Raw genomic sequence first — 288358 nt, 5'->3', positions numbered from 1 at the left:
CACACTTGCTTCGTGTGTTCCCAGCTTCCTAACTTTGACAAGTGCTTCCTTTTTCTCTTTGACTAGGCACACAATATGTCTCGTTATCCAAGGTTCCCAAAACTTGCCATACTTATCCTTCATCCTTACAGGAATGTGCCGGTCCTGAATACCTATCAACATACACTTGAAAGCCTCCCACATGCCAGATATGGGTTTGCCCTCAAACATCTGCCCGCAATGGACATTCCTCAGTTCCTGTCTAATATTGTTGTAATTAGCCTTCCCCCAATTTAGCACCTTCACTTGAGGACTACACTTATCTTTATCCATCAGTACCTTAAAGCTTACTGAGTTGTGGTCACTGTTCCCGAACTGCTCCCCTACTGAAAAGTTGACCACCTGGCCGGGCTCATTCCCCACTACCAGGTCCAGTATGACCCCTTTCCCAAGTTGGACTATCTACATACTGCTTCAAGAAGCCCTCCTGGATGCTCCTTACAAACTCTGCCCCATCCACGCCCCTAGCACTAAGTGAGTCCCAGTCAATATAGGGGAAGTTAAAAACTCCCACCACAACAACCCTGTTACTTTTACACCTAGCCAAAATTTGCCTACATATCTGTTCCTCTATCTCCCACTGGCTGATGGGCAGCCTATAGTAAGCCCCCAACATTGTGACTACTCCCTTCCTTTTCCTGAGCTCGACCCATATTGCCTCGCTGTATGAGCCCGCCGAGGTGTTTTCCCCCAGTACAACTTCCACACTAAAATCCAGGGACCAAAATTGAGAGAGCAGTCCCTTACACTAGCCCAGAAACAGTCCGAATTAGTCATACTCACTTAATGGTGGCTAACAGACAATGTGCCAGACTCCTCCATCACTATCCCTGCATTCCGATCTCACCAGAGGTGACAGATGGCACTGTGGTATATAGTTGGGAGGGAGTTGCCCTGAGAATACTCAACAACTGATTGAGCAGGCTATGAGGTACTGAAGACTGGGACTACTGGATGCGAGAAACGAACATATTTGACTTTATCCTCACTGTCGCAGATGCATCTGTCCACCACAGTATTGGAAGGAGTGACCACTTGTGAAGACCAAGTCCCATCTTCAAATTGAGGATACCCGCAATTGTGTTGTGTGGCACTACCACTGTGCTAAATGGAATGGACTTTGAACAGATCTGGCAACTCAAAACTTGGCATCTATGAGGTGAAGTGCGCCATCAGTAGCAGCGCAACTGTACTCAACCATAATTTGTAACCTCATGCTCCAGCATATCCCCTACTCTGCCATTACCATCAAGCCAGGAGATTCATCCCAATGAAAAGTGCAAGGAAGCATGCCAGGAGCACCACCAGACATACCTAAAGGTTACGTCTCAACATCATGAAGCTACAACACAGGACATGCTAAACAGGGAAAGCAGGATGCTATAGACAGAGCTAAGTCATCCCAGCAACAAGTGATGAGATCTGAGCTCTGCAGTCCTGCCACATCCAGTTGTGAATGGTGGTGGACAATTAAACAATTCACTGGAGGAGGCTCTACAAATATCCCCATCCTCGATGGAGGAGCCCAGCACATCCAGAAGTGCCAAGTGGATGATCCATCTTGGCCTCCTCCAGTGGTCCCCAGCATCTCAGCTGCCAGTCTCCAACTAATTCGATTCATTCCACGTGATATCAAGAAACGATTCAAGGCACTAGATACTAAAAAGGCCCTGACAACATTCTGGCAATAGTACTTGTGCTCCAGAACTTGCCGCTCCCCTAGCCAAACTCTTCCAGTACAGATACAACACTGGCATCTATCCAGCAATGTGGAAAATTGCCCAGGTATGTCCTGTACACAAAAAGCAGGACAAATCCAACCAGGCCAATTTCCACACCCCCATCAGTCTACTCTCGATCATCAGTAAAGTGGTGAAAGGGGTCATCAACAGTGCTATCAAGCAGCATCTGCTCAGCAATAACCTGCTCAGTGACGCCCAGTTTGGGTTTCGCCAGGGTCACTCAGTTCCTGACCTCATTACAGCCTTGGTTCAAACATGGACAAAAGAGCTGAATTCCAGAGGTGAGGTGAGAATGATAACCCTTCACACCAAGGCCGCATTCGAATGAGTGTGGCATCAAGGAGCCCTAACAAAACTGGAATCAATGGGTATCAGGGGGCAAAATCTCCACTTGGTTGGAGTCATACCTGGTACATAGGAAGATGGTTGTGGTTATTGGAGGCCAATCATCTCGGCTCCAGGACAACTCTGCAGGAGTCCCTCAGGATAGTGTCCTAGGCCCAACCATCTTCAGCTGTTTCATCAATGACCTTCCCCCTATCATAAGGTCAGAAATGGGGATGTTCGCTAAGGTCCAGTACCATTCATTGCTCCTCAGATGTCGAAGCAGACCGTGTCCATATGCAGCAAGACCTGGACAATATCCGGGCTTGGGCTGGCAAGTGGCAAAATTACATTTGTGCCTCAAGTGCCAGGCAATAACCGTCTCCAACAAGAGAGGATCTAACCATCAGCTTGCAATTCAGTGGCATTACCATCACTGAATTCCTCCATTATCAAAATCCTGGGCGTTAGCAATGACCAGAAACTGAACTGGACCAGCCATATAAATACTGTGTCTACCAGAGCCAGTCAGAGAATCCTGCAGCAAGTAACTCACCTCCTGACTCCCCAAAGCCTGTCTCCCATCTACAAGGCACAAGTCAGGAGTGTGATGGAATACCCTTCAGTTGCCTGAATGAATGCACCTCCAACAACACTCGAAACTCTTCCTGCCAAAGCAGCTGCTTGATTGGCACCTCATTCTCCACCTTCAACATTCACTCCCTCTTCCATCGACGCACAGTGTGTGTCTACGACAAGATTCACTGCTGGAGCTCACCAAGGCTCCTTCCACAGCACCTTCCAAACCCACAACAGCTACCATCTAGAAGGACAAGAGCAGCAGATACATGGGAACACCACCACCTGCAAGTTCCCCTCCAAGTCACTCACATCCTGACTTGGAAATATATCGCCGTTCCTTCACTGTTGTTGGGTCAAAATCTTGGAATTCCCTCCCTTACAGCACTGTAGGTGTACCTACATCATATGGACTACAGTGCTTCAAGAGGCAGCTCACCACTGCCTTCTCATGGGCAATTAGGGATGGGCAATAAATGCTGGCCTGGCCAGAAATACCCACATCCTGCGAAAGAATAATAAATGTATTACCCCTTAGTTTGACATCATCAACACAATTTTGAGCTTGTACTTCTGGTTTGGAGTCCAGATCATTTAAGTAAATGGTGAAGAATGGTCCCAGCACTGCTCCCTGTGAAACTCCACTTCCCACCCGCTGCCAGTATGATTGGACGCTGCTCTGCACTTCTTCCAACCATGATGTGGAACTTTTTAATGTCCTCTTGAGGACAGATGGGACTTTGGTTTCAAGTCTCAGCCATTCTGACATTGCAGCTCTCCCTCGATGCTGCACTGGAGTATTCACTTAGATCTCTGGATGGTACAATTCACTGAGCCATGGCTGGCAGACTCAACACGGAGCAATCAGTGCAGAGCAGCAATCAGCAAAGACTCACCTGAAGAAGGGGCTTGCAGCTCCGAAAGCTTGTGTGGCTTTTGCTACCAAATAAACCTGTTGGACTTTAACCTGGTGTTATTAAACTTCTTACGGAAATACAGAGCCAGAGTATAGCGTGGAGTTTGCTGACCTCTGCCCAATACTCCTGCACCAGCTCTCCTCTCCTCTCCTAACGTGGCACTCGTTCCTGCCATGGCGTGGGAACAGATACCTCCTGCTCACACAGGAAAGCTCCCATTAATCCAAAAGCTAACTCTATTTGAGAGGAGGGGCAGGAGAGAGGACCTTAGAGAAAATGCTCTGAGGTTAATCCAGGCACCGCTGCAATTGCGATTTTTTTTTTCAAAATGATAATTTATTGATAAAATATCTGAAAGAACATTAGAAAACATTTCAAAATGGTAATCACAGAGAGAGCAATGATGCTGATGTTTTCTACACACACCATGTTACACTCTGAGGTGCTTCAATACCATAAAAGAAACAATACAGACATTTCAAAATGGTCATTACAGAAAGGACAATGTTATTTAAATCATCTACATAGATCATGTTGCACTCTGAGACGCTTCAATGCAATTGTGATCTATGTAATATTTACTGTATACATTCAATGTGAGTCATTCAGCCCGAGGGGTTCTGTATAATTCCCAGCCACGTTGAGAATGATGTCAGAAAAAGGTACGAATGTAATGTGTGTGTTTGTGTACCAGCTACGGTGGTGAATCTACCCTTGAACACCTCACTGTTACAGTGGAGAATCTCTATTGGTCTCTGATGTGAATGGGTTTTAAATGCAACACTGTCAACTTCTCCGTTTCAGTCTCCGGGCCACCTGGACGAAGCAGGAAGTGAAACTTCAACATTTGATAGTGCTTAAAATAGTCCTGAGCATGCAAATAACCAAACACACTCAATACTCACTCTCAACTTCTGCCTTTAACTCACATTATGCAGTTTGATCAAACTCTCCTTGTTTCACACGTCCACAATTAAAAGTCTAATGATGACCATGAAACCATTGTCGATTGTCGGAATAACCTATCTGGTTCACTAATATCCTTTTAGGGAAGGAAATCTGCCATCCTTACCTAGTCTGGCCTACATGTGACTCCAGACCCACAGCAATATGATTGACTAGCAAGCCACTCAGTTCAAGGGCAGTTAGGGATGAACAACAAATACTGGCCTAGCCAACGATGCCCAGATCTCATGAATTAATTGAAAAAACAGTTTCCCCAATTACATGCTGCAAAACCCTTCATACCTGGTTTTGTAACAAGCCTCATATCACCAACTACTATGGAAGCTGGTCTATTAAGGGCGGGATTTTCCACGCAACCCGTTGTATGGTTTGCGGCAGCAGCATTGGCCGACGGCGAGTCTTCTGGTCTCTGTTGCAATGGGGTTTCCTGTTGAATGCTCTCCTCACTGCTGGGAAACCCACGGCAGGGATGCACCATTGACAGGACTGGACAATCTTGGCAGTGTGAATGGCCAGAAAATTCCAGCCTAAATGTACCTTGGGCTGAGTCGTTGCACACGGTACAGACAGATTGTTATTGGGACAGAGCCACTGAGATTTTACTTATTTTACTTACGTTACTTATTTTTGTTCTATTTGTTTGACTGGACCACATGTTTCTTTCGTAGTCTTCTAAAAGGTGCATTTGCTGTGATGATTTCCATTTGGTAGCCCTGAGGCCCTGCACTGACATTTAATCCATCAATAGGTCAGCGTGTGTCTCTGAGACATGGGGCTCTATTTCTCTCTCAGACTGGGGCCTGCAGCTGGAGCCAAGTACTCACCATCTTGTGTTTCTCTCTCACAGTGACACTGGCACAACTCCACCTGAACGATGTGTTTTTGGGATCATGCTGAGTATTTCTGCCTTCTTGGGTAAGAACCGACTCTATTTACATTCTGGTTCCTTCTGTAAAATACTCTTGTCTAAAGAGCTGTCAGATTTTTTACCCTGTATAGTCTAATTGGAAAGTTTGATGATGGGAGAGGGCTGTGGAGAACATATTTAACCCTTTCTCCCTTATTAATAAAGATTGATTTTCCTGCTTCCTCTTTGTAATAAAGGGAGATTTCAGCGCTCACACTGGAGTTTTTTAGTTATTATTCTGTTTTAATGCTTCAGAATCATTAAATCAGCTTGGGGAGGACAGTGTGGGTGATCCTATTACAAGGCAATGAATTATGCTTGAAAATTTCAAGTCCAGTCACTATAGAGTAATGCGGGTAGCATTACTCCTTCATGGATAAGGTGTGAGGACCGTGTGTTTTGGGAAAAATGTATTTTTCTTTTTATGTGATGCTCCTTTGAATATATAGTGGGCTGGGGAGCATTCTAAAAGTGGGTGAGCTGGTTTGCTGGTTGTGACAGGATTCGGTTCCAGGAAATGCCCATATGACCTGGGGTTGAACAGCCAAGAAGCAAAGGGTGATGGAAAGCTAATGGCAGTGGGGTTGGCACAGCCAGTTTTTCTGTTTGGCTGCTGGAATACTGAGAATTCATGCAAATAGGGAAGGTTTCCTCGGACTGGAAGTTTTCTCAATGTTTCTGGAGCCCAGCAGACTGTGTAAAGGGGTTGGAGAAGGGAGTCTCTGGGATTCTGTGTCATCAGGCCTGTCATGATCCGAATGAGAGAGGGTTCATAGATGTACATCTTGTCAGAGTTGACCCTGTCTGGGTTCTTTAGATGGAATATGGTTGCTAGTGAATGCATTTCAAGGGCCAATATGATTGGATGGCAACTATAAACACATCTCCTGCAGTCAAGATTGTCAATAATTTGGCTGACTCTCCAATCCATTATCAAATGATTATCTGATTACGGGCAGCACAGTGGCACAGTGGTTAGCATTGCTGCCTCACAGCGCCAGGGACCTGGGTTCAATTCTGGCCTCGGGTCACTGTCTGTGGAGTTTGTCCGTTCCCCCTGTGTCTGCGTGGGTTTCCTCTGGGGTGCTTTGGTTTCCTCCCACAGTCCAAAGATGTGCAGGTTAGGTTGATTGGCCATGCTAAATTGCTCCTTAGTGTCAGGGGAACTAAATATGTGGGGTTACAGGGATAGGGTCTGGGTGAGATTGTGATCAGTGCAGACTCAATGGGCCAAATGATCTCCTTCTGCAATGTAGGGATTCTATGACCGGACAAGGCCATTAACTGTGCTACATTCAACTTTTTTTCCCATTTAACTTGAACTGCATTAAACTTCACAATTCCCAAACCCCACTTGGATATTGTTACATCTTGGAGCAATCTTGGAGCATCTTGACACAAAGATGAGTGGGAAAGCAAATTGCGTGGAGGGCACAGAGAGTCTGCAGAGAGATTTGGATAGGCTAAGTGAGTGGGCAAGGATCTGGCAGATGGAGTATAACGTTGGTAAGTGTGAGATTATCCACTTTGGAAGGAATAATAGTAAAATGGACTATTATTTAAACGGTGAAAAATTACAACATGCGACTGTGCAGAGTGACCTGGGGGTCCTTGTGCATGAATCACAAAAACTCAGTTTGCAGGTGCAGCAGGTGATCAAGAAGGCAAATGGAATGTTGGCCTTTATCACGAGGGGGATGGACTATAAAAGCAGGGAGATCATGCTGCAACTGTACAGGGTACTGGTGAGGCTGCACCTAGAGTACTGTGTACAATTTTGGTCCCCTTATTTAAAAAAGGATATATTAGCTTTGAAGGGGGTACAGAGAAGGTTCACCAGGTTGATTCCAGAGATGAGGGGGTTAGCTTATGAGGAGAGATTGAGTAGACTGGGCCTGTACTCATTGGAGTTTAGAAGGTTGAGGCGGAGATCTTATAGAGACATATAAGATAATGAAGGGGCTAGACAGGGTAGAGGCAGCGAGGTTATTTTCACTTACAATGGGAACAAGAACTAGGGGGCATAGCCTCAAAATACAGGGGAGTCAATTTAGAACAGAGTTGAGGAAGAACTTCTTCTCCCAGAGGGTAGTGAATTTTTGGAATTCTCTGCCCAATGAAGCAGTAGAGGCTACCTCGTTAAATGTGTTTAAGTCAAAGATAGATAGATTTTTAACCATTAAGGGAATTAATGGTTATGGGGAGCGGGCGGGTAAGTGGAACTGAACCCACTATCAGATCAGCCATGATCTTATTGAATGGCGGAGCAGGCTTGAGGGGCTAGATGGCCTACTCCTATTTCTTATGTTCTTATCAATCTTTCCCATACAGACAGTCACCCTTGATCCCTCTAAGTTCCAAACACATTCCTGTTATACCTGTAACACAAAGCAACATCACACAATACACGTTTTGTCTCTTCAACTCCCAGCCTCTCTCAGCCCTCTCTTCCCCAAACCTCCCCTTGATACTCAGCTGGAGAAGCTCCCCTCTGACTCCAGGTGCAGTTATCTTTAAGGGAGATGATGTTCAGGGGACCAGTAACTTTACTCAGGAATCAGAACCCACATCAACCATGTAGCAGTCCTCAATCATCCTGCTACCAACACACATCAACTTCATTTGCATATACTTGAATACATCATGCATTGTCTGTTTGTCCACTCCTGAATTTTCTGGAATCTGAGTTGTCTGATCCTCAATCCTATCTCAATGGCCCCCTCCGCCCTGCAATATTCCGAGATCCCTGCACCTCCTGACTAGCCGATTGCGCATCCCAAGTTTTCTTTGCTCCACCATTGTAGGCTGTGGTTTCAGTGACCAATTCTCTAAAATTCCTTTCCTAAACCTCTCAACCTTTCCACCTTTCTTTCCTTCATCAAGATGCTTCCTCAAATTTATCTCTTTGTCCAAGCTTTAGGTCACCTGTTCTTAATGTTACTTTCTGTGACTTGATGTCCAGTTTTGTTTGATAGAAACATAGAAAATAGATGCAGGAGTAGGCCATTCGCCCCTACGAGCCTGCACCACCATTCAGTGGCTGATATTCACTTTCAGTATCCCACTCCTGCTTTCTCTCCATACCCATTGATCCCTTTAGCCACAAGGGCCACGTCCAGCTCCCTCTTGAACATATCTAATGAACTGACCCCAACAGCTTTCTGTGGTAGAGAATTCCACAGGTTCACAACTCTCTGAATGAAGAAGTTCTTCCTCATCTCAGTCCTGAATGGCTTACCCCTTATTCTTGGAGTGTGACCGCTAGTTCTGGAAGCACTTTAGGCTGTTCTTACTAAGTTAAGGGTGCTATATGAAACAAGCTCTGATTGCTAAATCCCGCATATATGTTCCTGAATCCAATATATATCTCCTTGAATCCTTGAATTTTCTAATCCTGAATCACATTTGGATCTTGTTCAACTTCTTGCTGAATCCCAGTTGATGAAAGGTCATCAACCTGAAACATGAACTCTGTTTCTCTCTGCAGATGCTGCCTGACCTGCTGAGTATTTCTGGCAGTTCTTGTTTTTATTCCTAGCATCTGCAGTATTTTGCTTTTGTCCCAGTTGTCTAATCCTGAATCTCTCATCCCTCCGTTCAAATCAATCTCAAAACTTCAAAGGACTGAACTCGTGAGTTGTTCTCCCCATGTGATAGTGTATGATCAAAATGTTGTAATTCAAAGTTCACCAATCCTGGTCTTACAAGGACAACCCCGTTCTGTAAGTCTTTCTGTGAGCACTCGCCTTTATTTTGTACCTCCAAAATAGTTTTGTCATGAGCAAACCACAAGCTATGGTGGACTGTGAAAGAGTTCCCAGCAGTCTGCAGACTGCCACAGGCAGGGACTGAAGGAGCTCTATGATTTGCTCATGTTGCTTACAGCAGCTTAATCATCATCACAAGGTTTGGTTTGTGTCATGTGTTCACTGTGCCATTCACACCCGCAACTTACTCAGCACATTCCAATCAGCTTCACTGTAGTAATATGGGGAAATGCAACAGTCTGTGCACAGCTAGATCACACAAACAGTCATAATGGTTAAAGATAACCTCTTTTAGTTAGAACATAGAACATAGAACATAGAACATTACAGCGCAGAACAGGCCCTTCGGCCCACGATGTTGCACCGACCAGTTAAAAAAAAAAAAAACTGTGACCCTCCAACCTAAACCAATTTCTTTTCGTCCATGAACCTATCTACGGATCTCTTAAACGCCCCCAAACTAGGCGCATTTACTACTGATGCTGGCAGGGCATTCCAATCCCTCACCACCCTCTGGGTAAAGAACCTACCCCTGACATCGGTTCTATAACTACCCCCCCTCAATTTAAAGCCATGCCCCCTCGTGCTGGATTTCTCCATCAGAGGAAAAAGGCTATCACTATCCACCCTATCTAAACCTCTAATCATCTTATATGTTTCAATAAGATCCCCTCTTAGCCGCCGCCTTTCCAGCGAAAACAATCCCAAATCCCTCAGCCTCTCCTCATAGGATCTCCCCTCCATACCAGGCAACATCCTGGTAAACCTCCTCTGCACCCTCTCCAAAGCCTCCACATCCTTCCTGTAATGTGGGGACCAGAACTGCACACAGTACTCCAAGTGCGGCCGCACCAGAGTTGTGTACAGTTGCAACATAACGCTACGACTCCTAAATTCAATCCCCCTACCAATAAACGCCAAGACACCATATGCCTTCTTAACAACCTTATCTACTTGATTCCCAACTTTCAGGGATCTATGCACACATACACCTAGATCCCTCTGCTCCTCCACACTATTCAAAGTCCTCCCGTTAGCCCTATACTCAACACATCTGTTATTCCTACCAAAGTGAATTACCTCACACTTCTCCGCATTAAACTCCATCCGCCACCTCTCGGCCCAACTTTGCAACCTGTCTAAGTCTTCCTGCAAACTACGACACCCTTCCTCACTGTCTACCACACCACCGACTTTGGTGTCATCAGCAAATTTGCTAATCCACCCAACTATACCCTCATCCAGATCATTAATAAATATTACAAACAGCAGTGGCCCCAAAACAGATCCCTGAGGTACACCACTTGTAACCGCACTCCATGATGAATATTTACTATCAACCACCACCCTCTGTTTCCTATCCGCTAGCCAATTCCTGATCCAATTTCCTAGATCACCCCCAATCCCATACATCTGCATTTTCTGCAGAAGCCTACCATGGTGAACCTTATCAAACGCCTTACTAAAATCCATATATACCACGTCCACTGCCTTGCCCCCATCCACCTCCTTGGTCACTTTCTCAAAAAACTCAATAAGGTTAGTAAGGCACGACCTACCTGCCACAAAACCATGCTGACTATCACCTATCAATTCATTACTCTCCAAATAACTATAAATCCTATCCCTTATAATTTTTTCCAACATCTTGCCGACAACAGAAGTGAGACTCACCGGTCTATAATTCCCGGGGAAGTCTCTGTTCCCCTTCTTAAACAATGGGACAACATTCGCTAACCTCCAATCTTCTGGTACTATACCAGAGGCCAACGACGACCTGAAGATCAGAGCCAGAGGCTCTGCAATCACTTCTCTTGCCTCCCAGAGAATCCTTGGATAAATCCCATCCGGACCAGGGGATTTATCTATTTTCAGACCCTCCAGAATATCCTGCACATCCTCCTTATCAACTGTAATACTGTCTATTCTACTCCCTTGCAACCCAGTGTCCTCCTCAGCTATATTCATGTCCCCTTGCGTGAACACCGAAGAGAAATATTGGTTCAATGCTTCACCAATCTCCTCCGGTTCCACACATAACTTCCCTCTGCCATCTATAACTGGCCCTAAACTTGCCCTAACCAACCTTCTGTTCTTGACATACCTATAGAACGCCTTAGGATTCTCTTTAACCCTATCCGCCAAAGTCTTCTCATGTCCCCTTTTAGCCCTTCTAAGCTCGCTCTTCAACTCCCTCTTAGCCAATCTAAAGCTTTCTAGTGCACTACCCGAGTGCTCACGTCTCATCCGAACATAAGCCTCCTTTTTCTTTTTAACCAACAAAGAAACTTTTTTGGTGCACCACGGTTCCCTAGCCCTACCAATTCCTCCTTGCCTGACAGGGACATACCTATCACAGACTCGCAGTAGCTGCTCCTTGAAAAAACTCCACATGTCGGACGTTCCCAGTCCCTGTAATCTCCTAGTCCAACCTATGTTTCCTAATTCTCTCCTAATAGCCTCATAATTACCCTTCCCCCAGCTAAAACCATTGGCCCGAGGTTCATGCCTATCCCTTTCCATCACTAAGGTGAACGTAACCGAATTGTGGTCACTATCACCAAAATGCACACCAACTTCCAAGTCTAGCACCTGGTCTGGCTCATTTCCCAGCACCAGATCCAATATAGCCTCACCTCTAGTTGGCCTGTCTACATACTGAGTCAAAAAACCTTCCTGCACGCTTTGAACAAAAACTGACCCCTCTAACGAGCTAGAGCTATAACAATTCCAGTCAATATTAGTCAAGTTAAAATCCCCCATAACAATTGCCCTATTACTTTCACTCCTAAGCAGGATTGACTCCGCAATCCTTTCCTCAACCTCTCTAGAACTTTTAGGAGGTCTATAAAAGACTCCCAACAGGGTGACCTCTCCTCTCCTATTTCTAATCTCCGCCCATACTACCTCAACAGATAAGTCCTCATCAAACCTCCTCTCTGACACTGTGATACAATCTCTGACCAATAATGCTACCCCTCCCCCTCTTCTACCTCCTTCCCTACTTCGACTAAAACATTTGAACCCCGGGACCTGCAGCATCCATTCCTGCCCCTGCTCTATCCATGTCTCTGAAATAGCCACAACATCGAAGTCCCAGGTACTGATCCACGCTGCAAGTTCACCCACTTTATTGCGAATACTCCTGGCATTGAAGTATACACATTTCAAACCTTGCTCCACCCCACCTCTGCAATGCCGTGCATTGCAGTCCCCATCCATGCATCCCTCACTTTCAGCCCCACTACTCAGGATCCCTCCCCCCCCCCGAATCAGTTTAAACCTCCCTGCATGGCCTTAGCAAATTTACCCCCCAGGATATTGGTCCCCTTCTGATTAAGGTGTAGACCATCCTTCTCATAGAGGTCACACCTTCCCCAGTACGAGCCCCAATTGCTTAAGTACCTGAACCCCTCCCTCCTGCACCATCCCCTCAGCCATGAATTCAAACCTTCCCTCTCCCTATTCCTCTCTAAACTATCCCGTGGTACAGGCAAGAGTCCAGAGATAACCACTCTGTCAGTCTTGGCCTTTAGTTTCCACCCCAACTCCATAAATCCCTGCCTAATATCCCCTTCCCCTATCCTCCCTATGTCGTGTGTCCCCACATGTACAATAACTTGTGGTTTATCTCCCTCCCCCCTAAGAGTCCTGAATACCCTGTCAGACACATCCCGGACCCCAGCCCCTGGTAGGCAACACACCAACCCTGAGTCCCTACCTTTAGTTCCGACCCTCCTATCTGTCTCCTTAATTGTGGAGTCCCCAATCACAAGGCCCAGTCTTTTACAGCCCCTAACCACCTGAGCTTTCTCACTCGGCTCACCCCCCGAGATCTGCTCTCTATGCTCAGTTGATTCCTCCTCAACTGTAGCCTCCAGCACCGAAAACCTATTATGGAGGGGAACCGCCCCAGGGGATTGTCTTCCCGATTGCTTCTTACCCCTCCTCCTGGCATTGACCCAAGCCTCATTTCTAGGAGTTACTATTTCTCTATAACTCCTATCAACTTCCACCTCCGCCTCCCGAATTATGCGGAGTTCCTCTACCTCCCCCTCCAGCTCCTTTACACGCTCCTCCAGAAGCTGCAATCTAATGCACTTCTTACAACTAAAATCTCCTGAAACACTACTGGATTTCCTCACCACATACATCCCACAGGAGATGCAGCATACTGCCTGAACTGCCATCCCTGAAGCCATTACCAGCAAGAAAAAAAGAAAACAAAAAACTTCCCCACACTTCCCCAACTGTCACTCTCCACTGCAGCCCGAGCAACACTCCCTCACTGAGACACCAACTGTCACACTCTACAAGGGTAAGTATTGCCAGGAGTCAAATAGTGCCATCTGATCCTTTCTGTCCACCAAAGGGGTTTTGGGTGGCACAGTGCCTCACAGCGCCAGGGACCTGGGTTCAATTCCCGCCTTGGGTCACTGTCTGTGTGGAGTCTGCACGTTCTCCCTGTGTCTGCGTTGGTTTCTTCCGGGTGCTCCGGTTTCCTCCCACAGTTTGAAAGACGTGCTGGTTAGGAGCATTGGCCATGCTAAATCCTCCCTCCGTGTACCCGAACAGGCACCGGAGTGTGGTGACTAGGGGATTTTCACAGTAACTTCATTGCAGTGTTAATGTAAGCCTACTTGTGACACTAATAAATATACTTAAACTTAAGAATGGCTACTCCCATTATTGGTCCTTACGTTCCTTACAACCCAGAGCTTACCTTTTCCTGTATCCAGATACATGATAGTCAGAGTTAGGGAGTGGCCCTGCACCCTGTATGTGACTGATGGAATATATAATGTAGGATTCCACCCTCTCCAAAAGGGTAGACTAGAGACCCCTCCTTTGTGATGTGAGAGGTGGGCCTGCGTCTTCTGCTCCCCTGTTCATTGGGCAGGTTTGGTGACAGGAGTGGAAAATCTCATGAGATACCCAAATTGCATTTTGCATTGACATGAAAGTGTGATGTGCTTACTTCCCCCCCCCCCGCCCCGCCCCAACACCACCCTCACCAGTGACATAGTACACTGTTGGAACATAATTTCCATACATTAGCATCTCATTATCAGACCCCTATGCCTGAATCACACCCCTCCGCCCCTGCCCCAGCCCCACCATTGGAAAGTCCATACAAGATGGTGTGAGGACGGACTGGCATAAAATTCGACTGGTCTCCCAGGGCGTGCACCTGGTGAGCTGATCTGTCAGAGGAGCTCAGGTGAGTGCATTGCTCAGGGGGAGAAGGTCATGCCCAGGCAGTACGCTGGTAGATTCTGCCCATGGACTTTGAACCAGCAGAGCTTTTCTTATTTAAATTGGATATATAAATGTACTGAATATTTACTGATATTTACACAGTACAGATTGAAATAGAAGCTTCCTTATTGTCCTCAATATGTAAAAGTGAGACTCTGCGGCAGGATTTTCCGTGAAACCTGCCACGTCCTTCCTGGGAGGTAGCCCACCATTGGCCAGCGGCAGCATTTTCTGGTCCCGCCGTTGTCAGCGCGCCTTCCTGTTGAATGCACCGCTTGGCGCCGGGAAACTTGCAGTGGGGCTGTGTCACCAACGGGACTGGAAGATCCCACCAGCTTGAAGGGCTGGAAAGTTCCGACAATCTAGAACAAGCTATAGGTTGAGAGGTGGCATATTTAAAACTGAGATAAGGAGAAACTACTTCTCACAGAGGGAGGTGAATTTGTAGAACTCACTGCTCCATGGCACTGTGGAGTCTGAATCGTTGAATATTTTCAAGAAGGAGATAGACATATTTCTAATAAAAAGAAGGGATAAGAGGGTATGGGGGACAGGTGGGGAGGTGGATTTGAGACCAGGGAGAGATCAGCCATGATCTGATTGAATGGCGGAGCAGACTCGAAGGGCTGAATTTGCCTACTTCTGCTCCTAATTCCTAGCTTCCTAAGGATATCTCACTTTATTAAAGGGGATCAACTGATTCAAGTGTACCCTGAGCTTTCATATCTGAAATCTGGGTTTGAATCTGGAATGAATTTACACAAAAATATCTCCATTGGAACAAAATTAACAATCTTACCCAGAAAGGCCTCAGTATTTTACCATTGAAAAGAAAATCTTCTCCCCTCCTTTTCTGAAGTTGGCTCCTAGAGTTCCGTGGACACCCTCCCCCACTTGTCAAAATGACTTTTATTCGTGGGTGAACCATGACAATGGTGGCAATTCAACCACAGGAACAGCATCATCGTCATCACATAGGGGTCTGATAATGCTGTCTGTCCCTGACAACCATAACCTGTTAACTGCAAGTTCCATTTTGCATCATATAAAATATGTGTGTATATTTCATATACCTCTTGCTGCAAGACATTCGAAAATTGTGGTGAGCATTCAAAATCTGACCCTGTTTGATGTTAGTTTTTTTTGTCTATTTGATTGGGCTGAGCTTTAAGCAGAGTTCCTACCTGAATGGAGATGTTTCTTTTCTGGCGAAGCTCATTGTGAGCCAGCTAACCAAGGCTTCTTCACGAGCTATTTTATGTTGTGAAATTATAATTCGAGGCTTCAGACAATACAGGTGGTGTGACCAGGCTGATTCCCAGGCTCAAAGATAGAGGAAAGTCAGTATAGACTTGAGGTTTTTAGTCTGTAAATGAAGAGAATTGAGAGAGGAATATAATGTTATTTTAAATTAAACTGGGATGCTCAAACTGCCTGGTCTTTTCCATCAGTTTCCTGGTCCTTCCCTTTTCCAATGCACGCAGAGTCTCCCCTGATGTGGGCATCATTGTCAATGCCAGCATTTTATTTGCCATCTCTCATTGCCCTGTGAAACACTGGTGAGCCTAATCCTCCAAACAGTAGTTTTGATACAGCTGAGTTAACAGTGTTGTTGTGAATGTGATCAGATGTTGTCCAGGGGGTAAGGATGACAGATTTCCAGACAACAATGAACCAGTGGAGTTTTACAAAAATCAGACTCACTTTTAGTGAACAGCCTGTGTTTATGTAGTGCCTTTAAAGTCATGAATCATCTCAAGGCGATTCACAGGAGGGTTGTAAAGCAAGATTTAACTCTGAGCCACAAGGAGAATTTTGGACAGATGAAGGGGCAGATTATATTGGAGACCAATTTGCTGATGATACAAAGATAGGGAGGAAGGCAAGTTGTGAGGAGGATACAAAGAGTCCACAATGGAATTTAGATAGGTTCAGTTAGTGGTCAAAAATTGGCAGATGGAGAATAATGTAGGAAAATGTGATCTTGCAGGAAGAATGGGAAAGAGAATATTATTTAAAATAGATGCTGTTAGAATGGAGGACGAAAGGAGGACCCAGAGGCAGTCAGCAGCAACTAGAAGAGCTGGTGAAAGGAGAGCTCATAGCAGTAAAGTTTACGAGCAGCAGTAAAGGTTATTGGCAGTAACAGGCTTTATTAAATATAAATTAGTTAAAAATAAATTAATTATCACATAATAAAGATGGCAAGATAGATCTTGTGTAGTGACTGCAGAATATAGGGGTTCCTGGATGCTGGTGCAATCCAGGGCAGACACGTCTACAGTGGCTCGAGGAGCTCTGGCTCAGGGACATTCAGCTGGAGGCTGAGCTGCAGACACTGCGATACATCACAGAGCGGGAAAGTTACCTGGAAACGTTGTACCTGTCAGTGCACTCTTGGGGACCCGCCGCATCCTTCACTGTGGGATCGCAAAATCCCGGCCTTATTATTTTTCAATAGTACTGCTGATTTAGCATTTAACTGTATATAATTAAAGAAATGGATTATGCATAGACTGAAAAGGTACTCCATTCTCTTGTATCTGTCTTGTGGATAATTCTTATTAAGTATTATTTCTTCCTGGCCTTCATTTGTCCCAATCCAAAATACCTTTTAATTTTACTTTAATTTGACTTTATGTATGGACTATGTGTCAGTGCCTCGATTATTTGCAGCAAGTTTAGAGATGATGCCCAGACTCTGAAAGGTGAAGCTTTTTATTCTGTGCTTTAATTCTCAAAACTGCTGACATCACTCCGAATCATAAAATCCCTACAGAAGGAGGCCATTCAGCCCATCAAGCCTGCACCAACAACAATCCCACCCAGGCTCTATCCCTGTAACCCCACGTATTTACCCTGCTAGTCATTTACCATTGCAGGCAGTGCAATGTTTCTCCTGTGGGATGTTTGAGGTGAGGGACACCATTAGTGTCCCAGCTGAGTACACCTGTAGGAAGTGCACCCAATTCCAGCTCCTTGAAGACCGTGTTAGGGATCTGGAGCTGGAACTGGATGAACTCGGGAGGCAGAGACAGTTATAGATAAAAGCTACAGGGAGGTTCATACTCCTAGGAATGAGGATACTTGGGTGACTGTGAGAAGGGATAAGAAGCAGTCAGAGCAGCGATCCCCTGTGGCCGTTCCTCTGTATAACAAGTATACCGTTTTGGATACTGTTGGGGAGGATGACTTAACAGGGGTAAGCCATGGGGTACAGGTCTCTGGCACAGAGTCTGTCCCTGTTGCACAGAAGGGAAAGGGGGAGAGGAGTAGAACATTAGTTATTGGGGACTCCATAGTTAGGGGGACAGATAGGAGATTCTGTGGGAGCGAGAGGGACTCGCGGCTGGTGAGTTGCCTCCCAGGTGCCAGAGTCTGTGATGTCTCGGATCGTGTTTTTGAGATCCTTAAAGGGGAAGGGGACCAGCCCCAAGTTGTGGTCCACATAGGCACCAATGACATAGGTAGGAAAAGGGATGGGGATGTTAGGCAGAAATTCAGGGAGTTGGGGTGGAAGCTTAGAGCTCGAACAAATAGAGTTGTTATCTCTGGTTTGTTACCCGTGCCACGTGCTAGCGAGGAGAGGAATAGGGAGAGAGAACAGTTGAACACGTGGCTACAGGAATGGTGCAGGTGGGAAGGATTCAGATACCTGGACAATTGGGGCTCATTCTGGGTTAGGTGGGACCTCTACAAACGGGATGGTCTTCACCTGGACCAGAGGGGTACCAATATTCTGGGGGGGGAAATTTGCGAATGCTCTTCGGGAGGATTTAAACTAATTCAGTAGGGGAATGGGAACCTGAATTGTTGCTCCAGTGTACAGGAGGATGTGAGTGGTGAGGACATGAATAAGGTTTCAAGGTCACAGGAGTGTACCGGCAGGCAGGAAGGTTTTTTGAAGTGTGTCTACTTCAACGCCAGAAGCATCCGGAATAAGGTGGGTGAACTTGCAGCATGGGTTGGTACCTGGGACTTCGATGTTGTGGCCATTTCAGAGACATGGATAAAGCAGGGACAGGAATGGTTGTTGCAGGTTCCGGGGTTTAGATGTTTCAGTAAAATCAGGGAAGGTGGTAAAAGAGGGGGAGGTGTGGCATTGATAGTCAAGTAAGAAGTCTCACAACACCAGGTTAAAGTCCAACAGGTTTATTTGGTAGCAAATACCATAAGCTTTCGGAGCGCAGCTCCTTCGTCAGATGAGTGAAAATGTGCTCTCAAACAGTGCACAGAGACACAAAATCAAGTTACAGAGTACTGATTAGAATGCGAATCCCTAAAGCCAGCCAGGTCTTAAAGGTACAGACAATGTGGGTGGAGGGAGCATTAAACACAGGTTAAAGAGATGTGTATTGTCTCCAGACAGAACAGCTAGTGAGATTCTGCAAGCCCAGGGGGCAAGCTGTGGGGTTACTGATAATGTGACATAACTCCAACATCCCGGTTTAGGCCGTCCTCATGTGTGCGGAACTTGGCTATCAGTTTCTGCTCAGCGACTCTGCGCTGTCGTGTGTCGTGAAGGCCGCCTTGGAGAACGCTTACCTGAAGATCCAAGGCTGAATGCCCGTGACTGCTGAAGTGCTCCCCCACAGGAAGAGAACAGTCTTGCCTGGTGATTGTCGAGCGGTGTTCATTCATCCGTTGTCGTAGCGTCTGCATGGTTTCCCCAATGTACCATGCCTCGGGACATCCTTTCCTGCAGCGTATCCTACTCTTGCAACTCGGCCAACGTTGTCTACCTGATACGCTGCAAGAAAGGATGTCCCGAGGCATGGTACATTGGGGAAACCATGCAGACGCTACAACAACGGATGAATGAACACCGCTCGACAATCACCAAAGAACAAAGAACAAAACAGCACAGGAACAAGCCCTTCGGCCCTCCAAGCGCGTGCCGCTCCCTGGTCCAACTAGACCATTCTTTTGTATCCCTCCATTCCCACTCCGTTCATATGGCTGTCTAGATAAGTCTTAAACGTTCCCAGTGTGTCCGCCTCCACCACCTTGCCTGGCAGCGCATTCCAGGCCCCCACCACCCTCTGTGTAAAATATGTCCTTCTGATATCTGTGTTAAACCTCCCCCCCTTCACCTTGAACCTATGACCCCTCGTGAACGTCACCACCGACCTGGGGAAAAGCTTCCCACCGTTCACCCTATCTATGCCTTTCATAATTTTATACACCTCTATTAAGTCTCCCCTCATCCTCCATCTTTCCAGGGAGAACAACCCCAGTTTACCCAATCTCTCCTCATAACTAAGCCCCTTCATACCAGGCAACATCCTGGTAAACCTCCTCTGTACTCTCTCCAAAGCCTCCACGTCCTTCTGGTAGTGTGGCGACCAGAACTGGACGCAGTATTCCAAATGCGGCCGAACCAACGTTCTATACATCTGCAACATCAGACCCCAACTTTTATACTCTATGCCCCGTCCTATAGAGGCAAGCATGCCATATGCTTTCTTCACCACCTTCTCCACCTGTGACGTCACCTTCAAGGATCTGTGGACTTGCACACCCAGGTCCCTCTGCGTATCTACACCCTTTATGGTTCTGCCATTTATTGTATAGCTCCCCCCTACGTTAGTTCTACCAAAATGCATCACTTCGCATTTATCAGGATTGAACTCCATCTGCCATTTCTTTGCCCAAATTTCCAGCCTATCTATATCCTTCTGTAGCTTCTGACAATGCTCCTCAGTATCTGCAAGTCCTGCCAATTTTGTGTCGTCCGCAAACTTACTGATCACCCCAGTTACACCTTCTTCCAGATCGTTTACATAAATCACAAACAGCAGAGGTCCCAATACAGAGCCCTGCGGAACACCACTTGTCACAGGCCTCCAGCCGGAAAAAGACCCTTCCACTACCACCCTCTGTCTTCTGACCAAGCCAGTTCTCCACCCATCTAGCCACCTCCCTCTTTATCCCATGAGATCCAACCTTTTTCACCAGCCTACCATGAGGGACTTTGTCAAACGCTTTACTGAAGTCCATATAGACGACATCCACGGCCCTTCCATCGTCAACCATTCTGGTCACTTCTTCAAAAACTCCACCAAGCAAGACTGTTCTCTTCCTGTGGGGGAGCACTTCAGCAGTCACGGGCATTCAGCCTTGGATCTTCAGGTAAGCGTTCTCCAAGGCGGCCTTCACGACACACGACAGCGCAGAGTCGCTGAGCAGAAACTGATAGCCAAGTTCCGCACACATGAGGACGGCCTAAACCGGGATGTTGGATTTATGTCACATTATCAGTAACCCCCACAGCTTGCCTCCTGGGCTTGCAGAATCTCACTAGCTGTTCTGTCTGGAGACAATACACATCTCTTTAACCTGTGTTTAATGCTCCCTCCACCCACATTGTCTGTACCTTTAAGACCTGGCTCGCTTTAGGGATTCGCATTCTAATCAGTATCCTGTAACTTGATGTTGTGTCTCTGTGCACTGTTTGAGAGCACATTTCCACTCCATCTGATGAAGGAGCAGCGCTCCGAAAGCTTATGGTATTTGATATCAAATAAACCTGTTGGACTTTAACCTGGTGTTGTGAGACTTCTTACTGTGTTCACCCCAGTCCAACGCCGGCATCTCCACATCATTGTTAGTCAAGGACAGTGTTACGGTGGCAGAAAGGACGTTTGATGAGGACTCGTCTACTGAGGTAGTATGGGCTGAGGTTAGAAACAGGAAAGGAGAGGTCACCCTGTTGGGAGTTTTCTATAGTTCTCTGAAAAGTTCCAGAGATGTAGAGGAAAGGATTGCAAAGATGATTCCGGATAGGAGCGAAAGTAACAGGGTCGTTGTTATGGGGGACTTTAACTTTACAAATATTGGCTGGAAACGCTATAGTTCGAGTGCTTTAGAGGGGTCAGCTTTTGTCCAATGTGTGCAGGAGAGTTTCCTGACACAGTATGTAGATAGGCCAACAAGAGGCGAGGCCACGTTGGATTTGGTACTGGGTAATGAACCAGGCCAGGTGTTAGATTTGGAGGTAGGTGAGCACTTTGGTGATAGTGACCACAATTCGGTTACGTTTCCTTTAGCAATGGAAAGGGATAGGTATATACCGCAGGGCAAGAGTTATAGCTGGGGGAAAGGAAATTATGATGTGATTAGGTGAGATTTAGGATGCATAGGATGGGGAAGAAATCTGCAGGGGATGGGCACAATTGAAATGTGGAGCTTGTTCAAGGAACAGCTACTGCGTGTCCTTGATAAGTATGTACCTGTCAGGCAGGGAGGAAGTGGTCGAGCGAGGGAACCATGGTTTACTAAAGAAGTTGAATCTCTTGTGAAGAGGAAGGAGACTTTTGTAAAGATGAGACATGAAGGCTCAGTTAGGGCGCTTGAGAGTTACAAGTTAGCCAGGAAGGACCTGAAGAGAGAGCTAAGAAGAGCCAGGAGGGGACATGAGAAGTCTTTGGCAGGTAGGATCAAGGAAAACCCTAAAGCTTTCTATAGGTATGTCAGGAATAAAAGAATGACTAGGGTAAGATTAGGGCCAGTCAAGGACAGTAGTGGGAAGTTGTGCGTGGAGTCCGAAGAGAAAGGAGAGGCACTAAATGAATATTTTTCGTCAGTATTCACACAGAAAAAAGACAATGTTGTCGAAGAGAATACTGAGATACAGGCTATTAGACTAGACGGGATTGAGGTTCATAAGGAGGAGGTGTTAGCAATTCTGGAAAGTGTGAAAATAGATAAGTCCCTTTGGCCGGATGGGATTTATCCTAGGATTCTCTGGGAAGCTAGGGAGGAGATTGCAGAGCCTTTGGCTTTGATCTTTATGTCGTCATTGTCTGCAGGAATAGTGCAAGAAGACTGGAGGATAGCAAATGTTGTCCCCTTGTTCAAGAAGGGGAGTAGAGACAACCCTGGTAATTATAGACCAGTGAGCCTTACTTCTGTTGTGGGCAAAGTTTTGGAAAGGATTATAAGAGATAGGATTTATAATCATCTAGAAAGGAATAATTTGATTAGGGATAGTCAATACGGTTTTGTGAAAGGTAGGTCGTGCCTCACAAACCTTATTGAGTTCTTTGAGAAGGTGACCAAAGAGGTGGATGAGGGTAAAGCAGTTGATGTGGTGTATATGGATTTCAGTAAAGCGTTTGATAAGATTCCCCATGGTAGGCTATTGCAGAAAATACAGAGGCATGGGATTGAGGGTGATTTTGCGGTTTGGATCAGAAATTGGCTAGCTGTAAGAAGACAGAGGGTGGTAGTTGATGGGAAATGTTCATCCTGGAGTTCAGTTACTAGTGGTGTACCGCAAGGATCTGTTTTGGGGCCACTGCTGTTTGTCATTTTTATAAATGACCTGGATGAGGGCGTAGAAGGCTAGGTTAGTAAATTTGCGGATGACACTAAAGTCTGTGGAGTTGTGGACAGTGCGGAAGGATGTTGCAGGTTACAGAGGGACATAGATAAGCTGCAGAGCTGGGCTGAGAGGTGGCAAATGGAGTTTAATGCGGAAAAGTGTGAGGTGATTCACTTTGGAAGGAGTAACAAGAATACAGAGTACTGGGCTAATGGTAAGATACTTGGTAGTGTGGGTGAGCAGAGAGATCTCGGTGTCCATGTGCATTGACCCCTGAAAGTTGGCACCCAGGTTGATCGGGTTGTTAAGAAGGCGTACAGTGTGTTAGCTTTTATTGGTAGAGGGATTGAGTTTCGGAGCCATGATGTCATGGTGCAGCTGTACAAAACTCTGGTGCGGCCGCACTTGGAGTATTGCGTACAGTTCTGGTCACCGCATTATAGGAAGGATGTGGAAGCATTGGAAAGGGTGCAGAGGAGATTTACCAGGATGTTGCCTGGTATGGTGGGAAGGTCTTATGAGGAAAGGCTGAGTGACTTGAGGCTGTTTTCATTAGAGAGAAGAAGGTTAAGAGGTGACTTAATAGAGGCATACAAGATGATCAGAGGATTAGATAGGGTGGACAGTGAGAGCCTTTTTCCTCGGATGGTGATGGCTAGCACGAGGGGACATAGCTTTAAATTGAGGGATGATAGATATAGGACAGATGTTAGAGGTAGGTTCTTTACTCAGAGAGTAGTAAGGTCGTGGAATGCCCTGCCTGCAGCAGTAGTGGGCTCGTCAACATTAAGGGCATTTAAAGGGTCATTGGATAAACATATGGATGATATTGGAATAGTGTAGGTTAGATGGGCTTTAGATTGGTTTCACAGGTTGGCGCAACATTGAGGGCCGAAGGGGCTGTACTGCACTGTAACGTTCTATGTTCTAGTCCTCCTGACACTAAGGGGCAATTTAGCATGGCCAATCTACCTAACCTGAACATCTTTGGAGTGTGGGAGGAAACCGGAGCACCCAGAGGAAACCCACGCAGACACAGGTAGAATGTGCAAACCTCACACAGACAGTCAGTCAAGGCCGGAATCGAACCCGGGTCCCTGGCTTTGTGAGACAGCAGTGCTAACCACTGTGCCACCCGGAGCTGGAGACCATCATCACCTGTTTAAAAGAGAACATAAACAATCCGTTGTGGCTGTGGCCAGGAGCAGAAGAATTTAATCTGTCCAATCATATCTGTAAATGTGGAAAGCTCAAATCTAATGATGCTCAATATTAATTGACTAGCCGCAGAGCCCCTACATTGGAAAATCTCACGGCTCACTTCTGACTATCATGTATTGGATACTGATCCATTCAGAATGATCTCATTTATTCTGTTCATAACTGAATACAATACAGAACTATTACTCAATTATTTAATTCTTAAATAGCTCAGACCAACAGTTGGATTTTTTTATAGGAACATAGCAATCCAAAGATTGTGTGATTAACTTAAAAAAAAGAAACAGCAGAAAGAGTTAATTCCGTAGTTTGTTTCTGGGGAGTGTGGGGGGACGGGCGGGGGGTGCTGTTTTGGGATGGGGTGGGTGGAGAAAACTTGGCACACAATTGCATCATTGTACGTAATTTTTTAAAAAAGCTCCCCCAAGCACAAACTCTATTTTAAGCTGGCTCTCTTCATTTAGTTCTTCAACTTCCCCTAAATTGTACATTAAATTCCAATTATTTCGAAACCTTTTTGCCGTTTTGTAGGAGACAACAGCTTCTTAAAAAGCACACACTACAACTTACACACACTCCATCAAAGAAACTGAATCCTTCCCATCTCTTTTATTTATCCTTTTCCCCTTCAAACCAATTCTCAATTTTTGCTAAAAGTAAATTAGTGGATTCTGGAATATGAAACAAAGACAGAAAATGCTGGAAAATCTCAGCAGATCTGACAGCCTCTGTGGAGAGGGAACAGAGTCTGGATCACCCTTTGTCAGAGCTCTGATGTTTGCAAACAACACTCTGTTTAAACAATGACTTAACTTGAATGTACGGTCTGCACTCAGAAGAGGTGCTCCAAAGGGTCAGGGTACGGATTGTGAATGATGATGGGGCAGGAATCCAATCTCAGTGAGTACACTCGGGTTCTCAGTGGGGAAATGTTTGATGTTAGCTAGGACCTTGAGTGTCCCTCTCTTGATGTAACTCTGGGGAGCTTGAAGAATCTGTTTAAAATGATTGCTTCCTAACTCAGTTTTGGAACCTCCCCAGCACTTGTTTAATTTGGAAAAGAAAGATTCATATGACTCCTCTGGAGCGATTTCAAGCCTCGTGGGTTCCAGTGTTGGTCTAACATTATACCTCGTACACTGTACTCTGCTGTATGTTTCCTGTTTGCAGCAGAACTGATCAAACAGCACAATCCCTTTTGTAGGTTACGGACATGTTCTCCTAACCCCTAATACGTTTTATTCAGCCCTAGGCAAACACACGTGGCATTTTCTAAACAGCATTTGATCTCTCTCTGGAAAGAAGACTTCTAAACACTTTGACCTCTCTAAACCATGCTAGCTCAGGCTGTCATGTTGACATTCCTGAGCTGTTAGGATGACATCTGGTGCATTCTCTTATCTATGCAATTGTTTAGAAAAGACCAGAGTGTGATCCAGCAGACGAACCAGTGCCAAGATTGGGAGAGCTGTCTCACAGACTAACCAAGCAACAGCCTGACGTAGTCATTTCCACAGAATCATACCTTACAGATAACAGCCCAGACACCACCATTACCATCCTGGATGTGTCCTGTCCCACCGGCAGGACAGACCCAGCAGAGGTGGCACAGTGGTATGCAGTCGGGAGGGAGTTGTGTGGAGGACGGAGAAGATCTGCAGAGAGATTTGGACAGGCTGAGTGAGTGGACGAGGATCTGGCAGATGGAGTATAACGTTGACAAATGTGAGGTTATTCACTTTGGAGGAAATAATAGCAAATTGGATTATTATCTAAATGGAAAAAAATTACAACATGCTACTGTGCAAAGGGACCTGGGGGTCCTTGTGCATGAGACGCAAAAACCCAGTCTGCAGGTGCAACAGGTGATCAAGAAGGCAAATGGGATGTTGGCCTATATCGCAAGGGGGATAGAATATAAAAGATCACCAGTCTGCAGGTGCAACAGGTGATCAAGAAGGCAAATGGGATGTTGGCCTATATCGCAAGGGGGATAGAATATAAAAGAAGAGATGTCTTGCTGCATCTGTACAGGGCATTGGTGAGGCCGCAGCTGGAATACTGTGTGCAGTATTGGTCCCCTTATTTGCGGAAGGATATATTGGCCTTGGAGGGAGTGCAGAGAAGGTTCACCAGGTTGATACCAGAGATGAGGGGTGTTGATTATGAGGAGAGACTGAGCAGACTGGATTTGTACTCGTTGGAATTTAGAAGGGTGAGGGGGGATCTTATAGAGACCTATAAGATAATGAAGGGGCTGGATAGAGTAGAGGTGGAGAGATTCTTTCCACTTAGAAAGGAAGCTAGAACTAGAGGGCACAGCCTCAAAATAAAGGGGGGTCAGTTTAGGACAGAGTTGAGGAGGAACTTCTTCTCTCAGAGGGTGGGGAATCTCTGGAATTCTCTGCCCACTGAAGTGGTGGAGGCTACCTCATTGAATATGCTTAAATCACGGATAGATGGATTCCTGATCGGTAAGGGAATTAGGGGTTATAGGGATCAGGCAGGTAAGTGGAACTCATCCACTTCAGATCAGCTCAGGGAGACGAGAGATGAAATTGCTGGGCCTCTGACGGAAATCTTTGTCGCTTCTTTGGACACGGGTGAGGTCCCTGAGGATTGGAGGATAGCGAATGTGGTCCCGTTGTTTAAGAAGGGTAGCAGGGATAACCCAGGAAATTATAGGCCAGTGAGCTTGACGTCCGTGGTAGGGAAGTTGTTGGAGAGGATTCTTAGAGACAGGATGTATGTGCATTTAGAACGGAACAATCTCATTAGTGACAGACAGCATGGTTTTGTAAGATGGAGGTCGTGCCTTACAAATTTGGTGGAGTTTTTTGAGGAAGTGACAAAAACGGTTGATGAAGGAAGGGCCTTGGATGTCGTCTATATGGATTTCAGTAAGGCATTTGACAAAGTCCCACATGGCAGGTTGGTTAAGAAGGTTAAGGCTCATGGGATACAAGGAGAAGTGGCTAGATGGGTGGAGAACTGGCTTGGCCATAGGAGACAGAGAGTAGTGGTCGAAGGGTCTTTTTCCGGCTGGAGGTCTGTGACCAGTGGTGTTCCGCAGGGCTCTGTACTGGGACCTCTGCTATTTGTGATATATATATTGGGCGGCATGGTAGCACAGTGGTTAGCACTGCTGCTTCACAGCTCCAGGGTCCCGGGTTCGATTCCCGGCTCGGGTCACTGTCTGTGTGGAGTTTGCACATTCTCCTCGTGTCTGCGTGGGTTTCCTCCGGGTGCTCCGGTTTCCTCCCACAGTCCAAAGATGTGCGGGTTAGGTTGATTGGCCAGGTTAAAAATTGCCCCTTAGAGCCCTGGGATGCGTAGGTTAGAGGGATTAACGGGTAAATATGTGGGGGTAGGGCCTGGGTGGGATTGTGGTCGGTGCAGACCCGATGGGCTGAATGGCCTCCTTCTGCACTGTAGGGTTTCTATGATTTCTATGAGATAAATGATTTGGAAGACGGTGTAACTGGTGTAATCAGCAAGTTTGCGGATGACACGAAGATGGCTGGACTTGCGGATAGCGAAGAGCATTGTCGGGCAATACAGCAGGATATAGATAGGCTGGAAAACTGGGCGGAGAGGTGGCAGATGGAGTTTAATCCGGATAAATGCGAAGTGATGCATTTTGGAAGAAATAATGTAGGGAGGAGTTATACAATAAATGGCAGAGTCATCAGGAGTATAGAAACACAGGGACCTAGGTGTGCAAGTCCACAAATCCTTGAAGGTGGCAACACAGGTGGAGAAGGTGGTGAAGAAGGCATATGGTATGCTTGCCTTATAGGACGGGGTATAGAGTATAAATGCTGGAGTCTGATGATGCAGCTGTATAGAACGCTGGTTAGGCCACATTTGGAGTACTGCGTCCAGTTCTGGTCGCCGCACTACCAGAAGGACGTGGAGGCGTTAGAGAGAGTGCAGAGAAGGTTTACCAGGATGTTGCCTGGTATGGAGGGTCTTAGCTATGAGGAGAGATTGGGTAGACTGGGGTTGTTCTCCCTGGAAAGACGGAGAATGAGGGGAGATCTAATAGAGGTGTACAAGATTATGAAGGGGATAGATAGGGTGAACGGTGGGAAGCTTTTTCCCAGATCAGAAGTGACGTTCACGAGGGGTCACGGGCTCAAGGTGAGAGGGGCGAAGTATAACTCAGATATTAGAGGGATGTTTTTTACACAGAGGGTGGTGGGGGCCTGGAATGCGCTGCCAAGTAGGGTGGTGGAGGCAGGCATGCTGACATCGTTTAAGACTTACCTGGATAGTCACATGAGCAGCCTGGGAATGGAGGGATACAAACGATTGGTCTAGTTGGACCAAGGAGCGGCACAGGCTTGGAGGGCCGAAGGGCCTGTTTCCTGTGCTGTACTGTTCCTTGTTCTTTGTTCTTTGTTCAGCCATGATCTTATTGAATGGCGGGGCAGGCTCGAGGGGCTAGATGGCCTACTCCTGCTCCTATTTCTTATGTTCTTATATAACTACTAGACTGGGTCTGCAGCAGGTGGTGAGGGAACCAACAAGAAGAAAAAACATACTTGACCTCATCCTTACCAATCTGCCAGCTGCAGATACATCTGTCCATGACAGTATCGATAAGAGTGACCACCGCACGGTCCTTGTGGAGGCAAAGTCCCGCATTCACATTGAGAATAACCTCCATCGTGTTGTGTGGCACTATCACCGTGCTTAATGGTTCAGACTTCGAATTGCTCTGGCAACTCAAGACTGGACATCCACGAGGCACTGTGGGCCATCAACAGCAGCAGAATTGAACTCCAGCACAATCTGCAACCTCATGGCTCGACATATTCCCCCCATCTCAACTATTACCATCAAGCCAGGGGATCAACCCTGGTTCAATGGAGAGTGCAGGAGAGCATGCCAAGAGCAGCACCAGACATAGCTAAAAATGAGGTGCCAACCCGGTGAAACAGGACTACTTGCATGCCAAATAGCATAAACAGAAAGTGATAGACAGAGCTGAGTGATCCCACAACCAACGAATCAGATCTAAATTCTGCAGTCCTTCCACATCCAGTCGAGAATGGTGGTGGACAATTAAACAACTCACTGGAGGAGGCTCCACAAATATTTCCATCCTCAATGATGGAGGAGCCCAGCACATCAGTGCAAAAGATAAAGCTGAAGCATTTGCAGCAATCTTCAACTAGAAATGCTGAGTGGATGATCCATCTCAGCCTCCTCCAGTGGCCCCAGCATCACAGATGCCAGCCTCCAGCCAATTTGATTCACTCCACATGATATTAAGAAAAGACTGGAGGCACTGGATACTGCAAAGGCAATGGGCCCTGATAACATTCTGGCAATAGTCCTGGAAGACTTGTGCTGCAGAACTTGCTGCTTCCCGAGCCAAGCTGTTCCAGTACAGTTACAACACTGGCATCTACCCGACAATGTGGAAAATTGCCCAACTATGTCCTGTACACAAAAAGTAGGACAAATCCAATCCAGCCAATTACCACCCCATCAGTCTACTCTCGATCATCAATAAAGTGACAGAGGGGTCATCAACAGTGCTATCAAGCAGCACCTGCTCAGCAATAACCTGCTCAGTGATGCCCAGTTTGGGTTTCGCCAGGGTCACTCAGCTCCTGGCCTCATTACAGCCTTGGTTCAAACATGGACAAAAGAGCTGAATTACAGAGTGAGGTGAGAGTGACAGCTCTCGACGTCAGGCTGCACTTGACCGAGTATAGCATCAAGGAGCCCTAACAAAACTGGAATCAATGGGTATCGGGGGGAAAACTCTCCGCTGGTTGGAGTCATACCTGGCTCATAGGAAGATGGTTGTGGTTGTGGAGGGTCAGTCATCTCGGTTCCAGGATATCTCTGCAAGAGTCCCTCAGGCTAGTGTTCTAGGCCCAGCCATTTTCAGCACTCATTACCCATAAGAGACACTCTAACCACCCATGACATTCAATGGTGTAACCATCACTGAATCCCCCACTGCCAACATCCTTGGGGTTACCACTGACCAGAAACTCAACTGGACTCACCACATAAACACAGTGGCTACAAGAGCAGGTCAGAGGCTAGGAATACTGCGGCGAGTAACTCACCTCCTGACTCCCCAAAACCTATCCACCATTTACAAGGCACAAGTCAGGAGTGTGATAGAATACTTCCCATTTGCCTGGATGGCTGCAGCTCCAACAACACTCAGGAAGCTTGACACCATCCGGACAAAGCAGCCCCGCTTGATTGGCACCACATCCACAAACATCCATTCCCTCCACGATCGACGCTCAGTAGCAGCAGTCTGTACCATCTACAAGATGCACTGCAGCAATTCATCAAAGATCCTTGGACAGCAAACCCACGACCACTTGATGACTTGCGGATAGCGAAGAGCATTGTCGGGCAATACAGCAGGATATAGATAGGCTGGAAAACTGGGCGGAGAGGTGGCAGATGGAGTTTAATCCGGATAAATGCGAAGTGATGCATTTTGGAAGAAATAATGTAGGGAGGAGTTATACAATAAATGGCAGAGTCATCAGGAGTATAGAAACACAGAGGGACCTAGGTGTGCAAGTCCACAAATCCTTGAAGGTGGCAACACAGGTGGAGAAGGTGGTGAAGAAGGCATATGGTATGCTTGCCTTTATAGGACAGGGTATAGAGTATAAAAGCTGGAGTCTGATGATGCAGCTGTATAGAACGTTGGTTAGGCCACATTTGGAGTACTGCGTCCAGTTCTGGTCGCCGCACTACCAGAAGGACGTGGAGGCGTTAGAGAGAGTGCAGAGAAGGTTTACCAGGATGTTGCCTGGTATGGAGGGTCTTAGCTATGAGGAGAGATTGGGTAAACTGGGGTTGTTCTCCCTGGAAAGACGGAGAATGAGGGGAGATCTAATAGAGGTGTACAAGATTATGAAGGGTATAGATAGGGTGAACAGTGGGAAGCTTTTTCCCAGGTCGGAGGTGACGATCACGAGGGGTCATGGGCTCAAGGTGAGAGGGGCGAGGTACAACTCAGATATCAGAGGGACGTTTTTTATACAGAGGGTGGTGGGGGCCTGGAATACGCTGCCAAGTAGGGTGGTGGAGGCAGGCACGCTGACATCGTTTAAGACTTACCTGGATAGTCACATGAGCAGCCTGGGAATAGAGGGATACAAACGATTGGTCTAGTTGGACCAAGGAGCGGCGCAGGCTTGGAGGGCCGAAGGGCCTGTTTCCTGTGCTGTACTGTTCTTTGTTCACTTCCATCTAGAAGGACAAAGGCAGCAGATATATGGGAACACCACCACCTGCAAGTTCCCCTCCAAGCCACTCACTGTCCTGACTTAGTGAAGTTTAAGTTTATTAAGTTTATTTATTAGTGTCACAAGTATGCTTACATTAGAACTGGAATGAAGTTACTGTGAAAATCCCCGAGCTGCCACACTCCGGCGCCTGTTCGGGTACACAGAGGGAGAATGTAGCATGGCCAATGCCCCTAACCAGCACGTCTTTTGGACTGTGGGAGGAAACCTATGCAGGCACGAGGAGAACGTGCAGACTCCACACAGATAGTGATCCAAGCCGGCAATTGAACCCAGGTCCCTGGCGTTGAGAGGTAGCAGTGCTAACCGCTGTGCTAGCATGCTGCCCGTATCCCCTTTGGACAGAAAGGATCACGTGGCATTATTTGACTCCGATTTTTGGCAATATTTACCCCTCATCTAAAAGATCATGTGGCTGTTTCTGTGATCTTGCTGTGCACAAATTGACTGTTGCATTTCCCCATACTACAATAGTGAAGCTGACTGGAATGTGCTGTGTAAGCATCGTTCCTTCACAGTCGCTGGGTCCAAATCCTGAAATTTGCTCCCTAATGGCATTGTGGGTCAACCCACAGCACGTGGACTGCAGTGATTAAAGATCTCTTTAACCTGTGCTTAATGCTCTCTCCACTCACATTGGCTGCACCTTTAAGACTTGATTAGCTGTAAAGACTCGCATTCCAACCATTATTTTGTAAATTGAGTTTGTGTCTTTATATGCCCTGTTTGTGAACAGAACTCCCACTCACCTGACGAGGGAGCAGCGCTCCGGAAGCTAGTGGCGTTGTGAGACTTCTTACTGTGATTCAAGAAAGCAGCTCACCACCACCTTCTCAAGGGCAACTAGAGATGGGCAACAAATGCTCGCCAGCCAGAGATGCTCATGTCCCACGAATGAATAAGAATAACCTATTCTGGAACTTTTTCAACTTTGCCTTTCTTTTCTGAATGTTTTTAGAAAGTTTATCAAAAATACACATGTAACCTCTTGCTCCAGACTCACTTTTCTTCCCATCAAACATTCCATCAGCTGTGACTCCTGTCTTCCACTGACGAACTACACCTCCATCTGCAATCTAAGACTGTTGCTTCTCCAATTCCAAGCCAATCTTGACTACTGTACTACCTATGCTGAACACCAGTGTAAGATTTTAAGGGTTTTGGGAGCCACAGATATCTAAGTAGGCAGTTGACTAGTCAAAAGGAATTTAAAGATAGTTAAATTAAAAAGCAGGACATAAGAACATAAGAAATAGGAGCAGGAGTAGGCCATCTAGCCCCTCGGGCCTGCCCCGCCATTCAATAAGATCATGGCTGATCTGACGTGGATCAGTACCACTTACCCGCCTGATCCCCATAACCCTTAATTCCCTTACCGATCAGGAATCCATCCATCCGCGCTTTAAACATATTCAGCGAGGTAGCCTCCACCACCTCAGTGGGCAGAGAATTCCAGAGATTCACCACCCTCTGGGAGAAGAAGTTCCTCCTCAACTCTGTCTTAAACCGACCCCCCTTTATTTTGAGGCTGTGTCCTCTAGTTTTAACTTCCTTACTAAGTGGAAAGAATCTCTCCGCCTCCACCCTATCCAGCCCCCGCATTATCTTATAAGTCTCCATAAGATCCCCCCTCATCCTTCTAAACTCCAACGAGTACAAACCCAATCTCCTCAGCCTCTCCTCATAATCCAAACCCCTCATCTCCGGTATCAACCTGGTGAACCTTCTCTGCACTTCCTCCAATGCCAATATATCCCTCCTCATATAAGGGGACCAATACTGCACACAGTATTCCAGCTGCGGCCTCACCAATGCCCTGTACAGGTGCATCAAGACATCCCTGCTTTTATATTCTATCCCCCTCGCGATATAGGCCAACATCCCATTTGCCTTCTTGATCACCTGTTGTACCTGCAGACTGGGCTTTTGCGTCTCATGCACAAGGACCCCCAGGTCCCTTTGCACGGTAGCATGTTTTAATTTGTTTCCATTGAGATAGTAATCCCATTTGTTATTATTTCCTCCAAAGTGTATAACCTCGCATTTCTCAACGTTATACTCCATTTGCCATATCCTCGCCCACTCACTCAGCCTGTCCAAATCTCTCTGCAGATCTTCTCCGTCCTCCACACGATTCACTTTTCCACTTATCTTTGTGTCGTCTGCAAACTTCGTTACCCTACACTCCGTCCCCTCCTCCAGATCATCTATATAAATGGTAAATAGTTGCGGCCCGAGTACCGATCCCTGCGGCACGCCACTAGTTACCTTCCTCCAACCGGAAAAACACCCATTTATTCCGACTCTTTGCTTCCTGTCGGATAGCCAGTCCCCAATCCACTTTAACACACTACCCCCAACTCCGTATGCCCTAATCTTCTTCAGCAGCCTTTTATGGGGCACCTTATCAAACGTCTTTTGGAAATCCAAAAACACCGCATCCACCGGTTCTCCTCCATCAACCGCCCTAGTCACATCTTCATAAAAATCCAACATGTTCGTCAAGCACGACTTTCCCCTCATGAATCCATGCTGCGTCTGATTGATCGAACCATTTCTATCCAGATGCCCTGCTATCTCCTCTTTAATAATGGATTCCAGCATTTTCCCTACTACAGACGTTAAGCTGACCGGCCTATAGTTACCCGCCTTTTGTCTCCTTCCTTTTTTAAACAGCGGCGTAACATTAGCCGTTTTCCAATCAATCGGCACTACCCCAGAATGCAACGAGTTTTGATAAATAATCACTAACGCATCCACTATTACCTCTGACATTTCTTTCAATACCCTGGGATGCATTCCATCCGGACCCGGGGACTTGTCCACCTTCAGTCCCATTAGTCTACCCAGCACTGCCTCTCTGGTAACATTAATTGTATTAAGTATTTCTCCTGCTGCCAACCCTCTATCGTTAATATTTGGCAAACTATTTGTGTCCTCCACCGTGAAGACCGACACAAAAAACTTATTTAAAGACTCAGCCATATCCTCATTTCCCACTATTAACTCCCCCCTTGTCCTCCAAGGGTCCAACATTCACTCTAGCCACTCTATTCCTTTTTATATATTTATAAAAACTTTTACTATCATTTTTTATATTAATTGCTAGCCTAGCTTCATAGTCTATCCTTCCTTTCTTTATCGCTTTCTTAGTCTCTCTTTGTTGTTTCTTAAATTTTTCCCAATCACTTGTTTCTCCACTATTTTTGGCCACTCTGTACGCAGCTGTTTTTATTTTAATACTCTCCTTTATTTCCTTCGTTATCCACGGCTGGTTCTCCCTTTTCTTACAATCCTTGTTTTTTGCTGGAATATATTTTTGCTGAGAACTGAAAAGGATCTCCTTAAAAATCCTCCACTGTTCCTCAGCTATCCTACCTGCCAGCCTGCTCTCCCAGTCTACCTTAGCCAATTCATCCCTCATCCTATCATATTTCCCTCTGTTCAAACAGAGGACACTGGTTTGGGACCAAACTTTCTCCTCTTCCATCTGAATCAGAAATTCGACCATATTGTGGTCACTAGACCCAAGAGGGTCCTTCACAATAAGATCCTTAATTCTACCTACCTCGTTACACAATACCAGATCCAAAATAGCTCGTTCCCTCGTCGGTTCCGTAACATGCTGTTCAAGGAAACTATCCCGACAGCATTCTAAGAACTCTTCCTCCATTCCACCCTTACCGACTTGAGTCTGCCAGTCAATGTGCATGTTGAAGTCCCCCATGATTATTGCCGTTCCGTTTTTACACGCATCCCTTATCTGCTTGTTTACAGCCCTCCCTACCTCAACATTATTATTTGGGGGCCTATATACCACACCTACTAGTGTCTTTCTCCCTCTACTATTCCTCATCTCTACCCATAATGATTCCACGTTTTGTTCCTCAGAGCCTATGTCATCCCTCAGTACTACCCTGATATTATCTCTTATTAATAGCGCGACCCCACCACCTTTTCCTTCCTGTCTATTCTTCCTAAACGCCTGATACCCCTGGATATTCATCTCCCAGTCCTGGTCACCTTTCAGCCACGTTTCTGTAATGGCCACTAGATCGTACCCACTTGTGCTGATTTGCACCATCAAATCATTTACCTTGTTCCGAATGCTTCGTGCATTCAGGCAAAGTGTCCTTATTCCAGGACCTCAAATGGAATAATCTTTGGATCGCTACCTGAGCCACAAGCAAATTGGTTTAGAGTAAATCGGATTTAGATTTAAATTTAGAGTAAATCAGATTAGATTGTTAACTGTGTGCTCAAAGGTTGGTGTGGGAGAAATAGGTCTCAGTACTGGGAGTTCTACCACTGGGACTTTACACCTGATAACTGCTATTTACATACAGTGGGTTAATAAGGTAAGTTGATAAAGTATGTTTCTTCCAGCTTTAGGAAGGGATAAACAGGCCCCTGGAGAGTAGCTGATGAATGAATTGACTAACTATTCCAATCTAGTTGTTGTAGTGTCAGCTCCAAAGCTCCGAGGTCAGGGAGCAGCTTTGCAAGCGGAGCGCAGACTGCAGGTGGAGTGAACGGATTGAGGTTTGTCAAAGGGGAGGAGTTGCTGCTTTTTCTACTCTTTTCTTACTTCAGTGCAGCCAATGGAGCTGATTGTTGAGTAACCAGTAAGCCAATTATAAATTAACAAACTTTTAACTCTCAGTTGAAGGTGATACATTTATTAAAATACAATAAATTGCAGTATACATGAGAATCATTCTAAGTTAATTTAATTTAAATACTTCCTTAATTAACTAAATAACAGAAGCAACAATGGTGGGATAGGTGTTGTGTTGCAGCTGTGGAATGTGGGACCTCCTGGACACTGATGCAATCCAGGACAAATGTCTGCAGAAAGTGTAAGCAGCTAGAAGAACTCAGGATCAGAATTATTGGTCTCAAAATCAAACTGCTTATAGTGTGTAGCATCAGGGAGGAGGAGAGATACCTGGACACTTTGTACCAGAAGATGGTCACACCTCTTAGGATAGGGTTCTCTGTTTTGGTCAGCGGTGAGGGACAGGAGGATGTCACCATGAGTGAGGCAGGTAAAGGTTCTGAGCAGACAGTGGTGCAGAAGCCTCAGACTTTTCAATTGTCGAGCAGTTTTGATATGCTAGTAACATGTGTGTATGAAAGCGAGCTCTGCAGAGTGGCTGAGCAATCTGGCCATGGCATCATCATACAGGAGGCCATTCAAACAAGGACAGCAAAAAGGAATGTGGTGGTCTCGAGGACATTATAGTCAGGGGGGATAAACACTATTCTCTGAAGCCAAGACCGAGAATCCAGAAGGCTATGTGGCCTGCTTGGTGCCAAGGTTTGGGTTATCTGCTCTGGGCTGGAGAGGAACTAGCAGTGGGAAGGGGAGGACCCAGTCAACGTAGCCCATGGAGGTACCAGTGACATAGATAGCACTAGGAAAGAGGTTGTGCGTTGAGAGTATGAGGAGCTAGGCACTAAATTGAAAAGCAGAAGTTCAAAGGTTATAATCTCCAGATTGTTACCCCAGGCTCGTGCAAACTGGCATAGGGTAAATAAAATTAGAGAGATCAAGGTGTGGCTTTGTGGTGGACTTCAGTTGTGCCTTTGTCCTATATGGACCACTGTTGTGTGTTTGTCATGCCTGGACACATCCCCTCCCTGTTCGGTTCCTCCCCTCGGCACCTAGTATAAAGGTGGCTGTCTCCTCCCACTTGTTCAGTCCAGGTCAGTTATTTGTTGGGATGTGCTCCTGATTCTGTTGTGAATAAAAGCCTACAATTGTATTGGCACACAAGTAGTCTTTCGCCTTATTGATAGCGCATCAATTTTATTCACAACAGTTGACCAGCATGGAGCAGCTTCTAAAACCCGACAAGTTAACATTAGACCCTCAAGAGGTCGGAGCCTCTGATAAATTTGACCATTGGCTGGACTGCTTCGAAGCATTTGTCGACGCCGCTGCAGCCATCGACACCGACGACGTTAAGCTCCATGTGCTCCGCGCCCGGGTAAGCGAAGCTGTCTACGGTATCTTCCGGGACGCTGCTACATACGCGGACGCTATTGAACTCTTAAAAGGGCAGTTTCGAAAGAGCCCTAATGTGGTCTACGCCAGACATCTCCTAACTACCCGCAAGCAGCAGCCAGGAGAATCGTGCGCCCAATTTCTGCGCGCCCTGCGGGTCCTAGCTCGAGCTTGCAACTGTAAGGCTGTTACAGCAGCTCAGAACACGGAGGACATGATCCGCGACGCCTACGTTGCGGGCATTGAGTCTACATACATCCGGCAGCGCCTGCTTGGACAGGATGGCCTGGATCTCCGGAAAATGGCCACGATGGTTGAAACGCTAGAAGCAGCCTCTCACAACCTCGGGTCCTACCCTGCATCCCGTTCTATCGACGGCTCCACCGCGACGGTTCCAGCGGGGCCCAAATGTTACTTTTGCGGCCTATCCAAGCACCCTCGGCGTCGCTGCCCGGCGAAGGATGCGATCTGCTCCGGATGCGGTAAGCTAGGCCACTTCGTTAAAGTCTGCCGGGTGAAGCCAATGCCGAAGTCTCGTGGCGCCACGTGTGTTCCGCGGGCGCGGCCATCTTTAATGCAGGCGGCGGCTGCGTGCGAATCGCCATCTTTGATGCGGTCATCGGAAGCGCGGGAATCGCTATCTTTGGTGCGGTCACCAGATGCGCGGGAATCGCCATCTTTGAGGCTGTCATCAAGACGCGCCGAGCAGGAAGCTTTATCCGTGACGTCATCAGACGCGGATGAAGATGGATTCTCCCTGGATTCGACGGTGGCATCGATTTGCCTGGACCAGTCGCAGCCTCACCAACTCTCCAAGTCAATAATGGAGATCAAGGTAAATGGTCATGCAGAAAACTGCCTGTTCGACTGCGGGAGCACAGAAAGTTTTATACACCCTCGCACAGTGCGTCAATATGCCCTTCCCGTGCGACCCTGGAGCCAGACCATCTCCATGGCCTCGAATTCTCACTCAGTGGAGGTCCTCGGGTGCTGCTTGGTGATGCTGACGGTACAGGGCACAGTCTACGAGCGTTTTCGGCTCCTCGTGCTGCCGCGACTCTGTGCAGCTGTACTGCTGGGGTTAGATTTCCTCACCCATCATAGGAGCGTCACCCTGCAGTATGATGGCCCTTATTCCCCGCTCTCCGTCTGCAAGGCGCCGTCACTACAGCGCCCCCCGCACACCACCTGCAGTCTCTCGACCCTCAAGATTACCCCCCTTTATTCGATAATCTCACCCCGGATTGCAGGCCTATAGCCACCAAAAGTAGGCGCTATAGTGCGGAAGACCGGGCCTTCATTCAGTCCGAAGTACTACGTTTGCTCAAGGAAGGGATTATCCAGGCCAGCACCAGCCCCTGGAGGGCGCAAGTGGTTGTAGTTAAATCGGGGGAGAAACACCGCATGGTGATTGACTATCGCCAGACCATAAACAGGTATACGCAACTAGATGCGTACCCTCTTCCCCGCATCGCGGACATAGTCAACCGCATTGCGCACTATAGGGTTTTCTCTATGATCGATTTGAAATTGGCTTACCACCAGCTCCCTATCTGCTCGGAGGATCGCCCATATACTGCCTTTGAGGCGGACGGTCGCCTCTACCAGTTCCTCCGAGTCCTCTTTGGTGTCACCAATGGGGTCTCAGTCTTCCAGCGGGCCATGGATCAAATGGTAGACCAGCACTGGCTACGGGCCACTTTCCCGTATCTGGATAACGTCACCATCTGCAGCCATGACCTGCAGGATCATGATGCTAACCTACTCTCCTGAACCTGACATATAATGAGGCGAAGTGTGTTTTTTGGACACGCCGCCTCGCCATCCTTGGGTACGTGATAGAAAATGGTGTCCTTGGTCCCGACCCAGCCCGTATGCGTCCTCTTATGCAGCTCCCCCTCCCTACTACTCTCAAAGCACTGAGGAGATGCCTGGGCTTCTTCTCTTACTATGCCCAGTGGGTTCCCCGTTACGCGGATAAAGCCTGTCCGCTTCTAAAATCGACCTCTTTTCCTCTGGCGGAGGAGGCCCGTCGGGCCTTCGACGACATCAAAGCGGACATCGCGAAGGCCGCGATGCATGCTATGGACGAATCCATCCCATTCCAAGTGGAAAGTGATGCGTCTGACTTTGCCCTAGCCGCCACCCATAACCAGAGGGGCCGTCCGGTGGCCTTCTTTTCCCGGACCCTACAAGGCCCCGAGATTCGACACTCCTTGGTCGAGAAGGAGGCCCAGGCCATCGTGGAAGCCGTCTGGCACTGGCGCCATTATCTCGCGGGCCAACGGTTCACCTTAATTACGGACCAGCGGTCCGTTGCCTTCCTGTTTAACACCAGGCAAAAGGGCAAGATTAAGAATGACAAGATCTTGCGGTGGAGGATTGAGCTCTCCACCTACAGATATGACATCATGTACCGGCCTGGGAAGCTTAATGAGCCCCCAGATGCCCTGTCCCGTGGATCATGTGCCAGCACCCAACTGGACCAGCTACAGTCCCTCCATAACGATCTCTGTCACCCGGGTGTCACCAGATTTTTCCACTTTGTCAAAGCCCGTAACCTGCCCAACTCCCTCGAGGAAGTCCGGACGATTACCAGGCAATGCAGGGTCTGCGCTGAGTGCAAACCGCAGTTCTACTGGCCAGGTCGGGCGCACCTTGTAAAGGCCACTCGCGCGTTTGAGCGCCTTAGCATTGATTTTAAAGGCCCCCTCCCCTCCTCTAACCGCAATGTTTATTTCCTGAATATCATTGATGAATACTCGCGTTTCCCTTTTGCCTTCCCCTGCCCGGACATGACCACGGCTACAGTGATTCGGACCCTGAACACGCTCTTCACCCTGTTCGGCTTCCCATCCTATGTTCATAGCGACCGTGGGTCCTCTTTCATGAGTGACGAGCTGAGGCAGTACCTGCTCGCCAAAGGCATTGCCTCCAGCCGCACCACTAGCTATAACCCCAGGGGTAATGGTCAAGTAGAGCGGGAGAACGCAACCGTCTGGAATGCTGTTCTATTAGCGCTACAGTCTAGGGGCCTTCCAGTCAGCCGTTGGCAAGACGTCCTCCCGGACGCATTACATTTAATTAGGTCACTCTTGTGCACAGCGACCAATACGACCCCTCAGGAGTGGATGTTCTCGTTTCCTAGAAAGTCCTCTTCGGGTACTTCGCTCCCGGATTGGCTGATGTCCCCGGGGCCCGTTCTGCTTCGGAAGCATGTCCGGACCCATAAGGCAGATCCCTTGGTCGAGGATGTCCAACTGCTCCACGCTAATCCTCAATACGCTTACGTAGCGTACCCTGATGGGCGGGAGGACACGGTCTCTGTCCGTGACTTGGCACCCGTGGGTGCCCCTGAGGTCACCACATCCTTCTGCCCCACGGTCCCTAGTGTCGTCCATTCGGAGACTGCTACGCCCCTCTCCCCTTCAGTCCCAGTCTCCAATGTAGTGCACCCAGAGCCTGTTGTGGCCCCCCACCCCCCAGCTCCGGTTCCCACTGTTCTCCATACGCCACCAGGGCCACAGCTCACTCCTCTCACCCCTATGTACAGCTCGCTTGAGTCGCCGGAGCCGTCGCCACGCAGTACCCGATGACTGGACGGGACGACGGATCGGTCCGCTTCACACCACCCAGCGCCTTCTCTCGACACTCACTGTATGGGGCCTGGGCTGACATCGCTCCCTGCTCGAACGACTCTGCGACCTGCACTATGACGATCGCGACGGCGGATCAAGCCACCGGTTCGTCTGGACTTGTAATATTGTTTCTGCTTCACCCCCGTGTTGTTTTTTAAAGGAAAGGGTGAATGTGGTGGACCTCAGTTGTGCCTTTGTCCTATATGGACCACCGTTGTGTGTTTGTCATGCCTGGACACATCCCCTCCCGGTTCGGTTCCTCCCCTCGGCACCTAGTATAAAGGTGGCTGTCTCCTCCCCCTTGTTCAGTCCAGGTCAGTTATTTGTTGGGATGTGCTCCTGATTCTGTTGTGAATAAAAGCCTACAGTTGTATTGGCACACAAGTAGTCTTTCGCCTGATTGATAGCGCATCAGGCTTGAAGACTGGTGTGGGAGAGTGGGTTCCAGTTTGTGGAGTACTGGCACTAATACTGGGGAGAGTGGGGGCTGTATTGTCAGGACAGTCTACACCTAAACCAATTCTACAATCAGTGTTCTAGCAAGCTGGATAACTAAGGAAGTAGAGAGGGTTTTAAACAAAATATTGGGGGAGGAATCAAATTTGGGATGATACGGTGAATTAAAGAGATGAACTGAGAGCACACATAGAAGTAAATATGATCTGACAGCCATTACAGAGACATGGCTGCAGGAGACATGGATTGGGAGCTGAATATTGAAGTGTACGGGATATTTAGGAAGAACAGGAAGTGAGGAAACGGTGGAAGGGTGGCTCTGTTAGTTAATGATGGTATTAGACGGGTGATCCAAGTTTAGGAAACCAGGATGTGGAAACAGTTTGGGTAGAAATGAGAAATGATAAAGGCAAGAAGCCCTTATGGGGATGATGTCCAAGCCCCCTAACAGTAACCACATAGAAAAAAATTGATTGATCTGGGATAGTCAGCATGGTTTTATTAAGGGAAGATCAAGTGTTACGAACTGAATACCATTTTTTGAGGAAGTAACAAGGAGGACTGATGAGGTGATGTTGTCTACAGGGATTCAGTAAAGCATCTGACGAGGTCCCACAAAGCAGAATGGTCAAAAAAGTGAGGGACACAGGGAAAGGTGAAGAGTTGTATCCAAAATTGACTCAGTGACAGGATGTTTTTGTGAATGGAAAGCGGTTTCCAGTGGTGTTCCACAGGACTCAGTGTTGGGGTCCTTGCTGTTTGTTGTATATAGAACATAGAACATTACAGCGCAGTACAGGCCCTTCAGCCCTCGATGTTGTGCCGACCAGTGAAACCAATCCAAAGCCCATCTCACCTACACTATTCCAATATCATCCATATGTTTATCCAATGACCATTTAAAGGCACTTAATGTTGGCGAGTCCACTATTGCTGCAGGCAGGGCACTCCATGCCCTTACTACTCTCCGAGTAAAGAACCTGCCTCTGACATCTGTCCTATATCTATCACCCCTCAATTTAAAGCTATGTCCCCTCGTGTTAGCTATCACCATCCGAGGAAAAAGGCTCTCTCTATCCACCCTATCTAATCCTCTGATCATCTTGTATACCTCTATCAAGTCACCAATAATGGAGTGCCCTGAACCATGCAGGCACCTGGGACTGTCTCAATAATGGAGCTTCCTGAACCATACACACACCTGGGCCTGAATGATTTAGACTCAAATCTGGAACACATGATTGGGAAATTTGCAGATGACACAAAACTGGGCCATGTAGTGTAGTTGATGGTGAATAGTATAGCTGACGACTCCAGAATGATGTCAATGGTTTGCTTGAGTCGGTGGAAAAGTGGCAAATGCAATTCAATCTGGAAAAGTGGTGAGGGCAAACAAAGCAAGGGAATCCTCAATAAGCGAAAAGATATAGAGAGGGGTTGAGAAAGTGAGAGACCTTGCAATGAATGTCCACAGATCCCTGAAGGTAGCAGGACAGCTAGGTAAGGTGGTGAAGAAAGCATTTTGAACGCTTTCCTTTATTGGGTGAGGTATTGAGTACAAAAGCAGGGATGTAATGTTAAAAATGTATAAAACGCTGGTTAGGCCACAGCTGGAATTTTGTGTACAATTTTGACATTATCCAGGAAGGACATAATTTCTCTGGAGAGAGTACAAGGGAGATTGACAAGAATGTTGCCAGGGCTTGAAAATTGCAGGTATGAGGAAAGATTGGGTAGGCTCGGGCTGTTTTCCTTAGAACAGAAGAGGCTGAGGGGTGACCTAATGGAGCTATACAAAATGCTCTGTGGCCTAGACAGGGTAAACTGGAAAGACTTCTTTTCCCGAGCTGAGGGGTCTATTAGCAGGAGGCATAGATTTAAGGTGATTGGTAGAAGAATTATAGGGAACATGTGGAAAAACATTTCACCCAGAGGGTGGTTGGTGTCAGGAATTCACTGCCTAAATTAGCGATTGAGGCTGAAACACTGAACTCATTTAAACGGTACCTGGATCTGGACAGGAAGAGCTGGAACCTGTGAGGCTACGGACCAGGAGCTGGAAAGTGGGATTAAAATGAGCAGCTAGTTTCTTTTTTTGGCTGGCGCAGACACAGTGGGCTGAATGGTCTCTTTCTGCACCATAGGTTTTCTGGACAGAAACCTAGGATAGTGCTCTGGGGGATAAAGTTTCAAACCCTACCTTGGCAGCTGTTGGAGTAGAAATCCTCGAGATGTGGGTGTTACTGACACGGTCATTCCAAATTGTCCTTAAACTGGGACTTTTTAGAGTCAATTCATAATTGTGGATCTGGAATTATGTGTAGGCCAGAGCAAAACATTACTGAACCAGGTAGGTTTTTACAACGATCAGCAATGGTTTCAGGATCATCATTAGATGACTTTTTCTTTAATTCCAGATTTTTATAAATTTATATTGCACCATCTGCCGTTCTGGGATTTGAACTCGGGTCCCCAGAGCATTACCCAGGGTCATTGGATTACTCGTCCATTAATGCCACCACCCAACTGATTTCTGGGCTGAAGGGGTTGTCTAATGAAGAAGGCTGAGCAGGTTAGCTGTGTACCTGAGGCTGAGCAGGGGCAGCACTGTAGTTAGCACTGCTGCCTCACAGCACCAGGGACCCAGGTTCGATTCCCGGCTTGGGTCACTGTCTATGTGGAGTTTGCACATTCTCCCCATGTTTGCGTGGGTTTCCTCCAGGTGCTCTGGTTTCCTCCCACAGGCCAAAGATGTGCAGGTTAGGGTGCATTGGCCATGCTAAATTCTCCCTCAGTGTTCCCGAACAGGCGCCAGAGTACAGCGACTAGGGGATTTTCACAGTAACTTCATTACAGTGTGAATGTAAGCCTACTTGTGACTAATAAATAAGCTTTAACTTTTGGGGCAGCACGGTGGCGCAGTGGTTGGGGTGGCACGGTGACACAGTGGTTAGCACTGCTGCCTCACAGCGCCCGGAACCTGGGTTCAATTCTGACCTTGGGTCACTGTCTGTGTGGAGTTTGCATGTTCTCCCCGTGTCTGAGTGGTTTTCCTCCGGGTGCTCCAGTTTCCTCCCACAATCCAAAGATGTGCGGGTTAGATGGATTGGCCATGCTAAATCGACCCTAGTGTCAGGGGATTAGCGGGTTAAATATGTGGGGTTACGGGAATAGGGATTGGGTGGGATTGTGGTCGGTGCAGACTCGATGGGTCAAATAGCCTCCTTCTGTACTGTAGGGATTCTATGATTCTATACTTATTGGAGTTGAGATGAAAGAGGTGATCAGGGTAGATGTTGAGGGGATGTTTCCTCCTGGAACTAAGGAGCACTGTTTAAAATAAGGGGTCTTCCATTTAAGGCAAAGATGAGGATGAATTTCTTCTCTCATGGGTCATTAGTCTGTGGAATTCTCTTCCCCAGAAAGTACATGAGGCTGTGAGTCATTGAACATACTCAAGTCTGAGTCATTTAAATTTTTGATTAAAAAGTGAGTCAAGGATTATTGTGAGCAGACAGCGAGCAACTTTGTCTTAAGATAACAGTCAGATCAGCCATGGTTATTATTGATTCTCACAGGCTGGATAGGCCGAAAGGCCTGCTACTATTTGTTATGATGAGGGTTTCAGTCACAGATAAGCTGGGGCAGAATTGGACAATGTGACCGAGGTGGGACTGGCAGGTCAGAGTAATGCCGCAAATTTGTGGAACCAGATATTTGTAAATGGTCTTAGTGGGATATAAATGAATGTTCCCTGGACTAGTCCAGGCCTCTGGATTACCAATTCCAGCAACATAACCACAACACCACTGTACCTGTCTGCACTGTGCCACCTGAACTTAAGTGAAGTTGTCTAGGTTGCAGTTCACCCCCTGATGTCTCTCTCTCTCTTTTCCCCTCAGGGTTTGTGACAATTTATGTACGATACAAACAGGTGGAGGCCCTAAATCAGGAGGATGAGCGTGCCATCTATAAACTGAATCGAGTGGGCCTGCTACTGGGCCTCATCAGCTGCCTGGGACTGTGTATTGTGGCAAACTTCCAGGTAATGATCCATCTGCATGGAGCTTCTGAGTGTAACATAGAGAGAGAGAGAGAGGAGCAGAGGCATGATTGGTTCAAACATTAACACTTGGAGGTAACCACAGAAACCTGTTTACCTGGATTGGAAAAACAACTAGGGGAAGCACAAGTGACATCACAGGATTGGCTCCACAAATGGGATAAGCCTCATAATTTCCTAGGTATTACATACGGGGGTGGCACGGTGGCACAGTGGTTAGCACTGCGGCCTCACAGCGCCAGGGAACTGGGTCCAATTCCCGGCTTGGATCGCTGTCTGTGTGGAGTTTCTACATTCTCCCTGTGTCTGCGTGGGTTTCCTCCGGGGTCTCCGGTTTCCTCCCACAGTCCAAAGATGTGCAGGGTAGTGGATTGGCCACGCTAAGTTGCCCCTTAGTGTCAGGAGGACTAGCTAGGGTAAATGCAAGGGGTTATGGAGATTGGGTCTGCGTGGGATTGTGTCAGTGGAAACTCGATTGGCCAAATGGCCCATCGAGTTTCTCTGTAACTCTGCATTGTAAGATTCTATGATTCTATGATTTCTATAAAAACTTTAAAAGATCATTTTTCTGCAACCCCTGTACAGGATTGGATAAAGAACACAAATCGGAGGTTCTAATTGCTGATTTGTGCTGAGTGCGCACAGTGATACCTGCTCCACATTAGCATGGAGTGATACCGGCTACACACAGCATACTCTTTAAAATGAGGAATTTTAATCCCAGGAGATAGAGCCCTTACCAACCAGGTACCGCATAGGATTAGACACTGAGGAAATCTCCCTCTACACTGTCCCCATCAACCACTCCCAGGACAGGTACAGCACAGGGTTAGATACAGACTAAAGCTCCCTCTACACTGTCCCCATCAAACACTCCCAGGACAGGTACAGCACGGGGTTAGATACAGACTAAAGCTCCCTCTACACTGTCCCCATCAACCACTCCCAGGACAGTTACAGCACAGGGTTAGATACAGACTAAAGCTCCCTCTACACTGTCCCCATCAAACACTCCCAGGACAGTGTTATCCTAACTTGCAACTAAATCTCACTGCCCCGGATGATTAATCACAGATTGGTCTATAATTTGCCGAGAATGTAAAAAGAATGATCACTTTGGAGTTTTGCTAATTACACACATTGTCCCAGCTTTAAGACAATGCTTCTTTTCAAACTATGGGTGGGATTTTTCGGCCGCACTGTCCCCAAGGGTGGAAAATCCCACCCGAGGTTAATGGAGCTTTGTATGGTCCGTGTCCTGCCTGCTATGATTCCCGTGGCAGGGGGACGGGAAAATTCCACCCTCTCTCTCTCATCTTGAGGTCAGCTGAGTGTTGACCGATAATTGGTTATTTCTGTCTGTCTGTCATTTACAGTTGAACCATATTCCTCCCAGTCAAGGTTATCAAATCATATTATCTCTTTATTCTGTTGCCTTGAGAAGTGCATAAACTCCTTATTACCAACAACACTTTGAGAGTCTGCATTAATAATTAAGTGTTAGTAATTTGTTCATAATTATAAAAGTTATAAATCTTTGTGTTCCAAATTACATTTCCATCCTTTCTAACATGTGCATTAACCAATAATTTATTCTTTAATTATCTCACAATTAACTGATGTGGCTGGATTCCAATAATGCTGCTTTAGTTTTTATTGAAATGGCTTCCATCAGTTTTAGCAGCAAATGCTAAAGAACATATTAATTTAAACTGCCAAACGATAGTCACACTGAAACTAAAAACTACCAACAGTGGCTCCTCTCTGACATCCTAATTGCTAAGGAGGAAACCGCAGGAACCGTTTCAATCCAAGATTGATAAAAGTTAGACATGGTATTTGGATTTCTAAAGTTAGTCAAGGGTAAGCAAAGCCCTGTGAACTATCTCTGGAGCTTTCGGACAGTTGTTGTCCTTGAAAACCATTGTTTCATCTTGTCTGTTTTTAAATTTTGGAAACTATGAATTACAGTGAAGTGTGCCAATCAGATGCCGAGTGTAGTGTTGTAGGGGTGGAGGGGTCGGGGGGGGGGGGAGGGGGGGGGGGGGGCAGGGGGGGGGGGGGGGGGGGGGGGGGGGGGGGCAGGGGGGGCGGGGGGGGTGGAGGGGCGGGGGGGATTGAAATCTCTGGTATAAGTTGCGTTTTGGGCCCTTCATGATACTTTGCGCTCCTGTGACCATTCACGCCCGCTGTGAACGGGAACGCAAATTCCCGGCCACGGTTTTTAAATATTCAGATGATTCTTCCTCCTTTCACTCACAGCAGTGTTTTGGAGATTAGTCTTCCATTCTGGGAGACTCATGGGACACCCGAGACCTGATCTCTAGGCTTGAGTTTGAGGTGGGATGGTTGATAAGCCATGTCCCCCACATCCTGACCCCGCTGCAGCCCAGACAGCTCGGCGTGAGATGTGGACCCAAACTGGCTCCCTGAACTCCGTTAAATAAAGGCCAAACTATCTGCTACCTCAAGCCGGTGAGAATGAGGAGAAGGGAGTTCGGTCAGAATGTGAGGACAGAAGACCATAAGATGTAGGAGCAAAATCAGGCCATTTGGCCCATCAAGTCTGCTCCAGCATTCAATCATGGCTAATATGATTCTCATCCCCATTCTCCTGCCTTCTCCCCGTAACCCTTGATCCCCTTATTGATCAAGAACCTATCTATTTCTGTCTTAAAAACACTCAATGACCTGGCCTCCACAGCCCTCTGTAGTAATGAGTTCCACAGATTCACCACCCTCTGGCTGAAAGAGTTCCTCCTCATCTCAGTTTTAAAGGATCGTCCCTTCACCCTGAGGTTGTGCCCTCGAGTTCTAGTCTCTCCCATTAGTGGAACATCCTCCCCATGTCCCTCAGTATTCTGTAAGTTTCAACTGGATCCCTCCTCATCCTTCTGAATTCCATCGAGTATAGATCCAGACTCCTCAACCGCTCCTTATAGGACAAACCCTTCATTCCTGGGATCTTTCTTGTGAAACTTCCCCCTCCAAGGCCAGCACATCCTTCTAAGCCTAAGTGAGTGGGCAAGGGTCTGGCAGATGGAGTACAATGTTGGTAAATGTGAGGTCATCCATTTTGGTAGGAATAACAGCAAAATGGACTATTATTTAAATGTAAAATATTGCAGCATGCTGCTGTGCAGAGGGACCTGGGTGTCCTTGTGCAGGAATCACAAGGAGTTGGTTTGCAGGTGCAGCAGGTAATTAAGAAGGCAAATGGAATTTTGTCCTTCATTGCTAGAGGGATGGAGTTTAAAAACAGTGAGGTTATGTTGCAGCTGTATACGGTGCTGGTGAGGCCACACCTGGGGTACTGTGTACAGTTTTGGTCTCCTTACTTGAGAAAGGATATACTGGCACTGGAGAGGGTGCAGAGGAGATTCACTAGGTTGATTCTGGAGTTGAGAGAGTTGGCTTATGAGGAGAGGCTGAGTAGACTGGGGCTATACTCATTGGAATTCAGAAGAATAAGGGGAGATCTTATAGAAACATATAAGATTATGAAGGGAATGGATAAGAAAGAAGCAGGGAAGTTGTTTCCACTGGTGGGTGAAACTAGAACTAGGGGCATGACCTCAAAATAAGGGGGAGCAGATTTCGAACTGAATTGAGGAGGAACTTCTTCACACAAAGGGTTGTGAAGCTTTGGAATTCCCTGCCCAGTGAAGATTTTGAGACTGCCTCATTGAATGTTTTTAAAGCAAGGATAGATACATTTTTGAACATTAAAGGAATTAATGGTTATGGTGATTGGGGGGTAAGTGGAGCTGAGTCCACAAAAAGACCAGCCATGATCTCATTGAATGGCGGAGCAGGCTCGAGGGGCCAGATGGCCTACTCCAGCTCCTAGTTCTTATTTTCTTATGTTTATCCTTCCTCCAGTCTGGGCCCCAAAACTGCTCACAATATACCTCTGTGAGGCTGAGTGGGTCACTGACCAATGGCAGTGCCAGGGTGGATAGGCAAGATCAAAGCCCAAGTCTCGAAGTTTGTCATGTCTGTGTCACAATCTCCAACCTCAGTCAATCGTATCATCAGCAGCAGGATCAGTGTGTTAAACAGGCTGGGACATCCGGACTGCCTGGTTAACAGGGCGGTGTGCGGGGGAGACAGGAACGCAGCACAATCTGTAACCCCTCCCCCGCCCATTTCAATCAGCTGCCTGGCAGGTTGGGTTGGAATGAGATGCAGTGATGATGGGGACAGGGATGGTTTGGGTCACTGAGCTGCAGTATTGATCCTGGCCACCAGAGGGGAGTGTGGGAATGTTGAGCTGCCAAGAAACTGCTCGTCAGGTGAAACATTTAATTAATATTCAATTAATCTCTTTAAACCAATCCCCACCAATAGGCGAAGAAGAAATATCGCCTTTTCCAGCAGCCCTGTGCTGAGGGGCAAAGTCCAAAGATGTGCGGGTTAGGTTGATTGGCCATGCTAAAATTACCCATAGTGTCCTGAGATGCGTAGGTTAGAGGGGTTAGTGGGTAAATATGTAGGGATATCAGGGCAGGGCCTGGGTGGGATTGTGGTCGGCGCAGACTCGATGGGCCGAATGGCCTCTTTCTGTGCTGTAGGGTTTCTATGATTTTGATGATTGCATTACGAGTGGCCCAGCCAGTACTGACCGGTCAACACTGAGGAACAATATTACTCTGATCCGATCCATTCATCCATGTCTGACTGAGTCAGCAACTGCCCGGCTGATCCAGCCTGACCGTGTGCCGGTGCGCAGTGTCCAGCCTGACCCTGTGCCGGGCTGCCGTGTCCAGCCTGACCCTGTGCCGGGCCGCCGTGTCCGGCCTGACCCTGTGCCGGTGCGCCGTGTCCGGCCTGACCCTGTGCCGGTGCGCCGTGTCCGGCCTGACCCTGTGCCGGTGCGCCGTGTCCGGCCTGACCCTGTGCCGGTGCGCCGTGTCCGGCCTGACCCTGTGCCGGTGCGCCGTGTCCGGCCTGACCCTGTGCCGGTGCGCCGTGTCCGGCCTGACCCTGTGCCGGTGCGCCGTGTCCGGCCTGACCCTGCGCCGGGCCGCCGTGTCCGGCCTGACCCTGCGCCGGTGCCGCCGTGTCCGGCCTGACCCTGTGCCGGTGCGCCGTGTCCGGCCTGACCCTGCGCCGGGCCGCCGTGTCCGGCCTGACCCTGTGCCGGTGCGCCGTGTCCGGCCTGACCCTGCGCCGGGCCGCCGTGTCCGGCCTGACCCTGGGCCGGTGCGCCATGTCCGGCCTGACCCTGCGCTGGGCCGCCGTGTCCGGCCTGACCCTGCACCGGGCTGCCCCGTCCGGCCTGACCCTGCACCGGGCCGCCCCGTCCGGCCTGACCCTGCGCCGGGCCGCCCTGTCCGGCCTGACCCTGCGCTGGGCCGCCGTGTCCAGCCTGACCCTGCGCTGGGCCGCCCCGTCCGGCCTGACCCGGAAACATATAAGATGATTAGAGGTTTAGATAGGGTGGATAGTGATAGCCTTTTTCCTCTGATGGAGAAATCCAGCACGAGGGGGCATGGCTTTAAATTGAGGGGGGGTAGTTATAGAACCGATGTCAGGGGTAGGTTCTTTACCCAGAGGGTGGTGAGGGATTGGAATGCCCTGCCAGCATCAGTAGTAAATGCGCCTAGTTTGGGGGCGTTTAAGAGATCCGTAGATAGGTTCATGGACGAAAAGAAATTGGTTTAGGTTGGAGGGTCACAGTTTTTTTTTTTAACTGGTCGGTGCAACATCGTGGGCCGAAGGGCCTGTTCTGCGCTGTAATGTTCTATGTTCTATGTTCTATGTTCTATGTTCTATGACCCTGCACCGGGCCGCCCCGTCCGGCCTGACCCTGCGCTGGGCCGCCGTGTCCGGCCTGACCAGAGTTTGGACAGGCTGAAAAGTTACTTCACCTTGGCTTAGAGTAATGCTGTTTTCCTCTGGGAAACTATCACAAAATCAAACCAGTTTGCAGGATTATATTTCCCAGTTCAACTCATTTTAAAACAGAGCAGAGTTCTGCTTGGTCACAGTTAGAATTTGTGTATTAATTAGTTTCCTTGAGGTAGGAGCAGGATGATGACAATAATTCCCCATTTAAACAGGGCAGTATTTAACAGAAAGGGAGTGACACGGGGCAGTATTTAACAGAAAGGGAGTGACACGGGGCAGTATTTAACAGAGACAGAGAGACACGGGGCAGTATTTAACAGAGACAGAGAGACACGGGGCAGTATTTAACAGAGACAGAGAGACACGGGGCAGTATTTAACAGAGACAGAGAGACACGGGGCAGTATTTAACAGAGACAGAGAGACACGGGGCAGTATTTAACAGAGACAGAGAGACACGGGGCAGTATTTAACAGAGACAGAGTGACACGGGGCAGTATTTAACAGAGACAGAGTGACACGGGGCAGTATTTAACAGAGACAGAGAGACATGGGGCAGTATTTAACAGAGACAGAGAGACATGGGGCAGTATTTAACAGAGACAGAGTGACACGGGGCAGTATTTAACAGAGACAGAGAGACACGGGGCAGTATTTAACAGAGACAGAGAGACATGGGGCAGTATTTAACAGAGACAGAGTGACATGGGGCAGTATTTAACAGAGACAGAGAGACACGGGGCAGTATTTAACTGATACTGGGCCCTGGGTGGGTGTGGTATGGATATGGCAGCAGCCATGGTGCCCCCTGCTGCTTGACTGGCAGCTCTGAGCGTGCAGGACCTGTTTCCGCCCCACATCCTGGCGCACTGCTGTCCAGTTGAAGGCCTGACAGGCCTCTTGGTTCCCATGGCCTGTATTTCTGATGCATAAGGCTCTCTCCATCATCAGTGATGTGGAGCTGTCTTCAGCTCTCCAGCCTGTGGCTGAGTTTCGTTCCTCCCCCACCTCGCTCTCCGTTCTGCCCATTAACTCTGTTTATCTCTCTACCGATGCTGCCGGACATTCCCAACTCTTTCTGTTTCATTTCAAATTTTCAGCAGCTGCAGCAGTTTCGTTTCTGATTCTGGCCTCTTGCCTGTCTCTGAATTCCTTCACTCCCAACACTGGTTGGTCCAACCCTAAACACTGGGATTCCCCTCTCTAACTTTCTCCATATCTCTTCCTGTCTCTTTGCTCCATTTAGTCACTCCTTAAATACTTCACCAAGATTCTGGCTGCTGTCTGTCCTGAAGTGCGCTAATGGCTAAATTCCAAATTTTGTTTGACCAACCTCCTGTGATGTTTTGGGTAGTTTTACTATATTAAAGGCTCTATATAAATGCGGTTTGTTGTTGGTGTTGTTTCAGCATGCTGTCCCACTCCCAGACATGATCCGGTCCAGCGGCACGGTGGCACAGTGGTTAGCTCTGCTGCCTCACAGCGCCAGGGACCCGGATTCGATTCCGGCCTTAGCTGACAGTGGAGTTTGCACGTTCTCCCTGTGCCTGCGCGGATTTCCTCCGGTTGCTCCGGCTTCCTCCCACAGTCCAAAGGTGTGCGGGTTAGGTTGCTGCTAAATTGACCCTTGTGTCAGGGGGATTAGCAGGGTGAATATGTGGGGTTACAGGGATTGTGGTCGGTACAGGCTCGATGACCTCCTCCTGCACTGTAGGGATTCTATGAAACATAACAGAAAAGCATGCCATTTACCACAAGCCAACTTCCTCCTTGTTTTCAAGTGAAAATGTTTCTGAAATTCTTCAGGAATTGGAGCAAGTCCAGAGGACAAGTCCGATCTTCTACCTTCCAAACCACATTGAATACACAGTGAGCAGACCCCCAGTCTTTCTCAAGTGTAACATGCCCCAACCTATTCTGTACATACACAATCCTGCAAGATTTTGGGCTTGCTACTTCAAGCAGAAAGTGTTCTGTGATTCAGATGAGGTGGAGATTACATTGCAGAGCTTTGTTTAGTGTCTTTCGGCCAAAGCACAGATGCGCTCTCTCATTTCCTTTACACAGAGAGAGAGGGAGAATTTCTCCAGAACCATTCCTGACCTCAGGATGCCCCCAAAGCACTTGGCAAGTTACTCATTGGCTGCCAAGTGTCGTCACTGTTTGTAATGTAGCAAATGTGGTTTATCCCCAACACAAACAGCACTCCGATAATGACCAGATAATCTGTTTTGGTTGATGGCTGAGAGATAAACATTGACTCAAGGATCGAAAACCAGAGGATGCAGATTGAAGGTGATTGGCTGAAGGGCCGCATGTGATATGAGGAAATGTTTTATTTATTCACCGAGTGGTTAGGATTTAGAAATCGCGGTCTGATCGGGTAGTGGATAAAGATTTCAAAAGGAAAATTGATAACTTCTTGCAGGAGAAAAGATTGCAGGATACAGGGGACAAGTGGGAGAATGGGATTCCTTTTCCAAAGAGCCAGTACAGATTCAATGGGCTGAATGGCCTCCTTCTGTGCTGTGTTATTGTAATTTATGAATTAATGGTAATGCTGTTTGTGGGTTTGGCCCACAGCTTCCACCTGAGGAACCAAGAATCTCAGAACTGGGCAGAGTGAGAAAAGAGGTTAAACAAACTCATAGCAATTGGAAACGATCACACAGGGTGGCCATGTCTGTCTCATTCACAGAACAGTTAGATGCAGGTCACTAAGCAATTAACTAGGTCACTAACCAATTAACCAGGTCATTAACCAACTCCAATGACAATGTTTAAAACATTCCAGCAACAGGGAACATACAATCTGAATGAGAATTTGTCAGAATCACCAAACAGATTCAGTAGGATCTTGTTCATTTTTCTTAATTTATTCATGAGATGTGGGTGTTCTCAGACAAGTTGTCCATCCCTTGTTGTCTTTGAGAAGGTGGTGGTGAACTGCTGTAGTCCATAAGGTGTAGGTACACCCACAGTGCAAGTAGGGAGGGGGTTCCAGAGTTTTCACCCTGTGACAGTGAAGGAATGGCAATATATTTCCAAGTCAGGATAGTGAGTGGTTTGGAAGGGAACCTGCAGGTGGTGGTGTTCCCAGGTATCTGCTGCCCTTGTCCTTTTGGATGGCAGAGGTTGCGTGTTTAGAGACTTTACAAATACTCATGTTGAAGAATAGTTAGTATATGTATTCACCCGAGTCCAGCTGTTAGGAATTATAAGGGTGTGGCCTTGACAATCTCCTTTCTATAAATGTTCACGATAAAAGCTGAAAGCTCCAATCAGAAGAACAATCAGGTTAACCAATCAGATCCTATTGATGACGCCCAACAGGGAGATAGACAGACAATGAGCTGGAGGCTAAATTCAATGCAAAAGTAACTTGATCATCTTAAGGAGCAGAATCATAGCATTCTATAGCGCAGAAGGAGGCCATTTGACCTATCATTTGTGTACTGGCCCTTGGAAAGAAATCCCCTGCCCCATAGTCCTGATCAGCTTTTCTTTTCAAAAAATTATAATTGAATATGCTTCTGCTCTCCATTATGTTTTATTCAATTGTGGGACATGGGCGTCACTGGCTGGCCAGCATTTATTGCCCATCTCTAGTTGCCCTTGAACTGCTTGCTAGGCCATTTCAGGGGGCAGTTGAGAGTCAACCACATTGCTGTGACTCTGGAGTTACAAGTAGGCCAGACTAGGTAAGGATCTCCTTCCCTAAAGGACATTAATGACATTAAGGACTTAAGGACATTACTTGGATGAGGGCGTAGAAGGATGGATTAGTAAATTTGCGAATGACACTCAAGTCGGTGGAGTTGTAGACAGTGCGGAGGGAAGTGGCAGGTTACAGAGGGACATAGATAAGCTGCAGAGCTGGGCTGAGAGGTGGCAAATGGAGTTTAATGCGGAAAAGTGTGAGGTGATTCACTTTGGAAGGAGTAACAGGAATACAGAGGACTGGGCTAATGGAAAGATACTTGGTAGTGTGGATGAACAGAGGGATCTGGGTGTCCATGTGCATAGATCCCTGAAAGTTGGCACCCATGTTGATAGGGTTGTTAAGAAGGCATATCGTGTGTTAGCTTTTATTGGTAGAGGGATTGAGTTTCGGAGATACGCAGAGGGACCTGGGTGTGCAAGTCCACAGATCCTTGAAGGTGACGTCACAGGTGGAGAAGGTGGTGAAGAAGGCATATGGCATGCTTGCCTTTATAGGACGGGGCATAGAGTATAAAAGTTGGGGTCTGATGTTGCAGATGTATAGAACGTTGGTTCGGCCGCATTTGGAATACTGCGTCCAGTTCTGGTCGCCACACTACCAGAAGGACGTGGAGGCTTTGGAGAGAGTACAGAGGAGGTTTACCAGGATGTTGCCTGGTATGGAGGGGCTTAGTTATGAGGAGAGATTGGGTAAACTGGGGTTGTTCTCCTTGGAAAGACGGAGGATGAGGGGAGACTTAATAGAGGTGTATAAAATTATGAAAGGCATAGATAGGGTGAACGGTGGGAAGCTTTTCCCCAGGTCGGTGGTGACGTTCACGAGGGGTCATAGGTTCAAGGTGAAGGGGGGGAGGTTTAACACAGATATCAGAAGGACATATTTTACACAGAGGGTGGTGGGGGCCTGGAATGTGCTGCCAGGCAAGGTGGTGGAGGCGGACACACTGGGAACGTTTAAGACTTATCTAGACAGCCATATGAATGGAGTGGGAATGGAGGGATACAAAAGAATGGTCTAGTTTGGACCAGGGAGCGGCACGGGCTTGGAGGGCTGAAGGGCCTGTTCCTGTGCTGTATTGTTCTTTGTTCTTTGTTTGTTGGAGCTATGATGTCATGCTGCAACTGTACAAAACTCTGGTGCGGCCGTACTTGGAGTATTGCGTACAGTTCTGGTCGCCGCATTATAGGAAAGATGTGGAAGCGTTGGAAAGGGTGCAGAGGAGATTTACCAGGATGTTGCCTGGTATGGTGGGAAGGTCTTATGAGGAAAGGCTGAGTGACTTGAGGCTGTTTTCGTTAGAGAGAAGAAGGTTAAGAGGTGACTTAATAGAGGCATACAAAATGATCAGAGGATTAGATAGGGTGGATAGTGAGAGCCTTTTTCCTCAGATGGTGATGGCTAACACGAGGGGACGTAACTTTAAATTGAGGGGTGAGAGATATAGGACAGATATTAGAGATAGGTTCTTTACTCAGAGAGTAGTAAGGGCGTGGAATGCCCTGCCTGCAGCAGTAGTGGACACGTCAACATTAAGAGCATTCAAATGATTATTGGATAAACATATGGATGATATTGGAATAGTGTAGATTAAAGGGGCTTTAGATTGGTTCCACTGGTCGGCGCAACATCGAGGGCCGCAGGGCCTGTACTGCGCTGTAATGCTCTATGAACCAGATGTTTTTTTCCTGACAATCGACAATGGTTTCATGGTCATCAGTAGACTCTTAATTTCAGATATTTTTTATTGAATTCAAATTTCACCATCTGCCGTGGCGGGATTCGAACCCCAGAACATTAGCTGAGTTTCAGTCTGAGATTAATAGTCTAGTGATAATACCATTAGGCCATCGCCTCCCCATTCTAGATCACTGCCACAAACTACATAAAACCATTCCTCCTCACCTCCCTGCTCATTCTTTTGTCATCATTTTAATCTGGTTACTGATATTCCTGCCAGTGGAAACATTTTCTCTTTATTAACTCTATCAAAATACTCGATCATTTTGAACAATAAGATCCATGTTTCCACTCCGGGTCGGTTGCGCAAAGACGGGAGAATTCCTGCCTCTGAATCCCACAGGTTGGATTTTCATTCCGGTTTCTGGACTGGATCCCATGATGTGTCTGGGTACAGAGGCAGCTGTGCAGAAGGCCTGGCTCCCAGGGCGTGACTGGGTATGGAGGCAGCTGGGCAGAAGACCTGGCTCCCAGGGCTTGTCTGGGTGAGCTGTGCGGAAGGCCTGCACTTGTGCTTGTTCATAGTGTTCAATTAAATAAAAAAAGAATAAAACAATAACTCCCATCACTCCTCAACCCTCCCACACACCTCCCCATGACAACCTATGCCACTTCATGCCTCTTCTTCTCCTCCCCCCACCCCCGGCATCATATCCCCTATGGCAACCCATGGCTCTCTACCCATCCCCCTCATAGTCCCAATGCCTCATTTTGCCCTTTAAGGCCTTTATATCAACATAGTACCAACTCATGCTGCCCCACCCAGCATCCTTTGCCTTTTACCCCCCCATGCCAACTCAGATAGTATCCTTTCATAGTGCCTTGACAGCTTGACAGTTCTTTGACAGCTTGACATTTCCATTGAGTTTATGCACTTCTTGCGCATAATCATATTTACTTTTTAACAATACCAAAGGGTGCCTTACCTTCCTCCAAACGGTGCCTTACATTCCTCCAAAGAAATCCCAGGACCATATGTAAAGGGGTACCTACCTCTCCAATGGGGTACCCTGGCTACAAATCCACCAAGGTGGTACCAGTTATACCTGGTCTAAACTGCACACTGTGTTTCACATGCCTGACCTACCAAATACCCTTTCTAGTGGAGGCAGCTCGTGACTTAAATAGGCAGCTGCCTCGGTAAACTGCACGTGCATGAACCCTGGCCCGACTCTACGCCCAACCCTGCAAAAATGGAACATGCTGTGACTGGGGGCAGGACTGGAACATCTGCCTCTTTCTGATATTGTGCGCTGTGAAGGAGAAGTTTCCACTGTGACACCAACGTGGGCCATCCGCTTAAGCTTAATGGATTTTATTGGCTCCAAAGGAGTGAACCTTGTCAACTCACATTTGGAACATTGGTTACCTCATTCCTGGCATTATAGTTCCCCCAGAAAAGCCCCAGAGGTGGCAACAGCCTTGCCCATCACTGATCCATTACCAATGATTCAAATCACTCGCACTGCAAGAGTGCTGGAGGCAGAAATAACAGCAAGAAACTGGTTAACTGAGGCTATGTAACCTGTGATATAGATTGCAAAAAAGCTGCAGATTAATTGCACTTTCTAATTACTGCTTTTAAAAAGACAAGAGATGGGTTCACCCACTCTGCTGTAATAATCTATGTGAAATGGGCTGTGATTGGACAATGATAAAGTCTCCATTATTATTATGATACTAAATATGAAAAAGATAGGCAGGTCATTTACAATACACAGTATGATTTTCAAACTGATGTTTACCCAATAAACAATCTTTGAGTAATCTGAACCCGCCGTCCTCAGCGTATTGAAGATAGATTGTGATACTTTAGCTCAGTCAAGCTGAGCAAATACAAGGTCAAACAGGACATTAGCCGCTATCATGTGGAGCATTCCCCAAACCCCCACAATACCCCTCTCACCTACCCCGCCATCTCCGAAAATCAAAATCCTTAATCCAAATTGGAAACAGAAAAGTAAATTGTGGCAGTACAGAGGGAATTGTACACTGTAGGATTTTCTGGTCACGCCTGCCTGAGACCGGAAACTTCCGCCCGAGGTCAACGGACCTTTAAACGATCCATCAAATTTTCCACCCCGACCGTGATGATTCCTGCAGCGGGCGTGGGCGTAAAATTCACCGTCGTCTTTTTAACTTGATGGTAAACTAAGATCCTCTTAACTGACTGCACTATTCAAAGCTGTTGTTCCCAGTATCCTGACCAATATTAATCACTCCAACTATCATCACCCATATCATACTATCTGCTCATTTATATCCGTGCTGTTTGTGGGATCTTGCTGTGCACAAATCTTGCTTGGGTACATCACTGACTATGCTTCAAAGATGCATCATTGGCTGTAAAGTATTTTAGAACTGTTCTGAGGTTGTGAAAGGTGCTTTATAAGTTATATATTCTTTAAATTAAATATAAATTATTTTATTTCCATCCATTCCAGCGTACTTCACAACCTAGAAAGTATTTTGAAAATGTTGTGATGTAGAAAACGCTGCACTCAATTTGTGCACAGCAAGCTCCCACAAGCAACCATGAGATAACTGGCTGGATAATCTGTTTCTCTCATGTTGGTTTGTGATAGATTGCACAGGATTCTTCTTCAGGAATGGTATCTTTCAGCTCAGAGGGCAGACAGCAGGTAACGGTTCCTCAGCCGAAAGACACCACCTCGTTACAGTGCAGTGCTCCCTCAGTCCTGCCAGACTAGATTATATGCTGAACTCTCTGGAATGGGGCAGGCTGGTACCCACTGAACCCGGGGGCACCCAACCAACCCACAGTAACCAAACCAAACTGTAGCAACAGCAGAATAGATTGTGGAATTAATCAACAGAACACTAACTATCCTGAAATGGAAAACAGGCTTGGGCAGTGCTTATGGCAAGTTTACTCCCCTATCAAGATTCAATGTGAAGTGATAAAGCTGCTTCATGAATGATGATGTGTGATCGGTGATTTGATAACGTTATGGTAATTTAGTGTGCCTGATGACAGGCAGTAAGAGTGGAAGAGTTTCCTGGTCAGCTACACTGCTGAAGACACAGAAAACCACTGCAGTACAGTTCCAAGTGTAATCATAGACCATGGCACCCACTTCAGGCAAGGTACCTGCAGGAGGAGAGTCGATTTTGTGAACTTTGAGTCAAAAACAGAGAGAAAAGGTTTTGTATAAATGAGGCTGCTTGTTTGGTGAATATGCCAAAGGTACAAGAGATTAGCATTCGGTGACCTTGAGATAGAGCTGGGTCATATGTTTTAATACATAAAGGCAAGTCATATGTGAAAGACATCGGAAACAAGAGAGTTTATCAATGTTTTCAAAGTGCTTTTGACCTGATAATCTAGTGTTTAATTGTTGTTCAGTTGTACGTTTATTTGTCTTTATTCTTTCAATGGCTATATATCTTTTAGCTGACTGTAAATCACTGGATAGAGATCATTTGTGAAGAGATTGTCTCTTTTACACAGTGGCCAGAGATAGTGATGTCGGTATGAAATATTATTGTCACATGTATTAGTATAAAGTGAAAAGTATTGTTTTGTGCACGCTATACAGGCAAGGCATACCATTCATAGAGAAGGAAAGGAGAGAAGGCAGAATGTACTGTTACAGTCATAGCTAGGGTGTAGAGAAAGATCAATTTTGTGCGAGGTAGGTCCATTCAAAAGTTTGGTGGCAATAGGGAAGAAGCTGTTCTTGAGTTGGTCGGTGCATGACCTCAGACTTTTGTATCTTTTTGCCAACGGAAGAAGGTGGAAGAGGAAATGTCCGGGGTGCGTGGGGTCCTTAATTATGCTGGTTGCTTTGCCGAGGTAGCGGGAAGTGTAGACAGACTCAATGGATGGGAGGCTGGTTTGTGTGGTTTGCATCAGTAGATTCTTTCTTCTAGTTTTTATATATTGAATTCTAATTCCGCCATCTGCTGTGGTGGGATTCGAACCCGGGTCCCCAGAACATTAGCTGAGTTTCTGGATGAATAGTCTTGCGATGATACCACTAGACCATCTCTTCTCCAACTGGTTGGATAAATAGTGTGTCGATAGGTTGTTATTTCCATATTTCCACTTTATAACAGCTTCACATTCATCCTGAAAATATTGTAGAGCTTTTCAGATTTACCATGGGCAGCACAGTGGTGCCAGGAACCTGGGTTCAATTCCAGCCTTGGGTCACTGTCTGTATTGAATCTGCATGTTCTCCCTATGTTTGTGTGGGTTTCCTCCGGGTGCTCCGGTTTCTTCCCACAGACCAAAGATGTGCAGGTTATGTGGATTGGCCATGCTAAATTGTCCCTTAGATGTGTAGGTTAGGGGGGATTAGCAGGGTATTCACAGTGGGGTTGCAGATTGGGATCTGGGTGGGATGCTACGTCAGAGTCAGTGGAGACTCACTGGGCCGAAAGGCCTGCTTCTACACTGTAGTATCTCTATGACTTTAAAAATATCTTTCTACCTGATTTTATTCTCAGATGGGATGCGTGTGTCGTTGGCAAGGTCCACATTTGTTTCCTTCTCGGGGCGATGAAGGATTAGCAACACTTGCTGGCCTTACCAACGGTGCTCAGATGGAAAGAAAATAAATGAGCAAAATGACCAAAGATGTGCGGGTTAGGTTGATTGGCCAGATTAAAAATTGCCCCTTAGAGTCCTGGGATGCGTGGATTAGCGTGTAAAATATGTGGGGGTAGGGCCTGGGTGGGATTGTGGTCGGTGCAGACTCGATGGGCCGAATGGCCTCCTTCTGCACTGTAGGGTTTCTATGATTCTATGATTAGCATTTGTCTGGTTAATTAAGAGCTGCACACGACTGTCTGTGTGGTTCGCTACATTCTCATTCTCTGACTGGTGTTATCTTTTAATATTACATGTACCTTTACAGTGGAATATGTAGAACTAAATTATAATGCTGAAAAAAGAGACGTACTGTCAAAACTTTGTGTTTTGCACTCATCAGGACAGGTGCAAGAATACCAAATTTCAACAAGAGCAACATTTAAACAGCTTGATGAAAGAGTACTGATAGGTTCACAAGTGGGCTCTGATTGGCCATGGAAAATGCACAGTGAACAGTTTATGTTTAAGTTCCGAAAAGACTAGTCAACTCTGTTTGGTTGAAGCATTACTCAAGTTGTGTACGACCAAACAAATCCTCAGTCCCAGTATGTTTGAGGGCAGTATTGATGGACACCAGGAAATCATTAATGATGACCCATGCTACAGTATGTGGAGAAGCTGTGAACCTCCTTACGCTCTCACACCCAGTAGGATCACAGCACAAATGGTGAGCGAAGCAGCACCATTTCTGAAAACTCTGAGACAACGTTACTTTGACTCAATGATAGTTCCCTAAGGCCTCATGTGTCTCTTTATCATTTTGTTATTCTGTTCTTCTTCCCTTTAGAAGACCACGATCATTCAAGTCCATGTCTTTGGCGCTGTGCTGACATTTGGGATCGGGATTATTTACATGCTCCTGCAGACCATTCTATCATACAAGATGCAGCCCCTCGTCCATGGCATTGGAATCTTCTGGATTCGCTGTGTGCTTTTAATTTGGTGTGCAGGAAGCATCATCAGCAGTATCCTTACAAAAGGTCAACGTATTAAGAGTCTCCCATCAGGAAAGGACCTTCCTGACAGTCCAGAGAGTGTCAAAATGGGAGGTGGGGACTGTCTGGATTCAGGGGGATTGTAGACTGGGCACTGTCTGGATTCAGGGGGATTGTAGACTGGGAACTGTCTGGGTTCAAGGGGATTGGAGACTGGGGATTGTCTGGGATTCAGGGGGATTGTAGACTGGGGACTGTCTGGGATTCAGGGAGTTTGTAGACTGGGGACTGTCTGAGATTCAGGGGGATTATAATCTGGGAACTGTCTGGGTTCAGGGGGATTATAATCTGGGGATTGTCTGGATTCAGGGGGGGATTGTAGACTGGGGACGATTGTAGACTGGGGACTGTCTGAGATTCAGGAGGATTATAATCTGGGGACTGTCTGGGATTCAGGGGGATTATAATCTGGGGACTGTCTGGGATTCAGGGGGATTATAATCTGGGGATTGTCTGGGTTCAGGGGCGCGTATGGTGATTGATAATTTCAAAAAGGAAATTCAGACTTCCAGGTAATAGTTGAAAAAAATTACATGACAAGATTTCACATTTTAAGATGTTTACTGTAACGAACAGACTAAAAGCTCTATTAACCAAACTTTGTAGGCAACTGTGGGAATTCCGTAGTGAGAACTCATCTCCTGACTCCCCATAGGATGTCCACTATCCACAAGGCAAAAATCAGGAGTGTGAAGGAATACTCTTTCCACTTATCTAGAAAAGTACGACTCCAACAGTAGTCATGAAGCTCAGCAATATCCAGCAGCCCACTGGATCAGCAGCCTATCCACCACCTTCGATATTCACTTCCTCCACCACCGACGCACAGTAGCAGCAGCATATATCATCCACAAAATGCACTCCAGCAACTTGCCAAGCCCCCTTCAATAGCACCTTCCAGGCCTGTAACCTTTACCACCTAGAAGCACACATGGACTGCAGCGTTTCAGGAAGGCAGCTCACCTCCACCTTCTCAAGGGAACAATTGCTGGCCTAATCAGTGACATCCACATCCCATGAACATATAAAAATAAAGACCAAAGATGACGCTTGTGCCTTCTAAATAATGAACTGGAGAAACTCCTGCTCATCCTCTCCTGGATCTTAGACAGACAACTTGATATAACATGGAGAGAGTGAAGGAGTTGAGAAAGATGGTGGTGAGCTTGAGCTGGATGCTAGCAGCGTACGTCTGAAGACCGTCACTGTGTTTAGATAAAGTCACCCAGGGGCAGCATGTAGAATGAGAAAACATTTGCAAGGATGTTGGAGTCAAAGTTTTTTTTAAGGAAAGGGACAGCATGGTTGAAGGAGAGAGGAACAACAGTTGAAGAGAGAGAAGCATTAATATCAGGGAATATGGGGACAGCGAGGGGACTTGGGTGACCAGTTCAGTGGGAATAGTGTTGAGGGAGCAGAAGGTGGGTCTATTGGGCAAGATGAACTCGGAGTTGGCATGAGGGGAGTTAGGAGAGAAAGTAGAGGATGATACACGTTCAAGGCTAGGGCAGGGAAAGAGCTTTAGAGGAAGTTTGAGCAGGCTTGCTGATGGAAAGGAGGGAAGTGACAGAGACAGATAGCTGTTTGGACAGTTTCAATCTTCTTAACAATGAAATCCATGGGCTTTTTGCACTTGTTGGAGGTGAGGGTGGAGGGAATAGTGGAGAGGAGTTTAAGAAGATTGTTTGCCATAGAGGAGAGAAGCCAGGGTTACTTTTGCATTCTAAGATCTTGCTGGAATAAGGAGCAGTTTTAACAGATGTAAACAGGACCACATGGTGCTTCATGTGCTCCAAGCAGATCTTTGTCAAACCAGATGTCCGGTGTATCGTTTCAAGCCTGTAACCCTTGAACTTACGGGAATGGAGATGCGTGCAAAAAAAGTGCATTTACTAACCTTGACTACTTGTGTGAGGTCATTGAACTTTTTTCAACACTGCATCCAGATCCTCAGGGCTACATTATTGGCTTATTCCAAATGGCTTTGTTGAGATCACTTGGAGTATCGCATACAGCTTTGTCTCTAGACTCGGGAATGATATACTTGCCTTCAAAGGGGGCAGAATGATGGTTTATCAGACTGATTCCTGGAATAAGAGAGATGTCTTAAGAGGAGAGATTGATGTGTTGATACTGTCTGGAGTTTAGAAGAATAAGAGATGGTCTAATTATTAGAGGGCTTGGGAAGGCAGTTGCTGAGAGGCTGTTTCTCCTGGCTTGGAGTCACAGACTTAGGATAAGGACTTGGCCATTTAGGAGTGAAATGAGGATATATTTCTTCACTCAGAGGGTTGTGAATCTTTTGAATACCCAGTGGGCTGTAGATACTCAGTCATTGAGTATGTTCAAACTGAGATAGATACACTCTTAGGGGAATTGAAGGAGATGGAGCTGCAGTGGGAAAGTGGAGATGTGGTCAAGGAGCTGAATGGCCTATACCTGCTCCTATCAATCAATGTTTTAGAGAATCACATCAATGTTCTGCTTCTCTTCCTGTCTTCTGGTTCAGTTTAAATATGCTCATTGATCTTTGCTGAGTTCAGGTGGTTCCAGTTTAAGATTGATACAGTCACTGCTTTGGGAAGTTGTCTGAAGTTCTGTGTCATTTCCATGACTCCCATCTTTCCAGTGTTCGTCTCTTCTGTCACTCTATACACAACAATCCCAACCATTGACATGGCAAAGAAGCTGCACTGGAACCCTACAGAGAAGGTAAGCTTTGATCCAAAGTGAACATTTGGGGATACAGGAGTTGTTGAGTGGGAGTGGGAGAGGCAGAACAGGAGTTGAGCATTGGCGTAGCAGATGAAAACGTTGAGATCTCCCAAAGAAAAATACCTCCTTTCACAAGATGATTTACAGCAGGAATCATGCCACGGAGAGCAGCCAATGCACCTTGATTCCCCACCCCACAGTTTGGGAAACCCTGTCTTAATCCCACACAGGCTGTGTCGACGGTGCAAATGTTTGATGGTTTGAATCATTATTCTCCCCCGACCGTGGCCCTGATACCAACGGGCATCACAGGTTCTCCAGCACTTAGCGAAGAACAAATGAAATCTGTTGGGATTCTCAGTTCAGAGATTTGTCAGAATATCAGACTCTAAGAAAAAGCTAATGAAGCCGTTTATACACACATACCGATTTTTAGGCTGGAAAATCCACTGGCTTGCACAATTTGGCACTAAATTGGCAGGAGGAGCCATATGTTCGAATGGAAAATTGCACACGATTCGTGAAGGCAGCTCTCTGATATTGAGTTTAAGGCACAGTGTTGGAACAAAATAAAGTGACGCTACACACTTCAACTGTGCACAATATAACGTATAAATGTGTGATACTGACAGAGTGCTCCAGCACAACATTCCACCTTGCAGCTGGAGGCAGCTCCCAGCGTCCAGCTTACACCACAGCTACTGGAGAGCCTCAAGATTCTGAGGTATACCCCACAAGAGGGTAAATGTTACAAACCACACGGGACACTTGCCCCATTACTCACCCACGAGAGCACATATAGGAAGTAATGGGATTCAAGCAGGATTTTGCAATAAGTGAGCCAGGGGCTTTATGGAAACTGCTCAGTGCTGTGGAGCCAGGCCTATTTGTATCTGAATGCACGTAGCATTCATATCAAGACAGAATTGACAGCTGAAATAGAGAAAAATATATGTGATCTGATAGCTATTACTGAGACATGGCTGCAGGGTGACAAAGACTGGCACCTGAATATTCAAGGGTATATAACATTTTGGAAGGACAGAAAGCTAGGAGAAGGTGGAGGGGTGGCTCTGTTAATTCACAATGACATTGATACAACATAGAAAGATGACCTTAATTTCGCAGATCAAGATATAGAATCAGTTTGCATAGAAATGAGAAAAAGCAAAAGTGGGAAGTCACTTGTGAGTGTTGTGTACAGGCCCCCTAATAATAATGTTGTATGTCAGGGTGTACAGGAAGAAATAATGAGCCTTGTGAGAACAGTACAGCCACAATCATAGGTGATTTTAATCTACTTATAGGTTGAGCAAATTAGATTGGCAAAGGTAGTCTGGCTGATTATTTGATAAAGTATTTTAGGAACAGTTTCTTGGAGCAGTATGTATTAGCACCAGCCAGAGAGCAGGCTAGATGAGATCTGGAAATGTGCAATCACAGAGGATTAATTAATGTCTTCATAATGAAAGTGACCCTAGGTATCAGTGATCATAATATGTTTAAGTTTCACATTCAATTTGAGAGAGAGAGAAATGGATCTAAGTCTTTTGTTATAAACTTAAATAAGGGCAATTATGAGGGCACGAACACAGAGGTGGCTAAAATGAACTGGGAAATTAGATTCATGGATAAGTCAGTAGAGATGCCGGATCAGACGTTTAAGGAGATACTTGAGTTACTCGGAAGATATATATTCCTGTGAGAAAGAAAGACTCTAAGGAAAGGACGCACCATCTGTAGCTAACTAAAGAAGTTAAAGATTGATGAAATTGAAATAAAAAGCGAATAATTCCACAAAGATTAGTGGCAGCTCTGAAGATTAGACAGAATATAAAGAACCACAAAGAATGACTTAAAGATTAATAAGGAGGGAGTAATTAGAGCATGAGAAAAAACTAGCTAGAAATAAAAGCTGCTCGAGGTTTTACAGGGGGTATTTAAAGAGTAAATGAACTTGTCCTCGGAGCAGGAATTCCAGAATTTTCCCAGCCGTGGGACCAGGAGAGATCTCCCAAGAGCCTCTGAGAACCCCAAACATTCTTATCATGTTGAAAACGCTTTTTTTTCTCAGTGAAATAGATATGATCACAGAAACTAAATGTGTACAAGTCTTCTCTAGCTATATGTATAAAGCTACATGCGCATCCCCACCCCCCCTCCCCATAGCCCAAAATCCAATGCCCCATCTCCTCCCATCAGCCTGCCCCATGCCCCCTTCCCCCTTCCCCCTCACACAGCCTCCCCTATGGGAATTTATTATTGCACAATTTCTCTGATTTCGAATTTTGCTTGCGCTCCACTGCCTCGGACTGCTGCCTCTGGCTGCTCCTCCCCCTGCTGCCTCTGGCTGCTCCTTTTGCTCCTCCCCCTGCTGCCTCTGGCTGCTCCTCCTCCTGCTGCCCCTGGCTGTTCCTTCTGTTCCTCCCCCTGCTCCTTCTGCTCCTCCCCCTGCTGCCTCTGGCTGCTCCTTTTGCTCCTCCCCCTGCTGCCTCTGGCTGCTCCTTCTGTTCCTCCCCCTGCTGCGTGTGGCTGCTCCTTCTGTTCCTCCCCCTGCTGCCTCTGGCTGCTCCTTCTGTTCCTCCCCCTGCTGCGTGTGGCTGCTCCTTCTGTTCCTCCCCCTGCTGCCTCTGGCTGCTCCTTTTGCTCCTCCCCCTGCTGCCTCTGGCTGCTCCTCCCCCTGCTGCCTCTGGCTGCTCCTTCTGTTCCTCCCCCTGCTGCGTGTGGCTGCTCCTTCTGTTCCTCCCCCTGCTGCCTCTGGCTGCTCCTTTTGCTCCTCCCCCTGCTGCCTCTGGCTGCTCCTCCCCCTGCTGCCTCCACTGCTCCTTCTGCTCTCCTCCTGCTGCCCCTGGCTGTTCCTTCTGTTCCTCCCCCTGCTGCGTGTGGCTGTTCCTTCTGTTCCTCCCCCTGCTGCGTGTGGCTGCTCCTTCTGCTCCTCCCCCTGCTGCGTGTGGCTGCTCCTTCTGTTCCTCCCCCTGCTGCGTGTGGCTGCTCCTTCTGCTCCTCCCCCTGCTGCGTGTGGCTGCTCCTTCTGTTCCTCCCCCTGCTGCGTGTGGCTGCTCCTTCTGCTCCTCCCCCTGCTGCGTGTGGCTGCTCCTTCTGTTCCTCCCCCTGCTGCGTGTGGCTGCTCCTTCTGCTCCTCCCCCTGCTGCGTGTGGCTGCTCCTTCTGTTCCTCCCCCTGCTGCATGTGGCTGTTCCTTCTGTTCCTCCCCCTGCTGCATGTGGCTGTTCCTTCTGTTCCTCCCCCTGCTGCCTCTGGCTGCTCCTTCTGTTCCTCCCCCTGCTGCCCCTGGCTGTTCCTTCTGCTCCTCCCCCTGCTGCGTGTGGCTGTTCCTTCTGCTCCTCCCCCTGCTGCGTGTGGCTGCTCCTTCTGTTCCTCCCCCTGCTGCCCCTGGCTGTTCCTTCTGCTCCTCCCCCTGCTGCCCCTGGCTGTTCCTTCTGCTCCTCCCCCTGCTGCCTCTGGCTGCTCCTTTTCTCACCATCCATTTTCTCCTCTGCTTCTTCTCCAGCCAGAAGTTTAACAACACCAGGTTAAAGTCCAACAGGTTTATTTGGTAGCAAAAGTCCAGCCGCCCAGACCCTGCTCGGCACCAAAAGCACAAAGCTCAAATTGACCAATCAGAGTTGGGATTCCACATGAGCTGACTAGTCAGCCTATCAGAACGTGGGAAACCTATTGGGGCAGCACGATAGCACAGTGGTTAGCACTGCTGCTTCACAGCTCCAGGGACCTGGGTTCGATTCCCGGCTTGGGTCACTGTCTGTGTGGAGTTTGCACATTCTCCTCGTGTCTGTATAGTGTGTTAGCTTTTATTAACAGGGGGTTGGAGTTTAAGAGCCGTGGGGTTATGCTGCAACTGTACAGGACCTTGGTGAGACCACATTTGGAATATTGTGTGCAGTTCTGGTCACCTCACTATAGGAAGGATGTGGAAGCGCTGGAAGGAGTGCAGAGGAGATTTACCAGGATGCTGCCTGGTTTGGAGGGTAGGTCATATGAGGAAAGGTTGAGGGAGCTAGGGCTGTTCTCTCTGGAGCGGAGGAGGCTGAGGGGAGACTTAATAGAGGTGTATAAAATGATGAAGGGGATAGATAGAGTGAACGTTCAAAGACTATTTCCTCGGGTGGATGGAGCTATTACAAGGGGGCATAACTATAGGGTTCGTGGTGGGAGATACAGGATGGATATCAGAGGTAGGTTCTTTACGCAGAGAGTGGTTGGGGTGTGGAATGGACTGCCTGCAGTGATAGTGGAGTCAGACACTTTAGAAACATTTAAGCGGTTATTGGATAGGCACATGGAGCACACCAGGATGATAGGGAGTGGGATAGCTTGATCTTGGTTTCAGATAAAGCTCGGCACAACATCGTGGGCCGAAGGGCCTGTTCTGTGCTGTACTGTTCTATGTTCTATGTTCTATGTCTGCATGGGTTTCCTCCGGGTGCTCCGGTTTCCTCCCACAGTCCAAAGATGTGCGGGCTAGGTTAATTGGCCAGGCTAAAATAGCCCCTTAGTGTCCTGAGATGCGTAGGTTAGAGGGATTAGTGGGTAAATATGTAAGGATATGGGGGTAGGGCCTGGGTGGGATTGTGGTCGGTGCAGACTCGATGGGCCGAATGGCCTCCTTCAGCACTGTAGGGATTCTATGTTTCAGAAGTCAATGTTCAGAGCGGCTGGCCTCTGATTGGACAATTTGATTTTTGGGGTTTTTTTTCCCGATTAGTGACCGTTGCTCACCACTCTTTCTGTCTGAATCTTGATGCAGTTTTCTTCTTTAACTGACTCTCGCGCTCATTTAATGCACTTTTCATTTTTTTTCAGCAAAGAAATACTGGCTCTTTGCTGATCTTTGTCACGTGTCTCCCTGAGCTTCTGCGGAGGAATCCCTTGAGGCCTCTCACTGAACCCTGGGGTTCTGCAGGACCCAGTTTGGGAACCCTGCCCTGGAAATAGAGCCTGGGGAATTAATAATAGAAAATAAGGAAGTGAAAGTGCTGTACTTAGATTTCCAAAAGGCACTTGACAAGGTGCCTCATTGGTTACTGCACAAAACAGCAGTTCATGGTGCAGCAGGTAATATCTTAGCACGGATAGAGGATTGGTTAGCTAACAGAAAACAGAGCTGAGAGATAAACTAGTCTTTCTTGAGTCAGCAAGCTGTAACTAGTGGAGTGCCACAGTATCAGTACTGGGGCCTCAATTATTTACAATCAATATCAATGACTTGGATGAAGAAACAAATGTATGGTTGCTAAATTTGCTGATGACACAAAGATTGCAGGAAATTAAGTTGTGGATAGGTTGTAAAGAGACGGCAAAGGGTACAGACAGGTTAAGTGAATGGGAAAAAATGAAGTATAATGTGTGAAAATGTGAACTTGTCCACTATGGCAAGAAGAATATTAAAGCAGCATATTGTTTAAATGGAGCAAGATTGGAGAACTAGGTGTGGGATTTGGGTGTCCTGGTACATGCAGGTACAGCAATAATTAGGAATGAAATATAAAAGTAGAGATAGAGTCATAGAGGTTTACAGCATGGAAACAGGCCCTTCGGCCCAACTTGTCCATGCCGCCCAGTTTTTAACCACTAAGCTAGCCCCAATTGTCCACATTTGGCCCATATCCCTCTATACCCATCTTACCCATGTAATTGTCTAAATGTTTTTTAAAAGACAAAATTGTACCTGCCCCTACTACTACCTCTGGCAACTCGTTCCAGACACTCACAACCCTCTTATAGACCTCTATAAAATCACCCCTAAGTCTCCTACGCTCCAGGAGAAAAAAGTACCAGTCTATCCAGCCTCTCCTTATAACTCAAACCATCAAATCCCGGTAGCATCCGAGTAAATCTTTTCTGCACGCTTTCTAGCTTAATAATATCCTTTCTATAATAGGGTGACCAGAACTGTACACAATATTCCAAATATAGCTTTACTAATGTCTTGTACAACTTCAACAAGACGTCCCAACTCCTGTATTCAATCTTCTGACCAATGAAACAAAGCATGCCGAATGCCTTCTTCACCATCCTGTCCACTTGTGACTCCACTTTCAAGGAGCTATGAACCTGTGCCCCAAGATCTCTTTGTTCTATAACTCTCCCCAATGCCATTCCATTAACTAAGTCCTGCCCTGGTTCGATTTACCAAAATGCATCATCTCATATTTATCTAAATTAAACTCCATCTGTCATTCATCAGCCCACTGGCCCAATTGGTCAAGATCCCATTGCAATCCTAGATAACCTTCTTTCCATGCCTCCTAAATTCTCATCCAAATCATTAATATAAATGACAAATAACAGTGGACCCAGCACTTATCCCTGAGGCACACCGCTGGTCACAGGCCTCCAGTTTGAAAGACAACCCTCTGCAACCACCTTCTGCCATCGAGCTAATTTTGTATCCAATTCGCTACCTCACCCTGGATCCCATGAGATTTAACCTCATGCAAAAACCTACCATGCGGTACCTTGTCAAAGGCCTTGCTAAAGTCCATGGAGACAACATCGACTGCACTGCCCTCACCTACCTTCATGGTTACCCTTTCAAAAAACAATCAAATTTGTGAGACATGATTTTCCACTCACGAAGCCATGTTGACTGTCCCTAATCAGTCCTTGCCTCTCTAAATGCCTGTCAATCCTCTTTCTCAGAATACCTTCTAACAACTTACCTACTTACAGATGTTAGGCTCACCGGGCCTTTTCCCAGGCTTTTCCCTGCAGCTCTTCTCAGACAAAGGCACAACATTTGCCACCCTCCCATCTTTTATGAATACCCCACTATAAGTTAAATGGCCTGTTGTTTCCTGCTTTCTGTCTCCCTCCTATCCTGAATAGAGGAATCATATTTCACTGTTTTCCAATCCGATGGGACCTTTCCAGGGAATCTAGGGAATTTTGGAAAATTAAAACCAATGTTTTCCCACGGCTGTACAGGGCCTTAGTGAGACCACAAGTGAAGTACTGTGTATGGCTTTGGTCTCAATTTTTAAGAAAAGTCATAAATGTGTTTGAAACAGAAAGTCCACTTGGGATGTACATAAGAACATAAGAAATAGGAGCAGTAGTAGGCCATCTAGCCCCTTGGGCCTGCCCCGCCATTCAACAAGATCACCGCTGATCTGAGGCGAATCAGTTCCACTTACCCGCCTGCTCCCCATAACCCTTAATTCCCTTATCGATCAGAAATCTATCTACCCGTGATTTAAACATATTCAACGAGGTAGCCTCCACCACTTCAATGGGCAGAGAATTCCAGAGATTCACAACCCTCTGAGAAAAGAAGTTCCCCCTCAACTCTGTTCTGAACCGGCCCCTACTTATTTTGAGGCTGTGCCCTCTAGTTCTGGTTTCCCTTCTAAGTGGAAAGAATCTCTCTACCTCTACCCTATCCAGCCCCTTCATTATCTTATATGTCTCTATAAGATCACCCCTCAGCCTTCTAAACTCCAACGAATACAGACCCAATCTGTTCAATCTCTCCTCATAAGCTACACCCCTCATCTCCGGCATCAACCTGGTGAACCTTCTCTGCACTCCCTCCAAGGCCAATATATCCTTTCGCAAATAAGGGGACCAAAACTGCACACAGTACTCCAGTTGCGGCCTCACCAGTGCCTTGTACAGTTGCAGCAAGACCTCCCTGCTTTTATATTCTATCCCCCTCGTGATAAAGGCCAATATTCCATTCGCCGCCTTGATCACCTGCAGACTGAGTTTTTGCGATTCGTGCACAAGGACCCCCAGGTCCCTCTGCACAGTAGCATGATGCAATTTTTCTCCATTTAAATAATATTCCAATTTACTATTATTTCTTCCGAAGTGGATAACCTCACATTTGCCAACGTTATATTCCATCTGCCAGATCCTCGCCCACTCGTTCAGCCTATCCAAATCTCTCTGCAGACTTTCCGCATCCTCCACGCAATTTGCTTTCCCACTCATCTTCGTGTCATCAGCAAACTTTGATACCCTACACTCGGTCCCCTCCTCCAGATCATCTATGTAAATGGTAAACAGTTGAGGCCCCAGCACCGATCCCTGCGGCACGCCACTGGTCACCAACTGCCAACCAGAAAAGCACCCATTTAAACCAACTATCTGCTTCCTGTTAGATAGCCAATCCCCAATCCACGCCAACACCCCCAACTCCGTGTACCCCAATTTTCTGCAGCAACCTTTTGTGAGGCTATTGTATAAGGGTGGGGTTATTGTATAAGGAAAGGTTGGACAGGTTGGGCCTGTCTCCATTGGAGTTTAGGAGAATGAGGGGTGATTTTATCTGAGATCCCGAGAAGACTGGATGAGGTAGATTCTGAAAGGATCCTTGTGGATGAGACTAAAATTGGGTGACATAGTTTAAATATAAGGGGTCTCCCAGTAAAGACGGAGATGAGAAGGGACATTCAGCCCTCCTTACGCAGTTTGCTTGATCTTTTCTCAGCTGCATTTTACAAAGAACAAAGAAAATTACAGCACAGGAACAGGCCATTCGGACCTCCAAGCCTGCACCGACCATGCTGCCTGACTTAACTAAAACCCCCTACCCTTCTGGGGACCATATACCTCCGTTCCCATCCTATTAGTGAATTTGTCAAGATGCCACTTAAAAGTCACTATCGTATCTGTTTCCACTACCTCCCCCGGCAGCGTGTTCCAGTCACCCACCACCCTCTAAAAAGAAATTGCCTCGTACAGCTCTTTTAAACCTTGCCCTTCGTACCTTAAACCTGTGCCCCTTAGTAATTGACTCTTTCACCCTGGGAAAAAGTTTCTGACTACCCACTCTGTCCATGCCCCTCATAATTCTGTAGACTTCTATCAGGTCACCCCTCAACCTCCATTCCAGTGAGAACAAACCAATTTTCTCCAACCTCTCCTCCTAGCTAATGCCTTCCATACCAGGCAACATCCTGGTTAATCTTTTCTGTACCCTCTCCAAAACCTCCACATCCTTCTGATAGTGTGGCGACCAGAATTGAACACTATATTCCAAATGCAGCCTAACTAAGGTTCTATAAAGCTGCAACGTGACTTGCCAATTTTTAAACTCAATGCCCTGGCCTATGAAGGCAAGCATGCCGTATGCCTTCTTGATTACCTTCTCCACCTGCATTGCCACTTTCAGTGACCTGTGTACCTGTACACCCAGATCCCTCTGCCTGTCAATACTCTTAAGGGTTCTGCCATTTACTGTATATTTCCCATCTGTATTAGACCTTCAAAAATGCATTACCTCACATTTGTCTGGATTAAACTCCACCTGCCATCTCTCCGTCCAAGTCTCCAACTGATCTATATCCTGCTGTATCCTCTGACGGTCCTCATCGCTACCCGCAAATCCACCAACCTTTTGTGTCGCCCGCAAACTTACTAATCAAACCAGTTACATTTTCCTCCAAATCATTTATATATATATTACAAACAGCAAAGGTCCCAGCACTGATCCCTGTGGAAAGCTTGTCACAGCCCTCCATTCAGAAACACACCCTTCCACTGCTACCCTCTTTTTTCTATGACCGAGCCAGTTCTGTATCCAGCTTGCCAGCTCACCTCTGATCCCGTGCAACTTCACCTTCTGTACTAGTCTGCCATGAGGGACCTTGTCAAAGGCCTTACTGAAGTCCATGTAGACAACATCCAGTGCCCTACCCTCATCAATCATCTTCATCCCTTCCTCGAAAAATTCGATCAAGTTAGTGAGACACGACTCCCCCTTCACAAAACCATGTTGTCTCTCACTAAAACGTCCACTTATTTCCAAGTGGGACTAAATCCTGTCTCAAAGAATCCTCTCCAATAATTTCCCTACCACTGATGTAAGGTCCACCGGCCTGTAATTACCTCGATTATCCTTGCTGCCCTTCTTAAACAAAGGAACAACATTGGCTATTCTCCAATCCTTGGGACCTCCCCTGTTGTGGAGATGCCGGTGTTGGACTGGGGTGAACACAGTAAGAGTTTTAACAACACCAGGTTAAAGTCCAACAGGTTTATTTGGTAGCAAGCACCATTAGCTTTCGGAGCGCTGCTCCTTCGTCAGATGGAGTGGAAATGTGCTCTCAAACAGGGCACAGAGACACAAAATCAAGTTACAGAATACTGATTAGAATGCGAATCCCTACAGATCTGGCTGGCTTTTAGCCTCCTTTTAGCCTCCTTACTCCTTGCTTAAGTTTCTTTCTACTTTCCTTGTATCCCACACTTGCTTTGTGTGTTCCCAGCCTCCTAACTTTGACAAATGCTTCCTTTTTCTCCTTGACTACGCTCACAATATCTCTCTTACCTTTGTTCTTTTCTCCTCCTTATCCAACAAAAATCCACCCACCTCAGTTTTACTGCAGCAGCCACAGTATTCTGGGAGAGAGTTCCCGATTTCTGCTATCCCTTTCTGAGTGGCCTAGCTGTAATTCTGAGATGATGATTGCACTGTTTGGAGGGCAGATTGCTCTGGTTGCTGGGCTCAGTGATTACGGACTAAGATTCTGGCCTAGCCGCTGACCAGTGTTTGTCTTTTCACAGGGCTACACGTTGCATCTGGTCAGTACGACCTCGGAATGGTCTCTTGCCTTCTCCTTCCTCAGCTTCTTCCTGACCTATATTCGAGATTTCCAGGTGAGTTTCACCCAGCGAGTTTCAAGTTGGTGCTGATGTACTTTGGTGGAGCTCAGAGCAACTTGTGACCTGCAACACCATCTCACCAAGATGGGAGTGAGCCTTGAAAAGAAGGGAGAAATATACTTGTGTGTCAGAGCAGCATTAGACTACGTGTGGGAGTGTTCACCAGGGCTCTCGCAATGTCTGAGCTGAACTGTGCCAAACCAGACCTACTTTAGCCAGGCAGAGCCCAGAAACTATCCTGCTGCTACTCCAGGTATTAGGAACATAGGAGCGTGAGTAGGCCATTCAACCCATTGGGTCTACTCCATTCAATACCATCGTGGCTGATCATCCACTTCAATACCTTTACCCCGCAATATCCCTCGTAGAATCTCTACAGTGCAGAAGGAGGCCCATCCAGTCTGCACCGACCACCATCCTACTACCCAGGCCCTATTCCCGTAACCACTCATATTTACCCTGTTAATCCCCCTGACACTAGCGTTAATTTAGAATGGCCAATCCACCTAACCTGCACATCTATGGACTGTGGGAGGAAACCAGAGCACCCGGAGGAAACCCACGCAGACACGGGCAGAATGTACAAACTCCACACAGTCACCCAAGCCAGGAATCGAACCCGGGTCCCTGGCGCTGTGAGGCAGCAGTGCTAACCACTGTGCTGCCCCATTAGCATAGAACCCCTACAGTCCAAAAGGAGGCCATTCGGCCCATCGAGTCTGTACCGACCACAATCCCACCCAGGCCCTATTTCCATAACACCACACATTTACCCTGCTAATTCCCCTGACACTAGGGTCAATATAGCATGGCCATCCACCTAAACTGCACATCTTTGGAGTGTGTGAGGAAACCGGAGCGCCCGGAGGAAACCCAGGCAGACATGGGGAGAAAGTGCAAACTCCACACAGACAGTGATCTGAGGCTGGAATTGAAACTGGGTCCCTGGCATTGTGAGGCAGCAGTGCTAACCACTGTGCTACCATGCCACCCCCAGATTGAATGTCATTGTCAATCTCTGATTTAAACATGCTCAATAACTGAGCTACCACAGTCCTTTGCATTAAATAATTCCAAAGAATCACAACTCCAAGTAAAAAGACGTCTGTCACCTTGGCACTAAGTGGCTTCCCCTTATTTTGAAATTGTGTCCCCTAGTTCTAGACTCCCCAACCGAGTGGAGATATCTTTGCTGCATCTATCCTGTCTATTCCTTTAAATATTTTGTAGGTTTCACTGAGATCACCTCTCATTCTTCAAAATTCTAGATAATACAAGCCCAGTTTACCCAATCTCTCTTCATAAGACAGTCCTGCCATCTCTGTAACAGGTCTGGTGAGCCTTTGCTGCGCTCCCTCCATGGCAATAACATTTTTTCTGAGGTAAGAGGACCAAAACGGCACACACTACTCCAGGTGTGATCTAACCAGGGTTCTATACAATTAAAGTAAAACTTCAATAATCCTGTACTTGAATCTTCTTGTGATTAAAGCCTAGCATTAACAAAGAGCAAAGAACAAAGAAAATTACAGCACAGGAACAGGCCCTTCGGCCCTCCAAGCCTGCACCGACCATGCGGCCCGACTGAACTAAAACCCCCTACCCTTCTGGGGACCATATCGCTCTATTCCCATCCTATTCATGTATTTGTCAAGACGCCCCTTAAAAGTCACTACCGTATCCACTTCCATTACCTTCCCCGGCAACGAGTTCCAGGCACCCATTACTCTCTGTAAAAAATCTGCCTTATACATCTCCTTTAAACCTGTGCCCCTCACACCTTAAGCCTGTGCCCCCTAGTAATTGACTATTCCACCCTGGGAAAAAGCTTCTGACTATCCATTCTGTCCATGCCTCTCATAATCTTGTAGACTTCTATCAGGTCACCCCTCAACCTCCGTCATTCCAGTGAGAACAAACCAAGTTTTTCTAACCTCTCCTCATAGCTAATGCCCTCCATACCAGGCACCATCCTGGTTAATCTTTTCTGTACCCTCTCCAAAACCTCCACATCCTTCTGGTAGTGTGGCGATCAGAATTGAACACTATATTCCAAATGCGGCCTAACTAAGGTTCTATAAAGCTGCAACATGACTTGCCAATTTTTAAATTCAATGCCCTGGCCGATGAAGGCAAGCGTGCCGTATGCCTTCTTGACTTATCTTCTCCACCTGCATTGCCACTTTCAGTGACCCGTGTACCTGTACACCCAGATCCCTTTGCCTATCAATACTCTTAAGTGTTCTGCCATTTACTGTATATTCCCTATCTGTATTAGACCTTCCAAAATGCATTACCTCAAATTTGTCCGGATTAAACTCCACCTGCCATCTCTCCGCCCAAGTCTCCAACTGATCTGTATCCTCTGATGGTCCTCATCGCTATCCGCAAATCCACCAACATTTGTGTCATCCGCAAACTTACTAATCAAACCAGTTACATTTTCCTACAAATCATTTATATATATTACAAACAGCAAAGGTCTCAGCACTGATCCCTGAGGAGCACCACTTGTCACAGCCTTCCATTCAGAAACGCACCCTTCCACTACTACCCTCTGTCTTCTTTGGCGGAGCCAGTTTTGTATCCACCTTGCCAGCTCACCTCTGATCCCATGCGACTTTACCTTCTGCACCAGTCTGCCATGAGGGACCTTGTCAAAGGCCTTACTGAAGTCCATGTAGACAACACCCACTGCCCTAACCTCATCAGGTTTAGTATGCTCAAGAATACTCAGCATGGCTTTGTCAAGAGCAGATCGTGCCTTACGAGCCTGGTGGAGTTCTTCGAAAATGTGACTAAACACATTGACGAAGGGAAGGCGGTAGATGTGGTTTATGTGGATTTTAGCAAGGCGTTCGATAAGGTCCCCCATGCAAGGCTTCTAGAAAAAGTGAGAGGGAATGAGATCCAAGGGGCTGCTGCCCGGTGGATCCAGAACTGGTTGCCCAAAGGAGACAGAGAGTGGGTATAGATGGGTCTTTTTCTAAATGGAGGTCGGTCACCAGTGGTGTGCCCCAGGGATCTGTTCTGGGACCCTTGCTGTTTGTCATTTTCATAAATGACCTGGATGAGGAAGCGGAGGGATGGGTTGGTAAGTTTGCCAACGACACGAAGGTTGGTGGGGTTGTGGATAGTCTGGAGGGATGTCAGAAGTTACAGAGGGTCATAGATAGGATGCAAGACTGGGCGGAGAAGTGGCAGATGGACTTCAACCCAGATAAATGCGTCGTGGTCTATTTTGGCAGGTCAAATGGGATGAAGGAGTACAATATAAAGGGAAAGACGCTTAGTACTGTAGAGGATCAGAAGGACCTTGGGGCCCGGGTCCATAAGACTCTAAAATCGGCCCCACAGGTGGAGGAGGTGGTTAAGAAGGCGTATGGTGTGCTGGCCTTTATCAATCGAGGGATTGAGTTTAGGAGTCCGAGGATAATGGTGCAGCTATATAATACCCTCGTCAGACCCCACTTGGAGTACTGTGCTCAGTTCTGGTCACCTCACTATAGGAAGGATGTGGAAAAGATTGAAAGGGTGCAGAGGAGATTTACAAGGATGTTGCCTGCATTGAGTGGCATGCCTTATGAGGATAGGCTGAGGGAGCTCGGTCTTTTCTCCTTGGAGAGACGAAGGATGAGAGGAGACCTAATAGAGGTGTATAAGATGTTGAGAGGCATAGATCGGGTGGACTCTCAGAGGCTTTTTCCCAGGGTGGAAATGTCTGCTACGAGAGGACACAGGTTTAAGGTGCTGGGGGGTAGGTACAGGGGTAAGTTTTTCACACAGAGGGTGGTGGGCGAGTGGAATCGGCTGCCGTCAGTGGTGGTGGAGGCAAACTCAATAGGGTCTTTGAAGAGACTCCTGGATGAGTACATGGAGCTTAATAGGATAGAGGGTTATAGGTAGGTCTAGAAGGTAGGGATGTGTTTGGCACAACTTGTGGGCCGAAGGGCCTGTTTGTGCTGTTGTTTTTCTATGTTCTATCAAGGACAGAGAGGGAGGCAAAAGAGGGGGGGAGTGGCACTGCTGATCAGGGATAGTGTCACAGCTGCAGAGAAGGTGGAAGCCTTGGAGGGATTGTCTACGGAGTCTCTGTGGGTGGAAGTTCGGAGCGGGAAGGGGTCGATAACTTTGCTGGGTGTTTTCTACAGGCCGCCCAGTAGTAACGGGGATGTTGAGGAGCAGATAGGGAAACAGATCCTGAAGAGATGTAGGAATAACGTGATGGGAGACTTTAATTTCCCAAACATCGATTGGAATATCCCTAGGGTAAGGGATTTGGATGGGGAGGAGTTTGTTAGGTGTGTTCAGGAGGGTTTCCTGACACAGCATGTGGATAAGCCTACAAGAGGAGAGGCTGTGCTAGATCTGGTACTGGCTAATGAGCCTGGACAGGTGTCGGATCTCTCAGTGGGGGAGCATCTTGGGGATAGTGATCATAACTCTATCTCCTTTACGCTAGCATTGGAAAGAGATAGGATCAGGCAAGCTAGGAAAGTGTTTATCTGGAGTAAGGGGAAATATGAAGCCATCAGGCAGGAGATTAGAGGCATAAATTGGAAGGAGGCAATCTCGAGGAAAAGTACAAAAGGCGTTTGATAAGGTGCCCCATAAAAGGCTGTTGAAGAAGATTAGGGCACACGGAGTTGGGGGCAGTGTGTTAAAGTGGATTGGGGACTGGCTATCCGACAGGAAGCAAAGAGTCGGAATAAATGGGTGTTTTTCCGGTTGGAGGAAGGTAACTAGTGGCGTGCCGCAGGGATCGGTACTCGGGCCGCAACTGTTTACCATTTATAGAGATGATCTGGAGGAGGGGACGGAGTGTAGGGTAACGAAGTTTGCAGACGACACAAAGATAAGTGGAAAAGTGAATCGTGTGGAGGACGGAGAAGATCTGCAGAGAGATTTGGACAGGCTGAGTGAGTGGGCGAGGATATGGCAAATGGAGTATAACGTTGATAAATGCGAGGTTATACACTTTGGAGGAAATAATAACAAATGGGATTATTATCTCAATGGAAACAAATTAAAACATGCTACCGTGCAAAGGGACCTGGGGGTCCTTGTGCATGAGACGCAAAAGCCCAGTCTGCAGGTACAACAGGTGATCAAGAAGGCAAATGGGATGTTGGCTTATATTGCGAAGGGGATAGAATATAAAAGCAGGGATGTCTTGATGCACCTGTACAGGGCATTGGTGAGGCCGCAGCTGGAATACTGTGTGCAGTATTGGTCCCCTTATATGAGGAAGGATATATTGGCATTGGAGGAAGTGCAGAGAAGGTTCACCAGGTTGATACCGGAGATGAGGGGTTTGGATTATGAGGAGAGGCTGAGGAGATTGGGTTTGTACTCGTTGGAGTTTAAAAGGATGAGGGGGGATCTTATGGCGACTTATAAGATAATGCGGGGGCTGGATAGGGTGGAGGCGGAGAGATTCTTTCCACTTAGTAAGGAAGATAAAACTAGAGGACACAGCCTCAAAATAAAGGGGGGTCGGTTTAAGACAGAGTTGAGGAGGAACTTCTTCTCCCAGAGGGTGGTGAATCTCTGGAATTCTCTGCCCACTGAGGTGGTGGAGGCTACCTCGCTGAATATGTTTAAAGCGCGGATGGATGGATTCCTGATCGGTAAGGGAATTAAGGGTTATGGGGATCAGGCAGGTAAGTGGTACTGATCCACGTCAGATCAGCCATGATCTTATTGAATGGCGGGGCAGGCTCGAGGGGCTAGATGGCCTACTCCTGCTACTATTTCTTATGTTCTTAAGGTGGCAGATTTTCAAGGAATGCTTGCCTGGACTTGTGCATGACAACGTTCCGATGAGACAGGGAGGTGTTGATAGGTGACGGGAACCGTGGTGCACGAAAGCTGCGCTGAACCTAGTGAAAAAGGAAAGGAAAGCGTACAAAAGGTTCAGAGAGCTTGGCGAAGATAGGGATCTAGATGAGTATACGGCTTGTAGGAAGGGACTAAAGAAGGAAATTAGGAGAGCCAGAAGGGGTCACGAGAAGGCCTTGGCAGGTAAGATTAAGGAGAACCTTAAGGCGTTCTATAAATATGTGAAGAGTAAAAGGATGAGATGTGAAGGAATAGGGCCTATAAAAGGTGAAGGTGAGAAAGTCTACAGAACCGGGAGAAGTAGCAGAGGTGCTTGATGAATATTTTACCTCGGTATTCACGGTGGAAAAATTCCTGGGTGGTTGTACTACAGGATTGAGGCGGACTGAAAAGATTGAGTATGTGGACATTAAGAAAGAGGATGTATTGGAAATTTTGAATAGCATCAAGATAGATAAGTCGCGGGACCGGATGGGATGTACCCCAGGTTACTGTGGGAGGCGAGGGAAGAGATTGCAGAGCCTCTGGCGATGATCTTTGCATCGTCGATGGAGATGGGAGAGGTTCCGGAGGATTGCGGATGTGGTTCCTATATTCAAGAAAGGGAATAGGGATAGCCCAGGAAATTACCAACCGGTGAGTCTAACCTCAGTTGTTGGTAAGTTGGTGGGGCGGCACGGTAGCACAGTGGGGGGAGGCACGGTAGCACAGTGGTTAGCACTGCTGCTTCACAGCTCCAGGGACCTGGGTTCGATTCCCGGCTTGGGTCACTGTCTGTGTGGAGTTTGCACATTCTCCTCGTGTCTGCGTGGGTTTCCTCCGGGTGCTCCGGTTTCCTCCCACAGTCCAAAGATGTGCGGGTTAGGTTGATTGGCTATGCTAAAAATTGCCCTTAGTGTCCTGAGATGCATAGGTTAGAGGGATTAGTGGGTAAATATGTAGGGATATGGGGGTAGGGCCTGGGTGGGATTGTGCTCGGTGCAGACTCGATGGGCCGAATGGCCTCTTTCTGTACTGTAGGGTTTCTATGATTTCTATGAGAAGATCCTGAAGGACAGGATTTATGACCATTTAGAGAAGTTTAGTATGCTCGAAAGTAGTCAGCACGACTTTGTCAAAAGCAAATCGTGCCTTATAAGCCTGGTGGAGATCTTCGAAAATGTGACTAAACACATTGACGAAGGAAAAGCGGTAGATGTAGTTTACATGGACTTCAGCAAGGCGTTCGATAAGGTCCCCCTGCAAGACTTCTCGAGAAAGTGAGAGGGCATGGGATCCAAGGGGCTGTTGCCTTGTGGATTCAGAACTGGCTTGCCTGCAGAAGGCAGAGAGTGGTTGTAGATGGGTCTTTTTCAGAATGGAGGTCGGTCACCAGTGGAGTGTCCCAGGGATCTGTTCTGGGACCCTTGCTGTTTGTCATTTTCATAAATGACCTGGATGAGGAAGTGGAGGGATGGATTGGTAAGTTTGCCGACGACACGAAGGTTGGTGGTGTTGTGGATTGTTTGGAGGGATGTCAGAAGCTGCAGCGTGACATAGATAGGATGCAAGACTGGGCGGAGAAGTGGCAGATGGACTTCAACCCGGATAAATGTGTAATGGTCGATTTTGGCAGATCAAATGGGATGAAGGAGTATAATATCAAGGGTAAGACTCTTAGCAGTGTAGAGGATCAGGAGGACCTTGGGGTCCGGGTCCATAGGACTCTTAAATCGGCCTCGCAGGTCGAGGAGGTGGTTAAGAAGGCGTATGGTGTGCTGGCCTTCATCAATCGAGGGATTGAGTTTAGGAGTTGGGAGACAATGATGCAGCTATATAAGACCCTCGTGTGAACCCAATTGGAGTACTGTGCTCAGTTCTGGTCGCTTCATTACAGGAGGGATGTGGAAATGATTGAAAGGGTGCAGAGAAGATTTACAAGGATGTTGCCTGGATTGGTTGGCATGCCTTATGAGGATAGGCTGAGGGAGCTCGGTCTTTTCTCCTTGGAGAGACGAAGGATGAGAAGTGACCTGATAGAGGTGTATAAGATGTTGAGAGGTATAGATCGGATGGAATCTTGGAGGCTTTTTCCCAGGGCTGAAATGGCTGCGACGAGAGGACACAGGTTTAAGGTGCTGGGGAGTAGGTACAGAGGAGATGTCAGGGGTAAGTTTTTCACTCGGAGGGTGGTGGGTGAATGGAATCGGCTGCCGTCAGTGTTGGTGGAGGCAAACTCGATGGGGTCTTTTAAGAGACTTCTGGATGAGTACATGGGATTTAATAGGGTTGAGGGTTATAGGTAAGCCTATATATAAGCCTAGGTAGGTAGGGACATGACCGGTGCAACTTGTGGGCCGAAGGGCCTGTTTGTGCTGCATTTTTTCTATGTTCTATGTTCTATCAATCATCTTCGTCAGTTCCTCAAAAAACTCGATCAAGTTCATGAGACACGACTCCCCCTTCACAAAACCATGTTGCCTCTCACGAATACGCCCACTTATTTCCAACTGGGAATAAATTCTGTCTCGAAGAATCCTCTCCAATAATTTCCCTACCACTGATGTCAGGCTCACTGGCCTGTAATTACCTGGATTATTCTTGCTAACCTTCTTAAACAAAGGAACAACATTGGTTATTCTCCAATCCTCTGGGAGCTCCCCTATAATGTGGAGATGCCAGCGTTGGACTGGGGTAAACACAGTAAGAAGTCTCACAACACCAGGTTAAAGTCCAACAGGTTTATTTGGTAGCAAAAGCCACTAGCTTTCGGAGCGCTGCTCCTTCGTCAGGTAAGTGGGAGTTCTGTTCACAAACAGGGCATATAAAGACACAAACTCAATTTACAAAATAATGGTTGGAATGCGAGTCTTTACAGCTAATCAAGTCTTAAAGGTACAGACAATGTGAGTGGAGAGAGCGTTAAGCACGGGTTAAAGAGATGTGTATTGTCTCCAGCCAGGACAGTTAGTGAGGTTTTGCAAGCCCAGGCAAGTTGTGGGGGTTACAGATAGTGTGACATGAACCCAAGATCCCGGTTGAGGCCGTCCTCATGTGTGCGGAACTTGGCTATCAGTTTCTGCTCAGCGACTCTGCGGTGTCGTGTGTCGTGAAGGCTGCCTTGGAGAACGCTTACCCGAAGATCAGAGGCCGAATGCCCGTGACCGTTGAAGTGTTCCCCACTTCAGAAGAGAACACTCTTGCCTGGTGACCTCCCCTATAGCTAGTGAGGATACAAAGATTTCTCTGAAGGCCCCAGCAATTTCCTCCCTTGCCTCTCTCTGTATTCTGGGGTATATCCCATCAGGCCCTGGGGACTTGTCTACCTTAATGTTCTCAAGAACCCCAATACCTCCTCCTTTTTGATCTCAACATGACTCAAACTATCTACACATCCTTTCTCAGACTCATCATCTACCAAGTCCTTCTCTTTGATGAATACTGACGCAAAGTACTCATTTAATACCTCGTCCAATTCCTCTGGCTCTACGCATAGATTCCCTCCCTTGTCCTTGATTGGGCCAACCCGCTCCCTGGCTGCGCTCTTGCTCTTTATATATTAAAAGTCTTGGGATTTTCCTTAATCCTGCTGGCCAACGCTTTTTCGTGACCCCTTTTAGCCTTCCTTACTCCAGTTTCTTACTACTTTCATAGAAATCATAGAAACCCTACAGTACAAAAAGAGACCATTTGGCCCATCGAGTCTGCACCGACCACAATCCCACTCAGGCCCTACCCCCATATCCCTACATATTTTACCCACTAATCCCTCTAATCTAATCCCTCAGGACACTAAGGGCAATTTTTTAGCATGGCCAATCGACCTAACCCACACATCTTTGGAATGTGGGAGGAAACCGGAGCACCCGGAGGAAACCCACGCAGACACGAGGAGAATGTGCAAACTCCACACAGACAGTGACCCAAGCCGGGAATCGAACCCAGGTCCCTGGAGCTGTGAAGCAGCAGTGCTAACCATTGTGCTACCGTGTCGCCCTTTCCTTGTATTCCACATTTGCTTCGTGTGTTCCCAGCCTCCAAGCTTTGACAAATGTTTCCTTTTTCTCTTTGACTCGGCTCACAATATCTCTCGTTATCCAAGGTTCCCAAAACTTGCCACACGTATCATTCATCCTTACAGGAATGTGCTGGTCCTGAATCCCTATCAACTTACACTTTAAAGCCTCCCACATGCCAGATGTAGATTTGCCCTCAAACATCTGCCCCCAATCTACATTATTCAGTTCCTGCCTAATATTGATGTAATTAGCCTTCCCCCCTTTAGCACCTTAACTTGAGGACTACACTTATCTTTATCCATCAGTACCTTAAAGCATACTGAATTGTGGTCACTGTTTCCGAACTGCTCCCCTACTGAACACCGACCACCTGGCCGGGCTCATTCCCCAATACCAGCTCCACTATGGCCCCTTCTCTAGTTGGACTATCTACATACTGTTTCAAGAAGCCCTCCTGGATGCTCCTTACAAACTCCGTCCCATCCACGTCCCTAGCACTAAGTGAGTCAATATAGGGGAAGTTAAAATCTCCCACCAAAACAACCCTGTTACTTTTACACCTTGCCAAAATCTGCCTACATTTCTGTTCCTCTATCTCCCGCTGGCAGTTGGGTGGCCTATAGTAAACCCCCAACATTGTGACTACACCTTTCCTATTCCTGAGCTCTACCCATATTGCCTCGCTGTATGGGCCCTCCGAGGTGTCCTCCCGAAGTTCAGCTGTGATATTCTCCTTAGTAAGACGTTTAACAACACCAGGTTAAAGTCCAACAGGCTTATTTGGTAGCTAAAGCCACAAGCTTTTGCTACCAAGGCATATTCTCCTTAACCAGTAGTGCAACTCCCCCACCCCTTTTACATCCCCCTCAATCCTGCCTGAAACATCTGTATCCTGGAATGTTAAGCTGCCAATCCTGTCCTTCCCTTAACCAATCTCTGTAATGGCAACAACATCGTAGTTCCAAGTGTTAATCCAAGCTCAAAGGTCATCTGCCTTACCTGCTACACTTCTCACATTGAAACAAATGCACTTCAGTCCACCAGACCCTCTTTGATTAGCAACTACACCCTACCTGTTGTTACTCTAAGTCTTACTGGCCCTACTCTCTGGTTCCCCTTCAGCGAATTCACCTTTGCTCTGGTTCCCACCCCCCTGCCAAACTAGTTTAAATCCTCTCGTGTGACATTAGCAAACCTCCCGGCCAGAATATTTATGCCCGTCCAGTTTAGATGCAACCTGTCCTTCTTGTACAGGTCCCATCTGCCCCGGAAGAGACCCCAGTGGTCCAGATATCTGAAACCCTCCCTCCTACACCAGCTGTTTAGCCACGTGTTGAGCTGCACTATCTTCCTATTCCTAGCCTCACTAGCACGTGGCACAGGGAGTAACCCTGAGATTACAACCCTAGAGGTCCTGCTTTTTAACTTTCTACCTAACTCCTTAAAATGCTGCTGCAGGACCTCATCACTCTTCCTGCCTATGTCGTTAGTACCAATATGTACCATGACCTCTGGCTGTTCGCCCTCTCCCTCCAGAAAGCTTTCTGTCCATTCAGAGTCATCCTGGACCCTGGCACCAGGGAGGCAACATACCATCCTGGAGTCTCTTTCACGTCCACAGAAACGCCTATCTGCACCCCTAACTATAGAGTCCCCTATAACTATTGCTCTAGTCCTCTTTGTCCCTCCCTGCTTAACAACAGAGCCAGCTGTGGTACCACTGCTTTGGCTGCTAATTAGCCTTCCTAATTGTCAGAATATTGTTGTTTTAGCTTTTTGGTATTCCACATTGTGATTCAGAATTTCAATTGTTTTTCCTGATCCCTCTCAGACTATATATTTTTGAAAACTGTAGTTCAAAAGAAACTTTACGACTGGCTGCAAAACTCCAATTTCTGTTCTCCCAATTTCCCCATAAATTCCAGTGCCCACATTGAAGGTGGGAATGTCGTGTGTAAACGTGTCACACGGTAATTATATCCTCCTGCCAGTGGCAGTGCTGTAGATCTCATTTTGCTGTTTTCCCAACTCCCATTTTGTGTGAAACTCCTGTGGTCATCCCTTGCCCCGCTCCCTCTCTCTCTCTCCCCCCTCGCCCCTTGCTTTATAATATTCTTGCAAACCTCACTCTGCTCCTGACCCCTAATCTTTCACTGGTGTCCTGCTCCTGAACCCTCTCGTCATTTTGAGTAGCACACAGCTGGGGCTCAGGAGAGGAGCAGTGAGAGAGCTGGCGAGCAGGAGGCAGCAGGAACAGTGTTCTCAGGTGTAGTTTGATCTGCCCCATCTTCCTTGCAGACAGTTTCCTGTGAGGTCACAGGCACTGCATTATGGTGCGTGCACCCTCTGCGCTTGCATTGCCCAGACACAAAGAGAATTGGATAAATACTTCAGGAGAAAAGATTGCAGGGGGGCTGAGACTAATTGGATTTCCCAACACAAGCATCATGAGCCAAATGGTGACTTTCTGTGCTGTGATGCTCTTTTTATTCCAGGAATGATGCATTCATTTTTGTGATGTTTGCTGAGGGGTAAATATTGACCAGGACAGTGAGGAGAGCTCCCTGCCCCTCTTGAATTGGTGGCATGGAATCATAAACATAGTCAAGAGGGACATGGCACCTCCAAACATTCTGCATCTCCCTCAGCCCTGCCTGTAAAATCCAGTAAGAAGTTTAACAACACCAGGTTAAAGTCCAACAGGTTTATTTGGTAGCAAAAGCCACACAGTGTGGCTTTTGCTACCAAATAAACCTGTTGGACTTTAACCTGGTGTTGTTAAACTTCTTACTGTGTTTACCCCAGTCCAACGCCGGCATCTCCACATCATGTAAAATCCAGCCCAGTGACAATCTCAACTCCATCCAAAACCACGACTGTACAATCCAGCTGGGTGCTTAATGGATTAAAGAGAATAAACATTCTACTTGTTGATTTGAAATCTGCTGCATGTTGCCATGGCGACCCCTCTAATCCTCTCCCCTTCTCTCATCTTAAACAGAAGATCACCTTGCACGCGGAAGTGGCTTTACACAGCGACACTCTATATGACAGACTCCCGGCGCACACGCACATTGGAGAGCATAGTCCACTGCTTGCAGGCAGCCTGTGACTACCCGCACCAGGAGCTATCCTTCACACCAGCCTGAAGTGCCTGGCCTTTTCCCAAAGGCCATTTTAACTTGATTTTTTAACCCATTTTTGTATCACAGGTGGACTGATTCGGTGTATGGTTCCTACTTTTCAGGATATTGATTAGAGACAAGTTTAAAGTTTAATTATGAACAAAATATAATAATTATTCGCCTGATGTTTCTAATACCGTCCTTGGAGAGGCTGACTAGGCCGCAGACCATGATGCTTTGCACCAGAGGAGACTACTGTTGGACTAAGCTCAGTGGCCTCATCAACCCTGATTGGCCAGAATTAAAGAACAGGATCAAAGGATTGCACCAAAACAATGATTCAAGGGGACGCAGATCAGAGAAATGGCAGCCAGAATCTGCCTGGGTAGGCGACAGTAGCCTGGATGTGTTTCTCACACATGGGGATCTGGTGTGTTGCTGCTGACGGTTACTGAATAAGCTGTGGATTGATGGTCTGAAAGGGAATAGAATCTCACATTGTCCTCCTGACAAGAGGCTGGAGTGAGAGCAACAATTTCAGGCCTGGCCAATTACCATGGAGACACTTTTCAACCTACCAGAATGAATATTGTCAACCCTGAGATTTGATTCGTCAGTGTTTAATCATGAATTAAAAATTAATTTGCAAAGCGAGTTTGGGAAGCCCGGGACTTGGGTTCAAATCCTGTCCAGTATAAGATGAAATTTGCCTTTCCCCGCTCAAATGAGTTTGGTCTCAGTCTCAGTCTCACCCCACAAGCACACAGCACTGAATACAAAACTGATACACCAGGAGAGGGCTTGGATAACTATTGTGGGCCACTGATCCCAAGATAAGGGGTAGAATACATAGACCGGTTGCAGGGAAGCAGTTTACTCTGTATCTAACTCTGTGCTGTACCTGTCCTGGAAGTGTTTAATGGGGGACAGTGTAGAGGGAACTTTACTTTATATCTAACCCTGTGCTGTACCTGTCCTGGGAGTGTTTGATGGGAACAGTGTCGAGGGAGCTTTACTCTGTATCTAACCCTGTGCTGCAGCTGTCCTGGGAGTGTTTGATGGGAACAGTGTCGAGGGAAATTTTACTCATAATTTCACTTGTTTTTTCCTGATCCTAATTTCACTCAGACCATATATTTAAATTTTAAAATTATAAATTTCAGTGCCCACACTGAAGCTGGGAATATCGTGTGTAAACGTGTCACACTGTACTTACATCCTCCTGTCTGTGGCAGTGCTGTAGAGCCTCATTTTGCTGTTTCCCACTTCCCATTTTGTGCAAAACCCCTGTGGTCGAAACAGCTCGACTCTCTGTATTGCGACACACTCCTGGCTGGTCTCCCATATTCTATCTCTGTAAACTTGGTGACATCCAAAACTCCGCTGCCTGTGTCCTAACTTGCACCAAGTCTTGTTCACCCTACATTAGCTCTCTGCCAAACAACAATTTTAAAATTCTGCTCCTTGTTTTCAAATTCCTCTATGATCTCCATAATTTCCTCCAGCCCCATAACCCTCTAAGATATTCAACAAAAGAAAGAGACAGAAAGCAGGAATGTACAGGCTGGTTACTCTAACATCTTTCACAGGGAAAATTCTAGTAGCAGAACATTGAGAAAATCATAATGCAATCCGACAGAGCCAACATGGTTTTGTGAAAGAGAAATCACATTTGACTAATCATTAGAGTTCTTTGAGGATGTAGTGAGCAAGGTGGATAGAGGGGAAGCTGTAGATATAGTGTACTTGGATTTCCAAAAGGCACTTAATAAGTTGCCACGTCAGAGGTTACGAGTCAAGAGCTCATATTGTAGGAGGTAGCATGGATCGAGGATTGGTTAGCAAACAGGATTAAAGCTAAATGGATTACTTTTGGGTTGATAAGCTGTAACTAGTGGAGTGCCGCAGGGATCAGTGCTGGGGCTTTAACAATTTACAATCTAGATAAATGTCTTGGATGCAGGTACAGAATGTATGGTTGTTAACTTGGCTGACGGCACAAAGATAGGTCAGAAAATAAGTTGCAAACAGAACATAAACGCCGGAATTCTACCGCCCGCCACTGAATGCGGGGGGGGGGGGGGGGGGGACAACAGAAATGTCTGTTGACCTCAGGTGGGAATTTCCAGTCCCACTCGAGGCTGCAAAGTCCTGTCCAAAGAGCCCACAAAGGGATTAAGGGAGGTGAAGTATTTGTTACTCAGTGGGAACAGTAAAAGTAATTAAAGAGTGAACATCAAACACTAATCTGGCAACAGAAGGAAAAGTTGTGATCTGTGCCGCAGATGATTATCGATGACAGGAAATACCTTTCAGTCAGTGTGTGTGGGGTCATTGCAATGTTACCTGCAGGCTCAGAGCTAGAGAGAGTATTCATTTCCCGGAGACGTCTGGTACAGACTGGATGGAAGAGTTTGCATTGCTGTAGTACCTTACCCCACCTCAGGACATCTCTGAATGTTGTTGAAGTATAGTTACTGTTCTAACGCAGCAGCCCATTGACGCACAGTAAGATCCCATACACAGCAAAATGATCAGATAATCAAAACATTGATTGGGTCACAGGAGTCCCTGCTCCTCTATGCACAGCACTGGGATTTTTTATGCTCACCTGGGAGGGCTGATGAGGCTTCAGTTCAGGACCTTAGCCAAAGACAGTACCTCTGACAGTGCAGCACACCCTCAGCACTGGACTGGAGAGTCACTCTCATTGTGTTCCATTGATTTGAGTAGGAACTGAACCCACAACCTGTGACCCAGAGGCAAGAATGCTACCATTGAGCCATATCTAACACTGTACTGCCCAGTCAAATCACTTGAAATTCTCTCAGCGTAAATGCTGGGATACAGCTGTGTTGCCACAAGAATGAGGTATTAGGTTTGTGTAATCTTGCAACAGATACTGAACTGTGTCTGCAGCCAAAGATCTCCCACAATGCTTTTGTTTGCGCAGGATGGAACTATTCTTTTGACTTGAGTTCACAAATAAACCTTTTTTTTACATCAAGCCAGCTATTTCTAAATTCACTCTCAGGGCGCAGGTTTCCAAGTTGAACTGCTGCAGCCCATGTGGTGTAGGTACACCCACAGTGTTGTTAAGGAGCGAGTTCCACGATTTTGACCCAACAACAATGGAGGAACAGTGATATATTTCCAAATCAGTACGGTGAGTGGTTTGGAGGGGAACTTGCAGGTGATGGTGTTCCCAGGTATCAGCTGCCCTTGTTCTTCTAGATGGTAACAGTCGTGAGTTTGGAAGAAGTTGGCAAATTGCTGCCGTGCATGTTTAGGTGGTGCACACTGCCTGCACTGTGTCTCGGTGGTGGAGGGAGAGAATGTCTATAGCAGATTCCAATCTCTTTCATTCTCTTCGGAATTCATTTGAAATGAAGGTTTTCCCTGGTAGGGGAGCTCTGAGGGTTCTGATTTATTGGGCAGAATCTTGTGAGGTGCTGGGAGTGAGAAACAAGGTGGCCGGCGACTGGGTGTCTTAATTGTGGAGGAGGCCCAAAGTCATGTCCCTGTCAATGGAATGAAACTGCAATGATACATTGGTGACAGCGGATCAAGCTTTGCAACACCAAACATCGGGAATCTTTTTAATATATTCGCGTGTCATGCATGCTCATTAAAGGGCAAGCTTGCCAGAATTAAGTGTAATTTTCCAATCGGATAATCAGTAAAAGAGAAACATGTGCTTTAGAATTCACAACAGCTTAAACATGCCGTGCAGCAAGGGAGATTGTTGAATTTGTTGTGGGTAGGAGCTGCTGTTTATAGTGATCTTTGTTTAGCTACTGGGGAGGAATGTTACAGACAGGCCAAGATGTACTGAAATCTCCACTCTAAACCCTTTCTAGTGATCAATGTGATTTATTTTGAAAGGGTAGATCTGTGTGTTTCTAAACTGTTAGTGTGTGGTCAAAATTAAATACCAGCAGCATACTTTTGTGGGTTTAAACAAAGAGGATAATTTATTCACATACTTATGAAAGATCTAAAGACTATGTCAGTCACACACTCAGGAAAAATACAATTAAAGAAGATAATGCTCTTCTATAAGTGTGGAGAGATCAAGGATTATGTAGGAAAGGTCAGTGATAGAGTCCGAGAGTTGAGGGTAATAGAAGGAAGTCAAAGATAATAGAGGGAAGGCTGAGGGTGATGGATGGATAGTGGAGAATAATGAGGGGGTTGGTGGGGCAGTTCCACTGCGCCAAAGGAAAACACAAGGTCAATAATAGCTGTCAGATGTGATGGGGATGGGTTGAATGTCACTAAGGGTCATGGGTGATGGAGGGAAAGTCGAAGATAATCGAGAGAGAATGCAGAGTAGTGACTTCCTGAGGATGTCCACAAACATGGCTGCATCAACAGAAGAGTTCCCTACAATGAATCTTGACAATGGAATTGACCACAGGGTGGGTGAAGATCAGGGTGTGGCCAATGTTAAGTTTTTTTATTTGTTCATGAGATGTGGGCATAACTGGCTGGGCCATCATTTAATGCCCATTCCTGAGGCAATTAAGAGTCAACCACATTGCTTTGGCTCTGGAGTCACATGTAGGCCAGAGCAGGTAAGGATAGCAGACTTCCTTCCCTAAAGGACATTAGTGAACCAGATAGGTTTTTACAACAATCGACAATGGTTTCATAGTCATCATTAGACTGTTAATTCCAGATTTCACCAATGGTGGGATTTGAACCCAGGGCCCCAGAATATTACACCTCTGGGTCTCTGGATTACTAGTCCAGTCACTATCCCAAAGTATAGAGGTCCCATTGGTCACAAGTGCCCAGGACAGGAGGGAGGATCTCCCTGGAAAACAGGACTGCTGAAATTCCCAGAGAGCCTGAAGGAGAACCTCCAGGGAGACATTGTTGAAACATGGGACCACTCCTTCTGCTCAGACATTTCCCAATTTTGTGAGGAGTAGCAGCTGCCCCTCGTGTGGACCGAGGGTGGCAATAGCTCTAGGGGTTGAGGTGACAGTGAGAACGTTGTAGCTGGATTACAGGGGCAAATACCTGTCAGAATGCCCTTTATATATGGTTCTTGGACCTTCGACCCCATGAAGTAATAATGTGGGCATCAACTTCCTGCCTGTTGGGAGGTTGTCGCTCACAGAACAGTGTCTCTTAAATAAATATTCAGCAGGTTAACAACAACTCTATATTAACTGCTAATAACTGTATACATATATACAGTAAAAGGAACAGGTAAGGAACTGTGTCCATTTCTAGGTCTACATATGTTGCTGCATAACATCACACTGACCCTCGGTCTGGGTCATGTGTTTCTTACTTCACTGTGCGGGCAGTACTGTCCTCAGTCCCACATTAACACGTGTGTGCCAGACCTTTGCGCTGGTTTGCTTCATGTCTTACATTGTTGTCAGCCTCATTATTGACGTTGATGTTGAGACATTATTGCTATTACTACATTCTCACTGCTCCATCTCCCACTTCGAATCCTTGAATTTATAGGTTCAGGCAGCCTGGAGGCCTTACAGTCCTTCCATTTAAGATAACGTACTAGTTAAGACAAAGATGAGGAGAAAGGCTTTCTCTCAGAGGGTGGTGAGTCTCTGGAACTCTCTTCCTCAAAAGGCAGTGGAAGCAGAGATTTTGAATATTTTTTAAGGCAGATCTAGTTGATTCTTGATAAGCAAGGGGGGTTGAAAGGTTATCAGAGGCAGGAATGTAGAGCTGAGGTTACAGTCATATCAGAACATAGAACAGTCCAGCACAGAACAAGCCCTTCAGCCCACGATGTTGTGCCGAACTTTATCTGAAACCAAGATCAAGCTATCCCACTCCCTATCATCCTGGTGTGCTCCATGTGCCTATCCAATAACCGCTTAAATGTTCCTAAAGTGTCTGACTCCACTATCACTGCAGACAGTCCATTCCACACGCCAACCACTCTCTTAGTAAAGAACCTACCTTGGACATCCTTCCTATATCTCCCACCATGAACCCTATAGTTATGCCCCCTTGTAATAGCTCCATCCACCCGAGGAAATAGTCTTTGAATGTTCACTCTATCTATCCCCTTCATCATTTTATAAACCTCTATTAAGTCTCCCCTCAACCTCCTCCACTCCGGAGAGAACAGCCCTAGCTCCCTCAACCTTTCCTCATAAGACCTACCCTCCAAACCAGGCAGCATCCTGGTAAATCTCCTCTGCACTCTTTCCAGTGCTTCCACATCCTTCTTATAGTGAGGTGACCAGAACTGCACACAATATTCCAAATGTGGTCTCACCAAGGTCCTGTACAGTTGTAGCATAACGCCACGGCTCTTAAACTCCAACCCCCTGTTAATAAAAGCTAACACACTATAGGCCTTCTTCACAGCTCTATCCACTTGAGTGGCAACCTTCAGAGATCTGTGATATGGACCCCAAGATCTCTTTGTTCCTTCACAGTCTTCAGAACCCTACCTTTGACCCTGTAATCTACATTTAAATTTGTCCTACCAAAATGAATCACCTCACATTTATCAGGGTTAAACTCCAATCTGCCATTTTTCAGCCCAGCTTTGCATCCCATCTATGTCTCTTTGCAGTCTACAACAGCCCTCCACCTCATCCACTACTCCACCAATCTTGGTGTCATCAGCAAATTTACTGATCCACTCTTCAGCCCCCTCCTCTAAGTCATTAATAAAAATCACAAATAGCAGAGGACCAAGCACTCGCTTGGTCCACTTCCCTCACTCGCCCATTTCCTCCCTGTGGCACTCCGCTAGCAACCTGCCTCCAGTCCGAAAATTTTCCATCCACCACCACCCTCTGTCTTCGATCAGATAGCAAGTTACCTATCCAATTGGCCAACTTTCCCTCTATCCCACACCTCCTTACTTTCATCATAAGCCGACCATGGGGGACCTTATCAAACACCTTACTAAAATCCATGTATATGACATCAACTGCCCTACCTTCATCAACACACTTAGTTACCTCCTCAAAAAATTCTATCAAATTTGTGAGGCACGACTTGCCCTTCATGAATCCGTGCTGACTATCCCGGATTAATCCGCATCTTTCTAAATGGTCATAAATCCTATCCCTAAGGACCTTTTCCATCAACTTACCAACCACCGAAGTAAGACTAACCGGCCTATAATTACCAGGGTCATTTCTATTCCCTTTCTTAAACAGAGGAACACCATTCGCCACTCTCCAGTACTCTGGCACCATCCCCGTGGACAGTGAGGACCCAAAGATCAAAGCCAAAGGCTCTGCAATCTCACCCCTTGCCTCCCAAAGAATCCTAGGATATATTTCATCAGGCCCAGGGGACTTATCGACCTTCAGTTTATTCAAAACTGCTAGTACATCCTCCCTCCGAACATCTACTTCCTCCAGCCTATTAGCCTGTAACACCTCTTCCTCAAAAACATGGCCCCTCTCCTTGGTGAACACTGAAGAAAAGTATTCATTCATCACCTCCTATCTCTACTGACTCCATACACAAGTTCCCACTACTGTCCTTGACCGGCCCTAACCTCACCCTGGTCATTCTTTTATTCCTCACATAAGAGTAAAAAGCCTTGGGGTTTTCCTTGATCCGACCCACCAAGGACTTCTCATGCCCCCTCCTACCTCTCCTGAGCCCCTTTTTCAGCTCATTCCTTGCTAATTTGTAACCCTCAATCGAGCCATCTGAACCTTGTTTCCTTGTCCCTACATAAGCTTCCCTCTTCTTTTTGCAAGACATTCCACCTCTTTTGTAACCATGGTTCCCTCACTCGCCCATTTCCTCCCTGCCTGACAGGGACATACCTATCAAGGACACGCAGGATTTGTTCCTTGAAAAAGTTCCACTTTTCATGAGTGCCTTTCCCTGACAGTTTCTGTTCCCATCTTATGCCCACTAATTCTTGCCTAATCGCATCATAATTACCTCTCCCCCAATTATAAACCTTGTCCTGCCGTACGGCCCTATCAGCCACGATCTAACTGAATGATGGACAGGCTCAAGGGGCCGAGACTGGGATGACCACCCGAAATAGACCAGGGAGTCTGAGATGACCAGCCATCCAATGATGTACAGGTTAGGTGGATTGGCTATGGTAAATGTCTGGGGTTATGGGGAAAGGGCCTGTGTAAATTATCTGTCAGAGAGAGTTGGTGCAGACTCGATGGGCCAAATGGCCTCCTTTTGCACTGTAGGGATTAAATGAAATAGTGAATTCCACAGGCTAACCACTCTCTGGGTGAAGAAATGTCTCTTCACCTCAGTCCTAAAATGTTTACCCCGCGTCCTTCGACCTCTGGTTCTGAACACTCCCATCATTGGGAACATCCTTCCTGCATCTACCCTGTCTAGTCCTGTTAGAATTTTATACATTTCCCCTCTCATTCTTCTGAACTCCAGCTAATATAACCATAATTGACTCGATCTCTCCTCATACGTCAGTCCCGCCATCCCAGGAATCTGTCTGGTAAACTGTCTCTGCACTTCCTCTAGAGCAAGAACATCCTTTCTTAGATAAGGAGACCCAAACTGCACACTGCGGAGGTGACTCCTAAATTCATCATTGTTTCCAGCTGCTGGGGATGGGGACATTGTGTGGAGATTCAGTTTGATACAGACATTGCAGCTCAATAGTGAGTAGCTGTGGCCGTGAACAGGGTTTTTGGATCATTTTGTCTTTATACCTGCAGCTTGCCCTGGATTGGCAGTTCGATTCCTCCTGTCCCGTAAAGTGGAGTGTCCATTGTTTGAAGCCAGAGATCTTGGGGGCAGGGTTCCTCGTCTGGCAGGACTGTTACACTGGTACCTGAATCTAATCTCCAATTGTTCAACGACCAATTACAAAGAAGGGAGCATTCCAAAATGAAGAACCACAATGCTTAAGCTCAGCCGAGAAACAGGGCTGGATCTCTTCTGGGCTACCGCTCTTGACCTTGTGGATGACCTTTGGGCTACCTGTGCATTTCTGGAAGAGTCTGTTTCTGTGTGAGTGGAAGCACTGGGCTGTATTGGCAGGACACTGATCTCCCCAGTGACGGCACCACAGCACTGCCAAGCTCACTCTGCTGGGAGATTCAGGAATTGCTCTCCCTGGCTTGGATTGTCCCCACATCTGTGGCCGAATAAGCAGGGCTGAAGGTCTGCTCCAAGGGTTACTCTCTCCCGTTAGATTGTCCTGTGTCACGTGTACAGTTCAGACAGTCTAACGATCTGGATGAAATAAAAGCAAAATAGTGCGGATGCTGGAGGTCTGAAATAAAAATGGAAAATGCTGACTTGGTACCAACTTCTCTTTAGCTTTGAAAAATAGCCATTCAGACTCAAAACATTAGCTCTGTTTCACTCTCCACAGGTGCAGCCAGACCTGCTGAGATTTTCCAGAATTTTCTGGTTTTATAACTATCTTGTTTAGGGTTAGATTATCTTTAGTTTGTAGGTCTGCACACTTCTTGTTGAGGTCTGGAGTGATGCTGTCATTCAGATTTTTTCCTTCAAAGACCCCAATTTTGTGATGTCTGTACCTTGCGTTAGTCCAAATGGAGCTGGAAGGGTTGAATTGTGATCCATGTTAAGGAATTGAAAGTGCGGATACAGCTTTCAGAACTTGCAGGTTTTCACCATTCACTGCGATACAAAGGATTTCCCACTCCTGCCGATTCTGGCAGTCTTGGCAATATGACAATGGTATACTTCTTGAAGGAAGAGTTTTAACAATGGCTGCTGGGTCGGCTGTCTGCTGCCTTCTTTTGTTCCGTGGTTTGCTTTTAAATGTAAGCTTGCAGTTTTCCAAGTTTCGCAGTCATGGTGTTCCCAAGAGATTTAATTTTTTTTTCTTTTATGAGTTTGGATGCCGTGTGTTGAGGCACCGAGTAGGGGAACACATTTTATCAACAGGTTTCATCCAGATGGCACTTCTGACACTGGCTGATTGAAATGTTTCACAGGACTAGCTGCAAACTTTAAAAGATTTAGCTCATCCTTGCAGGCTCTGTGAACTGCGTGTCCTGAAGCTGGGAAATTCTATGGAGTCTTCGGCTGCAGTAAAGATCTCAGCCTTTAGCTTCCCGGCTCTTTTCTCTGCGTCTTCAGCTTCTGATGGAAGCTTCTCTTGGATCAGAATTTTGGTTGAAGCTTTTACTTTTTCTTACATCTTCCAACATTCTTGGGTTGAAGGTTTTTGATCCCAAGCTGCCAGCATCTTGGGGAGTGAAGGTTACAGAATGGTGTGAGAAGAATTTTAATGGTGTTAGAGAAGTCTTCAGTATCTTCAGTTGGTGAACACTAAGGATGGGATTTTCCGGCTGTTCCCACCAGTGGGATTTCTGGTCCCATCGATAGTCCCCCCCCCCCCCCCTCCCCAACCCCTTCTGCTGCGGGTTCCCTGGTGGCAGAGGATGTAACAACAGGAAATCCCATTGACAGCAGTGGGACTGGAAGATCCCACAACCGGCCAATGGCAGGCCACTTCTACTGCCACTAAACATGCCACAGAGAGGACAGCAAATCCCAACCTCAGTCTTTGTTAACTCCTTGTAATAATATAAATCCAGATACAGCAACAGAATAGGCACAAAGCTATCTCCATATCTAGCTCTCATCATAGCTCTGCTCAACGCCACCCTGACCTGGGTCATATGTACTGTCCTTAGTCCTACATTAACCCTGCATGTGCCGGTAAGAGACACATTGACACATCAAAGATTCTGAGGGGGGCTTGTCAGGGTAGATACTGAGAGGATGCCCCCTCCTCATGGACAATCTACAACTAGGGGGCACAGTTTCAAAATCAGGCCAAGCTGAGGAGGAATTTCTTCCCTCAGGAAGTTGTTAGTCTCTGGAATTCTCTTCCACAGAGAGCAGTGGGAGCTGGCTCATTCTAAGCTAAACTAGACAGATTTTTGACTTGTAAGGCAGGCAAAGATTACAGTTTACAGGAGTCAAAGATTACAGGTGGCAGGAAGGGACGTGCAGGTGAGGCCACAATTAAATTAGCCCTGATTGAATTGAATGGCAGATGGCGGGGATGGGCCGAATTGCCTATTCCCTCTATTTTTTTATGGTCTCAGAGTGCGCAGCAATCCAGGCTTAAACCAGGATTTGGTATTGATTCTAGTCGAGCCAGCTGGTGTAAGGCTGACATGCTGAGGGTCAGAGACTGGGACACTGATGCACCATCAATTCACGAGGACTATAGCGAGTGTGAAATAAAACAGGCTTTTAATCACAAAGAACTGGAACACACCCTTGTAGCTAGCCTGGCCCAGATTGAGTTAGAGGGGAGGAACCGTTACCTTTATACCTCGATCAGGTGGAAAGGGAGGAGTCTCGGGTCAGGTGCAGCAGGGGTGTGTCCAGGCATATAATACGTAGTTACAGTGGGTCACCACATTCACCCCCTGTTTAAAAAAAAGAGTCCGGCAGGGGTGAGGTGGGTGGAACAATATATACAAAGTCACAGAATATATACAAAAGTCACGGCTGAAGCAAGACGTCGACACCTCACAGGTTCAGCCTGTCGGGTGGTTTGATCCGTCGCTGCGACCGCCGTAGTACCGGTTGTGGTGTTGTTTCAGGTGGCAGGGTGAATCGGCTCGAGTCCGCCGTCGTCCCTTCCGATCGGGTACTGCGTGGTGACTCCGAAGGCTCAGGCGAGCTGCACACGGGGGACAGAGAAGTAAGCGGACTTGGTGCTACCTGAACAACAGAGGGGTCTAGGGATGTGGGGTGGAGGGGCATAGTGAGCTCCGGGGCACCCGCAAGCGCCAGGTCCCGGATAGAGACCGTGTCCTCCCGCCCATCGGGGAACGCCACATAGGCATATTGGGGGTTGGCGTGGAGGAGCTGGACCCTTTCGACCAGGGGGTCCGACTTATGGGGCCGCACATGCCTCCGGAGCAGAACCGGGCCTGGGTATGTCAGCCACGACGGTAGTGAGATCCCCGAGGAGGACTTCCTAGGGAAAGCAAACATCCGCTCATGAGGGGTGACATTGGTAGCCGTACACAGGAGTGACCTAATTGAGTGCAGTGCATCAGGGAGGACCTCTTGCCAGCGGGTGACTGGAAGACATTTAGACCGTAGCGCTAGTAAAACGGCCTTCCAGACTGTCGCGTTCTCCCTCTCTACCTGTCCGTTTCCCCTGGGGTTGTAGCTGGTAGTCCTTCTCGAGGCTATGCCCTTAGAGAGCAGGTACTGACGCAGCTCATCACTCATGAAGGAGGATCCCCGGTCGCTATGGATACAGCTAGGGAAACCAAACAGGGTGAAGAGGCTGTGCAGGGCCCTGACAACCGTGGTTGAAGTCATATCCGGGCAGGGAATGGCGAAAGAGAATCGGGAGTACTCATCTATAACGTTGAGGAAATAGATGTTGTGGTCAGAAGAGGGGAGGGGTCCTTGAAATCAATACTGAGGCGTTCAAAGGGGCGGGTGGCTTTGATGAAGTGTGCCCTGTCCGGCCGATAGAAGTGCGGCTTACACTCTGCGCAGACCTGGCAGTGTCTGGTTATAGACCAGTCGTCCTCAACAGAATAGGGCAGGTTACGGGCGTTAATAAAATGGTAGAGCCTGGTGACTCCCGGGTGACAGAGATCATTGTGGAGAGTCTGTAGCTGGTTCACTTGTGCGCTGGCACATGTTCCGCGAGACAGAGGGTCCGGAGGCTCATTGAGCTTCCCGGGCCGGTATAAGATATCATAATTGTAGGTGGAGAGCTCAATCCTCCACCTCAGTATCTTCTCGTTCTTAATCTTGCCCCTCTGTGCGTTGTTCAACATAAAAGCCACAGAACGTTGGTCCGTGAGCAAGGTGAACCGTCGGCCAGCTAAGTAGTGGCGCCAGTGTCGCACCGCTTCGACGATGGCCTGAGCCTCCTTCTCGACAGAGGAGTGTCGAATTTCCGAGCCTTGAAGGGTTCGTGAGAAGAAGGCTACGGGTCTGCCCGCCTGGTTAAGGGTGGCAGCCAGGGCGAAGTCAGACGCATCACTCTCCACCTGGAAGGGGATTGACTCATCCACAGCGTGCATCGTGGCCTTTGCGATGTCCGCTTTGATGCGGTCGAAAGCCAAGCGGGCCTCTCCCGACAGGGGAAAAAGGGTGGATTTGATAAGCGGACGGGCCTTATCCGCATAATTAGGGACCCACTGGGCGTAGTACAAGAAGAAGCCCAGGCATCTCCTCAGTGCTTTGAGGCTGGTGGGAAGGGGAAGTTCCAGGAGGGGACGCATGCGGTCAGGATCGGGGCCGATGACCCCGTTCTCCACTACATACCCCAGGATGGCGAGGTGGTGAGTGCGGAAGACGCACTTCTCCTTATTGTAGGTCAGGTTAAGGAGAGCGGCCTGTGGAGGAATTTATTGAGGTTTGCGTCATGGTCCTGCTGATCATAGCCGCAGATGGTGACATTATCCAGGTACGGGAAGGTGGCCTGCGGCCCGTTCTGGTCCACCATTCGGTCCATCTCATGCTGGAAAACCGAGACCTCATTGGTGATGCCGAAGGGGACCCTAAGGAAGTGATAGAGGCGGCCATCCGCCTCGAAAGCAGTATATTGGCGGTCCTCCAGGTGGATGGGGAGCTGGTGGTAGGCCGATTTAAGGTCAATAGTGGAGAACACCCGGTATTGCGCAATCTGATTGACCATGTCAGATATGCGCGGAAGGGGATACGCGTCCAGCTGCGTGTCCCGATTGATGGTCTGACTGTAATCGATGACCATCCGGTGTTTCTCCCCAGTTTTGACCACCACCACTTGTGCTCTCCAGGGGCTAGTACTAGCCTCAATGATCCCCTCCTTCAGGAGCTGCTGGACCTCGGACCTGATGAAGGTCCTGTCCCCCGCACTGTACCGTCTGCTCTTGGTGGCAATAGGCTTACACTCGGGGGTGAGGTGTTCGAATAGTGAGGGAGGGGTGACTTGAAGGGTTGAGAGGCTGCAAGTGGTGCGCGGTGGGCAGCCTAGGAACTGTGGGTTGCAGACGGAGAGCGGGGGAAGAGGCCCGTTGTACTGCAACGAGACACTCCTGAGATGGGTCAGGAAATCGAGCCCCAGGAGTACAGGAGCGCAGAGGTGTGACAGCACCAGGAGCTTGAAATTTTCATACTCAGTGCCCCGAACCGTCAGGGTCACCACACAGAACCCGAGGACATGCGCTGAGCGGGACTTTGAGGCCAAGGAAATTGTTTGTTTAACTGGCCGCACGGAAAGGGCATAGCGGCTCACCGTATCAGGGTGAATGAAACTCTCCGTACTCCCACAGTCGAACAAACAATTTCCCACGTGGCCGTTTACCATGATGTCCATCATGGACCTGGCGAGTTGATGCGGACGGGATTGATCCAGCTGGACAGCTGCCACCGTTGATCCTGGAGGGTGGTTGACCGCAGTTGCCGGCGCCCAAAATGGCGGCCCCTTCGTCTCACATGTGGCCGATGGCGTCCAAAATGGCGGCTCCCTTGACTCACACGCGGCCGATGGCATCCAGAATGGCGGCTCTCTTGTCTCACACGCGGCCGATGGCGTCCAAAATGGCGGCTCCCTCGGGTCGCACGCGGCACTGTTTGGCTTAGAGGACGACTTTGCCCTGCAGACCTTGGCGTAGTGGCCCTTCTTCCCGCATCCGGAGCAGAACACCTCCCTCGCCGGGCAGCGTTGTCAGAGGTGCTTCCCCAGGCCGCAAAAATAACATTTCGGACCTGCAACAGCCGCAGCAGTCGAGTCGTTGGTGAGGCGCGGTGTGGCGTAAGTCTGCGGCCCTCCTAGATACTGGGGTGGCAGCGGCCGTGGTGCCCACGATGCAACCGCGTGGTCAGGTGAGTAAGCCTCGAGGTTACGGGAGGCCACCTCCAAAGATTCTGCGAGCGCCACCGTTTTCGGTAGGTCCAGCCCACCCTGCTCCAGCAGTCGCTGCCGAATGTAATTGGACGCGATGCCTGTAACATAGGCATCACGGATTAAGTCCTCCGTATACTGCGCGGCGGATACAGCCTGGCAATTACAGGCCCTGCCGAGTACCCGTAGTTCGCTGAGAAATTGGGCACTCGATTCTCCCGGCCACTGTCTTCGAGTAGCCAGAAGGTTCTGGCGTAGACTTAGTTCGTCTGTTTGCTATACTGGCTCTTTAGGAGCTCTATCGCGTCCCTGTACGTCTCAGCGTCGCGGATGGTGGAATATACCACATTGCTTACCCGGGCGCGGAGCACGTGCAGCTTGTCTGTTTTGGACTGGACGACAGCGGAGGCTTCGAGGAAGGCTTCAAAGCCCTTCAGCCAGTGGTCGAAGCTGTTGGAAGCTCCCACAGCTTGAGGGTCCAGGTCTAATTTGTCGGGCTTCAAAATTTGTTCCATCCTATGATTTTTGTTTTCTTTGTGATTAAAATTGATGCACCATCAATTCACGAGGACTATAGCGAGTGTGAAATAAAACAGGCTTTTAATCACAAAGGGACTGGTGCAGGGGGCAGGGATTCAGGTTCCTGGACCATTGGGACCTCTTTAGGGGCAGGTGTGACCTGTACACAAAGAACGGGTGGCACTTGAATCCCAGGGGGACCAATATCCTGGCGGGAAGGTTGGCTAAGGCTACTGGGGAGAGTTTAAACTAGATAGGTTGGGGGGAGGGGATCGAGACGAGGTGACTGGGAGCGAGGAAGTAAGCTCGCAAACAGAGAAGGATTATAGACAGTGCAAGAGGGAGGATGGACGGGGGATAGAGAAGGGGAGAGCTCAAACCAAAGGATTGAGATGTGTTTACTTTAATGCCAGGAGTATAGTGAATAAAGGGGATGAGTTCAGAGCGTGGATCGATGCCTGGAAGTCTGATGTGGTGGCCATTATGGAGACTTGGATGTCTCAGGGACAGGACTGGATACTCCAGGTGCCGGGATTCAGATGTTTCAGGAAGGACAGAGAGGGAGGCAAGAGAGGGGGTGGAGTGGCACTGCTGATCAGGAATAGTGTCACAGCTGTAGAGAAGGTGTATGCTGTGGAGGGATTGTCGACAGAGTCTCTGTGGGTGGAAGTTCGGAGTGGGAAGGGGTCGATCACTTTGCTGGGAGTTTTCTATAGGCCGCCCAATAGTGACAGGGAGGTTGAGGAGCAGATAGGGAAACAGATCCTGGAGAGTTGCAATAATAGCAGAGTTGTTGTGATGGGAGACTTTAACTTCCCAAACATAGATTGGAATATCCCTAGGGTAAGGAGATTGAATGGGGAGGAGTTCGTTAGGTGTGTTCAGGAGGGTTTCCTGACACAGCATGTGGACAAGCCTACAAGAGGAGAGGCTGTGCTAGATCTGATACTGACCAATGAACCTGGACAGGTGTCAGATCTCTCAGTGGGAGAGCATCTTGGAGATAGTGATCATAACTCTATCTCCTTTATGCTTGCATTGGAAAAAGAGAGGATCAGGCAATCTAGGAAAGCGTTTATATGGAGTAAGGGGAAATATGAAGACATAAGGCAGCAAATTAGAGGAGTAAATTGGAAGGAGGTATTCTCGGGGAAATGTACTGAAGAGAGGTGGCAGTTTTTCAAGGTATGTCTGTCTAGGGTTCTACAGGGCAATGTTCCGAGCAGACAGGGAGGAGTTGGTAGGTTAAAGGAACCATGGTGCCCGAAAGCTGTGCGGGACCGAGTTGAGAAGAAAAGGAAAGCATACAAAAGGTTCAGAGAGCTTGCCGAAGATAGGGATCTAGATGAGTATACGGCTTGTAGGAAGGGACTAAAGAAGGAAATTAGGAGAGCCAGAAGGGGTCACGAGAAGGCCTTGGCAAGTAGAATTAAGGAAAACCCCTAAGGCGTTCTATAAATATGTGAAGAGTAAAAGGATGAGGCGTGAAGGAATAGGGCCTATAAAAGGTGAAGGCGGGAAAATCAGTACGGAACCAGTAGAAATGGCAGAGGTGCTTAATGAGTATTTTGTCTCGGTTTTCACAGAGGAGAAGGACATGGGTGGATGTACTGTGGGCTTGTGTTGGACTGAAAAGATTGAGTATGTGGACTTTAACAAAGAGGTTGTGCTGGAATCTTTGAATGGCATCAAGATAGATAAGTCGCCGGGTCCGGATGGGATGTACCCCAGGTTACTGTGGGAGGCGAGGGAAGAGATTGCAGAGCCTCTGGTGATGGTCTTTGCGTCATCGATGGAGACTGGAGAGGTGCCAGAGGATTGGAGGATTGCGGATGTGGTTCCTATTTTCAAGAAGGGGAATAGGGATAGCCCAGGAAATTACCGACCGGTGAGTCTAACCTCAGTGGTTGGTAAGCTGATGGAGAAGATCCTGAGGGACAACATTTATGAGCATTTAGAGAGGTTTAGTATGCTCAAGAATACTCAGCATGGCTTTGTCAAAGGCAGATCGTGCCTTACGAGCCTGGTGGAGTTCTTCGAAAATGTGACTAAACACATTGACGAAGGGAAAGTGGTAGATGTGGTTTATATGGATTTTAGCAAGGCGTTCGATAAGGTCCCCCATGCAAGGCTTCTCGAAAAAGTGAGAGGGCATGGGATCCAAAGGGCTGCTGTCCTGTGGATCCAGAACTGGCTTGCCCAAAGGAGGCAGAGTGGGTATAGATGGGTCTTTTTCTAATTGGAGGTCGGTCACCAGTGGTGTGCCCCAGGGATCTGTTCTGGGACCCTTGCTGTTTCTCATTTTCATAAATGACCTGGATGAGGAAGTGGAGGCATGGGTTGGTAAGTTTGCCGACGACACGAAGGTTGGTGGGGTTGTGGATAGTCTGGAAGGATGTCAGAAGTTACAGAGGGACATAGATAGGATGCAAGACTGGACGGAGAAGTGGCAGATGGACTTCAACCCAGATAAATGCATAGTGGTCCATTTTGGCAGGTCGAATGGGATGAAGGAGTACAATATAAAGGGAAAGACTCTTAGTACGATAGAGGATCAGAAGGACCTTGGGGTCCGGGTCCATATGACTCTAAAATCGGCCCCGCAGATGGAGGAGGTGGTTAAGAAGGCGTATGGTGTGCTGGCCTTTATCAATCGAGGGATTGAGTTTAGGAGTCCGGGGATAATGATGCAGCTATATAAGACCCTCGTCAGACCCCACTTGGGAGTACTGTGCTCAGTTCTGGTCACTTCATTACAGGAAGGATGTGGAAAAGATTGAAAGGGTGCAGAGGAGATTTACAAGAATGTTGCCTGGATTGAGTGGCATGCCTTATGAGGATAGGCTGAGGGAGCTCGGTCTTTTCTCCTTGGAGAGACTTAGGATGAGAGGAGACCTAATAGAGGTATATAAGATGTTGAGAGGCATAGATCGGGTGGACTCTCAGAGGCTTTTTCCCAGGGTGGAAATGGCTGCTACGAGAGGACACAGATTTAAGGTGCTGGGGGGTAGGTACAGGGGAAATGTTAGGGGGAAGTTTTTCACACAGAGGGTGGTGGGCGAGTGTAATTAGCTGCCGTCAGTGGTGGTGGAGGCAAACTCAATAGGGTCTTTTAAGAGACTCCTGGATGAGTACATGGGACTTAATAGGATGGAGGGTTATAGGTAGGCCTAAAAGGTAGGGATATGTTCGGCACAACTTGTGGGGCCGAAGGGCCTGTTTTGTGCTGTAGTTTTCTATGTTTCTATGTTTCTAACTGGAACACACCCTTGTAGCTAGCCTGGTCCAGACTGAGGCAGAGGGGAGGAACCGTTACCTTTATACCTCGATCAGGTGGAAAGGGAGGAGTCTCGGGTCAGGCGCAGCAGGGGTGTGTCCAGGCATATAATACGTAGTTACAGTGGGTCACCACAGACACAGGAACAGTCTAATTTTGTCAATGAGATATTTCTGATACAAATTTTCTTCATCAGAGAGTGAGAGCTGACATCACACACTAGATACTAGATAACTTGAAATATCTCAATGTGGACAAATTTGTGAACATACTTGGTACGTTTTCAGAAGTTGTGGTTGGAACACAGGAAATGAGCAGAAGCTAATGTTTCAGTGAATAAGTTATGGTGTGATGTTACCACAGAAAGCTCAGGGTCAGAAACAGCCTCATAACACATCAGCCCCTCAAAATGTTCCCATTTCTCGACCTTTGCTCCAGGTTTCTTGTTATCGTTATCCAAAGGAAAAACAATCGCAGTGTGCAAAGATTCATTTGATCACCAGCGTCCACTGCTTCTAGGGGAGAGACTTCCACTACCCTTTGTGACAGAAATGTGAAAATAATAATCTTCTACTAACTTTCAGGGCTCTTTTAAAAAGAGTTCACTTGTACCAATAGAACAACGTGCTTTGGTAAGGTTTTTAACATAAGCAACCCTTTGAGTTGTACCTCAACCAGGTAGACACCAAGTTGACTCAGATAGACCTAGTTAGACGTGGCTGCCTCAGGGTAAACCAATCTTGCAATGATTCAGCCGTTGTCCTCCTAGTTTAATATTGGTGTAACTAATGCAGGGGTCACTGAGAGTGACTGATGTGTGGCTGGTAATGATCAGGACATTCCTGCCCCCATATACAAGCTATAGGAAGCCAGTTAGAACCTGAGAATGGAACCAGGCACAACCGATTAAAAGGTGAGGTTGTTAGTGGTGTAGGGGTGTGGGGAGGAGGCTTGGTAAAAGAGATCTCAGATATTAAAAGATGTTGCTGGGATTAATAGATTGTCTTCTGGGACCTGCAGCAATCGAAAAATAATTGAGTAACTCACTGCCTGGCGGCCAGCATCTTGCTGTTGATCTAAACACCGACTGCTTGGCACATGGGTGATGTTGATCATGCGCTTTACCTGCCATGGAGACAGTTCCTCTGTACCTGACTGGCTCCATCTGTGGTACAGCACAGGAAACAGGCCCTTTGGCCCTCCAAGCCTGTGCCGCTCCTTGGTCCAACTAGACCAATCATTTGTATCCCTCCATTCCCAGGCTGCTCATGTGACTATCCAGGTAAGTCTTAAACGATGTCAGTGTGCCTGCCTCCACCACCCTACTTGGCAGCGCATTCCAGGCCCCCACCACCCTCTGTGTAAAAAACATCCCTCTGATGTCTGAGTTATACTTCGCCCCTCTCACCTTGAGCCCGTGACCCCTCGTGATCGTCACCTCCGACCTGGGAAAAAGCTTCCCATGGGAAAAAGCTTCCCACTGTTCACCCTATCTATCCCCTTCATAATCTTGTACACCTCTATTAGATCTCCCCTCATTCTCCGTCTTTCCAGGGAGAACAACCCCAGTTTACCCAATCTCTCCTCATAGCTAAGACCCTCCATACCAGGCAACATCCTGGTAAACCTTCTCTGCACTCTCTCTAATGCCTCCACGTCCTTCTGGTAGTGCGGCGACCAGAACTGGACGCAGTACTCCAAATGTGGCCTAACCAGCGTTCTATACAGCTGCATCATCAGACTCCAGCTTTTATACTCTATACCCCATCCTATAAAGGCAAGCATACCATATGCCTTCTTCACCACCTTCTCCACCTGTGTTGCCACCATCAAGGATTTGTGGACTTGCACACCTAGGTCCCTCTGTGTTTCTATACTCCTGATGACTCTGCCATTTATTGTATAACTCCTCCCTACATTATTTCTTCCAAAATGCATCACTTCGCATTTATCTGGATTAAACTCCATCTGCCACCTCTCCGCCCAATTTTGCAGCCTATCTATATCCTGCTGTATTGCCCGACAATGCTCTTCGCTATCCGCAAGTCCAGCCATCTTTGTGTCATCCGCAAACTTGCTGATTACACCAGTTACACCTTCTTCCAAATCATTTATATATATCACAAATAGCAGAGGTCCCAGTACAGAGCCCTGCGGAACACCACTGGTCACAGACCTCCAGCCGAAAAAAGACCCTTCGACCACTACCCTCTGTCTCCTATGGCCAAGCCAGTTCTCCACCCATCTAGCCACTTCTCCTTGTATCCCATGAGCCTTAACCTTCTTAACCAACCTGCCATGTGGGACTTTGTCAAATGCCTTACTCAAATCCATATAGACGACATCCACGGCCCTTCCTTCATCAACCGTTTTTGTCACTTCCTCAAAAAACTCCACCAAATTTGTAAGGCACGACCTCCCTCTTACAAAACCATGCTGTCTGTCACTAATGAGATTGTTCCGTTCTAAATGCACATACATCCTGTCTCTAAGAATCCTCTCCAACAAGCATTATGAAGCCCAAAGTAAATGCTGCCATCACTCTTCTGGCAGGTACTCCTCCATTAGCTGAAGCAAATTGCCAGTGAGATTGTCCGTGGCATTGATCCTCACAGTGACACTGACCTTGGACACTACCTGAAGCTGCACCAGCTGTGCGCGCGCTGGGGTAGCTGTGGTCGGGGGAGGGGCAGGGTGTGAGGGAAATTGTGTGCGTCATAGTCCCGGGGGGGGGGGGGGGGGTGGGGGGGGGTGACGGGCAGCAGCAGAACTTCAACCCGAAACTGGTGACACCATCTGCATCAACCCTCTCAGCCTCAGCCCTTTCTTGGGTCACAGACTATCTGCAGGCTTAGCCATCCATGTGCCATTGATGCAATGCAGCGTTAAGTGCTGCAATGGAGCAGTCATTGTGTTCATCTGGGTACTTTTTAAAGAATGCGAGGCAACCCACCTTCGACCCACTGAGTCCGCACTGACACATGATAGTCCCTGACGTGCCCATCTAATCCCATTTGCCAGCACTTGGCCCATAGCTCTGAATGCTATGATGTGCCAAGTACTGATCCAGGTATTTTTTAAAGGATGTGAGGCATCCCACCTCCACCACCCTCCCAGGCAGCACATTCCAGACCGTCACCACCCTCTGGGTAAAACGATTTTCCTCACATCCCCCCTAAACTTCCTGCCTCTCACCTTGAACCTGTGTCCCTTTGTGACTGACCCTTCAACTAAAGGGCACAGCTGCTCCTTATCCACTCTGTCTGTACCCCTCATCATCTTCAAGCCCTCGATCGGGTCACCCCTCAGTCTTCTGTGCTCCAATGAAAACAACCCAAGCCTATCAAACCTCTCTTCATAACTTAAATATTCCATCCCAGGCAGCATCCTGGTGAATCTCCTCTACACCCCCTCCAGTGCAATCACATCCTTCCGATAATGTGGCGATCAGAACTGCACACAGTACTCTAGCTGTGGCATCACCAAAGTTCTACACAACTCCAACATGACTTCCCTGCTTTTGTAACCTTTGCCTGGATTGATAAAGGCAAGAGTCCCATATGCCTTTTTCACCACCCTACTAACATGCCCTTCTGCCTTCCGTGATCTATGGACAAACACACCAAGGTCCCTTTGTTGTACTTTGTTCCAATGCTTGTCCATTTAAGATGGATATGGGGAGGAATGTCTTCTCTGAGGGGATATTATTCTTTGAAATTCTCTTCCTCAGAGAGTAACAGAGGCTGGCCCTCTGAATAAGTTCAATCCTGGCTTAGACAGACTGGGGGGATTTCAAGGGTCATTGGAAACAGACAGGAAAGTGGGGTTGAGATCAAGCTCAGAACAGTCATGACCTTAAATGGGGGAAAGCAGACATGAGGGGACAAATGGCTCCACTCATGCTCCTGTTTTTCATAAGCAGTCTGAGCTTTGCAGTGATTTGATTGAGGAATAAATATTGATCAGAAAACTGGAGAGAACTCACCTGGCCTTTGGAAAAAGATTTTTCCAAAATTCTTTGGACTGGACTGGTTCCTACAGATTCGAGGGTAACTAAAAGGAAGGTATTCAAAAAGGAAGATAGAGAGAAATCAGGAACTATAGACCTATGAGCCTAACATCGGTACTGGGGAAGTTGCTGGAGTCCATTATCAAGGATTTCATAACTCAGCATTTGGAAGGCAGTGGTATGATCAGACAAAAGGGATTTACAAAAGGGAATCCATTGGAATTTTTAAAGGATGTAACTAGTAGAGTTGACCAAGGAGAACCAATGGATGTGGTTTATTTAGGTTTTCAGAAGGCTTTCAACAAGGTCTCACAGAACAGACTACTATGTAAAGTTAAAGCACATGGCATTGAAGGCAATGTCTTGAGATGGATAGAACAAAGAACAGTACAGCACAGGAAACAGGCCCTTCGGCCCTCCAAGCCCGTGCCGCTCCTTGATCCAACGAGACTATTCGTTTGTATCTTTCCATTCCCAGACTGCTCATGTGACTATCCAGGTAAGTCTTAAACGATGCCAGCATGTCTGCCTCCACCACCCTACTTGACAGTGCATTCCAGGCCCCCACCACTCTGTAAAAAAACGTCCCTCTGATATCTGAGTTATACCTCGCTCCTCTCACCTTGAGCCCATGACCCCTCGTGATCGTCACCTCCGACCTGGGAAAAAGCTTCCCACTGTTCAACCTATCTATACCCTTCATAATTTTGTAAACCTCTATTAGGTTCCCCTCATTCTCCGTCTTTCCAGGAAGAACAAGCCCAGTTTACCCAATCTCTCCTCATAGCTAAGACCCTCCATACCAGGCAACATCCAGGTAAACCTTCTCTGCACTCTCTCCAAAGCCCTCACATCCTTCTGGTAGTGCGGCGACCAGAACTGGACGCAGTACTCCAAATGTGGCCTAACCAGCATTCTATACAGCTGCAATATCAGACTCCAGCTTTTATACTCCATACCCTGTCCTATAAAGGCAACCATACCATATGCCTTCTTCAGCACCTTCTCCACCTGTGCTGCCACCTTCAAGGATTTGTGGACTTGCACACCTAGGTCCTTCTGTGTTTCTATACTCTTGATGGCTCTGCCATTTATTGTATAACTCCCCCTTACATTAGTTCTTCCAAAATGCATCACTTCGCATTTATCTGGATTAAATTCCATCTGCCATTTCTCCGCCCAATTTTCCAGCCTATCTATATCCTGCTGTATTGTCCGACAATGTTCATCGCTATCCACAAGTCCAGCCATCTTCGTGTCATCCGCAAACTTGCTGATAACACCAGTTACACCTTCTTCCAAATCATTTATATATATCACAAATAGCAGAGGTCCCAGTACAGAGCCCTGCAGAACACCACTGGTCACAGACCTCCAGCCGGAAAAAGACCCTTCGACTGCTACCCTTTGTCTCCTGTGGCCAAGCCAGTTTTCTACCCATCTAGCCACCTCTCCTTGTATCCCATGAGCATCAACCTTCTTAACCAACCTGCCATGAGGGACTTTGTCAAATGCCTTACTGAAATCCATATAGACGACATCCACGGCCCTTCCTTCATCAACCGTTTTTGTCACTTCCTCAAAAAACTCCACCAAATTTGTAAGGCACGACCTCCCTCTTACAAAACCATGCTGTCTGTCACTAATGAGGTTGTTCCATTCTAAATGTGCATACATCCCGTCTCTAAGAATCCTCTCCAACAACTTCCCTACCATGGACCGTCAAGCTCACTGGCCTATAATTGCCCGGGTTATCCCTGCTACCCTTCTTAAATAACGGTACCACATTCGCTATCCTCCAATCCTCAGGGACCTCACCTGTGTCCAATGAAGAGACAAAGATTTCCATCAGAGGCCCAGCAATTACATCTCTTGTCTCCCTGAGCAGTCTAGGATAGATGCCATCAGGTCCTGGGGATTTGTCAGTTTTAATGTTACCTAAAAAACCTAACACTTCCTCCCTTGTAATGGAGATTCTCTCTAACGGGTCAACACCTCCCTCTGAGACACTCCCAGTCAACAAGTCCCTCTCCTTTGTGAATACCGATGCAAAGTATTCATTTAGGATCTCCCCTGTTCCCTTGGGTTCTAAGCATAATTCCCCTCCTTTGTCCCCGAGAGGTCCGACTTTTTCCCTGACAACTCTTCTGTTCCTAACATACGAATAAAATGCCTTCGGATTCTCCTTAATCCTGTCTGCCAAGAACATTTCGTGACCTCTTTTTGCCCTTCTAACTCCCCGTTTGAGTTCTTTCCTACTCTCTCTGTATTCCTCCAGAGCTCCATCTGTTTTCAGTTGCCTGGGCCTAACGTACGCCTCTCTTTTCTTTTTGATCAGATCCTCAATTTCCCTGGTTATCCACGACTCTCGAATCCTACCTTTCCTATCCTTCCTTTTTACAGGCACATGCCTGTCCTGCAACCTTATCAACTGTTCCTTAAAAGCCTCCCACATGCCAGACATGGACTTACCCCCGAACAGCCTCTCCCAATCAATGGCCACCAATTCCTGCCTAATCCTGCTATAGTTAGCCTTCCCCCAATTTAGCACCCTACCCTTAGGACAACACTTGTCCTTGTCCATTACTATCCTAAAGTTAACAGAGTTGTGGTCACTATTTGCCACATGTTCCCCTACCGAAACTTTGACGACCTGACCGGGCTCATTTCCCAGAACTAGATCCAGTATAGCCCCCTCTTCAGTTGGGCTATTTACATACTGTTCCAAAGAACCTTCCAGTACGCATTTTACAAATTCCTCCCCGTCCAGACCCCCAGCCCTAAGCACTTTCCAGTCTATACCAGGGAAATTGAAGTCTCCCACTACAACAACCCTATTTTTTCTGCACATATCCAGAATCTCCTGACAGTGAGAGGGCATGGGATCCAAGGGGCTGTTGCCTTGTGGATCCAGAACTGGCTTGCCTGCAGAAGGCAGAGAGTGGCTGTGGAGGGGTCTTTCTCTGCATGGCGGTCAGTGACCAGTGGAGTGCCCCAGGGATCTGTTCTGGGACCCTTGCTGTTTGTCATTTTCATAAATGACCTGGATGAGGAAGTGGAGGGATGGGTTGGTAAGTTTGCTGACGACACCAAGGTAGGTGGTGTTGTGGATAGTTTGGAGGGATGTCAGAAGTTGCAGCGAGACATAGATAGAATGCAAGACTGGGCGGAGAAGTGGCAGATGGACTTCAACCCGGATAAGTGTGTGGTGATCCATTTTGGCAGATCCAATGGGATGAAGCAGCAATATAATATGAAGGGTACCATTCTTAGCAGTGTAGAGGATCAGAAGGACCTTGGGGTCCGGGTCCATAGGACTCTTAAATCGGCTTCGCAGGTGGAGGATGCGGTCAAGAAGGCGTACGCCGTACTGGCCTTCATTAATCGAGGGATTGAGTTTAGGAGTCGGGAGATAATGCTGCAGCTTTATAGGACCCTGGTTAGACCCCACTTGGAGTACTGCGCGCAGTTCTGGTCACCTCATTACAGGAAAGATGTTGAAGCCATTGAAAGGGTGCAGAGGAGATTTACAAGGATGTTGCCTGGATTGGGGGGCATGCCTTATGAGGATAGGTTGAGGGAGCTTGGTCTCTTCTCCCTGGAGAGACGAAGGATGAGAGGTGACCTGATAGAGGTTTACAAGATGTTGAGAGGTCTGGATAGGGTAGACTCTCAGAGGCTATTTCCAAGGGCTGAAATGGTTGCTACGAGAGGACACAGGTTTAAGGTGCTGGGGGGTAGGTACAGAGGAGATGTCAGGGGTAAGTTTTTCACTCAGAGGGTGGTGGGTGAGTGGAATCGGCTGACGTTGGTGGTGGTGGAGGCAAACTCGTTGGGGTCTTTTAAGAGACTTCTGGATGAGTACATGGGATTTAATGGGATTGAGGGCTATAGATAGGCCTAGAGGTGGGGATGTGATCGGCGCAACCTGTGGGCCGAAGGGCCTGTTTGTGCTGTGGCTTTCTATGTTCTATGTTCTATATCCGTTCCTCCACTTCCTGTGGGCTGTTGGGTGGCCTGTAGTATACCCCCAGCATAGTGATTGCACCTTTCCTGTTTCTGAGCTCCACCCACAGCGACTCATTACATGACCCCTCTAAATTGTCCACCCTCTGCACCGCTGTAATATGCTCCCTAACTAATACCGCTACTCCCCCACCTTTTTTAGCCCCTCCTCTGTCTCGCCTAAAACACTTATACCCCGGAATATTCAGCTGCCAGTCCTGTCCTTTTAACCATGTCTCCATCACCGCAACCACATCCAAATTCCACGTAAGCATTAAGGCCCTAAGTTCGTCTGTCTTACCTGTTATGCCCCTCGCACTGAAGCAGATGCACTCCAAACCTCCAGGCCCACTCAGGTCATCCTGCTCCAGAATGCTCTTCTTCTTATCTAGCCTTTCCCTGGCCCCCAGCTCGACCCCAGCCTCAGTACTTACTGACCTACTGTTTTGATCTCCATCTCCCAGCCACACTAGTTTAAACCCTGCCGAAACACTCTTGCAAAACTCGCAGCCAGGATATTTGTGCCCTTCCAGTTAGGGTGTAACCCATCCTTTCCGTACAGGTACTATCCTCTCTTGAAGACTTCCCAATGATCTATGAATTTGAAACCCTCCCTCTTGCACCAGTCTTTAGCCAATCTGGTTAGTAGATAGGAAGCAAAGAGTTGGCATAAATTGGTCTTTTTCTGATTGGCAGTCAGTGACAAGTGGGGTTCCACAGAGATCTGTGCTCGGACCCCAACTGTTCACATTATATATTAATGATTTGGAAGAGGGAACTAAACATATTATCTCCAAATTTGCAGATGATACAAAGTTGAGTGGGAGGGTGAGCTGTGAGGAGGATGCAGAGATGCTTGAATGTGATTTGGACAGACTGTGTGAAATCATAGAAACTCTACAGTGCAGAAGGAGGCCATTCAGCCCATCGAGTCTGCACCGAGCACAATCCCACCCAGGCCCTACCCCCACATATTTTACCCGCTAACCCCTCTAACCTACACATCCCAAGACACTAAGGGGCAATTTTTTTTTTAACCTGGCCAATCAACCTAACCCGCACATCTTTGGACTGTGGGAGGAAACCGGAGCACCCGGAGGAAACCCACGCAGACACGAGGAGAATGTGCAAACTCCACACAGACAGTGACCTGAGCCGGGAATCGAACCCGGGACCCTGGAGCTGTGAAGCAGCAGTGCTAACCACTGTGCTACCGTGTGGGCATATGCACGGCAGATGCAGTATAATGTGGATAAATGAGGTTATCCACCTTGGTAGCAATAATAGGAAGACAGATTATTACTTGAATAGGTGTAAATTGAGAGAGGTGGATGCTCAACGAGACCTTGGTATCCTTGTGCATCAGTCACTGAAAGTAAGCGCACAGGTACAGCAGGCAGTGAAGAAGGCAAATGGTATGTTGCCCTTCATGGCGAGAGGATTTGAGTATCGAGATAGGGATGTTTTGCTGCAATTGTACAGGGCGTTGGTGAAGCCACACCTGGAGTAGTGTGCGCAGTTTTGGTGTCCTTATCGGAGGAAGGATGTCCTTGCTATAGAGAGAGGACAGTGAAGGTTTACCAGGCTGATTCCTGGGATGGCAGGTCTGTCATATGAGGAGAGACTAAATTGGTTAGGATTATATTTGCTGGAGTTTAGAAGAGTGAGAGGGGGTCTCATAGAAACTTATAAAATTCTAACAGGTTAGACAGGGTAGATTCAGAAAGAATGTTCCCGATGTTGGGGGGAACCCAGAACTAGGGGTCATAGTTTGAGGATAAGGGATAAACCTTTTAGAACTGAGATGAGGAGAAATTTCTTCACCCAGAGAGTGGTGAATGTGTGGAATTCACTAACTCAGAATGTAGCTGAGGCCAAAACATTGTGTGATTTCAAGAAGAAATTAAATATTGCTCTTGGGGCTATAGGATCAAGGGACATGGAGGGGGGAGAAATCGATATTGAATTTGATGTTCAGCCATGATCATAATGAATGGTGGAGCAGGCTCGAAGGGCTGAATGGCCTACTCCTGTTTCTAGTTTGTATGTTTCTATAAGGCCCTTCTTTGAACAACACCCTGGGATATCCTTGAATGGGTAGACAGATCCTCAGTTTAATGTCTTATCTGAAAGATGGCACCTCTGACAGTACAGCATTCCTTCAGTAACCAAAAGAGAAAATGCTGGAAAATCTCAGCAGGTCTGGCTGTATCTGTAAGGAGAGAAAAGAGCTGACGTTTCAAGTCCAGATGACCCTTTGTCAAAGCTTTGACAAAGAGTCATCTGGACTCAAAATGTCAGCTCCTTTCTCTCCTCACAGATGCTGCCAGACCTGCTGGGATTTTCCAGCATTTTCTCTTTTGGTTTCAGATTCCAGCATCTGCAGTAATTTGCCTTTATCCAGCATTCCTTCAGTACTGGACTGAGATGTCAGTCTCAATTCTGTCCCAGGGACGGGAGCTGAACTCTCTACCATCCACCCCAGTGAGAGAGTTACCACTGAGCCACAGCCGAGAGTGCTAGTTGCCCTCAAGAGTTGGGTCTTCCAGGCTAACCTGCGGAGTTCAAATGAATTGGATTGTCACTGATAAAATAAATGTGGATTAGCAGTGGCTGGAGAGGAAGAAAGACAGGACACTGTACCCCAAAACCTTATATCCACCCAGCATCCTGCTGATCCATCAGGTTAACGTGTCACTTTTAGCTCAATAGCAGCACTTTTAATAAGTACCACACAAAGGGTTACCTGGGTTATTAGCTGAAATCCTGAAATGCATGGTGAAGTGATTCTGAGCAGGAATTGGAAATTTCCTGGTGTGTCTGAGTCTTGCTTTGTTTTGTTTCATTACAGCAAGAGGATTTAAGTCAAGAATTTTATTTCCAATGCTGTTTCTGTACAGACAGTGCATCACCATACTTTTGTGCATTAGCAATTTCACAGTATGATCAGAAATGACAAGTTAACACAGCAAGTGTCTAATGAACAATTGTCTCTGGCACATCAGAGTACACAATCTGAATTCTAGACCAGCGCAGCAGATAGGCCCGAGCAGTAAAGAAGCCACAGGGTCTATTATAAACCCAAACAGCTCTCAGTCATGTCAAACACACTCAAGCATCTGATATTTTAACTTGTGGTCCAATTCCTGCCTGAAATGTGTGTGCAGAGAGAAAGACACACAATTATACAGCAACATTCTGAAACACCGGATATCCCTGCACTGCAGTCTGACCATCTGATGTCTGTTTAAACAATGGTTCAGGGATAAATGTGCGTTGAGGTGAACTTTGAATTTTTCAAATAGTACCATGCGCTGTTTCACATTCACTGGACAGAGTAAACGGGCTCCCAGTTTAACATCTCACCTGAAAGACAGTACCTATGACAAAGCAGCACTCCCTCGGTACCGAGTGACCGCCTGGATGATGTTCTCGGGTCTCTGCAGTCCGTGGACAGTACGTTACGGCCACCCCACCTGAGGGTATGCAGTGGAGGGTCCTGCTACCTAACTGCCCACACACGGCCACGCTGTGGAAGGGGGCGGGGGAAGCTTGCTTGGACCTGGGTGGCAAAGGAGGTGGTGCGGATGTGGTCCCGGTGCTGGGACCAGAGCGCTGCTGGCCAGAGGGCAAGTAGCTCTCATAAGCAGGACTTCCAGTCCAGTTGGTGGCAATGAAAGCCCGCCTCCAGCTAATTAGCCTCCCTCGTGAGAGGTGTGTGCGCTCCCTGACAACCTTCTCGGTGATGGGGCTGGAAGGCTGCCACTCGGTAAATGCTGCCTTACGCCTTTCTGTTCCAGAGGCTTGTGTCATCTCTGAGCCACAGCGGACAACGTTGTGGAGCGCAATGACTGAAAACAAGGGTTCCTGGGGCAGCCTGACCACCCCCCCCCCCCCGCAATGCGGAGAGGAGGGAGGCGCACGGGGGGGAGGGGGGGAAAGGAGGGAGGTGCGCGGTGGGGGGGGAAGGAGAGGGGGAGGTGCGCGGTGGGGGGGGGAAGGAGAGGGGGAGGTGCGCGGTGGGGGGGGGAAGGAGAGGGGGAGGTGCGCGGTGGGGGGGGGGAAGGAGAGGGGGAGGTGCGCGGAGAGGGGGAGGTGCGCGGTGGGGGGGGAAGGAGAGGGGGAGGTGCGCGGTGGGGGGGGGAAGGAGAGGGGGAGGTGCGCGGGAGAGGCGCGGCGGGACATGTGTGTGTGTGTGTGTGTGGGGGGGGGGGGGAGTAAGTTTGAGGGGTCCGGTGCTGGAGAGGCCGTGTCAAATGTCTGACGGTATTTAGATCTTGCTGCACTGACTATCCTCAGGGCTCACAATGCCTGAAGGCAGCTCCATCACTGATTCCCCAGTCGTGTTTAAACTGCCTCAGGCTCCAGCTCCATAACAGGATTAGGGTTTCATGTGTGGCTGCCTCAATCTGCCCCATATCCACCTGTAGCTCAGAATGTAAATGGTCACCAGGCTAAAGTAAACCACTCGCTCGGGAATGGCTGGGTCACCTTCCAATTGATCCCTGAATCAATAGTCACACAGCAACACAGGTTCAAAACACTGCCAGCACGGCATTTAACCACATTCCCAAAACTAAATGACAAAATGAAGTTTGAGAACTGGGATAAACCATGTCAATAAAACATGATTTAAAGATAATCTCCGTCTCACTCCCTTTTTTCCCAAATAGTCCTATTATGTACATTTAAATACAAGCATTAAATATTTACACGCTGTTTGCAATAACAACAAGCTTTTGAGGTATCTGCCTCCTTCTTGGACCCTGAGCATTTAGTGGGCTGTAATTCCCCTTTGCTGACAGGTCATGTTTCCATTACGGGGAGAGGTTGCAGCCTAACATTGGACGGTTCTCCTGATGTCAGCTCCTCCGCTTGGTACAACATAACCTATTTCACTTTATTTCTGTTCTTCTGATGTTCTCTTATCTTCTGCTCGAAAAGCCCTGAAAAACACAGAGGAGAGGTCAGATAGGGATAGTTGTGCATGGGCTGTGGGGCAAGATTAAATAAATGTGCAGAGTCCATGTTTGAGTGTGCATGGACTGTGAATTGGGTTGGAATAGTCCATGAAAGCTTTGAATGTGTCGTATCCATTATTTTATGCAAGGGCTTTGACAGTTTTCAAATCTGAATAAGGGCAGATTGTGAATGTTTCTGCCTATTGCATACTGTGATTCAGAGAATTAATTGGGGATGGGATGGCTAAGAGGAATGGGTCAGAAATATTGTTTCCCCAGGCAGTGCAGAGCCCAAGGTCGCATAGGGCCAGTGGGCCACAGGTTGGCCCTATGATTGGCAGGAGTCACCCGCTTGGTGCTGTCTTACCTTCCTGAGAACAAGGTTGTCCCTCGAGCTCCTGAATAAACAGCGAGAACATCTGTGTCGCCATGAAGCTTTTGAGGAACCTGCGGATGGATTTGGATGTGATGGATTTGCGGAACTGCTTATCTTGGAAGCTGGTTTCATTCCCGTTTCTTTTAAGGTGAGCAGAATAGTGCCCGACGATTTTAATGAAGAAAAGCACGAAGGTATTTGTCACCATGTCGTTTAACTCCTGGCTGGCTGTTGGGTGGCAAGACATGGAGATATACATGAATACATGATCTCCACATCCAGCAAAGCTGCTGTCACACACACAACTATCTTCACTTACAGGCTCTGAAAATCCAAACCGAAACTCACATCATCTGCATTTTTCACCCGGGCTACCTTACACCATAATCTTTTACAACAGCAAATAGAAATGCTAACTTTCTTCATTTCGCAACTTAACACTCAAACATTGCCTTAAATGTAGACAAAAGGCCAACAAGCAGATTTATAAAGGAATCAGAGGTAACATGAGGAAACAGGTTTGACCTACACTGCAAGTTCTTGTGATCAGAAAGGCGCTATCTGAAAGGTTAGAGGAAGCAGATTCAGTAATAACTTTCAAAAAGGAAGAAAGTGTAAAAATGTGCAGGGAAAAATGAGCTGCTACCAATGTGACGGGCTGAATGGACGGGCTATGAACCATAGAATTCCTACAGTGCAGAAAGAGGCCATTCAGCCCATCGAGTCTGCACCGACTCTCTGAAAGAGTATCTTACCGAGGCCCATCTCCCTGCCCTTTCCCCATAACCCCACGCATTTACCATGGCCAATCCACCTAACCTACACATCTTGGGAGGAAACCCAGAGGAAACCCACGCAGACACGGGGAGAATGTGCAAACTCCACACAGACAGTGACCCGAGGCCAGAATTGAACCTGGGTCCCTGGCACTGAGAAGCAACAGTGCTAACCACTGTGCCACCGCACCACCCCTGAAGGTTTATACAGTTGTGCCAATATGCTATGTGCATGTCATTTTCTATAACTGGAAATGGATGGAGTGAGTCACTGGATCAGTGGTACATATGAATTAGGAGCAGGAGTAGGCCACTGGGCCCCTCGAGCCTGCTCCACCATTCAATATGGCTGATCTGAACGTAACCGCAGTGCAGAGGAAGATGCCAGGTTCCGATTCCCGCTCCACAGTTCCCAGTCATGTTGAGTGGGGACTGGAGCTCTGATGGGTGGTCTAGACTGACATCTGGCAGCATGGGTCTGGGAGGCCCTATCTCATCACATGTGTTGGGCGGAGTCCAGGAATCCCTCCTCCAGTAGAAGGAAACCATTGTCCCGCCTGACTATCAGTTGGGATACAGATGGAAAGTCACATTGTTGAGGCTGCGAAATGTTACACAATTTCACACTATTCTTCAGGGAGGGAAATGAAGGTACAGCAGGAAAGCAATAGGTACGACAAGAATTGATATCTGCTGGCTAACCTATTGTGACTCTGTAACTACTTAGTGAGGTTTTTCCAAATCTTCGAATTGATCAATGCCTTATTTATAAACAGTGCATTCAACAACGTGCTGTTCTGTTTCAATCAACACATTACTGGGATCATTGAGAGGCTGGATACACTGGGACTTCTTTCCCTGGAGCGTAGAAGGCTTGGGGTGATCTTACAAAGGGCTATAAAATAATGGGGGCATATATCAGCTAGATAGTCAACATCTTTTCCCCAAGATAGGGGAGTTTAACACTACAGGACATAGGTTTAAGGTGAGAGATACAAAAGGATCCAGAGGAGCAACTTTTTTCACACAGAGCGTGTGTGTCTGGAACAAGCTGCCAGAGGTAGTAGTAGAGGCGGGTACAATTTTGTCTTTTAAAAAGCATTTCGACAGTTACATGAGTAAAATTGTTATAGAGGGATATGGGCAAAACGCAGGCAATTGGGACTAGCTCAATGGTAAAAAGTGGACGGCATGGACAAGTTGGGCCGAAGGGCCTGTTTCCATGCTGTAAACCTCTATGACTCTAATTGGAAATGTTAATCAGAAGTACACAAGCTCAGATTTTCATTGTAAAGCAATCCACCTTAGTATTGATTCACAAACTAACACAACGGCAGACAAGACAAAGCCAGTCAGAAATAGTAACTGAGAGGGAAGATAAAGAATCAATCCGAGTTTGATTGGAGCTCAGGTCGGAGGTCGTGCAATCAGATTTCAATTCAATTCGCTGAGAATGCAGGAAGGTGAATGGGGAGCAGCAACTGTCCACGGCATGAAGAGACCAGAAACAGGATAAAATAATCAACTTCATCCTCATCTCATCCCAGTGTTCAAGAAAAGTGCAGGAAGACTCTCCCAGATCAGGGAATGGAGATTCAAGGCTTGGATGACCTTGGGCTTGATATCGAGTTCGAAGGAATTGAAAAGAAGAGTCATAGTCTTATACTCTGTGCCACGACTGATGAAAGCAAATGTCCCATATCCCTTCTTAACTATTCTATTCACCTGATCTACCCCAAGACCCTTCTGTTCCTCTGAGCTTCCCAGTGTCCTGCCATTCATTAAGTACTCCCTTGTCTTGTTTCTTCTTCCAACGTGCATCACTTCACACTTAGAGTTAAATACCATCTGCCACTGCTCTGCCTATCTGACCAACCCATCTATATCTTCCTGTAACTTACAATCATCTTCTTCACTATTAACCACCCTACCAATCTTGGTGCCATCTGCAAACTTGCTTATCATTCACACTACATTATCATCTATATCATTTCTGTATGTGTGTACGCCACTGGCCTCCAGTCTCTCAAACAGCCTTCTACCACCATCCTTTGTGTCTTATTATTAAGCCAGTTTCTGATCCATCTTGCTAAGTTTCCCTGAATTCAATGTGCTTTAACCTTCTCAATAAGTTTCCCATGTAGGAGCTTGTCAAAAGCTTTGCTAAAATCCATATAAAAAGCCATATAAAGACACCAAGAGAAATCCAAGATTGAGTGGTGGCAGACATAAAGAGTTGCACTTGCCAATGAAAAGGGAGGCCAAGAATTTGGATAGGAGGAGTTTACAATATTACGAGAAAGAATGAAAGGAGAAATACTTCACTGCCTCACTGCGCTCAATGGCTAGAGCTCATACTCTGAAGAAAATGGATGTTGGAAGCTCTGAAGAGAGAGGGAAGCTAAAGGAAGATGATACCTGCCCAGTGGAGTGATCTGAAGATATGTGAGGATGGCTGATGTGTGTAGGAGGTCACTGATACAGAGAAGGAAGGTGAAAAGGGGACAAAGAGAGATAACAGCAGATGCTGGGCTTTTCGTTAAAGCATTGAGCAGTTTGAGGACAAACTAGAATCCAACAAAGAGCACTTATTGTTAGTTTAGTTTTCAGAAAGACACCCTGCCAGAACAGGCTGAATGCAGACACATTCAGAGATAAAACCAGTCAGCAAAGTTTGAAAGAACAGAGTTTCAGTGAGCTAATGATCCATTAGACGAGGGGGTGAAGATTGATGCCTCTTACTCTGCTCAGTCTTTCTCTGGCTTTGCAGAGAGTTCAGAAGCTCCTTGTACAGCTTGTGTGGCAGAATGTCAAGTTCATCACCAACCTGCAGTGGAAAAGGACAAAATCATACATTCTCCTCCCAAAGTTAAATGCTCCAATGGGTACATGGTAGAGACCAGCACTCTCAGAGTCACTCCCACTCTCTGTGTGTGACTACTGACCAGAGTGCAGGTATACAGAGTACAGGCCAGTCACATAGCCAATAATCAGATGAAACAAACAATCGGATTGGCTCTTAAACTTGCAGGAGCACCACACCCAGATCCCTGTCAGATCCATCGTCTCTCAACTGGGAACAAGCAATCATCATTGCAGAATAACAATCACCTATTTACTCCAGAAACTGCCTTACTATTCTTAAACAGTCTCGCTTCAATTGGACATATTCTAGCTCCAATGAGGAACCTGCATACTTCCCACCTCACAACCACTAAAGCTATTTTAAAGTTTATTTATTAGTGTCACAGGTAGACTTACTTTAACACTGCAATGAAGTTACTGTGAAAATCCCCGAGTCGCCACACTCCGGTGCCTGTTCGGGTACACTGAGGGAGAATTTAGCATGGCCAATGCACCTAACCAGCACATCTTTCAGACTGTGGGAGGAAACCGGAGCACCTGGAGAAAACCCACGCAGACACGGGGAGAATGTGCAGACTCCGCACAGACAGTGACCCAAGCCGGGAATTGAACCCAGGTCCCTGGTGCTGTGAGGCAACAGTGTTAACCACTAGGTCACCGTGCCGTGCCACTAAAGAAGTTTGGGACATTCTGATGAAAGGTCACAATCCTGAGAACTCTGTTTATCCACAATTGCTGCCAGATTCACTGAACATTTCCGACCTTTCCTGTTTTAGTTTCTGAATAAACCCCTCATTAAAGGGGCACAGGGAATCAGGGATTGTGCCCAAGGCTGCAATACAAGCCTGCAAACTCTCTGTAATAGTTACTACCAACTAACCCTTCAGAAATCTACAGAACATTTACAGATAGGTCCACATAAAGAAAGCAGTTACTTACTTTCATCAAGAACGTACCCGTGTGCAAGTCCACCATTAAACACTGGAACAGAAAGGCAGAAAGCAATGTTATATAAATAGCAAAAGAGTGGTAAAAGGAGGAGTAGGGCTGATAGGGACCAAAAAGGGGGTTTAAACATAGAGGCTGGGGCCATGGCTGAGGTGTCAAATGAATATTTTGTATCTGGCTTTACCAAGGAGGTAGATGCCATCCAGGCCATGGTGACAGAGATGGAAATTCTGTCACTACAAGGAGGTGATATTGGATAGACTGTCTGCAGTTAGGGTTGATAAGGTACCAGCCATAATTTTTCAGTGAGGCCAGAGGATTGGAGAATTGCAAATCCAGGCCGGGGGTAGTAGCACAGTGGTATTGTGACAGGACTAGTAATCTAGAGACCCAGGGTCATGGGTTCGAATCCCAGCCTGGCAGATGGTGATTTCTTTTATCAATCATTGTTGATTTGTTGTTAAAAACCCATCTGGTTCACTAATATCCTGGAGGAAGGGAAACCTGCCACATGAGTCCAGAGCCACAGCAATGTGGTTGACTCTTAACTGCCCCTCAGAAATGGCCAAGCAAGGTACTCAGTTCAAGGATAATTAGGGATGGGCAATAAATGCTGGCCCAGTTGTGCCCACATCCGTTGAAAGAGAAAAAATACTATGCCCTTGTTCAAAGATGCCCAGCAATTACAGGTCAGTCAGTTTAACTTTGCTGGTGGGGAAACTTTTGGAAACAATAATTCAGCACAAAATTAATAGTCACATGGATGAATGCAGTTTAATTAAGAAAAGCCAGCATGGGTTTCTTAAGGGAAAATCATGTTTAACTTGCTGGATTTTTTTGAGGCGGCAACAGAGAAGGTCGTTTGGGGAGAGGGTTAAGTTGTTAATGTGGATTTCCAAAAGACATTCGATACAGAGCCACCAAACAGACCGGTGGGCAAAGTTATAGCTCATGGAATAAAAGTGACAGCAGCAACCTGGATACGGAATTGAGTGAATGGGCAAAAGAAGCAATTGTGACAATTCACACAGCGTGTGGTTCAGGTTTGTCTGAGAGCGGGTGGAGGCAGGTTCAACTGAAGTTTCAAAAGGGAATTGGACTGTTATCTGAAAAGGAAGAATGTGTTACAGGGAGAGGGTGGGAGAATGACACTAAGGGAATTACTGATTCAGAGAGCACCATCAGACACAATCGCCGGAACTCGACCACCTCGCCCGCCATGCAATTGGAGCGGGTGAGGGTCCGACAATGGAAATCTCCGTTGACCCAGGTGGCAATTTCCGTTCTCGCTCGAGCGAGGCTGTAAAATTTTGCCCAATGAGTGGAGTGGCCTCTTTCTGTGCTGTAAGAATTTGATGTTAGAAAATAAGGAGACAATGTGCAGCTCTCAATCAGGGTCCCAGCTGTACCCTCATTGCTCAGAAATGATGGGTTGAATAGCCTCTTACTCTGCTATACTAGTCAGTGATTCTCTGAGATAACAAGGCTCCCAGAAGGACAGCTGCAAACATGAACAGTGGGTCGGGTTCCCCGGGCAGAGGATGGGAGGTCTGAACTGGGATTGAACTGGGCTGTGGGACAGTCTGCTGTAACTGGAAAGATTAAACCTGACCTTTGCTGGTTATGGTGAGAATTCATTCCTGCAAGTCCTTGCGACCATAAATACGGCTATTACTGACCCGAACATGAGTGGGGTTTCTGCAGACAGAGTTGAGAGGGATGAGAATAAAACCTCTTTGGAAAATGTGTGTCTAAATGAGGTACAGGGGCAGAGTGTTCTGGTGTGCAGGAACATAAATCAGTATCAGTGACAGGAGTTAATACAGTCATGAAACATACTGGGGCTTTAGAAATAGACGCAAGGAATAAATGATGAATCTTTCTAAAACATTGGTTTGGTTTCAACGGGAGTATTGTGTCCAGTTCTGGGCACCACAGTTTAAGGAGAATGTGAAGGCACGCAGGAAGGTACAGGGAAGATTTACCAGAATGGTTCCAAGGCTGATGGATAGATCAGAGAGGCTGGAGCTGTTCTCCATAGAGAAGAGGTGGTTTGAGAGAGGTCTTAAAACCAGGGGTCTGGACAGAGCAAATCGGAAGAAAGGTGGAGAGCCAGAGGGCACAGATTGAAGGTGATTGAGATCTGGACAAGTGGTGAGAATCTGGACTGCGCTTCCTGACAGCGTGGAGGACGCAGATTCAATCGAGCTTTTCAAAACTGAGTCAGAGTGAAACCTGGTTAGAAACAAAGATTACAAGCTATCGGAGAAGGTGAGGGAGTGAGTCGGTTACACACTGCTTTTGCAGAGAGCTGGCATCAATGTGATGGTCTGAATGGCCTCCTGAGTTGCAGCCATTCTACCATTTTGTAGAGTGAGGTGGAGACCCATTTCTTGCACTCACCTCCTCAATGGGCAGTTCCTTCAACTGTTCCAGAAACTGTCTCTGAACTCCCACCACGAAAGGCGTTGGAGAGCACACTGTGTCCACCATCACCTTGGGCAGCACTGGGATAAAAGTGTGCTGCCAGGTGAATGGGTAGAGCAGGGCAGCGATGCCATGGATACACTGCGACAGGATGCTGGAGGAAGCAGGAAGATCCCAGAGTTAGAGACAGTATCCACAGACAACATTAAAGCACGGGCCAATAGGAAGACAGCCATCCATTGTTGGAGGATGAAACCGGTGATCTTACTGTTAGTGAAATGTCACCTCTTTCTCCTTTCAAACCAGTTACAGCCACAGCATCAGCTTCAACCTAGGATCATAAAATACTCCACAGCCTTCCAATGTCACCAATACTCAACTGTCCTCGCCTCGTGATATCCTGACCTGCACTGTATTTCCAATATCACACCCTCTCCACGACAGGTACAGCATAGGACTAGATATAGAGTAAAGCTCCCTCAAAACTGTGCCCATCAAACACTCCCAGGACAGGTACAGTACTGGATTAGGTAGAAAGTAAAGCTCCCCCCATACTGTCCCCATCAAACACTCCCAGGACAGGTACAGCACGGGGTTAGATACAGAGTAAAGCTCCCTCTACACTGTCCCCATCAAACACTGCCATGATTGGGCTCTGTACAGTCAGGGGCTCAGTCCTAGCTGTGGAACTTTATTTGGGCTTAACCTGAGTACAAGGTTGTGATTGCAAAAATGTTCCTCTACCAGATCTCTTCCCATTCCGCTGGGCTGGAATTGTGGATTTCTTTCAGCCGAATTTCTGGGAGATTTTGGCTGTCTAGCCTTCAAATCCTTGGACTGGAGGAAGGTTGAGGACTCATTATGTGGTTTGTACATCTCACTGACGACATCACTGAATACCAGTTTGACTGGGCTTCTGAACCGCTCGATGCTGTCCATTGGATCACTGTTCAACTGGACCACAACTCCATTTCGTCAACTGTCATCCGTATCATGCAACACAAGAAATAGGAGCAGGAGGAGACTCAGTCCCTCGAACCTGCTCCACCAATGAATATGATCAGGACCAGTCTTCCACCACTTTCCGTACACTCTCCACATCCTCTGATTTCCTGAGAGATTAAAAATCTCACAATCATAGCCTGAGGTATATTCAACAATGGAGGATCCACCCTCACTCTTAAATGATCAGCCCTTTATCCTGAGACTGTTCCCACAGCCAGGGGAAACAATCTCGCAGTGCTTACCCTGCCAAACCCCTTCTTAATCTCGTGTGTTTTAATGAGATAGTCTCTCATTCTCCAGGGAGTCTAGGCCCAATTGACCCTGCCCCTCACTCCAGGGGCCAATCTATTGAACCTTTGCTGTACCAGCTCCACTGCAAGTATATCCTTCCCTAAAGATGGAGACCAAAACTGCACACAATACCACAGGTGTGGTCTCATCAAAACCCTGTATGACCGCAGCAAGACTTTCTGATTCCTCTATTCCAATTACTTTGTCATAAAAGCTAACATCCCATCTGCCATCCTAATCACTTGCTGCACCTGAATGCTAACTTTCTGTGAGTATACCCAAGACTTTCTCAACACCAATATTTACATGTTTCACACCTTTTAAAAAATATCCTGCTTTTCCATTCTTGTGACCTCACAGTTTCCCACAGTATCGGCAGAATCTTCTGCTGTCCCTGGTGGTGGCTTTGAAGGATTGGGCAAGTAATTCGGCATACCAGAATCTGCTGCCTTCCCACCAGCTGCAATGTTTTGGGGGGGGGTGGGGGGGGTTGCTGCTGCTGCTGCTGACCCACTTGCACCCTTCCCCCCCGTGACCTCTATCCCATAAAGTCCCACCATTACCTAATTACCTATCTGTGGTCAGGGCCGTGCTGCAATCCTGGGACTCCAGTGCCTGTCCTTCCAGCGGCAGCCACGACTTTGCCATGGTGCTGCTGAGCACAAGAGCTGCTGGCCTTTGATTGGCCAGCAGCTCTTTGTAGGCGAGACTTCCATTCCCAGGATCTTGGTTCCAGGGGAAGGCCTGGTGCTGACCTTGCCACTGCCTGGATGGCTTGTGGTTTCACAGGCCTTCCCAAAGAGAGGCAGCAAAGGTCCCTCATAGGCAAGACTCTCCTCTGTCTCCCTACTGCTTTGGGTCCCACCCCCCCTGACAAACTAGTTGGATTGGATTTTGGATTTGCATTGAATTTTGCATTGGATTGAATTTTTGTCAATATGATTTGACAAAAAGGAAATAACATCCATAATATGGTTGGATTTTACATTCAGTTTGAGGGAGAGAGCAGAGGGTCTGAGACTATGTTATTAAGTATAAAGGCAATTGTGAGTACAGTACACGGCCGTACTGAGAGGGGATATATCCAAGGGTTCGGCCACTGTGTCTATATGAGTAGAACTGAGAAATAAGAAGGGGGCAATCACTTTGATAGGGTTGTACTATAGGCTCCCAAATAGTCAGCGGGAAATTGAGGAGCAAATATGTAAGGAGATTACAGATAGCTCCAAGAAAAATAGGGTGGTAATAGTAGGGGATTTTAACTTTCCCAACATTGACTGGGACAGCCATAGTATTAGAGGGTTGTTTGGAGAGAAATTTGTTGAGTGCATTCAGGAGGAATTTCTCATTCAGTATGTGGATGGCCCGACTAGAGAGGGGCAAAACTTGACCTCCTCTTGGGAAATACGGAAGGGCAGGTGACAGAAGTGTTAGTGAGGGATCACTTTGGGACCAGTGACCATAATTCTATTAGTTTTAAGATAGCTATGGAGAATGATAGGTCTGGCCCAAAAGTTAAAATTCTAAATTGGGACAAGGCCAATTTTGATGGTATCAGGCAGGAACTTTCAAAAGTTAATTGGGGGAGTCTGTGGGAAGGCAAAGGGACGTCTGGTAAGTGGGAGGCTTTCAAAAGTGTGTTAACCAGGGTTCAGGATAAGCACATTCCTCTTCGAGTGAAGGGCAAGACTGGTAGAAGTAGGGTACCCTGGATGACTCGGGATATTAAGGCCCTAGTCAAGAAGGAGGAGGCACATGACATGCATAGGCAGTTGGGATCAAGTGAATCCCTTGAAGAGTATAGGATGTGTAGGAGTAGAGTTAAGAGAGAAATCAGGAGGGCAAAAAGGGGACATGAGGTTGTTTTGGCAGATAAGGCAACGGAGAATCCAAAGAACTTCTCCAAATACATAAAGGCCAAAAGAGTAAGTAGGAGAGAGTAGGGCCACTTAAGGATCAACAAGGTCATCTATATGCAGATCCACAACAGATGGCTGAGATCCTAAATTAATATTTCTCATCAGTATTTACTGTCGAGAAAAGCATGGATGTTAGGGAACTTGGGGAAATAAATAGTGATGTCTTGAGGAGTGTACATATAACAGAGAAGGAGGTGCTGGAAGTCTTAAAGCGCATCAAGGTAAATAAATCCCCGGGACCTGATGAAGTGTATCCCAGGACATTGTGGGAGGCTAGGGAGGAAATTGCGGGTCCCCTAGCAGAGATATTTGAATCATCGATAGTCACAGGTGAGGTCCCTGAAGATTGGAGGATGGCAAATGTTGTGCCTTTATTTAAAAAAGGCTGCAGGAAAAAGCCTGGGAACTACAGGCCGGTGAGCCTCACATCTGTGGTGGGTAAGTTGTTGGAAGGTATTTTGAGAGACAGAATCTACAGGCATTTAGAGATGCAAGGACTGATTCGGGATAGTCAGCATAGCTTTATGACTGGAAAATCATGTCTCACAAATTTGATTGAGTTTTTTGAAGGGGTAACCAAGAAGGTAGATGAGGGCAGTGCAGTTGATGTTGTCTACATGGACTTTCGCAAGGCCTTTGACAAGGTACCGCATGGTAGGTTGTTGCATGAGGTTAAATCTCACGGGATCGAGGGTGAGATAGCTAAATGGATACAAAATTGGCTGCTTGACAGAAGCCAGAGGGTGGTTGTTTTTCAAACTGGAGGCCTGTGACCAGCGGTGTGCCTCAGGGATCAGTGCTGGGTCCACTATTATTTGTCATTTATATTAATGATTTGTATGAGAATATAGGGGGCATCGTTAGTAAGTTTGCAGATGGCACTAAGATTGGTGGCATAGTGGACAGTGAAGAAGGTTATCTCGGATTGCAACGGGATCTTGATCAATTGGGCCAGTGGGCTGATGAATGGCAGATGGAGTTTAATTTAGATAAATGCGAGGTGATACATTTTGATAGATTGAACCAAGGCAGGACTTACTCAGTTAATGGTAGGGCCTTGGGGAGAGTTACAGAACAAAGAGATCTAGGGGTACAGGTTCATAGCTCCTTGAAAGTGGAGTCACAGGTGGACAGAGTGGTGAAGAAGGCATTCAACATGCTTGGTTTCATTGGTCAGAGCATTGAGTACAGGAGTTGGGACGTCTTGTTGAAGCTGTACAAGACATTGGTAAGGCCACACTTGGAATACTCTGTACAGTTCTGGTCACCCTATTATAGAAAGGATATTATTAAACTAGAAAGAGTCCAGAAGAGATTTACTCGGATGCTACCGGGACTTGATGGTTTGAGGTATAAGGAGAGGCTGGATAGACTGAGACTTTTTTCTCTGGAGTGTAGAAGGCTGAGGGGTGATCTTATTAGAATAAAATAATGAGGGGTACAGATCAGCTAGATAGTCAATATCTTTTCCCAAAGGTAGGGGAGTCTAAAACTAGAGGGCATAGGTTTAAGGTGAGAGGGGAGAGATACAAAAAGGTCCAGAGGGACAATTTCGTTTTACACAGAGGGTGGTGAGTGTCTGGAACAAGCTGCCAGAGATAGTAGTAGAGGTGGGTACAATTTTGTGTTTTAAAAAGCATTTGGACAGTTACATGGGTAAGATGGGTATAGAGGGATATGGGCCAAATGCGGCAACTGGGACGAGGTTAGGTGTTTAAAAAAAAAGGGCGGCATGGACAAGTTGGGCTGAAGGGCCCAACTTGTCCATGCCCCCTCCTCCAGTGAACTAACCCCCTCCCCCAGTGAACTAACCCCCCCCCAGTGAACTAACCCCCCCCCAGTGAACTAACCCCCCCCCCAGTGAACTAACCCACCCCCCCAGTGAACTAACCCCCCAGTGAACTAACCCCCCTCCCCAGTGAACTAACCCCCCTCCCCAGTGAACTAACCCCCCTCCCCAGTGAACTAACCCCCCTCCCCAGTGAACTAACCCCCCCCCCCAGTGAACTAACCCCCCCCCCAGTGAACTAACCCCCCTCCCCAGTGAACTAACCCCCCTCCCCAGTGAACTAACCCCCCTCCCCAGTGAACTAACCGCCCCCCCCAGTGAACTAACCGCCCCCCCCCAGTGAACTAACCGCCCCCCCCCAGTGAACTAACCCCTCCCCCAGTGAACTAACCCCTCCCCCAGTGAACTAACCCCCTCCCCCAGTGAACTAACCCCCTCCCCCAGTGAACTAACCCCCCCCCCAGTGAACTAACCCCCCCCCCAGTGAACTAACCCCCTCCCCCAGTGAACTAACCCCCTCCCCCAGTGAACTAACCCCCTCCCCCAGTGAACTAACCCCCCCCCAGTGAACTAACCCCCTCCCCCAGTGAACCAACCCCCCCTCCCCAGTGTACTTACCCCCTCCCCCAGTGTACTTACCCCTCTCCCAGTGTACTTACCCCCTCCCCCATTGTACTTACCCCATCCCCCAGTGTACTTACCCCTCCCCCCAGTGTACTTACCCCTCCCCCAGTGTACTTACCCCCTCCCCCAGTGTACTTACTCCTCCCCCAGTGTACTTACCCCTCCCCCAGTGTACTTACCCCCTCCCCAGTGAACTTACTCCCTCCCCCAGTGTACTTACCCTCTCCCCCAGTGTACTTACCCTCTCCCCCAGTGTACTTACCCCTCTCCCAGTGTACTTACCCCCTCCCCCAGTGTACTTACCCCCTCCCCCAGTGTACTTACCCCCTCCCCCAGTGTACTTACCCCCTCCCTCAGTGTACTTACCCCCTCCCCCAGTGTACTTACCCCCTCTCCCAGTGTACTTACCCCCTCCCCAGTGAACTTACTCCCTCCCCAGTGAACTTACTCCCTCCCCCAGTGTACTTACCCCCTCCCCCAGTGTACTTACCCCTCCCCCAGTGTACTTACCCCTCCCCCAGCGTACTTACCCCTCCCCCAGTGTACTTACCCCTCTCCCAGTGTACTTACCCCCTCCCCCAGTGTACTTACCCCCTCCCCAGTGAACTTACTCCCTCCCCAGTGAACTTACTCCCTCCCCCAGTGTACTTACCCCTCCCCCAGTGTACTTACCCCCTCCCCCAGTGTACTTACCCCCTCCCCCAGTGTACTTACCCCTCCCCCAGTGTACTTACCCCTCCCCCAGTGTACTTACCCCCTCCCCCAGTGTACTTACCCCCGCCCCCAGTGTATTTACCCCCTCCCCCAGTGTGCTTACCCCATCCCCCAGTGTATTTACCCCCTCCCCCAGTGTACTTACCCCCGCCCCCAGTGTACTTACCCCATCCCCCAGTGTACTTACCCCCGCCCCCAGTGTATTTACCCCCTCCCCCAGTGTATTTACCCCCATATTTGATTTCCTCTCTTGTACCTGAGTTCCTCTGCCAGGAATATCAGCCGTCTTTCTAGCAGCAATGAGGCGAAGATTTGGATAACGTTTTCCTCAGGCAAGTATTTGAAGAGTGAGGAGAAATCTACATGTTCGAGTCGAGAGTCGGAGGGCCGTGTGAGCTTGATGATCTACAGAGGACAAAGCAGATGAACAAAAGCCTTCACTCTGAGGCACAAATCAGCACGGTGTCTCTGTTAAGTGTTTGCACACAACTTGTTTTACAAGTGTTTTATTAACCAGATTAGGGGCTGTGTTAAAGGCCAATCCTGCTCTAATGCTGGATCAAGTCTGGGTTTCTCCACTTCATTCACACTCCTCGGTAGAAGGCATTGGGAAAGTATCAGAAACTGGCACAAGTCCATTACAGTCTCCAGAAGGCTACTCATTCACCATGCCAACGGGTTTACAGAATGCCTGGTCTCTGAACCTCCCCTACGTTTGACTAAAGCATGATCCTGCCTCATTGGCATTGTATTCCCAAGAATGGTCCATTCCTGTTTTGATATAACAGTCCACAGTGTCTGAATGGCCTCCTCCTGTTCCAGGGGATAACTGGCTTTCTCTCATGTGTCAGGTTCGAGGGGCTGAATGGTCTCCTCCTGTTCCAGAGGATGAATGGCCTCATCCTGGCTCAGGGGGTTAAATGGTCTATTCACGCCCCTCTGCTCTCCCATTTATAAACTTGTAACTGGAATAATCTATTTTTTTATGTCATGGTCAGATGTGAAGATTGGAAATATATATGGGCTGATTTTCCAGCTCCAGCTGATGGCAACCTCGCACCCACCCCCTTCCCCCCCACCCCACGGCCGATTCCCTTGGTATGCCCGATCAGCAAACATTGCAGAATGCCATCGACATCAGCAGGACTGGAAGGTCCCCCACCAGCCAATGTTGAGCCACTGTTTCAGGACGCCCCCGCCTGAGTGTTGAGGCAGAAGTCTTCCAATGTTTCAAAGCTTGGGCTCCAGTGAGAGGAGCTGCCTCCTCCTCCCCCATCACCCAATTTTACCCAATGCAAGATTCAAACTCAGAAACACAATCAGAAGTACAATGAAAGGATTCTTCCGAGGGGAGACTGACTGATTGTAGGGTATCCCACAGAGCAAGACATCTAAAAAGGTTTCAGCAGTTTGCAGTTTCTAATGAGGGCCAGAGTTCTTTCTGCTGCCACCAGCACAGTGCGGGCTGTTGCCTGGAGTTCTGTTCATGTTGGATGTCAAAAGAGTTCAGTTCCACTGGGCAATATTACAGTAAAGCTTAGAGGTCATGAGAAATACCTCCCACCACTCCACCTCCATGAGGAACAGAGGAGGTATGTTCCCATGGCTGGAATTTTCAGATGTTTAATTAGAGTCAGGATTTTTTTTGTTCTTGGAGACGCTGGTTTCGGGTTGTTAAACAAAGCCCCCTATTGAAACCACTGTGTTAAAACACTTAATGCTTCGGTCATTAGCACCATTATTGGAGGATTTGTTTTTGAACAATGCCAGTTTTCATATTCATGGGGGAGGCGATGGCACAGTGATATTGTCACTGGGCTAGTAATCCCGAGACCCAGGGTAATGTTCTGGGGACCTGGGTTCAAATCCCACCACGGCAGATGGTGAAATTTGAATTTAAAAATCTAATGATGACCATGAAGCCATTGTCGATTGTTGTAAAAACCCATCTGGTTCACTAATGTCCTTGAGGGACATTATTTAGTCTGACCTTCATATGATTTCAGAGCTACAGCAGCGATGCCCAGATCCCATGAAAGAATTTTTCTAAACCAGCTGGGGCAGTTTGCCATTGTCTGTGTTCATGCCAGGTGTTTTACATTCCAGACGTCTTTGTTCAGTCAGAAACTTCCAGAAGGCAGCATGTGACCAGACAGCTACCTTGTCAGCTGAGCAATTTTGAAAAACATTCAAAAAATGACTTTATAAAGTATTCCTGCTGACGAGGATATGTGGGCGGAATGTCCCATTCCCCCATGATGTGCCTTGTGGTGTTGTCCAATCAGTCAGTCTCCCCTCGGAAGAAACCTTTCATTGTACTCCTGATTCTGGACACATGTAAAACCCTAAATTGTATTTTATGTTGGTCGTGCCCTCAACCTTCTTCCTTACCTCCCGTTTATTGTGCGAATGTAAAAGGGGTGGAGATTGTGAAACCCTTCTCACGCATGTTTCATCTTAACTTGAGTTTGCTGTGCAAATTATTCATAGAGGATTGAAACTCTCCAAATTTAAGAATTGGGGCAAATATGGCTCCATTTATAAAGGAGGAAATCAGAATAAAAACACCTTTCTGTTTCTGGACGATGGTGAGCAGGGAAATCAGGACAGTTTAAGTTGACCCCCCCCCCCCCAGCACTCCACCCCACCACCTCCTCGAGTGAGGTTGTGAGTTTACATCAAATTTGTGTCTGGTGCCGATTGTCCAAACTCAGCTCATGTTCCACCATGTCAAAGGTCAATGTCTACTTTAAGGTAGCAAGCCAGAGGACAAGGGTAAATCCACTTAGATTAATGAAAACAGAATTCCCACTGTTATCATTCTCATTAGCATCATTTGCGATTCCTCGGATGCTGAAACAGTCCATGTCCAAATGCAACAGGATCTGGACAACATTCAGGCTTGGGCTGACAAGTGGCAGGTAACATTTACACTATCAAGTGACAGATAAGATCCACCTCCAACAAGACAGAGTCAGTCGACCCATCTCCCCTTGTTGTTCAACAGCATTACAATCACTCAACCCCCACTATCAACATCCTGGGAGTTACCACTGACCAGAAACTGAACTGGACCCAGCCAAATAAATACTGTGGCTACAAATGCAGATCAAACTCTGGGAATCCTGCAATGAGTAACTAACCTCCTGACTCCCCAGAGCCTGTCCACCAGGACAGCAAATAAACCTGTTGGACTTTAACCTGGTGCTGTGAGACTTTTTAATGTATCCACCATCGTCCAACACTGGCATCTCCACATCATGGCTACAATCTACAAGGCACAAGTCAGGAGTGTGGTGGAATACTCCTCACTGGCCTGGATGGCTGCAGCTCCAACAACACTCAAGAAGCTCGACACCATCCAGGACAAAGCAGCCCACTTGATTGGCACCACATCCAAAACCTTCAATATTCACTCCCTCCACCACCAATGCACAGTGACAGCTGTGTGCACCATCTATAAGATGGTCTATAAGTCGGCACAGGCTTGGAGGGCCGAAGGGCCTGTTTCCTGTGCTGTACTGTTCTTTGTTCTTTGATGCACTGCAGGAACTCAGTAAGGTACCGGAGGCAGCACCTTCCAAACCCACAAACTCTACCATCTGGAATGACGGGCAGATAGCTAGGAACACCAGCACCTGGAGTTCCGCTCTCAGTCACTAACCAGCCTGACTTGGAAACATAACACTGTTCCTTCACCGTTACTGGGGCAGAGGCCTGAAAGTCCCTCCCTAACAGCAATGTGGGTGTACCTACATCTCACGGACAGCAGCGATGCAAGGCAGCAGCTCACTGTCACCTTCTGAAGAGCAATTAGGGGTGGGCAATTGTTGCCAGCCAGCAGTGATGGCCACATGTTGAAAACTGAGAGAGAGATGATTTGTGAAATATCCAATAATGTTAGTGGTTGAAGATTCACCTCTGTTCCCGACTCTGGGATGAAGCTTTTGACAGAGACAGTCTTCCCGGGAGCGGGGAAGGCTGCTTCCCGCAGGCCCTGCATGAAGGGGTAAATGACAGCCAAAGAGATTTGTCTGCGTTTCTCAACTTCATCGAGGATCTAGAGAGAGAGAGAGGAAAGCAGTGAAATCATCATCAAAACACAATGACTGCTGCCCAAAAAAAAACACCGCACTGTCCAACAAATGGCACCTGTAAACACACCGCACTGCCCAGCAAACAGCATCTGTAAACACACCGCACTGCCCAGCAAACAGCATCTGTAAACACACCGCACTGCCCAGCAAACAGCGCCTGTAAACACACAGCACTGCCCAGCAAACAGCGCCTGTAAACACACCGCACTGCCCAGCAAACAGCGCCTGTAAACACACCGCACTGCCCAGCAAAGAGCGCCTGTAAACACACAGCACTGCCCCGCAAAAAACACCTGTAAACACACCGCACTGCCCAACAAACAGCGCCTGTAAACACACCGCACTGCCCAGGAAACAGTGCCCGTAAACACACCGCACTGCCCAACAAACAGCGCCTGTAAACACACAGCACTGCCCAACAAACAGCCCCTGTAAACACACCGCACTGCCCAGCAAACAGCGCCTGTAAACACACCGCACTGCCCAGCAAACAGCGCCTGTAAACACACCGCACTGCCCAGCAAACAGTGCCCGTAAACACACAGCACTGCCCAGCAAACAGTGCCTGTAAACACACTGCACTGCCCAGCAAACAGCGCCTGTAAACACACCGCACTGCCCAGCAAACAGCGCCTGTAAACACACAGCACTGCCCCGCAAACAACACCTGTAAACACACCGCACTGCCCAACAAACAGCGCCTGTAGACACCGCGCACTGCCCAGCAAACAGCGCCTGTAAACACACCGCACTGCCCCGCAAACAGCGCCTGTAAACACACCGCACTGCCCCGCAAACAGCGCCTGTAAACACACCGCACTGCCCCGCAAACAGCCCCTGTAAACACACCGCACTGCCCAGCAAACAGCGCCTGGAAACAAACCGCACTGCCCAACAAACAGCGCCTGTAGACACCGCGCACTGCCCAGCAAACAGCGCCTGTAAACACACCCCACTGACCCGCAAACAGTGCCTGTAAACACACCGCACTGTCCAGCAAACAGCGCCTGTAAACACACCGCACTGCCCCGCAAACAGCGCCTGCAAACACACCGCACTGCCCAACAAACAGCGCCTGTAGACACACCGCACTGCCCAACAAACAGCGCCTGTAAACACACCGCACTGCCCCGCAAACAGCCCCTGTAAACACACAGCACTGCCCAACAAACAGCGCCTGTAAACACACCGCACTGCCCAGCAAACAGCCCCTGTAAACACACCGCACTGCCCAGCAAACAGCCCCTGTAAACACACCGCACTGCCCCGCAAACAGCCCCTGTAAACACACAGCACTGCCCAGCAAACAGCCCCTGTAAACACACCACACTGCCCAGCAAACAGTGCCTGTAAACACACCGCACTGCCCCGCAAACAGCGCCTGTAAACACACCGCACTGCCCCGCAAACAGCCCCTGTAAACACACCGCACTGCCCAGCAAACAGCGCCTGGAAACAAACCGCACTGCCCAACAAACAGCGCCTGTAGACACCGCGCACTGCCCAGCAAACAGCGCCTGTAAACACACCCCACTGACCCGCAAACAGTGCCTGTAAACACACCGCACTGTCCAGCAAACAGCGCCTGTAAACACACCGCACTGCCCCGCAAACAGCGCCTGTAAACACACCGCACTGCCCAACAAACAGCGCCTGTAGACACACCGCACTGCCCAACAAACAGCGCCTGTAAACACACCGCACTGCCCCGCAAACAGCCCCTGTAAACACACAGCACTGCCCAACAAACAGCGCCTGTAAACACACCGCACTGCCCAGCAAACAGCCCCTGTAAACACACCGCACTGCCCAGCAAACAGCCCCTGTAAACACACCGCACTGCCCCGCAAACAGCCCCTGTAAACACACAGCACTGCCCAGCAAACAGCCCCTGTAAACACACCACACTGCCCAGCAAACAGTGCCTGTAAACACACCGCACTGCCCCGCAAACAGCGCCTGAAAACACACCGCACTGCCCCGCAAACAGCGCCTGTAAACACACCGCACTGCCCCGCAAACAGCCCCTGTAAACACACCGCACTGCCCAGCAAACAGCGCCTGGAAACAAACCGCACTGCCCAACAAACAGCGCCTGTAGACACCGCGCACTGCCCAGCAAACAGCGCCTGTAAACACACCCCACTGACCCGCAAACAGTGCCTGTAAACACACCGCACTGTCCAGCAAACAGCGCCTGTAAACACACCGCACTGCCCCGCAAACAGCGCCTGTAAACACACCGCACTGCCCAACAAACAGCGCCTGTAGACACACCGCACTGCCCAACAAACAGCGCCTGTAAACACACCGCACTGCCCCGCAAACAGCCCCTGTAAACACACAGCACTGCCCAACAAACAGCGCCTGTAAACACACCGCACTGCCCAGCAAACAGCCCCTGTAAACACACCGCACTGCCCAGCAAACAGCCCCTGTAAACACACCGCAGTGCCCCGCAAACAGCCCCTGTAAACACACAGCACTGCCCAGCAAACAGCCCCTGTAAACACACCACACTGCCCAGCAAACAGTGCCTGTAAACACACCGCACTGCCCAGCAAACAGCGCCTGTAAACACACCGTACTGCCCAGCAAACAGCGCCTGTAAACAAACCGCACTGCCCAGCAAACATTGCCTGTAAACACACCGCACTGCCCAGCAAACAGTGCCTGTAAACACACCGCACTGCCCAGCAAACAGCGCCTGTAAACACACCGTACTGCCCAGCAAACAGCGCCTGTAAACACAACGCACTGCCCAGCAAACATTGCCTGTAAACACACCGCACTGCCCAGCAAACAGTGCCTGTAAACACACCGCACTGCCCCGCAAACAACACCTGTAAACACACCGCACTGCCCAGCAAACAGCGCCTGTAAACACACCGCACTGCCCCGCAAACAGCGCCTGTAAACACACCGCACTGCCCAGCAAACTGTGCCTGTAAACACACCGCACTGTCCAGCAAACAGCGCCTGTAAACACACCGCACTGCCCAGCAAACAGTGCCTGTAAACACACCGCACTGCCCAAAAAACAGCGCCTGTAAACACACCGCACTGCCCCGCAAACAGCCCCTGTAAACACACCGCACTGCCCAGCAAACAGCCCCTGTAAACACACCGCACTGCCCCGCAAACAGCCCCTGTAAACACACAGCACTGCCCAGCAAACAGCCCCTGTAAACACACCACACTGCCCAGCAAACAGTGCCTGGAAACACACCGCACTGCCCAGCAAACAGCGCCTGTAAACACACCGTACTGCCCAGCAAACAGCGCCTGTAAACAAACCGCACTGCCCAGCAAACATTGCCTGTAAACACACCGCACTGCCCAGCAAACAGTGCCTGTAAACACACCGCACCGCCCAGCAAACAGCGCCTGTAAACACACCGTACTGCCCAGCAAACAGCGCCTGTAAACACACCGCACTGCCCAGCAAACATTGCCTGTAAACACACCGCACTGCCCAGCAAACAGTGCCTGAAAACACACCGCACTGCCCCGCAAACAACACCTGTAAACACACCGCACTGCCCAGCAAACAGCGCCTGTAAACACACCGCACTGCCCCGCAAACAGCGCCTGTAAACACACCGCACTGCCCAGCAAACTGTGCCTGTAAACACACCGCACTGCCCAGCAAACAGCGCCAGTAAACACACCGCACTGCCCAGCAAACAGCGCCTGTAAACACACCGCACTGCCCAGCAAACAGCGCCTGTAAACACACCGCACTGCCCAGCAAACAGTGCCCGTAAACACACAGCACTGCCCAGCAAACAGTGCCTGTAAACACACTGCACTGCCCAGCAAACAGCGCCTGTAAACACACCGCACTGCCCAGCAAACAGTGCCTGTAGCCACACCGCACTGCCCAGCGAACAGTGCCTGTAAACACACCGCACTGCCCAACAAACATTGCCTGTAAACACACCACACAGCCCAGCAAACAGCGCCTGTGAACACACCGCACTGCCCAGCAAACATTGCCTGTAAACACACCGCACAGCCCAGCAAACAGCGCCTGTAAACACACCGCACTGCCCAGCAAAGAGCGCCTGTAAACACACAGCACTGCCCCGCAAAAAACACCTGTAAACACACCGCACTGCCCAACAAACAGCGCCTGTAAACACACCGCACTGCCCAGGAAACAGTGCCCGTAAACACACCGCACTGCCCAACAAACAGCGCCTGTAAACACACAGCACTGCCCAACAAACAGCCCCTGTAAACACACCGCACTGCCCAGCAAACAGCGCCTGTAAACACACCGCACTGCATAGCAAACATTGCCTGTAAACACACCGCACTGCCCAGCAAACATTGCCTGTAAACACACCGCACAGCCCAGCAAACAGTGCCTGTAAACACACCGCACTGCCCAGCAAACAGCGCCTGTAAACACACAGCACTGCCCCGCAAACAACACCTGTAAACACACCGCACTGCCCAACAAACAGCACCTGTAAACACACCGCACTGCCCAGCAAACAGTGCCCGTAAACACACAGCACTGCCCAACAAACAGCGCCTGTAAACACACCGCACTGCATAGCAAACATTGCCTGTAAACACACCGCACTGCCCAGCAAACACCGTCTGTAAACACACCGCACTGCCCAGCAAACACCGTCTGTAAACACACCGCACTGCCCAGCAAACATTGCCTGTAAACACACCGCACTGCCCAGCAAACAGTGCCCGTAAACACACAGCACTGCCCAACAAACAGCCCCTGTAAACACACCGCACTGCCCAGCAAACAGCGCCTGTAAACACACCGCACTGCATAGCAAACATTGCCTGTAAACACACCGCACTGCCCAGCAAACACCGTCTGTAAACACACCGCACTGCCCAGCAAACAGCACCTGTAAACACACCGCACTGCCCAGCAAACATTGCCTGTAAACACACCGCACTGCCCAGCAAACATTGCCTGTAAACACACCGCACTGCCCAGCAAACATTGCCTGTAAAGACACCGCACTGCCCAGCAAACAGCGCCTGTAAACACACCGCACTGCCCCGCAAACAGCGCCTGTAAAGACACCGCACTGCCCCGCAAACAGCGCCTGTAAAGACACCGCACTGCCCCGCAAACAGCGCCTGTAAACACACCGCACTGCCCCGCAAACAGCGCCTGTAAAGACACCGCACTGCCCCGCAAACAGCGCCTGTAAACACACCGCACTGCCCCGCAAACAGCGCCTGTAAACACACCGCACTGCCCCGCAAACAGCGCCTGTAAAGATACCGCACTGCCTCGCAAACAGCGCCTGTAAAGACACCGCACTGCCCAGCAAACAGCACCTGTGAACACACCTCACTGCCCAGCAAACAGCGTCTGTAAACACACCGCACTGCCCAGCAAACAGCGTCTGTAAACACACCGCACTGCCCAGCAAACAGCGCCAGTAAACACACCGCACTGCACAGCAAACAGCGTCTGTAAACACACCACACTGCCCAGCAAACAGCGTCTGTAAACACACCGCACTGCCCAGCAAACAGCGCCTGTAAACACACCGCACTGCCCAGCAAACAGCGCCTGTAAACACACCGCACTGCCCAGCAAACAGCGTCTGTAAACACACCGCACTGCCCCGCAAACAGCGCCTGTAAACACACCGCACTGCGCCGCAAACAGCGCCTGTAAACACACCGCACTGCCCAGCAAACAGCGCCTGAAAAAACACCGCACTGCCCCGCAAACAGCGCCTGTAAACACACCGCACTGCCCAGCAAACAGCGCCTGTAAACACACAGCACTGCCCAACAAACAGCGCCTGTAAACACACCGCACTGCCCCGCAAACAGCGCCTGTAAACACACCGCACTGCCCAGCAAACAGCGCCTGTAAACACACTGCACTTCCCAGCAAACAGCGCCTGTAAACACACCGCACTGCCCAGCGAACAGCGCCTGTAAACACACCGCACTGCACAGCAAACAGCGCCTGTAAACACACCGCACTGCCCCGCAAACAACACCTGTAAACACACCGCACTGCCCAACAAACAGCGCCTGTAGACACCGCGCACTGCCCAGCAAACAGCGCCTGTAAACACACCGCACTGCCCCGCAAACAGCGCCTGTAAACACACCGCACTGCCCCGCAAACAGCGCCTGTAAACACACCGCACTGCCCCGCAAACAGCCCCTGTAAACACACCGCACTGCCCAGCAAACAGCGCCTGGAAACAAACCGCACTGCCCAACAAACAGCGCCTGTAGACACCGCGCACTGCCCAGCAAACAGCGCCTGTAAACACACCCCACTGACCCGCAAACAGTGCCTGTAAACACACCGCACTGTCCAGCAAACAGCGCCTGTAAACACACCGCACTGCCCCGCAAACAGCGCCTGCAAACACACCGCACTGCCCAACAAACAGCGCCTGTAGACACACCGCACTGCCCAACAAACAGCGCCTGTAAACACACCGCACTGCCCCGCAAACAGCCCCTGTAAACACACAGCACTGCCCAACAAACAGCGCCTGTAAACACACCGCACTGCCCAGCAAACAGCCCCTGTAAACACACCGCACTGCCCAGCAAACAGCCCCTGTAAACACACCGCACTGCCCCGCAAACAGCCCCTGTAAACACACAGCACTGCCCAGCAAACAGCCCCTGTAAACACACCACACTGCCCAGCAAACAGTGCCTGTAAACACACCGCACTGCCCCGCAAACAGCGCCTGTAAACACACCGCACTGCCCCGCAAACAGCCCCTGTAAACACACCGCACTGCCCAGCAAACAGCGCCTGGAAACAAACCGCACTGCCCAACAAACAGCGCCTGTAGACACCGCGCACTGCCCAGCAAACAGCGCCTGTAAACACACCCCACTGACCCGCAAACAGTGCCTGTAAACACACCGCACTGTCCAGCAAACAGCGCCTGTAAACACACCGCACTGCCCCGCAAACAGCGCCTGTAAACACACCGCACTGCCCAACAAACAGCGCCTGTAGACACACCGCACTGCCCAACAAACAGCGCCTGTAAACACACCGCACTGCCCCGCAAACAGCCCCTGTAAACACACAGCACTGCCCAACAAACAGCGCCTGTAAACACACCGCACTGCCCAGCAAACAGCCCCTGTAAACACACCGCACTGCCCAGCAAACAGCCCCTGTAAACACACCGCACTGCCCCGCAAACAGCCCCTGTAAACACACAGCACTGCCCAGCAAACAGCCCCTGTAAACACACCACACTGCCCAGCAAACAGTGCCTGTAAACACACCGCACTGCCCCGCAAACAGCGCCTGAAAACACACCGCACTGCCCCGCAAACAGCGCCTGTAAACACACCGCACTGCCCCGCAAACAGCCCCTGTAAACACACCGCACTGCCCAGCAAACAGCGCCTGGAAACAAACCGCACTGCCCAACAAACAGCGCCTGTAGACACCGCGCACTGCCCAGCAAACAGCGCCTGTAAACACACCCCACTGACCCGCAAACAGTGCCTGTAAACACACCGCACTGTCCAGCAAACAGCGCCTGTAAACACACCGCACTGCCCCGCAAACAGCGCCTGTAAACACACCGCACTGCCCAACAAACAGCGCCTGTAGACACACCGCACTGCCCAACAAACAGCGCCTGTAAACACACCGCACTGCCCCGCAAACAGCCCCTGTAAACACACAGCACTGCCCAACAAACAGCGCCTGTAAACACACCGCACTGCCCAGCAAACAGCCCCTGTAAACACACCGCACTGCCCAGCAAACAGCCCCTGTAAACACACCGCAGTGCCCCGCAAACAGCCCCTGTAAACACACAGCACTGCCCAGCAAACAGCCCCTGTAAACACACCACACTGCCCAGCAAACAGTGCCTGTAAACACACCGCACTGCCCAGCAAACAGCGCCTGTAAACACACCGTACTGCCCAGCAAACAGCGCCTGTAAACAAACCGCACTGCCCAGCAAACATTGCCTGTAAACACACCGCACTGCCCAGCAAACAGTGCCTGTAAACACACCGCACTGCCCAGCAAACAGCGCCAGTAAACACACCGTACTGCCCAGCAAACAGCGCCTGTAAACACACCGCACTGCCCAGCAAACATTGCCTGTAAACACACCGCACTGCCCAGCAAACAGTGCCTGTAAACACACCGCACTGCCCCGCAAACAACACCTGTAAACACACCGCACTGCCCAGCAAACAGCGCCTGTAAACACACCGCACTGCCCCGCAAACAGCGCCTGTAAACACACCGCACTGCCCAGCAAACTGTGCCTGTAAACACACCGCACTGTCCAGCAAACAGCGCCTGTAAACACACCGCACTGCCCAGCAAACAGTGCCTGTAAACACACCGCACTGCCCAAAAAACAGCGCCTGTAAACACACCGCACTGCCCCGCAAACAGCCCCTGTAAACACACCGCACTGCCCAGCAAACAGCCCCTGTAAACACACCGCACTGCCCCGCAAACAGCCCCTGTAAACACACAGCACTGCCCAGCAAACAGCCCCTGTAAACACACCACGCTGCCCAGCAAACAGTGCCTGGAAACACACCGCACTGCCCAGCAAACAGCGCCTGTAAACACACCGTACTGCCCAGCAAACAGCGCCTGTAAGCAAACCGCACTGCCCAGCAAACATTGCCTGTAAACACACCGCACTGCCCAGCAAACAGTGCCTGTAAACACACCGCACCGCCCAGCAAACAGCGCCTGTAAACACACCGTACTGCCCAGCAAACAGCGCCTGTAAACACACCGCACTGCCCAGCAAACATTGCCTGTAAACACACCGCACTGCCCAGCAAACAGTGCCTGAAAACACACCGCACTGCCCCGCAAACAACACCTGTAAACACACCGCACTGCCCAGCAAACAGCGCCTGTAAACACACCGCACTGCCCCGCAAACAGCGCCTGTAAACACACCGCACTGCCCAGCAAACTGTGCCTGTAAACACACCGCACTGCCCAGCAAACAGCGCCAGTAAACACACCGCACTGCCCAGCAAACAGCGCCTGTAAACACACCGCACTGCCCAGCAAACAGCGCCTGTAAACACACCGCACTGCCCAGCAAACAGTGCCCGTAAACACACAGCACTGCCCAGCAAACAGTGCCTGTAAACACACTGCACTGCCCAGCAAACAGCGCCTGTAAACACACCGCACTGCCCAGCAAACAGTGCCTGTAGCCACACCGCACTGCCCAGCGAACAGTGCCTGTAAACACACCGCACTGCCCAACAAACATTGCCTGTAAACACACCGCACAGCCCAGCAAACAGCGCCTGTGAACACACCGCACTGCCCAGCAAACATTGCCTGTAAACACACCGCACAGCCCAGCAAACAGCGCCTGTAAACACACCGCACTGCCCAGCAAAGAGCGCCTGTAAACACACAGCACTGCCCCGCAAAAAACACCCGTAAACACACCGCACTGCCCAACAAACAGCGCCTGTAAACACACCGCACTGCCCAGGAAACAGTGCCCGTAAACACACCGCACTGCCCAACAAACAGCGCCTGTAAACACACAGCACTGCCCAACAAACAGCCCCTGTAAACACACCGCACTGCCCAGCAAACAGCGCCTGTAAACACACCGCACTGCATAGCAAACATTGCCTGTAAACACACCGCACTGCCCAGCAAACATTGCCTGTAAACACACCGCACAGCCCAGCAAACAGTGCCTGTAAACACACCGCACTGCCCAGCAAACAGCGCCTGTAAACACACAGCACTGCCCCGCAAACAACACCTGTAAACACACCGCACTGCCCAACAAACAGCACCTGTAAACACACCGCACTGCCCAGCAAACAGTGCCCGTAAACACACAGCACTGCCCAACAAACAGCGCCTGTAAACACACCGCACTGCATAGCAAACATTGCCTGTAAACACACCGCACTGCCCAGCAAACACCGTCTGTAAACACACCGCACTGCCCAGCAAACACCGTCTGTAAACACACCGCACTGCCCAGCAAACATTGCCTGTAAACACACCGCACTGCCCAGCAAACAGTGCCCGTAAACACACAGCACTGCCCAACAAACAGCCCCTGTAAACACACCGCACTGCCCAGCAAACAGCGCCTGTAAACACACCGCACTGCATAGCAAACATTGCCTGTAAACACACCGCACTGCCCAGCAAACACCGTCTGTAAACACACCGCACTGCCCAGCAAACAGCACCTGTAAACACACCGCACTGCCCAGCAAACATTGCCTGTAAACACACCGCACTGCCCAGCAAACATTGCCTGTAAACACACCGCACTGCCCAGCAAACATTGCCTGTAAAGACACCGCACTGCCCAGCAAACAGCGCCTGTAAACACACCGCACTGCCCCGCAAACAGCGCCTGTAAAGACACCGCACTGCCCCGCAAACAGCGCCTGTAAAGACACCGCACTGCCCCGCAAACAGCGCCTGTAAACACACCGCACTGCCCCGCAAACAGCGCCTGTAAAGACACCGCACTGCCCCGCAAACAGCGCCTGTAAACACACCGCACTGCCCCGCAAACAGCGCCTGTAAACACACCGCACTGCCCCGCAAACAGCGCCTGTAAAGATACTGCACTGCCTCGCAAACAGCGCCTGTAAAGACACCGCACTGCCCAGCAAACAGCGCCTGTGAACACACCTCACTGCCCAGCAAACAGCGTCTGTAAACACACCGCACTGCCCAGCAAACAGCGTCTGTAAACACACCGCACTGCCCAGCAAACAGCGCCAGTAAACACACCGCACTGCACAGCAAACAGCGTCTGTAAACACACCACACTGCCCAGCAAACAGCGTCTGTAAACACACCGCACTGCCCAGCAAACAGCGCCTGTAAACACACCGCACTGCCCAGCAAACAGCGCCTGTAAACACACCGCACTGCCCAGCAAACAGCGTCTGTAAACACACCGCACTGCCCCGCAAACAGCGCCTGTAAACACACCGCACTGCGCCGCAAACAGCGCCTGTAAACACACCGCACTGCCCAGCAAACAGCGCCTGTAAAGACACCGCACTGCCCCGCAAACAGCGCCTGTAAACACACCGCACTGCCCAGCAAACAGCGCCTGTAAACACACAGCACTGCCCAACAAACAGCGCCTGTAAACACACCGCACTGCCCCGCAAACAGCGCCTGTAAACACACCGCACTGCCCAGCAAACAGCGCCTGTAAACACACTGCACTTCCCAGCAAACAGCGCCTGTAAACACACCGCACTGCCCAGCGAACAGCGCCTGTAAACACACCGCACTGCACAGCAAACAGCGCCTGTAAACACACCGCACTGCCCCGCAAACAGCGCCTGTAAAGACACCGCACTGCGCCGCAAACAGCGCCTGTAAACACACCGCACTGCCCCGCAAACAGTGCCCGTAAACACACAGCACTGCCCAACAAACAGCGCCTGTAAACACACCGCACTGCCCCGCAAACAGCGCCTGTAAACACACCGCACTGCCCAGCAAACAGCGCCTGTAAACACACCGCACTGCCCAGCAAACAGCGCCTGTAAACACACCGCACTGCCCAGCAAACAGCGCCTGTAAAGACACCGCACTGCCCCGCAAACAGTGCCCGTAAACACACAGCACTGCCCAACAAACAGCGCCTGTAAACACACCGCACTGCCCCGCAAACAGCGCCTGTAAACACACCGCACTGCCCAGCAAACAGCGCCTGTAAACACACTGCACTTCCCAGCAAACAGCGCCTGTAAACACACCGCACTGCCCAGCGAACAGCGCCTGTAAACACACCGCACTGCCCAGCAAACAGCGCCTGTAAACACACCGCACTGCCCAGCAAACAGCGCCAGTAAACACACCGCACTGCCCAGCAAACAGTGCCTGTAAACACACCGCACTGCCCAGCAAACAGCGCCTGTAAACACACCGCACTGCCCAGCAAACAGCGCCTGTAAACACACCGCACTGCCCAGCAAACAGCGCCAGTAAACACACCGCACTGCCCAGCAAACAGTGCCTGTAAACACACTGCACTTCCCAGCAAACAGCGCCTGTAAACACACCGCACTGCCCAGCGAACAGCGCCTGTAAACACACCGCACTGCACAGCAAACAGCGCCTGTAAACACACCGCACTGCCCAGCAAACAGCGCCAGTAAACACACCGCACTGCCCAGCAAACAGCGTCTGTAAACACACCGCACTGCCCAGCAAACAGCCCCTGTAAACACACCGCACTGCCCAGCAAACAGCGTCTGTAAACACACTGCACTGCCCAGCTAACAGCCCCTGTAAACACACCGCACTGCCCAGCAAACAGCCCCTGTAAACACACCGCACTGCCCCGCAAACAGCCCCGGTAAACACACAGCACTGCCCAGCAAACAGCCCCTGTAAACACACCACACTGCCCAGCAAACAGTGCCTGTAAACACACCGCACTGCCCAGCAAACAGCCCCTGTAAACACACCGCACTGCCCAGCAAACAGCGCCTGTAAACACACCGCACTGCCCAGCAAACTGTGCCTGTAAACACACCGCACTGCCCAGCAAACAGCGCCAGTAAACACACCGCACTGCCCAGCAAACAGTGCCAGTAAACAAACCGCACTGCCCAACAAACATTGCCTGTAAACACACCGCACTGCCCAGCGAACAGCGCCTGTAAACACACCGCACTGCCCAGCAAACAGTGCCTGTAAACACACCGCACTGCCCAACAAACATTGCCTGTAAACACACCGCACTGCCCAGCGAACAGCGCCTGTAAACACACCGCACTGCACAGCAAACAGCGCCTGAAAACACACCGCACTGCCCAGCAAACAGCGCCAGTAAACACACCGCACTGCCCAGCAAACAGCTCCTGTAAACACACCGCACTGCCCCGCAAACAGCCCCTGTAAACACACAGCACTGCCCAGCAAACAGCCCCTGTAAACACACCACACTGCCCAGCAAACAGTGCCTGTAAACACACCGCACTGCCCAGCAAACAGCGCCTGTAAACACACCGCACTGCCCAGCAAACAGCGCCTGTGAACACACCGCACTGCCCAGCAAACATTGCCTGTAAACACACCGCACAGCCCAGCAAACAGCGCCTGTAAACACACCGCACTGCCCAGCAAAGAGCGCCTGTAAACACACAGCACTGCCCCGCAAAAAACACCTGTAAACACACCGCACTGCCCAACAAACAGCGCCTGTAAACACACCGCACTGCCCAGGAAACAGTGCCCGTAAACACACCGCACTGCCCAACAAACAGCGCCTGTAAACACACAGCACTGCCCAACAAACAGCCCCTGTAAACACACCGCACTGCCCAACAAACAGCGCCTGCAGACACCGCGCACTGCCCAGCAAACAGCGCCTGTAAACACACCGCACTGACCCGCAAACAGTGCCTGTAAACACACCGCACTGTCCAGCAAACAGCGCCTGTAAACACACCGCACTGCTCCGCAAACAGCGCCTGTAAACACACCGCACTGCCCAACAAACAGCGCCTGTAGACACACCGCACTGCCCAACAAACAGCCCCTGTAAACACACCGCACTGCCCCGCAAACAGCCCCTGTAAACACACAGCACTGCCCAGCAAACAGCCCCTGTAAACACACCGCACTGCCCAGCAAACAGCCCCTGTAAACACACCACACTGCCCCGCAAACAGCCCCTGTAAACACACAGCACTGCCCAGCAAACAGCCCCTGTAAACACACCACACTGCCCAGCAAACAGTGCCTGTAAACACACCGCACTGCCCAGCAAACAGCGCCTGTAAACACACCGTACTGCCCAGCAAACAGCGCCTGTAAACAAACCGCACTGCCCAGCAAACATTGCCTGTAAACACACCGCACTGCCCAGCAAACAGTGCCTGTAAACACACCGCACTGCCCAGCAAACAGCGCCTGTAAACACACCGTACTGCCCAGCAAACAGCGCCTGTAAACACACCGCACTGCCCAGCAAACATTGCCTGTAAACACACCGCACTGCCCAGCAAACAGTGCCTGTAAACACACCGCACTGCCCCGCAAACAACACCTGTAAACACACCGCACTGCCCAGCAAACAGCGCCTGTAAACACACCGCACTGCCCCGCAAACAGCGCCTGTAAACACACCGCACTGCCCAGCAAACTGTGCCTGTAAACACACCGCACTGTCCAGCAAACAGCGCCTGTAAACACACCGCACTGCCCAGCAAACAGTGCCTGTAAACACACCGCACTGCCCAAAAAACAGCGCCTGTAAACACACCGCACTGCCCCGCAAACAGCCCCTGTAAACACACCGCACTGCCCAGCAAACAGCCCCTGTAAACACACCGCACTGCCCCGCAAACAGCCCCTGTAAACACACAGCACTGCCCAGCAAACAGCCCCTGTAAACACACCACGCTGCCCAGCAAACAGTGCCTGGAAACACACCGCACTGCCCAGCAAACAGCGCCTGTAAACACACCGTACTGCCCAGCAAACAGCGCCTGTAAGCAAACCGCACTGCCCAGCAAACATCGCCTGTAAAGACACCGCACTGCCCCGCAAACAGTGCCCGTAAACACACCGCACTGCCCAGCAAACAGCGCCTGTAAACACACTGCACTTCCCAGCAAACAGCGCCTGTAAACACACCGCACTGCCCAGCGAACAGCGCCTGTAAACACACCGCACTGCACAGCAAACAGCGCCTGTAAACACACCGCACTGCCCAGCAAACAGCGTCGGTAAACACACCACACTGCCCCGCAAACAGCGCCTGTAAAGACACCGCACTGCGCCGCAAACAGCGCCTGTAAACACACCGCACTGCCCAGCAAACAGCGCCTGTAAACACACCGCACTGCCCAGCAAACAGTGCCTGTAAACACACCGCACTGCCCAGCAAACAGCGCCTGTAAAGACACCGCACTGCCCCGCAAACAGTGCCCGTAAACACACAGCACTGCCCAACAAACAGCGCCTGTAAACACACCGCACTGCCCCGCAAACAGCGCCTGTAAACACACCGCACTGCCCAGCAAACAGCGCCTGTAAACACACTGCACTTCCCAGCAAACAGCGCCTGTAAACACACCGCACTGCCCAGCGAACAGCGCCTGTAAACACACCGCACTGCCCAGCAAACAGCGCGTGTAAACACACTGCACTTCCCAGCAAACAGCGCCTGTAAACACACCGCACTGCCCAGCGAACAGCGCCTGTAAACACACCGCACTGCCCAGCAAACAGCGCGTGTAAACACACTGCACTTCCCAGCAAACAGCGCCTGTAAACACACCGCACTGCACAGCAAACAGCGCCTGTAAACACACCGCACTGCCCCGCAAACAGCGCCAGTAAACACACCGCACTGCCCAGCAAACAGGGTCTGTAAACACACCGCACTGCCCAGCAAACAGCCCCTGTAAACACACCGCACTGCCCAGCAAACAGCCCCTGTAAACACACTGCACTGCCCAGCTAACAGCCCCTGTAAACACACCGCACTGCCCAGCAAACAGCCCCTGTAAACACACCGCACTGCCCCGCAAACAGCCCTGTAAACACACAGCACTGCCCAGCAAACAGCCCCTGTAAACACACCACACTGCCCAGCAAACAGTGCCTGTAAACACACCGCACTGCCCAGCAAACAGCCCCTGTAAACACACCGCACTGCCCAGCAAACAGCGCCTGTAAACACACCGCACTGCCCAGCAAACTGTGCCTGTAAACACACCGCACTGCCCAGTAAACAGCGCCAGTAAACACACCGCACTGCCCAGCAAACAGTGCCAGTAAACACACCGCACTGCCCAACAAACATTGCCTGTAAACACACCGCACTGCCCAGCGAACAGCGCCTGTAAACACACCGCACTGCCCAGCAAACAGTGCCTGTAAACACACCGCACTGCCCAACAAACATTGCCTGTAAACACACCGCACTGCCCAGCGAACAGCGCCTGTAAACACACCGCACTGCACAGCAAACAGCGCCTGAAAACACACCGCACTGCCCAGCAAACAGCGCCAGTAAACACACCGCACTGCCCAGCAAACAGTGTCTGTAAACACACCGCACTGCCCAGCAAACAGCCCCTGTAAACACACCGCACTGCCCAGCAAACAGCCCCTGTAAACACACTGCACTGCCCAGCTAACAGCCCCTGTAAACACACCGCACTGCCCAGCAAACAGCCCCTGTAAACACACCACACTGCCCAACAAACAGCGCCTGTAAACACACCGCACTGCCCCGCAAACAGCCCCTGTAAACACACAGCACTGCCCAACAAACAGCGCCTGTAAACACACCGCACTGCCCAGCAAACAGCCCCTGTAAACACACCGCACTGCCCAGCAAACAGCCCCTGTAAACACACCGCACTGCCCCGCAAACAGCCCCTGTAAACACACAGCACTGCCCAGCAAACAGCCCCTGTAAACACACCACACTGCCCAGCAAACAGTGCCTGTAAACACACCGCACTGCGCAGCAAACAGCGCCTGTAAACACACCGTACTGCCCAGCAAACAGCGCCTGTAAACAAACCGCACTGCCCAGCAAACATTGCCTGTAAACACACCGCACTGCCCAGCAAACAGTGCCTGTAAACACACCGCACTGCCCAGCAAACAGCGCCTGTAAACACACCGTACTGCCCAGCAAACAGCGCCTGTAAACACACCGCACTGCCCAGCAAACATTGCCTGTAAACACACCGCACTGCCCAGCAAACAGTGCCTGTAAACACACCGCACTGCCCCGCAATCAACACCTGTAAACACACCGCACTGCCCAGCAAACAGCGCCTGTAAACACACCGCACTGCCCCGCAAACAGCGCCTGTAAACACACCGCACTGCCCAGCAAACAGCGCCTGTAAACACACCACACTGCCCCGCAAACAGCCCCTGTAAACACACCGCACTGCCCAGCAAACAGCGCCTGTAAACACACCGCACTGCACAGCAAACAGCGCCTGTAAACACACCGCACTGCCCAGCAAACAGCGCCAGTAAACACACCGCACTGCCCAGCAAACAGCGTCTGTAAACACACCGCACTGCCCAGCAAACAGCCCCTGTAAACACACCGCACTGCCCAGCAAACAGCCCCTGTAAACACACTGCACTGCCCAGCTAACAGCCCCTGTAAACACACCGCACTGCCCAGCAAACAGCGCCTGTAAACACACCGCACTGCCCAGCAAACATTGCCTGTAAACACACAGCACTACCCAGCAAACAACACCTGTAAACACACCGCACTGCCCAGCAAACAACACCTGTAAACACACCGCACTGCCCAGCAAACAGCTCCTGTAAACACACAGCACTGCCCAACAAACAGCGCCTGTAAACACACCGCACTGCCCAGCAAACAGCCCCTGTAAACACACTGCACTGCCCAGCTAACAGCCCCTGTAAACACACCGCACTGCCCAGCAAACAGCGCCTGTAAACACACCGCACTGCCCAGCAAACATTGCCTGTAAACACACAGCACTGCCCAGCAAACAACACCTGTAAACACACCGCACTGCCCCGCAAACAACACCTGTAAACACACCGCACTGCCCAACAAACAGCGCCTGTAAACACACAGCACTGCCCAGCAAACAACACCTGTAAACACACCGCACTGCCCAGCAAACAACACCTGTAAACACACCGCACTGCCCCGCAAACAACACCTGTAAACACACCGCACTGCCCAACAAACAGCCCCTGTAAACACACCGCATTGCCCAGCAAACAGCGCCTGTAAACACACCGCACTGCCCAGCAAACATTGCCTGTAAACACACAGCACTGCCCAACAAACAGCCCCTGTAAACACACCGCACTGCCCAGCAAACAGCATCTGTAAACACACCGCACTGCCCAGGAAACAGCGCCTGGAAACAAACCGCACTGCCCCGGAAACAGCGCCTGTAAACACACTGCACTGTCCAGCAAACAGCGCCTGTAAACACACAGCACTGCCCCGCAAACAGCGTCTGTAAACACACCGCACTGCCCAGCAAACAGCCCCTGTAAACACACCGCACTGCCCAGCAAACAGCCCCTGTAAACACACAGCACTGCCCAGCAAACAGCCCCTGTAAACACACCGCACTGCCCAACAAACAGCTCCTGTAAACACACAGCACTGCCCAGCAAACAGCGCCTGTAAACACACCGCACTGCCCAACAAACAGCTCCTGTAAACACACAGCACTGCCCCGCAAACAGCGCCTGTAAAGACACCGCACTGCCCAGCAAACAGCGCCTGTGAACACACCTCACTGCCCAGCAAACAGCGTCTGTAAACACACCGCACTGCCCAGCAAACAGCGTCTGTAAACACACCGCACTGCCCAGCAAACAGCGCCAGTAAACACACCGCACTGCACAGCAAACAGCGTCTGTAAACACACCACACTGCCCAGCAAACAGCGCCTGTAAACACACCGCACTGCCCAGCAAACAGCGCCTGTAAACACACCGCACTGCCCAGCAAACAGAGTCTGTAAACACACCGCACTGCCCCGCAAACAGCGCCAGTAAACACACCGCACTGCCCCGCAAACAGCGCCTGTAAACACACCGCACTGCCCCGCAAACAGCGCCTGTAAACACACCGCACTGCCCCGCAAAGAGCGCCTGTAAAGACACCGCACTGCCCAGCAAACAGCGCCTGTGAACACACCTCACTGCCCAGCAAACAGCGTCTGTAAACACACCGCACTGCCCAGCAAACAGCGTCTGTAAACACACCGCACTGCCCAGCAAACAGCGCCAGTAAACACACCGCACTGCCCCGCAAACAGCGCCTGTAAAGACACCGCACTGCCCAGCAAACAGCGCCTGTGAACACACCTCACTGCCCAGCAAACAGCGTCTGTAAACACACCGCACTGCCCAGCAAACAGCGTCTGTAAACACACCGCACTGCCCAGCAAACAGCGCCAGTAAACACACCGCACTGCACAGCAAACAGCGTCTGTAAACACACCACACTGCCCAGCAAACAGCGTCTGTAAACACACCGCACTGCCCAGCAAACAGCGCCTGTAAACACACCGCACTGCCCAGCAAACAGCGCCTGTAAACACACCGCACTGCCCAGCAAACAGCGCCTGTAAACACACCGCACTGCCCAACAAACAGCGTCTGTAAACACACCGCACTGCCCAGCAAACAGCGTCTGTAAACACACCGCACTGCCCAGCAAACAGCGCCTGTAAACACACCGCACTGCCCAGCAAACAGCGCCTGTAAACACACCGCACTGCCCCGCAAACAGCGCCTGTAAAGACACCGCACTGCCCCGCAAACAGTGCCTGTAAACACACCGCACTGCCCCGCAAACAGCGCCTGTAAACACACCGCACTGCCCCGCAAACAGTGCCTGTAAACACACCGCACTGCGCCGCAAACAGCGCCTGTAAACACACCGCACTGCCCCGCAAACAGTGCCTGTAAACACACAGCACTGCACAGCAAACAGCGCCTGTAAAGACACCGCACTGCCCCGCAAACAGCGCCTGTAAAGACACCGCACTGCGCCGCAAACAGCGCCTGTAAACACACTGCACTGCCCAGCAAACAGCGCCTGTAAACACACCGCACTGCCCAGCGAACAGCGCCTGTAAACACACCGCACTGCACAGCAAACAGCGCCTGTAAACACACCGCACTGCCCAGCAAACAGCGCCAGTAAACACACCGCACTGCCCAGCAAACAGCGTCTGTAAACACACCGCACTGCCCAGCAAACAGCCCCTGTAAACACACCGCACTGCCCAGCAAACAGCCCCTGTAAACACACTGCACTGCCCAGCTAACAGCCCCTGTAAACACACCGCACTGCCCAGCAAACAGCGCCTGTAAACACACCGCACTGCCCAGCAAACATTGCCTGTAAACACACAGCACTGCCCAGCAAACAACACCTGTAAACACACCGCACTGCCCAGCAAACAACACCTGTAAACACACCGCACTGCCCAGCAAACAGCTCCTGTAAACACACAGCACTGCCCAACAAACAGCGCCTGTAAACACACCGCACTGCCCAGCAAACAGCCCCTGTAAACACACTGCACTGCCCAGCTAACAGCCCCTGTAAACACACCGCACTGCCCAGCAAACAGCGCCTGTAAACACACCGCACTGCCCAGCAAACATTGCCTGTAAACACACAGCACTGCGCAGCAAACAACACCTGTAAACACACCGCACTGCCCCGCAAACAACACCTGTAAACACACCGCACTGCCCAACAAACAGCGCCTGTAAACACACAGCACTGCCCAGCAAACAACACCTGTAAACACACCGCACTGCCCAGCAAACAACACCTGTAAACACACCGCACTGCCCCGCAAACAACACCTGTAAACACACCGCACTGCCCAACAAACAGCCCCTGTAAACACACCGCATTGCCCAGCAAACAGCGCCTGTAAACACACCGCACTGCCCAGCAAACATTGCCTGTAAACACACAGCACTGCCCAACAAACAGCCCCTGTAAACACACCGCACTGCCCAGCAAACAGCATCTGTAAACACACCGCACTGCCCAGGAAACAGCGCCTGGAAACAAACCGCACTGCCCCGGAAACAGCGCCTGTAAACACACTGCACTGTCCAGCAAACAGCGCCTGTAAACACACCGCACTGCCCAGCAAACAGCCCCTGTAAACACACCGCACTGCCCCGCAAACAGCGTCTGTAAACACACCGCACTGCCCAGCAAACAGCCCCTGTAAACACACAGCACTGCCCAGCAAACAGCCCCTGTAAACACACCGCACTGCCCAACAAACAGCTCCTGTAAACACACCGCACTGCCCAGCAAACAGCCCCTGTAAACACACCGCACTGCCCAGCAAACAGCCCCTGTAAACACACAGCACTGCCCAGCAAACAGCCCCTGTAAACACACCGCACTGCCCAGCAAACAGCGCCTGTAAACACACCGCACTGCCCAACAAACAGCGCCTGTAAACACACCGCACTGCCCAACAAACAGCGCCTGTAAACACACCGCACTGCCCAACAAACAGCTCCTGTAAACACACCGCACTGCCCAGCAAACAGCGCCTGTAAAGACACCGCACTGCCCAGCAAACAGCGCCTGTAAAGACACCGCACTGCCCAGCAAACAGCGCCTGTAAACACACAGCACTGCCCCGCAAACAGCGCCTGTAAAGACACCGCACTGCCCAGCAAACAGCGCCAGTAAACACACCGCACTGCCCAGCAAACAGCGTCTGTAAACACACCGCACTGCCCAGCAAACAGCGTCTGTAAACACACCGCACTGCCCAGCAAACAGCGCCAGTAAACACACCGCACTGCCCAGCAAACAGCGCCTGTAAACACACCGCACTGCCCAGCAAACAGCGCCTGTAAACACACCGCACTGCCCAACAAACAGCGCCTGTAAACACACCGCACTGCCCAGCAAACAGCGCCTGTAAACACACCGCACTGCCCAGCAAACAGCGCCTGTAAACACACCGCACTGCCCAGCAAACAGCGTCTGTAAAGACACCGCACTGCCCAGCAAACAGTGCCTGTAAAGACACCGCACTGCACCGCAAACAGCGCCTGTAAAGACACCGCACTGCCCAGCAAACAGCGCCTGTAAACACACCGCACTGCACCGCAAACAGCGCCTGTAAAGACACCGCACTGCCCAGCAAACAGTGCCTGTAAAGACACCGCACTGCACCGCAAACAGCGTCTGTAAAGACACCGCACTGCACCGCAAACAGCGCCTGTAAAGACACCGCACTGCCCAGCAAACAGTGCCTGTAAAGACACCGCACTGCACCGCAAACAGCGTCTGTAAAGACACCGCACTGCCCCGCAAACAGCGTCTGTAAACACACCGCACTGCCCAGCAAACAGCGCCTGTAAACACACCGCACTGCCCAGCAAACAGCGTCTGTAAACACACAGCACTGCCCAGCAAACAGCGCCTGTAAACACACCGCACTGCCCCGCAAACAACACCTGTAAACACACCGCACTGCCCAGCAAACAGCGCCTGTAAAGACACCGCACTGCACCGCAAACAGCGCCTGTAAAGACACCGCACTGCCCAGCAAACAGCGTCTGTAAACACACCGCACTGCCCAGCAAACAGCGCCTGTAAACACACAGCACTGCCCAGCAAACAGCGTCTGTAAACACACAGCACTGCCCAGCAAACAGCGCCTGTAAACACACCGCACTGCCCAGCAAACAGCGCCTGTAAACACACAGCACTGCCCAGCAAACAGCGCCTGTAAACACACCGCACTGCCCAGCAAACAGCGCCTGTAAAGACACCGCACTGCCCAGCAAACAGCCCCTGTAAACACACCGCACTGCACCGCAAACAGCCCCTGTAAACACACCGCACTGCCCAGCAAACAGCGCCTGTAAACACACCGCACTGCCCAGCAAACAGCGCCTGTAAAGACACCGCACTGCCCAGCAAACAGCGCCTGTAAACACACCGCACTGCCCAGCAAACAGCCCCTGTAAACACACCGCACTGCACCGCAAACAGCCCCTGTAAACACACCGCACTGCCCAGCAAACAGCGCCTGTAAAGACACCGCACTGCACCGCAAACAGCGCCTGTAAAGACACCGCACTGCACCGCAAACAGCGCCTGTAAAGACACCGCACTGCCCAGCAAACAGCGCCTGTAAACACACCGCACTGCCCCGCAAACAGCGCCTGTAAAGACACCGCACTGCACCGCAAACAGCGCCTGTAAAGACACCGCACTGCACCGCAAACAGCGCCTGTAAAGACACCGCACTGCACCGCCAACAGCGCCTGTAAAGACACCGCACTGCCCAGCAAACAGCGCCTGTAAAGACACCGCACTGCCCAGCAAACAGCGCCTGTAAACACACCGCACTGCCCCGCAAACAGCGCCTGTAAAGACACCGCACTGCCCAGCAAACAGCGCCTGTAAACACACCGCACTGCACCGCAAACAGCCCCTGTAAACACACCGCACTGCACCGCAAACAGCGCCTGTAAAGACACCGCACTGCACCGCAAACAGCCCCTGTAAACACACCGCACTGCCCCGCAAACAGCGCCTGTAAAGACACCGCACTGCCCAGCAAACAGCGCCTGTAAACACACCGCACTGCCCAGCAAACAGCCCCTGTAAACACACCGCACTGCCCAGCAAACAGCCCCTGTAAACACACCGCACTGCACCGCAAACAGCCCCTGTAAACACACCGCACTGCACCGCAAACAGCGCCTGTAAAGACACCGCACTGCACCGCAAACAGCCCCTGTAAACACACCGCACTGCCCCGCAAACAGCGCCTGTAAAGACACCGCACTGCCCAGCAAACAGCGCCTGTAAACACACCGCACTGCCCCGCAAACAGCGCCTGTAAAGACACCGCACTGCACCGCAAACAGCGCCTGTAAAGACACCGCACTGCACCGCAAACAGCGCCTGTAAAGACACCGCACTGCACCGCAAACAGCGCCTGTAAAGACACCGCACTGCACCGCCAACAGCGCCTGTAAAGACACCGCACTGCCCAGCAAACAGCGCCTGTAAAGACACCGCACTTCACCGCAAACAGCGCCTGTAAACACACCGCACTGCCCAGCAAACAGCGCCTGTAAAGACACCGCACTGCCCAGCAAACAGCGCCTGTAAAGACACCGCACTGCCCAGCAAACAGCGTCTGTAAACACACCGCACTGCCCAGCAAACAGCGCCTGTAAAGACACCGCACTGCCCAGCAAACAGCGCCTGTAAACACACCGCACTGCCCAGCAAACAGCGCCTGTAAAGACACCGCACTGCACCGCAAACAGCGCCTGTAAAGACACCGCACTGCCCAGCAAACAGCGTCTGTAAACACACCGCACTGCCCAGCAAACAGCGCCTGTAAAGACACCGCACTGCCCAGCAAACAGCGCCTGTAAACACACCGCACTGCCCAGCAAACAGCGCCTGTAAACACACCGCACTGCCCAGCAAACAGCGTCTGTAAACACACCGCACTGCCCAGCAAACAGCGCCTGTAAAGACACCGCACTGCCCAGCAAACAGCGCCTGTGAACACACCTCACTGCCCAGCAAACAGCGTCTGTAAACACACCGCACTGCCCCGCAAACAGCGCCTGTAAACACACCGCACTGCCCCGCAAACAGCGCCTGTAAACACACCGCACTGCCCCGCAAACAGCGCCTGTAAAGACACCGCACTGCCCAGCAAACAGCGCCTGTGAACACACCTCACTGCCCAGCAAACAGCGTCTGTAAACACACCGCACTGCCCAGCAAACAGCGTCTGTAAACACACCGCACTGCCCAGCAAACAGCGCCAGTAAACACACCGCACTGCACAGCAAACAGCGTCTGTAAACACACCGCACTGCCCAGCAAACAGCGTCTGTAAACACACCGCACTGCCCAGCAAACAGTGCCTGTAAACACACCGCACTGCACAGCAAACAGTGCCTGTAAACACACCGCACTGCACAGCAAACAGCGTCTGTAAACACACCACACTGCCCAGCAAACAGCGCCTGTAAACACACCGCACTGCCCAGCAAACAGCGTCTGTAAACACACCGCACTGCCCAGCAAACAGCGCCTGTAAACACACCGCACTGCCCAGCAAACAGCGCCTGTAAACACACAGCACTGCCCAGCAAAAAGCGTCTGTAAACACACCGCACTGCCCCGCAAACAGCGCCTGTAAAGACACCGCACTGCCCAGCAAACAGCGCCTGTAAACACACCGCACTGCCACGCAAACAGTGCCCGTAAACAGACAGCACTGCCCAACAAACAGCGCCTGTAAACACACCGCACTGCCCCGCAAACAGTGCCCGTAAACAGACAGCACTGCCCAGCAAACAGCGTCTGTAAACACACCGCACTGCCCAACAAACAGCGTCTGTAAACACACCGCACTGCCCAACAAACAGCGCCTGTAAACACACCGCACTGCCCCGCAAACAGCGCCTGTAAACACACCGCACTGCCCAGCAAACAGCGCCTGTAAACACACTGCACTTCCCAGCAAACAGCGCCTGTAAACACACCGCACTGCCCAGCGAACAGCGCCTGTAAACACACCGCACTGCACAGCAAACAGCGCCTGTAAACACACCGCACTGCCCAGCAAACAGCGCCAGTAAACACACCGCACTGCCCAGCAAACAGCGTCTGTAAACACACCGCACTGCCCAGCAAACAGCTCCTGTAAACACACAGCACTGCCCAACAAACAGCGCCTGTAAACACACCGCACTGCCCAGCAAACAGCGCCTGTAAACACACTGCACTTCCCAGCAAACAGCGCCTGTAAACACACCGCACTGCCCAGCGAACAGCGCCTGTAAACACACCGCACTGCCCAGCAAACAGCGCCTGTAAACACACCGCACTGCCCAGCAAACATTGCCTGTAAACACACAGCACTGCCCAGCAAACAACACCTGTAAACACACCGCACTGCCCCGCAAACAACACCTGTAAACACACCGCACTGCCCAACAAACAGCGCCTGTAAACACACAGCACTGCCCAGCAAACAACACCTGTAAACACACCGCACTGCCCAGCAAACAACAGCTGTAAACACACCGCACTGCCCCGCAAACAACACCTGTAAACACACCGCACTGCCCAACAAACAGCCCCTGTAAACACACCGCATTGCCCAGCAAACAGCGCCTGTAAACACACCGCACTGCCCAGCAAACATTGCCTGTAAACACACAGCACTGCCCAACAAACAGCCCCTGTAAACACACCGCACTGCCCAGCAAACAGCGCCTGTAAACACACCGCACTGCCCAGCAAACATTGCCTGTAAACACACAGCACTGCCCAACAAACAGCGCCTGGAAACAAACCGCACTGCCCCGGAAACAGCGCCTGTAAACACACTGCACTGTCCAGCAAACAGCGCCTGTAAACACACCGCACTGCCCAGCAAGCAGCCCCTGTAAACACACCGCACTGCCCCGCAAACAGCGTCTGTAAACACACCGCACTGCCCAGCAAACAGCCCCTGTAAACACACCGCACTGCCCAGCAAACAGCCCCTGTAAACACACAGCACTGCCCAGCAAACAGCCCCTGTAAACACACCGCACTGCCCAACAAACAGCTCCTGTAAACACACAGCACTGCCCAGCAAACAGCGCCTGTAAACACACCGCACTGCCCAACAAACAGCTCCTGTAAACACACAGCACTGCCCCGCAAACAGCGCCTGTAAAGACACCGCACTGCCCAGCAAACAGCGCCTGTGAACACACCTCACTGCCCAGCAAACAGCGTCTGTAAACACACCGCACTGCCCAGCAAACAGCGTCTGTAAACACACCGCACTGCCCAGCAAACAGCGCCAGTAAACACACCGCACTGCACAGCAAACAGCGTCTGTAAACACACCACACTGCCCAGCAAACAGCGCCTGTAAACACACCGCACTGCCCAGCAAACAGCGCCTGTAAACACACCGCACTGCCCAGCAAACAGCGTCTGTAAACACACCGCACTGCCCCGCAAACAGCGCCTGTAAAGACACCGCACTGCCCAGCAAACAGCGTCTGTAAACACACCGCACTGCCCCGCAAACAGCGCCTGTAAACACACCGCACTGCCCAGCAAACAGCGCCTGTAAACACACCGCACTGCCCCGCAAACAGCGCCTGTAAACACACCGCACTGCCCCGCAAACAGCGCCTGTAAACACACCGCACTGCCCCGCAAACAGCGCCTGTAAACACACCGCACTGCCCAGCAAACAGCGTCTGTAAACACACCGCACTGCCCAACAAACAGCGCCTGTAAACACACAGCACTGCCCCGCAAACAGCGTCTGTAAACACACCGCACTGCCCAACAAACAGCGCCTGTAAACACACAGCACTGCCCAGCAAACAACACCTGTAAACACACCGCACTGCCCAGCAAACAACACCTGTAAACACACCGCACTGCCCCGCAAACAACACCTGTAAACACACCGCACTGCCCAACAAACAGCCCCTGTAAACACACCGCATTGCCCAGCAAACAGCGCCTGTAAACACACCGCACTGCCCAGCAAACATTGCCTGTAAACACACAGCACTGCCCAACAAACAGCCCCTGTAAACACACCGCACTGCCCAGCAAACAGCATCTGTAAACACACCGCACTGCCCAGGAAACAGCGCCTGGAAACAAACCGCACTGCCCCGGAAACAGCGCCTGTAAACACACTGCACTGTCCAGCAAACAGCGCCTGTAAACACACCGCACTGCCCCGCAAACAGCGTCTGTAAACACACCGCACTGCCCAGCAAACAGCCCCTGTAAACACACCGCACTGCCCAGCAAACAGCCCCTGTAAACACACCGCACGGCCCAACAAACAGCTCCTGTAAACACACAGCACTGCCCAGCAAACAGCGCCTGTAAAGACACCGCACTGCCCCGCAAACAGCGCCTGTGAACACACCGCACTGCCCAGCAAACAGCGCCTGTGAACACACCTCACTGCCCAGCAAACAGCGTCTGTAAACACACCGCACTGCCCAGCAAACAGCGCCAGTAAACACACCGCACTGCACAGCAAACAGCGTCTGTAAACACACCACACTGCCCAGCAAACAGCGCCTGTAAACACACCGCACTGCCCAGCAAACAGCGCCTGTAAACACACCGCACTGCCCAGCAAACAGCGCCTGTAAACACACCGCAATGCCCCGCAAACAGCGCCTGTAAAGACACCGCACTGCCCAGCAAACATTGCCTGTAAACACACCTCACTGCCCAGCAAACAGCGCCTGTAAACACACCGCACTGCCCCGCAAACAGCGCCTGTAAAGACACCGCACTGCCCCGCAAACAGCGCCTGTAAAGACACCGCACTGCCCAGCAAACAGCGCCTGTAAACACACCGCACTGCCCCGCAAACAGCGCCTGTAAACACACCGCACTGCTCAGCAAACAGTGCCTGTAAAGACACCGCACTGCCCCGCAAACAGCGCCTGTAAAGACACCGCACTGCCCCGCAAACAGCGCCTGTAAACACACCGCACTGCCCAGCAAACAGCGCCTGTAAACACACCGCACTGCGCCGCAAGCAGCCCCTGTAAACACACCGCACTGCCCAGCGAACAGCGCCTGTAAACACACCGCACTGCCCAGCAAACAGCGCCTGTAAACACACCGCACTGCCCAGCGAACAGCGCCTGTAAACACACCGCACTGCCCAGCAAACAGCGCCTGTAAAGACACCGCACTGCGCCGCAAACAGCCCCTGTAAACACACCGCACTGCCCAGCAAACAGCGCCTGTAAAGACACCGCACTGCGCCGCAAACAGCCCCTGTAAACACACCGCACTGCCCCGCAAACAGCGCCTGTAAACACACCGCACTGCCCCGCAAACAGCGCCTGTAAAGACACCGCACTGCCCAGCAAACAGCGCCTGTAAACACACCGCACTGCCCCGCAAACAGCGCCTGTAAAGACACCGCACTGCGCCGCAAACAGCCCCTGTAAACACACCGCACTGCCCCGCAAACAGCGCCTGTAAAGACACCGCACTGCCCAGCAAACAGCGCCTGTGAACACACCTCACTGCCCAGCAAACAGCGCCTGTAAAGACACCGCACTGCCCCGCAAACAGCGCCTGTGAACACACCGCACTGCCCAGCAAACAGCGCCTGTAAAGACACCGCACTGCCCAGCAAACAGCGCCTGTGAACACACCGCACTGCCCAGCAAACAGCGCCTGTAAAGACACCGCACTGCGCCGCAAACAGCCCCTGTAAACACACCGCACTGCCCCGCAAACAGCGCCTGTAAACACACCGCACTGCCCCGCAAACAGCGCCTGTAAAGACACCGCACTGCCCAGCAAACAGCGCCTGTGAACACACCGCACTGCCCAGCAAACAGCCCCTGTAAACACACCGCACTGCCCAGCAAACAGCGCCTGTGAACACACCTCACTGCCCAGCAAACAGCCCCTGTAAACACACCGCACTGCCCAGCAAACAGCGTCTGTAAACACACCGCACTGCCCAGCAAACAGCCCCTGTAAACACACCGCACTGCCCAGCAAACAGCGTCTGTAAACACACCGCACTGCACAGCAAACAGCGTCTGTAAACACACCACACTGCCCAGCAAACAGCGCCTGTAAACACACAGCACTGCCCAGCAAACAGCGTCTGTAAACACACCGCACTGCCCAGCAAACAGCGCCTGTAAACACACCGCACTGCCCAGCAAACAGCGCCTGTAAACACACAGCACTGCCCAGCAAACAGCGTCTGTAAACACACCGCACTGCCCCGCAAACAGCGCCTGTAAAGACACCGCACTGCCCCGCAAACAGCGCCTGTAAACACACCGCACTGCCCAGCAAACAGCGTCTGTAAACACACCGCACTGCCCAGCAAACAGCGCCTGTAAACACACCGCACTGCCCAGCAAACAGCGTCTGTAAACACACCGCACTGCCCAGCAAACAGCGCCTGTAAACACACCGCACTGCCCAGCAAACAGCGCCTGTAAACAAACCGCACTGCCCAGCAAACAGCGCCTGTAAACACACTGCACTGCCCCGCAAACAGCACCTGTAAAGACACCGCACTGCCCAGCAAACAGCGCCTGTAAACACACCGCACTGCCCAACAAACAGCGCCTGTAAACACACCGCACTGCCCAGCAAACAGCGCCTGTAAACACACCGCACTGCCCAGCAAACAGTGCCTGTAAACACACCGCACTGCCCAGCAAACAGCGCCTGTAAACACACCGCACTGCCCAGCAAACAGCGCCTGTAAACACACCGCACTGCCCAGCAAACAGCGCCTGTAAACACACCGCACTGCCCAGCAAACAGCGCCTGTAAACACACCGCACTGCCCAGCAAACAGCGCCTGTAAACAAACCGTACTGCCCAGCAAACAGCGCCTGTAAACAAACCGCACTGCCCAGCAAACATTGCCTGTAAACACACCGCACTGCCCAGCAAACAGTGCCCGTAAACAGACAGCACTGCCCAACAAACAGCGCCTGTAAACACACCGCACTGCCACGCAAACAGTGCCCGTAAACAGACAGCACTGCCCAGCAAACAGCGCCTGTAAACACACAGCACTGCCCAGCAAACAGCGTCTGTAAACACACCGCACTGCCCCGCAAACAGCGCCTGTAAACACACCGCACTGCGCCGCAAACAGCGCCTGTAAACACACCGCACTGCCCAGCAAACAGCGCCTGTAAACAAACCGCACTGCCCAGCAAACATTGCCTGTAAACACACCGCACTGCCACGCAAACAGTGCCCGTAAACAGACAGCACTGCTCAACAAACAGCGCCTGTAAACACACCGCACTGCCACGCAAACAGTGCCCGTAAACAGACAGCACTGCCCAGCAAACAGCGCCTGTAAAGACACCGCACTGACCCGCAAACAGTGCCCGTAAACAGACAGCACTGCCCAGCAAACACCGTCTGTAAACACACCGCACTGCCCAACAAACAGCGCCTGTAAACACACCGCACTGCCCAGCAAACAGCGCCTGTAAACACACCGCACTGCCCAGCAAACAGCGCCTGTAAACACACCGCACTGCCCAGCAAACAGTCCCTGTAAACACACCGCACTGCCCCGCAAACAGCGCCTGTAAACACACCGCACTGCCCAGCAAACAGCGCCTGTAAACACACTGCACTTCCCAGCAAACAGCGCCTGTAAACACACCGCACTGCCCAGCGAACAGCGCCTGTAAACACACCGCACTGCACAGCAAACAGCGCCTGTAAACACACCGCACTGCCCAGCAAACAGCGCCAGTAAACACACCGCACTGCCCAGCAAACAGCGTCTGTAAACACACCGCACTGCCCAGCAAACAGCCCCTGTAAACACACCGCACTGCCCAGCAAACAGCCCCTGTAAACACACTGCACTGCCCAGCTAACAGCCCCTGTAAACACACCGCACTGCCCAGCAAACAGCGCCTGTAAACACACCGCACTGCCCAGCAAACATTGCCTGTAAACACACAGCACTGCCCAGCAAACAACACCTGTAAACACACCGCACTGCCCAGCAAACAACACCTGTAAACACACCGCACTGCCCAGCAAACAGCTCCTGTAAACACACAGCACTGCCCAACAAACAGCGCCTGTAAACACACCGCACTGCCCAGCAAACAGCCCCTGTAAACACACTGCACTGCCCAGCTAACAGCCCCTGTAAACACACCGCACTGCCCAGCAAACAGCGCCTGTAAACACACCGCACTGCCCAGCAAACATTGCCTGTAAACACACAGCACTGCCCAGCAAACAACACCTGTAAACACACCGCACTGCCCCGCAAACAACACCTGTAAACACACCGCACTGCCCAACAAACAGCGCCTGTAAACACACAGCACTGCCCAGCAAACAACACCTGTAAACACACCGCACTGCCCAGCAAACAACACCTGTAAACACACCGCACTGCCCCGCAAACAACACCTGTAAACACACCGCACTGCCCAACAAACAGCCCCTGTAAACACACCGCATTGCCCAGCAAACAGCGCCTGTAAACACACCGCACTGCCCAGCAAACATTGCCTGTAAACACACAGCACTGCCCAACAAACAGCCCCTGTAAACACACCGCACTGCCCAGCAAACAGCATCTGTAAACACACCGCACTGCCCAGGAAACAGCGCCTGGAAACAGACCGCACTGCCCCGGAAACAGCGCCTGTAAACACACTGCACTGTCCAGCAAACAGCGCCTGTAAACACACAGCACTGCCCCGCAAACAGCGTCTGTAAACACACCGCACTGCCCAGCAAACAGCCCCTGTAAACACACCGCACTGCCCAGCAAACAGCCCCTGTAAACACACAGCACTGCCCAGCAAACAGCCCCTGTAAACACACCGCACTGCCCAACAAACAGCTCCTGTAAACACACAGCACTGCCCAGCAAACAGCTCCTGTAAACACACCGCACTGCCCAGCAAACAGCTCCTGTAAACACACAGCACTGCCCAGCAAACAGCTCCTGTAAACACACAGCACTGCCCCGCAAAAAACACCTGTAAACACACCGCACTGCCCCGCAAACAGTCCCTGTAAACACACCGCACTGCTCAGCAAACAGTCCCTGTAAACACACCGCACTGCCCAGCAAACAGTCCCTGTAAACACACCGCACTGCCCAGCAAACAGCCCCTGTAAACACACCGCACTGCCCAGCAAACAGCCCCTGTAAACACACCGCACTGCCCCGCAAACAACACCTGTAAACACACCGCACTTCCCAGGAAACAGTGCCCGTAAACACACAGCACTGCCCAGGAAACAGTGCCTGTAAACACACCGGACTGCCCAGCAAACAGCGCCTGTAAACACACAGCACTGCCCAGCAAACAGTGCCTGAAAACACACCGCACTGCCCCGCAAACAACACCTGTAAACACACCGCACTGCCCAGCAAACAGCGCCTGTAAACACACCGCACTGCCCCGCAAACAGCGCCTGTAAACACACCGCACTGCCCAGCAAACTGTGCCTGTAAACACACCGCACTGCCCAGCAAACAGCGCCAGTAAACACACCGCACTGCCCTGCAAACAGCGCCTGTAAACACACCGCACTGCCCAGCAAACAGCGCCTGTAAACACACCGCACTGCCCAGCAAACAGTGCCCGTAAACACACAGCACTGCCCAGCAAACAGTGCCTGTAAACACACTGCACTGCCCAGCAAACAGTGCCTGTAAACACACTGCACTGCCCAGCAAACAGCGCCTGTAAACACACCGCACTGCCCAGCAAACAGTGCCTGTAGCCACACCGCACTGCCCAGCAAACAGTGCCTGTAAACACACCGCACTGCCCAACAAACATTGCCTGTAAACACACCGCACAGCCCAGCAAACAGCGCCTGTGAACACACCGCACTGCCCAGCAAACATTGCCTGTAAACACACCGCACAGCCCAGCAAACAGCGCCTGTAAACACACCGCACTGCCCAGCAAAGAGCGCCTGTAAACACACAGCACTGCCCCGCAAAAAACACCTGTAAACACACCGCACTGCCCAACAAACAGCGCCTGTAAACACACCGCACTGCCCAGGAAACAGTGCCCGTAAACACACCGCACTGCCCAACAAACAGCGCCTGTAAACACACTGCACTGCCCAGCAAACAGCGCCTGTAAACACACCGCACTGCCCAGCAAACAGCGCCTGTAAACACACCGCACTGCCCAGCAAACAGCGCCTGTAAACACACCGCACTGCATAGCAAACATTGCCTGTAAACACACCGCACTGCCCAGCAAACATTGCCTGTAAACACACCGCACAGCCCAGCAAACAGTGCCTGTAAACACGCCGCACTGCCCAGCAAACAACGCCTGTAAACACACAGCACTGCCCCGCAAACAACACCTGTAAACACACCGCACTGCCCAACAAACAGCGCCTGTAAACACACCGCACTGCCCAGCAAACAGTGCCCGTAAACACACAGCACTGCCCAACAAACAGCGCCTGTAAACACACCGCACTGCATAGCAAACATTGCCTGTAAACACACCGCACTGCCCAGCAAACACCGTCTGTAAACACACCGCACTGCCCAGCAAACACCGTCTGTAAACACACCGCACTGCCCAGCAAACATTGCCTGTAAACACACCGCACTGCCCAGCAAACAGTGCCCGTAAACACACAGCACTGCCCAACAAACAGCCCCTGTAAACACACCGCACTGCCCAGCAAACAGCGCCTGTAAACACACCGCACTGCCCCGCAAACAGCGCCTGTAAAGACACCGCACTGCCCCGCAAACAGCGCCTGTAAACACACCGCACTGCCCCGCAAACAGCGCCTGTAAAGATACCGCACTGCCCCGCAAACAGCGCCAGTAAACACACCGCACTGCCCTGCAAACAGCGCCTGTAAACACACCGCACTGCCCAGCAAACAGCGCCTGTAAACACACCGCACTGCCCAGCAAACAGTGCCCGTAAACACACAGCACTGCCCAGCAAACAGTGCCTGTAAACACACTGCACTGCCCAGCAAACAGTGCCTGTAAACACACTGCACTGCCCAGCAAACAGCGCCTGTAAACACACCGCACTGCCCAGCAAACAGTGCCTGTAGCCACACCGCACTGCCCAGCAAACAGTGCCTGTAAACACACCGCACTGCCCAACAAACATTGCCTGTAAACACACCGCACAGCCCAGCAAACAGCGCCTGTGAACACACCGCACTGCCCAGCAAACATTGCCTGTAAACACACCGCACAGCCCAGCAAACAGCGCCTGTAAACACACCGCACTGCCCAGCAAAGAGCGCCTGTAAACACACAGCACTGCCCCGCAAAAAACACCTGTAAACACACCGCACTGCCCAACAAACAGCGCCTGTAAACACACCGCACTGCCCAGGAAACAGTGCCCGTAAACACACCGCACTGCCCAACAAACAGCGCCTGTAAACACACTGCACTGCCCAGCAAACAGCGCCTGTAAACACACCGCACTGCCCAGCAAACAGCGCCTGTAAACACACCGCACTGCCCAGCAAACAGCGCCTGTAAACACACCGCACTGCATAGCAAACATTGCCTGTAAACACACCGCACTGCCCAGCAAACATTGCCTGTAAACACACCGCACAGCCCAGCAAACAGTGCCTGTAAACACGCCGCACTGCCCAGCAAACAACGCCTGTAAACACACAGCACTGCCCCGCAAACAACACCTGTAAACACACCGCACTGCCCAACAAACAGCGCCTGTAAACACACCGCACTGCCCAGCAAACAGTGCCCGTAAACACACAGCACTGCCCAACAAACAGCGCCTGTAAACACACCGCACTGCATAGCAAACATTGCCTGTAAACACACCGCACTGCCCAGCAAACACCGTCTGTAAACACACCGCACTGCCCAGCAAACACCGTCTGTAAACACACCGCACTGCCCAGCAAACATTGCCTGTAAACACACCGCACTGCCCAGCAAACAGTGCCCGTAAACACACAGCACTGCCCAACAAACAGCCCCTGTAAACACACCGCACTGCCCAGCAAACAGCGCCTGTAAACACACCGCACTGCCCCGCAAACAGCGCCTGTAAAGACACCGCACTGCCCCGCAAACAGCGCCTGTAAACACACCGCACTGCCCCGCAAACAGCGCCTGTAAAGATACCGCACTGCCCCGCAAACACCGCCTGTAAAGACACCGCACTGCCCAGCAAACAGCGCCTGTGAACACACCTCACTGCCCAGCAAACAGCGTCTGTAAACACACCGCACTGCCCAGCAAACTGCGTCTGTAAACACACCGCACTGCCCAGCAAACAGCGCCAGTAAACACACCGCACTGCACAGCAAACAGCGTCTGTAAACACACCACACTGCCCAGCAAACAGCGTCTGTAAACACACCGCACTGCCCAGCAAACAGCGCCTGTAAACACACCGCACTGCCCAGCAAACAGCGCCTGTAAACACACCGCACTGCCCAGCAAACAGCGTCTGTAAACACACCGCACGGCCCCGCAAACAGCGCCTGTAAACACACCGCACTGCGCCGCAAACAGCGCCTGTAAACACACCGCACTGCCCAGCAAACAGCGCCTGTAAACACACCGCACTGCCCAGCAAACAGCGTCTGTAAACACACCGCACTGCCCAGCAAACAGCGCCTGTAAACACACCGCACTGCCCAGCAAACAGCGCCTGTAAACACACCGCACTGCCCAGCAAACAGCGCCTGTAAACACACCGCACTGCCCAGCAAACAGCGTCTGTAAACACACCGCACTGCCCAGCAAACAGCGCCTGTAAACACACCGCACTGCCCAGCAAACAGCGCCTGTAAACACACCGCACTGCCCAGCAAACATTGCCTGTAAACACACCGCACTGCCCAGCAAACAGCGCCAGTAAACACACCGCACTGCACAGCAAACAGCGTCTGTAAACACACCACACTGCCCAGCAAACAGCGTCTGTAAACACACCGCACTGCCCAGCAAACAGCGCCTGTAAACACACCGCACTGCCCAGCAAACAGCGCCTGTAAACACACCGCACTGCCCAGCAAACAGCGTCTGTAAACACACCGCACGGCCCCGCAAACAGCGCCTGTAAACACACCGCACTGCCCAGCAAACAGCGTCTGTAAACACACCGCACTGCGCCGCAAACAGCGCCTGTAAACACACCGCACTGCCCAGCAAACAGCGCCTGTAAACACACCGCACTGCCCAGCAAACAGCGCCTGTAAACACACCGCACTGCCCAGCAAACAGCGCCTGTAAAGACACCGCACTGCGCCGCAAACAGCGCCTGTAAACACACCGCACTGCGCCGCAAACAGCGCCTGTAAACACACCGCACTGCCCCGCAAACAGTGCCCGTAAACACACAGCACTGCCCAACAAACAGCGCCTGTAAACACACCGCACTGCCCAACAAACAGCGCCTGTAAACACACCGCACTGCCCAACAAACAGCGCCTGTAAACACACCGCACTGCCCAACAAACAGCGCCTGTAAACACACCGCACTGCCCCGCAAACAGCGCCTGTAAACACACCGCACTGCCCAGCAAACAGCGCCTGTAAACACACTGCACTTCCCAGCAAACAGCGCCTGTAAACACACCGCACTGCCCAGCGAACAGCGCCTGTAAACACACCGCACTGCACAGCAAACAGCGCCTGTAAACACACCGCACTGCCCAGCAAACAGCGCCAGTAAACACACCGCACTGCACAGCAAACAGCGCCTGTAAACACACCGCACTGCCCAGCAAACAGCCCCTGTAAACACACCGCACTGCCCAGCAAACAGCCCCTGTAAACACACTGCACTGCCCAGCTAACAGCCCCTGTAAACACACCGCACTGCCCAGCAAACAGCGCCTGTAAACACACCGCACTGCCCAGCAAACATTGCCTGTAAACACACAGCACTGCCCAGCAAACAACACCTGTAAACACACCGCACTGCCCAGCAAACAACACCTGTAAACACACCGCACTGCCCAGCAAACAGCTCCTGTAAACACACAGCAATGCCCAACAAACAGCGCCTGTAAACACACCGCACTGCCCAGCAAACAGCCCCTGTAAACACACTGCACTGCCCAGCTAACAGCCCCTGTAAACACACCGCACTGCCCAGCAAACAGCGCCTGTAAACACACCGCACTGCCCAGCAAACATTGCCTGTAAACACACAGCACTGCCCAGCAAACAACACCTGTAAACACACCGCACTGCCCCGCAAACAACACCTGTAAACACACCGCACTGCCCAACAAACAGCGTCTGTAAACACACAGCACTGCCCAGCAAACAACACCTGTAAACACACCGCACTGCCCAGCAAACAACACCTGTAAACACACCGCACTGCCCCGCAAACAACACCTGTAAACACACCGCACTGCCCAACAAACAGCCCCTGTAAACACACCGCATTGCCCAGCAAACAGCGCCTGTAAACACACCGCACTGCCCAGCAAACATTGCCTGTAAACACACAGCACTGCCCAACAAACAGCCCCTGTAAACACACCGCATTGCCCAGCAAACAGCATCTGTAAACACACCGCACTGCCCAGCAAACATTGCCTGTAAACACACAGCACTGCCCAACAAACAGCCCCTGTAAACACACCGCACTGCCCAGCAAACAGCATCTGTAAACACACCGCACTGCCCAGGAAACAGCGCCTGGAAACAAACCGCACTGCCCCGGAAACAGTGCCTGTAAACACACTGCACTGTCCAGCAAACAGCGCCTGTAAACACACAGCACTGCCCCGCAAACAGCGTCTGTAAACACACCGCACTGCCCAGCAAACAGCCCCTGTAAACACACCGTACTGCCCAGCAAACAGCCCCTGTAAACACACAGCACTGCCCAGCAAACAGCCCCTGTAAACACACCGCACTGCCCAGCAAACAGCTCCTGTAAACACACAGCACTGCCCAGCAAACAGCTCCTGTAAACACACCGCACTGCCCAGCAAACAGCTCCTGTAAACACACAGCACTGCCCAGCAAACAGCTCCTGTAAACACACAGCACTGCCCCGCAAAAAACACCTGTAAACACACCGCACTGCCCCGCAAACAGTCCCTGTAAACACACCGCACTGCTCAGCAAACAGTCCCTGTAAACACACCGCACTGCCCAGCAAACAGTCCCTGTATACACACCGCACTGCCCAGCAAACAGCCCCTGTAAACACACCGCACTGCCCAGCAAACAGCCCCTGTAAACACACCGCACTGCCCCGCAAACAGCGCCTGTAAACACACCGCACTGCATAGCAAACATTGCCTGTAAACACACCGCACTGCCCAGCAAACATTGCCTGTAAACACACCGCACAGCCCAGCAAACAGTGCCTGTAAACACACCGCACTGCCCAGCAAACAGCGCCTGTAAACACACAGCACTGCCCCGCAAACAACACCTGTAAACACACCGCACTGCCCAACAAACAGCGCCTGTAAACACACCGCACTGCCCAGCAAACAGTGCCCGTAAACACACAGCACTGCCCAACAAACAGCGCCTGTAAACACACCGCACTGCATAGCAAACATTGCCTGTAAACACACCGCACTGCCCAGCAAACACCGTCTGTAAACACACCGCACTGCCCAGCAAACACCGTCTGTAAACACACCGCACTGCCCAGCAAACATTGCCTGTAAACACACCGCACTGCCCAGCAAACAGCGCCTGTAAACACACCGCACTGCATAGCAAACATTGCCTGTAAACACACCGCACTGCCCAGCAAACACCGTCTGTAAACACACCGCACTGCCCAGCAAACAGCGCCTGTAAACACACCGCACTGCCCAGCAAACATTGCCTGTAAACACACCGCACTGCCCAGCAAACATTGCCTGTAAACACACCGCACTGCCCAGCAAACATTGCCTGTAAACACACCGCACTGCCCAGCAAACATTGCCTGTAAACACACCGCACTGCCCAGCAAACAGCGCCTGTAAACACACCGCACTGCCCCGCAAACAGCGCCTGTAAAGACACCGCACTGCCCCGCAAACAGCGCCTGTAAAGACACCGCACTGCCCCGCAAACAGCGCCTGTAAACACACCGCACTGCCCCGCAAACAGCGCCTGTAAACACACCGCACTGCCCCGCAAACAGCCCCTGTAAACACACCGCACTGCCCAGCAAACAGCGCCTGTAAACACACCGCACTGCCCAGCAAACAGCGCCTGTAAACACACCGCACTGCCCAGCAAACAGCCACTGTAAACACACCGCACTGCCCAGCAAACAGCGCCTGTAAACACACCGCACTGCCCAGCAAACATTGCCTGTAAACACACCGCACAGCCCAGCAAACAGCGCCTGTAAACACACCGCACTGCCCAACAAACATTGCCTGTAAACACACCGCACAGCCCAGCAAACAGCGCCTGTAAACACACCGCACTGCCCAGCAAACATTGCCTGTAAACACACCGCACAGCCCAGCAAACAGCGCCTGTAAACACACCGCACTGCCCAGCAAACAGCGCCTGTAAACACACCGCACTGCCCAGCAAACAGCGCCTGTAAACACACAGCACTGCCCCGCAAACAGCCCCTGTAAACACACCGCACTGCCCAGCAAACAGCGCCTGTAAACACACCGCAGTGCATAGCAAACATTGCCTGTAAACACACCGCACTGCCCAGCAAACAGCGCCTGTAAACACACCGCACTGCCCAGCAAACAGTGCCTGTAGATAAGGGTGAAACTTCTCACGTTGCCTCACACAGACTGTCTGCACCCACAGACTTGTCAGCAGAGTCCCCTCACCTCCACCCCACATGGTCGTGTTGCAGCATCCCCCATTGATTGCTCTGTGTTGAATAGCCAGTGTTGGAGTGCTCCTTCCCAGCTGTCTCGGCACCTGACCTGTATCTTCAGCAGGCCAATAACCAGCTCGCTGGTCTGATCTGCCAGTGACTGCTGTCGTCTTGACGATGGGGCCCTGTCTCTGGCTGCCTCGAGTGAGTGTGCAGTCACTTGCCTCATGACTGACTGAGCTTAAACCATGGACTGGTGTCCGGGTTGAAAAACGTGTGACAGTGAGATTCTCTCCAAATGAATGAGCCACGGCAGTTTCCAGGGAAATTTGCAAGTCCGTGCAGGCTGGTATTATTGTGATTGCATGCTGAGGGAATGGAAGGATTTTGCGTATTGCTGCCCTCCCCCTGACCAGCAGAGAGTCTATCACAGCAGGGTGGTTGCTCCAAATTGAAGTGTCTTGCCCACTGAATCTGCAATGTCACACCTCTGGGTGTGTGCTTGCTGGATGGGTGTTGCTGCCGAGCTTACGGAAAAGCTGCAGGGGTTGGGGGCAGAGTTCTAGGTGCTGCCACTGCAGAGAAATTCAGGGCTTTCAGTACAGGCAGGCCGTGGATTGGGATCATTATAGTATGAGATTCTTCTCCACCAATGGCACCCACGTGTCAGAGGTTTGGCCCGCACTGCCTCTCACTCATGCTGTGAAATCGCCCCAGGAGATGGCACAACCTGGTCTCAGGGTAAGATCCCCTCCTCCCTCCTGCTTCCGTCTGGCTCCACCTTGCCAGCTCCTGGCTGAGTGTTTACTGGGCAGTGCGGTGTGTTTACGGGCACTGTTTGCTGGGCAGTGCAGTGTCTTTACAGGCGCTGTTTGCTGGGCAGTGCGGTGTGTTTACAGGCGCTGTTTGCTGGGCAGTGCGGTGTGTTTACAGGCGCTGTTTGCTGGGCAATACGGTGTGTTTACAGGGGCTGTTTGCTGGGCAGTGCGGTGTGTTTACAGGCGCTGTTTGCTGGGCAGTGCGGTGTGTTTACAGGGGCTGTTTGCTGGGCAGTGCGGTGTGTTTACAGGCGCTGTTTGCTGGGCAGTGCGGTGTGTTTACAGGGGCTGTTTGCTGGGCAGTGCGGTGTGTTTACAGACGCTGTTTGCTGGGCAATACGGTGTGTTTACAGGCACTGTTTGCTGGGCAATACGGTGTGTTTACAGGCGCTGTTTGCTGGGCAGTGCGGTGTGTTTACAGGCGCTGTTTGCTGGGCAGTGCGGTGTGTTTACAGGCGCTGTTTGCTGGGCAGTGCGGTGTGTTTACAGGCACTGTTTGCTGGGCAGTGCGGTGTGTTTACAGGCACTGTTTGCTGGGCAGTGCGGTGTGTTTACAGGCACTGTTTGCTGGGCAGTGCAGTGTGTTTACAGGCAATGTTTGCTGGGCAGTGTGTTGTGGTTCTCACGATGTGGAGATGCCGGCGTTGGACTGGGATAAACACAGTAAGGAGTCGAACAACACCAGGTTAAAGTCCAACAGGTTCTGGCCACACCTTGCAGCCACTGCCTTCCTCTGTTGCCCGGAAGTGCAGTGCTGTGTTCCTCCCCCTGGGAGCCTGGCAGTCTGCCCATCCACCCACTGAACTGCTCCGAGTTTGGAAAAATCCTGAGGGAGGGGAAGTGGGGGATCACACAGATCTTCCTTCCTCTTTCACATCTCCCCTGCCACTCCCTCAGCCAGTCTCTAAAGCAGGATTTCAGTGTTTAAGATATAACTTTGCAGAGCTCTGTACAGGGGACAGACGTCTTGTCCGAGAGCTTCACAAGTGTTTATGTCCCCACCAGAAGCGAATGGATGCCCACACTGGGAGTAAAGCTCCGTCAAACAGTGCAAATGGGATCTGTTTGAACTCAGTGCTGATATCCATAAGCCCAGCAGATTCCTGATGTGCTGCTGCTCTGCACACCCTGCCTGTTTCCCACACCCACCTGCCATCTAGAAAGACCTCAGCAGTCAGAGAGTTTCTGCCGAGAGTGAAATAGTAGTGGGCAGAATGGAGGGAGCATTACCTTGGAGAAGAGACCAAAACAGCCCAGGCAGCTGATGATGCAAAAAACCTCCGGCAGTCGCGCTCCTCCCCCGCGTGGCTGTGAGAAAGAAGAGGTACACATTAATCCAGGGAAACACAACACACCCATAACCATCGCCCTTGCCTCGATGTTTCACTTCCCCTCAGCATGCACTGTCACAGGCTGGGAAGAGTAGCACAGAGCATTAACTCAAACAGCCTGTTTCTGACCGCAATATTCCATTCAATGTCCTTCCCACACCACAGTTCACTCTGTCATCATTCCCCGAGCACACTGTCAGAGCTTGACTGATATTCCTCCCCCTAGTCATTCTGAGAGAGTGCCAGAGGGTCAGTGCCGAGGGGGCGCCGAACTGTCAGAGGGTCAGTGCTGAGGGAGTGCTGCACTGTCAGAGGGTTAGTGCTGAGGGAGTGCCGCACTGTCAGAGGGTTAGTGCTGAGGGAGTGCCGCACTGTCAGAGGGTCAGTGCCGAGGGGGCGCCGAACTGTCAGAGGGTCAGTGCTGAGGGAGTGCTGCACTGTCAGAGGGTCAGTACTGAGGGAGTGCCGCACTGTCAGAGGGTCAGTGCTGAGGGGGCGCCGCACTGTCAGAGGGTCAGTACTGAGGGAGTGCCGCACTGTCAGAGGGTCAGTGCTGAGGGGGCGCCGAACTGTCAGAGGGTCAGTGCTGAGGGGGCGCCGAACTGTCAGAGGGTCAGTGCTGAGGGGGCGCCGAACTGTCAGAGGGTCAGTGCTGAGGGGGCGCCGCACTGTCAGAGGGTCAGTGCTGAGGGAGTGTTGCACTGTCAGAGGGTCAGTGCCGAGGGGGCGCCGAACTGTCAGAGGGTCAGTACTGAGAGAGTGCCACACTGTCAGAGGGTCAGTGCTGAGGGGGCGCCGAACTGTCAGAGGGTCAGTGCTGAGGGGGCGCCGCACTGTCAGAGGGTCAGTACTGCGGGAGTGCCGCACTGTCAGAGGGTCAGTGCTGAGGGAGTGTTGCACTGTCAGAGGGTCAGTGCTGAGGGAGTGCCGCACTGTCAGAGGGTCAGTGCCGAGGGAGTGTTGCACAGTCAGAAGGTCAGTACTGAGGGAGTGCTGCACTGTCAGAGGGTCAGTGCTGAGGGAGTGTTGCACTGTCAGAGGGTCAGTGCTGAGGGAGTGCCGCACTGTCAGAGGGTCAGTGCCGAGGGAGTGTTGCACAGTCAGAGGGTCAGTGCTGAGGGAGTGCCGCACTGTCAGAGGGTCAGTGCTGAGGGAGTGCCGCACTGTCAGAGGGTCAGTGCTGAGGGAGTGTTGCACAGTCAGAGGGTCAGTGCTGAGGGAGTGCCGCACTGTCAGAGGGTCAGTGCTGAGGGAGTGCCGCACTGTCAGAGGGTCAGTGCTGAGGGAGTGCCGCACTGTCAGAGGGTCAGTGCTGAGGGAGTGCCGCACTGTCAGAGGGTCAGTGCTGAGGGAGTGCCGCACTGTCAGAGGGTCAGTACTGAGGGAGTGCCGCACTGTCAGAGGGTCAGTACTGAGGGAGTGCCGCACTGTCAGAGGGTCAGTGCTGAGGGAGTGTTGCACTGTCAGAGGGTCAGTGCCGAGGGAGTGTTGCACAGTCAGAGGGTCAGTGCTGAGGGAGTGCCGCACTGTCAGAGGGTCAGTGCTGAGGGAGTGCCGCACTGTCAGAGGGTCAGTGCTGAGGGAGTGTTGCACTGTCAGAGGGTCAGTGCTGAGGGAGTGCCGCACTGTCAGAGGGTCAGTACTGAGGGAGTGCCGCACTGTCAGAGGGTCAGTGCTGAGGGAGTGCCGCACTGTCAGAGGGTCAGTGCCGAGGGAGTGTTGCACAGTCAGAGGGTCAGTGCTGAGGGGGCGCCGCACTGTCAGAGGGTCAGTGCCGAGGGAGTGTTGCACAGTCAGAGGGTCAGTACTGAGGGAGTGCCGCACTGTCAGAGGGTCAGTGCTGAGGGGGCGCCGCACTGTCAGAGGGTCAGTGCTGAGGGAGTGCCGCACTGTCAGAGGGTCAGTGCTGAGGGAGTGCCGCACTGTCAGAGGGTCAGTGCTGAGGGAGTGCCGCACTGTCAGAGGGTCAGTGCTGAGGGAGTGCCGCACTGTCAGAGGGTCAGTACTGAGGGAGTGCTGCACTGTCAGAGGGTCAGTGCCGAGGGGGCGCCGCACTGTCAGAGGGTCAGTGCTGAGGGGGCGCCGCACTGTCAGAGGGTCAGTGCTGAGGGGGCGCCGCACTGTCAGAGGGTCAGTGCTGAGGGAGTGTTGCACTGTCAGAGGGTCAGTGCTGAGGGGGCGCTGCACTGTCAGAGGGTCAGTGCTGAGGGGGCGCCGCACTGTCAGAGGGTCAGTGCTGAGGGAGTGTTGCACTGTCAGAGGGTCAGTGCTGAGGGGGCACCGCACTGTCAGAGGGTCAGTGCTGAGGGAGTGTTGCACTGTCAGAGGGTCAGTGCTGAGGGGGCACCGCACTGTCAGAGGGTCAGTGCTGAGGGAGTGTTGCACTGTCAGAGGGTCAGTGCTGAGGGGGCACCGCACTGTCAGAGGGTCAGTGCTGAGGGGGCACCGCACTGTCAGAGGGTCAGTGCTGAGGGAGTGCCGCACTGTCAGAGGGTCAGTGCTGAGGGAGTGTTGCACTGTCAGAGGGTCAGTACTGAGGGAGTGCCGCACTGTCAGAGGGTCAGTACTGAGGGAGTGCTGCACTGTCAGAGGGTCAGTACTGAGGGAGTGCCGCACTGTCAGAGGGTCAGTGCTGAGGGGGCGCCGAACTGTCAGAGGGTCAGTGCCGAGGGAGTGTTGCACTGTCAGAGGGTCAGTGCTGAGGGAGTGCTGCACTGTCAGAGGGTCAGTGCTGAGGGAGTGCCGAACTGTCAGAGGGTCAGTGCCGAGGGAGTGTTGCACAGTCAGAGGGTCAGTGCTGAGGGAGTGCTGCACTGTCAGAGGGTCAGTGCTGAGGGGGCGCCGCACAGTCAGAGGGTCAGTGCTGAGGGAGTGCTGCACTGTCAGAGGGTCAGTGCTGAGGGGGCACCGCACTGTCAGAGGGTCAGTACTGAGGGGGCACCGCACTGTCAGAGGGTCAGTACTGAGGGGGCACCGCACTGTCAGAGGGTCAGTACTGAGGGGGCACCGCACTGTCAGAGGGTCAGTACTGAGGGGGCACCGCACTGTCAGAGGGTCAGTGCTGAGGGAGTGCCGCACTGTCAGAGGGTCAGTGCTGAGGGAGTGCTGCACTGTCAGAGGGTCAGTACGGAGGGAGTGTTGCACTGTCAGAGGGTCAGTGCTGCGGGAGTACCGCACTGTCAGAGGGTCAGTGCTGAGGGAGTGCCGCACTGTCAGAGGGTCAGTGCTGAGGGAGTGCTGCACTGTCAGAGGGTCAGTACGGAGGGAGTGTTGCACTGTCAGAGGGTCAGTACTGAGGGGGTGTTGCACTGTCAGAGGGTCAGTACTGAGGGGGTGCCGCACTGTCAGAGGGTCAGTACTGAGGGGGCACCGCACTGTCAGAGGGTCAGTACTGAGGGAGTGCTGCACTGTCAGAGGGTCAGTACTGAGGGAGTGCCGCACTGTCAGAGGGTCAGTACTGAGGGAGTGCTGCACTGTCAGAGGGTCAGTACTGAGGGGGCACCGCACTGTCAGAGGGTCAGTGCCGAGGGGGCGCCGCACTGTCAGAGGGTCAGTACTGAGGGAGTGTTGCACAGTCAGAGGGTCAGTGCTGAGGGAGTGCTGCACTGTCAGAGGGTCAGTGCTGAGGGGGCACCGCACTGTCAGAGGGTCAGTACTGAGGGAGTGTTGCACTGTCAGAGGGTCAGTACTGAGGGGGCACCGCACTGTCAGAGGGTCAGTACTGAGGGAGTGCTGCACTGTCAGAGGGTCAGTACTGAGGGAGTGCCGCACTGTCAGAGGGTCAGTACTGAGGGAGTGCTGCACTGTCAGAGGGTCAGTGCTGAGGGGGCGCCGCACTGTCAGAGGGTCAGTGCTGAGGGGGCGCCGCACTGTCAGAGGGTCAGTGCTGAGGGGGCGCCGCACTGTCAGAGGGTCAGTGCCGAGGGGGTGCCGCACTGTCAGAGGGTCAGTGCTGAGGGGGCACCGCACTGTCAGAGGGTCAGTGCTGAGGGAGTGCCGCACTGTCAGAGGGTCAGTGCTGAGGGGGCGCCGCACTGTCAGAGGGTCAGTGCTGAGGGGGCACCGCACTGTCAGAGGGTCAGTACAGAGGGGGCATCGCACTGTCAGAGGGTCAGTGCTGAGGGAGTGCCGCACTGTCAGAGGGTCAGTGCTGAGGGGGCGCCGCACTGTCAGAGGGTCAGTGCCGAGGGGGCGCCGCACTGTCAGAGGGTCAGTGCCGAGGGAGTGCTGCACTGTCAGAGGGTCATTCCTGAGCGAGCACCGCACTGTCCGTGGGAGTATACTGAGGGAGTGCTGCACTGTCAGAGGGTCAGTGCTGAGCGAGCACCGCACTGTCCGTGGGAGTATACTGAGGGAGTGCCGCACTGTCCGTGGGAGTATACTGAGGGAGTGCTGCACTGTCAGAGGGTCAGTGCTGAGGGAGTGCCGCACTGTCCGTGGGAGTATACTGAGGGAGTGCCGCACTGTCCGTGGGAGTATACTGAGGGAGTGCTGCACTGTCAGTAAGGCAGAAATTACTGCCTCCTCTGAATAGCAGTGAGGTTCTGCACAGATCAGGCAGCTACTGACACAACGTGCAAAGCTGAACTCTGGCCAACAAATATGGGCACTTGTTTCAAAATTTGTTTTCATTTCTTTAAGTGTTGCTGGTGTGGGAATCATCACAAATGGCTTTTGGGAAGGTGTTGGTGAGCTGTCTTCTTGAACCACTACCATCCATGTGGTGTAGGTACACTACAATGCTGTTAGGGAGTAAGTTCCAGGATTTTGACCCAGCGACTGCAAAGGAACGGTAATATATTTCCAAATCAGCACGGTGCGTGGCTTGGAGGGAAACCTGCAGGTGGTGGTGTTCCCATTTATCTGCTGCCCTTGTTCTCCTAGATGGAAGTGGTTGCTGTTTTGGAAGGTGCTGCCTAAGGAGTCTTGGTGAATTGCTGCAGTGCATCTTTTAGATACTGCACACTGCTGTTAGTAAGCGTCGGCGATGGAGGATGGGAATATTTAAGGTGGCTGATGGGGAGTTGATCAAGCTGGCTGCTTTGTCCTGGATGGTGTTGAGTGTTGTTAGAGCTGCGCCCATCCAGGCAAGTAAAAAGAATTTCATTAAATTCCTTTGGGAAGTCAACCGAGTTATTCATTTGTCAATCATTTTTATCATCCTGGGGATCATTAACATAACAGGGGTGAGGTCGTGAAGTGTGAATATAGAGAGTTAGGCACCAGGCTGAAGTGTAGGACCTCGAAGGTAGTAACTTCTGGACTATTACTGGTGCCACGTGAGAGGAACAGGAAGATTAGGCAGATGAATGCGTGGCTTGAGAGCTGGTGCAGGGGGCAGGGATTTAGATTTTTGGATCATTGGGATCTCTTCTGGGGAAGGGGTGACCTGTTCAAGAGGGACAGGTTACATCTGAACTGGAGGGGGACTAATATCCTGGCGGGGAGATTTGCGAGAGCCACTCGGGAGGGTTTAAACTAGTTTGGCAGGGGGGTGGGGCCCAAAGTAGTAGGGAGACAGAAGAGAAGGTCGAGGACAGCACAGAAGTTAAAGAGAGCACATTAAGTAGTAAAGACAGTGTCAGTATTCCGAGTACCAGACAGATCAGGCAAAGCAGGACAGAGAGCAAGGGAAGTCCAGATTAAACTACATATATTTCAATGTAAGAGGCCTGACAGGCAAGGCAGATGGGCTCAGGGCATGGATGGGTACATGGGACTGGGAGATGATAGCAATTACTGAAACATGGCTAAGGGAGAAACATAGAAACATAGAAAACTACAGCACAAAACAGGCCCTTCGGCCCCACAAGTGGTGCCGAACATATCCCTACCTTTTAGGCCTACCTATAACCCTCCATCCCATTAAGTCCCATGTACTCATCCAGGAGTCTCTTCAAAGACCCTATTGAGTTTGCCTCCACCACCACTGATGGCTGCCGATTCCACTCGCCCACCACCCTCTGTGTGAAAAACTTACCCCTAACATTTCCCCTGTACCTACCCCCCAGCACCTTAAACCTGTGTCCTCTCGTAGCAGCCGTTTCCACCCTGGGAAAAAGCCTCTGAGAGTCCACCCGATCTATGCCTCTCAGCATCTTATACACCTCTATTAGGTCTCCTCTCATCCTACGTCTCTCCAAGGAGAAAAGACCGAGCTCCCTCAGCCTATCCTCATAAGGCATGCCAACCAATCCAGGCAATATCCTTGTAAATCTCCTCTGCACCCTTTCAATCTTTTCCACATCCTTCCTGTAATGAGGCGACCAGAACTGAGCACAGTACTCCAAGTGGGGTCTGACGAGGGTCTTATATAGCTGCATCATTATCCCCGGACTCCTAAACTCAATCCCTCGATTGATAAAGGCCAGCACACCATATGCCTTCTTAACCACCTCCTCCACCTGCAGGGCCCCAAGGTCCTTCTGATCCTCTACAGTACTAAGAGTCTTTCCCTTTATATTGTACTCCTTCATCCCATTTGACCTACCAAAATGGACCACGACGCATTTATCTGGGTTGAAGTCCATCTGCCACTTCTCCGCCCAGTCTTGCATCCTATCTATGTCCCTCTGTAACTTCTGACATCCCTCCAGACTATCCACAAACCCACCAACCTTCGTGTCGTCGGCAAACTTACCAACCCATCCCTCCACTTCCTCATCCAGGTCATTTATGAAAATGACAAACAGCAAGGGTCCCAGAACAGATCCCTGGGGCACACCACTGGTGACCGACCTCCATTTAGAAGAAGACCCATCTATACCCACTCTCTGCCTCCTTTGGGCAAGCCAGTTCTGGATCCACAGGGTAGCAGCCCCTTGGATCCCATGCCCTCTCACTTTTTCGAGAAGCCTTGCATGGGGGACCTTATCGAACACCTTGCTAAAATCCATATAAACCACATCTACCGCTTTCCCTTCGTCAATGTGTTTAGTCACATTTTCGAAGAACTCCACCAGGCTCGTAAGGCACGATCTGCCTTTGACAAAGCCATGCTGAGTATTATTGAGCATACTAAACCTCTTAAATGCTCATAAATCTCGTCCCTCAGGATCTTCTCCATCAGCTTACCAACCACTGAGGTTAGACTCACCGGTCGGTAATTTCCTGGGCTATCCCTATTCCCCTTCGTGAAAATAGGAACCACATCCGCAATCCTCTGGCACCTCTCCCGTCTCCATCGACGATGCAAAGATCATCGCTAGAGGCTCTGCAATCTCTTCCCTCGCCTCCCACAGTAACCTGGGGTACATCCCATCCGGACCCGGCGACTTATCTATCTTGTTGCCATTCAAAGATTCCAGCACAACCTCTTTGTTAAAGTCCACATACTCAATCTTTTCAGTCCACCGCAAGCCCACAGTACATCCACCCATATCCTTCTCCTCTGTGAAAACCGAGGCAAAATACTCATTAAGCACCTCTGCCATTTCTACTGGTTCCATCCAGAATTTCCCGCCTTCACCATTTATAGGCCCTATTCCTTCACGTCTCATCCTTTTACTCTTCACATATTTATAGAACACCTTAGGGTTTTCCTTAATCCTACCTATATATATGGATTTTAGTAAGGCGTTTGATAAGGTTCACCATGGTAGGCTTCTGCAGAAAATGCAGATGTATGGGATTGGGGGTGATCTAGGAAATTGGATCAGGAATTGGCTAGCGGATAGGAAACAGAGGGTGGTGGTTGATAGTAAATATTCATCATGGAGTGCGGTTACAAGTGGTGTACCTCAGGGATCTGTTTTGGGGCCACTGCTGTTTGTAATATTTATTAATGATCTGGATGAGGGTATAGTTGGGTGGATTAGCAAATTTGCTGATGACACCAAAGTCGGTGGTGTGGTAGACAGTGAGGAAGGGTGTCGTAGTCTGCAGGAAGACTTAGACAGGTTGCAAAGTTGGGCCGAGAGGTGGCGGATGGAGTTTAATGCGGAGAAGTGTGAGGTAATTCACTTTGGTAGGAATAACAGATGTGTTGAGTATAGGGCTAACGGGAGGACTTTGAATAGTGTGGAGGAGCAGAGGGATCTAGGTGTATGTGTGCATAGATCCCTGAAAGTTGGGAATCAAGTAGATAAGGTTGTTAAGAAGGCATATGGTGTCTTGGCGTTTATTGGTAGGGGGATTGAATTTAGGAGTCGTAGCGTTATGTTGCAACTGTACACAACTCTGGTGCGGCCGCACTTGGAGTACTGTGTGCAGTTCTGGTCCCCACATTACAGGAAGGATGTGGAGGCTTTGGAGAGGGTGCAGAGGAGGTTTACCAGGATGTTGCCTGGTATGGAGGGGAGATCCTATGAGGAGAGGCTGAGGGATTTGGGATTGTTTTCGCTGGAAAGGCGGCGGCTAAGAGGGGATCTTATTGAAACATATAAGATGATTAGAGGTTTAGATAGGGTGGATAGTGATAGCCTTTTTCCTCTGATGGAGAAATCCAGCACGAGGGGGCATGGCTTTAAATTGAGGGGGGGTAGTTATAGAACCGATGTCAGGGGTAGGTTCTTTACCCAGAGGGTGGTGAGGGATTGGAATGCCCTGCCAGCATCAGTAGTAAATGCGCCTAGTTTGGGGGCGTTTAAGAGATCCGTAGATAGGTTCATGGACGAAAAGAAATTGGTTTAGGTTGGAGGGTCACAGTTTTTTTTTTTAACTGGTCGGTGCAACATCGTGGGCCGAAGGGCCTGTTCTGCGCTGTAATGTTCTATGTTCTATGTTCTATGTTCTACCTGCCAAGGCCTTCTCGTGACCCCTTCTGGCTCTCCTAATTTCCTTCTTTAGTCCCTTCCTACAAGCCATATACTCATCTAGATCCCTATCTTCGCCAAGCTCTCTGAACCTTTTGTATGCTTTCCTTTTCTTCTCGACTAGGTCCCGCACAGCTTTCGTGCACCACGGTTCCTTTAACCTACCAACACCTCCCTGTCTGCTCGGAATGTTGTCCTGTAGAACTCTAGACAGACATTCCTTGAAAAACTGCCACCTCTCTTCAGTACATTTCCCCGAGAATACCTCCTTCCAATTTACTCCTCTAATTTGCTGCCTTATGTCTTCATATTTCCCCTTACTCCATGTAAACGCTTTCCGAGCTTTCCTGATCCTCTCTTTTTCCAAAGCAAGCATAAAGGAGATAGAATTATGATCGCTATCCCCAAGATGCTCTCCCACTGAGAGATCTGACACCTGTCCAGGTTCATTGGTCAGTATCAGATCAAGTACAGCCTCTCCTCTTGTAGGCTTGTCCACATGCTGTGTCAGGAAACCCTCCTGAACACACCTAACGAACTCCTCCCCATCCAATCCCCTTACCCGAGGGATATTCCAATCTATGTTTGGGAAATTAAAGTCTCCCATAACAACAACTCTGCTATTATTGCAACTCTCCAGGATCTGTTTTCCTATCTGCTCCTCCACCTCCCTGTTACTAGGGACAGGACTGGCAGCTCAATGTTCCAGGGTACAGATGCGATAGGAAAGATAGAACAGGAGGTAAGAGAGAAGGGGGAGTTGCACTTTTGATTAGGGAAAATATCACTGCAGCACTGAGAGGGGATATATCCGAGGTATTCGGCTACTATGGGTAGAACTGAGAAATAAGAAGGGGGCAATCACTTTGATAGGGTTGTACTATAGGCCCCCAAATAGTCGGCGGGAAATTGAGGAGCAAATATGTAAGGAGATTATAGATAGCCCCTAGAAAAATAGGGTGGTAATAGTAGGGGATTTTAACTTTCCCAACATTGACTGGGACTGCCATTGTATTCGAGGGTTGGATGGAGAGAAATTTGTTGAGTGTATTCAGGAGGAATTTCTCAATCAGTATGTGGATGGCCCGACTAAAGAGGGGCAAAACTTGACCTCCTCTTGGGAAATAAGGAAGGGCAGGTGACAGAAGTGTTAGTGAGGGATCACTTTAGGACCAGTGATCATAATTCCATTAGTTTTAAGATAGCTATGGAGAATGATAGGTCTGGCCCAAAAGTTAAAATTCTAAATTGGGACAAGGCCAATTTTGATGGTATCAGGCAGGAACTTTCAAAAGTTAATTGGGGGAGTCTGTGGGAAGGCAAAGGGACATCTGGTAAGTGGGAGGCTTTCAAAAGTGTGTTCACCAGGGTTCAGGATAAGCACATTCCTCTCAGAGTGAAGGGCAAGGCTGGCAGAAGTCGGGAACCCTGGATGACTCGGGATATTAAGGCCCTGGTCAAGAAGAAGAAGGAGGCACATGACATGCATAGGCGGCTGGGATCAAGTGAATCCCTTGAAGAGTATAGGGGGTGTCGGAGTAGTGTTAAGAGAGAAAGCAAGAGGGCAAAAAGGGGACACGAGATTGTTTTGGCAGATAAGGCAAAGGAGAATCCAAAGAGCTTCTTCAAATACATAAAGGCCAAAAGAGTAACGAGGGAGAGATTAGGGCGTCTTAAGGATCAACAAGGTCATCTATGTGTGGATCCACAAGAGATGAGTGAGATACTAAATGAATATTTCTCATCAGTATTCACTGTTGAGAAAAGCATGGATGTTAGGGAACTTGGGGAAATAAATAGCGATGTCTTGAGGAGTGTACATATTACAGAGGTGGTGGTGCTGGAAGTCTTAAAGCGCATCAAGGTAGATAAATCCCCGGGACCTGATGAAGTGTATCCCAGGACATTGTGGGAGGCTAGGGAGGAAATTGCAGGTCCCCTCACAGAGATATTTGAATCATCGATCGTCACAGGTGAGGTGCCTGAAGATTGGAGGGTGGCAAATGTTGTGCCTTTGTTTAAAAAAGGCTGCCGGGGAAAGCCTGGGAACTGCAGGCCGGTGAGCCTCACATCTGTGGTGGGTAAGTTGTTGGAAGGTATTTTGAGAGACAGGATCTACAGGCATTTAGAGATGCAAGGACTGATTAGGGACAGTCAGCATGGCTTTGTGAGTGGAAAATCATGTCTCACAAATTTGATTGAGTTTTTTGAAGGGGTAACCAAGAAAGTAGAGGAGGGCAGTGCAGTTGATGTTGTCTACATGGACTTTAGCAAGGCCTTTGACAAGGTACCGCATGGTAGGTTGTTGCACAAGGTTAAACCTCATGGGATCCAGGGTGAAGTAGTTAAGTGGATACAAAATTGGCATCTTGACAGAAGCCAGAGGGTGGTTGCAGAGGGTTGTTTTTCAAACTAGAGGCCTGTGACCAGCGGTGTTCCTCAGGGATCGGTGCTGGGTCCACTGTTATTTGTCATTTATCTTAATGATTTGGATGAGAATATAGGAGGCATGGTTAGTAAGTTTGCATATGACACGAAGATTGGTGGCATAGTGGACAGTGAAGGTGATCTCGGATTGCAACGGGATCTTGATCAATTGGGCCAGTGGGCTGACGAATGGCAGATGGAGTTTAACTTAGGTAAGTACAAGGTGATGCATTTTGGTAGATTGAACCAGGGCAGGACTTACTCAGTTAATCGTAGGGCGTTGGGGAGAGTTACAGAACAAAAAGATCTCGGGGGACAGGTTCATAGCTCCTTGAAAGTGGAGTCACAGGTGGACAGAGTGGTGAAGAAGGCATTCAGCATGCTTGGTTTTATCGGTCAGAACATTGAATACAGGAGTTGGGACGTCTTGTTGAAGTTGTACAAGACATTGGTAAGGCCACACTTGGAAAACTGTGTATAGTTCTGGTCACCCTATTATAGAAAGGATATTATTAAACTAGAAAGAGTCCAGAAGAGATTTACTCGGATGCTACCGGGACTTGATGGTTTGAGTTATAAAGAGAGGCTGGATAGACTGGGACTGTTTTCCCTAGAACGTAGATGGCTGAGGGGTGATCTTATAGAGGTCTACAAAATAATGAGGGGCATAGATCAGCTAGATAGTCAATATCTTTTCCCAAAGGTAGGGGAGCCTAAAACTAGAGGGCATAGGTTTAAGGTGAGAGAGGAGAGATACAAAAGGGTCCAGAGGGGCAATATTTTCACACAGCTGGGTGGTGAGTGTCTGGAACAAGCTGCCAGAGGTAGTAGTAGGGGCGGGTACAATTTTGTCTGTTAGAAAGTGTTTAGTTACATGGGTATAGAGGGATATGGGCCAAATACGGGCAATTGGGATTAGCTTAGGGGTTTTTAAAAAAGGGTGACATGGACAAGTTGGGCCGAAGGGCCTGTTTCCCTGCTGAAAACCTCTATGATTCTATGACGAACAGAAAAACCCCTACACTGGGGGAGAAATGTGTTGTGGAATGATTATTGCTGCACTCCCACCCTCTCAGTCACTTTCCTCGCCTGTCTGTTCACAGACTGAAGCCCACATCCCAACACTGGATTGGAATTGGATGTAGTCTGGATAAATCTGGACTGGATCCAGGAACACTAACTGTAGCAGCATTGATTATGAGTGCTTTGGCTTGATGTTCCTGAGCTGATGAAGATGGCCAATCCCTCCCCTTTCACCACACTGATCCAATACACGCAGCTGTGGAGACCCAATGAGAAACATTGGAAAGACCTTCAACCTTTGGAGAGGGAACTGGCAGGAGGAAAAATAAAGTCGCAAACCAGAGAACAAAACTGGGCCTCACTGTAGGACAGAGTTTAGAATAATTTGGAACTAAAAAAGACTAACAATCAGAGTGAATATAGTATAGAGAAATCATTAAGTGCGTGGAGTATATTTTACAAAGGTACTGTTTGCATAGTGACACATATAATCACTGTTAGAGAATTCAAACATGTTTTTTTGAAGATATATTATATTATGCATTATAAGCACATACCTTGGCTAAACACACTTTGCTTTAAGGCATGATGATAGGCAAGTGAATAGAACCACATTCTTTGGAACAATGTAGCTACTGAGCAAAGGAAGAAAGCAACTCTTATCAGTGTGGACTTCAGACACTTCTGGAGATCGCAGACAGGTGAATGAATGGGCCTTACATTATAGAAAATAAAAATTGTTTAGCACACACCATAAGACTGAGAAAGACTCTTAAAGTCCACGAAATCCTGTATTCCCATGCTGCCAGAGGATAAATGTTATTGGCCAAGGTAAATAATCGAGACTAATAATGATTGGCTCATACCTAGCTGGGGTGAGCCAAGGGGTGGGCAAATGGCTTTTGAAAATTGAATAATTGTAATACTGAGAGAAGTGTAATTTCAAAGTGATTTGGAACTGCCCCAAATCATCCTCCAGCGTTCGCGGACCAGGCCTGAATAATAAAGAAAGGCCTTCACTAGAATACTGTCTCCATGAGTCTGTGTGCTGGCTGAGCCATAAATTAAGTTGAAGCCAGCTTAATACTTAACCCTTTTTTAAAAAAAACTCCTACACTCACCAAGAGGCGTCTGCAGTAGCCAAACTTCCTGCTGCCATCCATGTTGGTCAGGACAAAGGAGAAGGTTTCACTGAAAGAAACAAAACACATTTCCTGTGTGAGAAAACCCAGACACTGAGAACTGCTTGCATTTATGGAGCACCTTTAATGCATAATAACCTGGCAAGGATGTCAAGGATCATTACTAACCCTTGGATCATTGGCGGAGTGATTAGAACAAGGGCACTCAGAGGCCAGAATTACATGAGCTTGACTATCTTGGGAGGATTGTGGGGCTGTAGGAGAGTAGAGATAGCGAGGGAGGAGATCACAGCGAGATTCGAAATCAAGGATGAGAATTTTAGTCCTTGCTGAGCTGGGAGCCAGTGACAGCCACTGAGTACAGGGGGTGACATGTGGAGGAATGTGGGCTGTGAGCAACTAAACAGATGTGAAGCTTAATAAACAGTTGAAGCTGGTCAGGAGTAGGCAAAAATAGCACGGTTATGGCCGAGGCACGCGGGGGGGGGGCGGCGGGCCAGGGAAGGGGGGGGGCGGGGACGGCCGGGGAGGGGGGGGCGGGGACGGCCGGGGAGGGGGGGGGCGGGGACGGCCGGGGAGGGGTGGGCGGGGACGGCCGGGGAGGGGGGGGCGGGGACGGCCGGGGAGGGGGGGCGGGGACGGCCGGGGAGGGGGGGGCGGGGACGGCCGGGGAGGGGGGGGCGGGGACGGCCGGGGAGGGGGGGGCGGGGACGGCCGGGGAGGGGGGGGCGGGGACGGCCGGGGAGGGGGGGCGGGGACGGCCGGGGAGGGGGGGGCGGGGACGGCCGGGGAGGGTGAGGCGGGGACGGCCGGGGAGGGGGGGGCGGGGACGGCCGGGGAGGGGGGGGCGGGGACGGCCGGGGAGGGGGGGGCGGGGACGGCCGCGGAGGGGGGGGCGGGGACGGCCGGGGGAGGGGCGGGGACGGCCGGGGGGAGGGGCGGGGACGGCCGGGGGGAGGGGCGGGGAGAGGGGCGGGGAGAGGGGCGGGGAGAGGGGCGGGGAGAGGGGCGGGAGAGGGGCGGGGAGAGGGGCGGGGAGAGGGGCGGGGAGAGGGGCGGGGAGAGGGGCGGGGAGAGGGGCGGGGAGAGGGGCGGGGAGAGGGGCGGGAGAGGGGCGGGGAGAGGGGCGGGGAGAGGGGCGGGGAGAGGGGCGGGGAGAGGGGCGGGGAGAGGGGCGGGGAGAGGGGCGGGGAGAGGGGCGGGGAGAGGGGCGGGGAGAGGGGCGGGGAGAGGGGCGGGGAGAGGGGCGGGGAGAGGGGCGGGGAGAGGGGCGGGGAGAGGGGCGGGGAGAGGGGCGGGGAGAGGGGCGGGGAGAGGGGCGGGGAGAGGGGCGGGGAGAGGGGCGGGGAGAGGGGCGGGGAGAGGGGCGGGGAGAGGGGCGGGGAGAGGGGCGGGGAGAGGGGCGGGGAGAGGGGCGGGGAGAGGGGCGGGGAGAGGGGCGGGGGAGGGGCGGGGAGAGGGGCGGGGGGAGGGGCGGGGGGAGGGGCGGGGGGAGGGGCGGGGGGAGGGGCGGGGGGAGGGGCGGGGGAGGGGCGGGGGGAGGGGCGGGGGGAGGGGCGGGGGGAGGGGCGGGGGGAGGGGCGGGGGGAGGGGCGGGGAGAGGGGCGGGGGAGGGGCGGGGAGAGGGGCGGGGAGAGGGGCGGGGGAGGGGCGGGGAGAGGGGCGGGGGGAGGGGCGGGGGGGAGGGGCGGGGGGAGGGGCGGGGGGAGGGGCGGGGGGAGGGGCGGGGGGAGGGGCGGGGGGAGGGGCGGGGAGAGGGGCGGGGAGAGGGGCGGGGGAGGGGCGGGGAGAGGGGCGGGGGGAGGGGCGGGGAGAGGGGCGGGGGGAGGGGCGGGGAGAGGGGCGGGGGGAGGGGCGGGGGGAGGGGCGGGGAGAGGGGCGGGGGGAGGGGCGGGGAGAGGGGCGGGGGGAGGGGCGGGGACAGCGGGGGGAGGGGCGGGGACAGCCGGGGGAGGGGCGGGGACAGCCGGGGGGAGGGGCGGGGACAGCCGGGGGGAGGGGCGGGGACAGCCGGGGGGAGGGGCGGGGACAGCCGGGGGGAGGGGCGGGGACAGCCGGGGGAGGGGCGGGGACAGCCGGGGGAGGGGCGGGGACAGCCGGGGGGAGGGGCGGGGACAGCCGGGGGGAGGGGCGGGGACAGCCGGGGGGAGGGGCGGGGACAGCCGGGGGAGGGGCGGGGACAGCCGGGGGAGGGGCGGGGACAGCCGGGGGGAGGGGCGGGGACAGCCGGGGGGAGGGGCGGGGACAGCCGGGGGGAGGGGCGGGGACAGCCGGGGGGAGGGGCGGGGACAGCCGGGGGGAGGGGCGGGGACAGCCGGGGGGAGGGGCGGGGACAGCCGGGGGGAGGGGCGGGGACAGCCGGGGGAGGGGCGGGGACAGCCGGGGGGAGGGGCGGGGACAGCCGGGGGAGGGGCGGGGACAGCCGGGGGAGGGGCGGGGACAGCCGGGGGGAGGGGCGGGGACAGCCGGGGGGAGGGGCGGGGACAGCCGGGGGAGGGGCGGGGACAGCCGGGGGGAGGGGCGGGGACAGCCGGGGGGAGGGGCGGGGACAGCCGGGGGAGGGGCGGGGACAGCCGGGGGGAGGGGCGGGGACAGCCGGGGGGAGGGGCGGGGACAGCCGGGGGGAGGGGCGGGGACAGCCGGGGGGAGGGGCGGGGACAGCCGGGGGGAGGGGCGGGGACAGCCGGGGGAGGGGCGGGGACAGCCGGGGGGAGGGGCGGGGACAGCCGGGGGGAGGGGCGGGGACAGCCGGGGGGAGGGGCGGGGACAGCCGGGGGGAGGGGCGGGGACAGCCGGGGGGAGGGGCGGGGACAGCCGGGGGGAGGGGCGGGGACAGCCGGGGGGAGGGGCGGGGACAGCCGGGGGGAGGGGCGGGGACAGCCGGGGGGAGGGGCGGGGACAGCCGGGGGGAGGGGCGGGGACAGCCGGGGGAGGGGCGGGGACAGCCGGGGGGAGGGGCGGGGACAGCCGGGGGGAGGGGCGGGGACAGCCGGGGGGAGGGGCGGGGACAGCCGGGGGGAGGGGCGGGGACAGCCGGGGGGAGGGGCGGGGACAGCCGGGGGGAGGGGCGGGGACAGCCGGGGGGAGGGGCGGGGACAGCCGGGGAGCGAGGGGCGGGGACAGCCGGGGAGAGGGGCGGGGACAGCCGGGGAGAGGGGCGGGGACAGCCGGGGAGAGGGGCGGGGACAGCCGGGGAGAGGGGCGGGGACAGCCGGGGAGAGGGGCGGGGACAGCCGGGGAGAGGGGCGGGGACAGCCGGGGAGAGGGGCGGGGACAGCCGGGGAGAGGGGCGGGGACAGCCGGGGAGAGGGGCGGGGACAGCCGGGGAGAGGGGCGGGGACAGCCGGGGAGAGGGGCGGGGACAGCCGGGGAGAGGGGCGGGGACAGCCGGGGAGAGGGGCGGGGACAGCCGGGGAGAGGGGCGGGGACAGCCGGGGAGAGGGGCGGGGACAGCCGGGGAGAGGGGCGGGGACAGCCGGGAGAGGGGCGGGGACAGCCGGGGAGAGGGCGGGGACAGCCGGGGAGAGGGGCGGGGACAGCCGGGGAGAGGGGCGGGGACAGCCGGGGAGAGGGGCGGGGACAGCCGGGGAGAGGGGCGGGGACAGCCGGGGAGAGGGGCGGGGACAGCCGGGGAGAGGGGCGGGGACAGCCGGGGAGAGGGGCGGGGACAGCCGGGGAGAGGGGCGGGGACAGCCGGGGAGAGGGGCGGGGACAGCCGGGAGAGGGGCGGGGACAGCCGGGGAGAGGGGCGGGGACAGCCGGGGAGAGGGGCGGGGACAGCCGGGGAGAGGGGCGGGGACAGCCGGGGAGAGGGGCGGGGACAGCCGGGGAGAGGGGCGGGGACAGCCGGGGAGAGGGGCGGGGACAGCCGGGAGAGGGGCGGGGACAGCCGGGGAGAGGGGCGGAGACAGCCGGGGAGAGGGGCGGGGACAGCCGGGGAGAGGGGCGGGGACAGCCGGGGAGAGGGGCGGGGACAGCCGGGGAGAGGGGCGGGGACAGCCGGGGAGAGGGGCGGGGACAGCCGGGGAGAGGGGCGGGGACAGCCGGGGAGAGGGGCGGGGACAGCCGGGGAGAGGGGCGGGGACAGCCGGGGAGAGGGGCGGGGACAGCCGGGGAGAGGGGCGGGGACAGCCGGGGAGAGGGGCGGGGACAGCCGGGGAGAGGGGCGGGGACAGCCGGGGAGAGGGGCGGGGACAGCCGGGGAGAGAGGCGGGGACAGCCGGGGCGAGGGGCGGGGACAGCCGGGCGAGGGGCGGGGACAGCCGGGGAGAGGGGCGGGGACAGCCGGGGAGAGGGGCGGGGACAGCCGGGGAGAGGGGCGGGGACAGCCGGGGAGAGGGGCGGGGACAGCCGGGAGAGGGGCGGGGACAGCCGGGAGAGGGGCGGGGACAGCCGGGGAGAGGGGCGGGGACAGCCGGGGAGAGGGGCGGGGACAGCCGGGGAGAGGGGCGGGGACAGCCGGGGAGAGGGGCGGGGACAGCCGGGGAGAGGGGCGGGGACAGCCGGGGAGAGGGGCGGGGACAGCCGGGGAGAGGGGCGGGGACAGCCGGGGAGAGGGGCGGGGACAGCCAGGGAGAGGGGCGGGGACAGCCAGGGAGAGGGGCGGGGACAGCCGGGGGGAGGGGCGGGGACAGCCGGGGGGAGGGGCGGGGACAGCCGGGGAGAGGGGCGGGGACAGCCGGGGAGAGGGGCGGGGACAGCCGGGGAGAGGGGCGGGGACAGCCGGGGAGAGGGGCGGGGACAGCCGGGGAGAGGGGATTTGAAGGGGACAGTAGTTGAAGAAAGAGGGTGATAAACAGCGAACAGCTGTCTGACTCAGGGCTGGGTTGCTGACCTGTGCCAGAGTCTGAGAGCTCTGGACAGAGGCCTTGGATGTCCTAACACAGGCCAGAGAGTCTGTGCTCGAGAGCTTCACTCTGTCTCGAATGCGTGCTTCACTTGTCCTGGGTGTGCTTGTTGGAACAATCGAGGTGAAGGTTCAGCGTGGTGCTGTAGGGGTGCGGCACAGTGCAAAGGGCTTTCTTTGTGGATGAGAGGTTAGGCCGAGACCTTGTTTACACTCTCAGCCAGTTGCAAGTGATCCCATGGTTTTACAGGATGAAAGAAAGGGAATTCTCCCTGCTGCCTTTGATCAACTCTATCATTCAGTCAAGATCATCTTCTGATCATCACACTGCTGTTTGTGGGATCTTGCTGTGCACAAACTGGCTGCTGCTTTTTTTTACATTCCAGCAGTGACCACACTTCCAAAATAATCAATTAGCCATGCATCATCCTGGCAAACTCTGAGCCCACAAAGTTCTTTCTTTCAGATGTGCGCTTGCAAACTCCAACAGAGAGTGAATCAGACAGACACAAACCTCTCGTATTCAGTGAGGGGAGCCCAGGTGTTGCCATCTGGAAAACAAAACAATGGAATGGCCCTGAGTAAACTTTCCTCTTCCTCCTTCTGGATTCGCATCAGGTTCTCCCTCTGAAACAAACACAAAGCCTCAGAGATCAGACCCAGGACAACACAGCTCCTCCCCGACAAACCCCTCCCCCAAAAAACAGTCACCACCCCCCCCCCACCAAACCACAAACACATTTCCAATGGACACCCCTCTCCCCCTCCTGCACTTGCTCGCCCCCCCACTCCCCGCAGACACTCGGGGGGTGGGGGGGCTCCACTCCCCGCAGACACGCGGGGCCCCCTCCCCGCAGACACTCGGGGGGCCCCCCCTCCCGGCAGACACTCGGGGGCCCCCCCCTCCCCGCAGACACTCGCGGGGCCCCTCCCCTCCCCGCAGACACTCGGGGGGCCCCTCCCCTCCCCGCAGACATTCGGGGGGCCCCTCCCCTCCCCGCAGACATTCGGGGGGCCCCTCCCCTCCCCGCAGACACTCGGGGGGGCCCCTCCCCTCCCCGCAGACACTCGGGGGGGCCCCTCCCTCCCCGCAGACACTCGGGGGGCCCTCCCCCTCCCCCTCCCCTCCCCGCAGACACTCGGGGGGGCCCTCCCCCTCCCCTCCCCGCAGACACTCGGGGGGGCCCTCCCCTCCCCCTCCCCTCCCCGCAGACACTCGGGGGGGCCCTCCCCCTCCCCTCCGACACTCGGGGGGGCCCTCGCCCTCCCCTCCCCGCAGACACTCGGGGGGGCCCTCCCCCTCCCCTCCCCGCAGACACTCGGGGGGCCCTCCCCCTCCCCTCCGACACTCGGGGGGGCCCTCCCCCTCCCCTCCCCGCAGACACTCGGGGGGCCCTCCCCCTCCCCTCCCCGCAGACACTCGGGGGGGCCCTCCCCCTCCCCTCCCCGCAGACACTCGGGGGGGCCCTCCCCCCCCCTCCCCGCAGACACTCGGGGGGCCCTCCCCCTCCCCTCCCCGCAGACACTCGGGGGGGCCCTCCCCCTCCCCTCCCCGCAGACACTCGGGGGGCCCTCCCCCTCCCCTCCCCGCAGACACTCGGGGGGCCCCTCCCCTCCCCGCAGACACTCGGGGGGGCCCTCCCCCTCCCCTCCCCGCAGACACTCGGGGGGCCCCTCCCCTCCCCGCAGACACTCGGGGGGCCCCTCCCCTCCCCGCAGGCACTCGGGGGGCCCCTCCCCTCCCCGCAGGCACTCGGGGGGGCCCCTCCCCTCCCCGCAGGCACTCGGGGGGCCCCTCCCCTCCCCGCAGGCACTCGGGGGGCCCCTCCCCTCCCCGCAGACACTCGGGGGGCCCCTCCCCTCCCCGCAGACACTCGGGGGGCCCTCCCCTCCCCGCAGGCACTCGGGGGGCCCCTCCCCTCCCCGCAGGCACTCGGGGGGCCCCTCCCCTCCCCGCAGGCACTCGGGGGGGCCCCTCCCCTCCCCGCAGACACTCGGGGGGGCCCCTCCCCTCCCCGCAGACACTCGGGGGGGCCCCTCCCCTCCCCGCAGACACTCGGGGGGGCCCCTCCCCTCCCCGCAGACACTCGGGGGGGCCCTCCCCCTCCCCTCCCCGCAGACACTCGGGGGGGCCCTCCCCCTCCCCTCCCCGCAGACACTCGGGGGGCCCTCCCCCTCCCCTCCCCGCAGACACTCGGGGGGCCCTCCCCCTCCCCTCCCCGCAGACACTCGGGGGGGCCCTCGCCCTCCCCTCCCCGCAGACACTCGGGGGGGCCCTCCCCCTCCCCTCCCCGCAGACACTCGGGGGGCCCTCCCCCTCCCCTCCCCGCAGACACTCGGGGACTCGGGGGGGCCCTCCCCCTCCCCTCCCCGCAGACACTCGGGGGGGCCCTCCCCCTCCCCTCCCCGCAGACACTCGGGGGGCCCTCCCCCCCCCTCCCCGCAGACACTCGGGGGGGCCCTCCCCCCCCCTCCCCGCAGACACTCGGGGGGGCCCTCCCCCTCCCCTCCCCGCAGACACTCGGGGGGGCCCTCCCCTCCCCTCCCCGCAGACACTCGGGGGGGCCCTCCCCTCCCCTCCCCGCAGACACTCGGGGGGCCCCTCCCCTCCCCGCAGACACTCGGGGGGCCCCTCCCCTCCCCGCAGACACTCGGGGGGGCCCCTCCCCTCCCCGCAGGCACTCGGGGGGCCCCTCCCCTCCCCGCAGGCACTCGGGGGGCCCCTCCCCTCCCCGCAGACACTCGGGGGGCCCCTCCCCTCCCCGCAGACACTCGGGGGGCCCTCCCCTCCCCGCAGGCACTCGGGGGGCCCCTCCCCTCCCCGCAGGCACTCGGGGGGCCCCTCCCCTCCCCGCAGGCACTCGGGGGGCCCCTCCCCTCCCCGCAGGCACTCGGGGGGCCCCTCCCCTCCCCGCAGGCACTCGGGGGGCCCCTCCCCGCAGACACTCGGGGGGCCCCTCCCCTCCCCGCAGACACTCGGGGGGCCCCTCCCCTCCCCGCAGACACTCGGGGGGCCCCTCCCCTCCCCGCAGACACTCGGGGGGCCCCCCCCTCCCCGCAGACACTCGGGGGGCCCCTCCCCTCCCCGCAGACACTCGGGGGGCCCCTCCCCTCCCCGCAGACACTTGGGGACCCCCCTCCCCGCAGACACTCGGGGGGCCCCTCCCCTCCCCGCAGACACTCGGGCCCCCCCCCCCTCCCCGCAGACACTCGGGGGCCCCCCCCCTCCCCGCTGACACTCGGGGCCCCCTCCCCTCCCCAGACACTCGGGGGCCTCCCCCTCCCCTCCCGCAGACACTCGGGGCCTCCCCCTCTCCTCCCCGCAGACACTCGGGGGCCCCCCCTCCCCTCCCCGCAGACACTCGGGGGCCCCCCTCCCCTCCCCGCAGACACTCGGGGCCCCCTCCCCTCCCCGCAGACACTCGGGACCCCCCTCCTCCCCGCTGACACTCGGGGCCCACCCTCCTCCCCGCTGACACTCGGGGCCCACCCTCCTCCCCGCTGACACTCGGGGGCCTCCCCTCCCCTCCCGCAGACACTCGGGGCCTCCCCCTCCCCTCCCCGCAGATACTCGGGGGCCCACCCCTCCCCTCCCCGCAGACACTCGGGGGCCCCCCTCCCCTCCCCGCAGACACTCCGGGACCCCCCCCTCCCCGCAGACATTCGGACCCCCCCCTCCCCGCAGACACTCGGACCCCCTCCACCCTCCCCGCAGACACTCGGAGCCCCCTCCACCCTCCCCGCAGACACTCGGACCCCCCTCCCCCTCCCCGCAGACACTCGGACCCCCCTCCCCCTCCCCGCAGACACTCGGACCCCCCTCCACCCTCCCCGCAGACACTCGGACCCCCCCCCCCTCCGCAGACACTCGGACCCCCCCCCTCCCCGCAGACACTCGGACCCCCCTCCCCGCAGACACTCGGCCCCCCCTCCCCGCAGACACTCGGACCCCCCTCCCCGCAGACACTCGGACCCCCCTCCCCGCAGACACTCGGACCCCCCTCCCCGCAGACACTCGGACCCCCCTCCCCGCAGACACTCGGACCCCCCTCCCCGCAGACACTCGGACCCCCTCCCCGCAGAAACTCGGACCCCCCTCCCCGCAGACACTCGGACCCCCCTCCCCGCAGACACTCGGACCCCCCTCCCCGCAGACACTCGGACCCCCCTCCCCGCAGACACTCGGAACCCCCTCCCCGCAGACACTCGGACCCCCCTCCCCGCAGACACTCGGACCCCCCTCCCCGCAGACACTCGGACCCCCCTCCCCGCAGACACTCGGACCCCCCTCCCCGCAGACACTCGGACCCCCCTCCCCGCAGACACTCGGACCCCCCTCCCCGCAGACACTCGGACCCCCCTCCCCGCAGACACTCGGACCCCCCTCCCCGCAGACACTCGGACCCCCCTCCCCGCAGACACTCGGACCCCCCTCCCCGCAGACACTCGGACCCCCCTCCTCGCAGACACTCGGACCCCCCTCCCCCTCCCCGCAGACACTCGGACCCCCCTCCACCCTCCCCGCAGACACTTGGACCCCCCCCTCCCCGCAGACACTCGGACCCCCCTCCCCGCAGACACTCGGACCCCCCTCCCCGCAGACACTCGGACCCCCCTCCCCGCAGACACTCGGACCCCCCTCCCCCTCCCCGCGGACACTCGGACCCCCCTCCCCGCAGACACTCGGACCCCCCTCCCCGCAGACACTCGGACCCCCCTCCCCGCAGACACTCGGACCCCCCTCCCCGCAGACACTCGGACCCCCCTCCCCGCAGACACTCGGACCCCCCTCCCCGCAGACACTCGGACCCCCCTCCCCGCAGACACTCGGACCCCCCTCCCCGCAGACACTCGGACCCCCCTCCCCGCAGACACTCGGACCCCCCTCCTCGCAGACACTCGGACCCCCCTCCCCCTCCCCGCAGACACTCGGACCCCCCTCCACCCTCCCCGCAGACACTTGGACCCCCCCCTCCCCGCAGACACTCGGACCCCCCTCCCCGCAGACACTCGGACCCCCCTCCCCGCAGACACTCGGACCCCCCTCCCCGCAGACACTCGGACCCCCCTCCCCGCAGACACTCGGACCCCCCTCCCCCTCCCCGCGGACACTCGGACCCCCCTCCCCGCAGACACTCGGACCCCCCTCCCCGCAGACACTCGGACCCCCCTCCCCGCAGACACTCGGACCCCCCTCCCCGCAGACACTCGGACCCCCCTCCCCGCAGACACTCGGACCCCCCTCCCCGCAGACACTCGGACCCCCCTCCCCGCAGACACTCGGACCCCCCTCCCCGCAGACACTCGGACCCCCCTCCCCGCAGACACTCGGACCCCCCTCCCCGCAGACACTCGGACCCCCCTCCCCGCAGACACTCGGACCCCCCTCCCCGCAGACACTCGGACCCCCCTCCCCGCAGACACTCGGACCCCCCTCCCCGCAGACACTCGGACCCCCCTCCCCGCAGACACTCGGACCCCCCTCCCCGCAGACACTCGGACCCCCCTCCTCGCAGACACTCGGACCCCCCTCCCCCTCCCCGCAGACACTCGGACCCCCCTCCACCCTCCCCGCAGACACTTGGACCCCCCCCTCCCCGCAGACACTCGGACCCCCCTCCCCGCAGACACTCGGACCCCCCTCCCCGCAGACACTCGGACCCCCCTCCCCGCAGACACTCGGACCCCCCTCCCCCTCCCCGCGGACACTCGGACCCCCCTCCCCGCAGACACTCGGACCCCCCCCCTCCCCCACCAGCCCCTTATTCTTGGATACGTGGCTCTAACCATTTATATTTCGCCCATTACGCATTGTCCCCCCCAGACTCAACACCCAGCCCCTTGGACTGGAACTCAGTGCATTGTCTTGGACACATAGCAGCACATCCCGGGAGGGACTGCCTGGATTACAGCAAAACAGAGCGAGGGACTGGCTGCCCACAGTAAAACTGGCACCCTGTGAAACGGTGAGTAATCCACTTCTTGTGGAACAAAAATGATAACTGAAGAAAAAAAACTCATAACTGAAGACTCTAACCATGAGGAAGTTCTCTGGTAGTCTTCCCTCAGTGGATTACATAGAAACATAGAAAAACTACAGCACAAAAACAGGCCCTTCAGCCCCACAAGTTGTGCCGAACATATCCCTACCTTCTAGGCCTACCTATAACCCTCCATCCTATTAAGTCCCATGTACTCATCCAGGAGTCTCTTAAAAGTCCCTATTGAGTTTGCCTCCACCACCACCGACGGCAGCCGATTCCACTTGCCCACCACCCTCTGTGTGAAAAACTTCCCCCTAACATTTCCCCTGTACCTACACCCCAGCACCTTAAACCTGTGTCCTCTCGTAGCAGCCATTTCAACCCTGGGAAAAAGCCTCTGAGAGTCCACCCGATCTATGCCTCTCAACATCTTATATACCTCTATTAGGTCTCCTCTCGTCCTACGTCTCTCCAAGGAGAAAAGACCGAGCTCCCTCAGCCTAACCTCATAAGGCATGCCACTCAATCCAGGCAACATCCTTGTAAATCTCCTCTGCACCCTTTCAATCTTTTCCACATCCTTCCTGTAATGAGGCGACCAGAACTGAGCACAGTACTCCAAGTGGGGTCTGACGAGGGTCTTATATAGCTGCATCATTATCCCCAGACTCCTAAACTCAATCCCTCGATTGATAAAGGCCAGCACACCATACGCCTTCTTAACCACCTCATCCACCTGAAGGGCCGCTTTTAGAGTCCTATGGACCCGGACCCCAAGGTCCTTCTGATCCTTTACAGTACTAAGAGTCTTTCCCTTTATATTGTACTCCTTCATCCCATTTGACCTGCCAAAATGGACCACGACGCATTTATCTGGGTTGAAGTCCATCTGCCACTTCTCCGCCCAGTCTTGCATCCTATCTATGTCCCTCTGTAACTTCTGACATCCCTCCAGACTATCCACAAACCCACCAACCTTCGTGTCGTCGGCAAACTTACCAACCCATCCCTCCACTTCCGCATCCAGGTCATTTATGAAAATGACAAACAGCAAGGGTCCCAGAACAGATCCCTGGGGCACACCACTGGTGACCGACATCCAATTAGAAAAAGACCCATCTATACCCACTCTCCACCTCCTTTGGGCAACCAGTTCTGGATCCACAGGGCAGCAGCCCCTTGGATCCCATGCCCTCTCACTTTTTCTAGAAGCCTTGCATGGGGGACCTTATCGAACGCCTTGCTAAAATCCATATAAACCACATCTACCACTTTCCCTTCGTCAATGTGTTTAGTCACATTTTCGAAGAACTCCACCAGGCTCGTAAGGCACGATCTGCCCTTGACAAAGCCATGCTGAGTATTCTTAAGCATACTAAACCTCTCTAAATGCTCATAAATCTTATCCCTCAGGATCTTCTCCATCAGCTTACCAACCACTGAGGTTAGACTCACCGGTCGGTAATTTCCTGGGCTATCCCTATTCCCCTTCTTGAAAATAGGAACCACATCCACAATCCTCCAATCCTCTGGCACCTCTCCCGTCTCCATCGATGACGCAAAGATCATCGCCAGAGGCTCTGCAATTTCTTCCCTCGCCTCCCACAGTAACCTGGGGTACATCCCATCCGGACCCGGTGACTTATCTATCTTGATGCCATTCAAAGATTCCAGCACAACCTCTTTCTTAAAGTCCACATACTCAATATTTTCAGTCCACCGCAAGCCCACAGTACATCCACCCATATCCTTCTCCTCTCTGAAAACTGAGGCAAAATACTCATTAAGCACCTCTGCCATTTCTACTGGTTCTGTACTGATATTCCCGCCTTCTCCTTTTATCGGCCCTATTCCTTCACGTCTCATCCTTTTACTTTTCACATATTTATAGAACGCCTTAGGGTTTTCCTTAATTCTACTTGCCAAGGCCTTCTTGTGACCCATTCTGGCTCTCCTAATTTCCTTCTTTAGTCCCTTCCTACAAGCCGTATACTCATCTCGATCCCTAGCTTTGCCAAGCTCTCTGAACCTTTTATACGCTTTCCTTTTCTTCTCGACTCGGTCCTGCACAGCTTTCGTACACCACGGTTCCTTTAACCTACCAACTCCTCCCTGTCTGCTCGGAACATTGTCCTGTAGAACCCTAGAAAGACATTCCTTGAAAAACTGCCACCTCTCTTCAGTACATTTCCCCGAGAATACCTCCTTCCAATTTACTCCTCTAATTTGCTGCCTTATGTCTTCATATTTCCCCTTACTCCATATAAACGCTTTCCTAGCTTGCCTGATCCTCTCTTTTTCCAATGCAAGCCTAAAGGAGATAGAGTTATGATCGCTATCCCCAAGATGCTCTCCCACTGAGAGATCTGACACCTGTCCAGGCTCATTGGTCAGTATCAGATCAAGTACAGCCTCTCCTCTTGTAGGCTTGTCCACATGCTGTGTCAGGAAACCCTCCTGAACACACCTAACGAACTCCTCCCCATCCAATCTCCTTACCCTAGGGATATTCCAATCTATGTTTGGGAAATTAAAGTCTCCCATAACAACAACTCTGCTATTATTGCAACTCTCCAGGATCTGTTTCCCTATCTGCTCCTCCACCTCTCTGTCACTATTGGGTGGCCTATAGAAAACTCCCAGCAAAGTGATCGACCCCTTCCCACTCCGAACTTCCACCCACAGAGACTCTGTAGACAATCCCTCCACAGCATACACCTTCTCTACAACTGTGACACTATCCCTGATCAGCAGTGCCATTCCACCCCCTCTCTTGCCTCCCTCCCTGTCCTTCCTGAAACATCTGAATCCCGGCACCTGGAGTATCCAGTCCTATCCCTGAGACATCCAAGTCTCCGTAATGGCCACCACATCACACTTCCAGGCATCGATCCACGCTCTGAGCTCATCCCCTTTATTCACTATACTCCTGGCATTAAAGTAAACACATCTCAATCCTTTGGTCTGAGCTCTCCCCTTCTCTATCCCCCGTCCATCTTCCCTCTTGCACTGTCTGTAACCCTTCTCTGTTTGCGAGCTAACTTCCTCGCTCCCAGTCACCTCGTCTCGATCCCCTCCCCCCAACCTATCTAGTTTAAACTCTCCCCAGTAGCCTTAGCCAACGTTCCCGATTATCGAAGAGGATTACTCAATGATATATGTTACTTCCTCACACACATGAGATGCGCACATACTGACAGCTTCTTGCACAATGAAGCACTAAAACAAAGTATTCACTCACCTTCGGAAATTGGTAGGTTATCTGAGGCTCGTAAGCTGCACCAGACTTCTTCAGAGAAACAACCACTAGATATTCAAAGAAGAACTGTGCGGAATATCGGCATACATCTTGTTCTGGCTTCTTTTCTTCAACTGAAGTGCTTCTCTCAACACCTGCTTTTGAAATACAGAATACACAGCTTCTGACTTGCAGTCTCAAACTCCTCCGGGTTGACCTCAGCATCCTGGTTACATTGTCAGTAATCAGCTGTCCTGCTCCATGTCTGAGGCTGAGTGAGTGCCTCTCCTGCCCTCTCTCAAAGTCAGTAATCCCTAACCCCACTCCATCTCCAACACTCTGTGACCTCCTGTCCTGCTCCATCGCTGAGGGTCAGTAATCCTGTCCCCTCCCCGTCTCCGGGTCACTGCTCGCTAACCCTGCTCGGTCCCCGACAGCTACTTGCTCAGGTTGTGTGCTGCCTCTTGCAGTCAATGATTGTTTGTTGTACCAGTTCCTCTGCTTTCAAAGGGAGCTGTGGGGTTTTCCCACTGACGAGGAAGCGCAGCTCCTCCCTGATTTGTTTAACGCTGTGATTAAGAGGCTATTGGGAAACTGGGATACACAAATTGAGAGGAGGAGTAAACAAGCTCTGTGAGTTGATGTTAGCAGCTCAGTTCAAAGGCAGAAATGAGCAGCTACAGTCTGTCACACTCTGGCTGCCTTTCAATGGCTTTGATCAGATTAAGATTCCACGATGCAAGTCTCAATATTCAAATACAACTGCAGCAGATAGTGAACTGTTAAACACAGTTCAAAGCCAGCCCACCTGGAACAGAGGAATCTCTCTCTCTCCCCAGCCGTATTGGAATTGATGGAATTAGGTCAGTTGCAGCAAGTATCCACAATGAAAACAGGGTGAGAGAGCAAGAGGATGCAGAGTTTGGTGTTAAATGGACAATCTCAAACATAGACAAGCTGCTTTGGTTGGTGAAAATATGGACGAGTATTGCTGAGGTTGAGCAGACCTTGTGACTTAACTCGGGAAAGCAAGCATGAATTTGTTTTAAATTTAAAGTTTATTTACTGTCACAAGTATGCTTACATTAACACCGTAATGAAGTTACTGTGAAAATCACCCGGTTGCCACACTTTGGCACTTGTTCGGGGTACACTCAGGGAGAATGTAACACGGCCAATGCATCTAACCAGCACGTCTTTCGGACTGAGGAAGGGAACTAGAGCACCTGGAGGAAACCCACACAGACACGGGGAGAACGTGCAAACTCCGCACAGACAGTGACCCAGGCCAGGAATCGAACCCGGGTCCCTGGCGCTGCGAGGCAGCAGTGCTAACCACTGTGCCACCACGCTGCCGCCCCACAAACTGAATTCTTTGATAGAATAAAAGGAAAGGTTGGTGAGGAGTGTAGTGGATGTTATTGAGATGGATTTCAGGTTTTGGCCAAAATACCATGAAAAAGGCTGGTTAAAAAAATTGCTGTCCATGGAGGAGGGCTCATGTCAGCTTGGATAGGAAGGACACTAAACAGTAGGTCTTGCTCAGACAGGGGGAGGGTCGGAAGTTGTGTTCCCCAAGAGTCAGTCCCAGAATCACTGCTACTTCAATATATATAACTGACTGGGTTACTGTAATACTCAATAACATTACAAAATTTGTCAATCGTAGCTAATTTGGGGGTGTAGCCGACAGTGGTGAGTAGAATGGGAAAACAAGTGACAGATGACATTCAATACAGAAATGTGTGAACTGATGAGTTTTGGGGAAGGGATAGGGAGAGGTTATATAGACGTAATGAGCGTGTATGGACAGAGATCACGTGCATCGATGTTGGAAGGTTCAGGACATACTGGGATGTAGCTACCAAATAATGACCGGAATTCTCTGGCCGTTGGATTCTCTGGTCCCATTGGCAGCGCACCCATTGCCACGGGATTCCCAGCAGAGAGGGGTGGTTTCCATGGGAATTCCCATTGACAGCGGCGGGACCAGAGGATCCCACTGCCACAGACAGCACACCACCTCCCGCACAGGCTAACAAGCTGAGGGGAGGCAAGAGAATCTCACAAAATATCGGATTTGGGTTCATATATAGTTCATAATTGAGTACAAAAGCAAAGAAATTATCCTGAAACTTCATAAAACGCAGGTTAAGCCACAATTAGATATTGCATTCAGCTCTGATCACCACACTTCAGGAAGGAACGAGGGTCCTTGTGAGGCTGCAGAGGGAGATTTACCGGAATGGTGCTCGGGATGAGGGATTTTAATTACAAGGTGAGGTCGGAGAAGCTGGGGTTGTTCCTCTTGGAGCAACAGAGATTGAGGGAGATTTGATCGAGGTGAGCAAGATTACACACACCTGTAGATAAGGTGACAAAGGAAAGCTTTCCCATTGGCTGATGGTGTAGGGATTAGGGAACACAGATTTAAGGTTTTGGATACGAGATACAGAGGGATATGAGGAAGAGTTTTTACACAGAGAGTGGTAATGAGCTGGAACTCACCATGATGAGGGAAGCAGAGCGGATCAATGTTTTGGAAAGGAAATTTCCAGCACACTTGAGGGAAATAAATCTGCAGGGTTACGAGGCCAGAGTGGGTGAATAGAACTGACAGGATTGCACTAAAGAGAGTTGTCACAGACTTGACAGGCTGGATGGCCTCTTTCTAAGCTGCTTCACCTCCCTCTCTTGTTCGAAGGTGTCCCTTATCTCTTTGACAAAGTATTCCGTCACCTTTCAAAGAACAAGAACAAAGAAAATTACAGCACAGGAAGAGGCCCTTCGGCCCTCCAAGCCTGCACCAACCACGCTGCCCGACCGAACTAAAACCCCCTACCCTTCCGGGGACCATATCCCTCTATTCCCATCCTATTCATGTATTTGTCAAGATGACCCTTAAAAGTCACTACTGTATCCGCTTCCACTACCTCCCCCGGCAGCGAGTTCCAGGCACCCACCACCCTCTGTATAAAAAAATCTGCCTCATACATCTCCTTTAAACCTTGCCCCTCGCACCTTAAACCTATGCTCCCTAGTAATTGACTCTTCCACCCTGGGAAAAAGCTTCTGACTGTCCACTCTGTCCATGCCCCTCAATCTTGTAGACTTCTATCAGGTCGCCCCTCAACCTCCGTCGTTCCAGTGAGAACAAACCACGTTTCTCCAACCTCTCCTCATAATTAATGCCCTCCATATTAGGCAATATCCTGGTAAATCTTTTCTGTACCCTCTCCAAAGCCTTCACATCCTTCTGGTAGTGTGGCGACCAGAATTGAACACTATATTCCAAGTGCGGCCTAACTAAGGTTCTATAAAGCTGCAACATGACTTTCCAATTTTTAAACTCAATGCCCCGGCCGATGAAGGCAAGCATATCGTATGCCTTCTTGACTACCTTCTCCACCTGCATTGCCACTTTCAGTGACCTGTGTACCTGTACACCCAGATCCCTTTGCCTATCAATACTCTTAAGAATTCTGCCATTTACTGTATATTTCCTATCAGTATTAGACCTTCCAAAATGCATTACTATCTTTCCTACTATCTTATTTTGTTTCTTGGTGTCAAAATGTGTTTAAATATCTTTCTTTGGGCACTTGGGGAAGTTTACTGTGTTAAAGTGCAAGTTATTGCTTGAATCAAAGGAAAGAATGCTGCAAGCTGGTGGAACTTTCCTTTCTGCTTTGCCAGTTCCCTGGCAGTGTTGAGATTATTCGGGGAAGTATTGTTGAGGTGGAGTTTTTTATCTCCATTTCACAAACAGTTTTGGGAGTTCCGCAAATATCTCTTTCATCAATGATCACACCTTATGCGAGTCTCACAGATCAAGAACAGAAAGCAAAATATTTGTATTGCTACATTAGAACACCTTTCACAACCATAGGACTTTCCAAAGTGCTTTACAACCAATGACATCCTTACAATGCATGGGCGATGTTTATATACATAGAACATAGAACATAGAACATTACAGCGCAGAACAGGCCCTTCGGCCCACGATGTTGCACCGACCAGTTAAAAAAAAAAACTGTGACCCTCCAACCTAAACCAATTTCTTTTCGTCCATGAACCTATCTACGGATCTCTTAAACGCCCCCAAACTAGGCGCATTTACTACTGATGCTGGCAGGGCATTCCAATCCCTCACCACCCTCTGGGTAAAGAACCTACCCCTGACATCGGTTCTATAACTACCCCCCCTCAATTTAAAGCCATGCCCCCTCGTGCTGGATTTCTCCATCAGAGGAAAAAGGCTATCACTATCCACCCTATCTAAACCTCTAATCATCTTATATGTTTCAATAAGATCCCCTCTTAGCCGCCGCCTTTCCAGCGAAAACAATCCCAAATCCCTCAGCCTCTCCTCATAGGATCTCCCCTCCATACCAGGCAACATCCTGGTAAACCTCCTCTGCACCCTCTCCAAAGCCTCCACATCCTTCCTGTAATGTGGGGACCAGAACTGCACACAGTACTCCAAGTGCGGCCGCACCAGAGTTGTGTACAGTTGCAACATAACGCTACGACTCCTAAATTCAATCCCCCTACCAATAAACGCCAAGACACCATATGCCTTCTTAACAACCTTATCTACTTGATTCCCAACTTTCAGGGATCTATGCACACATACACCTAGATCCCTCTGCTCCTCCACACTATTCAAAGTCCTCCCGTTAGCCCTATACTCAACACATCTGTTATTCCTACCAAAGTGAATTACCTCACACTTCTCCGCATTAAACTCCATCCGCCACCTCTCGGCCCAACTTTGCAACCTGTCTAAGTCTTCCTGCAGACTACGACACCCTTCCTCACTGTCTACCACACCACCGACTTTGGTGTCATCAGCAAATTTGCTAATCCACCCAACTATACCCTCATCCAGATCATTAATAAATATTACAAACAGCAGTGGCCCCAAAACAGATCCCTGAGGTACACCACTTGTAACCGCACTCCATGATGAATATTTACTATCAACCACCACCCTCTGTTTCCTATCCGCTAGCCAATTCCTGATCCAATTTCCTAGATCACCCCCAATCCCATACATCTGCATTTTCTGCAGAAGCCTACCATGGTGAACCTTATCAAACGCCTTACTAAAATCCATATATACCATGTCCACTGCCTTGCCCCCATCCACCTCCTTGGTCACTTTCTCAAAAAACTCAATAAGGTTAGTAAGGCACGACCTACCTGCCACAAAACCATGCTGACTATCACCTATCAATTCATTACTCTCCAAATAACTATAAATCCTATCCCTTATAATTTTTTCCAACATCTTGCCGACAACAGAAGTGAGACTCACCGGTCTATAATTCCCGGGGAAGTCTCTGTTCCCCTTCTTAAACAATGGGACAACATTCGCTAACCTCCAATCTTCTGGTACTATACCAGAGGCCAACGACGACCTGAAGATCAGAGCCAGAGGCTCTGCAATCACTTCTCTTGCCTCCCAGAGAATCCTTGGATAAATCCCATCCGGACCAGGGGATTTATCTATTTTCAGACCCTCCAGAATATCCTGCACATCCTCCTTATCAACTGTAATACTGTCTATTCTACTCCCTTGCAACCCAGTGTCCTCCTCAGCTATATTCATGTCCCCTTGCGTGAACACCGAAGAGAAATATTGGTTCAATGCTTCACCAATCTCCTCCGGTTCCACACATAACTTCCCTCTGCCATCTATAACTGGCCCTAAACTTGCCCTAACCAACCTTCTGTTCTTGACATACCTATAGAACGCCTTAGGATTCTCTTTAACCCTATCCGCCAAAGTCTTCTCATGTCCCCTTTTAGCCCTTCTAAGCTCGCTCTTCAACTCCCTCTTAGCCAATCTAAAGCTTTCTAGTGCACTACCCGAGTGCTCACGTCTCATCCGAACATAAGCCTCCTTTTTCTTTTTAACCAACAAAGAAACTTTTTTGGTGCACCACGGTTCCCTAGCCCTACCAATTCCTCCTTGCCTGACAGGGACATACCTATCACAGACTCGCAGTAGCTGCTCCTTGAAAAAACTCCACATGTCGGACGTTCCCAGTCCCTGTAATCTCCTAGTCCAACCTATGTTTCCTAATTCTCTCCTAATAGCCTCATAATTACCCTTCCCCCAGCTAAAACCACTGGCCCGAGGTTCATGCCTATCCCTTTCCATCACTAAGGTGAACGTAACCGAATTGTGGTCACTATCACCAAAATGCACACCAACTTCCAAGTCTAGCACCTGGTCTGGCTCATTTCCCAGCACCAGATCCAATATAGCCTCACCTCTAGTTGGCCTGTCTACATACTGAGTCAAAAAACCTTCCTGCACGCTTTGAACAAAAACTGACCCCTCTAACGAGCTAGAGCTATAACAATTCCAGTCAATATTAGTCAAGTTAAAATCCCCCATAACAATTGCCCTATTACTTTCACTCCTAAGCAGGATTGACTCCGCAATCCTTTCCTCAACCTCTCTAGAACTTTTAGGAGGTCTATAAAAGACTCCCAACAGGGTGACCTCTCCTCTCCTATTTCTAATCTCCGCCCATACTACCTCAACAGATAAGTCCTCATCAAACCTCCTCTCTGACACTGTGATACAATCTCTGACCAATAATGCTACCCCTCCCCCTCTTCTACCTCCTTCCCTACTTCGACTAAAACATTTGAACCCCGGGACCTGCAGCATCCATTCCTGCCCCTGCTCTATCCATGTCTCTGAAATAGCCACAACATCGAAGTCCCAGGTACTGATCCACGCTGCAAGTTCACCCACTTTATTGCGAATACTCCTGGCATTGAAGTATACACATTTCAAACCCTGCTCCACCCCACCTCTGCAATGCCGTGCATTGCAGTCCCCATCCATGCATCCCTCACTTTCAGCCCCACTACTCAGGATCCCTCCCCCCCCCCGAATCAGTTTAAACCTCCCTGCATGGCCTTAGCAAATTTACCCCCCAGGATATTGGTCCCCTTCTGATTAAGGTGTAGACCATCCTTCTCATAGAGGTCACACCTTCCCCAGTACGAGCCCCAATTGCTTAAGTACCTGAACCCCTCCCTCCTGCACCATCCCCTCAGCCATGAATTCAAACCTTCCCTCTCCCTATTCCTCTCTAAACTATCCCGTGGTACAGGCAAGAGTCCAGAGATAACCACTCTGTCAGTCTTGGCCTTTAGTTTCCACCCCAACTCCATAAATCCCTGCCTAATATCCCCTTCCCCTATCCTCCCTATGTCGTGTGTCCCCACATGTACAATAACTTGTGGTTTATCTCCCTCCCCCCTAAGAGTCCTGAATACCCTGTCAGACACATCCCGGACCCCAGCCCCTGGTAGGCAACACACCAACCCTGAGTCCCTACCTTTAGTTCCGACCCTCCTATCTGTCCCCTTAATTGTGGAGTCCCCAATCACAAGGCCCAGTCTTTTACAGCCCCTAACCACCTGAGCTTTCTCACTCGGCTCACCCCCAGAGATCTGCTCTCTATGCTCAGTTGATTCCTCCTCAACTGTAGCCTCCAGCACCGAAAACCTATTATGGAGGGGAACCGCCCCAGGGGATTGTCTTCCCGATTGCTTCTTACCCCTCCTCCTGGCATTGACCCAAGCCTCATTTCTAGGAGTTACTATTTCTCTATAACTCCTATCAACTTCCACCTCCGCCTCCCGAATTATGCGGAGTTCCTCTACCTCCCCCTCCAGCTCCTTTACACGCTCCTCCAGAAGCTGCAATCTAATGCACTTCTTACAACTAAAATCTCCTGAAACACTACTGGATTTCCTCACCACATACATCCCACAGGAGATGCAGCATACTGCCTGAACTGCCATCCCTGAAGCCATTACCAGCAAGAAAAAAAGAAAACAAAAAAAAAACAAAAAACTTCCCCACACTTCCCCAACTGTCACTCTCCACTGCAGCCCGAGCAACACTCCCTCACTGAGACACCAACTGTCACTCTCTACTGCAGCCCGAGCAGCACTCCCACACTGAGACACCAACTGTCACTCTCCACAGGAAATATAGCTGCAAATCTGTTCACAGGAAGAACAAACAGCATAGAATCCCTCGAGTGCAAAAGGAGACCATTCAGCCCATCGAGTCTGCACTGACTCTCTGACAGAGCACCTTACACAGGTCCAGCCCCCATCCTGTCCTTATAGCCCCACTCATTTACTCTGGCTAATCCCCCTAACCTACACATCTTTGGACACTAAGGGACAATCTGGCATGGCCAATGCACCTAACCCACACATCTTTAGACTGTGGGAGGAAACCAGAGCACCCAGAGGAAATCTATGCAGACACGGGGAGAATGTGCAAACTCCGCACACACAGTGACCCAAGGCAGGAATCGAACCCAGGTCCCTGGCGCTGTGAGGTAGCAGTGATAACCACTATGTTAACCAGGACAGTGGGGAGAACTCCCTGCTCGTCTTCAACATCTACCTGGAAAACGATCTTCAGTTTAATGGTTTATCTGCAGCACGCCCTCAGTACAGGATCATGCATTCATTTCTGGAGTAAGACTTAAAGTCACAGTTTCTGACCTCGGGATAAAATGTGAGCTCTAAGCGAAGAGAGAGACTGTGGAAGGTTCTGGACTAACTCTTGGTCAGTGGTTTCAGCTGCAGCGGCTGTACGATTATTGGCCTCAAAGCTGTTGCTGGGTAAAAGGGAGCCTGGTTGCTACCCACTATTGGCTCTCCAATGATACCAGCTGAGGGGTGGATTTCAGGTGAGGGTGGCATTGAACCTGGTCACCTCCCCCGATGTGAAGAATGGCCATTTGGCTGTGGCACTGCAAGATAGTTGGCACCTGGCAGACTCAATGCTGCGAGTCCCAGCCTCAAGCAGAGAGGAGGAGGAAACATTGAGATGTTCAGAGAGCGTCCAGTCCAGATAAGGAAGCTGTATTTGATATAACCAACACAAGCAGCACCTCTTCTGCATGGACCTCCAGACTCACTCAAGCTACATTTCTATAGCACCCTTCTCACAACCTGACAATGAGCAAGTGCATTGCAGCCAACGAGGAAGATCTGAAGGACACTGAAGGAAATGTTTGTGCACAGGTAGATCCCACACAAAGCAACATGGCAATGAGCAGCTAATCCAATGCAGCTGGAGGCGAGGACAGTAGAGAGAGCTTGCATATTCATCTTTCAATCATGCTGCAAGATCTTTCACATCAGCACAAGTAGCCAGACAGGGGCTCAGTCTGTAGGATTGCACCTACCCAGAGAACCTCGATAGATGTTTCAGTACCAACCCAGGATGCCACCCAGCCCTTACACTGCATTCTCACCCTCTCTCCTGCCGCGAGAAGATAATCTCCCGAGAACACTGTTCCCTTTATTCAGGAGTTTTGTGTGAGAATTTAAATTCATCGGCTCAATGCCAAAATCCCATCTGACACATTGAACAAGCTATTCTCCTCTGGACTCATCAGTTAAAAAGAACAGTTTGAGTAAAAAGCTTGACATATAGAATGACAGGACAGTATAGCTACAGAGTTTGCACATTCTCCTCGTGTCTGCGTGGGTTTCCTCTGGGTGCTCCGGTTTCCTCCCACAGTCCAAAGATGTGCGGGTTAGGTTGATTGGCCATGCTAAAATTGCCCTTAGTGTCCTGAGATGTGTAGGTTAGAGGGATTAGTGGGTAAATATGTAGGGATATTGGGGTAGGGCCTGGGTGGGATTGTGGTCAGTGCAGACTCAATGGGCCGAATGGCCTCTTTCTGTGCTGTAGGGTTTCTATGATTCTATGAGAAGGAGGCCATTCAGCCCATTATGCCTGTGCTGGTTCACTGAAAGCTTCCACCAGTCACACTCCCCTGACCTTTCACATGACCCTGTCACTTTCTCCTTGTCAAGCACACATCCAATTTCATTTCAATTTTATCTGTTTATGGGACATGGACGTCGCTGGCTAGGCCAGCATTTATTGCCCATCCCTTGTTGCCCTTCAGAAGGTGGTGGTGAACTTGCTGTCTTGAACCACTGCAGTCCCTAAGGTGTAGGTACACCCACAGTGCTGTTAGAGTGGGAGTTCCAGGACTTTGACCCAGCGACAGTGAAGGAACGGTGTAATATTTCCAAATCAGAATAGTGAGTGGCTTGGAGGGGAACCTCGAGGTGGTGTGTTTTTACGAAAGATTATCACAGAAGCAGGCCATTCGAGCTGACCAGCCCAGGTTGGTTTTCAATGCTCCATTTGAGCTTCCCCCCACCTTTTCTCATCTGAATCTATCATTGTCAGCCTCTGTTCCCTTTGCCATCACATGCTTGTCTAGTTCTCCCTTAATGTATCTATGCTATTCACCTCAACCAGTCTCTATAATAGCAGGTTCCACATTCTCTGGCTAAAGCACCCAGCCTGTCAATTCTTTCCTGATATATACAGTTCTGATATCATCCTTGTAAATCTCTGCACCCTTTCCAGTGTCTACTCTCGGTCTGGTCTAACCATAGTTCACTACAGGTTTAAATCACTTCCCAAATTTTCAGTTCTATCCCACTAGGAGTAAAATCTCGTGCATGTGCTTTTTTGATTGATCTTGCTAACCCATGGGTTTAACTTTTAGTGATTGATGCATTTGTACAGAGCATTCCTCGTTCCTCTAACCCCACCTAGACTCGCTCCTTCCAACTCATGTGACCTCTCTGTTCTTCCTCTCACACTCCAAAGATGTAAGGTTAGGTGGATTAGCCATGGGAAATGCGCAGAGTGACAGGGATAGGGTGAGGGAATAGGCCTGAGTAAAATACTCCTTTGGAGAGTCAGTGCAGACTCGATGGGCCAAAGGCCTCCTTCCGTACTGTAGGAGTCCACTTTATCCCCTCTTTCCTTACCTTCCCTAAATTTTAATTCTCTCCCATCCATTCCCCCTCCCCCCAATATCTTTATCTGTCACAGTTTACCCTCTGATTTCAGCTTCTCTGCCGTTGGCCATTCACACCCTTTATTCTCTCTATGAATTGCCATTAATAGTCTCTTCCCCTGATTTCTGTGGCTATGACTCATCTTGCATTCCCTCACCCTGCAGTATAAATATCTCCCACTCTCTATGCCTTTTAGCTTTGACAAAGGGTTATCTGGACTCGAAACATCAGCTCTTTTCTCTCCTCACAGATGCTGCCAGAGCTGCTGAGATTTTCCAGCATTTTCTCTTTAGGTAAGGATTCTATGTACCAGCTCACAGTTATCTGTGTTGAACTTTATTGATAATATAGAACGGGCAAATAATTGGCAATCTCTTCTTGTAATTTATTGCAATTTCATCCACAAATTTACAAATTGAGTTTTTGTTTCAAAGTCCAAATGGTTATTGTAAATTGTGACCAGCAGCGATCCCACCATTTATCTCATTCCCCACTTTCTGCTACACTGAACAACGACCCGTTGTGGTAGCATGGTCCCTTTAATGGTGAACAAAAGTGTGAAATAGGGCCAACCGGGAGTGCGAGCGTGCATTCCCAGGGTTGGAAGTCTGCTGTAGGAATCACGGTGTTGTTAGGAGTAGACCTGCATTTGTTGTGTTGTTAAACCTTTTGCTGTATATTCTCCTCAATCAGTAAATTCTTCAGTTTATTACTTGCCACATCGAGTCATCTTGAGTTATTACACTGGCGATGAGGACAAACTGGCTCAGTCATTGAAAACCCACAGTGTAGAGTTATAGGTGGAGGAGAGTGATCCCTTGGAATTAAAGGAGAAAAGGTAAAGTCTCTGTCTTAAAATGCTGTTATTCAGGAGATAGAGTCACCCGACTCTGCAACGGAGAGTTGGGGCAGTACATCGAGAGACTGTGTTATTAAGCTGAGAAGAGGCAGATGGTGACACTGCTCACAGTATGCGGTCCTCACTTACAATCTGTGAGGAGTCTGACATCGCCCTGAGCTCCAGACACAAAAACCTTCGACCAGCTAGTCAATTTAGTTAAAGATCACTGTAACCCCTGACCTTCCATTACCATGATGTGGAGATGCCGGCATTGGACTGGGGTAAACACAGTAAGAAGTTTAACAACACCAGATTAAAGTCCAACAGGTTTATTTGGTAGCAAAAGCCACACAAGCTTTCGGAGCTGCAAGCCCCTTCTTCAGGTGAGTGGGAATTCTGTTCACAAACAGAGCATATAAAGACACAAACTCAATTTACATGAATAATGGTTGGAATGCGAATACTTACAACTAATCAAGTCTTTAAGAAACAAAACAACATGAGTGGAGAGAGCATCAAGACAGGCTAAAAAGATGTGTATTGTCTCCAGACAAGACAGCCAGTGAAACTCTGTGGGGGTTACAAATAGTGGGACATGAACCCAATATCCCGGTTGAGGCCGTCCTCGTGTGTGCGGAACTTGGCTATCAGTTTCGGCTCAGCGACTCTGCGCCGTCGTGTGTCGCGAAGGCCGCCCTTGGAGAACGCTTACCCTTGAGGCATACAAGACGATCAGAGGATTAGATAGGGTGGATAGTGAGAGCCTTCTTCCTCGGATGGTGATAGCTAGCACGAGGGGACATAGCTTTAAATTGAGGGGTGAGAGATATAGGACAGATGTTAGAGGTAGGTTCTTTACTCAGAGAGTAGTAAGGGCGTGGAATGCCCTGCCTGCAACAGTAGTGGACTCGCCAACATTAAGAGCATTTAAATGGTCATCGGATAAACACATGGATGATATTGGAATAGTGCAGGTTAAATGGGCTTTAGATTGGTTTCACTGGTCGGCGTAACATTGAGGGCCGAAGGGCCTGTACTGCGCTGTAATGTTCTATGTTCTATGAGCGATTGTTGGGGCTTTTCTGTGAGGATAAGTCAATGCCGCCTATTGTCTCAACCAGGGTGCAGAGATGGACCTTGCTGCTGGCAGCAAACAGTTACACATTCCAGTACAGGCCAGGAACACAGATCTCAAATGTAGGTGCACTTGGTCACCTCCCACTGCCATAGACCATAGAGTCACCGGCTGTTCCACAGGAGATAGTACTGGTTCTGCATCTCTTGGACACCCTGCCTGTCTCAGCAGCCCACATTAAATAGTGGACAGTTACGGACCCATTGCTGTCAAAGGTCAAGAAAATGGCACTGACAGGGTGGCACTTAGACAAGGCAGAGCAAATGAAGTCGTATTTGTAATGCAGGGATGAGATAAGATGGGAGACTATGGTGGGAGGTCCATGTCGTGGTTCCACTCCCAGGCTCCTACTCCAAGTGTTACACAATGCCCATCCTGGCCAGAGCAGAATGAAAGTGTTGGCTAGAAGCTGTGTCGGGTGGCTTGGCGTTGACAGAGACATTGAACAAATGGTTGGGCAGTGTGAAAGCTGTCAGACTCTGCAAATGTTACCACCACCAGTGAACCTGGGCGTGTCCGGGCCATCCGTGCTCATGGATTCATGTAGATTTTGCTGGGCCTTTTCTGGAGCACATGTTCCCAATCCGAGTCGATGCCCATTCCAAGTGGCTGGACATTCAGCTCATGAGATCCATCACAGCGACATGAACAATTGAGAAACTGAGGCAGATCTTCATGATCCACGGTTTTTCCAAAAAGTGTTAGTATCAGACAACGGAACGGTATTCACGGTAAACTAATTTCAGACTTTTGTCAAGTCTAACGGCATTCGTCACATCAGGCCAGCTCCCGACCATCCTGCCTCAAATAGGTTGGCAGAATGAGCCGTGCAAACGTTCAAGGTTTCCATGAAGAAGCAGACTCATAGCCCATTGTGATTGATGTCCCACATCACTACGTCTCACGCCACCGCTGGGGTCACGTCTGCAGAGTTGCCGACTGGTCAGTACCTGCATCCCTGTTGAGTGTTCCCAAATTTGTCGGGGAGTTTGGAGACCAGGCAAGCCTCTCAAAGAACACCATGACTCTCAGAAAGAGGATAGATTGTTTCATGTGGACGACCTGGTGTCGGCACAGACCTTTGGCAGCAGAGCTGCCTGGGTGCTGGGGAGAATTGTGGAGAGGACAGGCTCAGTCTTATTCATGGTGGAGGCACAGGGACGTCGAGTAAAGAACCACACCGACCACTTACGCAGGTGAGTACAGCCAGTTCCAGAAGTTGGCCCCGCATCCAGTACGGATGGAGCAGCCTCTGAACGAGAGATTCCGATGCTCGCGGTGGAGAAAAGGCTGCCTCTGTCTTCGGTATCTGAGGCAGCGGAAGGGGGCGGCCAGGGCCTCGCGCCAGAGGTGGTTAGCACGCTCACTCTGTCAGTGTATCCTGTGTCGTCAGCTGCTGAGGAACACCTGACAGAGTTGCGGCATTCCGCAAGGGTCCAGAAGTTTCCAGACCAGCTGACATTATCAACTGTCTTTCCCTTCTGTAATATTTGTTGTTTCTCTGCCGATGTGTTACCTGTTTTACTTTTTGTTTCATCACAGGTAGTCCAAGAAGTTTGAGGGGGGATGGAGTGTGGTAGCGTGGCCCCTTTAATGGGCGATCCTTCACAGCCACATGACCGGACTGGAGCCAATGGAGCACAAGCGCATGAACCTGGGCCAATCGGGAGATAGGGCGAGCATTCCAGGGATTGGAAGGTTTCAGTTGGAGTCAGGGAGTTGTTAGGAGTTAACCTGTACAGATTTGCTGTTAAACCCTTCATTGTATATAGTCCTTCTCATCAGTAAATCCTTTTGTTTGTTACTAGCCACATCACCTTGAGTTATTACATAAATGATCAGTCATTATTTATGTGTGGGATCTCACTGTACACTAACTGGTTCTTGTGTTTCCTAAATTATAACAGTGGCTTCAACATTTCAAATCTACTGTGGAGCATTCTGGAACATCAGGAAGTCATGAAAGGCTGTATAAATCAAATTTCTGTCTTGTCTTTTTTTTAAAAATCTGCTTCATCACCCTCAGGGCTGTGTACTCAGATCAGAACAACCTGGCACGTGAACGGAAATTCTCCCTCAGCCCCTCAGGATCTTTATCCCTCGGGTTACCCCTCCTGCAATGTAAACTGTTTCTCTTTATTGAGTCTATCCAAACTCTATTGGCCAGGAGTGGCTGAGAGTTGTTACTGGGCTATATATAGATATCTGCACTCTGCACTGAGTCACAGCCAAGAAAAGGTCAAGAAAACTCATGTTGGAATAGTGACGTCACATTCCTGGAAAATATCAGGTTGCTATAGCAACTTCTATATTCTGGCATCTTCCATTCCACAGCCATAAATAAGGATGTTCCCAGCAATGCCATTCCTAGTTACAGAATCTCTGGGACTTTCCACTCTCACAGCTGCATAGCAACATGTGCACTTTGGACACAGGCCAGTATATGGTGTGGGGGTGAGGCTCCCTGAGCTCCAGCTCAGTGCAGGAGCCCTGAATATCTTACACAGCCACACCAGTATGACCGGGGTAAGGGTCTTCGCTTCTCATTGGCTCCTGGGTCTCACTCTCGGTCACTGGTTAGCATACCCGCCTCAGTCAAAAGGTCATGGGTTCATGGCATGCTTCAAAGAAACTTGGCATTGTAGTGCAGTACTGAGGGTCAGCTGCACTGCCAGGGGTGCTGTCTTTCAGCTGAGACATTGAACCAAAGCCACAGTCGTTAGGACACGAGGAGGCCACTCAGCCTATTAAGACTATCCCAGTTCTCTGCAGAGCAATCCAATCAGTCCCATTATCCAACTCTTTTACCCGAGTCTCTCCCTATCCCTTCTGTCAAAATGCATCACTTCACATTTCCTGGATTGGAACCCATTCTGCTCGCACGTGTGGCCTGGAGTAGTTTGTATCATCCCCAGTGCCAATCCTTCAAGTTTGGTATCATTGGAAAACAGAGTAAAAATTTGCCAATGTCCAAGACATTCAGAGAGTGTAGAGGTACAGTTAATTGCACAGTTCGAACAAGTATGCAGGCTGAAGGAGCTGGGGGCGCATTTGGTATTAATCTTTGAAGGTAGCAGGACATTGACAGAATGGTTAGCAGAGCACATGTTTCATAAAGAGATAGAGGACCAAAGTAGGAATGTTATGCTACACCTTTCCACAGCTCTGCTGAGGCTACAACTGGAGAATTGAGTCCAATTCTGGCCACCATACTTTAGGAAAGATACGGAGAGAGATTTACCAGAATGGTTCCCGGGATGAGGGATATTAATTACAAGGCGAGAGTGGAGAAGCTGGGGTTGTTCCCCTTGTAGCACCTGAGACTGAGGGTGATTCAATCGAGGTGCACAAGATTATACACACCTGTAGATAATGTAACAAAGGAAAGCTTTTCCATTGGTGCAGGGATTAGGGAACACAGATTTAAGGTTTTTGGAGGAGTGATGCTGGGGGAGTTTGAAGAAAAGCTTGTTTACAATTGCTAATAACCTTCCTGCGAAGGGATGCAGAGGGATCTAGGTGTTCTCAAACATGACGCACAAGAAGTTATTATGAAGGTGCAGCATGTAAGCAAGGAGGCTAATGCAATGCTAGCCTTTATTAAGAGAAGAATTGAACATAAAAGGATGTAATGGTTTAGTTATATTGGGTATTAGTGAGACCACATCTCAAATACTGTGTGCACTTTTGCTCACCTTATTGGATGTATTGGAGGTGCTTCAGAGGAGGTTTACTAGATTGCTACCTGGAATGAATGGGCTGTTTTATGAAGGTAGGTTGGACTTGTTTTCACTGGAGTTTAGCAGAGTGAAGGGTGACTTGATTGAAGTATAAAATCCTGAACAATACCGACAAGGTGGCCGAGTCTGGAGCTGGTGTTTTAACATTGGAAGTTGCCCTTCTGGGACAGAGACGAGGGGAATGTTTTTTTGAGAGTTGTACAAATTTCAGACTCTCTGCCTCAGAAGGCAAAGGAGGCAGTCACTGGATATTTATAAGGCGGAGGTAGTTAGGCGAGGGAATCAAAGGTCATTGGGGTAGATATCAAAACACAAACAGATTAGCCATGATCTTATTAAATGACAGAGCAAGCTCGAGGGGCCGAATGGCCTACTTGTGCTTCATGTTAGTATGTTGCCAGAGCCTGGCAGCTCGCCAGTATCTGTGGTGTTACTGGAAGCTCTTGCCTCTGCCAGAGCTGCAATGGGCTCTGGAAGGAAGGTGATCGCTAGGAGTCCCTCACTGCAGCTGAATGGAGTGGGATTTCCCAGCAGGCTTGGACCTGGCAATGGAGGGGACATGGAGTGAGGGGCCAAGAGATGCCTCCTTGAGAGAGGCAGCCCTTTCCACTAACATGTCCCTCCACTGGACAAAGGCTGCTTGAGCAGGAGGTACCACAAAGTCCCAGTAGACCATATCTGCCGGGGTTTAACCTGTGGCTTATCTACGTGATGTGGCCCTATTCACTGCTGATTGAATACCAGTGACGATGAGATAAAAACCTTTAGTAGCCACTTTAGGGGGTTTCAACTAGTCTCTGGGTAGACAGACATCCTTGATCGACCCGGTAGCACAGTGGTTAGCACTGCTGCTTCACAGCTCCAGGGATCTGGGTTCGATTCCCGGCTTGGGTCACTGTCTGTGTGGAGTTTGCACATTCTCCTCGTGTCTGCGTGGGTTTCCTCCGGGTGCTCCGGTTTCCTCCCACAGTCGAAAGATGTGCAGGTGAGGTTGATTGGCCAGGCTAAAAAGAAATTGCCCCTTAGTGTCCTGAGATGCGTAGGTTAGAGGGATTAGTGGGTAAAATATGTAGGGATATGGGGGTAGGGCCTGGGTGGGTTTGTGGTCGGTGCAGACTCGATGGGCCGAATGGCCTCTTTCTGTACTGTAGGGTTTCTATGTTTCTATGACCCTTACTGCCTCGATGGTGGAGCCAGGAATGTAACATGCTGCACAGCCTGCCCTTCCTGCCCCATTAGACAGCCACCACCTGCCTCCTGTCCATTCGCAAGGGTGGATATTAAACTCTGCTTATGACTCAATCCAATCCATTCGAGCACAGATCTGCCATCAGTCAATCCTCTCAACCTGCTCTCCAAACCACACAAAGCATAACCCCATCCTATTCAATTCCAATCCATACGCCATTCCATACTGCGTCAGACTGTCCAATCCTACTCAATACATCACCTCACTGACTGCCCACTCCCCACTCATTCCCACCCCACCGACCTCTCACTTCCACCCCACTCCGCCAGGATATTGTGGGAGGCTAGGGAGGAAATTGCGGATCCCCGAGCAATGATATCTGAATCGTCGACAGTCACAGGTGAGGTGCCTGAAGATTGGAGGGTGGCAAACATTGTGCCTTTGTTTAAAAAGGGCTGCAGGGAAAAGTTTGGGAACTACAGTGAGCCTCACATCTGTAGTGGGTAAGTTGTTAGAAGGTATTCTGAAAGACAGGGTCTACAGGCATTTAGGGAGGCAAGGACTGATTAGGGACAGTCATCATGGCTTTGAGAGTGGAAAATCATGTCCACAAATTTGATTGAGTTTTTTGAAGGGGTAACCAAGAAGGTAGATGAGGGCAGTGCAGTTGATGTTGTTCTCATCAATTTTGGCAAGGCGTTTGACAAGGTACTGCATCGTGGGTTGTTTCATAAGGTTAAATCTCACGGGATCCAGGGTGAGGTAGCCAATTGGATACAAAATTGGTTTGATGACAGTAGACAGAGGGTGGTTGTAAAGGGTTGTTTTTCAAACTGGAGGCCTGTGACCAACGGTGTACCTCAGGGATCAGTGCTGGGCCCACTGTTATTTGTCATTTATATTAATGATTTGGATGGGAATAGAGGAGGCATAGTTAGTAAGTTTGCAAATGACACCAAGATTGGTGGCATAGTGGACAGTGAAGAAAGCTATCTCGGATTGCAATGGATCTTGATCAATTGGGCCAGTGGGCTGACGAATGGCAGATGGAGTTTAATTTAGATAAATGCGAGGTAGATTGAACCAGGGCAGGACTTACTCAGTTAATGGTAGGGCGTTGGAAAGAGTTATAGAAAAGAGAGATCGAGAGGTACAGGTTCATAGCTCCTTGAAAGTGGAGTCACAGGTGGACAGAGTGGTGAAGAAGGCATTCAGCATGCTTGGTTTCATTGGTCAGAACATTGAATACAGAAGTTGGGACACCTTACTGAAGTTGTTGTTAAGGCCACATTTGGAATACTGTGTACAATTCTGGTCACTCTATTATAGAAAGGATGTTACAAAACTAGAAAGAGTGCAGAAAAGATTTACTAGGATGCTACCAGGACTTGATGGTTTGAGTTATGAGGAGAGGCTGGATAGACTGGGACTTTTTTCTCTGGAGCATAGGAGGTTGGGGTGATCTTATAGAGATCTATAAAATAATGAGGGGCATAGATAAAGTAGATAATCAACATCTTTTCCCAAAGGTAGGGGAGTCTAAAACTAGAGGGCATAGTTTTAAGGTGAGAGGGGAAAGATACAAAAGGGTCCAGAGGGGCAATTGTTTCACACAGAGGGGAGCGTCTGGAACAAGCTGCCAGCGGTAGTAGTAGGGGCGAGTACAATTTTGTCCTTTAATAAGCGTTTAGACAGTTACATGAGCAAGATGGTAGAGAGGGGTATGGGCCAAACACAGGCAATTGGGTCTTAGTGGTAAAGGGCGGCATGGACAAGTTGGAACGAAGGGCCTGTTTCCATGCTATAAACCTCTATGACATTCATTCCTGCTGAGTGTTCAGACTCTTACTAACCTTTCTCAGTGCCCTTGCCTCGTGCCCTGGGACGCCCCCCATGCCACGTGAGGCGCCTGAAGCTCCTCCGGAAAGCTGAAGTGAACTCGCTCATTGTGCCGCTGCTTCCTACAAGAAAACAAACAGCATTGATACTGAAACCGCACACACACACAGAGCACACTGAAACCACACACACACACACAGAGCACACTGAAACCACACACACACACACAGAGCACACTGAAACCGCACACACACACACAGAGCACACTGAAACCACACACACACACACAGAGCACACTGAAACCACACACACACACACAGAGCACACTGAAACCACACACACACACACAGAGCACACTGAAACCGCACACACACAGAGCACACTGAAACCGCACACACACACACAGAGCACACTGAAACCGCACACAGCACACTGAAACCGCACACACAGAGCACACTGAAACCGCACACACACACACAGAGCACACTGAAACCACACACACACACACAGAGCACACTGAAACAACACACACACACACAGAGCACACTGAAACCGCACACACACAGAGCACACTGAAACCGCACACACACACACAGAGCACACTGAAACCGCACACAGCACACTGAAACCGCACACACACACAGCACACTGAAACCGCACACACAGAGCACACTGAAACCGCACACACAGAGCACACTGAAACCGCACACACACACAGAGCACACTGAAACCGCACACACACACAGAGCACACTGAAACCGCACACACAGAGCACACTGAAACCGCACACACAGAGCACACTGAAACCGCACACACACACACAGAGCACACTGAAACCGCACACACAGAGCACACTGAAACCGCACACACAGCACACAGAGCACACTGAAACCGCACACACAGAGCACACTGAAACCGCACACACACACAGAGCACACTGAAACCGCACACACAGAGCACACTGAAACCGCACACACACACAGAGCACACTGAAACCGCACACACACACACACACAGCACACTGAAACCGCACACACACACACAGAGCACACTGAAACCGCACACACACACACAGAGCACACTGAAACCGCACACACACACACAGAGCACACTGAAACCGCACACACAGAGCACACTGAAACCGCACACACAGAGCACACTGAAACCGCACACACACAGAGCACACTGAAACCGCACACACACACAGAGCACACTGAAACCGCACACACAGAGCACACTGAAACCGCACACACAGAGCACACTGAAACCGCACACACACACACAGAGCACACTGAAACCGCACACACAGAGCACACTGAAACCGCACACACAGCACACAGAGCACACTGAAACCGCACACACAGAGCACACTGAAACCGCACACACACACAGAGCACACTGAAACCGCACACACAGAGCACACTGAAACCGCACACACACACAGAGCACACTGAAACCGCACACACACACACACAGCACACTGAAACCGCACACACACACACAGAGCACACTGAAACCGCACACACAGAACACACTGAAACCACACACACACACACAGAGCACACTGAAACCGCACACACACACAGCACACTGAAACCGCACACACAGAGCACACTGAAACCGCACACACACACAGCACACTGAAACCGCACACACACACACAGAGCACACTGAAACCGCACACAGCACACTGAAACCGCACACACACACAGCACACTGAAACCGCACACACAGAGCACACTGAAACCGCACACACAGAGCACACTGAAACCGCACACACACACAGAGCACACTGAAACCGCACACACACACAGAGCACACTGAAACCGCACACACAGAGCACACTGAAACCGCACACACAGAGCACACTGAAACCGCACCCGCACACACAGAGCACACTGAAACCGCACACACAGAGCACACTGAAACCGCACACACAGCACACAGAGCACACTGAAACCGCACACACAGAGCACACTGAAACCGCACACACACACAGAGCACACTGAAACCGCACACACAGAGCACACTGAAACCGCACACACACACAGAGCACACTGAAACCGCACACACACACACACAGCACACTGAAACCGCACACACACACACAGAGCACACTGAAACCGCACACACAGAACACACTGAAACCACACACACACACACAGAGCACACTGAAACCGCACACACACACACACAGAGCACACTGAAACCGCACACACACACAGCACACTGAAACCGCACACACACACAGCACACTGAAACCGCACACACAGAGCACACTGAAACCGCACACACAGAGCACACTGAAACCGCACACACACACACAGAGCACACTGAAACCGCACACACAGAGCACACTGAAACCGCACACACAGCACACAGAGCACACTGAAACCGCACACACAGAGCACACTGAAACCGCACACACACACAGAGCACACTGAAACCGCACACACAGAGCACACTGAAACCGCACACACACACAGAGCACACTGAAACCGCACACACACACACACAGCACACTGAAACCGCACACACACACACAGAGCACACTGAAACCGCACACACAGAACACACTGAAACCACACACACACACACAGAGCACACTGAAACCGCACACACACACAGCACACTGAAACCGCACACACAGAGCACACTGAAACCGCACACACACACAGCACACTGAAACCGCACACACACACACAGAGCACACTGAAACCGCACACAGCACACTGAAACCGCACACACAGAGCACACTGAAACCGCACACACAGAGCACACTGAAACCGCACACACACACAGAGCACACTGAAACCGCACACACAGAGCACACTGAAACCGCACACACAGAGCACACTGAAACCGCACACACAGAGCACACTGAAACCGCACACACAGAGCACACTGAAACCGCACACACACACACAGAGCACACTGAAACCGCACACACAGAGCACACTGAAACCGCACACACAGCACACAGAGCACACTGAAACCGCACACACAGAGCACACTGAAACCGCACACACACACAGAGCACACTGAAACCGCACACACAGAGCACACTGAAACCGCACACACACACAGAGCACACTGAAACCGCACACACACACACACACAGCACACTGAAACCGCACACACACACACAGAGCACACTGAAACCGCACACACAGAACACACTGAAACCACACACACACACACAGAGCACACTGAAACCGCACACACACACACACAGAGCACACTGAAACCGCACACACACACAGCACACTGAAACCGCACACACACACAGCACACTGAAACCGCACACACAGAGCACACTGAAACCGCACACACAGAGCACACTGAAACCGCACACACAGAGCACACTGAAACCGCACACACACACAGCACACTGAAACCACACACAGAACACACTGAAACCGCACACTGAACAGCACGGATACTGACACAGAACGAAGTGGCGGGGGGTGCGGGAGCGATCCCAGCCCGGACCCACACTCCCGACCACGGGTCCCCTCCGGCCACGGGACCTCTCACCTGTCTCTACCCCGCTGTCCGCTCGCTGTTTCCGGGCTGCGAGCTGATTCTCACCGGCAGCCCCGCCCCGGGGAGAGGACAGCCGGGGAGTAAGAGATTCGAGAGAAGCAACATCCCTTTGCCCCAAAACCCCCGCCCCCGAGAAACCACTCCTCCAAATCCCCCAACCCCTTCACAAACCCCCAGCCAGAGAAACCACTCATCAAAATCCCACCCCCCAAAACCACTCCTCCTATACCCTCACCCCAGAGAAAGCACTCCTCCAAACCCTCACCCCAGAGAAAGCATTCATCCAAAGCCCAGCCCTCGTAAAACCCCCACCCCAGAGAAACCACTCCTCCAAAGCCCACCCCCCAAAAATCCCACTCCTCAAAAGCCCACCCCCAAAAACCCCCACCATAGAGAAACCATTCCTCCAAAGGCCAGCCCCTAAAAAACCCACCCCCAAAAACCTCCACCCCAGAGAAAGCACTGCTCCAAAGCCCAGCCCCCCCCCAAAAAAAACCCACCCCAGATAAACCACTCTGCCAAAATCCCCACCCCCAGAGAAACCACTCCTCCAAAGCCCACCTCAAAACACCGACCCCAGAGAAAGCACTCCTCCAAAGTTCACCCCCCAAAACCCCACTCCTCCAAAGCCCACCCCCAAAAACCCCCACCACAGAGAAACCACTCCTCCAAAGCTCAGCTTCCCCTAAAAAACCCACCCCCAGAAAATACCTATCCCTCAAAAGCACCCCAACCCGTCAAAAATCACAAAACTTTCCAGAGAAACACACAACGTCCCACTCCCCCCCCCCCCCCCCCCAAAAAAAAATCCCCATGTCCAGCAACCCCAATTTGATTCCGGTCTTGGGTTTCTGCTGTGTGGTGTATGCACGTCGTCCCCATGTCTGTGTGGGTATCCGCTGGGTTCTCCAGGTTCCACCCACAGATCAAAGATGTGCAGGTTAGGGGGACCAGCCATGATAAATGCAGGGGTTTAGAGTGTTACGACTAAATTGCACATCAGTGTTTCTGTACGATACTGGGATTAGTGTCTCTGTACAATATTGGGAATGATGTTTCTGAATGAGATTGGGAATGGTATTTCTGTACAATATTGGGAATGGTGTTTCTGTACGATATCGGGAATGGTGTCTCTGTACGATATCGGGAATGGTGTTTCTGCATGATATCGGGAACGGTGTCTTTGTACGATTTGGAAATGCTGTTTCTATGCGATATAGTGAATGGGCTTTCTGTACGATATTGGGAACGGTGTTTCTGTGCGATATTTGACATGGTGTTGTTATACGACATTGGGAATTGTGTTTTTGTACGATGTAGGGAATGGGAATGTACAATAAATGGCAGAGTCATCAGGAGTATAGAAACACAGAGGGACCAAGGTGTGCAAGTCCACAAATCCTTGAAGGTGGCAGCACAGGTGGAGAAGGTGGTGAAGAAGGCATATGGTATGCTTGCCTTTATAGGACGGGGTATAGAGTATAAAAGCTGGAGTCTGATGTTGCGGCTGTATAGAACGCTGGTTAGGCCACATTTGGAGTACTGCGTCCAGTTCTGGTCACCGCACTACCAGAAGGACGTGGAGGCTTTAGAGAGAGTGCAGAGAAGGTTTACCAGGATGTTGCCTGGTATGGAGGGTCTTAGCTATGAGGAGAGATTGGGTAAACTGGGCTTGTTCTCCCTGGAAAGACAGAGAATAAGGGGAGACCTAATTGAGGTGTACAAAATTATGAAGGGTATAGATAGGGTGAACAGTGGGAAGCTTTTTCCCAGGTCGGAGGTGACGATCACGAGGGGTCACGGGCTGAAGGTGAGAGGGGCGAGGTATAACTCAGATATCAGAGGGATGTTTTTTACACGGAGAGTGGTGGGGGCCTGTAATGCGCTGCCAAGTAGGGTGGTGGAGGCAGACACGCTGGCATCGTTTAAGACTTACCTGGACAGTCACATGAGCAGTCTGGGAATGGAGGGATACGAACGAATGGTCTAGTTGGACCAATGAGCGGCACAGGCTTGGAGGGTCGAAGGGCCTGTTTCCTGTGCTGTACTGTTCTTCTTTGGTGTTCCTGAATGATATTGGGAATGGTGTCTCTGTACGATCTTGGGAACTACGTCTTTGTACGATATTGGGAATGGCGTTTCTGTACGATCTTGGGAAAAGTGTTTCTGTACAATATTGGGAATGTTTCTGCAAGATTTTGGGAATGGTGTCTACGTATGATGTTGGGATTGGTATGTCTGTACGATATTGGGAATGGTGTTTCTGTACGATATTGGGAATGGTGTTTCTGTACGATATTGGGAAAGGTGTTTCTGTACGATATCAGGAATGGTGTTTCTGTACGATATTGGGAATGGTGTCTCTGTACGATATTGGGAATGGTGTCTCTGTACGATATTGGGAATGGTGTTTCTGTACAATATTGGGAATGGTGTCTCTGTACGATATTGGGAATGGTGTCTCTGTACGATATCAGGAATGGTGCTTCTGTACGATATTGGGAATGGTGTCTCTGTACGATATTGGGAATGGTGTCTCTGTACGATATCAGGAATGGTGCTTCTGTACGATATTGGGAATGGTGTCTCTGTACGATATTGGGAATGGTGTTTCTGTACGATATTGGGAGTGGTGTTTCTGTACGATATTGGGAATGGTGTTTCTGTACGATATTGGGAATGGTGTCTCTGTACGATATTGGGAATGGGGTTTCTGTACGATATCAGGAATGGTGTCTCTGTACGATATTGGGAATGGTGTTTCTGTACGATATTGGGAGTGGTGTTTCTGTACGATATTGGGAATGGTGTTTCTGTACGATATTGGGAATGGTGTCTCTGTACGATATTGGGAATGGTGTTTCTGTACGATATTGGGAATGGTGTCTCTGTACGATATTGGGAATGGTATTTCTGTACGATATCAGGAATGGTGTTTCTGTACGATATTGGGAATGGTGTCTCTGTACGATATTGGGAATGGTGTTTCTGTACGATATCAGGAATGGTGTTTCTGTACGATATTGGGAATGGTGTCTCTGTACGATATTGGGAATGGTGTCTCTGTGCGATATCAGGAATGGTGTTTCTGTACGATATTGGGAATGGTGTTTCTGTACGATATTGGGAATGGTGTTTCTGTACGATATTGGGAATGGTGTCTCTGGACGATATTGAGAACGGTGTTTCTGTGAGATGTCAAAAATCTCAATGAATCAATACATTGATCAGAGTCTGCAAGGGTGGGGATGGGGATGGGGGGTTGGACAAGAGTGTGCGGGGGTCAGAGTTCACGGGGAGTGTGAAAGATTCACTCCCTCAAATTCACACACAGTCCTATTTCTAGCGGAATACAATTCCCATCCGTTCTCCAGCCTTGCATCTGATTTTATCAAATTCTAAACTGTATTTAAACATTGTGCAATGTATTTTTACTGTCACTCATCTGACGCAGTGCGATATGAATCAATTCCACTGCTTATAATTCACACAAGCCTCTATCATTGGTAAATTCTTCCAACGAGATCCCCATCTTCCACTTTTCCCCATTCCTTGATTCTATTTCTCCACCACTTTGTCAGCTTCTCCATATCATAGTGAGCTCCACATTCCCATCACTCAGGGCAGCATGGTGGTACAGTGGTTAGCACTGCTGCCTCACAGTGCCAGGGACCCGGGTTCAATTCCCGGCTTGGGTCACTGTTTGTGTGGAGGCTGCACATCCTCCCGTGTCTGCGTGTGGGATCCCTCCGGTTGCTCTCGTTAGGTGGATTGGCCATGCTAAATTGCTCCTTAGTGTTAGGGGGATGTCAAGGGGATTAGTAGGATATATATGTGGGGTTACGGGGAATAGGGCCTGGGTGGGCAGGCTCAGTGGGCCAAATAACCTCCTTCTGCTCTGTGGTGATTCTGTGATTCTATGAAACACACGTCTGCTAAATTCTTGATCCATTAACGGTTGGGCAGCAGTCACCTTGGGCGGGATTTTCTGGCCGTGCTTGCCCCAAGACTGGAAAATCCTGCTCGAGGTCAACGGAACTTTGCATGGTCCACACCCCGCCCGCTACGATTCCTGTGGTGGGTGGGATGGGAAAATTCTGCCTCTTGGGTTTAAAACCCTGATCTTCAAGTCCCTCCACTGATGTGACCTTCTCTGAGTCTGCAGCTCTAACCCATCAGCTCTCCAAATCTGGGTCCCAAGCACCCCTGATATTAGTCCACCATTGATAAATGAGCAGTCACCAGCCTGAGCTAAGATGTGCTCTCACTCTCTGCCCTCCCCCTCTCTGCCCTCCCCCTCCCTCTCTGCCCGCCCTCCCCCTCCCTCTCTGCCCGCCCTCCCCCTCCCTCTCTGCCCGCCCTCCCCCTCCCTCTCTGCCCGCCCTCCCCCTCCCTCTCTGCCCGCCCTCCCCCTCCCTCTCTGCCCGCCCTCCCCCTCCCTCTCTGCCCGCCCTCCCCCTCCCTCTCTGCCCGCCCTCCCCCTCCCTCTCTGCCCGCCCTCCCCCTCCCTCTCTGCCCGCCCTCCCCCTCCCTCTCTGCCCGCCCTCCCCCTCCCTCTCTGCCCTCCCCCTCCCCCTCTCTGCCCTCCCCCTCCCCCTCTCTGCCCTCCCCCTCCCCCTCTCTGCCCTCCCCCTCCCCCTCTCTGCCCTCCCCCTCCCCCTCTCTGCCCTCCCCCTCCCCCTCTCTGCCCTCCCCCTCTCTGCCCTCCCCCTCCCCCTCTCTGCCCTCCCCCTCCCCCTCTCTGCCCTCCCCCTCTCTGCCCTCCCCCTCCCCCTCTCTGCCCTCCCCCTCTCTGCCCTCCCCCTCTCTGCCCTCCCCCTCTCTGCCCTCCCCCTCTCTGCCCTCCCCCTCTCTGCCCTCCCCCTCTCTGCCCTCCCCCTCTCTGCCCTCCCCCTCTCTGCCCTCCCCCTCTCTGCCCTCCCCCTCTCTGCCCTCCCCCTCTCTGCCCTCCCCCTCTCTGCCCTCCCCCTCCCCCTCTCTGCCCTCCCCCTCCCCCTCTCTGCCCTCCCCCTCCCGCCCTCCCCCTCCCCCTCTCTGCCCTCCCCCTCCCCCTCTCTGCCCTCCCCCTCCCCCTCTCTGCCCTCCCCCTCTCTGCCCTCCCCCTCTCTGCCCTCCCCCTCCCCTCTCTGCCTTCCCCCCCTCTGCCCTCACCCTCCCCCTCTCTGCCCTCACCCTCCCCCTCTCTGCCCTCACCCTCCCCCTCTCTGCCCTCACCCTCCCCCTCTCTGCCCTCCCCCTCCCCCTCTCTGCCCTCCCCCTCCCCCTCTCTGCCCTCCCCCTCCCCCTCTCTGCCCTCCCCCTCCCCCTCTCTGCCCTCTCCCTCCCCCTCTCTGCCCTCCCCCTCTCTGCCCTCCCCCTCCCCCTCTCTGCCCTCCCCCTCCCCCTCTCTGCCCTCCCCCTCCCCCTCTCTGCCCTGCCCCTCCCCCTCTCTGCCCTCCCCCTCCCCCTCTCTGCCCTCCCCCTCCCCCTCTCTGCCCTCCCCCTCCCCCTCTCTGCCCTCCCCCTCCCCCTCCCCCTCTCTGCCCTCCCCCTCCCCCTCTCTGCCCTCCCCCTCCCCCTCTCTGCCCTCCCCCTCCCCCTCTCTGCCCTCCCCCTCCCCCTCTCTGCCCTCCCCCTCCCCCTCTCTGCCCTCCCCCTCCCCCTCTCTGCCCTCCCCCTCTCTGCCCTCCCCCTCCCCCTCTCTGCCCTCCCCCTCCACCTCTCTGCCCTCCCCCTCCACCTCTCTGCCCTCCCCCTCCCCCTCTCTGCCCTCCCCCTCCCCCTCTCTGCCCTCCCCCTCCCCCTCTCTGCCCTCCCCCTCCCCCTCTCTGCCCTCCCCCTCCCACCTCTCTGCCCTCCCCCTCCACCTCTCTGCCCTCCCCCTCCCCCTCTCTGCCCTCCCCCTCCCCCTCTCTGCCCTCCCCCTCCCCCTCTCTGCCCTCCCCCTCCCCCTCTCTGCCCTCCCCCTCCCCCTCTCTGCCCTCCCCCTCCCCCTCTCTGCCCTCCCCCTCCCCCTCTCTGCCCTCCCCCTCCCCCTCTCTGCCCTCCCCCTCCCCCTCTCTGCCCTCCCCCTCCCCCTCTCTGCCCTCCCCCTCCCCCTCTCTGCCCTCCCCCTCCCCCTCTCTGCCCTCCCCCTCCACCTCTCTGCCCTCCCCCTCCCCCTCTCTGCCCTCCCCCTCCCCCTCTCTGCCCTCCCCCTCTCTGCCCTCCCACTCCCGCTCTCTGCCCTCCCACTCCCGCTCTCTGCCCTCCCCCTCCCCCTCTCTGCCCTCCCCCTCCCCCTCTCTGCCCTCCCCCTCCCCCTCTCTGCCCTCCCCCTCCCCCTCTCTGCCCTCCCCCTCCCCCTCTCTGCCCTCCCCCTCCCCCTCTCTGCCCTCCCCCTCCCCCTCTCTGCCCTCCCCCTCCCCCTCTCTGCCCTCCCCCTCCCCCTCTCTGCCCTCCCCCTCCCCCTCTCTGCCCTCCCCCTCCCCCTCTCTGCCCTCCCCCTCCCCCTCTCTGCCCTCCCCCTCCACCTCTCTGCCCTCCCCCTCCCCCTCTCTGCCCTCCCCCTCCCCCTCTCTGCCCTCCCCCTCCCCCTCTCTGCCCTCCCCCTCCCCCTCTCTGCCCTCCCCCTCCCCCTCTCTGCCCTCCCCCTCCCCTCTCCTCCCTCCCCCTCTCTCCCCTCCCCCTCCCCCTCTCTCCCCTCCCCCTCTCTCCCCTCCCCCTCTCTCCCCTCCCCCTCCTCTCTCCCCTCCCCCTCCCCTCTCTCCCCTCCCCCTCCCCCTCTCTCCCCTCCCCCTCTCTCCCCTCCCCCTCCCCCTCTCCTCCCCTCCCCCTCCCCTCCTCCCTCCCCCCCCCTCCCCCCCCTCCCCCTCCCCTCCCCCCCCTCCCCCTCCCCCTCTCTCTCCCCTCCCCCTCTCTCCCCTCCCCCTCCCCCTCTCTCCCCTCCCCCTCCCCTCTCTCCCCTCCCCCTCCCCCTCTCTCCCCTCCCCCTCCCCCTTCTCCCCTCCCCCTCCCCCTCTCTCCCCTCCCCCTCCCCCTCTCTCCCCTCCCCCTCCCCCTCTCTCCCCTCCCCCTCCCCTTCCCCTCTCTGCCCTCCCCTCCCCCTCTCTGCCCTCCCCTCCCCCTCTCTGCCCTCCCCTCCCCCTCTCTGCCCTCCCCTCCCCCTCTCTGCCCTCCCCCTCCCCCTCTCTGCCCTCCCCCTCCCCCTCTATGCCCTCCCCCTCCCCTCTCTGCCCTCCCCCTCCCCCTCTCTGCCCTCCCCCTCCCCCTCTCTGCCCTCCCCCTCCCCCTCTCTGCCCTCCCCCTCCCCCTCCCCCTCTCTGCCCTCCCCCTCCCCCTCTCTGCCCTCCCCCTCCCCCTCTCTGCCCTCCCCCTCCCCCTCTCTGCCCTCCCCCTCCCCTCTCTGCCCTCCCCCTCCCCTCTCTGCCCTCCCCTCCCCCTCTCTGCCCTCCCCCTCTCTGCCCTCCCCCTCTCTGCCCTCCCCCTCCCCCTCTCTGCCCTCCCCCTCCCCCCTCCCCCTCTCTGCCCTCCCCCTCCCCCTCTCTGCCCTCCCCCCTCCCCCTCTCTGCCCTCCCCCCTCCCCCTCTCTGCCCCTCTCTGCCCTCCCCCTCCCCCTCTCTGCCCTCCCCCTCCCCCTCTCTGCCCTCCCCCTCCCCCTCTCTGCCCTCCCCCTCCCCCTCTCTGCCCTCCCCCTCCCCCTCTCTGCCCTCCCCCTCCCCCTCCCCCTCTCTGCCCTCCCCCTCTCTGCCCTCCCCCTCTCTGCCCTCCCCCTCCCACTCTCTGCCCTCCCCCTCCCACTCTCTGCCCTCCCCCTCCCACTCTCTGCCCTCCCCCTCCCACTCTCTGCCCTCCCCCTCCCACTCTCTGCCCTCCCCCTCCCACTCTCTGCCCTCCCCCTCCCCCTCTCTGCCCTCCCCCTCTCTGCCTCCCCCTCTCTGCCCTCCCCCTCTCTGCCCTCCCCCTCCCCCTCTCTGCCCTCCCCCTCCCCCTCTCTGCCCTCCCCCTCCCCCCCCTCCCCCCTCTGCCCTCCCCCTCCCCCTCTCTGCCCTCCCCCTCCCCCTCTCTGCCCTCCCCCTCCCCCTCTCTGCCCTCCCCCTCCCCCTCTCTGCCCTCCCCCTCCCCCTCTCTGCCCTCCCCCTCCCCCTCTCTGCCCTCCCCCTCCCCCTCTCTGCCCTCCCCTCCCCCTCTCTGCCCTCCCCCTCCCCCTCTCTGCCCTCCCCCTCCCCCTCTCTGCCCTCCCCCTCCCCCTCTCTGCCCTCCCCCTCCCCCTCCCTGCCCTCCCCCTCCCCCTCCCCCTCTCTGCCCTCCCCCTCCCCCTCCCCCTCTCTGCCCTCCCCCTCCCCCTCCCCCTCCCCCTCTCTGCCCTCCCCCTCCCCTCTCTGCCCTCCCCCTCCCCCCTCTCTGCCCTCCCCCTCCCCCTCTCTGCCCTCCCCCTCCCCCTCTCTGCCCTCCCCCTCCCCCTCTCTGCCCTCCCCCTCCCCCTCTCTGCCCTCCCCCTCCCCCTCTCTGCCCTCCCCCTCCCCCTCTCTGCCCTCCCCCTCCCCCTCTCTGCCCTCCCCCTCCCCCTCTCTGCCCTCCCCCTCCCCCTCTCTGCCCTCCCCCTCCCCCTCTCTGCCCTCCCCCTCCCTGCCCTCCCCCTCCCCCTCTCTGCCCTCCCCCTCCCCCTCTCTGCCCTCCCCCTCCCCCTCCCCCTCTCTGCCCTCCCCCTCCCCCTCTCTGCCCTCCCCCTCCCCCTCTCTGCCCTCCCCCTCCCCCTCTCTGCCCTCCCCCTCCCCCTCTCTGCCCTCCCCCTCCCCCTCTCTGCCCTCCCCTCCCCCTCTCTGCCCTCCCCCTCCCCCTCTCTGCCCTCCCCCTCCCCCTCTCTGCCCTCCCCCTCCCCCTCTCTGCCCTCCCCCTCCCCCTCTCTGCCCCTCCCCTCCCCCTCTCTGCCCTCCCCTCTCTGCCCTCCCCCTCCCCCTCTCTGCCCTCCCCCTCCCCCTCTCTGCCCTCCCCCTCCCCCTCTCTGCCCTCCCCCTCCCCCTCTCTGCCCTCCCCCTCCCCCTCTCTGCCCTCCCCCTCCCCCTCTCTGCCCTCCCCCTCCCCTCTCTGCCCTCCCCCTCCCCCTCTCTGCCCTCCCCCTCCCCCTCTCTGCCCTCCCCCTCCCCCTCTCTGCCCTCCCCCTCCCCCTCTCTGCCCTCCCCCTCTCTGCCCTCCCCCTCCCCTTCTCTGCCCTCCCCTCTCTCCCCTCCCCCTCTCTCCCCTCCCCCCTCCCCCTCTCTCCCCTCCCCCTCCCCCTCTCTCCCCTCCCCCTCCCCCTCTCTGCCCTCCCCCTCCCCCTCTCTGCCCTCCCCCTCCCCCTCTCTGCCCTCCCCCTCCCCGCCCTCCCCCTCTCTGCCCTCCCCCTCTCTGCCCTCCCCCTCTCTGCCCTCCCCCTCCCCCTCTCTGCCCTCCCCCTCCCCCTCTCTGCCCTCCCCCTCTCTGCCCTCCCCTTCCCCCTCTCTGCCCTCCCCCTCCCCCTCTCTGCCCTCCCCCACCCCCTCTCTGCACTTCCCTCTCTGCCCTCCCCCTCTCTGCCCTCCCCCTCCCCCTCTCTGCCCTCCCCCTCCCCCTCTCTGCCCTCCCCCTCCCCATCTCTGCCCTCCCCCTCCCCCTCTCTGCCCTCCCCCTCCCCCTCTCTGCCCTCCCCCTTCCCCTCTCTGCCCTCCCCCTTCCCCTCTCTGCCCTCCCCCTCCCCTCTCTGCCCTCCCCCTCCCCCTCTCTGCCCTCCCCCTCCCCCTCTCTGCCCTCCCCCTCCCCCTCTCTGCCCTCCCCCTCCCCCTCTCTGCCCTCCCCCTCCCCCTCTCTGCCCTCCCCCTCCCCCTCTCTGCCCTCCCCCTCCCCCTCTCTGCCCTCTCCCTCCCCCTCTCTGCCCTCCCCCTCCCCCTCTATGCCCTCCCCCTCTCTGCCCTCCCCCTCTCTGCCCTCCCCCTCTCTGCCCTCCCCCTCTCTGCCCTCCCCCTCTCTGCCCTCCCCCTCCCCCTCTCTGCCCTCCCCCTCTCTGCCTCCCCTCCCCCTCTCTGCCCTCCCCCTCCCCTCTCTGCCCTCCTCCCCCTCCCCCTCTCTGCCCTCCCCCTCTCTGCCCTCCCCCTCTCTGCCCTCCCCCTCCCCCCTCCCCCTCCCCCTCTCTGCCCTCCCCCTCCCCCTCTCTGCCCTCCCCCTCCCCCTCTCTGCCCTCCCCCTCCCCCTCTCTGCCCTCCCCCTCTCTGCCCTCCCCCTCCCCCTCTCTGCCCTCCCCCTCCCCCTCTCTGCCCTCCCCCTCTCTGCCCTCCCCCTCTCTGCCCTCCCCCTCTCTGCCCTCCCCCTCTCTGCCCTCCCCCTCTCTGCCCTCCCCCTCTCTGCCCTCCCCCTCTCTGCCCTCCCCCTCTCTGCCCTCCCCCTCTCTGCCCTCCCCCTCTCTGCCCTCCCCCTCTCTGCCCTCCCCCTCTCTGCCCTCCCCTCTCTGCCCTCCCCCTCTCTGCCCTCCCCCTCCCCCTCTCTGCCCTCCCCCTCCCCTCTCTGCCCTCCCCCTCCCCCTCTCTGCCCTCCCCCTCCCCGTCCTCCCCCTCTCCCTCCCCGCCCTCCCCCTCTCCTTCCCCGCCCTCCCCCTCTCCTTCCCCGCCCTCCCCCTCCCCCTCTCTGCCCTCCCCCTCCCCCTCTCTGCCCTCCCCCTCCCCCTCTCTGCCCCTCCCCCTCCCCCTCTCTGCCCTCCCCCCTCCCCCTCTCTGCCCTCCCCCTCTCTGCCCTCCCCCTCTCTGCCCTCCCCCTCTCTGCCCTCCCCCTCTCTGCCCTCCCCCTCTCTGCCCTCCCCCTCTCTGCCCTCCCCCTCTCTGCCCTCCCCCTCTCTGCCCTCCCCCTCTCTGCCCTCCCCTCCCCCTCTCTGCCCTCCCCCTCCCCCTCTCTGCCCTCCCCCTCCCCCTCCCCCTCCCCCTCTCTGCCCTCCCCCTCCCCCTCTCTGCCCTCCCCCTCCCCCTCTCTGCCCTCCCCCTCCCCCTCTCTGCCCTCCCCCTCCCCCTCTCTGCCCTCCCCCTCCCCCTCTCTGCCCTCCCCCCTCCCCCTCTCTGCCCTCCCCCTCCCCCTCTCTGCCCTCCCCTCCCCCTCTCTGCCCTCCCCCTCCCCCTCTCTGCCCTCCCCCTCCCCCTCCCACTCTCTGCCCTCCCCTCCCCCTCTCTGCCCTCCCCCTCCCCCTCTCTGCCCTCCCCCTCCCCCTCTCTGCCCTCCCCCTCTCTGCCCTCCCCCTCCCCCTCTCTGCCCTCCCCCTCCCCCTCTCTGCCCTCCCCCTCCCCCTCTCTGCCCTCCCCCCTCCCCCCTCTCTGCCCTCCCCCTCTCTGCCCTCCCCCTCCCCCTCTCTGCCCTCCCCCTCCCCCTCTCTGCCCTCCCCCTCCCCCTCTCTGCCCTCCCCCTCCCCCTCTCTGCCCTCCCCCTCCCCCTCTCTGCCCTCCCCCTCCCCCTCTCTGCCCTCCCCCTCCCCCTCTCTGCCCTCCCCCTCCCCCTCTCTGCCCTCCCCCTCCCCCTCTCTGCCCTCCCCCTCCCCCTCTCTGCCCTCCCCCTCCCCCTCTCTGCCCTCCCCCCTCCCCCTCTCTGCCCTCCCCCTCCCCCTCTCTGCCCTCCCCCTCCCCCTCTCTGCCCTCCCCCTCTCTGCCCTCCCCCTCCCCCTCTCTGCCCTCCCCCTCCCCCTCTCTGCCCTCCCCTCCCCCTCTCTGCCCTCCCCCTCCCCCTCTCTGCCCTCCCCCTCTCTGCCCTCCCCCTCCCCCTCTCTGCCCTCCCCCTCCCCCCTCTCTGCCCCCTCCCCCCTCCCCCTCTCTGCCCTCCCCCTCTCTGCCCTCCCCCTCCCCCTCTCTGCCCTCCCCCTCCCCTCTCTGCCCTCCCCCTCCCCTCTCTGCCCTCCCCTCCCCCTCTCTGCCCTCCCCCTCCCCCTCTCTGCCCTCCCCCTCCCCCTCTCTGCCCTCCCCCTCCCCCTCTCTGCCCCTCTCCCTCTCTGCCCTCCCCCTCCCCCTCTCTGCCCTCCCCCTCCCCCCTCTCTGCCCTCCCCCTCCCCCTCTCTGCCCTCCCCCTCCCCCTCTCTGCCCTCCCCCTCCCCCTCTCTGCCCTCCCCCTCCCCCTCTCTGCCCTCCCCCTCCCCCTCTCTGCCCTCCCCTCCCCCTCTCTGCCCTCCCCCTCCCCCTCTCTGCCCTCCCCCTCCCCCTCTCTGCCCTCCCCCTCCCCCTCTCTGCCCTCCCCCTCCCCCTCTCTGCCCTCCCCCTCCCCCTCTCTGCCCTCCCCCTCCCCCTCTCTGCCCTCCCCCCTCCCCCTCCCCCTCTCTGCCCTCCCCCTCTCTGCCCTCCCCCTCTCTGCCCTCCCCCTCTCTGCCCTCCCCCTCTCTGCCCTCCCCCTCTCTGCCCTCCCCCTCTCTGCCCTCCCCCTCTCTGCCCTCCCCCTCTCTGCCCTCCCCCTCTCTGCCCTCCCCCTCTCTGCCCTCCCCCTCTCTGCCCTCCCCCTCTCTGCCCTCCCCCTCTCTGCCCTCCCCCTCTCTGCCCTCCCCCTCTCTGCCCTCCCCCTCTCTGCCCTCCCCCTCTCTGCCCTCCCCCTCTCTGCCCTCCCCCTCTCTGCCCTCCCCCTCTCTGCCCTCCCCCTCTCTGCCCTCCCCCTCTCTGCCCTCCCCCTCTCTGCCCTCCCCCTCTCTGCCCTCCCCCTCTCTGCCCTCCCCCTCTCTGCCCTCCCCCTCTCTGCCCTCCCCCTCCCCCTCTCTGCCCTCCCCCTCCCCCTCTCTGCCCTCCCCCTCCCCCTCTCTGCCCTCCCCCTCCCCGCCCTCCCCCTCCCCCTCTCTGCCCTCCCCCTCCCCCTCTCTGCCCTCCCCCTCCCCCTCTCTGCCCTCCCCCTCCCCCTCTCTGCCCTCCCCCTCCCCCTCTCTGACCTCCCCCTCCCCCTCTCTGACCTCCCCCTCCCCCTCTCTGACCTCCCCCTCCCCCTCTCTGCCCTCCCCCTCCCCCTCTCTGCCCTCCCCCTCCCCCTCTCTGCCCTCCCCCTCCCCCTCTCTGCCCTCCCCCTCCCCCTCTCTGCCCTCCCCCTCCCCCTCTCTGCCCTCCCCCTCCCCGCCCTCCCCCTCCCCCTCCCTGCCCTCCCCCTCCCCCTCTCTGCCCTCCCCCTCCCCCTCTCTGCCCTCCCCCTCTCTGCCCTCCCCCTCCCCCTCTCTGACCTCCCCCTCCCCCTCTCTGACCTCCCCCTCCCCCTCTCTGACCTCCCCCTCCCCCTCTCTGACCTCCCCCTCCCCCTCTCTGACCTCCCCCTCCCCCTCTCTGACCTCCCCCTCCCCCTCTCTGACCTCCCCCTCCCCCTCTCTGACCTCCCCCTCCCCCTCTCTGTCCTCCCCCTCCCCCTCTCTGTCCTCCCCCTCCCCCTCTCTGTCCTCCCCCTCCCCCTCTCTGTCCTCCCCCTCCCCCTCTCTGTCCTCCCCCCCCTCTCTGTCCTCCCCCTCCCCCTCCCCCTGTCCTCCCCCTCCCCCTCTCTCTGTCCTCCCTCCCCCTCTCTCTGTCCTCCCCCCCCCTCTCTCTGTCTGTCCTCCCCCCCCTCTCTCTGTCCTCCCCCCCCTCTCTCTGTCCTCCCCCCCCTCTCTCTCTGTCCTCCCCCCCCTCTCTCTCTGTCCTCCCCCCCCTCTCTCTCTGTCCTCCCCCCTCTCTCTCTGTCCTCCCCCCCCCCCCTCTCTCTCTGTCCTCCCCCCCCCCTCTCTCTCTGTCCTCCCCCCCCCCTCTCTCTCTGTCCTCCACCCCCCTCTCTCTCTGTTCCCCCCCCCCCTCTCTCTCTCTGTCCTCCCCCCCTCTCTCTGTCTCTGTCTCCCTTGATGCTCCTTAACTCCATCCCTCTGACCACACTTTACTCTTGATGTGGAGATGCCGGCGTTGGACTGGGGTAAACAGTTGTTGAGTTGTCGGTACACTTCTTTGCAGTAATCTGTTCTGTTCAGTACACTTTACTCTAACAGCTCCTTATATTCCCAGCATCAGATTTTGCTTGATTATTGCCCAGGGAGCACACTGGGGTGTTTGACAGTGTTGAAGGTGTAATATAAATGCAGATATTTGTTGTATTTTATATTTATGGCTCCTTGTTGAGGACTGGTGTTGCCAATCCTGCTGTGGAGATGCCAGCGTTGGTGCTGCTACTTCCAGAATTAAAGAGCATTCTCTGGGACACTGCTGCAAACAACCCGAGAGAAAATTCAGAGACACTTAATATTCAAAGAAATAAAACCATTTTTTGTGAATTTATTCCAGAAATCTTGGAGATTTGGAGAAAAGGCTATTTGAATGGATAATACCAGAGTGTCAATCGGGTAATAGCGAGTCTGCGCACCATCCAGTTGGGAATGTGGGGATTGACGGATAGTGTGTGCAATGCTGGGAGAGTGAGGGGCTGAGCTGGCTGTGTGTTTGCAGCAGTCTGTTTGAGGGTAGGGCTCTATCAGTTGTCCCACGTGTTCCCTGTTAGTTCACTTGCCTTGCTGGCAGGTAAAGACCCAGCATTGTAAGATGAACCAAGCCCAGAGCCTGGGGCCTTGGCAGCACAGGTGTAGTAGGGTGTCTGCTTTCAGCTTTGTCTGAACATGTCTGCAGGAACAGCCTGAACCAGGAACAGAAGAAAAGAAAGGAGCTCAGCAAAGGGAACTGGGGCAGAGGTTAAACAGTCACTCAGAGCAGAGGGAGGACTCCCCACAGAACTTAACGCCTACTCCACCTCAACCGCACCACTCGCACAGACCAGGTTGCTGCTGAGACTATGCTGATTGGTACGGTTCGCAGACAGCAGGTTGTGTATAGGAGTGGGTACAACACCCAGGGGATGGAGTATGTATTCCCCTAATGGGAGTACCCTGCCTCCTTTCTAAACTCTCTCTCTCTCCCTGCCTTTCAAATTGAACAGAACCCCTCTCTCTCTCTCCCATTGAGTTTGTTGCAGTATTTAATTGGGTTCTCAGGAGGGTATGTATAAATGTAGCACATTAGCATACTCCGCAGAACTCACATTCCCACCTGCATTTGTGTCACCTGCAAATTTGGGAAAATATTACATTTAGTCTCCACATCCAAATCATTGAGGGATTGTGAATAGCTGGGGCCCAAGTCTGATCTTTGCAATACCCCACTATTAACAACCACCAATGATTTGATTTGATTTTGATTTGATTTATTATTGTCACATGTATTAGCATACAGTGAAAAGTATTGTTTCTTGCGCACAATACAGACAAAGCATACTGTTCATAGACAAAGAAATGAGGGAGTGCAGAATGTAGTGTTACAGTCATAGCTAGGGTATAGAGAAAGATCAACTTAATGCAAGGTAAGTCCATTCAAAAGTCTGATGGCAACAGGGAAGAAGCTGTTCTTGAGTTGGTTGGTACATGATCTCAGACTTTTGTATCTTTTTCCTAACGGAAGAAGGTGGAAGACAAAATGTCTGGGGTGCGTGCTGAGTGCTGCCTGACTGTGAGGCGTGCTTTTGGAGTTGGGTGAAAATAGGGAGTTCAAGTGGTAAGTTATAAGGAGGTAAGTAGTCATTAAACTTGCTTTTAGGGTGAGCTAAATTCACTCTTATTTGGGAAGTTAAAAGCTGCACTTTAGTGCACTCTTGTAACAGGAATCAGCTGAGTCAACTCTCAACAAAACTTGGTTAGTTGTTTGTACAATTTTGGAGTTGGGTGAACACAGGGAGTTAGGTGAAATAGGCAGCAGAGGCTACAAGGGAGAGTGTTGATTGGTCAGTAAGTCCCACAAGGGAGAGTGTTGATTGGTCAGTAAGTCCCACAAGGGAGAGTGTTGAATGGTCAGTCAGTCCCACAAGGGAGAGTGCTGATTGGTCAGTAAGTCCCACAAGGGAGAGTGTTGATTGGTGAGTAAGTCCCACAAGGGAGAGTGTTGATTGGTCAGTAAGTCCCACAAGGGAGAGTGTTGATTGGTCAGTAAGTCCCACAAGGGAGAGTGTTGATTGGTGAGTAAGTCCCACAAGGGAGAGTGCTGATTGGTCAGTAAGTCCCACAAGAGAGAGTGCTGATTGGTCAGTAAGTCCCACAAGGGAGAGTGCTGATTGGTCCGTAAGTCCCACAAGGGAGAATGTTGATTGGTCAGTAAGTCAGAGCAGGCCTGTGGCCATACCCCTCCACCCACAACAGGTATACTGAATTGGATACTGTTGTGGGAGATGCTTTACCTGGGACAAGCTGCGACAGCCGGAACTCTGATACTGAGTCTGGTTCTACAGCGCCAAAGGGTGGGATGAAGAAGAGGAGAGCAGTAGTGATAGGGGACTCAATGGTCAGAGGTACGGACAGGAGGTTCTGTGGTCGGGACAGAGACTCCCACATGGTTTGTTGCCTCCCAGGTGCCAAGGTCAGCGATGTCTCTGATCGTGTGCACAGCATTCTAAAGTGGGAAGGTGATCAGCCAGATGTCGTGGTACACATCGGTACAAATGACGTAGGAAGGAAGAGTGAGGAGGTCCTAAAGAGTGAGTACAAAGAGCTTGGAAGGAAGTTAAAATGTGGAGATGTCGGACAAGTTGACAATGGACTTCCCTGCAGTGGTACTGTTTTCTACTGTGATTAGTTGTAAGTATTGTAAGACTTGATTAGTTGTAAGTATTCGCATTCCAACCATTATTCATGTAAATTGAGTTTGTGTCTTTATATGCCCTGTTTGTGAACAGAATTCCCACTCACCTGAAGAAGGGGCTTGGAGCTCCGAAAGCTTGTGTGGCTTTTGCTACCAAATAAACCTGTTGGACTTTAACCTGGTGTTGTTAAACTTCTTACTAGGAAGTTAAAAAGCAGGACCCTGAGGGTAGTAATCTCAGGATTGCTATCTGAGCCACATGCCAGTGAGGGCAGGAGTAGGATGCTTGGGCGGATGAACACGTGGCTGAGGAACTGGTGCAGGGGGCAGGGTTTCCAATTCTTGGATCATTGGGACCTCTTCTGGGGCAGGTGGGACCTGTACAAGAGAGACGGGTTACACCTGAACTACAAGGGGACCAATATACTTGCAGGGAGATTTGCTAGTGTTATTGGGGAGCGTTTAAACTAGATTTGCAGGGGGATGGGAACCAGAGTGTCAGAGCAGATAAAGAGACAGGTTAGTTCAAGCAAAATCACAAATGGAAGGGTTGAGTGTGGTGGAAATAATCTTTTGAGGTGTGTCTATTTCAATGCCAGGAGTATTGTGGGGAAGGCAGATGAGCTGAAGGCGTGGATAGACACATGGAAATATGACATTATAGCCATTAGTGAAACTTGGCTACAAGAGGGGCAGGACTGGCAGCTCAATGTTCCAGGGTTCCAATGTTTCAGGCGGGATAGAGGCAGAGGGATAAAAGGTGGGGGGGGTGGCATTGTTGGTCAGGGAAAATGTTACAGCGGTACTCAGGCAGGATAGATTAGGGAGCTTGTCTACAGAGGCCCTATGGGTGGAGCTGAGAAACAGGAAAGGTATGACCACATTAATGGGGTTCTATTATAGATCAGCCAATAGGCAGCGAGAATTGGAGGAGCAAATCAGCGGAGAGATAGCTGACAACTGCAAGAAACACAAGTTGTGATAGTAGGGGATTTTAATTTTCCACATATAGATTGGGACTCGCATACTGTTAAAGGTTTAGACGGGGTAGAGTTTGTAAAATGTGTTCAGGAGAATTTTCTACATCAGTATATAGAGGTGCCGACTAGAGAGGATGCGATATTGGATCTCCTATTGGGAAATGAGTTCGGGCAGGTGATGGATGTGAGTGTGAGGGAACCCTTTGGATCCAGTGATCATAATGCCATTAGTTTCAACCTGATCATGGATAAGGATAGATCTGGTCCTCGGGTTGAAGTTCTGAACTGGAAAAAGGCCAAATTTGATGAAATGAGAAGGGATTGGGGAAGTGAGGATTGGCACAGGCTGTTCTCTGGTAAGGATGTAAATGGAAAGTGGGAGGCCTTCAAAGGAGAAATTTTGAGAGTGCAGAGTTTGTATGTTCCTGTCAGGATTAAAGGCAAAGTAAATAGGAATAAGGAACCTTGGTTCTCGAGGGAGATTGTAACACTGATTAAGAGGAAGAGAGAGTTGTATGAAATGTACAGGCAGCAAGGAACAGATCAGATGCTCGAGGAGTATAAAAAGTGCAAGAAGCTACTTAAGAGGGAAATCAGGAGGGCTAAAAGAAAACATGAGGTTGCTTTGGCAGACAGAGTGAAGGAAAATCCAAAGAGCTTCTATAGGTATGTTAGGAGCAAAAGGATAGTGAGGGATAAAATTGGTCTTCCTTGAAGACCAGAGTGGTAGACTGTGTATGGAACCAAAAGAGATGGGGGAGATACTAAATGGTTTTTTTGCATCCGTATTTACTGAGGAAACGGGCATGGAGTCTACGGAAATAGGGCAAACAGGTAGGGAGGTCATGGAACCTTTACAGATTAAAGGGGAGGAGGTGCTCGCTGTCTTGAGGCAAATCAGAGTGGCTAAATCCCCAGGACCAGACAGGGTATTCCCACGGACCTTGAGGGAAGCTAGTGTTGAACTTGCAGGGGCCCTGGCAGACATATTTAAAATGTCAGTATTCACTGGGGAGGTGCCGGATGATTGGAGGGTGGCTCATGTTGTTCTGTTGTTTAAAAAAGGTTCCAAAAGAAATCTGGGAAATTATAGGCCAGTAAGTTTGACATCGGTGGTGGGCAAGTTATTGGAAGGTGTGATAAGGGATAGGATCTAAAATATTTGGATAGACAGGGACTTATTCGGGAGAGTCAACATGGCTTTGTGCGTGGTAGGTCATGTTTGACCAATCTAATAGAGTTTTTCGAGGAGGTTACCAGGAAAGTGGATGAAGGGAAGGCGGTGGATGTTGTCTACCTGGATTTCAGCAAGGCCTTTGACAAGGTCCCTCATGGGAGGTTAGTTAGGAAGGTTCAGTCGCTAGGTATACATGGGGAGGTAGTAAATTGGATTAGACACTGGCTCAATGGAAGAAGCCTCCCAAAGATACACAAGGCAAACACACCCGGCCGTCCCATCGTTTCAGGCAATGGAACCCTGTGCGAGAACCTCTCCGGCTATGTCGAGGGCATCCTGAAACCCATTGTACAAAGAACCCCCAGCTTTTGTCGTGACACTACGGACTTCCTACAGAAACTCAGCACACATGGAGCAGTTGAACCAGGAGCACTCCTTGTCACAATGGATGTCTCGGCACTCTACACCAGCATCCCCCACGATGATGGCATTGCTGCAACGGCCTCAGTACTCAATGCCGTCAACTGCCAGTTTCAGGATGCAATTTTACAACTCATCCGCTTCATCCTGGATCACAATGTCTTCACCTTCAACAACCAGTTCTTCATCCAGACACACGGAACAGCCATGGGGACCAAATTCGCACCTCGATATGCCAACATCTTCATGCACAGGTTCGAACAAGACTTCTTCACTGCACAGGACCTTCAACCGATGCTATACACTAGGTACATCGATGATATTTTCTTCCTTTGGAGTCATGGTGAGCAATCACTGAAACAACTCTATGATGACATCAACAAGTTCCATCCCACCATCAGACTCACCATGGACTACTCTCCGGAATCGGTTGCATTCTTGGACACACGCATCTCCATTAAGGACGGTCACCTCAGCACCTCACTGTACCGCAAGCCCACGGATAACCTCACGATGCTCCACTTCTCCAGCTTCCACCCTAAACACGTTAAAGAAGCCATCCCCTACGGACAAGCCCTCCGAATACACAGGATCTGCTCGGATGAGGAGGATCGCAACAGACACCTCCAGATGCTGAAAGATGCCCTCATAAGAACAGGATATGGCGCTCGACTCATCGATCAACAGTTCCGACGCGCCACAGCGAAAAACCGCACTGACCTCCTCAGAAGACAAACACGGGACACGATGGACAGAGTACCCTTCGTCGTCCAGTACTTCCCCGGAGCGGAGAAGCTACGGCATCTCCTCCGGAGCCTTCAACATGTCATTGATGAAGACGAACATCTCGCCAAGGCCATCCCCACACCCCCACTTCTTGCCTTCAAACAACCGCTCAACCTCAAACAGACCATTGTCCGCAGCAAACTACCCAGCCTTCAGAAGAACAGTGACCACGACACCACACAACCCTGCCACAGCAACCTCTGCAAGACGTGCCGGATCATCGACACGGATGCCATCATCTCACGTGAGAACACCATCTACCAGATACACGGTACCTACTCTTGCAACTCGGCCAACGTTGTCTACCTGATACGCTGCAGGAAAGGATGTCCCGAGGCATGGTACATTGGGGAAACCATGCAGACGCTACGACAACGGATGAATGAACACCGCTCGACAATCACCAGGCAAGACTGTTCTCTTCTTGTGGGGGAACACTTCAGCAGTCACGGGCATTCAGCCTTGGATCTTCAGGTAAGCGTTCTCCAAGGCGGCCTTCACGACACACGACAGCGCAGAGTCGCTGAACAGAAACTGATAGCCAAGTTCCGCACACATGAGGACGGCCTAAACTGGGATGTTAGATTTATGTCACATTATCAGTAACCCCCACAGCTTGCCTCCTGGACTTGCAGAATTTCACTAGTTGTTCTGTCTGGAGACAATACACATCGCTTTAACCTGTGTTTAATGTTCCCTCCACCCACATTGTCTGTACATTTAAGACCTGGCTGGTTGTAAGATTCGCATTCTAATTAGTATTCTGCAACTTGATTCTGTCTGTTTGCACTGTTTGAGAGCAGATTTCCATTCCATCTGACGAAGGAGCAGTGCTCCGAAAGCTTATGGTATTTGCTACCAAATAAACCTGTTGGACTTTAACCTGGTGTTGTGAGACTTCTTACTCAATGGAAGAAGCCAGAGAGTGGTTGTGGAGGATTGCTTCTCTGAGTGGAGGCCTGTGACTAGTGGTGTGCCGCAGAGATCGGTGTTGGGTCCATTGTTGTTTGTCATCTATATCAATGATCTGGATGATAATGTGGTAAATTGGATCAGCAAGTTTGCTGATGATACAAAGATTGGAGGTGTAGTGGACAGTGAGGAAGGTTTTCAAAGCTTGCAGAGGGATTTGGACCAACTAGAAAAATGGGCTAAAAAATGGCAAATGGAATTTAACGCAGACAAGTGTGAGATATTGCACATTGGAAGGACAAACCAAAGTAGAACGTACAGGGTAAATGGTAGGACTCTGAAGAATGCAGTTGAACAGAGGGATCTGGGAATACAGGTACAGAATTCCCTAAAAGTGACATCACAGGTGGATAGGGTCGTAAAGAGTGCCTTTGGTACATTGGCCTTTATAAATCGGAGTATCGAGTATAAAAGTTGGAGTGTTATGGTAAGGTTATATAAAGCATTGGTGAGGCTGAATTTGGAGTATTGTGTACAGTTTTGGTCACCTAATTACAGGAAGGATGTAAATAAGATTGAAAGAGTGCAGAGAAGGTTCACAAGGATGTTGCTGGGACTTGAGAAGCTGAGTTAGAGAGAGAGATTGAATAGGTTGGGACTTTATTCCCTGGAGCGTAGAAGATTGAGGGGAGATTTGATAGAGGTGTATAAGATTTTGATGGGTATAGATAGAGTGAATGCAAGCAGGCTTTTTCCGCTGAGGCTAAGGGAGAAAAAAACCAGAGGGCATGGGTTAAGGGTGAAAGGAGAAAAGTTTAAAGGGAATATTAGGGGGGGGGGCTTCTTCATGCAGAGAGTGGTGGGAGTGTGGAATGAGCTGCCGGATAAAGTGGTAAATGCGGGGTGACTTTTAACATTTAAGAAAAACTTGGACGGGTTCATGGATGAGAGGGGTGTGGAGGGATATGGTCCAAGTGCAGGTCAGTGGGACGAGGCAATAAATGGTTCGGCACAGACAAGAAGGGCCAAAAGGCCTGTTTCTGAGCTGTAATTTTCTATGGTTCTATGTCCCACAAGGGAGAGTGTTGATTGGTCAGTAAATGTTACTCTTGATTCTCTGAAACTGACAGAGTTCAGACTAAAAAAAACTGAAGTGACATCAGAGGAGGACTGTGATTTGATTGGCTAACAGGGAGCTGTACTAAATTTGAAAACATATTTAAATTACTGGTTAGACATTGCGTTGAGACTGAGGTAATAAGGAAATATATAATTTTTAAAAATTAAATTAAAAAAATTAAAAACTAATTAAATAAAATGGAGATGGGGGGTCAGGTGATAGGCTGTTCATGCAGGACGTGGGAGCTGGTGGACTCCATTCTGGTTCCCAGTGAGCATGTCTGGAGTAAGTGTTGGTTGCTTGAGAATTTCCAGCTCAGAATGGATGAGCTGGATCCTGAGCTTCAGATGCTGCGAGACATCAGGGAGGGGGAGAGATACCTGGACACTGTGTTCCAGGAGGCAGTCACACCCCTGAGATTAAATAGCTTGAATTCGGCCAGTGGACAGGGACAGGAGGGTGTGGCTATGAGTGAGGCAGGGAGAGGGATCCAGGAGGTTGGGTTGCAGGAGCCTCAGCCCCTGAACTTGTCCAACAGGTTTGAGATTCTTGCTCCCTGTGTGGGTGGGAACGGGGACTGCAGGGAGGATGAGCAAACTGACCACGGCACCGTGGTACAGGGAGCTGTTCAAGTGGGGGGAGACAAAAGGAATGTAGTGGTAATTGGGGATAGTATAGTTAGGGGCTTTGACACTGTTCTCCGTGACCAGGATCGAGAATCCCGAAAGTTGTGTTGCCTGCCTGGTGCTCGGGTTCGGGATATCTCATCTGGGAAATAGGAGTGGGAGGGTAAAGATCCAGTTGTTATGGTCCACGTAGGTACCAATGACATAACTAGAACAGGAACAAAGGTTCTGCTAAGGGAGTATGAATAGCTAGGAGCTAAATTACAAAGCAGAACCAGAAAGGTAATAATCTCTGGATTACTACCTGAGCCACGAGCGAATTGGCACAGGGCCAATAAGATGAAGGAGGTAAATGCTTGGCTTAAAAGATTGGTGTGGGAGGAATGGGTTTGAATTCATGGGACATTGGCACCAGTATTGGGGAAGAGGGGACCTGTTCCAATGGGACGGTCTTCATCTGAATCGTGCTGGGACCAGAGTCCTGGCGAATCGTATAACTAGGGCTGTAGATAGGGCTTTAAACTAAATAGTGGGGGGGGAAGGGTTCAGGGGTATGGAGAATTAGAAAATCAAAGTTGATGTTGATACCGGAGATGAGGGGTGTTGATTATGAGGGGAGACTGAGCAGATTGGGTTTGTACTCGTTGGGATTTAGAAGGCTGAGGGGGGATCTTATAGAGACCTATAAGATAATGAAGGGGCTGGATAGAGTAGAGGTGGAGAGATTCTTTCCACTTAGAAAGGAAGCTAGAACTAGAGGGCACAGCCTCAAAATAAAGGGGGGTCAGTTTAGGACAGAGTTGAGGAAGAACGTCTTCTCTCAGAGGGTGGGGAATCTCTGGAATTCTCTGCCCAGTGAAGTGGTGGAGGCTACCTCGTTGAATCTGTTTAAATCACGGATAGATGGATTCCTGATCGGTCAGGGAATTAGGGGTTATGGGGATCAGGCGGGTAAGTGGAACTGATCCACTTCAGATCAGCCATGATCTTATTGAATAGCGGGGCAGGCTCGAGGGGCTAGATGGCCTACTCCTGCTCCTATTTCTTATGTTCTTCAAGTTAGAGGAGAGGGTAGAAGTGCAGGTTAATGGAGCTGAGAGCTCAGGAGACGTTAGTAAAGTTTCCAGACCGCGTAAGAGAACAGAGAATATAGAATCTAACCTCAGGCAGAGCAAAAAAGGTGACCAGTATGAGAAGGGAGGAGGTCAATGCGGGACTGAGGGTGTTGTACCTAAATGCACACAGTAGACGGAACAAGGTAAATGAGCTTGTTGCGCACATTGAAATTGGCCGGTACGATGTTGTGAGCATCACAGAGACATGGCTGCAAGGGGATCAGGGCTGGGATCTAAATATCCAAGGATATGTGTCCTATCGGAAGGACAGGCAGATGGGCAAAGAGGGTGAGGTTGCATTGCTAGTAAGGAATGAAGTTAAATCAATAGCAAGAAGTGATATCGGATGAGAAGGCATAGAATCTCTGTGAGTAGAGTTGAGGAATCGCAAAGGTAAAAAGACCCTGATGGGAGTTATGTACAGGCCCCCTAGCAGTAGTCAGGATGTGGGGCAGAAAATAAATCAGGAGATAAAAAAGGCAATATTACAATAATCATGGGGACTTCAATATGCAGGTGGATTGGAAAGCTCAGGTAGGTAGTGGATCTCAAGAAAAGGAATTCGTGGAATGTCTAAGAGATGGTTTTTTGGAGCAGCTTGTGACAGAGCCTACTAGGGAACAGGCAATTCTGGATTTGGTGATGTGTAATGAGGCAAACTTGATGAGGGAACTTAAGGTGAAGGAACCCTTGGGGAGCAGTCATCACAATATGATAGAATTTACCTTGCAGTTTGAGAGGGAGAAGCTGGAGTCAGATGTAACGGCATTACAATTAAATAAAGGTGACATGAGGGAGGAGCTGGTCAGAGTTGATTGGAAAGGGAGCCTAGCAGGGAAGACAGTGGAACAGCAGTGGCAGGAGTTTTTGAGAGTTATTTGGGAGGCACAACAGAAATTCATCCCAAGGGGAGGACGAGGTATCCATGGCTGACGAGGGAAGTCAGGAACAGCATAAAAGCAAAATAAAAAGCATACAAAGTGGCGAGGATTAGTGGGAAACCTTTAAAAGTGAGCAGAGGACAACTAAAAAAGCAATAAGGGGGGGGGGGAGAAGATGAAATCTGAGTGTAAGCTAGCTAGTAACATAAAGGAAGATAGGAAGAGTTTTTTTCAATGTATAAAAAGTAAGAGTGAGGCAAAAATAGCCATTGGACCACTGAGAAATGAGGCTGGAGAAAATGAGGAAACAAAGCAATGGCAGAGGAACTGAATAGTTATTTTGCAGCAGTCTTCACGGTGGAAGACACCAGTGGGATGCCAGAGCTCCAGGAGAGTCAGGGTACACAGATGAGTGCAGTGGCCATCGCTAAGGAGAAGGTTCTGGGGAAACTGAAAGGTCTGAAGTTGGATAAATCACCTGGACCGGATGGACTACACCCCAGGGTTCTAAAAGAGATAGCTGAGGAAATCGTGGAGGCATTGGTGGTGATCTTTCAGGAATCACTGGAGGCAGGGAGGGTACCAAAGGACTGGAAAGTAGCTAATGTAACACTGCTGCTTACGAAGGTAGGGAGGCAGCAGATGGGAAATTATAGGCCGGTTAGCCTGACTTCGGTCATTGGCAAGATTTTAGAGTCCATTCTTTTCCTGGGGCCCTCTTCATGGCCATGTATTCTGGATAGGCAGAGCAAGACTTTTTTTTTGCTTTGGCAGATAATTCATTGATTCATGGGACCATGGAATTTTGGTTGAGGTGCCATATCCTACAATGCTGTCTTGAGGTTTTATTAGTGACTGGCCCGATATTTGGTTTTATTCTTTGTGTGTTCGTATGCATTCTCTTCTATTATCTGTGTGTGCCTGTGTCTCTCACAGGAACTTTGGTGAATAAAAATGTAAGGGGAAGCTAAATAATCACATGGGGGAAAGGAATAGAAGGTTATGTTAATAGGGCAGAATTTGGAGGCTTGTGTAGAGCATGGGTCAATTAGGGGAATGGTCTCTTTTTGTACATTTTGTGTAAATCACTGTTAAACTGAGTTGCAAGATCAGAATTGATAGTTGCTTAGTGCTGTTGACTTTCAAAAGGAACAGCAGTTGGGACACTGAAGATGGCTTCAGCATCTGTGGGCTACTGAGGATGAAATTAGTCAGCATAAATTAGAAGTCCTCGTTTGTTTTCAAATGTTTAGGCCCAATTCTGACAGAATAGCTCAATTCTACACAAATATGAGGAATTAATTTTTTGTAGAGCACATATCCATCAATTAATTTGCTGAGTACAAAGAAAAAATAAATTCCAGAGCAAGGAAGTAACCTTTACTGCATGAGTGAATATTTTGAAAAGAACTTTTTTTTTCAAAAAAAAATTTATGTGGCAAATGGAGTTTAATGCGGAAAAGTGTGAGGTGATTCACTTTGGAAGGAGTAACAGGAATACAGAGTACTGGGCTAATGGTAAGATACTTGGTAGTGTGGATGAACAGAGGGATCGGGGTGTCCATGTGCATAGATCCCTGAAAGTTGGCACCCAGGTTGATAGGGTTGTTAAGAAGGCGTATGGTGTGTTAGCTTTTATTGGTAGAGGGATTGAGTTTTGGAGCCAGGAGGTCATGCTGCAACTGTACAAAACTCTGGTGCGGCCGCATTTGGAGTATTGCGTACAGTTCTGGTCGCTGTATTATAGGAAAGATGTGGAAGTGTTGGAAAGGGTGCAGAGGAGATTTACCAGGATGTTGCCTGGTATGGTAGGAAAATCGTATGAGGAAAGGCTGAGGGGCTTGAGGTTGTTTTCGTTAAGGAGAAGAAGGTTAAGAGGTGACTTAATAGAGGCATACAAGATGATCAGAGGATTAGATAGGGTGGATAGTGAGAGCCTTTTTCCTCGGATGGTGTTGGCTAGCACGAGGGGACATAGCTTTAAATTGAGGGGTGAGAGATATAGGACAGATGTTAGAGGTAGGTTCTTTACTCAGAGAGTAGTAAGGGCGTGGAATGCCCTGCCTGCAGCAGTAGTGGACTCGTCAACATTAAGAGCATTCAAATGGTTATTGGATAAACATATGGATGATATTGGAATAGTGTAGATTAGAGGGGCTTTCGATTGGTACCACTGGTCGGCGCAACATTGAGGGCCGAAGGGCCTGTACTGTGCTGTAATGTTCTATGTTATATGTTCTATTATTAAAGATGAGATTGCAGAGTACTTGAAAGTGCATGATAAAGTAGGACTGAGTCAGCACGGCTTTGTCAAGGGGAGGTCATGTCTGACAAATCTGTTAGAGTTCTTTGAGGAGGTAACAAGAGAGTTAGATAAAGGAGAACCAGTGGATGTGATTTATTTAGATTTCCAGAAAGCCTTTGACAAGGTGCCGCATAGGAGACTGTTTAAATAAGTTAAGTGCCCATAGTGTTAAGGGTAAGATCCTGGTATGGATAGAGGATTGGCTGACTGGCAGAAGGCAGAGAGTGGGGATAAAGAGGTCTTTTTCAGGATGGCAGCCGGTGCCTAGTGGTGTGTCTCAGGGGTCAGTGTTGGGAGCACAACTTTTCACAATGTACATTAACGATTTGGAGGAAGGAACTGAAGGCACTGTTGCTAAGTTTGCAAATTATACAAAGATATGTAGAGGGACAGGTAGTATTGAGGAAGCAGGGGGGCTGCAGAAGGACTTGGACAGGTTAGGAGAGTGGGCAAAGAAGTGGCAGATGGAATACAATGTGGAAAAATGTGAGATTATGCACTTTGGAAGGAGGAATGGAGGCATAGACTATTTTCTGGGAAAATGGTTAGGAAATCAGAAACATAAGGGAGTTGGGAGTCATTGTTCAAGATTCTCTTAAGGTTAACGTGCATGTTCTGTTGGCAGTTGAGATGGCACATGCAATGTTAGCATTCATGTCGAGAGGGCTAGAATACAAGAGCAGGGATGTACTTTCTGAGGCTGTATAAGGCTCTGGTCAGACCCCATTTGGAGTATTGTGAGCAATTTTGGATCCTATAATCTAAGGAAGGATGTGCTGGCCTTGGAAAGGGTCCAGAGGAGGTTCACAAGAATGATCCCTGGAATGAAGAGCTTGTCGTATGAGGAATGGTTGAGGACTCTGGGTCTGTGCACGTTGGAGTTCAGAAGGATGAGGGGGGATCTTATTGAAACTTACAGGATACTGCAAGGCCTGGATAGAGCGGACGTGGAGAGGATGTTTCCACTAGTAGGAAAAGCTAGAACCAGAGGGCACAACCTCAGGCCAAAAGGACAATCCTTTAAAACCGAGATGAGGAGGAATTTCTTCAGCCAGAGAGTGGTGAATCTGTGGAACTCTGTGCCTCAGAAGGCCGTGGAGGCCAGGTCATTGAGTGTCTTTAAGACAGATAGATAGGTTCTTGATTAATACGGGGTTCAGGGGTTATGGGGAAAAGGCAGGAGAATGGGGATGAGAAAAATATCAGCCATGATTGAATGGCGCAGCAGACTCGATGGGCCGAGTGGCCTAATTCTGCTCCTATGTCTTATGGTCTTACGGCATGGGGTCCTTAATTATGCTGGCTGCTTTGCCGAGGCACCAGGAAGTATAGACAGAGTCAATGGATGGGAGGCTGGTTTGCGTAATGAATTGTGCTGCATTCACAACCTTTTGTAGTTTCTTGTGGTCTTGGGCAGAGCAGGAGCCACACCAAGCTGTGATACAACCAGAAAGAATGCTTTCTGTGGTGCAAAGAATGCTTTCTGTGGTGCAAAGAATGCTTTCTATGCTGCATCTGTAAATGTTGATAAGAGTCGTAGCTGACAGGCCAAATTTCCTGAGTCTTCTGAGAAAGTAGAGGCATTGGTGGGCTTTCTTAACTATAGTGTCGGCATGGAGGGACCAGGACAGGTTGTTGGTGATCTGGACACCTAAAAACTTGAAGCTCTCGACCCTTTCTACTTTGTCCCCATTGATGTAGACAGGAGCATGTTCTCCTTTACGCTTCCTGAAGTCGATGACAATCTCCTTTGTTTTGTTGACATTGAGGGAGAGATTATTGTTGCCGCACCAGTTCACCAGATTCTGTATCTCATTCCTGTACTCTGTCTCGTCATTGTTTGAGATCTGACCCACTACAATGGTGTCGTCAGCAAACTTGAAAATTGAACTGGAGGGGAATTTGGCCGCACAGTCATAGGTGTATAAGGAGTATAATAGGGGGCTGAGAACAGAGCCTTGTGGGGCACTGGTGTTGAGGAGGAGGTGTTGTTGCCTACCCTTACTGATTTTGTGGTCAGTGGGTTAAGAAGTTCAGGATCCAGTCGCAGAGGGAGGAGCCGAGGTCCAGGCCCAATGCGAGAATGACCCATTTATTCCTTCTGTTTTCTGTCCAATAACATGACAGTTAATCCATGACAGTATGTTACACCATGGCCCACACACTTATTTTATTTATTAACTTCCTGTGTGGGACCTTATCAAAAGTCTTCCAAAAATCCAAATACACCACGTGTCCCTTATCTGTACTGATGATGGCACTTTCCAAAATAACGCTGCCAATATCAAAGTTTAAAAATTTAGTTTATTTCTTAGTCACAAGTAAGGCTTACATTAACACTGCAATGAAGTTACTGAAAGTTTCCTAGTCGCCACAGTCCGGTGCCTGTTCGAGTCAATGTACCTAACCAGCATGTCTTTCCGAATGTGAGAGGAAACCCACGCAGACACGGGCAGAACGTGCGAACTTCACACAACATTGATCCAAGCCGGGAATCGAACCCGGGGCCTTGGCGCTGTGAAGCAGCAGTGCTAACCACTCTGCTACCGAGACGCCCAGATATGTCTTCCTTCTTCCTCAATTGTTGTTTTCCACCCACTGTGGTTGACAGGGGCTCTCAACTGTGTCTGACCCACCCCCTGGGCCACTGCTCTCACCCGCCCCCCTCCCTCCCAGAACCAGGTTAGGGTCTCCCTAGTCCTCACTTTTCACCCCACCTCATGCAATTGCAGAAGTTGCAGCACCTGCCCCTTTACCTCCTCCCTGCTCAACATCCCAGGTTTAAACATCCCTTTTCAGATGAAGCAGCGCTTCACATGCACCTCCTTCAATCTGGTCTATTGCATTCGCTGCTCCCAATGCAGTTTACATCGGAGACTGGGTGACCACTTTGCCGAACACCTTCGGTCTGTCCGCAAGCAGGACCCAGACCTTCCTGTCTCTTCCCATTTCAACACACCACCCTGCTCTTCTGTCCACATATCCGTCCTTGGCCTTTTGCAATGTTCTAGTGAACCCCAACGCAAACTGGAGGAACAGCACCTCATCTTTCAAGCGGGCACTTTACAGCGTTCTGGACCAAACATTGAGTTCAACAACTTCAGAGCATCAACTCTCTCCTCCACCCTCACCCCGTTTCCATTTATTTTATTTCTTCTGTTCATTCCCTTTTTATCATCCTTCATTCTCACTGCCATTCCTTAAACAATCTGTTAACAACCTTTGTTCTGCCATTCGCACATGCTGATCACTTAATGGACACTTTTAGTACCTCTTTCAGCCATCTTCATTATCATTTACATTCCCTTTGTCCAATTGCAGACCCACCCCTTACCCTGACAGTATAAATCTCTCCGGACTTTCTTTGCTCTCAGCTCTGACGAAGGGTCATCCAGACTCAACACGTTGGCTTCATCACTCTCCACAGCTATTGTCAGAACTGCTGAGATTTTCCAGCATTTTCTGTTTTTGTTTCAGATTCCAGCATCCGCAGTATTTTGCTTTTATTTTTCCGCTCAAATAACCATTACAACTGGTCTGTCAAACGTAATTTCCCTTTCATAAATCCATCCATTAGATCATTATTTTCTAACTGTCCAGTTATCACATCCTTTGTAGCATGTTCTAATAATTTCCCTATTGATTTAAGGTTAATGGGTCTGTAGTTCTTGTTTTCTCTCTCCTTCCTTTCTTAAACAGTGGGGTTACATTTGCTACCTTCCAATCTGCAGGAGCCATACCAGAACCTATAGAATTTAGAAAGATGATTGCCAATGCATCCACTATCTCCATAGCAATCTCTTTCAATGCTCTGGGATGTAAATTCAAATGTAGAGAGGAGGCAATGGCCTAATGGTATTATTGCTAGACTATTAATCCAGAAACTCGTCTAATGTTCTGGGGACCTGGTTCGAATCCCACCACGGCAGATGGTGGAATTTGAATTCAATAATCTGGAATTAAGAATCTACTGCTGACCATGAAACCATTGTTGATTGTCAGAAAAACCCATCTCGTTCACCAATTTCCTTTAGGGAAGGCAATCTGCCGTCCTAACCTGGTCTGGCCTGCATGTGACTCCAGAGCCACAGCAATGTGGTTGACTCTCAACTGCCCTCAGGCAACTAGGGATGGGCAATAAATACTGGCCAGCCAGCAACGCCCATGTCCCATGAATGAATATTTTAAAAATCATCAGGCCTTAAGGATTTATCAACTTTCAGCCTTCCTAATTTCTCTCGGGCATTTTTTTGAATAAACTGATGCTAATTTCAGATCCTCATTCTTGCTTGTCTCCTGGATCAGTGTTATTTCTAAGTGGTTCCTGTATTTTCCTTTCTGAAGATCCTTATTTAGCTTCCCTGCCAATTCATAGAATCTCTACAATGCAGAAGGAGGCCATTCAGCCCATCGAGCCTGCACCAACAACAATCCCACCCAGGCCCTATCCCTGTATACCCACATATTTACCTCACTAATCCCTCTGACACTAAAGGGGAAATTTAGAATGGCCAATCCTTCTAATCTGCACATCTTTGGAGTGTGGGAGGAAACCAGAGCACCCAAAGGAAACCAGCGTAGATACCTGGAGAATGTGCAAACTCCACACAGGCAGTGACCCAAGGCTGGAATTGAACCCGGGTCCCTGGCCAACCACTGTGCCATCCCATTATAAATTGTACCCACATTTGTCTTTGCTAATCTTTTCTTTTTCACAGCGCTGTAGAAGCTTTCACAGTCTGTTTTTGTGTTCCTTGTTAATTTTACATTCATGTTCTATTTTCTCTTTCTCCATCAGTTTCTTGGTCCTCCTTTGCTTCCAATCCTTAGACTTTTTATTTTTTTGTGACAAGTCTTCCTTTGATCGAATATAATCCACAACTTCCTTTTAGCCACAATTGATTCACTTTCCGGTTGGGTTTTGGTGTCTTTAAAGGAATGTATATTTGTTGTAAACCATGTATTGGTTTTTTAAAAGCTAGCCATTACCTGTCTACATTCATACGTTCTCTCAATTCACTATAGCCAACTTGTCCCTTATATCTTCATAGCTTCCTTTGTTTAGACCCAAGTTTCAGATGGAAGAGTTTTGATGAAGGGTCAGCCATCCAGGCTCAAAACGTTGGCTCTATTCTCTCTCCACTGATGCTGTTGAGATTTTCCAGCATTTTCTGTTTCTGTTTCAGATTCCAGCATCAGCAGTATTTTGCTTCTATTTCAGATTGAAGTGCTTCACTTTCAAACATTGTAAAATTCCGCCACATTATGGTCATTCTTCCCCAAAGACTCTTTTACAACAAGATTATTAATTAACCCTCTCTTATTGCACAATACTAGATGTAATATAACCTGTGCCCTGGGTCTGTTGCTCAAGATGTGGAGATGCTGGCGTTGGACTGGGGTAAACACAGTAAGAAGTTTAACAACACCAGGTTAAAGTCCAACAGGTTTATTTGGTAGCAAAAGCCACACAAGCTTTCGGAGCTCTAAGCCCCTTCTTCAGGTGAGTGGGAATTCTGTTCACAAACAGAGCTTATAAAGACACAAACTCAATTTACATGAATAATGGTTGGAATGCGAATACTTACAACTTATCAAGTCTCCACTCACATTGTTTTGTTTCTTAAAGACTTGATTAGTTGTAAGTATTCGCATTCCAACCATTATTCATGTAAATTGAGTTTGTGTCTTTATATGCTCTGTTTGTGAACAGAATTCCCACTCACCTGAAGAAGGGGCTTAGAGCTCCGAAAGCTTGTGTGGCTTTTGCTACCAAATAAACCTGTTGGACTTTAACCTGGTGTTGTTAAACTTCTTACTGTTGCTCAACACATTGCCCTAAAAACAACCATCTCTTACACATTCCATGAATTAGTCTTCCACGGTATTAGTACTCCTTAGATTTACCCAGCTTAGATTGAAGTCTCTCATGATCATTATATTATCTATGCACAATAATTTCCTGATGCTGTTCCCTACATACGGGAGGTTACGGGGTTAGGGTAGGACGGGTGGGACTGGAAGTGATGCTCTTTGGGAGAGTAGGTGCAGACCTGATGAGCTGAATAGCCTCTTTCTGCATCATAGAGATTCCATGGTTCGATGCTTCTAATACCACCACTGAATATTCAGTTCCCAGCCTTGGTCACTCTGCAGCCGTGTGTCCGTGATGGTAACTCGATCATACCCACATACTTCAGTTGGTGCTATCAATTTATTTAAACTTGTTGTGAATATTGCCTGCATTCAGATAGATAGAGCGTCTTTGGAACATTATTCTGTATATTCACTACTCGATGCTGGCCTTTGTTTCTGCTGCCTCCCACTCTTGTTTACTACTTGAGCCTCAATTCCCTGCTTCTATACTCAATGAGGATGAACTTAGGAAAAAAATTCTAAGTCCAGAACGAGCGTGAAAACAGGAGTTTCTGATCCGTTTTTTGGGTGAATTCGAATCTGCGATCTTATGCACTTCGAAAAAAAAAACAACAGAAACCGTTACTCACCTGGTGGGGACTTAAATCACCCGAAAGCCAAAAAACAAGTATGATGAGGTCGTAAAATCGCCTCCACGGTCTCTGATTCTGAAGCTCTAAGATCTCCTGTGCCCACTCTCTCAATAGGTCCTGCCACCTTCATGAATCAATGTACATGAATTTCCATGAGCCATTGTTCCTGCACACTGCAATTCTAAGTATAGATTGTCTCTCTCTATCTTTCTGCCTAAATGCATCAGCTCCCATTCTCTCTATTAATTTCTATCTGCCTCTTGTTTGTGATTTTGCTCGCCTATCTATAACTTGTGGCATCCTCACCTTCTGCCACTCCTCCAAGTTTGGTATCATTGGCAAATTGAAATTTTACTCTGTATTCCAGTATCTGAGTCATTTATTTATATCAAAAAAAGAATGGTCCTTGCACTGAGCCTTGAGGAATACCACTGCCTACCCTCCTCCTGTCTGAAAAATAGCGATTTACCACAACTCACTTTTTTTTGTCCTCAAGTCTTTTGTTTAATTCAAACTGATGCTCATCCTCCATGAGCCTCGTTATCTTAATGAGCCTTTCATGTGGTACTTTGTCAAATGCTTCCTTAAAATCCATATAGACAGCATCCACCACATTCCTCTCATCAACATTAAAATCCATATAGACAGCATCCACCACATTCCTTTCACCAACATTAAAATCCATATAGACAGCATCCACTGCATTCCCCTCATCAACATTAAAATCCATATAGATAACATCCACCACATTCCCTTCTTCAACCTTCTCGGTTGCATCAAAAATCCAATTTGATTATTAAACAAATTCCGTGTTGACTCTCCATAATTATTACAAACCTCTCCAAGTAGTTGTAATTTTCCCCTGATTACTGTGTCCAAAATCTCACCCGCCACTAATGTTGAACTGGCCAAAAAGTCATTATTAAGGATATCCACACCCTTATTCAAGAAAGAGTGTGTCATATTTGCCACTCTCCAATCCTCTGGCATCCGTATCTTGAGAAGATTGAAAGATTATGACACGATTTTCTGCTATCCCCACCCCCATTTTCCTTAACATCCTGGGACACAAACCATCCAGACCAGGTGACTTGTCAGCCTTTTCTGTACATTCTGTCCATCAGTTTTCACCTCATCCATTACCTCGATCATCTCTGCTTTTCCTGACATTTTTTCAGCATCCTTCTTAATAAACACCAATACACAGTACGAGTATTCTAGCCTTTCCCTGGGTCTTTGTGCATATATCATCCCTAATAGCCCCTCCTCACCTCTTACTAGTCTTTGAACTCTCTCTCTCTTAAGGGGAGTATTGGTAGAGTCTGGTTACTGCTTTTCTCAGTGACACAGTCAGACTGTGTGACAATCCAGCTGCAATTCACCAACATGGCTGACTGAGTCTGAACTGCCTCTAGAATATGATCAGACTAAGAGGAGATGAGTAAATACCTTCCACATACAGATATCTCGAGACTTTGAAAGACTCACCAGAAAAAGAAACTGATTGCGTTCGGCAGGAAATGGTGGTAATTGATTGAAGGGGTTGGAATATTAATGCAGACCACGAGAAGCTGTGTAGAAACCAGGTCAGAGTCTGAACATGTGCACTCGGTGTGTGTGATGGATATAAACTCCCTTGGGTGGTTAGCTTGTGATGCTAATTATCAAAGTTCACAGTTGGTACTTGGCCAATGGGCTGACTGTTTTACAGCTGGATACAGATCTGTACAATATAAATAGCTGTGGTCAGCCTGATCTTTATCAGTAACTTCTGCCGGATGGATGTGAGCAATGTTAGAACACAGGATAGAACTATAATAACACTCTTCACTTTCAGTCTGCTCTTTTCTCTTTGCAAACTCAGCCAATTGAATCTGTGGAGGGTTGGGAGTGGCAATTGGTCGCTGTGTTTAATGCTAAGCAGTGCACCCAATGATAGAACATTGGACAAGTCAGAAGTCATTCCAGCCCCTGTGGCCTTCTCTTCCAATCAGGTATTGGCTACTCTCTGCCTCGATTCCTTTTCCTGCCTCTGTTCCATATCACCTGACGCTCAATAAACACCTACTGATCCCAGTCTCCAGACTTTTAGTTGACCAAGATCCCCTCAATCGCATCCCCGTTACAGCGCCCCCCGCCCCCCCCCGCCGCATAGATCCACATGACCGCCCCCCGGCCGCTGCATAGATCCACATCATCCGAGGGGCAGAGAGAGATCCACTAGCTCTGGCTGCAATTATCTGACTTGTTTGTATGCTGAAACAGGTTTTTGTATGGGAGGAAGTGGTGAGTAGGAGAGCTGTCAGCTACAGCTGAAAACTCATTGCTTGCTTGGGTGTCATTTAATATACACCCCAAAGCCCTGTGATGCACAAGTGAGTTAGAAAAGGCCTGGAACTCCAACACCCATCGGAAGATCTGCAGGGTCCTTCTTTAGTTCAGGCTTGAGACTGGATTGTATGTTTAACCTGAGGGAGGCTGCCATCACACCAAATGAATCCAGGGCGGAGGGAGGCCTGAAAACTTGGGGAATTGGATAGGAGTTTTGGCTTTATTGTTGACCAAAAGATGGAAGTGGACCCCATAAGAAACCCTTGGGTCTCCACAGCCTTCTCTCTCTAGCCAAGCTGGAAAGCCCCTTCCCCCCAGCAGTCTGGCCCAGATCTTTCCTTCCCAGGCTCCTGAACGCTCCTTCCTCACCCTAAGCTTCCATCTCCAATCCCATTACCCACTCTCCCTGAACCCCTCCACCTGCCTTCCCTGGACCCCATCACCCACAACCCCAACTCGGCCCCTCCCCAACAGCCTCCCCCAACACTCCCACCACTTCATGAACCTCTCCCCCTACCCCTCCCCCCTTCCGCGTACCCCTACACCCACCCTCCCCATATCCTTCCATCCTTCCCCGTACCCCTCCCTCTGTACAACTCCACCCTCCCCCCCATACCCCTCCACCCACCCTCCCCGTATCCTCCCCCCCGTACCCCTCCCTCTGTACCACTCCACCCTCCCCCCATACCCCTCCACCCACCTCCCGTATCCCTCCACCGACCCTCGTACTCCTTCACTCCCCGTACCCATCCACCCTGCCGTACCTCTCCACTCCCTCCTCCTTGTACCTCTCCACTCCCCCCTCCTTGTACCTCTCCACCCACTCTCCCTGTACCCCTCCCACTCTCCCTGTACCACTCCATCCACCCCCCCGTACTCCTCCACCCCCCCTCGTATCCCTCCAACCCCCGTACCGTTCCACCCATCCCCAATACCCCTCCACCTTCCCCATATCCCTCCACCCCCTGTATGCTTTCACCCTCCCCATACCCTTCCACCCACTCCCCTTACTCCTCCACCCTCCCCGTATCCCTCCACCCCCCCGTACCGTTCCACCCATCCCCAGTACCCCTCCACCTTCCCCATAACCCTCCACTCCCTGTACCCCTCCACACTCCCCGTGCCCCTCCGCACTCCCCGTGCCCCTCCGCACTCCCCGTGCCCCTCCGCACTCCCCGTGCCCCTCCGCACTCCCCGTGCCCCTCCGCACTCCCCGTGCCCCTCCGCACTCCCCGTGCCCCTCCGCACTCCCCGTGCCCCTCCGCACTCCCCGTGCCCCTCCGCACTCCCCGTGCCCCTCCGCACTCCCCGTGCCCCTCCGCACTCCCCGTGCCCCTCCGCACTCCCCGTGCCCCTCCGCACTCCCCGTGCCCCTCCGCACTCCCCGTGCCCCTCCGCACTCCCCGTGCCCCTCCGCACTCCCCGTGCCCCTCCGCACTCCCCGTGCCCCTCCGCACTCCCCGTGCCCCTCCGCACTCCCCGTGCCCCTCCGCACTCGCCGTGCCCCACCGCACTCGCCGTGCCCCTCCGCACTCCCCGTGCCCCTCCGCCCTCCCCGTGCCCCTCCGCCCTCCCCGTGCCCCTCCGCCCTCCCCGTGCCCCTCCGCCCTCCCCGTGCCCCTCCGCCCTCCCCGTGCCCCTCCGCCCTCCCCGTGCCCCTCCGCCCTCCCCGTGCCCCTCCGCCCTCCCCGTGCCCCTCCGCCCTCCCCGTGCCCCTCCGCCCTCCCCGTGCCCCTCCGCCCTCCCCGTGCCCCTCCGCCCTCCCCGTGCCCCTCCGCCCTCCCCGTGCCCCTCCGCCCTCCCCGTGCCCCTCCGCCCTCCCCGTGCCCCTCCGCCCTCCCCGTGCCCCTCCGCCCTCCCCGTGCCCCTCCGCCCTCCCCGTGCCCCTCCGCCCTCCCCGTGCCCCTCCGCCCTCCCCGTGCCCCTCCGCCCTCCCCGTGCCCCTCCGCCCTCCCCGTGCCCCTCCGCCCTCCCCGTGCCCCTCCGCCCTCCCCGTGCCCCTCCGCCCTCCCCGTGCCCCTCCGCCCTCCCCGTGCCCCTCCGCCCTCCCCGTGCCCCTCCGCCCTCCCCGTGCCCCTCCGCCCTCCCCGTGCCCCTCCGCCCTCCCCGTGCCCCTCCGCCCTCCCCGTGCCCCTCCGCCCTCCCCGTGCCCCTCCGCCCTCCCCGTGCCCCTCCGCCCTCCCCGTGCCCCTCCGCCCTCCCCGTGCCCCTCCGCCCTCCCCGTGCCCCTCCGCCCTCCCCGTGCCCCTCCGCCCTCCCCGTGCCCCTCCGCCCTCCCCGTGCCCCTCCGCCCTCCCCGTGCCCCTCCGCCCTCCCCGTGCCCCTCCGCCCTCCCCGTGCCCCTCCGCCCTCCCCGTGCCCCTCCGCCCTCCCCGTGCCCCTCCGCCCTCCCCGTGCCCCTCCGCCCTCCCCGTGCCCCTCCGCCCTCCCCGTGCCCCTCCGCCCTCCCCGTGCCCCTCCGCCCTCCCCGTGCCCCTCCGCCCTCCCCGTGCCCCTCCGCCCTCCCCGTGCCCCTCCGCCCTCCCCGTGCCCCTCCGCCCTCCCCGTGCCCCTCCGCCCTCCCCGTGCCCCTCCGCCCTCCCCGTGCCCCTCCGCCCTCCCCGTGCCCCTCCGCCCTCCCCGTGCCCCTCCGCCCTCCCCGTGCCCCTCCGCCCTCCCCGTGCCCCTCCGCCCTCCCCGTGCCCCTCCGCCCTCCCCGTGCCCCTCCGCCCTCCCCGTGCCCCTCCGCCCTCCCCGTGCCCCTCCGCCCTCCCCGTGCCCCTCCGCCCTCCCCGTGCCCCTCCGCCCTCCCCGTGCCCCTCCGCCCTCCCCGTGCCCCTCCGCCCTCCCCGTGCCCCTCCGCCCTCCCCGTGCCCCTCCGCCCTCCCCGTGCCCCTCCGCCCTCCCCCTCCGCCCTCCCCCTCCGCCCTCCCCCTCCGCCCTCCCCCTCCGCCCTCCCCCTCCGCCCTCCCCCTCCGCCCTCCCCCTCCGCCCTCCCCCTCCGCCCTCCCCCTCCGCCCTCCCCCTCCGTCCTCCCCCTCCGCCCTCCCCCTCCGCCCTCCCCCTCCGCCCTCCCCCTCCGCCCTCCCCCTCCGCCCTCCCCCTCCGCCCTCCCCCTCCGCCCTCCCCCTCCGCCCTCCCCCTCCGCCCTCCCCCTCCGCCCTCCCCCTCCGCCCTCCCCCTCCGCCCTCCCCGTGCCCCTCCGCCCACCCTTCCCGCACCCTTCCACCCACCCTTCCCGCACCCTTCCACCCACCCTTCCCGCACCCTTCCACCCACCCTTCCCGTACCCCTTTACCTACCCTCCCTCTACCCCTCCACCCACCCTCCTCACACCCCTCTCCCCAACCCCAGCCCTGTCCAGACCCCTCACTCCCAGCACGGAGTTTAGCCCAGGCAGACAAGCTGACGACAGGCTGGCTCAGGTTTAGCCCAGGCCTAGTTTGCAGTGTGCAGAACATTGAAACATTTCTCAGCCCAAACAAGCCACTTCCCAATGGTCATGGTTAATCACAGGGACAAAATCAACACCTTTAATTGAAAGGATTTCCCAGGTGCCTCTGAGTGACGGAAGCAGGAAAGAAAGTAGTTGGACTTTCACCTCTGAGTCACAGGATTGTTTTTTCACTTTAAAGACTAGAGTCTTGAAACGAGGCTGACACTCCCAGGGCCACACTGAGGGCGTGCTGTCTTTCAGGCCCCAGCTGTCTGCTCAGGTGGATGTAAGAGATTCCATAACCAGGAATTAATGAAGTGTGGGACCTTCTCCCCATGACAGGGCTGCTATTTATCCATCAGTCACTAAGACAGATTCACTGCTCATTATCACGCTGCTATTTGCAGGGGCTTGTGTCCAATTGGCGGCCACCTTTTCTACGTTACAATGACTGCACTGCAAAGTATTTAATTGGCTGGAAAGTGCTTTGGGTGTTCTGTGGCTGTGAGAAGAGTTGTAGAATCATAGACTGAATCATAGAATCCCTACAGTGCATGTTCATTCTGTCTCTCGGTGCCTGCGGTCATCTCCCACAGTCGTGAGCTTTCTGCAAACTGATTGTGAACATTAATGATTTGGACTGGAACGTAGGGGGTATGGTCAAGAAGTTCTTGGATGACATGAAAATTGATGGGGTGGTAAATAGTGAGGTGGATAGCCATAGACTGCAGGAGGGCATCAATGGACTGGTCAGTTGGGCAGAGCAGTGGCAAATGGAAAAGTGTGAGGTAGCGCACTTAGGGAGGGCTAACAGGACAAAGGATTACACGATGAACATTAGGACCCGAGAAAGTACTGAAGATTTGAGGGACCTTGGAGTGCATAATCCACAGATTTCTGAAGGTGGCAGGGCAAGTAGGTGAGGCAGTTAAGAAGGCATATGGGATACTTGGATAAAAGCAAAATACTGTGGATGCTGGAATCTCAAATAAAAACAGAAAATGCTGGAAAATCTCAGGAGGTCTGACAGCATCTGTGGAGAGAGAATAGAGCGAACATTTCGAGTCTGGATGAGCCTTCGACAGAGCCAGCTCTGAAACGTTGGCTCTATCCTCTCTCCACAGATGCTGTCAGACCTCCTGAGATTTTCCAGCATTTTCTGTTTTTGTTACAGGATACTTGCCTTTATTAGCTGAGGTATAGAATACAAGAACACGGAGGTCCATACTGGAACTGTATAAAACCCTGGTGAGCCCACAGCTGGAATACTGGGTGTAGTTCCTGTCACCATATTATAGGAAGGATGTGATTACACTGGAGAGGGTGCAGAGGAGATTGACCTGGATGCTGCCTGGGATGGACGATCTGATCTATAAGGATAGGTTGCATAGGCTGGGACTGTTTTCCTTGGAGCAGCTGAGTGACGGAAGCAGGTGGAGAGGGGACCTGATCGAGCTGTATAAGATTATGAGGGGCATAGATCGGGTGGATAGGAAGAAACTTTTTCCATTAGTAGAGTGGCCTATATCCAAGGGGGATAGATTTAAGGTCGGAGTTAGAGGGCTAAGAGGGAAGTTGATGAGAAACCTTTTCACCCAGAGGGTGATGGGAGTCGAAAACCCTCTGCCTGAAAGGGTGGTTGAGTCAGGAATCATAGAATCATAGAAACCCTACAGTGCAGAAGGAGGCCATTCGGCCCATCGAGTCTGCACCGACCACAATCCCACCCAGGCCCTACCTCCACATATTTACCCGCTAATCCCTCTTAACCTACACATCCCAGGACTCTAAGGGGCAATTTTTTAACCTGGCCAATCAACCTAACCCGCACATCTTTGGACTGTGGGAGGAAACCGGGGCACCCGGAGGAAACCCACGCAGACACGAGGAGAATGTGCAAACTCCACACAGACAGTGACCCGAGCCGGGAATCGAACCCGGGACCCTGGAGCTGTGAAGCAGCGGTGCTAACCACTGTGCTACCGTGCCGCCCTAGAGGAACTCTTGTAACTTTTAAGAAATCTTTAGATAATCACTTGCGCTGCTGAAACTTCCAGGGCCACGGGCCATGCACTGAAAAATGGGATTAGTGTAGTCAGATCTTTGTTGACCAGTATGGACACAATGGGCCAGATGGCCTCCTTCTATACTGTAGACATTGATGAATCTATGAAAATGTGGCTATCACAACACCTATAAATGTGGGACAGTACTGCAGACAGGAGAAACTAGAATACCATAAACTTTATAGATGGAGAATGTTGAGGCTGACTACAATATCATCCATAAACAATAGAAAATGCTGGTGATACTCAGTAGGTCAGGCAGCATCTTTGCAGAGTGAAACAGAAATCTATCAATCTCTGCTTTAAACGCACTCCAGAGACTGAGTTTCCACAGCCCTCTGGAGTAGAGAATTCCAAAGATTCACAACCCTCTATGTCAACTAATTTCCCTACAACCAGGAGAAGTAGATTCTACCATCATGGTTTCCCTCTTATTTTGAAATTGTGTCCCCTGGTTCTCGACTCTCCAACCGAGGGAAAATATCTTCCTTGCATCTATCCTGTCTATTCCTTTTTAAGTATTTTGTAGGTTTTGATGAGATCACCTCTCATTCTTCGAAACTCTGGAGAATACAGGCCCAGTTTACCCAATCTCTCTTCATAAGACAGTCCCACCATCCCGGGAACAAGTTTGCTGCACTCCCTCTATGGCAATAACATCCTCTCTGAGATAAGGGGACCAAAACTGCACACACTACCCCAAGTTCCCAAGCTGACCTGCCAGACTGCACCTTTAACAACTATTTATTAAACTTATCAGTTACTCGCCAATGCTGTTGGAATAGATCCTGTGTCCCTAAAGCATTAGCCTGGTTTTCTGCATCGCCACGTTAATGACATTACCAATACACCCCCACCTCTCCCTGAGCATTGTGAAAAGTGAATATATGAGACTAAACAATGTATAAATGAATGGCTATTTCACCAGCATGGGGTATTTGAGACCACAGATGGTGAGAAGAGAGGAGGTAAAAGGGCAGGTCTTACACCTCCCGTGCTGACATGGAAGGGTGCGGTGGGACAGGGAAGGGGGGTGTTGGGGTGACTGAGGAATGGATTAGGGTGTTGTGAAGGATATCGTCCTTTTGGCATTTTGAAAGGGGAGGAGACAGCCAGATGGGTTTGCTGATGGCATCATGCTGAAGGTGTGGAAATGCTGGAGAATTAATACAGACGCTTGTGGGATAGACGGTGAGGGCAAGGAGGACCTCATCATGGTTGTAGGAGGGATGGAAAGAGGGTGGGGAAATGGAACACACGGTTGTCAAGTTCCTGGGTTGTGTGGGAAAGATAACAGAGGACCATCATTTGAATAGTTTATGATAAGATTTTCAGTAACTGTTGGACACTACACCTGTAGCCACACTGGTGAGAACTCCCATGCTACCCACATGTCATGTCCTGTCATGGTGATATATACGTGAACACACATTCACATCTTCCCCATTTTAGTCGGGACAACCCGCATGCAAGGCACAATGTTGCTGCAGGAACAGATCATTGAATCATTAAATTGCACAGAGCATGAGCTTGGGCTATAAAAGCAAAGCTTGCTGTGTGGCAGTGTATCAAATGAGATGATGACCTGACGACCTATATTACCATAATGGCGAATGCCTAAATTCATCACAGCTCATAGAATCATGAATCCTACAGTGCAGAAAGAAGTCATTCAGCCCATCAAGTCTGCACCAACCACAATCTCATGCAGGCCCTAACCCCATAGCCCCATGCATTTACCCTAGCTAGTCCCCTGACACTAAGGGGCCATTTAGCATCCAATCAACCCAACCTGCACATCTTTGGAGTGTGGGAGGAAACCGGAGCACCCAAAGAACAAAGAAAATTACAGCACAGGAACAGACCCTTCGGCCCTCCAAGCCTGCTCCGACCATGCTGCCTGACTTAACTAAAACCCCCTACACTTCCGGGGACCATATCCCTCTATTCCCATCTTATTCATGTACTTGTCAAAATGCCCCTTAAAAGTCACCACCGTATCCGCTTCCAGTACCTCCCCCGGCAACGAGTTCCAGGCATCCACTACTCACTGTGTAAAAAATCTGCCTCGTACATCTCCTTTAAACCTTGCCCCTCGCACCTTAAACCTATGCCCCCAGTAATTGACTCTTCCACCCTGGGAAAAAGCATCTGACTATCCACTCTGTCAATGCCTCTCATAATCTTGTAGACTTCTATCAGGTCTCCCCTCAACCTCCGTCGCTCCAGTGAGAACAAACCAAGTTTCTCCAACCTCTCCTCATAGATCCATACCAGGCAACATCCTGGTAAATCTTTTCTGTACCCTCTTCAAAGCCTCCACATCCTTCTGGTAGTGTGGCGACCAGAATTGAACACTATATACTCCAAGTGCAGCCTAACTAAGGTTCTATAAAGCTGCAACATGACTTGCCAATTTTTAAACCCGGAGGAAACCCACGCAGACACGGGGAGAACGTCCAGACTTCGCACAGACAGTGATCTAAGCCGGAATCGAACCTGGGTCCCTGGTGCTTTGAGGCAACTGTGTCACCATGCTGCTCATTTGCATAATTTATTCACAGCCAGCTTGAGGAAGGTTACTTGAAGTGGAGATGGATGATTGGGTGTAAGTTACAGTTAAAGTCATAGGACCTATAAAATGTGAGTGTGACAATTGGTTGGTTTCTCGAACTTCTGAAGACTATCTCAGCTGATTGGCAGGCTTGTCCATGCAGTAATGACTGAATTATTGTGGAGACTCTTAATGCAGGCAGTGTGAGGGCTGCAGTTTCTGAAGTGGAGTTGGTATGAGCCACCTGTAGCCCCCTGTACCACTCTACAATACTGTCCTGTGACAGTGCACATTTACCCACAGGTTTCAGCCTATAGGTCACCATCTTCCCCCCCGCCGCATGTGCCAACATTTTGTTGCGTGTTAGCTACCATTGTCTTTACGGCCTGCTCTATGTCTCCCTGCTCACCCACACAGCAGGATGACAAGTCTGCTGGTTGCTATGTTTAAGTTTGAATATTCTACTGGAGGTTACACCATGGGACTGGCAATCTCCAACATTCTCACCCTGCCCCACTCTGTCCCACCCCCACTCTGCTGCCATTGGCTGATCACCTGATTCAGACAGCAAATCTAACATATAGAGACAACAATCACACACATTGGTTTTCTTCAAACTAACATAGCACTGTAATCTTTAGACTGGGAGTTTTTACTTCCTTTTTGATGATGAAATGTTTGAACACGCATTTCAGTTAAGAAGGCAGCTGAATTTGGGTTTAGTTTGCAGCCACAGGGGAGTGGTTGTTACAGAGAGAGAGAGAGAGAGAGAGAAGAATCAAATATAACAGAATCATTACCTCACAGGGAATGGTAACTCCTCATTGAAGACTCATGTTAGACAGTGGAATTGTCGGCTACAGGAGCCCTGGAAGGGAGAGATCCTCAAGCTGCCTGAGATATTGTGTAGCCGTGTCAAACTGGCTTCTGCTTGGTGTTTGCGGTCTCTCACTGTCAGTTTCTCTTCCTGTTCTGCCCTCATTGTGAAGTAGAACGTTGCTGTACTGACTTTAAACCAAAGGTTATCAGTGTCAGTTCCTCTGTCTCACCAACACTGCCCTATAATCCTCATGTCTTACCCCATCCCTCTCCTAGCAATACCAGATTGGACTCACCTGGAGTGCTTTCTCTGCTCTCTCTGCGAGTTCAAACATTTCCTTTTATACCAGGCCTCTGCCCCAAGATCCTCCCTATATATTATCCCCCCAGTATCTTCCCCAGCCTACTCGGGGGCAGCATGGTGGCACAGTGGTTAGCACTGCGGCCACGGACCCCAGGTTCAATTCCTGGCTTGGGTCACTGTCTGTGTGGAGTTTGTACGTTCTCCCCATGTCTGCGTGGGTTTCCTCCGGGTGCTCCGGTTTCCTTCCACAGTCCGAAAGATGTGCGGGTTAGGTTCATTACTACATTCTCCCACAGTGTAACCCGAACAGGCGCCAGAGTGTGGCGACTAGGGGATTTTCACAGTAACTTCATTGCCGTGTTAATGTAAGCCTACTCGTGATTAATAAATAAAATAAACTACACCCTCAAATTCTGCTCTGTGACTCTCAATATCCATATAAAATTCCCTTTCTCTGATCCCATGCCGACCATCTCCCCCAGCTTCACTCCACAGACTGATTCCCCTCTTCACAAACACATGTCCGCCCTCTTGGCCTTGTCATCCCTTGGACCTGCAAGATCTCCAGGATCTCCACTAACAGGCTTCTTACCAATCACTTCCTCATCCCTTTCAACTCCAAACCCTCCACTCCCACCTTTCACCCATGGAGATAAAGTATGACAGCAGATCACCATTATGGTGAATGCTTGGCCCACAGTGACTAACATCCCCTGTAGTGATTGAAGTTTGTGTTCTCTCCGGATCGATTTGCCTTTGAGACTATAAAATCACTTCACCTCCCAGCAATATATCTCTCCCATAATCCTACATTTCTCTTCCTGTTCCTATGTATTTTGCTGTGAGTTAACAGTGTAAAATACTTTAAGGTGTTGTTTAAGTTGTTATAAAAAGCTGTTATTGTAAATAATTACTGAAACGTCTTGTTATTAAATGTTTTAATATTTATTAAGTGTTATAAACTGTTGTGTAAGTAGTTGCAAAGTCTAATTGCAAAAATGTTTGTGCAGTGTTGCTAGAAGATGCTGTAAAATTTTTGATAGTCATCACTATAAGGTGATTAGGTAAGATGTGGATGTAAGGTTAGCAAATTAAAGTCACAGCATTGTTAATGTTGATATGGCTAAGAGACAGTTCTCTGTTCACTGGAGTGAATTATACAGACCCAAAAGTTCCCATGCCTGGGGCATCGTATCCGGGGGATACCCCGAATATATACTGTGGGACCCCACTGCCCCCAACATCCCCATGGTTTGTTCTCACTGGAATGGCGGAGTTGGAGGGGCGACTTGCTAGAAGTCTACAAGATTATGAGGGGCATGGACAGAGTGGATAGTCAGGAACTTTTTCCCAGGGTGGAAGAGTCAATTAATAGGGGGCATAGGTTTAAGGTGCGAGGGGGCAAGGTTTAAAGGAGATGTTCGAGGCAAGTCTTTTACACAGAGGGTGGTGGGTTCCTGGAACTTGCTCCGGGGGAGATAGTGGAAGCAGATACAATAGAGGCTTTTAAGGGGCGTCTTGACAAATACATGAATAAGATGGGAATAGAAGGATAGGGTCCCCGGAAGGGTAGGGGGTTTTATTCAGTCGGGCAGCATGGTCGGTGCAGGCTTGGAGGGCTGAAGGGCCTGTTCCTGTGCTGTAATTTTCTTTGTTCTTTGTAAAGGCTGCAGGACAATTACCCTACACTGGGGACCATCCTCTGATTTAATCTCAGATTTCAGATGGTTCCCTCTGTCTTAAAGCAATAGTTACCCAGGAACAATTAGAAGAATTAAAACCACTTCTAACTATTGGGTAACTATAGCACTGACTACCCCCAGTCCCCATGAGACCCCCCCCCCAACTACCTTCCTGACAGCCTCCCCACAGTACACCCCCTAACTATGGCTCATTATGGAGTTTGCCCAAGAAAACATTATTAATGATCTGGACTTGGGTATACAGGGCTTTACAAAGCTTGCAGATAATGAATAACTTGGAAATGTAGCCAGCAAGTGCTGAAAATATTTACCTGCTTCACCAACAATTACTTGTATTTCTGGCCTGTTTCAAAAATGGCCCAAAGCGATCCTCAAACAAAATCTGTTACTGAGCGACATGTGGAAAGACAAAACAGCTCAAGTATCCTTAATCCATATATCCCGAAACTTAACACGTTTTATTGATCCTCAGTGACCTTCAGCATGGGAAGTCTGGTTGTTTGTCTACACTGTTTGCCTTGTGATTCTCATGGTGAACGTGTCAAAAAGAATCTTATTCCAGGCACCCTGTATTTACTATTCAGTGAGACATCTAACTTTTCTAGGCAGTTAATAACTTTTGACTATAGCCAGCCTAGGCTAAGACGGTTGTAATGTAAGTTTATATGTGGTATATGGGCAGGACTGGGATTAATGTCCTTGGGTGAGTATTTGCTAGTGTGGTTGGGGAGGGCTGAAACTGGAATGGCAGGGAGATGGGAGCCTAATGGGTGACAAGGGAAAGTGAAATAAGGACAGTCATAAAAAAAACTACGGTGAAATGCAAAAACAGTAGATAGGGTAATCAGGGGGAGAGGCAAATTGTGCCACAGTATAAAACAAAGTTAGGATGATTAAAAATGGCAAAAAGGCGAGCCTAAAAGCTTTGTATTTAATGCACAAAGCACTCAGAATAAGGCAGATGAACTGACAGCACAAATCGAGGTAAATGGATATGATCTCATAGCCATTTCTGACATGGTTAAAAGGAGATCAAAACTGGGAACTTAATATCCAGGGACATTTTGGGGACAGTTCAGAGAAGGTTCACTGGGATGATCCCCAGTATGGAGGGATTGTCTTATGGGGAAAGATTAAACAGGTTGGAACTTCACTCATTGGAATTTAGAAGAATGAGAGGTGATCTCATTGAGACATATAGGATTCTTCAGGAGCTTGACAGGGTAAATGCTGAGAGGATGTTTCCCCTCATGGGAGAGTCTAGGGCCAGAGGGCAGTCTCAGAATAAAGGGGGGTCCAATTTAAGACTGAGATGAGGAGGAATTTCTTCTCACCGAGGGTTGTGAGTCTTTGGAACTCCTTGTCACAGAGAACTGTGGGGGTAGAGTCCTTGTGTGTATTTAAGGCTGAGATAGATAGATATTTGATCAATAAGGGAATCAACGGTTACGGGGAAAGGGCAGCAAAGTGGACGTGAGGAATGTTGAATCAGCTATGATCCTGTTGAATGGTGGAGCAGGCTTGAGGGGCCGAATGGCCTACTCCTGTTCCTATTTCTTATGCTCTTACAGTATCTCAAAACCAAAATGATCAAAAATGAAACCAGTCCTAAGGGTTTCAGGTGAAGAATACCCGATCTGTTGTTAGCGCTGATAACCCATAGCTTGGTCAAAGAAGTAGATTTTAAGGAATATTCTAATGTTTTGTATTTTTATTCCAACTCAATCAAATCAAAGTCCAATTCAGAGTCTCAACAAGTTGAGACATTCCCGATCCAAGCTGACAAGACAGGGCTCTCACCTCCTGTCTTGGGCCTGATCTACATGATCCAAGCTGATTGGAGTAGGTATAGCTCCTCCTCCAAGGCTTGATCTCATTTGCATCTTAGCCAAAAGGTCAAGATGCCACTTTTAAAAATTGCTTCCGAAGAAGCTAAAATGTGACCTAATGACTTCAACCAAACACAGCTTGATCTCAGCCAAAAGGCCGAAGCAGGGAGAGACAGACAGAGAGAGAGAAAGGTGGAGTGGGCATGATTTAATTTTATAGGGACTAAAATGCTTTTACTGAACTCTTATTTTACTATCTATTCAAAAAGTGTGGTCTGCTGATGCTGCACTTGGTTGAGGTCATTGGGTTGCATTTAAGCTTCATTTTCATATGAAGCAATTTTTAAAAGCGGCATCTCGGCCTTTTGGCTAAGATGCAAATGAGATCAAGCCTTGGAGGAGGAAACCTCCACCTACTCCAATCAGCTTGGCTCATGTAGATCAGGCCCAAGACAGGGTAGAGGATTGCATGCCCTGTCTTGTCAGCTTGGATCGGAAATGTCTCAAACTTGTTGAGACTCTGAATTGGACTTGATTTGATTGAATTGGAAACGTATAAAAAAAAAAATTGCTGCAATACTTTTACAACCCTTTTGTTACTATCCTCTAATTTAATTTTGCCGACCTGAATTCTAACATGGGGCCGCAGCTAAAATTCACATGCAAATAGACACAGGGAAAACGCTAGTGAGACAGGCTTTGGTTACAAAGCAATTATTAAGACATACGTATCCTGGTCGTCAACAGATAAAAGGAGAAGGTAAAAGGACAGAGTGCAGAGTTAGAATCAGAGATCCTATGCTGGATAAAGTTGACAAAAGTAAGTGGGTGTGGAGTATTAGGGAATGGATTATTCAAGTTTGGAGGTGTGTGTGACAGGCGTGTGAAGTCCAGAAGCTAATGGGTGGAGAGAGGATGGGGAAAGTCCAATACTGGCGCAGCTAATTGACACCAGTGGAGTTTGGCACAAAGAAATTATGGTGTAATAAACTGAGGGTGACTCAATGTGGCTCAAAGTACAAAAGGGTTTATTACCAACAATGAAGAATTATTTACAAACAATGGGCTGAGAGAACTAGCGATGCAACTTTTCCCCCACACCAACTGAGGATCCTCCCCGACCCGGGATACGCCCCTTAACACCCGATTTGCTCAGCTTCCCGCCTCCGCTCTCCATAGGGTCTGGCCCGATCACGTGTCCCTCGGAGAACCCCCCCCTCCCCCACCTTAAAGGGGCCATGCTACCACAATCCTGCCTCCCTAACTCCTGAAATCAGCCATTGATAAAACAAAAAGAACATAATTAACACAGGCAAACACATTCCAAAACACATAAGGAACATCCCAGAAAAACTCATCATAATTAAATTGGCCCAGAGACTTCTGAACCCTGAGAGCTCATCTCCATTCCGTGACAGGCTCTTCTGGGAATGAAGAATCAGGTTGGACGGTTGCGAAAGGCAAACTCATCAATTCGGGGTTGGGATCTTCCTCTGCACCTGCTGTCTCCTCACTTGCTCCAGTTCCACATTTATAAACCCGGATTCCTGTAACCAATTCCAGTGAACCCAAATTTACTGTAAGGGTCGCCTGTCGGACCCCTGTATCAGGCCCTGCTCTCCTCAGATACTCTACATGTTTTTTCTCACAAGGACCTTGCGTTTCGACAACATAGGGTCGCTTGTCGGGCTCCTCATCCAGTTTTTTTAAGGCAGTTAATCTATCTGTTGCATTTTCTTTGCACATTCTGTCCTGACTGCTTCATTCTGCACCATGCTTGTATGTTGCCCTTCCATATATATATTATATATATATATATATACATATGTATATATAAAACATACATAATTTCTGCATCGGCAAGCCTCTTGGGAGTGTTCATCCTGACATCGAATATAATTTTCCGCCTTCATTGGTGTGCTTCCGTTCTCAGGCTCTGCTGCACCCACACTTGGGCTGTTCCTCGCAAGTAATTTTCTGTCACAAACGGTTCAACTTGTTGGGTACGCCTTGTAACTCGCTTACGCCCTGCTCAGCGCAGTCAGTCACCCGGGCCAACTCCACAGCTTTTCCTAAAGAAACTTTGGTCTCAGCTAGTGACCTGTTATGTATAGTGAGGTTGGTCATCCCACAGACCAAATGGTCCCTGAACATTTCTCCTAAAGCTGGGCTGAATTCGCAATGCTCTGCGAACCCTCTCACTCTGGCCAGGAAGCCTGAGACTGTCTCCCCCAGCTCCCAGACTGCTGGGTGAAACTTGTATCTCAACACAATGATTTTAAACCAATTCAACTATCTGGTGTCGAGTGTCAGGCGATGTTAAACTCCTCACTAAGCTGTGGGTCTGTGGGCTACAAGCTGTGAGCAGAATAACCTTTTGTTTTTCCTCTGCTGTTATTTCATTTAATACAAAGGAGTAGCACAGCCTTTCAATAAACTGAGCCCAGTTTTCCATTTTTGGGTCAAAGGAATTTTAAGGTGCGTGTGTACCTTGCACCTTGCTTCTCTGTAGTTTCAACATTCATTCTCCTCCCCCCACTAGCTTTTCCTCGTTGCCAGTGTAATAAATTGAGGGCTACTCTTTTAGGCAGGCATCATGGTCGGCACAGGCTTGGAGGGCCGAAGGGCCTGTTCCTGTGCTGTACTTTTCTTTGTTCTTTGACCACTTATTCTCAATGATAAAGAATTATTTACAAACAAGAGTCTGACAGAACTAATGATGTAACTATTCCCTACTCCACCCTGGCTCCAATTGAGGATCCTCCCCGACCTGGGATACGCCCCTTAACACCCGATTGTCTCAGCTTCCCACCTCAATAGGCTCTGGCCTGATCACGTGACTCAGGGATCGCCCGCTTAAAGGAGCCATGCTACCACAGGTGGAGAATTGCCATCAGATGCAAAAAGCAGCAGAGAATTGTCCTTCAGCCCAGGGGAGTGACTTTCCAGCCAGGATTAGACTGCATCTGAAACAGAGAAACCATCGAGCCAGTGGGTCAGTCACAAGCTCTGCAACAGGTAGAGGAGAGATTACAATATCAGTAACAGGGACAGCAGGTCAGAGGTCCAGGAGCTGTGTTCTATTGGGCCAGTCCAGTGCAGAAACAGAGTCATGATGCCCAGAACCATCCAGGAACCTGGAGGCCAACTTTAACAAGGATTCAGTGCTGAATGAGGATAGCATTGTGTGTCTGAGTGGGGTTTAATTTAGAACGTAACTTGGTGTTCAGTTTGAAATGCACCCACCATGTGGGGAGGTGATGGCCTCGTGGTATTATTGCGAGACTATTAATCCAGAAACTCAGCTAATGTTCTGGGGACCTGGGTTCAAATCCCGCCACGGCAGATGGTGGAATTTGAATTCAATAAAAAATATCTGGAATTAAGAATCTACTGATGACCATGAAATCATTGTCGATTGTCGGGAAAACCCATCTGGCTCACTAATGTCCTTTAGAGAAGGAAATCTGCCGTCCTTACCTTGCCTGGCCTACATGTGACTTTGGATCCACAGCAATGTGGTTGACTCTCAACTGCCCTCGCGCAACTAGGGATGGGCAATAAATGCTGGCCCAGTCAGCGACACCCATACCCCACGAATGAATAAAGACCATTGTCGTCGAGGGATTTAGACAGTGCAAGGGAGGAGATTAAGGGAGAAAGGATGGCAGTAAATATTCACGAATGGAGGTGCACTGTTAGAAGCTCCCCAGGGACTCAAGAACCATCTTGATTCCCCCAGTATCCTTCCTGTAGCAAAACGTGAGATGTTATAACAGCCAACTTTGCAACAAAAATCTGAAGAGAAAGGAAGACACATCTCATCCTGTTACACAATTTCTAGTGAAGTAAACACCCCCTGTGAATGAAGACATTTCCTTTTGGTGAACTTTTATTTGCCAATTAACTTCCTTGTTCCTTACACTAGAGACATTTGTTATGGTGCCTCATGTGATTCGGGCTGTAATTAGTGTCATTCACATACACAAATGGATGATTGGTTGTGAACTTTGACCCCATGTCCATTTGAAATGTATGGCTTAGGCAGAGTTAAATAGAATCTTACCACATAGAGACTGGTTACCTGGAGCGCTGATCATGTGACTTTGGTGAATAAAATGGCCTCTCATGCCGTCCGAAGCTGAAATATTGAAATCAGCCAATCCCAGTAGCTCGTCTAATGGGGCAAGGATTAGTCACTTGCTATTAGCGTAGATTAAAGTTGATCCACACCTCTTAAAGGGCCCTGGGGCAACAGCCAGGTTCATTCTGAACAGCACTGAAATGGCAGCTAAATGCTAGAGGGACCACGATTAGTAGAGGGAGGAGTTTATTGTGTTACATAGAACAGTACAGCATAGTACAGGCCCTTCGGCCCTCGATGCTCTGCCGAGCTTTGTCTGAAACCAAGATCAAGCTATCCCACTCCCTATCATTCTGGTGTGCTCCATGTGCCTATCCAGTAATTGTTTGAAAGTTCCTAAAGTGTCCGACTCCACTATCACAGCAGGCAGTCTTTTCCACACCCCAACCACTCTCTGTGTAAAGAATCTACCGAGAGAGTGGTCGGGGTGTGGAATGGACTGCCTGCTGTGATAGTGGAGTCGGACACTTTAGGAACTTTCAAGCGGTTATTGGATAGGCACATGGAGCACACCAGAATGATAGGGAGTGGGATAGCTTGATCTTGGTTTCGGACAAAGCTCGGCATAGCATCGAGGGCCGAAGGGCCTGTACTGTGCTGTACTGTTCTATGTAACACAATGGAGGTTATTCTCAATGTGAAAGCGGGACTTTGTCTCCACAAGGACTGTACGGTGGTCACTCTTACCAATACTGCCTTGGACAGATGCATCTGTGGCAGGCAGGTTGGTGAGGATGAGGTCACCAAGTATGTTTTTCCCTCTTGCTGGTTCCCTCACCACCTGCCTCAGTCCCAGTCTAGCAGCTTTGTCCTTTAGGAGCCAGCCAGCTCCGAATGTGGTGTTATTACCGAGCTACTTTTGGTGATGGACATTGAAGTCCCCACCCAGAGTACTCTATGGGCCCTTGCCACCCTCAGTGCTTCCTCCAAGTGGTGTTCAGCAGGGAGGAATACTGATCCATCAGTTAAGGGGGGGAGGTGGGGGGGTGTGCAGCTGGTAACCAGCAGGAGGTTTCCTTGCCCATGTTTGAGCTGATGCCATGGGGTGCAGATTCGATGTTCAGGACTCTCAGGGCAACTCCCCCCCCCCCCCCCCCCCCCTCCGACTGGGTATACCACTGTGCCGCCCGCCACCTCTGCTGGGTCTGTCCTGCTGGTGGGACAGGACATACCCAGGAATGGTGATGGTGGTGTCTGGGGCATTATTAGTTAATAGTGGGAAATGAGGATATGGCTGAGTCTTTAAATAAGTTTTTTGTGTCGGTCTTCACGGTGGAGGACACAAATAGTTTGCCAAATATTAACGATAGAGGGTTGGCAGCAGGAGAAATACTTAATACAATTAATGTAACCAGAGAGGCAGTGCTGGGTAGACTAATGGGACTGAAGGTGGACAAGTCCCCGGGTCCGGATGGAATGCATCCCAGGGTATTGAAAGAAATGTCAGAGGTAATAGTGGATGCGTTAGTGATTATTTATCAAAACTCGTTGCATTCTGGGGTAGTGCCGGTTGATTGGAAAACGGCTAATGTTACGCCGCTGTTTAAAAAAGGAAGGAGACAAAAGGCGGGTAACTATAGGCCGGTCAGCTTAACGTCTGTAGTAGGGAAAATGCTGGAATCCATTATTAAAGAGGAGATAGCAGGGCATCTGGATAGAAATGGTTCGATCAATCAGACGCAGCATGGATTCATGAGGGGAAAGTCGTGCTTGACGAACATGTTGGATTTTTATGAAGATGTGACTAGGGCGGTTGATGGAGGAGAACCGGTGGATGCGGTGTTTTTGGATTTCCAAAAGGCGTTTGATAAGGTGCCCCATAAAAGGCTACTGAAGAAGATTAGGGCACACGGAGTTGGGGGTAGTGTGTTAAAGTGGATTGGGGACTGGCTATCCGACAGGAAGCAAAGAGTCGGAATAAATGGGTGTTTTTCCGGTTGGAGGAAGGTAACTAGTGGCGTGCCGCAGGGATCGGTACTCGGGCCGCAACTATTTACCATTTATATAGATGATCTGGAGGAGGGGACGGAGTGTAGGGTAACGAAGTTTGCAGACGACACAAAGATAAGTGGAAAAGTGAATCGTGTGGAGGACGGAGAAGATCTGCAGAGAGATTTGGACAGGCTGAGTGAGTGGGCGAGGATATGGCAAATGGAGTATAACGTTGAGAAATGCGAGGTTATACACTTTGGAGGAAATAATAACAAATGGGATTACTATCTCAATGGAAACAAATTAAAACATGCTACCGTGCAAAGGGACCTGGGGGTCCTTGTGCATGAGACGCAAAAGCCCAGTCTGCAGGTACAACAGGTGATCAAGAAGGCAAATGGGATGTTGGCCTATATTGCGAAGGGGATAGAATATAAAAGCAGGGATGTCTTGATGCACCTGTACAGGGCATTGGTGAGGCCGCAGCTGGAATACTGTGTGCAGTATTGGTCCCCTTATATGAGGAAGGATATATTGGCATTGGAGGGAGTGCAGAGAAGGTTCACCAGGTTGATACCGGAGATGAGGGGTTTGGATTATGAGGAGAGGCTGAGGAGATTGGGTTTGTACTCGTTGGAGTTTAGAAGGATGAGGGGGGATCTTATGGAGACTTATAAGATAATGCGGGGGCTGGATAGGGTGGAGGCGGAGAGATTCTTTCCACTTAGTAAGGAAGTTAAAACTAGAGGACACAGCCTCAAAATAAAGGGGGGTCGGTTTAAGACAGAGTTGAGGAGGAACTTCTTCTCCCAGAGGGTGGTGAATCTCTGGAATTCTCTGCCCACTGAGGTGGTGGAGGCTACCTCGCTGAATATGTTTAAAGCGCGGATGGATGGATTCCTGATCGGTAAGGGAATTAAGGGTTATGGGGATCAGGCGGGTAAGTGGTACTGATCCACGTCAGATCAGCCATGATCTTATTGAATGGCGGGGCAGGCTCGAAGGGCTAGATGGCCTACTCCTGCTCCTATTTCTTATGTTCTTATGTTCTTATTATCTGTAAGGTATGATTCTGTGGGAATGACTATGTCAGGGTGTTGTTTGACTAGTCTGTGAGATAGTTCTCCCAGTTTTGGCACAAAGCCCCAGATGTTAGTAAAGAGGACACTGCAGAGTTGGTGGGGCTGGGTTTGCGGTTGTTGTTTCTGGTGCCTGCCTTTATGCCAGGTGGTCCATCTGGTTTCATTCCTTTTTGTTTTCTTTGCAGTGGTTGGATACAACTGAGTGTCTTCCTCAGCTATTTCAGAGGGCATTGAGAGTCAACCACATTGATGTGGCTCGAGAGTCACATGTCGGCCAGACCAGGTAAGGACGGCAGATTTCTTTCCCGAAAGGACATGAGTCAACCAGATAGGTTTTTACAACAATTGACAATGGTTTTGTGGTCACCATTAGATCATAGATCATAGATTAGTATGTTAATTCCAGATGGTTTATTGAATGTAAACTGCACCATCTGGAGAATTAGCCCGGCTCGCTGGATTACTAGTTCACCTTCCTTTAAAGACTACACAGTAATGGTCCGGGACGTTCAAATATCAGTTGAGTAATTGCCCATTGGGAACCATCCAAAAGTACGCCTTAATTAACAAACTTTGGATGATTCTGACTGTCTGACAAGAATAGTTAGCCAGCAAAATGGAGAAGAATTAAAACTTTCTTTTTGATTTTGGTCTGATTTATTATTGTCACATGTATTAACATACAGTGAAAAGTATTGTTTTTTGCGTGCCATACAGACAAAGCATACCGTTCATAGAGAAGGAAAGGAGAGAGTGCAGAATGGAGTGTTACAGTCATAGCGAGGGTGTAGAGAAAGATCAACTTAATGCGAGGTAGGTCCATTCAAAAGTCTGACAGCAGCCAGGAAGAAGCTGTTCTTGAGTTAGAAATCATAGAAATCATAGAAACCCTACAGTGCAGAAGGAGGCCATTCGGCCCATCGAGTCTGCACCGACCACAATCCCACCCAGGCCCTACCCCCACATATTTACCCACTAATCCCTCTAACCGACGCATCTCAGGACTCTAAGGGGCAATTTTTAACCTGGCCAATCAACCTAACCCGCACATCTTTGGACTGTGGGAGGAAACCGGAGCACCCGGAGGAAACCCACGCAGACACGAGGAGAAGGTGCAAACTCCACACAGACAGTGACCCGAGCCGGGAATCGAACCCGGGACCCTGGAGCTGTGAAGCAGCAGTGCTAACCACTGCGCTACCGTGCAGTTGGTGCGTGACCTCAGACTTTTGTATCTTTTTCCCAACGGAAGAAGCTGGAAGAGAGAATGTCTGACTCCTTGGTATCAATAGTACTGACCTCACACGAGACTCCCCACCATTGAACTGACCCTGACATTGAGTGAACCCCTCTCCCATCACACTGACCAACCACAACAACCCAATGCCCGGACTAATCACCTAATCCACCCCACTGACTTGCCTCGACTCCCACCACTACAATCACCTGATACCAGGCCCCCACCACCCCCACCCCCACCGATCCAACCCGCTTTCTTTACAAAGTGAGCTTCTCCCTGGCTTGCACATGGCTGGAGCTTCAGGAGTACCTGCTTTATGCAGAATGTGCTGCGGAAAATGGAGTGGTGGGCTGCAGCTTCGACAGAAGACCCCCAGGAGTGAGCTTCTCAACACGGTTCCAGAGTGGGATGGTGGGGCGGGAAAGGATTGCCTGGAGTTTGAGGTTAGAAACAAGGGTTCAGAGTGTCCCTCTGACTCTGCTTGGCGCTTTTCTGATGCCCACGTTGAGAGGTTCAGGTTTTCCTGTGGTTGGTGTCTGGGTTGTTGGTGTTTGCTGCTCCCGGTGGTGATCTGCTGTAATTACACAGCAGCTTGGTTCCTTTACGAGAACAACCTCCTCTCCATTAATGGTAACACTGCCCCCAACTGTTCACAACATCTGCTCTTCAAACAAGTTAAAGAGCCGATATCTGACACTTGCCAATGCTGCAGCCAGATCTGTTATAATGCTAAAGCACTCAATAAAAACAGTGTTA

The 288358-nt window shown here is 51.1% G+C and overlaps 2 protein-coding genes across 12 annotated transcripts in view; one reads left to right on the top strand and one right to left on the bottom strand.

The window, feature by feature from the left end:
- The window catches only part of LOC144511906 (DNA damage-regulated autophagy modulator protein 2-like), a 124448-nt gene extending 35043 nt beyond the window's left edge, over positions 1-89405 (top strand). For all 3 annotated transcript variants that reach the window (XM_078242358.1, XM_078242356.1, XM_078242357.1), the window contains 6 exons: positions 5415-5482; positions 45355-45497; positions 62234-62411; positions 65071-65153; positions 75689-75781; positions 88628-89405. In XM_078242358.1, coding sequence (XP_078098484.1) covers positions 5458-5482; positions 45355-45497; positions 62234-62411; positions 65071-65153; positions 75689-75781; positions 88628-88738 — 633 coding nt within the window. In that variant the 5' untranslated portion in view covers positions 5415-5457 and the 3' untranslated portion in view covers positions 88739-89405. The remainder of the gene's footprint in view (positions 1-5414; positions 5483-45354; positions 45498-62233; positions 62412-65070; positions 65154-75688; positions 75782-88627) is intronic.
- A 30501-nt stretch (positions 89406-119906) lies between these two features.
- dennd2da (DENN/MADD domain containing 2Da) lies at positions 119907-275490 on the bottom strand. Of its 9 annotated transcripts, none has more exons than XM_078242352.1 (13): positions 275350-275490; positions 227283-227390; positions 207638-207792; positions 198927-199039; positions 193546-193615; positions 180121-180198; positions 137991-138131; positions 134328-134476; positions 127706-127883; positions 125294-125335; positions 124232-124316; positions 120705-120941; positions 119907-120322 (listed from the first exon to the last, which is right to left on the bottom strand). In XM_078242352.1, the coding sequence occupies exons 2-13, from the start codon at positions 227374-227376 to the stop codon at positions 120267-120269; spliced, it is 1398 nt and encodes a 465-aa protein (XP_078098478.1). In that variant the 5' UTR covers positions 227377-227390; positions 275350-275490; the 3' UTR covers positions 119907-120266. The 9 variants fall into 9 exon arrangements, 7 of the variants coding, with proteins under 7 accessions (XP_078098478.1, XP_078098474.1, XP_078098475.1 ...); XM_078242348.1 differs by lacking the exon at positions 275350-275490 and adding an exon at positions 234788-234923; XM_078242349.1 differs by lacking the exon at positions 275350-275490 and adding an exon at positions 234788-234923 and having other exon boundaries at positions 207638-207789.
- Positions 275491-288358: the final 12868 nt, after the last annotated feature.

The sequence above is a fragment of the Mustelus asterias genome, chromosome 25 (genome assembly GCF_964213995.1).
Source record: "Mustelus asterias chromosome 25, sMusAst1.hap1.1, whole genome shotgun sequence".
Classification (NCBI taxonomy): domain Eukaryota; kingdom Metazoa; phylum Chordata; class Chondrichthyes; order Carcharhiniformes; family Triakidae; genus Mustelus; species Mustelus asterias.
Note: the sequence above shows the minus strand (reverse complement) of the source record. Positions and strands in the feature narration are given on the sequence as shown.

Coding starts and splice junctions, on each gene's coding strand:
- dennd2da (XM_078242348.1), bottom strand. CDS start 234,860: ATGCAAAGTTCCGTTGACCTCGAGCAGGATTTTCCAGTCTTGGGGCAA. Junction 134,477..137,990: donor TCCCAGAGTCGGGAACAGAG/GTGAATCTTCAA, acceptor TGTCCTCTGTAG/ATCATCAAGCTCACACGGCC. Junction 120,323..120,704: donor ACAACCTTGTTCTCAGGAAG/GTAAGACAGCAC, acceptor TGTGTTTTTCAG/GGCTTTTCGAGCAGAAGATA.